The following is a 231,280-nucleotide window of genomic DNA, read 5'->3' as shown; positions in this document are numbered from 1 at the left end:
TTTTTCTTTTTCTTTTTTGTACAAGGTGTAGCCTGTAGAGCTGTCTGATTTGACTTAAAACATCTGGAGGCCAAGGACGTGCCTCACAGAGGACGGTGGAAGGTACACTGACTTTGATGTTTACAGTTAACAGCTAATTAGATCCAGGCAAGAAACTTGGCTGCCCGTCATTGCCTAAATATTATTTCTCTGTCTTCTTGTAATCTTTCATACTATCCCATAAAACAGAAATGCCATGTCAAGCATTCGTGGCCCGACAGCAAAGCAATGTTAATTTTTATTTTTTTCCATTAGTAATAAAAAAATGAATCTTGTAAACTAATTTTTCATTCATGTTAAAAATGATGTGAACAACCAAATTAAAAATGACCTAATAGCGGCCACTGTATTTTCACTCGAGTCTATGTTAACATATGGAGAATATAGACATGCACCACTTCAATATATTTCAATAATTTGTTTTTTGTTTCTTTAAAGAATGATGTAAATTTTGGCATGCTGGGAAAAAAAAACTCAGTTCGTGAAGTTCTTTGGAAAGTATTAAAAAAGAAGCACACTTAATTTAATTTCATGGCTTTACTGTGATTTTGTTCATCCCTTTTTCAGGCTCTTTCGGATGGCTTCTCATCTTGTTTCCTTCCCAGGCTGCAGAAAATGGGTGTTAACAATGGTAAACAATACACACCAGACAGACTTTTAGGTGAAGACCAGCTGTGTGCTAAACTCAGCATTGCTTCAAGCAACCATACATTTTGATTCACTCACCTTATCACGAATAATCTATCTTCCAGCGTTTTCAGCTGCCAACACATGCCAAGCATCTGCTTCTCACACTTACTTTAATTGCTTCATTCCCGAACTATCTCAATCCCTGTCATTGAGGCTGAACGTGAGGACTGCTCTGTGGTTACGTGAGACAGTTGAAAGTTCCTATTTTCCATTTTCTGGTCTAGTTATTTATCAAATCCTCACTTGGGTCAAACTTGGCAAAGAGCGTGCATTCGGGGCTATTTCTGCTCAAGATGTTTTCAGTAACATGATGTAGGAACAGCAGATGTTTGGAGCACTGCGAGCCTAAGCTGAGTCCTCCTTTCTGTTACCACATCACTTCAATTAACTAAGAAAGGAAGAAAACATTTGTTATTGTAGTGGCAGTTTCACAGTTATATGAGGACATTTATTTTAGCTTAATCCACAAATGCTTATTAAAGAGTTTATGATGCATTATTCAGCATGTATACAAATACTTATGCAATCAGCCTTTGAGCTTACATGTACAGTTCACGTGTATGACCTGAGAAAGCCCTTTAACAAAAATACTGTCCCTCAGTAGAAGCACAACATATTGCCAAAATGGAGCCATATGGGAATGAGCCATAATGTAGTCTGTTTTTGTTTGTAATTTAACCTTTTAAATTACTGGCAATTCACTGTGGGATACATGAGTCTGAGACCTTTGGAGAAAGAAAGAAAAAAAATTAACCACTAGAATAATCGCTGGCTCCTGTTTGACTGAAACATATCTGTGTCACATAAAAAACGAAGGAGGCCTGCTTTCAACTTATTTTCATTCCAGCGTCTACTGTCACCAGTAGGTCAATACAGCGGTGACAGGAATTTTAATTGCAGTACAATGAAAATAAAAGTTATGTTAAAAACGTATTATAGCCACTGTTGTGATGTTAGGACTGTTAAGACTGTTTGCTTTAATTAACAGAGAAAAAGGAAGTTAAATTAATAACGTTGGATATTGGCCCATAATCATTTTTCTATATTACTAAAATACAAAAAATGTTTAGATTCATTGTATTATTGAATTGCATGGATAATGTAACTTTTATAATGTGAAGACAGACATGTGTAGTTATTATATTAATACTGGTTGGAAAGTGTGTATTTACAAGATTACAAGAAACATTTGCTTTTTCTTTGAAGAACAATACTGAGCTATGCATATAATATTTTTTAAAAAGAAACTCGTAAAGTTGGCTGCCTAATATTAAAACAATCCAGTAAATATATAATAAATATAGCTGCACAGGGACATGGTCATGACATGATTTTATATTTCTCATTTATACCTTTTGATTTGTCAATCAGGGAATATGACAGCTTCCATAAAGGAATGTTGGGATGCGGTGACATTTTTATAACTTCCAGAGAAAACAGTGAGTAAGAGTGCTCAACCAGGCCATTAAAGCATGGCACATGCCAGAATACATGTGACTGCAGGTGCAGAGCAAATGAAATAGTTTTAGGGGTTTGATGTGTTTTTATATGCGTCTTTTTTTATAGGGAGCGTTTATATTTTTATAGTAAATTCCAACCATTGTGGCGGCTGTGACAAGAGTAAAGATGGTAAATGACTGCCACCAAGTGGAGAAATATTATCCTAACCACTCTGCATGACTTAAGCTTATTATAAAGACAGGTAAATAATCCACTGATATCCAATAAATGTTGATGTAGGTACTTGGTCACTGTAGAGACCACAGACTAACTTGGCAATAAAGCATCAAGACATATCCTATAGCATTAGTTTTTCCTCCAGAAATCTTACCCCCCCTTTATGCATATCCTGTAACCAACTGAAGCAGACCCATCGAAGCGTGAAAGGAATTGATTTTCCTGTATGCATATTTGCATTTCAACAGAACACACTTGTGCATGAAGCCAAAGAGGGCGTTCAGCACAGAAGGTTCCTATGACTCACCAATGCAATACATCACCCACAGAGCCTCCATCCATTCAGCACAGTGCTTGCTTTGCACAGAACAGTGTGGCAGTTTTTACTTAACCTTGTGAGATATGGGCTTTGAAAAAACCCTGAATATAAAATAATATGAGGGGTTAAACCTTGTCACATATGTTTGTAATTGTATCATGCAAAAATTAAGGGAGCTGTATTTGCAGGTAATGATGAAACAGGAAAGGCAGCTCTCTTCAGTGTAATGACGCCTGCCATACTTTGCCAACCTCAGGAGAAAATTGTGGGATCATCTTCTGAAGTTTGCTTCAAATCAGTATTACCTTTACACTTAACCTGATCTCAAACTAACCTTAACACAGTGGCTCAAACAGAGGCGCCAGCCCCCTCTGATGGGCCACAGAGTCACTGCAGATTGGGCGTGGACGACCAGGATAAAAACACGAGGTCCAATTAAGTCGAATGAATATGATTTTTGAAAGGAAACAGCAGCATTTACTATATTGCTGACTTTTAATAATATTCAACTTGGTTTCTTTTTCTTTATTATTATCTGCTATTGACTTATTTAAAAAACAAATCAAAACCGGAGGGCTTGGGCCATTAACTTTTTTCAGGTGCTGAAGGGAAGAATTTAATCCGTTTCCTACGATGCCTAAACTGACCCATAGTGTTGGTATCTCCAGCTTTTAAGTGATCATTAAGTGTGAGAACATATGTTTAGACAACGTGCATATATGCATGTTGTTGGATAATTCCTCCAACATATAATGCAGTAAGCATCTATATTAACTGCACTCAATTCTTTTATAATTTTCCAAATTTACTAATGGGTTTTGTAATTTAGTAGATTACAGTGAAATTAGGCTATAGAATTAATTCTTTTTCAGCCAGCAGCCCCCCACCCCCCCATTACTGAGCCTTACAGCGGGATAAGATGACCCGAAAACCAGTAAAGCAAGTGATAAGACACGCTGCGTGTCACGAGCAGAGCGGTCCTCACATTACGCACGACGTTAGGAGTTCCCTTGCTTACACCGTGAAAACGCCTCTCCTCTGTCCTCCTAGCCCTTCCGACTGCTAGCCATCCCTGCCGGCTTGTGCCTATCTTCCGTCCCAGCCTGCAGGGCTGCATCTCCCGAGGCAGAGAAAAAGGCTCTCCGGGGCGGTGGCGGCGTCCGTCTTCCAGTTCCCTTCATCTCAATGATCAGAATCTGGGCTGAAGCCTGACACCCGGCTCTGACAGGACAGGTATGCATGTTTATTTGTTTGTCTCATACGAAGCGGATGACAGCGGAACAGGTGCATGCTGCATTTACCGGGTATTACCAAGTGACATTGGAAGCAAAGAGGGAGAAGCATCACACACGCCGGTGATTATAGCTTTGCGCGAATACGCGTCCTGCATGCTCCGTAAAGACACTGCTTTTGTTCCTCAAGTGTCATGGGCGGATGGAGAGGGTGTTGCCACATTAGCTTTAATACGACCAATATGGTCGGCAGGCTGGTTTAATAAGCTGCATGGAATGAGGGCACCCTTTATTCCATGCATATCAAGGCCCAGCAAGAAGCAAGTGCACCTTTATCGGCTTACTGAATCATATAACGTCTGGTCAGCTCCCTCGCTAAAAACATACAACCCACGTACAATTGTTCAGACCTATTCTTGGACATGCCGGTGTGTGTGTGTGAGAGAGGATTATTATTTCTCTATGTGGAGCTATAGAGCTAACAGCTGATGCTCAAGATAATGAGCTAATTGAAGTGTATTGTCGCGGGTGTGGCAGAGGGGGCAGGCGTGGGCGCCGAGGCAAGGGAAAGGTCTCCTGAATATGTCAACTGCACTGTTTAAAAGTGAGCTATTTAATGAAAATGCTCGGAAAGTAGAAGGATGGCAGTTTTTCCTTTTTTTCGATTGAAACGACACATTTATAAAAAATAAATAAAGAAAAAAGGTGCAAAGTAGCACTGATTCAAATTGTGGTGTTGCTTTCTCTGGAAGTGTATGCGTTTTCAGAAAAAAGGCAACAGGTGTGGGGGGTAATTGTCCATTTATATGCCATTATTTTGAAAATTTGGGTTTTAAAATTTGCTCACTTTCAGAAGTTGCATTTGTAAATTGCACATCAGAGCTAAAGATTATTTAAAACAATGAGTTATTACATCACCCCTCCCCCTTCCCATCTCCTTTTCATAGAGAACTTAATAGCACAGCTGCTACAGTAAAAGTTTGCCAAGCAGAGGAACAACAAAGAGAATTCACCGAGGCAAACAGTAAAAAAGAAAGGAAGGCAAAATACACACAAAAACATAAAATAACCACAGCGCAAGCTTTATTTTAACACTTCCAAAAAGTTATCATCATAAGTAATTCCTCCTTCTGTTCACCCACATACTCAAACAGACTGCCAGTCCTTGTGTCTCTGGCTTGTTTGCAGCCACACCGCAGGCTACAGTATCTCCCAGACTCAGAATTTCGGAAACTGAGAAGGCAGAGCGAAGAAGAGGGGAAAATTAGATCTAAAATCCATCCATCTGTCCATCACACCTCTGTCCCTCCATGCATCCTCCAATCTCATTTTCCTTTCACCTGATCCACTTTTGGTCTCCCCGGTGCGTATAACAATCGTGTAACTATACGCAGTCATAGTGGTGCTCCTCGCGTCCCTCATTTAGAGCAATGCCTCTTTGTGTAGATGTATGTTTAGGTAAACACTTACAGGAAAAAAATATTGAATAACTGTTTTCTAGGTTTTTGTCATGGTGTTGCAAGAAGTTTGACTGCAGGCAGTACAGTAAGAGAATTACATGGTACATTTTCCACAGAGCAACTTCCTCTAATGTGTGACAGGTAGCAGATATTCAAGCAAACTCCTAAACTAAGAGTGTGGAATTTGCAAGGTTATATGCAAGTCTAACACTTTCTGGTTAATGTGCAGCCTCTGTGCAGTCTGTCACCAATCAATACACACACACACGCACAAACACGCACTCACACACACACAGACATCCTTTTAGGTCATCATGTTGTAGACTGACGGGAAACACCTTCGTATGTGTCTTTTTATGCACCTAAATTCAGCAAGAGTGCTTGTTTAGACTAGCACACATTGATGCAATTCTCCCTTGAGTCCTATTTTAAGTCATCCTATGATCGATTTGTAATAGCTCATTGAAGCATAGCCAGTGGTCTTTTCACAGCCAACGTGGAATTCTCCACAGGATAAACTCACATTGCTTCGAAGTAACAAGAGCTTTCAAAGACATATTACGGATAACAAGCAGCATGTAATAAGCTGTCACTGTTGCATTATCATCACAAATGATGTGCAGCAGGAGACAATGCCCGACCTAGGAAGACATCACATCATTTTTTTTCCTTTTGGAGATCCCTCCTTTAACAACTGGTTGCACAGTTTGACACAGGTGCCAAAAAATCAAATGTCATCATAATAATTTTAGAACCTGCAAAAATGCATTTTCTGGAGTAAAGCATTATAACTTCTGATACCTAACAGACACTGTAAAGGTAATTCAGTTCAGTTCAATTTTATCTATATAGCACCAAGCCGCAACAAGTCACCCCAAAGTGCTTTATAATGTAAGGTAAAGATCTACAGTGAGCAAGCACCTGGTGACAGTGGGAAGGAAAAACTCCCTTTTAACAGGAAGAAACCTCTGGCAGAACCAGGTTAGGGAGGGGCAGCCATCTGTTATGACCTGTTAGGAGTGAGGGGAGAGAGACAAGACAAAAGAAACACTTGCAGAGAGCCAGAGTTTAGTAATAATTAAGTACAGAATGGTGCATGAAGACAAAGAGAGTGAAAAGAGGTGAAGAAGAAACGCTCAGTGAAACATGGGAAGTTCACAGCAACCTAGGCCTGTAGGGTGGTTTTACGATCACCTGATCCAGCCCTAACCATACGCTTCACCAAAAACAAAAGTTTCTAGTTTAATCTTAAAAGTAGAGTGGCTTGCTCGATTTTGCTTGGGCTGAAAAAGTGCTGTACAGTTTTGTTATAATTATGAAAGTGAATTTTCAAACTACTCATAAAGACAGACATTTATTTTGAGGTATGATCAGATGAGAAGCTTGAAGACCTATGACATATGATGACATTTCCTGTACTGAGAATACCATGTTGCCATTTACAGTGTAGTGAAAGCCATAAAATAATCACTTTAACAGCTGCATTGTATATCACATTTGATATGGTTAGATCAGATTTGTAAAGCAAAAATATTCTCTTCCCAAAGGGTGTAACGTGATTAAATATTAGTCTAACTTATTTCTGTCTTGTATGATCAAACACAAACATAATCCCTCCAAAGCGATACACTGCCATATATCTGCATCTTGTTCGGCTGACCTCCTGTGTTCACGACAAGCATTTGAATGCAGACTAGAAGCCTGACATCCAACTTGAAACTGTTGGTCATCCTCTTCCACCCACCACTTCAGCATGCCTACCTCTACACGAGCTGTCACATTCTTGAGCTCAGCGCCATGTGATGGTTCACCTCTTCTTCCTTCTCACGCATTGTGTATGTGTCAACTAGCAAAATAATGCCTACAGGCTGTTCTCTCTTTTTTTTGTCATTTTCTTTATCTTATTTTGATACGCTTGACAGACGATGTTAGGCTAGGGTTCCCATGGTAACTGAATTTTAAACAGGCACGCCTGATGCCTCTGTGTTAACTATCGTTAGTGGAGACACGCTCCTTTGTGGTCAATTAGAAAAAAAAAATGGTGCTGCAAGCACAGCGTGGTGCCTGTCATTTTCCTGTGACAATGAAGAATGAAGCTATGTCTTGTTTTTATCCATTTAACTTTTTAGTAAAGGTTGCTAAAATACATGTGAATACATGACATGGGGGAAAGATTTAATTTGGGTGGTGAAGGGGCTACATGCGTATGGATTGAATTGCTCATAATTAATTAATTACTTTATCCAGCACTGCAGCTACCACGATGCCCACACTGCTTAATTATACGGAAGGTAAACATAATGAACATACTCACAGGAATACCTACAGCATATGAAGTCATGCACTCAGCGACCTGGGAAAACAATCAGCTTCTCTGCTGACTTATCCCTCTAGGAGCAACAGTCAATATTTCCGGTGAAAGCAGTCGATATCTGGAATAGTGGATAATGGATATTGAGGCGCAGACTTCCAATTTTGTCAACCAGCCATTGTTTACTAATAAAGATACTTTAAAAAATAATAATAATAGAAAGATGAAGGTCCAATTTGCATTTTGCCAATTAGACTATAAGTATAAAACAGAAACCAAGTACCGTTCCTGCAGATCTGCATACAACATATAGTCATGTGAAAATGGAAGTTTTCACAGGCCTCCATTCAGTTCTGTGAAAAACTAAGAACACCCCTACTGCTTTCATAGGAATTCAGAGGGTAAGTAGCAGCCCGGTGTGGCACTTTATAAAACTGATTATCAGCAAGTGTGAACGTCTCTATAAAAGCTGTTCTTTGGTCCTGACCTCTTGAGGTGGGCGCTAACACAATACTGTAGTCTTCCCAGGAGCAGACATCCCAGCAAATTTGCTCCAGACAGTCAGATCATGCAGTTTTATAGGAACTGCATACAACCGAAGAGCCGCACTTCAGGTTCTGCAGGCCTCTGTTAGCATGTTAAATGTAAAAAAGTTAATGACAGCGAAAACAGAAAAAGAGAAAAAGACTAACAACTATGTCTTGTTTGGAAGATTTGCCAAGAGCCTCTTTTCTCTAAAAAGAACATGGAAGTTCTGCTTAGGTTTGTAAACTTGCATCTGGACAAACCACAAGATTTTGGAAGACTGTCCTTTGAACAGACGAGACCAAAGTGGAGATGTTTGGGCAGAATGCACAGGCGCCGTTTTTGGTGAAAACCAAACAAGGCGCCTGTGTATCAACACAAACACCTCATACCAGCTGTCAAGCATGGTGTTAGAGGTTTGATGATTTGGACTTATTTTGCAGCCACATGAATTGGGCAACTTAAGTTGACCAAGAACTCCTCCGCAAACCAAAATGTTCCAGAGCCAGATGTGAGGCCATCTGTTCGACAGCTAAAGCTTGGCTTGTATTGCTTCACGGAACAGGACAATGATCCAGTATTTAATGGTCCAGTCAAGGTCCAGGAGAGCTGTGCATAAACAAATGCCCACAAACCTCAATGAACTAAAGCAATGTTGTAAGGGAGAAGGGGCCAAAATACTTCCAAAATGATGTGAGAGACTGATAAAGTCATACAGAAAAAAAATTAAGTATATTTTTGCATCTGTTAAGAGAGTGCATAGAAGATAACAAGGGAAGGTATGCAGCAAATGGGATCAGGTCCGATTTGAACCCAGTTCTTTGCATTAGCCTTACAGCAGATGGGTCACCTGCTCAACCTAGTGAGCTAAACTGGCACCCTCTCAAGTGACTACTTCAAGTTATTGCTGCCAAATGTGGTTCTAAAAGCTCCTACATCATGGGGTGTACTTAGTTTTTCATAGGACTGCATAGAGGGCTGTGAAAGCTTTATTTCCTACATAACTTTATATCTGCATGCTTATGTTCAGATATTTGTTTATAATGTGTGAGGCATTCAATAAAATTCAAAGCACAGCATTTCTTAAGGGTTCCAGTGGAGCTTGTGTTATAAGTCGAGAGATCCAGCATTACTGTCAGTTTTGAGGGAGTAAATGATATGCTGCTAAAAATGAGCTATTTCATACTCTACACATTCTGTAGAAAGCTATATAAAAATGATACGTAGAGTCTGCAATTTTCCTTTTCTGTCTTGTTTTGAATGTGAACCAGGGCAGCATGCTTGATTGTTTGGACAATTTGTATGAATCAATGGGATGTCAACATGCCTAACAGTCGGTGTCACCCACATAAGCGTCTGTTCAGTTGCTTATAATGTTTATGTAGTAGGTTAGCAGTAAGCATTTATTGGTTAGCAAGAGATATTTTATTCCTGTCCTAGGAATTCAAACAGCGTTTGACCTTAAAACTGTTCCCAAGTTATGTTAAGTACATTGACCTCCTTTACTGAGTATACATAAGAGCACGTATTAGTGTTGAATGGTAGGCGGTGCTTGTTTTACTCATGTAAACTGATTAATATCTAAGCTAGTCATCGCATAAATCAAATGATGCATTTTGACAGCTCATTTTGAGAGATTTCACTGCTTGATTTGTTTTAATCAGCGAGGATTAACTTTACAGTGACCCGCCCCAAACCCCCTGCTCTAATAATTTTGCTACGCACATTCGCCACCTTCTTTGACTCCAAGTGATAATGAAGCACACACAGATGAGTTTCCAATCACACAGTCTGTCTTTTCACATCAGCTCGAGAAAGTGGAACTCTGCACTTCAGATACTGAAGCATAGCATCTGTGCTAAACCCTGTAATTCCCTTTGTTAACTCTTCCCAAAAGAGAGTGCTTATGCTATGTAGATGCAGGTAGCATTGCTCCCTCTGGGCTTGCTTTCTCTTTGGGAGGATGAACTTGCTGCCTCATTGATTTGGATGTCGTATCATTTATCTCGGCTGTGGTGTGACATGATTTGCAGCAGACTTAACAGTCGTGCTACGCAATCTGCCTCCAAGACTGCTGAGTGCCAAAGGTTTGGAGAATGTGTGTATGTGGTTTCTCCTGAACAAGGACATCTTGCCACTCCCTCTTTCCCAACCCCCACTGTCCTATACCTGGTTTCCCAGAGCCAGCCTCTGCCCTTAAGGATTGATGGACTGGCTGTGTATGCCATTAGAAGGGAGCCACTGATTATAAAGCTGAGATGTGGAGGGAGCAGCTTGAAAGAAAAAAAAAAAAGGCGAAGCTCAGTGAGGAATGATCAGTGATTGGGTAATACAGTGGGTGGCTTCTCTGGATTCCTGTGTAGATACAGTAATTTAGCTTATGCTACTATAGTGCATATTTTTTACAAGGCAGTGGATGCGTGGATGCACATTGTTAACATAAAAGCCAGTTATATTGTGGGTACACTGTTCATTATACAGTACAGGAGGCAGCATAGAGAGTATTTTTTTTAAAGCATGCAAAACGTATTTTATTTTATAAATGGTCTAGCAGCTGGAGGCATTTTCTACATGGTAAAGATTACTGAGCTTCTTGTGGCTAAGTAATGATTTCCAGATCTAAATGTGTAAAAAGAAAAAAAAAGATGTATGAACTCATGTTTCCTTACAGCCAGACCACTAACATGGACATCATCTAAATTAAATACGAAGTCCATAAACCCAACAGAGAAGTAACACTGGGCTCTCGCTTTTATTTTCCAAGAATCCTCACGCTATTAGCTGCAGGTGTGTCACCATGGTGAATTACCAGTCCCTCTGCACGGGTGACATCTAATAATAAGCACTGAGTGGTTTTTATTTTTTTTGTTGAGGGGGGGGTGCACGTCAGAGGCACTGTGGAGAGGGATTACCTCCAAAAAAGTGCCAGAAAACCATTAAACTAGCTGCACAATCCAGTTTACTCCCTGAGGATTTCTTGCACACTTGAACAAAAGAAGACACATGAATTCATATTAATAGGCAAGAAAAATTATCTCCTAAAACACTGCACAAACAGACAGGTTGTGTTTGTTTTAGCAAAATAAAATTTTATCACATCTCTAAATTGATGCATTACCGAATTAGAAAATGAGTTAATAACTCAAATCTAACAATCAGTGAATTCAATTAATTGAAGTGTTGCCCAACCCTGCCTTTCATTTATATAATTTCTATTAATCCTTCTAGTGTCTATGCAAATGTTTTCATATGTATTCTAGAAGGACATCTTTAAATGCTTTTAAGTACCACCAATGAAATTCAAGGTCAGTTTCTGTGTAGGCTCCAGGCCACATGCTACAATGCTAGAGTTTTTTTCTGTTTAGAGAACCTTTTAAGCATCTGTGGTCAATTTTTTTTCATGCCGCTAAATCACTGGTCTGTATGGAAACACATTACATTTGCAAATAAGGCCGTCAGTGCAAAGAAGTAAAGTCTGAACCCCTCGGGGGATGTTGCAAGAAATGCTTGAGAGGATGGTGCATTTCTTCCAGAGACAGCGACACCGGATTTGATTAAATTGAACAGGGCGACTAGGCCCCTTTACTTATTCAAGTAGGCAGGTCTGAGCTACATATTTAAATGCTACATGTAAACCTCGGTCTAAAAATGGGAAAAACAGAGCCGTTGGCAGCATTCAGTCCACTGTCACAGGCAAACCTTATGTTTTTGGAAGTATTTCTCATCACAGTCTATTGTTTTGCTTAAAACCACAAATATGAATTTAAAACTGTGTTTTTTTTAGGAACAGGATTGTGAAACTTCCTTGAGCTTCTCTGTTGCAAAAAAAAAAATCCCAAATCCCAAAACACGTTTCTTGCAGAGCTTTGATATTGTAAGCAAAAGAAGTGCTGATGACACTGTTTGCTGCTTTTGTCACTGATTTGTTCACACACTAGACTTATTTTTTTCCCAGTGTACTCTGGAGGAAGGCAAACACTTGACGCTGTTAGCACATGCACAATTTCCTGACAGCATACTGTGCTTGAGAAGTGAGAGGAATCCACAAGCTGTCATTCCTGTGCTTCCCCTGCTCTGCTGTGACATATTTTTGAGACGCTATATTTGACAAATTTCTTCTGCCCATCTGCAAGTGAAGGATGGGCCTGTGGGCAACTAATGCCTGCCCGAAGACATCAGTTTTTCGGCGCTTCTAAATTGACAAGCTTTTTGAAAAACTGGCATGAAGACAAATGAACTCAGTCAGGTTGCAGCAAATGGCGCATTGTGGACATCATTTTGCCCTAGATGATCAGCCATCATGAGTTTTACTATCTGGCAATTTATCTGAGCTGCCCTGCTGCAGATGATGAGTGTTCAGAGTGTCACGTTGTCTGCTTTTTGCTTCTTTTTGTTGGCGTGAAGTTAATACTCTGCAGTTTGAGACTTTTTTCAGTTGAGTGAGTTTGAAACGCTTGCAGTTGATCCAAGCATTCGCTAACACAATTGAGGTGCTCAGTAATGATTCCTGTGTGGACTGGAATGTAGCACAGAGGAAGTAGTCTCCAGAGATACAAAGACATGGTGAGTGAATTCTGTCTGTATATGTGTACGTGGGGCTGTGAAGATCGTGAGTTTGACTGTGTGAATTTTGCTTGTCTGTCTTGTGAAAGAAAAGAATTTCAATAACTGACTGATAAGCTAAACGCAGCTAATCTTATTGATACCTGCTGGGTTTTGGAACACATTTAAGCTGGCAGTGTTTCTCGTGGGGACAAAGCATATTTCATTTGAAGATAAGATCTTTTCTTTTTGGCAGTCAGCGATACACTTAATCATAGATGTTAGATGTTTCTCATCTTTAATTTGTTAGCCAAAAAGAAAGAAAGTATTTCAAAGACATGTCAAATGTGATTTAAAAAAGAAACAACAAAAGAAAAAGACACAAAAAAAATAACACAGAAATGCAGATGCGAGAACAATTAAAGTCAACTGTCTTCGACCATATATAATATCTAATGCTGTAAGAGCTACCTTCGGAGGTATTACTGAAACTGACTTATGGTTCCCAAATTATTTGCAATTTTACTTAAAGTTAACAGTTACAAGTCAGCCATGCTTTCAGAGGATAAGGATGAAGCTACATTCTGCAAATCAAATATATAAGCTCAAATAGATATATATATTTATTGCTCAGACTCACTTTGTATTGACAACAGTAAAATGCAAATAGCATGCAACTAAACTGAATCGAAACATCCCATAGCTAATGTTTTAAGACAAATACCTAATAATATACCGTACCTTTATGAAGGTCAAAAATTCTTACTGTGATGTCAACTGACATTATTCACCTTTAATGGTCATTAAAATAAATATTGTTACATAAATATGTTACCTGTTCAAGTTCATAACAGTACAATTAGAAAAAGGCTGGAAGATTTGCCAGGAGAAAGCTTCTTCCCTCTAAAAAGATCCTGGCAGCTCATCTGAGGTTTGCAAAGTTGCATCTGAACAAACCACAAGACTTCTGGAACAATGCCATTTAGACAGAAGAGACCAAAATGCGCAGCTCTACGTTAGGAGAAACCCAAACATAGCGTATCAGTGCAAACACGTAATGATGAAACTGACAGCTAAACCAGCTGAAACCAGGTCATGCAACAGGGCAGTGATAACAAGCACAGCAGCAAATCTACAACAGAGTGGCTGAAAAAGAAAAGAATCAAAGTGTTGCATTGACCCAGTCAAAGTCCAGACCTCAGCCTAACTGAAATGCTGTGATGTGACCATAAGAGAGCTGTGCATAAACAAACGTCTGCAAACCCGCTGCTAAAGGTTTTTCTACAAGCTATTGAAGCCTGGGGTGTTCTTAAATCGCTGAACGGATGTTTTGAATTCTGCCAAAAGCGAGGCTTTGTGCTCATCCAGCGTGGTCTTTAGCATAGCCACGATAGCCTCATTAGCTGCGCCAAGCTCATCTCTTTTTTGCTCCTGGTTCCTGGTGTTTCTATTGGTCATCTTGGCAGATTATGACACCAGACAAACAATACCACCAATGTAAGTCCCCACTTTGTAGCGGGTAGTGAGAAAATTATTAAGTAGTTGTGATAAAAGTAGGAGCCCTGCAAAGAGCGACTATTCCGTCAACCGGATGTCCCTAAATTTGGATTTTCGAAGCCTGGGGTGTTCTTAAGATCATGCAAAACTTGTCTTCACCAGGTGACTAAAGACAGAAACATCGGAAGACTCCTTTTAGACATTTTTAAGATTGTTTTCTTTTTACATGACACTCTCAAGAGAAAGGGAATGCAAAGGAAGTGTGAGACGGATTTGATGTGTTTATTATAGCAAAAACTCAAGTTACTACAAGCAGTGTAAAAAAGGTTACTATTAGTGACAAACCCATGGAGATCATTTTATCATTTTATTCTTATGTTACCTGCAGCGCTGTGGAGCTGAAGGTAAAAGCACCTCATTCTTTTTAGTTTCTGGTTGACAGGTTTATTCTGACTTTCATCACAATCCAGTGTACACTGCCTGCCTTGCAACAAATAGCAAACGTGGTCATGAAACAGAGAGTTTTTACAGGACTTTGACAGCAAAAACTTGAAAGTAATCATTTTCTTTATCAGTTGCTCAAATTGAGGAATTCTGGCCCACAATGTTACTTCAGTTAACTGAAGTTTGCAGACATCCATTTATGCACAGCTTTCTTAAGGTCCCACCACAGCATTTGATTTAGGCTGAGGTCTGAATTTTGAATTTTGAGTGGTCCATTGCAACACTTTGGCAGATTTGCAGGTGTGCTTGGTCTCATTGTACTGTTGCATGATCACATTTGAGCAAAATTAAAGGTGTCAGATTCATCAGGAATCTAGAATAGTATACAGAGGAATTAATAGTTGACTCAACAACAACATGCTCATGTTCTGTGGCTCAGCAGAGGTTTTGGGTTGAAACAATTGTGAGAAGCAAGATGTGAGTTGTGTTTGAGGTGCCTGGGAAGGGATCTTAAAACTGTATTGTAGATGGCAGACAGTTGGTGTCGTAAGTAACCCCTTCTTACTAAAAGATTGCTGCTCACAGTAGACATAGATGGCCTCTTTAACTCTTCTTTCAAACCATCCGTCTCCTCTGTCCATTTGGGGCACAATTGGCATGAGGCAAGGTCTCACAGTGCTTTCACCCGAAACCTCTGCTGATAATGACCCGCACCTTTTTTCACACTTTGACTCATGATGAGGCACATAATCAATAGTGGGTCAATGACACTCCTAATGACAGCTCCCTCTAGGGTTTAAATACCTGGGACTCTCCACCATTTGGTTTTAGGACTAAAGAAGCTTCTGGGATGAGGGGTGAAACATCTTCAAGAAACTTGAAGATGTTCAGTCGCTTTCTTTCCAAGCTCCTTAGATTATGTTCAGACATTTCCACCTTTATTGTTGAGACATCTTGTGGTTGTTCAGATGCAACTTTCCAAACCTAAGCCATACTGCCATGTTCTTTTTAGAGAGAAGAGGTTTTTATCCTGGCAACCATTCCAAACAACCCATACTTGTGTTTTTGTACACCGTATTGAACATGTGACTTCATGGTGATAATGGAGGATCGAGTAAATAAGGCCCCACCCACACAGGCCTAGTGTGGGTGGGGCTTCTGTGGTGCATGACCATCTGACAGCCACTGTGGAAAATGACTAGTATTTCAAAGGTGCAACATACTTTACGGCAACATTTCTCTGTTTCTGTCTTGCGTTGCACCTTTTCAAGTTTTACTACAAGTACAAGCACAGTAGTTAGTGTGTATATGTAAACAAACATGAAACACTACAAATCAGACACCAGGAGGTTTTTGACACAGTGCCTTCTATTGATGTGATTTCACTCAATAAGAGCCAGAAACCTCTAGGAACCACAAGCACCCATTTGGCAAATACAAAATTTTTCCTTGCAGCTGGTGGTTGTATTGTCCAATACGTATTACATAAGCACTGCACAATCTGACCTCTGCCAAAACATCTACTTTTATAGATGTGTTCACATTCGTTAATGATCATTTAATAAAGTGCGTTTAATTAGCAGCACCTGGCTGCTTCCTATGAAAGCAGTAAGGCTGTAGGACTCCTCAGAGTCATGTGAAAACTTTCTTTTTCACATGAAAAGAAAAATTGTGAAGATAATGAGGCATGTCAGTGTCTGACAGCATCAGTAGTACAGCACTTTGGGCCTCTGCAACCTTAGTTAGTTGTAGGTGCAGTTGTTTGGTCAGCCTAGAAAAACATCTACATCACACCCACTTCCACAGACGTGTACCACAGTGCCCACATAATGCGAGTTTAATAGATAACTGTGGAAGCAGAGAGGAAGAGCTGTCTGGGATTATTTTAGTTGTCTGACTCAAACAAATGCTAAAATCTGCAGAACAGTGATATCTGTGAGTACTAGTGTACAGTACATTAGTTATATAACTAACATAAGCACTTTTCCATATTTACTGAGTTTCTGTTTTCTTTCAGATTAATTCAGTCACATGCTGTCCAGTAAATGTTAAAGTATAAATACCACAAATTATAAATAAGAAAAGGTATTTCTGTAAAGACATAAGTTATGTAAATGCAACTATTTTTGGAGTCCTGAACAATGTTTTCTGAGCTTCTGAGCTTCACCTGCCGCATACTGTCATGCTTCACAAAGACGTTCCCTGATGCTCGCTGTTTGAAGTTAAAGGACCAAAGAGCCCCAGATGATTTTGCGGAGAAAGACCTTTAAGAGGAGTCTGTGTGAAGATGCTGACTGTCATTGGATTTTTGTGTGTAAGAAACCTCAACGGCTCACACCTCACACACATCTCAGCCTCCATCATCTCACTCACACAGATGATTAGGTGTGCGGAGACCAGAACTGATGTGGACCTGCAGTGATTGAATCATAAAGTGACCCAAATGAAAAAATTGATTGGCCTCACAATCATGATGTGTGTGAAATGAGCAGCCTAAAGTCTCTGACACTGATCTATTAGGATTCCTCTCAAGCTCGATTGTGATTCACAGACACATTGTTCTGACAGCTGCCTCATGGGGATGACATTCACACTGAGTGCGTGTATTACAGTGGGCAGATCTGATTGGCTCACGTGAGTGGATGTACAAGTGGGATTATATTAGAAATAGATGTGAGAGTAAAACAATGGACTTGGGGATTTGAATCGTCTTCACTATGTTTCTGAGTACAAAACAGCAATTGAATCTTTTTTAAAGAAGATTGTATTTCTAATAAGAAATGTCTAAGAAGCTCATCAAATAACCCTGAAGCCTCCTATTTGATTTGGAGGTGTTTGTTACATGTCATCCACCTTTCTGTCCCATATTTCCTGCCTGCACTGTCTGCACAGTATTTTCTGTTTTGTTATTTATCTGCCTGCCATGTGTATTCATGTCTGACTCTGACATCAAGGCTTTGCATTGATATGAGTTGTACAAGGCAAATTTCACAAATATTGTAGAAAATACGTAAATCTGAACAATGATGTTGTTATCCATTAGCTATATTGAAGCCAAGAGGTAAGTCAGCTGCTCACAACAAGGTTAACACGAAGAGATGGAGCACACTTATACTTCGAACCAGTTTAGAAGAGCAGTGAGCTTACAGAAGTGTCTTTGGACTGTGGAAAGAAAGCTGGAACTCACTGAGAACAAGTTTGAAATCAAAACCTTCCTGCTATGAGTGAAAATGCTAACCGGTGCCCTAATGAGAGTACATTTTGTAACCAATTATATTATTATTCAATAAATAAGCTAATTAAAAACCTGCAGGCCCTTCAAAGTTGTGGAGATTCACTGCATAGAGCGCGTGACATCTGCAGCCTTCCAAGAGCCAGACTGCACTCCTCTTTGATCTGGCTTCATTATGCAGTGTGAGACTGACCTATCATGAAAGCTGAGACGTGCTGTGTTCGAGACTCCAGAATTGTAAACACAGAAGTGTCATCAGGCAGCTGGTTGAGGGAAAAAATGCTAATTAGTTCCCCCACCTTTTTTTAAAGAAAAAAAAAAGCTACTATACTGTACTACTAACCCTTAAATGGTTTACAAACACATTGCTGGCCATTGTAGGAGTAAATATACTTCTCTTCTGCACCTTTATACTATTTGTCAGTGCTTCGCATGCCCCTTCTTCACTAATCTATTAACCTATTTTTATTAACCCCTCTCTGTAGTTTATCTATTTTCTAGTCAAAGCTTAGGTTTTTTTATTACAAACATTTCATGTGATAGAGTGAATAATTCAAGGCACAGTCTAGAATACTAGTGATGAATATTAACTGCTGCATATTCTGGAGTTTCTTAAGTGGGAATTGTTACATTACAGAGTAATGTATGCATTCCTTTCTTGCAACCTCCATCTTGGGATTGAAAAACTGCAGCACAGTACTTCAAGATAAAGAATATAAAGAGTTATCCCGGCAATTATCATCATGTATGTTTGAAGACAGGGGAAAGGAGGGACATTGTTAAAACTCTGCACTGATACTGGCCCGTCGCAGTCCAAATTAGCTCAGCTTAAGAACTTAAACAGCTCGTATTTCTGTAGAAATTTTCCAATTTAATCTTCAAATTTTAGCCTGCATCTAAAGCGCACATAAACCCATGACCCCGTCCTCACCTTTCAGAGTAAAGCTACAGTCTCCCTCAGGGCTTTATCTTACCTAATTCATTCTTCTTATCTGTAACACCCAATCTGAATATGAGCCATTTTCCTGTACGTCACGTGGAGAAAAAGCACTGTGCAGGAGTCAAACTGGGTATAGCACTGGTCACCTTCAAATGACAAGCTCCATCTGTCTGTAGCTCTCCCGGATATTGTAGCAGCAGTCTTGTATGTTAACTCATCTCTTTTCCTCTCTCTGGTCTCTTTCGCCTCATAACCTTTTTTCTTTGCTACTCTGTCCTTTGTCCTGTCTCATCCTCAGACTGATCTCAATGTCCTCTTTCCCTCCTTTCACCTCATTTTCTTTCTCATTCTCCTATCACAGTGTGTCTGTTGTCCTGTGTGTTGCTGCAGGACTCTCTGGTTGATGTAATTTATGCTATCTCCTTTGCTAGCATGAGAAGGAGCGTCCTGAAGCCAAATGCTCTTCATGCAGAGTGCTCCTGTGGGAGGCTGTGAGCCAGCACTGACTGAGCTGCCCCTTTTTATTTTTTCTCCTAACCGTCAAGATCTCTCTACACACAATCCAGTAACCATACACATTAAAAACAATGGTCATTCTCTGAGCCGTAAAGGATAATTAAAGATACCAAACATAGTAGCTGTCAGCTGCACAGGAAATTGAAATGGATGTCTGCGGTCGTTCATTACACCAAAGTCCAGTTTAAGTGAAGATTCAGTATGCTCTGTGCAGTTTTGCTTACATCTCATGAGTGAAATCCATCAGGACTCTATAGGCAGTTTGGGCTTTTAATAGCAGTGAACACTTCACACTAGGTTTTGGAGCACGAAGAGATTTGATGTTGACAGAATATGTTTATGTGTGGTTGCAGGACTGTAATCCATTTCTATGACAACAGAGAAGGCTTTGGCTGGGGAAATGAAGACTGCGATGGAGGGTGACGCCAGGAGAACCAATCAGGTGGGAGCACAGCTGTAGATCATTTTATTCAAGCCTCTCAATCACTCAGGGGCCTTCCGGCTTTCTCGTTGATATGCAAGGCAGTGAGCCCATCCTGCCCGTGCCACTAACTTAACATCTTAGAGCAGCGGCTCACACGACATGCATTTGATGACTGCCTCATATGATCAAATAATTTAAGTCTTTTTTAAGGGCAAGACTAAAAATTCAAATAGTTAAATAAAAGACAAGATGCAAATTTTAAGCTCACTCACTGAGAGATAGGATTCTCCCTCTCCCAGGTTCCAGAGGACCAGGGGGATATGGATGATAACTCAGAGAAGACCCCCAGCAAAGCCTCCAAATCCCCCCAGAAAAGCTCCAAGAGGCCCAAGACTGTCCCCGTCAAAGTCATCCTACTGGACGGCTCTGACTATGAAACCGCAGTTGAGGTATGCTACTTAATTTTTATTACTGAGAAGAAAATGATAGATCAGGGGGGAAAAACCAAGCAAATCAAATTAAAAAGAAGCCTAAATGGTAAAAATCTTTCTTTACTCAGCTTCGGTTGGTGTATCAATAGAGGCAAAACAATAATTTAGTAATGAACAAAAACACGGTGGAAAAAAATCAAGACGCACATGAAGCATCTCACTTACAAATGACTCAGCCTTTCCTTTATGGAACAGATAAACTAAAAGCATCAGATTTGTAGGAAGAGATAACGAGATTGGTAATGACATTATCTGATGTTGCCCTTGCTTTAACATACAGCGTAGCAGTCTGACTCTCTGACTACACAGTCTGCCTTCAAATGAAATGATTCCCGTATTTTGGCTAAGCTGTTGTTGTTGACTCTTAATGCAGATTTGTCATAGTAGCAAAGAGGGTTCTCATACTTGTCCTTAATAGTAGTGACCTTGCTGTACTGGAATGTATCACACTCCTATTACTTCATTTCTGCCATTTTTGCTTATTGGTGATTATCACAAATGAAAATGCTCCCACCCTCCTCTCTACTCTACATTGTTTCTATTTTACTTAAGTCCAGAGTACTTTACTTTGATAGGCTATTTACTGCTACATATGACCTTGCTGTTGCGGTGCTCTCAGGTATTATTTGATAGGTACAAAGTTATTATCTTTTAAACTCATCTTTTCACCTTCACAGTGAAAGACACTGCTTCCTTCCTAAACTCTTAAGTATTTGTTTCACCAGCAGTAATTCTTCAAAATATGCAGAAAACGGATCAGAAAAACATCATTTCAAAAGGTTGCTTTGCAGCGCCGTTGACGTGCAGTGTGGCTGTTTTGCCGTGCTTGAAAACACACGTGCATGCGTGATTTTTGCTGTGCAAATTAAAATTTTTTAAGGCATTTTAAAAAGCTAGTGTTTGAAAGAGAGCTCTTGACTCAGCAGACCACACTATGTTACACCTCCATATGATTTAGTCTCCCTTGGTAATACGTGCTACTGAGTCAGGAAATGCAGCACTGTTGCTATTCTCGCTGAGAGAAGGAGGAGACGGATGGATGGAGGTGAGACAAGCTCCGCATTGTGGGGGACAAGGCTTCCGTAAATCGTGACTCAGTAGCCTTGTGTGTTGGTAAACAGATGATTCTAACTCAGTGGATCCCCATCTATTTGAATTTCACAGTAGCCAACATGCTCGTCGTGATCAAGTGTTGCAGAAAATTAATCTGCTCGCTGACTAAACTGACTTCTGAAGGGTGTCAGAGGAGGTGTTTTACACCAGCGGGAAACCCTGGGCAGGAATCACAAAGCTGTTTGGAGCCCCGCTGGCACCTGCTGCTGATCGAGTGTGTTGCGGCTGGGAACGAGGTTCCCGTCACCCTCAGTCATGTCAACTGCATTCCATTTAAGGCTTACTGCCTCCCACCTGACCTCACATATTTTACTTACGAGAGCCAACGAGCAGAGCAATGTGTCAGAAATCCTGACCGGTGTGGCACACACGCACATAGATTTTCCTCCAGCTTAACCCGTCCATCTTTCCTTCTGTCTTAGTTACGTGCATGCATACGCACACACACATTTCTTCAGGTCATCTGGGCTGTGACACTAGAGGTAGTGGGCTTTGACAGGAAATCCATGCAGGTGACAAATGAGCGCTCTTATGTTTGACTGGGGAGAAAATAGAATGGGAGAAGGAAAGAGGAGGAGGAGGAAAAGATGAAGAGTGGGGTGGGAAGTGTATAAAAAAGATGGAGAGGAGGTAGATACTGAGGGTGCTGGTTGTACTGTGATATGGATAGGAGTGTGTGTATCTGTGTGTTAGCAGTGCATAAAAGGCAAACAGGGACAGAATGATGAATGCAGGGAGACTTCTTCTGTAATTAGAGTCACGATGTCCACCAAGCAAACCGACCGTGATAATAAAAAATAAAAAACAGAGGGAAAAAAAGGGAAGCAATTTTAACTTCCTATTCATATTGATGTTGACTAAGCTCAGTTATATAGTTCTGCTTTAACCAAAGCTGTACTATTAAAGCAAGAACTCCACCACATGCTTATAACACTTCACTGCCTTCAAGATCACCCAAACTCCCTATGTTTTAAAGCCATCTCGAACAGCTAGGTTTTAGAATAAAAATCCAGTTTTACTCAGATTTTAACCACTTAAAATTCCGCTATACAGAATACTCTCTGCTGTTCCAACCCAACAAATACTGTTCATTTTCACGGTCAACCGCATGAGATTGTGAGTTAGAAAAGCTGCTCAGGGATTGCTTTCCTGTACTCGGTGCAGTCTGTGCTGACATTTCAAGAGCTCGACTGCTCATGCTGCTCAGACTCGCCTTGTTTTTGCATGATCTAAATGACTGCAATATTTTAAAAAAAAGTCTTCCACTCAATTATCCCATACTTCCACTGTAGAAATGTAGTTCTTGTTCACATTAGCAAAACTAAACTCTCATCCAAATCAGTTTGATAAGTCTATTCAAATAGTTTAATTCAATTCAATTCGATTTTATTTAACGCCAAATCACAACAACATTAGCCTCCAGGCTCTCTGTAGCGAAAAGTAAAGACCATACAATAATACAAAGAAAACACAGAAAACCCCAACATAATATGACCTCCTATGAGGAAGTGCTTTGGTCTCTGGGAGGGGCGGCCGGTTGGGAGTGAATTTAACTTCAGAAAGGTCGGGATTGCAACAATTATACAGAAAATATCTGGGACATGTGGTATAAACTGTACACCTATAGTTCAGAGTTTTCGGACAAAAAACCCATCAGCTCATGAATGTGAGGTTCATGTGGTTGACTCGGTCAAACCAAATGAAATATTCATGACAGTAGGATCAAGCTTTGCCCCCTTTAGGAAAGCTGAAAGCTTATCTGCAGTGTATTCTCCATCGTTTCTTCTAACATGCAGCATGACACAGCCCCTCACTTGCTCCTCTAGATAGGTTGGAGTGAACTGTGGGTGGATGTCACCCACATCCACCTTTTCTCTTACCACACTCTGCGTTATAAACTAATTCAATAACAGTAAATGATGAGTAACCTTTCAGAGCTTCAAAGATATCACAGCAGCAAGAACCAAAACAAAATTGGCCTTTGCTTTGGTTCTTGCTCAGGTACTATATGCAGCCACACTGCAGCCATGCTTAGAAGTATGAGCAGTAGTGCAGAAACAGTCATTTTGGAGATGGGTGGACTTTACAGCACACAGGAGGCTCTGGAAATGATCGTGCACTGTGAGTGTGAAGATGGCACCTCATCCTCCTCTGAGGACTCTGAGGCTGACATCGAGGAGGCTTCAGAGGTAGAAACTTTGAGTCCAACTCTGACTCATCTGAAGGTGAAAGTGGAGAGGAGATAGTTGAAGCAGTGACAGGATGGACTTCTGTGTCTCAATATTTTGATGTCCCACAAAGACGCTCTTCTCTCCTATATACATCTGCTACTCTGCTCAGGACCCACACACCATGCCAGCTATGCGCTGCTGCTGATGGATAAAATCCTGCAGTAAATTGTAGCCACAACAAACCTGCATGGGAAACACTCAGTGGCTTATTTGGACACAGAGGAACTGCAGACTTATGTAGGGATGCTCATTTTGGACGGTGTTTTCACGCCAAAAAATGAATCAATTCAAATCTCCAGGGTGCTGCAATGTTAGGGCAGTGTGACTTTTGCATGGACAGAAAGAGAAGAGCTGGCAGCACCATTTGGGAACCCTATATGCAAAGACCACAGTCTGTCCATTTGCACCCTCTCCTCTATCTCAGCTGGAGTCCCTCTTCTTTAAAGGGGTAATATCCAAAAACTATCATTAATAGTTGCTATTTATATTTCCGGCTGAAGTAGTTTTAAGCGACTGTGTGATTTAACCTCCTAGGATCTGGCATCCACATATGTGGACATCACATTGTGGGTTGTCTAGACCACAATACTAAATTTTGCTCTGCAAAGGCCTGATATCTTCTTCTCAGAAACTACATCAGGTGAAAAGATAACTCTATGTTCTTACATTCAGGTCCCAATCAGCCCAAATAGTAAAGAGAAATTAAAAATGCATGCCATGAAAGAGTTCGGGTCTTAGGACGTGAAAGTGGGAAAAATATTACTATATAATAATTTTAAAGCCGTTTGTGAGAAGGTGGCATTTTTGGGGGGAGGACCTCAAATATCAATTTTTGAAAAAAAAATCTGACACTGTACAAAAAATAAAAATGCATGAAAATTAATGTTGCTGACAATCAGCGACTCATCTGATGCCTAATGAAAATAACAATTAAAGTTTAAAAAAAATTACTATATAATATTTTGTATATTTTGGCGGTAAGGTTGAGGGTGAACTGTGGAAATTTGTTGTGCATGTTTGAGAGTTCTCGCATGTGATATTTGTTCAAATAAGCTGTTATATGCACAAGTAAGAATTGCGTACATGTGTTTGTTACAAGAAAGTGTTACACGCTGAATTAGGTTAGATAACTGCCGGCAGCATGATGGTGCAGTGGATACACTGTTTCCTCACAAAGAGAAGATCCTGGGTTCGAGGCTGGTTGGAGGCTTTTCTGTATGTAAGCAGAAAAAAAGTCTTGCTTGTGTTCTCTCTGTGCCTGCATTGGTTCAGTCCGAGTACTCTGGTTTCTTCGCCTTCCTGCCAAAGGCAAACATGTTATGTTAACTGGTGATGTTAAGATAGATAGATATGCACTAGTGGCCTGTTTAGGATGGACTCGACCTATGACATCTGGAATAATCTCCAGCCTTCCCCCAAACTGAAATTGGATAAGTGGAAGCAAATGGATGGATAATATGTAATTGTGCTCTTTGCTTCCCAGTTCAGCCGTATAGATTCCTTGGTGATAGTTAGAGCAATTTCAGTGCGATATAATGTGGGGGGACCACAGAATGCAGTAAGAGAAAGTTGGAGAGTGATGTTTTCACTGAAGTGCTCTATAAGGGTGCATAACCAGAGAACTGGAAATGATTATCTGTATTCGTGATGCAGCTGAGAAAATGTCTGAATCCTGTCTTTAGCAGTTTTTGTTCATACCTTGTGGGGGAGAAAAGAGAAGTCTGTGTCACACATGTGTGACTTTGTAGTAACCCGCAGTGTTGTACCACTTGCTTGAACTTGGAAGACTTTCAAATACTTTCAGTCTATATTATTTTGTTGCACTCGCTCCACCCTCCTTTCAGGATCTTGAGGTGCAAAAATTACTTTTTATAATATTTGGCATTTTTCAAACAGTTTTATAATCTTGGCTGTGCGGCACGAAAACACTTCCACTGGAATAGTTGGAAAAATGAGCATCCAAATGGGAAAATTCATGCAAATGCCCACTCAAGTAAGAAAAACAAAATTAGAAAACTCTGAAAAGTGAGTCATACAGAAAAGCATGGCAGATGGAAGGGAGTAGTTAGGTGATAGTACAAAAATATTGATTAATGGTGCACATACTGCACAAATAATTTTTTTGCTAACATGATATTAAGTTCTAACTTTTAGCTAATGCCTACACAGAGTGTTTATTTATTACTGTAGATTTGCTAGTGGCTATAAAGTGGAAACAGCCAACAACCCAAGCAGTAAAATACAACACTAATCAAAACCTGAGAATCTATGGCGCCTTGCATCGGTTGTTAGTACTATTAGCCACACAGCAACCATGCTATTCATCAGAAAATTTTAACTGATTGGATACACTGACTGGCGTTAGCTGAGGTGAAACCTAGTGATATAGTCACTTGTGTTAGCCTCTAACCATCAGTCACCCATCAAATGCATAATGCACAATATATAGTTAGGAGTTGGTGTCTGTTTGTAAAGCTCTACAAAGGAAATTTAGCACAGAGCATGTAGCCCCATGGCAATGGCACCATACTTAAGCAGAATGCTGACTGGGTAAAAAGTTGGGTGGAAAATAAAAGGGAATGACAGTGAAGTTCACCATCAAGAGAAGGAAGCATGAAAAATACATAAAAGTTCAAAAAAAAAGTTTGCCTGAGAAACAGTGACTGGAGTAGACACGTTCCTTATTTTCAACACTCAGTTTCACTTCAGCTCACAGAAGTTTCACCTGATTAGAAGACTATCCCACATATGGGGAACGCATGGTCCACATATTTTCGCCACTGCCCACTAATGATAGCACACAGCTACAACAAAAACTCTCTGCAGCGCTTATGGACTACCAATGCACTGCCATGCTGTTTGCTTAACATTAAGTATACACTTTAAATGATTGTGCTATAAGAAATTTGTAGTTTGGTCTTTTTCACTGGATGTGTATGACAAAAATGCTTCACATGATAAATAAAAAAGTTATAGTAACACGTTTTTCCTATGAGGCTGTTACATTAACTTCTCTTTCACTGTTCTGCCAGTTGATTTCATGACCTTTCTTGGCACAAATTTTGTACTACAATACTGAAAATCACATTAATAGAGCATCTATTTGCCATTTCTTTGAACCCTTCGTAATTTTAAATGTAATTTAGCTGAAGCTAGACCAACTCTGGCCACATCTTTACCATTTCCCTTCAGCTTTTTGATTCCACAGTTCAATGGATTTTCTTTCTCCTTGCCAGCCATTAACCCATTCACCCAAACATGTTGCTCCTCGTGCTGTTTGCATGGGTGAAGCAATCAGCAAAGGGGATTTCTAGGATTAAGCTAAATGGCTGCTAACACAAAAAGGCCACAGAACTAGGTACAGAGATGTGATTGGATCCAATTGGAACGACAACAAAATCTCATCAAGAGCATCTGAATTGGTTGCCATGCTTGGGGGACCGCCTGAAATGTGTGTTGCAATTTCATTTTGTTGGGAAATCGAATACATGCACTAGCCGCCGCCCCCCATTCCCCCCCAAAAATAAATAAATAAATCTCTCTGACAGCACCCTCTGCCTGTTAATCAGCATTATTCTTTCTGCTTCAGCCATGGCAGCCTCAGTGCAGCAAGATCTAAATTATTATTTATTTGACTGGCAGAGAAGCAGATTAGTTTGCAATGGTTAATTCATTCCCCTGCTTAATTTTTTAAAAGTTGGCCTGATGGCACTGCCAGTTTTTCTTACAAGAGCCGAGCAAAGGTTCGTGGTGGCCTTGTAGCAACCAGAGATAGAGAACGTGTGAGGGCACCCGCGCTATTACTTCTGTTTCCATGGTAACAGCTGCTTGGTTGCTTTAGGAGCCAGGTTTCCCTAGGAGATGAAGCCGGTGTGTTTGTGCGTTTGTTAGCGTGTGTATGTGTGCACACGTCCGTGCATGTGTGTGGAAAAAGCGTTTTTGCCAAGGCCATCTATGCAACCCGCAGAGGCCCTGATTTCAGCCCCGAAGGGCTGGATAGAAAATAGGTGTGGTCTGGTGTAACGCCACTGATGTGAAACGCTCTTCCTTCCCTTATAAAGGCATAAAGACTATACAGAAGCTCCTCCCACTCAGCAGAGGGGAGGACAGGCAGGGAGCGTCTCTCAGACCACAGTTGGGGTGGATTTTATGTCACTGATAATTCTGACTCCTTAGTGTAATGAAACAAGAACAAAGATGTCGCATTAAATGATATCTGCTTTTAACAGATTTTCAAGTGCTTATCTTTTTTAGAATCACAAATGTCTCATTACAGTTTTACAGATTGTACATTTTGCTCACACTTTCTGAATCATAGTTTAGATATTGATTGGAGAACGAGCCGGGCTGTGCAGCAAAGGATTCCTGATACAATCATATCAGTAACATGCGCAAATGATATGGGATCTAAAGTAACATTTATGTGTTTTACTCTGGCCTGTAGTGCTTTTTATCTGTCTATATTGTTTGCGCGTGGGTGGCCCAGTTTTGGAGCTTTTGGCTGCAGAGTAACCAGGTCATGATTTCTGGAAAGAAATGCTGATACTTAGTTTTTGTGACTTTTTTTGGCCCCTTAAGCACCACAAGTTCTGTTCTATTCAAGAGATGGCTGACATGTCTGCTCCCCAAATTGCTCACATTGGGCAACTCACAACACACTCACAAAACATATATCTAATTTTGTTCTCCAGTTCAGCTGTCTCTTCAAACTCTAACCAGCAGATTCCACCTTAGTCTTCCACATCTTTAAAAAAAACAAACAGTATTTTTACACTTCCTTTTGTCTTTTGCAGTATGTGCTGTTCATACAACCTGGGCCTGCACCTTTATGCTGTCCCACTTACTATGTGTTCTTATATGTCTGCTTGTGTGTGTGTGTGTGTGTGTGTGTGTGTGTGTGTGTGCAACAGAAATTTGCCAAAGGCCAGACTCTGTTGGACATGGTGTGTGGCCATCTGAACCTGCTGGAGAGGGACTACTTTGGCTTGACTTTCCAGGACACAGACAACACCAAGGTCAGACACACAAACGCACACACCCACCCACACAGATATGCATAGATGGGCACAGCAGGACATCTTACTTGTGCGTTTATTTATTCACTTTTACAGTTTTACATGTGTAACTGAAACTCTGTAATGATCGCCAGATGCAGCTACAGTTAAACGAAATGCAGACTACATACACACACACGTGCACGTGTACACTAGGTGTTTATTGCACACTTTATTTCCTAAAGTTTGAGCTGCTGATTTTTGATAGAAACACCAACTTTAAATAGGAAAAACCCCACTTCTAGTTTCTCCACAGTCTTCTGCTATTGTCAAGCTATTATACTGAGCTTTAATGTCATTTAATTACATTTTTATTACCACAGTGACCGTTAATGTGGGGGTTTAATTTGGGCTCTTTTGTGGATAGTTTTCAAGTGGTTTTTTGTGGTTGCTTTTTATAGAGTATTTACTGTTTTGTTTGGGTTTTTGTCACTGACTTCAGAAGAAATGTCAGCCAGTCCTTTAGTCCATTTAACTCCTGCTTTAATGGTTTCTCCAGGTGTTATAAAGCAGTGAGCCTCTGGCTGCCCTTTTAACTTTGCTTAACCACTTACAGCCTGAAAGTGGCACACATGGCCTTTAATATTTTAGAATGTGATTAGACAGTATGGCCTTTTAAAAATAGTGCAGAAGGTCTGCAGTCCGCCATGAAAGCTCTAGTGGCATTAAGCAGACAGAACTGAATTCAACTGGCATTTATCGGCCTTAATATTAATGCTTTCTGTGTTTATAGAAGCCTTCATCGAGTTTCATGAATACAGTTGCATCCAACAAGGGAACAGATTCATAAAAGGGAGAGCAATCAGCGAGGTCCAGTCCTTTAAAGGGCTCTTAAACATGAATATGGAGGTGGAATTTCTCAAAGGGGATTGTCTCTTTCTTTCTTTATCAGAATTGGCTGGATCCCTCTAAAGAGATTAAGAAGCAAATCCGGGGTAAGTGCAGCAGATGCACGCATACTGTACACACATGCACACGCACACACAGTCGAACAAGTCCGCACAAAAAAACAGCGGAGGCACAGACATCCTTCACTAAACAACCTTTGCTGGGGCTTCGTCCACAGTTGGTCCCTGGAATTTTGGGTTTGCTGTCAAGTTCTACCCTCCAGACCCGTCTGTGCTCATTGAAGACATCACCAGGTAGGTCTGACTGCTTCTGTTAAGCTTGTCAAATCAACCATCAACTATATCAACCACTGCACTCAAAAAATAGTGTTCTGGTCATTGTTAACTTGAACCTTTGACCTTCAGTGTGCAGGATGATGTACAGTTTGATTCAGGTTTCTAATCCGATTTGAAAGCATGAACCTGTCAGAAGGATTTTAATATCAAAACTTTTGAGGTCAGCTGTGGTCAAATTGGTCAAACCTACACAAATGGGATACCTGATGTATAATACTGCAGCTGTTTTCATGGTGGAATTGATGATACAGGAGTATGTTTTTCGTTTTCTGAGATAAATTAGTGTAGTAACACGTTTAATAGGACTATAGTAGCCTGCTATCAAAGAACTGAGACTCATTTCAGTACTTGATTCCTCCTCCCAGATATGTTCCAGTTAGGCTGACACTTAGATCTTGAAGAGAAGTGTTACCAGCATCTCTGCCTCCTCTGTTTTTTTAGGTACTATTTGTGCCTGCAGCTGAGGGATGACATCCTGTCTGGTCGTCTCCCGTGCTCATTTGTCACGCACGCCCTTCTGGGCTCCTACACAGTCCAGGCGGAACTGGGAGACTATGAGCCCGAGGAACATGGTCCGGACTACGTCAGCGATTTCCACTTTGCCCCCAACCAGACGCGCGAGCTGGAGGAGAGAGTGATGGAACTACACCGTAACTACAGGTCATAGAAAATATGACTTCATTAGTAAACTCAATGCTGTTGTTTGCGATCTGAGGAATTAATATGAATAATGAGAAGTGAAGGATCGGTTGTGGCATTTGCACTGTAGGGGAATGAGTCCAGCAGAAGCAGAGATGAACTTTCTAGAAAATGCCAAGAAGCTCTCGATGTATGGAGTTGACCTGCACCATGCTAAGGTACAGAGATGCTCTCTTTATCGTTTCTCAGCCTTTTTATCTGTCAGTATCTCTTCTTCGGGCTCTTTGATACTCTGTGAATTTGTTTAATAGGATTCAGAGGGAATCGACATAATGCTCGGTGTCAGTGCCAACGGTCTGCTCATCTACCGTGACCGCCTCAGGATCAATCGGTTCGCCTGGCCAAAAATCCTGAAAATCTCCTATAAGAGAAGCAACTTTTACATCAAGATCCGCCCTGGAGAGGTTAATAAAAAACTTTTTGTTATCTGTTCTTTAGTATTTTGCTTGGAAGAGCAGGAGTTCACAAGTACTGCATGCACAACCCCACCAGCGCAGCTCCTTGTCACTTTGCCAGAACTGAGGCGAGTGAAATAAAGAGTCATTTGGTAAAGAGCTAGCTTCACATTTCTATTTCATGGTTTCACAGTTGTTAAAATTATATCACCGCCTCTCTTGACTCGTCCAAAGCAGCGCAAATAGTCATTTCATGGTTTGATAAAAGTGTTACTTCTGAGATGTATCTTGCTGCACGCCATGTGACAACTGCAGAGAGTATTTTATCAGGGATTATTTATAGACTTTAGAGATACCGTTCTTAAAGATTTGGCTGATAGGTCATGTTTTTATTCTTGTCCTTCTCTCTTTCTCGACTTTCGAGTGTGATTAGCCAGTCGGAAGGATTTGCATTTTCATCAAGGATTTTACTTACAAGTGTAGCGGTCACGTTATGCTCGCTCTGGTTTTTCAACTCCCTAAAGTTATTATGATTTCCCTTCATTCTTTGGCCTTCAGGGTATCTGCAGTGCTTTATATCCACAGTTAAACTGACTTTGACATCTTCATAGTGAATACCAAGCCCATAGTGTGCATATACTTTGTTCTGCAGATGTATCCTCTTAAGTCAGCTGTCACTTTAAATTTGCCTGGAGGGTCATCATTGTGGTTTAAAACCGCTTTTATTCTAATCTGTCCCCATAGTGTTTTTGTGTGGAACTAAAGTGCTTCCTTTTGTGAATGGACTCCTCCCAATGTTTAAGGACCTGTTATATTGCTAATAACCTATTGATCTGAAAGCATTTTCCTCCCTGTTCACACAACTGAATGTCTGATGGACTGAGTGCATGAACAACTAATTTATAGGTTGGTTAGAGATGGAAAATCTACCCGTCAAGGTAGCAGGAGACACAAGGCGAGTAAACAGAAAACACTGATTTTTCCATTGCTGCAGAGTAAACACATTTCACCCTGCCGCCCTCCCTCCATCTTCCACTTCACTTGCTTCCCTCACTCCCTTTTTCTTCTTCACCTCCCCGCCGCCTCCTCCTTTCACCACCTCCACTCATGTCCCTCATCACTCAGTATGAACAGTTTGAGAGCACCATAGGCTTCAAGCTGCCCAACCATCGGGCCTCGAAGCGATTGTGGAAGGTCTGCATTGAGCACCACACCTTCTTCAGGTAGGCCTTAATGCTCACAGATACAAACAGCACGTTTTCTGCACTGTGCTCGCTCTGACCTGCATGAACCTTGGCACAGTAGAACTAGAGTATCTCTAAAGTGTTGATTTCCTAACTATTGGTTGTAACAGTTTTCTTAAAGAGTCTGTAGATGAGTAATTTAAAAAAAAGCTCACAAAAAAGTTTGGAAAATTTCTTTGATGATTTCTGAAGTAGGAAGAAGAAAACAAGTCTTGCAGCAAATACATCAAAATGAATCATAGGAAAGTAATTTGATATAGGTCATACAAAAAGTGTGAACACTGACCTTATTTGTAGGATTTGTACTGATAAATTGGATATTTTTAGGGGTTTACACTGATTTTTTTTTTTTTTTACTTTGTTAGTTCCTTCAGTCAGCAAATATGAGATAGAAGAGAGAGCTTTCTTGTCTGCATGGTACAGTTGGGGTCATAAGTTTAAATGCATCGATGATGGGCATTAATGTCATGGTAATTTTGGCCTTTTAATGAACTCTTCTTTTTTCAAGAACAGCATATATCTTAAATGAATAAAATAAAATAAAAAAACAAGTATTTGGCTCAAAGGTTTACATTTTTTTTTAGATTTTCTCTAATCCACATAGGGTTAAAAGTATATATACAGGCTCAAATAGATAGATAATTGGTTAAATATCTCTTAGCAAGTAGCACCTCAACCAGATGCTTTTGGTAGCCATCAAAAAGCTTCTGGCATAACTCTGGCTGGATACTGACCACTCTTCATGGCAGAATTAGTAGAGTTCATTTACGTTGGTTGGTGTCCAGGCACACACACACACATACACACACACACAGAGTAGTAAACAACTTTATAATATGGTTGAGGTCAGTGCTTGGAAAGGGGATTCAAGAGGTTTAATTTTAGCCTGCTTTTTTGTCCGTTCCAAAACTAGTTTGGGATCATTTTCTTGTTGTTTCCAAGTTGTGACCATCTAGCTGTTGAGATTAAGTTGAAAACTTTGGAAGTAATCCTCCTTCTTCATTTTATATTATTCCACCCACTTTGTACCACATACCAGTACCACCAACGGCCCCACAGCATGATGCTACCGCTACCATGCTTTACAGCTGGTACGGTGTTCTCAGATTTGAAAGCCTCACCTTTACTCCTCCAAACATACGTCTGTCATTGTCATTGTGGCCAGATAGTTCAATCGTTGTCTGACCATAAAGCCTTTCTCCAGACGGCATTTGTTTTTGTCCATGTGGGCAGCTGCAAATTTCTGTTGAGTTTTTGTTGTCAGTTTAGGAGCTGGAGCGTCTTTCTTTGACACCACCCTCTCAGTCCATAGAGATGAAAAACTGTGGACAGTGATGGTGGTGTTACAGTGGTTTCCAGTTCATGGCAAGCTTGAGCTTTGGTAGTATCTGAGTTTTTTCTGAACATCCTAACCAATTTCCTCTCATCTGAGGGTGGCAGTTTGGGTCTTCTTCCAGATCTTGCATGCAAAGTGGGGGACACATCTCAATAACTTGTACGCAGGTACAAGTGTCTAAATGGAAGATCCTGAAATCTGCAATTGTTTAGAAATGGCACATCATGCTTCTGGAATGGCCTTCCCAAAGACCTTGCCTCAATCTTATTGATGATTTGTGCACTATGCTTAAAGGCCATGTCTGTGTCAGGAAACCAACCAATTTAAATGAATTCGACCAACTGTGCCAAGGTCAGATATCCAGCCTGAATTATGCCAGAAGCTTGTTGATGGCTACCAAAATCATCTGTTTGAGGTGCAACTTGCTGAGAAGCATTTAATCAAATATTTGCGTGGATTTATGTATACTTTTGACCCTGTGTGGATTAGATAAAATCCAAAGTAATTTCAGACTTGTGCACCTAATTCTAGGTTTTTAAAACCTGAACTATAAAAAAAATGCCAGAAAATTCTATTTTTTTTAACGTTCTGATTTTAAAAAATATGTATTAACTTGCATTGAGTTTCTGCATTACTTTGCATTGTTTTTTCTACAACCAGCAGTTTTGTTTTTTGTTTTTTTACAATTTATTGCTTAAAAATTTAGTTTGCAATTTCATGTTTTTCAGGGGAAAAATGACTCTGATGACTAGAGGTCTCAGAAATTCCTTAAAATTAATGTAACATTGTAACTCACAATACACTAAAAGATGTATCCAGTGCAATCATTTCATCTTAGAAACAGAACACTTTAAAGAAATCATTAGAAATTCCTAAATTACTACAACATTAATCCCCATGATGAATATAGGTAAACTCACCAGACAGGATATGGTTAGTTTAGATTAAGAGAAACTGTTATGAGAGTCAAAAGTTATGATTTAAAGACTTTAGACATACTGTTAATGAAACACAGGTGGGCTTTGATGAAATCCAATGAAAACGTACGAATGTTAGGAAAACGGGAAACACAAGGAGGTCAGACTGGATGTCAGTCAGACAAACTGATAAAAGACTGAGAGAAGGGCAGGACTAAATAAAGCACAGAGTGCTAAATGGGTAACAAGACACAGGTGGAGGCAGGACATAAATTAGTTAATTCCAGTAAATTTCCAGAGAAATCAATAAATAATGCTTCCGCAAAGCCCTGTTGAATATGTGCCACATTTTTACATAAACTGAACCTTCCTGCAGGTTGGTTTCCCCAGAGCCACCTCCCAAGGGCTTCCTGGTGATTGGCTCCAAGTTCCGCTACAGCGGGCGGACCCAAGCCCAGACCAGACAGGCTAGCGCTCTGATTGACAGGCCCGCTCCACAGTTCGATCGTTCTGTTAGCAAGAGGTACCTGCTGCCTCGAAGCATTGACGGAGGTAAGAACCCAGACTCTTTCACTGTCGGTATGGACATTTGCCGTGAGGCAGTTTGTTCTCTCCACAGAGTACAAATATTTCAGCAAGAATGTTTGTTGATTTTGTGCTGCAGCCCTGTGAAGGGAGCCAGAAGTTCCTTGTCAAAAACAAGAATTAACATTAGATTTAGCTATTATTTTATGCGCAGCACATTCAAAAGCTTAACCTAAAAACTCCTGGTGTTTTATGGTTACCCTCCACTTGCTTTCAACCAGCCTCGGCTCTTGGTGACAGTATGGACCAGCTGTCCCAACGAAGCTCCAGTGAGCGCACACAGTTCATGTCTAGAGAAGATCTGGACCAAGAGGGCAGCCTAGACCTGGACCACGATCACTATCATTATCAAGACCAAGATCAGGACCAGTACACAGATCAGGAAGACGATCAGAAGCCAACACTGGGTGCCAATATCTCACCACCGACCAGGACTTTGGAGCTGAAGGTACCAGATGAGAGGACAGACTTGAAATGCACAGAAATCCGACTTCATTCATGCTCTGATTTTCATAGTTCCAAGCTGTACGAACAAATTACATGTCATTGTTAAGAAGAAGAGAGTTTCTATTTAGCCACAACCGATCAATCAGCAGTGCAAATGAAATCAACACATCTGTTAAATAGGATGCTGTAAATGTAAAAGCTACATCGCAGTTTTGAGGACACTGCAGAGAAATAAACAAAAAGCAATTAATCTGATTCATTTGGAAAGGTAAACAGCACACTGTGCATCACAACTGAAAAAAATCTCACATTAACTCATCTTCTCTTCCCTCGTTCCTTTTTTATTTAAGAATGTAATCACCTTTCCTATTCTTCTCTCCTTGGCTTAATTTACCCTTTTCCTGCTCTTCCCGTTATGAGACTTCTCAGTATGCACCTTTTTTTCCTCATCATTTTTCTTAAATCATCTCCTCAAATCTAACTCGACCTCTTCGCGGTTCATAAAATGTCTCTTACCGAGCACCCTGCCTTTAACCAGTAACATTCTCTTTGTATCACCGTAAACTTAACAATCTTTGCTAACCTCTTCTTTCCTCTTCTTACATTTCTGTCCTGTGCCTTGTGCTTTCCTTCAGGGTGAGGAAGCAGGCTCGCCTGTAGACTCAAAGCCAGAGGTATTTTGGTATCGGACTTTGGTGTCTGTCTACGTGTTTTTTTTGGTCGTTCAAGGTCATGTGCTCGTGCACTGTGTATGTTAAGCACGACCTGTCTTATGCCTGTGTTGTTTGTCTGTAAAAGAAATGTTATTTCTTTTGATTTCATGGTTTCCAGGATTTCACTAGGTATAATCCGTGGAAAATGCATGAGTTGAATTTCAAGAAAAGACGAGAAATGTTATATATAGATGTAATCAAGCTTTTTGTTTTATCTCGTATTTTCCTGCTGGAAATAGGTGTTTCAGTGGAAAGACTTATTAAATTGTAATAAGCATTTTGGTCCTAAAAAGAGTGAGAAGTCTATTGAAGAACTGACTTATTTTTCTCGACTTGCAGCACAGTTTCACCAGCATGCCTCTTCAACAGTGTCCCCGTATGACATTAGAGGGATTGTTTGTCACCAGCAGGATAAACAGATGGCCTTTAGGCACTGTAGACGATTCAGTGAATCAGTGTTTCCCCACCTGGCAAATCTACCGATCCACCAATTAAACTGCCCCAAAATCTACATCTTTATTTAATTTAGAAATATATTTATTTAAAAACCATCTTTCTATATGCTCTTATTTGTTTTGTAAAAGTCCTGTGCAGGTAGTTGTGGTGCTGTTTTCTTGACTACTGCAGGAAATATTGGCATCACATTAGTGGCTTAATGGACTCTTCGTTTGTGGTTTTGTAATGCCTTCCCATCAAATCTTTGGATCAAGAAGTATGGGAATAATCCTCCTCCAAACCCTTAAGTTCAGTCAATAAATGTCTTCATTAATTACCAGTTGGCTGACACTGAAATGGATTGTCCCTCTCTTCTTGGCAGAACATTAAATGGCTTAACAATCACAGTCCAAAGCCTCAATGGTGTCAACTGTTTCTGTTTGTCAGTCTGGCTGCCTGCCTTTTTTGACTCACCTGCAGCATTTTACCTCTTTGTCTCTGCACGCATCTGCTCTCTTTCCCCACCTCCACCCCCCCAAACTCCTAACCCTTCCGCTTTGCTCGAAAAAACCCTTCACTTCATGTCACTTGCCCCACCTCATCTGTCGGACAAGGAACTGGTCACCCTTCGGCCTAAACAGGAGGTACAGCTTGTCATCTCTTTTTGGCATGAGACGTGTGTGACTCTCATCAGGTGTTCAGTGTTTTTTTTGGAGGGGGGGGGTTGTATTTATAACTGTACCACTCGCAGTTGGAAAACAGGAGTCAGCAGTAGAGCTCGTGGAAAAAGTTATATTTTCCTACAGAGCACATAATCTTTTATGCGCTTTGTACATTTTCTGGTAATATCTAAAGCCTTTATTGGCCATCCACGTGCTACAGTTTTTACTTCATAAAGAAAACAATCCGTCATGCTACCTACCCTGATTAGACAGAGCTTGGTTACGATTGTTCATTTTCCAGTTAAATCCAAATCTACTTCATTGTGCTGTGAACCAGAAATAGACTTAGAAGCTTTCTATTTATGCTGTCTTTTTTTCTGTTTTTGCTTTCACTGTGTGAGTAGCAGTTCTTGGACAAACCAGAAGACGTTATACAAAAGCACCAGGCCAGCATCAACGAGCTGAAGAGGGCTTTGAGGCAGCCTAACAGCAAAATGGCCCAGAGAGAGAAACGCATCTCCTCAGCTACTCCTCCTGGAGGGACTCCGGAGCGGAAACCAGTAAGAATGACATTCTGTTTCCAAGTTATGGCACATACTATCATTGTTAAAATATCTACATTACCATTTTCTAAACAGGCTGTATTGGTCCTAGGCCAACATATATATATCTTCACAGAGTATGCCAAAATTTGTATTCCACTAAATCAATTCACAGAAAAAAATACCTAAAAATGCTTTCAAATTTACACAGTGATACCCCCCAGTTGTTTTTCATTGGCGGTTTTGTGTGTGTGTTTTTTTTTACACTACGTCTTTACAATAGCAATGTGGGGTAACGGTAATGAATGGAAGAGCCGTTTATCTAGTTAGGCTAATGAAACTGTCTACTCTATGTTAACATAGGCGACCACTGACGCCAAATTGATTGACAAGCAGGATGCTTATGAAGGAACACTGGACTCTTACTCTTACATGGAAAAGAGTAAGACCTCTTCAGAGGGTAGAGACACATTTGCAGTGACATCTTGGACTGAAGCGAATATGAACAATTGCCAGACACGCCCAGACTCTGGAAGAAGTCGACATGGAACATCTCCAAAGCGGGAAACTGAGTTTATGGCAGCAGGACTAAGAGATATGAACCCCATGGCTGGTACAGTAGCAACTAATGGGCATCATGAATCTGTTCAAATGCGGAGAGCCATTCAGGAAAATGGATACGAGTCTCCACCTGAGAAACAGGCAAGTGAACTGAAGAAGGATTTTAGACATGGCCACTTTGAGCATCGAGAGAGGCCCAAGAACTTTGAAACTCCAGTGGCTTGGGATTCTGTCCCAAAGGGCAGTGCTTCAAGACACAGTGAGGCTTGGAAAATAAAAGACCCAAGCCCCATGGGAGAAAAGGATTGCAACAAAACTGGGAACTCACACACAGAAGTTACAAAAATAGTTCCTCTCAAGCCGCAGAGATCAAAGAAGTCTATAAATAAAGAGAACAAAGATTTAAACCCTCAAACACACAGCCAGCCTGACAGAGGCGTCTTTGGTGCTGCCGGGGATGTACAGATGACAAAATCTTCCTGCGAGTCAGGAAGGAGACTGGATGATAATACTGTACCACAGTCTGCCACAGATGTTGCCAAGGAAAACACAATGGACACCAAATACCAGGGTGAATCTACAGCGTGGTATCAGCAGCAAAATCAAACACATCAGCAGATTAGGAACGAGTTTTTCGGACAACAGGAGCTCAGGGACTGCAGGGACTCTGCAGGCCAGTGGACGAGAGGAGGCGTTGCATTTGAAGAAAATTCTCAAATCACCTCAGAGTTTAGCGCCAAATTTCCAGCAGCTCCCCCACGCACTCTCCCCCTGAAAACACAGTGGTCCCGAGACAGACTGAGCAACATGGACAACAGCCACATCCACCACAGGACGCCCAACCAAGAAACAGCCAAGAGGAAGCAAGCGGTAAACCATCTGCCCCCCTTCCCCCCCAACCTGTTTGTCAGTCATCGGAAAGTAAAGCATTGCATGAGCTTCAGGCGATGTGGTGCAAATCTTGTTTTTGCCATCTAAAAACAAACCTTCCAAAAAAATAAAAAATCACACACACGCATAAACTTCAGAACTCATGTGGCTGTGTATGAGAAAGCAAAAGTTCACGTTCCTTCGCATCGCCTCATTGACCGACTCAGTTCACGTCCATGGCCTAGGGAGCATTTTGCTTTCCCTTCTTCCCCTCCGCAAATCTTGACATCTGCTTGGCCATTTCAGAACGCTGTGGGCCTTTAAGCAAACTTCCCATTGCTTAAGCTTCAGGCGTCCCTTCTATCCCACCTTAACTTGTCACGTTAACACCTGGTCTCTCCTTCCAACACTCAGAGTGAAGGTGACTGCTGTTGCAAGGAGCGCAAGACCTTTTTCCACCATTTTTTTCTTTGAAACCTCTTTTTCCACATAATTTGAATCCTTTGTGTAAATGGCTGAGGAGGCCATTTGAACCAAATGTTCTGCCTTGGCACCTCTGCAGCAATAGCAGAAAAATGAAAAAGACGATTAGATGTAATCACTGGCTGCAGAGCTGCCAAACCTCTTCAGGGTTCAGGCTTTCATATGCCGCATTTAAAAATATGAATACCTTTTCCCTGAAAGGGATTTTTTGAAAAATCGAACCTTTCAGTGCATGGCATTACCATTGCACTTGCAGTCATTTTTAATGATGTCAGCCTGTGAAATGTACCCAGTTTGCATGCTTTTGACTGCAGCTTTAAGGCTTTGGAGTTTTGGGGATCTCTCACATTGTGTGTTTATCGTGCAGGTGTAGCAAAAGCCCCAAAGTTTATGAATGACTCAGACATGTTTGCTTACAGATAAGAACTCAACAGTGCTAAAGCGACATGCTTAATAGCGGTGAAGCAAGAACACTGCAAACTCGGGCTCTCCAGATATCAATTATTTCATCAGCCGTGCTGTGCAAAAAGCAGAACTCGACATCAAAGCAGTTTCAAAGAAAACTTTTTCTAACTTTTATTTTTGGATATGCTTACACACATTAGCTATAGGGAGACGGTATAACTTGTGGCTGCATTTTGGTAAATTCACGCATGCTTTCATATCGTTGTTTGCTTTTTGTTTGTTTGCCTTTTCTATAGGAGACACCTCCCACCCCTGCTATCCATGAGGAGCCTCTCAGTGAAGCTTCAGTGAGTCATCCCTCGGCTCCTCTCATATTTATTATGTAGTCACACCTTGGGAAAAGAGTAAATAAACTACAATTAGATATTTGACAGATTTTATTCAAGCTGCTCTTTGAGGCGTGTTTGTTTTTGTATCCAAAGCGTGGAAATAAACGCACAAAAGCACAGCCTGTAAATTCATATCTAATCAAACGGGGAAACTGAATATTTTAAAGTGCCAGCTCGACATCATGGCTAAATCTGATATCTAATATTTTGTGCCGCTGTTAAATGTTCAATAAGCATGTTTTCATGTTTAATTCTAGAGAAGCTAATGTATCTGTACTTTACATGCTGTACATTGTCTAAAAGTGCAGGAGATAAACCACATCGAATTATCATCTGTGTCCTCTGTAGAGGGAACCATGGGAGAGGCGCCTGGGCTCCGTATCAGAGGATGATCAGGACCACGAGATCCTGTACTTGAAGGAAACCCACCTGGGCATTGAGCGCAAATGTTCCAGCATCACAGTCAGCTCTACATCCAGCCTGGAAGCTGAAGTAGATTTCACCGTCCTCACGGACCTGCACACAGGCATGGAAGAGTTCTCCAGGGGTATGTCAGAGCTGGGAGAGAGGGATCTGTCACCTGACGGGGGTCTGCGCTTTGGCATCGACTTGCTCCAGCAGCAGCCCTCTGAGCCACCTCCTCCCTTAGTATCGGCTCCTCTGTCCAGAGGAACCAGCAGCAGTCCTCCAGCCAAACAAATCCAGGCTGAAGAAGTCCGACCAGAAGTCAAACGGTCCGATGTGCAGGTAGATTAAAGTTTTCACATCAGCTGTGTAGAACCACTGAGAAGTGTCTACTTCTTTGGTGTGTTTTGTTTTCACACTGCTCTATTTTTAGGCACCTAAAAATATGCATCTTAGCTCATTTTTAAATTCAGACGCCAGTGCAGGAAAGAATGGCTGTTAATTTGATCTGAAAGCAAAGTAGCATGAAATCATTACTCTACAGTTTTATCTCTCTGCATGTTTGTAACCGGGCACTTGAGAAATAAATAAAGCCAAGTGTGAATGCAATGGAAACAACAGGAAGAAAAGAGCTGAATTCCTCTCCTCCCCGGCACTTTTCCCATAACACCAACCACATCCGCGCTCTGTGTCTTTCCCAAGTTTCCAACAAAGTGTGATGACAAGGTAGCTGTGGGTGAATTCATGCAAGTTTATTCACAGGCTCTGGTTTGCCTGTGCAGTGGGTGGTCAGAGGGAATGTAACAAAACAGAAAATTATGATGTGATGATTCCCAAAGTGGTTCTCACACTTTTTTGCAGCGCATGTTGTTAAACTTGACTTCGGGTTCTTGATTTGAGTTGTAAAAAAGCTGGGCGGCTGAAAGTATTGAAGCTTCTGATGCCTCTAATGCACTAAAATCCACAAATGAGCAGATGAAGTGACTGTCGTGAAATATACAGGAAAGGGATGTGCTTTTAGTTTGAAGTTTTAAAGAAGGTAAACGAAAGAAAACCCACTTTTTCATTTTCCTCTTGTTTTTTATGTTTAACTTATTACTAAAGTAAAATTTCTCTTAGGCTTCCAAACTTCAGACTCTCAGGTTGTCTTTTACTTTCTGTTCTGATTAAATTAGGTTCATTTTGGCAAACAAGGGGCTTTCAAGCCTTTTAAAAACCTCAGTTTCTGCAGAGTCTCAGAGCAACACTACGAACTATACACACTCTTAATAATATAAACATTCCTTTTCTTAAGCCTGTAGTTCCCAAAAAACCAAAGAGATCAGTCCCCGTGTCTTCATCAGTGGACCGAGATCAGTCACACAGAGAAGGTAGTCGTGTCTCTGCCGCCGCACCACTGAGCAGGGAGGGCAGCGATATCAGGCCCACGCCAGCAGTCAGAAAGACGGACATCAGGACGGAGACTCAACCCAATGGGTCAGAGGTCACCACGACCATCGTGGAGTTCACGGATCAGGTTAACTTCATATTTCACTGCTAAAGATGTACAGAAAGGTAGACCTGTAAAATATCTGGATATAATCCAGTCAATCTGTCTGTTTCAGGATCACGGCATCACTGGACTAAGTGAAGTTTCTTACTCTACGAGACAGAGCGTTTCCCCTGTGAGTACAGACAGGGGGACCTCTCCAATTTTAACTCAACCTGCAGCACACTCCTTCCTGCTCTCCAGGGTTCAAACCTACTTACAAAGCCCAAAGACATGAATTCAGGAACACACATCTGACTGAATGTCATAAAAAATGGTTCATGGGTCTTTGTAATATTTGCCTCATGCCTCCTCAGGTGCACAAAGGCAGTCTTGGCAGAGAGACATCAGGATCTCCCATCCTCGTCTCTGAAAATGTTACCTCAGCTACCACTCATGTTACAAAGGTAGAGAAGCTCAAATAAAACTCACAAAGTGCACATTTAATTTATAACTTAGTGCTGCTCATCTCCTTAAAATGTTAAGGCTGTTAAAAGAAAAGCTGTTGTCTGTATGCTGCAGACGGTGAAAGGAGGATACTCAGAGACCAGGATCGAGAAGAGGATCATAATCACAGGAGACGATGATGTAGACCAGGAACAGGTGAGCAGAAATTGACAAATGAGCTTTGTTACCTTGGCACCCCAGTACGGTTCAGTCTATATATTAAAGTGGTGTGATTAGCTCGCCTGAGAACGCAACAGTGCAAGAGACTAATCAATGTGTACATGACTGAAGCAGAGGAGTAGCTAACTTCCTGGCTACTTTTCCATAGTGCATGCATCCCTCATTGTTCATCAGCTATAAAAGCTCTTTGGTTAAAGACGGGCCCTTCTGTGTTGCTAGACAGTTTTTAAGTGTGTCTTGTGATTTTATTAAAGCATAAAATCAACTTATTAGCTGATTTTTATATAAGAACCCACAAAGCTAAAGGCTAAAATGTTAGATTCTTTAAGTGGGCCAATGTGTTTTCTGACTAGATAAAATATAAAATGAGCATTTGGGTATCTAAAGACTAATTTCTAAAATGAATTGTAATTTCAGCTCCCGTTGCGAGCACAAATCAGTGTCTGAACCTGTGTTCTGTTTTTGTAAGATACAGAAATGTTCCATAAGGTGCTTGGGTGGAAGGGTTTAAGCAATTCATTTCATTCAAGACACACACTTCACTCTTTCCTTTCAGGCTCTGGCTATTGCCATACAGGAGGCCAAGCAGCAGCATCCAGACATGCAGGTGACTAAGGCAGTTGTTGTCAGGGAAACAGAATCATCCACTGAGGACCGACACGGTGCATCAGAGGTACAGGTGGCATCTTGACGCCATGCAACAGTGGATGAGATTTTTACATCCTCTAAACTCTTTTGAGGTTAAGGGATTTAACATCCATGTCTCCTTTCTTTGCTGCAGTCCTGATTTCCTGAGACGAGAGTGCCCCCCTTTGGACAAGAAGCGTCAGTGCCCGACCTGAAATTGCCGCCCACCATCCCAGTCGATTAAAGACTACTGCCCGAGGCGCTCTGCCGGAGCCTCTTGTACAAGTTCACACACAAACCTGAAACAGGACTCTTCAAACTATTTAATTTGTATTTGAACGTTTCATTATCGAAATCGTCATCATGTTCAACGGAGTGACTTTTGTTTTTGCAGTCCGGCTGCACAAATAAGAGAAAAAGGAAAAAAAAAAAGCAACATTTATGAATTTTACATGGTTGATAACATGCCACAAGAATTCCAAACATCCGGAAAAATTTAAGACATAATTCAAGTAAATTCCCTGCAAAAAATCTCAGGGTCTATATGTTCAAATCACTCGCTTTGGTATTTCTAAACAAAAACAGAGAACACAGGGAATTCATTGGGAAAGGGGTTTATTTAGATATGAGTGGCTTATACTCTCATCACGTGATTCCTGCTGTGTGTGCTGAAAAAAAAAATGTGTTCACATTGTGTCACTGAGTAATAGAATCTAGTACATGTAGCTCCAGTACTGTTAACGCATCCAGTCACTCGCAGGGTTTAGTGAAAACTGTTTAGTTTTCATAGCTAGTCAAATAAACAAATATCATCCCATCGCACTGAATGATGAAGATGCACTGATTAGAGACGACTGCGATCCTCTGGAGGCGTTTATTCGAGTATTTAGCGAGGACCAGTGTTAGCTATCTAGTAATATTTGACTTCCGTTAAACATATCTCACCTCGACGTGTGGGTGGTAAGTATGCATATCTGCATATATGTCTTGACATTAGGAGCTGTTGATACACAGTGTACCTGTTGTATTTATTCAAACAGTGACAATGTAGTTTCTGAGCATGCTGATGTTTCAGAATGAGCCCAGTCTCTCTCCTCTCCCGGCCTTTAGATACGCGCTCAGAACTCACCTGGATTTAAATCCTCATTGGCCGTTGTGTGTGTAGTAAGTAAGTACATAGAGTAGGCTTACATTCCTTGTTCAAGTCACAGAACGGGCTCCTGCATCAGTAAAAGTAGTGTCTGAGATAACTTTTGCATGATGATGATTTCTTTTGGATGACTGGACTGTAAATGACTTCAGTGGATATTAACTCATCATAAGGAGCGATGATAATGTCCACGACGGGAACACCCTGAGAAATTACAAAGCTGCAGAGACTGAATTGTTAATAATCTAAAGTCTTAAAGAGAAATGATGCGTGTTGGTGAAGGGGGAAAAAGCAGGAAATGTCAAGTACACAGTACACTCAGTTATGACAGCACACTCGATTATTCTGTTGCAGCCCTCTTACACTCTCATCTCTTCTCAAACCGCCAGTGACGTTCAGCTGGTCCTAACCTAGCCGTTTTCTACTTATTTGCCAGTGAATGAACATAATGTGGGCCACATAATGTGAGCTTGCGTTCTGCAACCAAGCTGAAATGGCATTATGCATCAGAGCTCTGGCGACGCTCTTTCGTGTAAAGTACCATGTTAGAAATAAGATACACAGTAGGAGACACATCTTTGGACTTTTAGTTGTGTGTGATTTGGTACATGGGTGTTAGAAGGATGCTGTAGAGATGTAACGTGCCAACTGAGGTAGCAGTCAAACTGTACAAACCCTGGTTTTGTATGAAATAACTTTATATGAGCAACTTTTAATTACAAAGTGTCAGAAGGTCAAACGCACACATTTTTTGGTATGACATGGTTTCCCTTTAAGTATACTGTCTTTAGCGTTTAAAACAATATATAACTTCTGTATCTTTTTCAGAACTCATATTTTATATATAGACCAATACATGCAGCCGAAAAATCAAACAATTGATAAAAAAAATGTCAAAAGCTGCCACTCAAGGTTTATGAGGAAATTAACTTGCTTTCAGACACTAAACTATACGGTCTATGTTCACCTGTCTAGTGTAACTCCTTTTGTGTTCCTTATTTTGGTTCCAAAGTGATGCTTAGTCATGGATGTGGGTGTCAAACTGAAAGGTGGAAAAAAGAATAATGCAACCACGCATACCTTGTACTGTATATTTGGTGCTGTTTAGTGGATTGTGAAGATGTATAGTAGTTAATGGAAATGGGCTTGATGTACACTAGGGGGCACCGGTTACCTAAAAGAAGCCAGCTTAGCTGCAACATCAAGCATACCCAGCTGAAGTCCTTCTCACCATCCTTCACTGGATCGACCAGCATGGTCTGACTTACCTCTCTCTGTCCAGACAAGGCCCACTCACGGACATGTGACAATGACCAGACTGTAATAACCAGACTGTGAATAATCGCAGACCCTCGACTGTGGCTGAGACACCTGGTGCCGAAGTCTGATTGGATGACCTCTGGCAGACCCTTAAACCTAACCTTGTCCTTCTGTACAGAGCTCTCCTTCTTCTTCTCCTCCTCCTCCTCCTCTGCAGCTTCATCTCTTCTGCTCTGCTGCTTTCCACTGCTTAGTGCTGTATCCTTGCTGTACATTGTACTTGCATTCATTTGAAAATGAATAAAGAAGAGAGAGAAAAAACAAGCAGAACAAGATAAATGAGAATCCCTCTGTTTGATCTGTGTCTCTAATACTATACTAGTGCTGTAAATGATTAGAAAGACACGGCTCAGTCATGCGTTTCTTTTTCAGGCAGTGATTATTGCATATTTACCTTTTTTTGCATTTAGGTTGTTTCTAAGTTTTAGTTAAGGTACCATAAATCAAATAACAGCCAGGAGAAAACAATGAGTAGACGCAATTCAAATTTTAGTTTCTGCAAAAAACACCTGTATTTGGAAATCTGGAAAAGTTATCCATAAAACTGTTTCGGGAACACACACACACATTAACATAAATATATATTCTCTTTGTTTTTTTACTCACCCAGCACACATACATATACCTTGCTTATACCGGGTTGGATCCCCTTTTGCCTTCAGACCTGTCGTAATTCTTCACGATATATATTCAACAAGGTTCTGGAAACATTTCACAGAGATTTTATACCATGTTATCACATCCATGTTGACATGATAACATGGTATAGATCTCTTGGGTGCGCATTCATAATGTGAATCTCCTATTTCACATCCCGAAGTTGCTCTGTTTATTTGGGAATTGGTGACCGGAGGCCGTTTGAGTGCAGTGAACTCATTTTCATGTGTAAGAAACCAGGCTGAGATGACTTGATGTTTGTCACATGGCACATGTTGGAAGCCGCCATGATTAGATGGGTACACTGTGGTCATAACAGGATGGAAATTGTCAGTAAAATTGTTCATGTAAACATACAAATGTCAGCAGAATACAAATAGAATATAGAATACTAATGGAGCTTAAGAACTTTTTCAAGTGGTTTTTTTAAGTTCCTTTTTTTTGTTATTTTTTTTTTTTAGCTATTCTTTTATTCAGCTTTGACAGATGTGGTTGCCAGCATCTCATCCAAGTTTCAGATTCCTCTTGGTGGAACATAACAAGTGGAGGTTTCCGACCTCACTACAAGTGGAGGATTTTTATTAGTGGAACAACACTAGAAAATAAGCCTAACACTCTGATAAAGGCTTGCATTGCACAAGAACAATGGTGTTTTATTGAAGAGCGTGCCTGGGGTTTTTTTGTTTATACAATTTACTGCTGAATGGATTAAGCTGAATGTGCAGTACTATAGTCAGTCAAGTTTATGTTCATCCTAATACACTTTTGAACTTAAGCAGAACTCAGTTCCTTTTGGCAAGCTTCCTAAATATGAAGCAATACCAATGCAGCATATTGTAAGGAGCAATTTTAGGAAATCCAGCATCAGTGCTCTCCTCCCTGTGTTTAAACAGCACCAAAGCACTGACCTGATTTGAGCAAGAAACTCTGAAGAAAAAGAGTCCATGAAGCTCGTGCAGTGCAGATACACCATTAGAGGATGTGTTTGGTTAAGCTTAATGCTGCACAGTTTCAACCAGTTTATATAAATCTGTATTCACAAATGAAACAATTTCATTTAACTGCATGCATGAATAGATGTATGAAATTCAATCAGTCATGTGACTGTAGATGATCCCACAGGCTGATGAATAACAGGAACTGAAAGATTTTGGTGTGATGCAGAAAGTTGAACCTGTTCATCTGGACAAAATTTTTTTTTGACCTCATAACAAATTCAATATGAGATTTTCTGCTTGGAAAATAGATCAAATGAAAACCTGAACTTTCACATTTTTCCAAAGCGGTCATAGAGTTGAAAACTCCAAAGAGAAGCAGTAAGTGGGTTAGGCTGTTTTTTTTGTTTTGTTTTGTTTAATTTTATAAGGCTCTGTTAGAAATGTGAAAATTATTCCCATATGGGTGGCCTGATGGAAAAACACAGCACTTAGATTTTGAAGTATGCAAACTCTCCGCTTCAGACATCAATGAAGGAAACAAGGAAAATGGCATTATGTTTATTAAAAGCAGGTTGTTCCGTTTCAGACACCCTAAGCAAGGTACACACACTGACCGATTTCATGCCTAACAGCGGCTGACAGTAAAGTACTCCCGCTACTTTGTAATAAGCTGGAAAAGTCAGTAAATATCTGCCACTTATTGTATTACAATGCTCATTATGAAGGACAGAAGACAAAGGCCTGTTATGTCCTAAAAACGCCTAAAAAACATGATCTAAATTAGAGCATGACTGAGCCAAAATACAACACGGATAAACAAAAGGAGTATAAATAAACCTCTTTTGAATAATAACAACGTGGGATATAACCATAGGACTTAAGGCTCAATTTGGGACCTGAGGATTTCATACATACGCGACATGTGGGACAACCCAGCTGACATTGTTCGGCGTGCCTTTGTTGCACACTTTTCATAGATGAAGGAAGAAGATGAGACATCAATTAGTCAACAGAGATCTGCTGTTTACAGTGGAAGTAATACTGGGATGGACACGCAGCATTTTCTCACAATACAACAGGTATAACTGAACCTTGTAGGCCCCGTACCTTTGGTTCCACTCAGTTTCATGGCAGCTGAGGTTTTGATGTGACATAAAAGCATGAATAAAATCCAGGCAAAAGTTACAAAGGTCTCAGATTCTGGTTGTCATAAAGCAATGAGACTTAGCTCCCTGCTTTTTAGCAGGGGATGACTAATAGTTGTTTTTTCCTCATTAGAACGCAGGAGGTTTTCCAAAGACAGCCCAAAAGATAGCAGGGAAATGGCTTCAACCACTTCCTGTCTCTAAGCGTAATTATACTCATTTGTTTTAGGGCTCCTTCACTCTCTGTCATGTTTAAATCCCATCAACCGAGAAGAGTCCAGTGGAACATACACATCTGTTTAATAAAACCTGCACAGCCTCTTAAGCAAAAACATATACACACATTCTATTGTGGCCTCCAAGATGAAAACCATACGAGAACATCCACTGGTTAGAAAGGAGACGAGTGAAAAAAAAAAACGTCTTCAAAGAGACTGCAGTCGAGCCACGGTGTCCTTTCAGTTCCATAAAAGCAACTTCTGAAAGAGCCAGTTCCTTTCAGTAACCACTTTAGAAAGGTAGAGGAAAAGAATCTTCCCCACAAAGCGATCTTTGTAGAAAGAAGAGGAAAGACACAGTAGTGCAGGAAAGGGAGCAGGTGGGAATGTGGCTGTCAGCCTGTTGTTGTCTTTGACCTGCTTTTTCTCCTCTTAATAAGCAGCTGCAGAGCCTGGTTCCTGCAGACATTTGTCATAGCAGCGTTCTGGCTGTGATGATTAGGGCTGCAAGATTGACCGTGGGGAAGGCCGAGAACTCCGAGGCTGCTCCCGCGGCTATGGCGTCTGAAAAACACAATCAAATCAAAATCCAACAGGCGCTTGGTCTTGCATTTGAAAAGTCTGGCGTGGTCTAGAAATGCATGAAAAAACTGTAGAAGGTCATTGAGTGCAGACTTTTACACGATAAATTATCACAGAACAGAACGGCACTACAGTGCAGTACAAAGAACTGATGCGAGATGCGAGTGCGCGCACTTATCAATAGATGGCACTAGTATAACATGTTCCCTTATGGGGGCGACCCGAGTTTCAAAGAGCTGGACTACTGAGGCGGGCAACAGCAACACACATGGTTTGATCCAAATGGCACATCCACTCTCAAACAACCTCCTGGCCATACTTGGAGAATGCTGGAGACCATTTTGTTGTTGATAGTATGTCTCCCGGTCTGCGGATAAGAGACTATTTTAGAGGTAATGTGAAAGAGGAAATGACTTATTTGAAGACTAATATTACATCAATTAATTTGGAAAAAAAAAGCTTCCTAAGAGAGTCTCTCGGATAACAATTTATCTATTTAATGTAGCTGCAGGGTGTGTTTGTACAAGTGCCAGGCTTGCAGTATGTGCATTGTTAGACTTGCACGGCTTGATCAAAAGAAGTGCTGTCACAGTGGTTCTCTGTAGGGAAACTAGAGGACCTAAATTACTTCCACTCAGAAAAGGGTGCCGAAAAGCTAAAGTGGATATAATTCTTTCCTGACCGTGCACAGGTATATGCAAGGGCCATTTTCTGTATGGCTCAACCCCAGCTTGAAAATATTCTCACAAAAAAAGAGAAAGAAATGTTTCAGGACTGTCCTACCTGCTATCTTGGGGATGGTAATCTGGCGGCTGCTGATCCCTTCACCTCCCTCACTGAAGGGTTTAATTTGGATCACATAGCCTTGGTTGACCGGCAGCGACAACTCCAAGGAGGTGTTGTTGGTCTCCACCACGTTGGGACGGCTGTGTTTGTCCTGGCTGTACATCACCTGAAGGAAACAGAGTGCGAAAGACGATAACAGAGTGTGGCGTGGCATGAAGGCACTCACAATGCAACATATGAGTGTTTTTTTTTTCCTTCCTAGCGTGCTGACAGGAAGATCTAAGTGTGAGCTGCAGCTCGGCGAGTTGGAGTGAGCAGTATCTGAAAGTTAACAAGAACGAGACTCTTGCTTTAGATATCTGCACATGACTGGGCCGGATCACTAGAGGAGAGGGCTCAGTAGAGATAAGGGAGAACCGCCGGAAATCTTCAGTCCTGACTTTTCAACTGCGGTTTGGATGCATCTGCCCATTTTAACACACGCTAAGCTCTCCACTTTCACTTAACTTGAAACGGGAATAATGCGACTAAGACCAAGTCTTCACACTTTTCGCCTGTTTAGTGTAGGAGGCTGCAAATTCGTGCTCCTTTTTATTTACATTTACAAGCCAAGTGACACTTGGAAAGACAGATGAAGATAAAAACCCTGAAGCAGTCATTATAATATCTATTGTGCACTTGATGCTGCTGTGGCAAGTTAAATGTCACAATACGGGAAGATGAACGCCAATCAGATTTTACCTCGTACATGCTTTTCCTGAGATGACTCGCTCAGAAAAGTTGTACAGTTTAAACTATGTGGCTAAAAATAATGGGTGCTGTGGGTGTTCGGGTTATCACAGGACTGCTGGTTTAAGGCGAGGAGGCAATTTGTGTAGGACTTCCGAGGTTAAACTGAAATGCTGCAGAATATTACACCAATGCAGGGGATAAAATGAGGCTCCCATTTATTAATAACACTCCGAGAAGTTCATCAGCACAACCAGTGTGTTCATAAATAACAGCGTGCTCTTATGGAGCAAATGGACCAGGTAACAGTCTATCATTCTCTGTTATGTTACTATCTATAAAACCCTTTACTTGTCAGCGTTGAATTGATTCTTGTTGAGGCAGTCTGCCGTGGAAGTGTAAAACTTTACCTTATATCCTGTGACTTCTGACTCATTCTCCAGGGCGTGCACTTGGTCCCACTTCAGGATGACCTTGGAGTTGGAAGTGTTCCACATAATTTTAACTGGGGCTTGACTGGGCGCTGAGTGAGGACACGGGGAGCGGGGCAAGGGGAAGAAGAAGAAAAAAAAGAGGCTGTCAAGTCGATAAACAGTCACGAACCAACTCAGCATGAAGGAGATTTCTCATTATCAGTTTATCATCCCACTGTTAGGAGTGAGCAGTGAGAACAATCCTATTTTTTTTTAAGTTAATGGGGAAGTAACAAAAAGCCCTGAAAGATTTTGTATCATATTATAACGAGAATACGGCAATTTATATTATTAGCACATGTGAGCGTAAAATTAAAGACATATGTCTGACAATTAACGCTTTAAACCATTATCCACAACTTCAGATTTTCTTGCTTCTTTCTCAGATGTTTGCATGCAGATGACATGAGATGCACCGCTGCAAACGGCAAACAGGGATTAAATTATCGACATCACGTATACAAGACAAATAGGGCAATTTCAAACGTCTATTTCTTTGCTATAACACATGAATAACATAAATAACACGGTGTGGCAGAAACTTACGCCGACACCTGCTTTGACGTCTGTTACTTTCACGCTGTTTGCATCAGTGAGATGCCAGGATACGAAGCAGCATATCAGTGTACGCGAGCAGAAAACCATAAAACCCACCAAAAATATTTAGATGTTTGGAACAATGGCTTTCTAAATATTTTTTTTATGGGAGAGAAAAGCCTTTAACGCATTTCAAGTCTCGACAACATAAAACACAATTCGGTGAAAAAACACCGACTCCGACTTTAAAATGACGCTCGACACAAATGAAAGCGCCACATTGTTTTGCCGTGAATGGTTCCTTCTTCAGTTACTAGTGAAATCCAATACACTGAATGGACCATGCAGCTACAGCCAAAAGAAAAGGAAGAAAAAAACAAAAACAAGAAAAACAATACACAAAGGAACGCTGTCATTCGCCTTCAGTATCTTGTAACCGAAGTCCTTACGCGGTTTCTTGGTTGTGACATTGACTATGTTGCTCTGTGGGCCCACTCCAGCGCTGTTGTAAGCCCGCAGACACACGTAATAGGTGCTGCTGCCTTCCAGATCCCTGATGAGTACTGAAGTTTTATTCCCTGCTGTCCTGATCACCGTTGCTGCCTCTTGCTTTTGCTTCTCACTCCAGTACTGCAACTAAACACACACACATAGAATACACAGACTACACTTTATCTGCTTGCATCTAATTTGTTACTCAATATTCTCTGTGGGCATGAAAGCCAGAGGGCCCTCATATACTGCAGTTTACTTCATAAATGAATAATATAAACACTAATGCAAAAAGGTCACAACGCTATTCTGCGAAAATCAAAAACAGATACATTGCCACTAGCTATTCGTGTTGCTGGTGCTGTCCACCATGTTTGTACGAGACCTATTGTGTGGGCTTGTGTGGGTTTGACCTCATAGCCTAGGATGCGTCTGCGGTTGTTGCTCCAGGGCAGTGGCTTCCAGGTGACCTCTACTTCGGACGCTGATACGCTCCGAGCCCTGAGCCTCCCTGGAGCTCTGCTGGGCTCTGAAAGACAGACACCAGGGGCACCGGGGAAAGAGAGGAAGACATGGATTTATTAAGCCTATAGACGCTGTGTGGCTTAATGAATATACAGAAGCAATAAATTTACTCAGTGGTTTTAACAGACCATGATACCAACGTTAATGTAATAATATGGGAAATGCTCTCATGTAAACATCATTAGCATTTCCTCTTTTATTTATCGTCATACAATTCAGTTCATCTCCATTTTATTTATGCAGGTCCGGTTCCGGCCATCTCCAGTCGATTTATGCTGTAAGGTAAACATCCTATAATAATAGAAAGAGAAAACCAATGATCTGATTATCCCCTATGAGCAATCACTTGGCGACGCTTGGGAGGAAGAACTCTGTTTTAGCAGAATGAGACCTCCAGCGCAACCAGGCTCAGGGAGGGGCAGCCATCTGCCACGACCGGTTGTTGGGTTGATGGGAAGGAGAAGAGAGAAAAGAAGAGCACAGAGGAAAAGATTTTTCTTCTTTTACTGTGCGACTGACAAACTTTGGGTGTGAAAACATAATTACATTTCAGTTATTCCTGGCAGCCTTTTATCGATAAAAGAACCTTATTCTGGTGTTTGTGTATGTGTATGGGTGTAGGTGCCAAAGTTACACACCAACTAAGATTAGGGATGGCTGTCGGAGGTAATGGTCTATCAGCTGAAAATGATGTTAAAGACCAGTAATGATGCTCAAATCTCAATAGTTGGTGTAGTGTCCTGTTACATTAAATATTCATGACAAAATGTGCAATTAGGCTAAAGATGCATGAAGGTAAATTACCAGCCGTCTCAGGACTCAGGACCAGGGACTGTGAGAGTGTGATTTGATCAGCTTATTAGCTTAACTTTGGAGTTCGGCCATCTCTATCATGTTTTTTTTAAACCAGATATTACAGATAAAGAGCAGAGCTTCCAGATACATATCGCACAGTCAAAACTTATTAATCAAGTAGTCATGCCCTAAATCATTCCTTGCTTTATTGTATTTCTCCTCTAATGGAGCCATGATTTACTACATTAGCGTGAACCTGTATTCATAAAGGCTTGAATCTAATGAATGAGGCCATAAATTTATTAGGAAAGTGTTAACTGAGGTCATTTTACTTTAAACTTCTTTATGCAAACAGGAAACTTTCTTCAACGGTGTTTAAGACGAGGAAGATCATTCCATCTTTTATATACAGTCTATGTTTAGGACCAGAAACCAGTGTTATGAAGTACAGTGTTTATTTTAAGCAATAACATCCTTGGAATTATATTAAAATGTGACAAAAAGACTAAAGTCTGTCAAAAAATGCATTATTCCTGCTTATGATCACTGACACGGTGTTTGTGCTTTAGGAGTACACACCTTCCTCTGCTGAGTAGATAGTGGTCACGGGACTGAAAGGGCCTTCTCCCTTGTTGTTGTAAACCCCGACTTTGACTTGGTAAGGGGAGAAGGGAGGGATGCTCTCATTCTTGAAGACATATCTAGAAGCATCTGGGGACGTGACAGCAGCCTGCATCCAGCCCTGCGCCCCGAGTGGGCGGAAAGCCACCACATATCCAAAGCCCGGGCCGCTCTGCATCTCCTCGGGAACAGGCTAAGAAGGTACAAGATGACTCAGAGGAATGACTCAAGAGAGAAATGCATGAATGATCCCGAAGATATTAAAACCTAAAAGAAGCTGAGGGCATTACTGTACACGCAAGACTTTGCACGAAATGATCATCCTGTCTGGTTAAAGGCACATTAAGCAAAATTCAAGACCACAGGATGTCACACCACAGGCCACACCTCACTCTCTTTTCTATTCTGTTTACAAGCTAGAAAGTTTTTGAGCAAAAAGTCAAGCGAAGGGCGATGGAGGGGAGCAAAACGGCAGTAGAGACTTACAATGAGCTGAGATAAAACCAGCGCATGTAAATTAGGGAAATAACAAAAATGAAAACATTGTTGTTTTTCATTCTTTTGTTTTAGCTCACTCTTACTTTGACCTTTGCTTTACATTCAGATGTTAACAACAACAACAGCAAGAAACTCCAAATAACAGTTTCGTAAATGCATTTAAATACATGCTTACCTCCCAAGTGATGACCAGCTCTGAACGTCCTCCACCACCACCACTCACCCTTGCTGGAGTTACCCTGGGAACTAACAGATTTGAACAGGGTTAGATATTCATGTCAAACACATGCACCCAGTATTCTGTTTCTCACCATGAAGTAACATGGCATGGAAACAGGTTTTAGTATTGAACGTGTTCAAAAAAGTTGCAAATTTCTTAAATTCAGACTTCACAAGTTTAACATTGCACCTGTTTGAGATCATGCCAAAGCAACTCAATCTGATTTGAGTGCAGACTTTGACCACGTCACTCCAAAACCTTCTTTTTTGAGCTATTCAGAGGTGAACTTGTCAGTTTGTTTGTGATCATTGTCCTGCTACATAACCCAAGTGAGCTTGAGCTTCGAGGCATGAACTGATGGCCGGACATTCTCCTTCAGGATTTTCTATTAGAGAGCAGAATTCATGTTTCCATCAATTACGGCAAGTCGTCCAGGTAAAGCAGCAAGGCAGCCCCAGACCATCAAACTACCAACACCTTGTTTGACTGCTGCTATGATGTTCTTTTAATACAATTCTGTTATAGTTTTATGCAGACGTAACGGGACTCAAACCTTCCACGAAGTTCAACTTTTGTTGAACTAGCCAGTTTATTGTTTACAGCCCCCAGTGTGGTTCACTGGATTCACAAATCCTTAGAAATGGCTTTGCAAACCTTTCCAGACTCATAGATGTCAATAACTTTGTTTCTTATCTTTTTCTTAAGATTGTGACATGATCTGTTGCTTTTCAGCTCCACCTCTGCACTTTTGTTTGTCCACCTTTATCAGTCATTTCTTCAAGACTAAACTCTTTTCAACAAGGAGCATGAGCACACAAGGAGGGGAGGGGCTGGCAATTATATGGAAAAAGAAAAAATATATACATCAAAAAAGTGTGTTGATGTGCCAGTTCAGACCTGCTGTTTAGTGTCCTAAACAGTGGAGTTCTTTTACCTTTTCAATACTGTTCTACTAAAGCTACCTGGCATCAGTAATTTTATTAGTTCTGTCATGCTTATCTTGCAGAAGCAGAACGTTTACTGAAATAAAATAGGACAATAAAGTTTTTTTTTAAGTATTCAGTACACGATGAGGATGATCCTGAAACTACTTTTCCCGATGTTGGCATCAGAAACAAATGCAAGGAGCTTCTGATACATACGCGTGTCTTTGGTGCGGGCCTTTTTGGAGGGTTTGCTGGGCTCTCCTGTTCCGATGCTGTTGGTTGCCAAGACTCTGAACTCGTAATCCACCCAGGAGCTCAAGTCAGTGACAGTGGCTGACAGCTGCTTCCCTCCTAGCAGCTCAGGAACTGAGAAACATCACAGAAGTAACCTTTCATCAAAGCCCTGCAGTATATGCCACTGATAATTAGCCAAGCGGGTAAAGTTTTAGTTATTTGCATTTTATGTGTGGAGTTTGGAAAGGACAGCTACCAGTTACCCCATCGCTCATTTTTTAACCTTTCACTAAACTTTCTGGACATGCAACCTACAAACACATTTAAATAAGCAAACCTGTGGTAACAGCCTGCCACCCGAGAGAGAAGGGCGTTCTGGCCTGGATGGTATAGCTTAGGATAGGGCTGTGGTTGTCCGATCCAGGACCCCAGGACAGAGAGGCAGTGGTCTCTGTCATCTTAGTCACCTGACAGTCCACAGGGGGGCCTGGAGGACCTGCGAAGACAATAAGTCGCGGGTTACTCAAATATATTGATACATAGCAGCTCAAGATTATAGGTGATATGAGAGACTGAGTAGAAAGTGTTTGTGGAGCTCGAGTGCCACACTGAATTACACCGTCCAAAATCAACACTTACAGTAATGAATGCGTATCAAAAATATAAAAACAGAACATTGATTTTTTCCAGAAAATGTAGACTTTCTACATTTAATAAGATGTTTTTGTGGCTGCGCTGCCACCAGAATCTCTACCAGGGATTGCAGAGATAAATTAGAGCATGCACAATTTAATAAATAGGATAGAAAAAGGGAGAAAAAATGAAAAAAATGCTTTAATTATATACACAAGAAGAAATTATTTGCAATCTTTTATTTAATTTTTGGTATGTTAACATAGACTATAAAAAGCAAAGTTTGTTTCAATCTCTAATGAGTTGACTCACAAGTCAGCTGTAATACATGTGTTCACTTTAATGTGAGTGTAGCTGTTTGCTACTCCAGTGAACTATTGCTATCATCTTCTCCTTTTCTCTGGCGTCTCCAAAATGGAGGTCAGTGAACATTTTATATTTCCTTCTGCTCCACAGGAACATTTGGTGAGCTCTTCCAGTCCACTTAGAATTTACTGCCAGCTACAAGAAAACCATCTGCAAATACTAAGAAATAAGGAGATAATGTGACTCTTTACGCGACGCATGTAGTGCTCATTTCTCATTTTAAGAGGCCGATCTTCCACAGTATAGCCCCAGTTGAGAGCACAGCTGCAGCTGCTCCGCCTGGCTGTGACAGGTGAAGCCGTGGATGCATGTGTTTTTTCTTCAGACCTCGGCTGCTGCTGTGGTTCAGTCTATAGTGGCACTGTATGAATATGTCCAGCTGCTACAATTAGCTACTAAACTGTCACTGTTGGCCCCATTAAAAAAAACATAATGTGTCACAGCCAAAATAATAACCAAAGCACATCCACGGCTGCTGCCACAGTCACAGAGCCAGCTGTGTTATCCCAAAGCTGCGACCGTAATCAGAGCTGGTCTGTCTCAGCAGCGGTAAGAGGGAGAACTGATGAACGAGCTCCATTTATCTAAATGTGACGCTTTAGGTTTGGCCTGAGCAGCCCCAGACTCTCGCTGCAGACACGACCAAAAGAGGTTCACTTTTCTCAATAGTTCAGACAAAATCATTACTGGGAAGCACTGAAATGCAAAGGTATTAAAAGGCGATGCAAGAATATAAGAAAATACAACGACTTTGTACTTTGGATCTAACACAATACTACTACTTTTATCTGTTTAGGGTCTCCGCCCTGAACACATTTGTTGTATTTGTATCTATATTTGGAGTTAAATGGGTAATGTGTACGGTACATACAGGGACTAGTTGCATATTGTCCAAAAATCCATAAGCCCATACGCACATTGTTTAAATGTTAGACAATAACAATGATAAGGGCATTGCATGCTGTGTAATTTTCCTCGCAACTGTGTGTGTAATTGGAACAGCTTAGAAGAAAAACAACAAACTGGTTCAAGTTTGGAAATTCTGAAAGAAAAAAGTTATTAAATAAACATATCTGGGTTTGATCTTCTGTTTTTTCCCCTTACCTCTCACAACCACATCAGTAGCAATAGAAACACTGTCCACCTTGGTCTGAACAGCACAGGTATACTTCCCAGCATGCCTCAGTTGAATATTCCGGATCATAATGTCACCATCCGATCGCTGCTGGTCCAGATGTCACAGGAGAAACAAAACAAAAAAGGGAATAACACAGCATGAAAATGGGACTTTTAAAGTTGCAAAATCAAGGAAAAGAGCTTCAGCACAAGCACTGCGTTGCCGTGATTTATTTTGGCATCCAGTTCCTTGCATCACGAAGGAGAAAGGTACAACGTGAGTCCAGGGACACGCCAAATGACTGAGTGCTGCTTTTCATGATCATTTATGAGCACAGGTCTTTGTGAGGTATTAAAAAGCTTCTTTCAGCTTCGTCCCTTTTATTCTCTCTGATTCCATTTACTCTGCAGACAACCATTCAATGCCAAATGCATTATTAGCTTTGAACTTTAAAGTTGGAGCTAATGTTAAGTTGATGTCTTATCTGTGAAAGTAGGGAACTGTGAAACAGGATGAGACTTGGTAACTACTTTGATGTATAATCAGGGACATTTTAAAGAGATAAAAATTCAGTTGCTCCAAGTCATCCACTCTTTGATACTCGCCACCATTATTAAAATAACATAGGCAAGAATATAATAGGCCACAGATCTCTCACTATGCAAAATGTTATTGTGAGATAACCTTGCTTGCAATATCAAGTGAGACTGCTAGAAAAACTCATAAAAAGTGTAGTCATGGATACAAAAGATAAATACAAAGCAAGGTTTCTGGTTATGCTTGTAGTCCAAGGTTTGATTACTAATCATGTCTCAGCAGGCTTTCACTTTTATTTGATTTAATAATAATTTTTTTTAAAGTATTTGTTCCAGCAACAGAAATGGAAGCACAGGCTCAGATATTCAGAGCTACACCGGGAGGAAGTCTTATTTTGTGCCTGAAATGGCTGTGAAAGCTGCAGCTAGGAGCACCCATTTCCATTTAGGTCCATAAGTATTTGGACAATTACTCCGCTTTTGTTTTAACCTCTATATACCCCCACAGTGGTTCTTAAATCAAACATTCAAAGTGTCCTTAAGGCCTGTGTAGTTTAATCTAAGATGTTTAATAAAAGTATTGTACTGACTGTTTGTTTTTGAATTACTGCCATTTTCATAAATTGTCCTCCACCTTCAGAGATTGGACAATTGACTCGCACGCTGTTTCACAGTCAGGTGAGTTCTGCTCCCCTAATAACAGCCTTTTAAAATGTTTATTTATTATTTTTTTAAATAAGAATATATATGAACAAGACAAATACAATGTCATGTCAAGTAACATCCTTTTATACTGCTTGCCCAGTGTGACATACATAAAATACTGTTACCACAGCCAGTGCTCATGGTTCTCTCTGCCTTCAGTTTTGTTTTCTGCATGATCTATTGTGTTGAGGTGACCAGCTTAGTCATTGGGAAATATGGGTCATTATCTATTTGCAGAGGCTTTTAGATGTTTTCTTCCCAGTGCATTTATTATTTTCATGAATGTCCCACATTTAAAGTTTTTGCTCCTTTCAGATTTATTTAGGTTATTTATTTTTTATTTTTGTTTGTTTGTTTCAGCCCATTGTGACATTGAGTCCTCCTTCACTTGCACTGGCTTCTCATTGGACCTCATATTGGAAGTACCAAGTGCAGAAACAATATTTTGAGCCAGCAGACCTTTTATCTGCTTGTCATGAATCAAGGGAACAATCAATATTCCAGTTACTTTTGATCCTCAGAAACTCTAAACTGCGTATTAAATTTTTACCTTTTAATAAACCCCTTGAATTAAAACTGAATATCTGCACTTCAATTACTTTGTGTTTGATTCAAAATCAGAAAAATTCAGTCTGGCCGTAACTTTATGTCAATAGAGAGAATAATATGTACCTTAAAAGTCAGAGAGGTTTACAAGGGAATCTGGAAATCATGAACTGATTTTACAAAAGCTGTTTCAGAGGTTCTGCAGGTTGAAATCTACAGATATGAATAAAAAAAGTGTTAAACCAAACAACAGGGTGATGTCTGATGTTGGTTTTTGTTTTTTCATTTTAGCTAACGTTTGTTTCTCTGGCTAGACACCATAAGTGACACAATTTATCAGTAACATCCTTTCATTTAAAGCAATTACCTTTATAAGATGCAAGTAGCACGGCTTCTCTTTGAGCTGTAAAATGTTGGCAAGTTAACAAAACTCACAGTGTGACATGAAGCTTTACAGTTAACTCATTCAGCGACTTGCAGTTGACATTTTTCAGTTCACTCCGAGCTTTGCTGAAAAAAATGTCAGCGAGGGCATCAGAAAGTAGAAATCAAATACTGAAATTCAAACATTTAGTGGAACAGCACTTGGATCTTAAAGTATCTACAGTTGTAAAGCTTTTATTTTACGGATAAGGTCACGACTCGCTTTTATTCTATGTAGAGGCTTCACTCTCTTCGAGTTCACGGAGGACTCAATGAATATTAAAAAGCAGACAGCTTTGCAAAAAAAAAATATCCAAAGCATATCCACAAAGTCGCGTTTATGCAAAATACATGAGGTAAGTTATTAACGCAGTAATAATGCAGACTATTTGCATACATCTAACATGTCAGCATGTTAGGTGTATGCAAGAGTCTGATTTGTTTGCTATATGGAACCACAAAGTTTCTTGTTGCTTATGATCATGCCAAAAACAAACAAACAAACAAACAAAAGCAAAAAAAACAAAAGAAATAGAAAAACAAGAAGCCCAGGCCTTATAATTGCTTTTCCTTATTAAAAGATGATGATCACACGTACCACATGGCTGAGCAATGCATTATGAGTTTCTTGGTTGCTGCTTTTGTCAATGTAGGAGGTGTTATTAACAAGCAGAACAAGCAAAATAGCGTCCTCCTGTTCTGTTATTATAATAAAAAACACACAAAAAAAACAATCAAGGTTGCATGATTCATAAGAAATGTGAAGCACTTTGCTCCTTAAAAGCTGAAGCTGGAATACAGTTGCTAAAAAATATGTTATTTTTAATGGATCACAAACTGCTTCCCTGTGTGTCACTTTAATCTATACACAGTTAGGTGGATATAAGAAAACTTGGAGTTTGGAGGAAAAATTCTGTGGACAGAGTGTTAATGACTCCTTTATTATTCCATTCACCAGGTAAAAGATAGTACTAGGATTCAAAACTCTTGCTGTAAACCCATGAAATGACAAAGGTGCTCTCTCGAGTCTAAGGTAATCTTATGAACAGATGAACAAAGTAGGGAGAAAACTCCAAAACACACATGATCCTATGTGAAACACAGTGGAGGCAGTGTGACACATGCTTACAGTAAGATGCAACAGAAGACAAGCACAGCTGAATGAAATTTGAACCTAAACATTTCAATGATATTTCTGAATGAAAGCTAAAAGTCTGCGCTCACTTCAGTTAAATCTTTTTTGTTTCATCACAGACCCAAAATGATCCAAACTGTGTCAACGTCCAAATGTTTCCAGGTTCAATTATCTGTATCTTTTCATGTGTAATAAAAAAATTAGTATGTAGAGAATGTTGTTCTTATATAGAGAGTGAAATTCTTCCCAAGTGGGCTTTCTTTAAACTCCCCCTCTGATGGTATGCTTTTGATTTTAGCTTTACAAAGTCACTGCTGTCAAAAGAAAACATAAAAAGAGGGGGATGACATAGAAGTACTTGTTTTACATCTTAGAAGAGTTTAAAACATCTAGGCAGGAAATCTGTGCTTCATCTGTTTTGCAGTGCTTCTGTAATGAACGTCAAACGTCATTTAAACAACTCAAATCAGATAATTGTGTGTGTATGTGTACGTGGCTTCTGAAGCTCACATTATGATTGTGACCTAAAGGGGATGTTCAGCTTCTAGGCGATAGCTCGTGCTTCCATCATTTTCTACCCTCCAGCCACAGCCTGGACCTCCCTTCAGACCCGGAGATGTACTTACCCCACCAACTTTTTCAAAATAAGCTCCGTGGCTTCCAAAGTGAATGAGCTGCTCGTTGAAAAACCAGGTGAACTTGAGGTCCAGAGTTGGGTCGTGCGATACCTGGCAGGGCAGGACAATGCTCTCACCTACAGTCACATCCAGATGACCTGCTGGACTGGTAATCACAGTTGCCTCTGTAAACCAAAGAGAACCAGTTTACCATGCCATGTACACCTGCTGGTTTTCCTATACCTCCTTCCTATTTAATGTATTTATACATCAAATAATTTACATCCCTGAAATAGTTTCAAAAACAGGACCATGGTCTTAAATATCAATAACCAACAGAGAAGAAGTAAAATAAACAAGTGCAAAGGAAAACTCAAACACCATTATGGCAGGTCAGCTCTGAGTCTGCAATTTAGCTCTGTTTATGTGAGACAAAAAGCCATCCTATTTCATCCCCGGTGTGATGCGCATCAACATAATCTTTGGTCGTCTCAGCTTGCCGTCTCATTCAGCGGCAGGGATTGTGGTGCAGTTCAGAGTGTGGTTCAGTGCGGTGCAGAGAGGACCATAAACCAGGCTGAATGTGAATTATGCATTCATGTCATAAGCATCTAATGGACAGGCAAGCCAGTGCAGCATGTCAGGAGGAGTAAAGGTCTATATTCAGCTCTGTCAAAACAAGGCTGTTTGTTTATCTTCACCCCGTTAGGAGAACCGAATGGTCATAAAAGTATATTCCAGGTGATTCTTGGGAAAGCTTGGCTCTCAATGCAAAATAGGCGAAGCAAAACTTTCTGCTTCCGATTTCATAGCTGTCGCGTTTATTTCCCGTTACAGATGGAAGGAAAATCATAAACCGGCTGCCTCGTTTCCATTGGTGTGCTCTGCACATGGTAATCACCAGTGTGCAAACGTATCGAAAATCAGTATATGCTCAAAAACACATGAGGAAGGTTGATAAGTTTACAAATGAATTCAACGTCTCGGCTCGAATTAGCATAGGAAATACAGAGATCTGTCTGAATATCAACATTATGAGGTGCTGAAACCTAAACAGCACGGCTGAGGTTCAACAGAGTCAAAATAACCCAGAAGTGGAACATCAGCCATCAGCTCCTGGTAAAATCTTAGGAATGATTTACCACTGAGCAGCCAAGTGAAAGCCAATTATCTGCAATTAAGGAGACAGGAGGATAGAAAGCACACACAGATGGAACACCTTTCATATTGATATGGCAAATTAATTAGGCTGCTTGTTTACCCATCCAGCAATTACACACACAGATTTATTAATGCGCAGTTGTATTTGTGGGCAGATGATAAAGTCCAGGATTCATTTTCAATCATCAGGACTGTATCCTTAACTGGTAACTAACTGTGTCTTTCAGCTGCTTGGTGCTGGGAAGGTAATACAGAGTGATTAGTGGAACCTGACTGACTGACAGCCAAACAATGAACTGAAGCTCAGGATGAACCTCTGTAAAGCAGAGGAGGAGAGACTCTAATTTTATAAAAATAAAAATGATTCCAACTTTGTACTAATTGAATGTTTCGGAAATAACAAATGTAAGGAATTGGAGCATATTCTGCTTTCAACAACTGAATACATTTTACATACAGATTTTAGACAGTCGTATAAATATAGCAGAGGATCTATAAAATTGTCATTTCATGTATTTTCATTGGTTGTCAAAAAAAACCCCTAAAAAAGGGAAAAACAAAACAAAAAACAAATTATCTGGACAAATATTAATTAACTAATTAAGCATTACTATAGAATAATTACTGATTAATATCATAAATCTGCATTTTTTGTTTATAAAATTTCTTTCACAGACAGAAAACACATACAGACACATACAGGCACACACATGCATACATGCACACAAATATATACTGCATTCATTGCTATGTGTAAAGAGGCTGTGGGGGAAAATAAGACAGCAAAATAGGGCTTCTTTGCAAAGCAATTTGCAATTTAAAGTACTTGTGAAGAGGAATCACCAAAAGGCATTTTAATAGAGCAGTGTTGTTGACTCTGCTTTTTAGAAAGACCCAGAAAATTCCTTGCTCGGCAAAAGTGCCCGAATTAAAGGGAAAGGAATCTTCAACAAACTAAACATGGCTACATGCCACTCTGCAAAAAAAGTATGAATTAAACATAATGGTGCAAGAATTCAATGGGCCTCATGTTCCACTTCCTCCAGCCACCGTCAATCAACTAATTGGACTGTATACAGTTCAGGTAAGAATAATACCAGGAATTCTGCTTCGCTGTTTGGTCATCAACTTTGCAGTGATGGTGAGTGCTCATCTAAAGAGTAACACTGTGTCTCACAGCTTTAAAGCAGACGCCTATTAGCTTGGGGGTTTTCCATACAGTAAATGCTTTACTTTAGTGCAAAGGCTAGATGGAAAAAAACTGAAGAAAATACAAATACAAACAGATTCAACAAACAAAAACTAACAAAAGCATTAATGAAATACTTGTTAGGGGGGACATACACACTGTTAGTGTGCTTAGACATAGGGAAAATTGTTTTTACCTTTTACCAAAAGGCTGCCAGCACTACTCGCTACTCCAAACTGGTTTCTGGCTACACATGTGTACATTCCAGCATCCGTTTTACTAACATTGGAGATCCGCAGGCTTCCATTATCCAACACCATAACTCTGTAAAGGGTAAAACAACCGTTAATTACACATTTTTACATACTGTATATTTGAAATGCATAAAAACATCAAGTTCATTATCTGATTAATTTGTTAGCCTTTCAGTGCTTTTACATAAGCAGGAACCTAGCATTAACAGTGCCTGCATGACCTGTCGCTGTTATTGTGGGGTGGCTGTTGGTGCTATTTTGGTAGTAGTAGATGCTTTTAATTTTTGACTATAAACCAACCAACTGTAAACAGAAATCAAAGAAATCAAGAAATATTTTCTCTGCTCTTATTGGCATATAACAAGCGTGGAAAGCTGAGAAATGGAGGGAAAAAAGAAAGTACAAAAATGTTGGTGCTCACTCCAGCAGCACTAAAAACATTCACTCGAAAACAGGTCTTAAAAGCATGTCGGTGTCAGCAAGGCCTTGAATATGCACTGAAAATGTGGGCACAAATAACATGTTACAAAATAGGCTTAACGAAATTCATCTTGCCACATTACGGTGTGTTTGAATGTAGTCAAGGACGGATGATAAAAGAGGGAAAAAAAAAACATGTAAGTGGGAAACTTGTTTGTTGAGATCCACTAACGCCTTACGCAACCAAACACTTTAGAAAAGTACGGCCGCGCAGGTGATTGAGGTACAAAATAATGAAATAAAAGGGTTTGATTAATTCTATTTAATGTGATGCCAAAAAAGCACCCCTTTTGACTTGGTGGAAAAAAAGAAAAAATTGGCCACAAGCTGGAGAACAAATGCTCAGATTAAAAGCTAAAAGGATTTATTCATGTGTTCAGCATGCAGGGCAACACAACCATTCATTTCAAAACCCATATTTCATCATGGCATTATCATATATCACTCACACGAGATCGGTTTGATATGTCGCAAAGCTGTTTCATTTTAGCACCTACGGTTAGCATCTAACCTTTCTGCTGGGTTTTAAAAAACACATTTCCACTGCCATTTCTGATTTTCCTTTAATTACTGGATGTAATTCATCACAGCCTTGCTTACTCACCACACTTATCTTGCCATGATTAGAGAAATAGGATATTTGCTGTTTTTCACTTATCTTGATTTCCACTGAAATTAATGAAGGCGTAAACTCACATTATTTATTTATAATTGTCGCTCATTATCAGTTGTACTTTGTAGAAAGAAGGAAAATAAGCACAGAAGCATGACAAACTATTTGTTACAAAAAGCCATCTCTCAGTTGTCACTCTGAAGCCAAAAATGGGACTTGCTGAAATGTCCACACTGTCTCCACCAGCCCTGATCATCCCAGAGGGGAAGCTATATAGAAAAAGTCCCTGCAGTCTTCAATAAAATAGCAAACGGAAAAAAAAAAAAAACTCAACTTTCCCGGTCGTGCAAGACAGCCACTGCTGGTTGAACTAATTTGTTCGGGTGTTGTCAAAGTTATTACAAACTCATTAAGCCTCATGAGCACAAATTAAAATTTCCTAATGTGAAACAGATGTTACACTTAGATCGGGATGAGATGGTTTGACTGACAAAAAGGAAGACATGATTATTGCCATGTGTCAGGATTTCTGTGTTGAAAACTAATTTGTCAAAGGAAGAGACTACAACGCTGAACAAACACTCAGCGCTCGAAGGCAAAATGCGTTATTGACATTTTTGATGGATGCAAAGGAGAAAATCCTCCGGCGTCATCTCTTTTACAAAGCCGAACCGCAGCGGAAAATCAGTCTTCGGTTTATTTCTTCGGTCGGAAAGGTCATGACAATTTGATTAAATTATCTCCCAAGAATTTTTGATACTGCCTTTCAACAATCGTCTGACCATATTTGTATCCTTTCAAATCAATTATCCTGTCAATAAATGTCTTGCCCTGCAAACCCACACTAGAAGCTCCCACATCATCAACTAAACTGCACATTATGGAGTAACGGTTAGAGGCCAGGTTTTCAGGAATAACTGGTATGAAAGAGGAGCTTGAACGCTGATTTTTAAAAGGTCCCTTTAAGGCAACGTGGATCCGTTAAAATGTTTTAAAATGAGCCGTGTCGCTTCAAAGGCTGGAAGAGTTAAAATACATTAGCCCCTTCAACGGTGCCCATTCCCCACGGAGCCGGGGGTATACTCTCCAAACTGAACTGAGGGCTTTCCTTTGTAACGGGCTATAACAAAGAGTTATGGATATGAGATGTCACACGGATAAGGCTTGCCATTAAACAGTGCAGCAGACAATGTCAGGCCTCGTCTTCACCAAAGCTACAAAGTAAAGGTGCGGGATAAAGATGTAAGGAGAATTATCAGCCTGAAATGCTTTTGCTTGGTTCCCCTTCCTTTAAAAGGTTGCCCTGGAGCAATTAAGGCACTGGGGAAATTTGTGGGGCACATAAAAGCTTGAACAGTGTGATACAGTAAACAGACACTTTACTTCAACCTTTCTGGCCGGTGTTAAAGCGAGCTTCTGGCTGTGATCTAAAAGCCTGCACTGTCTCTCCATGGTGCAACAAAAATCAAGAGGCTGTAAATGAAAAACATTACTTTAGCCAACTTAAAAAGCGCTGCATAATTAACTCAGCGTATTACTACGAACTTGCAGTATACTCGGGTACTACTTGTGTCACTCACAAGTGAAGCACATTCTGGAAACACAGCTGGAAAGCTCTTTGAGTACTAGGTTTATAAATTGATTCCCATTACATGATAAAGTGATGCATACACTACCATTTAGCATAACGATCTTAAGCACCGTGGTTCAATCTAAAGGTAATATTCCTGAGAGCTATTTCCTATATCCGTTTTGCAATAGCTGGCAGTGGTCAGCGCTGAAATTAAATTAAGGTAAGCATTTTATCGTTGACCTCAAAGTTCTCCACATAAGTGCACAGAAACCCTGTTATAAAATTATTTCGTTATACTGTGAATACTAGGAATGTGAGCTGGAGTAGGTATCACCCCTGCATGATTTCATTAGATCCCGCCTTGTTCTTAGTTGATTTGTTTTCTCCTAGTCCAGATCCTTGAAAACATTATCCCTGGAAGATTAGAAGGAATTATGGGTACTTTAGTTGAGCCAGTGGGATGGATTAGTGTTGTGCCACTGCTGTAATAGCATTGGTAACAGCCCCCATTTCGATGTGGAGCAAAGTAAATGCTAATGAGCCAGGAACAAGGGAATAGGCTTGCAAGAGATGTTGCAATAATGTCAGAACCTAACGTCTTGCATGCATCTTTCCCACTTCAGGGCAAGGCTCTAACATTAAATCCCACAGGGCAAATCTGGCCTTTATAGGTACAATTGATAATGCAGTATGGATGCAATTTCCTTCAATGCTTAAGAGGCTGATAAATCTCCAAGCTGGTCCCAATATTTATCAGCCATTTGCAACCATTTGCTGCTGCAAATAAAATATTTCTCTGAAGTGAAGAAATCGAACCCTATGATTTCCAAACCTACGCTCTTGCAGGGGAAAGCCGAGACATGACAAAACCTCCGGCACCCCCCACTGCAGTGCCAGTGGGTATCCCAGAGGTTAGATGTGGAAAAGCTGCTGGGCCAGGTGAACAATTAATCCCATGTCAAGAGAGAAATGTGAACCCCTGCTACATCACTGGATTTGCCAGCAGGCGAGCTTTACCTACTGCTGGTGCACTGCTGTTCAAAATACAGATGTTGTCAAAGAGAGAGTGAGTGATTTACTATCATACAATGGCAGATTAAAGCAGTGCACCTGAAATATTCGCCCCAAAAAACACATTATTGAGGAAAAGTGAATGTCTGCATGCATCCATTTGCTGCATTGTGTGAGCAAACAGTAGAAATTTCCATCAGTCACTAACTTCCTACTTCTACCTTAGCCAGTATTATGTCTCAAGGGGAAGACTTGTTTTTTCTTCTTGTCTGATTAACATTTGTTTTTCCTTTTGCCTTATGCTCTCCAGCACACAGCGGCATCACATTGATCTGTACTTAACCTGACTTTTAATAAAACAAGGTGTGCAGCCGGTTTCCCTTGTGTCACCAACACTATCATAAAAGAATGTATGTCCAGCAGCTGTCAATTGATCCGTCCTTTTGGGGATTTCGCTCCTTCCGTGTCTCGCTGGTGGTCTGGCTCATCGTCTGACTTGTGCTCTAATGACCCTCCAGGCCTTACATGCAGCTAATGAGCTGATGGATCAGTGCATCGATCCAAGTGCCGCAGTCTAGGAATGCCCAATTACCTTAAGTAAACAGTGCAGAAACTCAGCTTTGAGCACAGCCTGAAGACTACAACAGAGTTCAGGAAGGAAACACAGAAAGCAGGGAGAGAGCACACTATGCAATTCAAATTGCATTGTGTCACACTGTGATTTTACTCTTTGCTATTTGTCACTTGAATATCAAGTAGGGAAAAATGGAATACATCGATAAAAAATCATTCTGCAAGTAAAGCAGAAAAGCTAAATAACAGTGATCCCCCACTTACTACACTTACAGCTCAACACAAAGAAACCTGTTACCTGTGGCTCTCTCTCAGGGCTTCCTTTCCCTTCCGCCATGAAATCATGCCTCGAGGAGACATCCTGGGCTTGCATTCGATTAGAACGTCGCCACCCTGTCGGGCCAAAGTTTGGGCCTTCAACAAGTTCTGGGAGAAGTCTGGAGCAATTGCTGGTGGACAAAAAAATAAAAAAGTGGAAAGGCATGTGAATACTGTGAGGGAGACAAGAGAGGCGTAACAAAAAAAAGGAAAGGGAGAAAAAGAGACCGATGAGCAAGGTGGAAGAGCTCGAGTGCCTGAGCTTCCTAAAACACGCAGGTCACTAAATCCATTAGGCAGGTCAGCTCTCACATCCTTTTCTTTCAACACACACATATCCACACATGGAAAGACTGTAATGCATCCATAAATGCAGGAGAACAGACGTGGCACATTTTTAGGAAAACATTTTATTTGAAAAGAAAGTGATTTTCCAGATTTCCTTAGGAAGACATTATGCATTAAAGATAAAACCGCAGGGCTCTGAAGCAAAATGAGTGAATGTAAAACAAGAGGGAGGCTTTGCTGCTGTTGCTTTAGGCCTTAATTACTAAGGCGCCGTCGTCCGGAGCTGTTTTGTATGCGAAACTACTCAGCAGAAAGCTCTTCAAAGTGAATACACAGCCTGGCGCCAGTGACATGGCTGAGCACCTGCCAACATATGCCGGTGCACGTGCGTATGCAGCACTATACAATAATGTACGCTTGCACCTATGCACATATTGGCCCCTCACAATTATTTCTTGACACTCTGTGTGAAAAGCAAGCCAAGAGTTTTTGTCTTCCTCGTTTTCTCTGTTGACATGGGTGGTTTATATGACCTCAGGAGTTTCAGTACAGTCTGTTTATAATGGGTAACTTAAAAGCAGGCCGCGCAGACCAATGTCTGTCATATTCTGTACTTTAGAATAGAGAAAAAGCAATAATAATAATTGAATTTAATTAGCCAGGCAAGCTTAACATAGTTAATTATAAACAAATCCACCTACTCAAGTTTCCAAAATATTTAGACGTCTTATAACTGAAACTATTTATTAATTATTCATTATATTTGTGATGCAATATGCAAATCCAGATAACTTTCTGTGACAATACAACAAGGTATTGGCATTAGGTATCAGTAATCGCTGACAATTAGTGGCCAAGCTGTCTTAAATTGATTCTTGTGTGGTGACTGTTTTACTGCTACAGTAATTTTAGACCTTCACACCAAACACTTAAGCCAAGCGGCTCTGTGACCTTTACATCATCAAGCCTGTCTGCATTCTTGCAGTTACTTTCTGTTCAGCTGACTGTCAGAGTTAGGTATGTTTCTGAACAGAAAGCATTTAAACCTCATCTGTCGAGCTGTGGCGTTGCTCCTGAGAGTTTTACAAATGCTATTGCATCAAACTCACACGCCAAAGTACTTAAAATGCATTTTGCAGGAAAAGGATTCACTCTGTTTCCAAAACAACAGCCCAAATGTGCAGAGCCAAATGAGTAAGTATACCAGACAAGATATGGAATCAATTTTTTCAGCTCTTCGTACCCAGACAGTTTCAGCATCTTGGTTTTTTTTGTTCTACCTTTACCTGTTGACCTGAATTCCTTTTGCCAATTATGTGCCTGCCTTTTGACAATTTCTCCAAACCAAAAGCCTTTTACTCTAACTCTACAGTATATGCTGCATATTGAGTTCACTTCCACTGTGTCAGCTACTGTAGCTCTACTTTGAGACATGCCTCATCTTCCATAATTACACTGCGTCTACCGAAAGTAACCATACATCAAAAACACAAACGCATGTGATGTGATCCATGAACTTCACAAGAAGTGGAGGTTTTCTGGTGATATTCTGGAAACTGTGCATAATGAGCATATTTGCATAATTGACAGTGAAAAGTTGTTCTTATTTATGTTATGCTTGGTATCAGTGCACCCTCTAAGGTCATCATCTGTCTGAAACAAGCCATTTTATCGTGTGCCTCTTGACCATCTAGTTGAAAACTCTGCCTGATGATATTTGAATAACATAATATATAACTATTCAACATATAGTTGTTTTATCCTGGTATACACAAACACTCAGTTTATAGTCTAGTAAACATGTCAGTCGCTTTGGCCTTGCTAGGCATGGACAAGCATCAAATAAGGTCATGTGCACAGAGCTAGAGTACTACTGGCAACAGAACTTCAGAAATAATTGTGTTTTTTCCTCAGTCTCCTTCATAGAGTGAAGAAAACTCATATTTATTGTATTGCGCAGACTTTTATGAAAGAGTAAAAAAGGAGAACGTTACTGGAAAAATGTATTTAGCATTTTTATTCTAGCAGGTGTAAGAAGCCTCGGGTTAAATTCCGTTTTGTTAATTTAGATAAATGAACAGCTTTCTATCTTTGGTCTTACCTACAACTCTCAGCTCAGCATTGGTAAAGATTCGACCGTGCTTGTTCTCTGCCACGCACTGGAACATGCCAATGTCAGCCAGGTTCAAGCTGCTGATTGTCAGAACTCCATTATTCACCTGAACTCTGTCCTGTTGGAGACAGAAAGACACACATGCATGCATCAAATACTTAAAATGATCTGAAATGGAAAACTGCTCAAAAGCCGGACAACAAACAAGCTTAGAGAAAATTCGAGGAAGCGACTGAAGGTTCTTGCCTCAGGTGCAAAAATATGCCCCAGTACACTCCAAGGTTTGTATCTAATCAGGACCACCATCTTTGTAGATGGTACTCTGGTGCTCCACGTACTCTGCACTTCAACTGTTATTTTACTGAAACTGAGGAGAACTTGACAGCACGTCTAAGTGCTAAACTGAAAAGATTTACAATGGGCAGAGCTATATTGAGAGATTTAATTAACATTCATTACAGAACAATAATTAAAATCAAGCACATCAAACTTGCTGCTGACTCTTTTTTACTCCACCAAATACTCAGTACATAGTTTATAAATATATAGATATAGATATACAATGCTAGTAATTGTTTTAAAATGAATACATTTACCTTCAAAAACACCTTCGTAATAAAACCCATACAAAGTTCTTCACTTTCCACTGCTCGTTTGACCTTTACAAGGTTTGGCACCTCTTGTTTCTCCCGTTTTATAGTTACCCCAATTTAATTGTGGCAGCACTCATTGTTCTTGCCCTTGATCTTTCCATAGAGTGTAGCTGGACCTTTTAATGCCTCTGACAAAGTAGTCCAGAGGGTCCTGCCGCCAGTCTGTCTGTCGTCTGGAATCATTACAGCACTGGCACTTGAAAAGACAAGGACTGTCCCTTAACATCAGTCTGTGACACTGCAGAGGACTTTCAAATAGAGTTCTTTCTGAGGACCAGTCACAAGATAGAGACATGGCTGACCTAGCAACTAAAACCACCGCCAGAGGGTGTCCTGGGTGTTGATGCATCCAGCAGTTTCCAGGTGGAAAATAAGTAGCATGTATGTGTATTCAAGGAAAATAGAAATGATAAAGAGAGAGAGGGAGAGGACCACAAAGAGAGGGAGGATATAGAGTGACTTTGAATAGATGATAGATGGTTCTTTTCAAGTTACACAGTGCACAAGCCCAGGGCGGTGCACTTATGACCCCATAAAGGCACTGGTTGGTGCTATTCTGCGCTATTCTGTACCCTGACACTTAGTGGTAGCTCTATCACAATCTCCTTAGCACTGAAGACAAATTGTGGCATTGTCTACTTTATCAGCATCTTTAATTATGCTTGACTCCTGTCTGATATGAACACTTTATCAAACTGAGCTCTGAAAAGTTAAGTCATGGGCACCTTGTTGCTGCTTTATCTGTATCTTGTAGTGATCCTATCGCTCACCTATAAGTAGCTGGACTGTCGCAAGTATGCAACTACACCATTAGTACTGCCGAAGACACGTAGCAGGCTTTGAGGGTCGTAGGCAGAGAAAGCATCTCTGTAACTAAACGGGGGAGCTGGTGGTGTAGTGAAAAAAGTACAAGCATGAGTGGGTCCTTGTTTTGCCGGGGTGACATTTTGAAGTGACAGCTCTCCTCTGCGCCATTTAATTCCCTTGGCACAGACGGAAAATGAGGTGGAGAGGGAGGAAAAAGCTTGAAAGATAGCTTAAGAAAGAGAAAGAAAGCGCCGAGGATGCTGAGACAGAGAGGAGGGAGAGAACTGATCCATTCTAATGAGGAATAACAAATGGCCCCCTTGGCCTTCCCCTCCTGCTCCCTCTCCTTCTACACTGCTGACCTTTGGGTTTGGAAATTGATTTACTGTTGCCGCGGTTGACGGTGGCATTTTGAAAATGGTAACACCCCACCTCATTAATATAGCCACATGTACAGAGAATATGTTACCTTGGCTACCTGCCAAAGGAAGTTTTACAGTGTTATTTACTAATCAATACTGCAAATGCACATGTGGAATGATAAGAGCTTCCTGTGGTTAAGCATGTGTGGGCCTTCAAATTAAATAAAACTTGAAATGGCTCAGAGATGAAATGTTTAAAACAATGTTGCCTATTTTTACAGATTCAGACTTAAGCTGCTCCTCATACGGGCTTTGCAGATTAATACTTTTGTGTCAAAAATGCAATCTTCCTTGTTGCTTGTGTGTTGACATTAAGCTCTCAAATTTAAGTGCCACATATTTGGGGTACCTATCTCAGTTCCAGACAACAAAACCCCACCAGCCCCCCCTTTAAAGACATGTCCAACAAAATAGGAACTGTCCAGTTTCGAGCCCATTACACCCAGCCCAAATTCTGACACAATCAGCGACTGTGATTCTCTAGAGCTGGTCTTTTTAGGCAGTAGGCACACTCACTCCAGCAGCACAATAACACAAAACAAGGCAAATTGCCTAAATGTGAAATGCACTTTGGATGATAAGGCATTTCTCACCCTCCCCAGAGAGGAGAGACTTAATGATAAAATTGAGAGTTGCAGATAAGAGTGAGATTGAGCGCTAAATTGTCGACAAAGTCCCCAGTTGATGACAGGCAGAAAATGGCATCACTTTGGCTCCTTTGCAAAACACATACAAACACCCACCCCCGGCACATACACACACACTTTTGATGCCAAATTTAGTCCCAAGCAAATAGAGGCATTTCAAATTGACATGTTCTTGCCAAGTACAAGCCTATGAGTTGGAAGCATTATTTGCTTCGAAGCAAAGTGAATCCCAGCAAAACAGCGCAGTGCATCCTTTAACCAAGATGCACTGCGTGTTACTGCAGGAATCTGCTGTGATCTTATCATCTTTCATCTTACACATTAAATTACGCTCGTCTCCACCCACTGAACTGGTTAAGGGCTGTTGACGGAAAAAGAAATATTGCTATGCTGCTAACAATAACAATACCATTTAACTACCAGCCTATATACTTCAGTCTTTCAGTAGTCTTAATGTGCTTGTTTTCAAAGCACACCTTCGTACTACTTGGTATTGATTAGAGGTGGAGAGGACAAATTAGTATTTTTATGCTGGTAATTAAATGCATCTTTTATGGATCTTAATCTAAGGAAAAAAGTAAGCACACAGTACATGTTTATTATGTGTGTGGCTAAAATGTGTAGATGAAAAAATAAAAAAGCAGGATACCTAAACTGTTCTGTTTTTTGCTGCTATGTTGCAAAGTCTTACAACCAACCACCTGAAACAGCAGAGGAGTTTGGCCAGCAAGTGATTTGCACAACCACAATTTTAAACTGATTTTCTGGCTTGAAAATAGAGTTATTATTTGATTATCTTGTTTCAAAGAATCTTCAGTGTTTGACAATTCAGCCAAAGTAAATTTGGCAATTCAGTCTGAAAAGGTGATGCTACTTTGTTTCAGACTGATTTTGTGATCAAAGGTAAGATCCTTTTCTTTGCTTTGTTTTTTTACCCGTTTTGTATTATTTTAATTTATTTTTCATTTGTTTCTTTCTGTTTTTGTTGTGCTTTTTTGTGGGGGCCAGTGCTGCACAGAGGAGGGAATTGGCTTTTTTTATGTGTCTTTGCAGCAATGTAAGAAATCTCAGTTTAGGAAGAAATCCATTTTACCTCCATGGGGTCCAGAGGCTCTCCATTCTTCAGCCAGCGGTACGAGGGTTTTGGTTTGCCACTGGCCTTGCATTCCCACACCAGAGTCTCATCAATGGTCTTCTGTACATCCTGAGGCTTTTCAGTAAAGTGAGGTGCAGCTGGAAAGTCAAAATACAGACACACACACATATATATATATATCTCTATATATTTTTTTTAAATTAACACTTTATACCTAAACAAATGCCTTAGCGTTACCTCAAGCAGCGGAATTTGAAAAAAAAAAAAATCAATGAATTAGCCAAGCACGGCAATTACTTCTTTAAAAAGCATTCAAGGGCACAAATCATAAATGTACTCCTAATTAACTTGAAGCTGACCTCAACATGGAAAATATATAAATAAGTAATGCTTTATAAGGTTAGCACAGAGAAAAATCAATAGTGAATAGGTGAGACCATCCACTGTAAAGTTTAGAAGTTTAAAAAGATGTGGGTCCACTGAGACTAACAGTGGATCCACTTCTTTGTTTTCCGCAGTGCAGTTGGTAACACAGGCAAGTGACTTTTTGACACTTGTCATGTCAAATTAAAGACATAATGGTGGTTTTCCTGCCGCACAAATGGCCAGCACCTTATATAAGATTTATGGACCTCAGGAAGCACCCACGCAAATGCATGAAAAACCTGCCAGGGTCTATGAGAGTCAGTCAGGCAGTAGGCTTGATTAGGTGTGCTACTTTAATAATACAATAATAATAATTTCGTAAAGCTTTAGCACCTATGGCACATTCAGTGCCAAGGAGGTTTTTTTTGCAAAGGACCTCCTCACCCAAGTACAGCAACTTCAGCCAATCATTTTCCACTTGTGATTATTTAATAAAACAATCAATATAAATTAGTTGTACCGCATTTTATGAAGATTAGAATAGGGCTGGGGTTACTGCCATATAAAAAAATTCTGCTGTTTAATAAAAGTAAAGACAAAGAAACAACAAATCTTTATATGGAAGAGAGGTTGGCTGTTTTTATAGACTACTGTGTCTGTGAATACAACTCTTTGTAAAGCAATACAAGTAGCTATGGATGCATTTCCTGTTCAGTAGAGATCAGATAAGGCTTTGTTATCAAATGGTTATTTTAATGTTCTTTTCATAGAGTGAAGTACGTTTAGTATAGTAAATACGCAAAGTACTGAAAATGTGTGACTATAGAAACAGGAGTGCATGACACCCTGTTAACAACATTACAAATGAGGTTGTCTGAGATAACATAATGGAATGGAAGAAGCCATGCAAGTGACTTCTACACAAAGTCAATCTGATTGTGACTGAGCCCATTCAAATGCAGTAAACCATGATCTGATTACTTAAAACCCCCTGGAACTGCAGAAGGACAATTAAGCGGGGAATGAAAGGAGAGAGGCCGACCCTTATTGTTACTGTGCTCGTTCTGTTTGGTTGTCACTAGCTCCACATCCCCGTATTGATTCTTCTATTCTTCTGCAGAGTTGATGGATGTCCCACAAGCTCCTGTCTATGGGACTTTAAAATGAGATTACTGATTTTTATCACCTGGCAGCCGGTCAATCTGTGGGGCTTTGAGATGAGACACGACTTAAATCTTACAAAGAGAAACACGACTTCCCCACAACTGTAGCTGAGATGAGGCATAGAGGCCGGCGCTCTAGCTATAAGTTGCTGAAAAATGACTACCTTGTTTAGAACATGACCATAACACTCGATCATTTTACTTATTTTAAGCATTGTCAACCATGCTACTGCTTAGAGTAGTGCATATTCAGTCCTCAGCCTACCTACAGGTACTGTGAGCATTTTATCTAACCCACAGCTGCTGCAAAAAAACCCTATTATCATATCAAAGACATCCTCCTTCACAGGAAAGAAAAATCTGGATTTGATGATTTCACTCAAGCACATCCCTATTGGGCCTCGTGGGCAGATATCAATGCATAAACTGCAAAATAATGGAGAGAAAAACCATAAAAATACTTCATCAAGACTGCTAAAAGCTTTTTCAGAATATGGTCCATAAGTCCAGTGTGGTGAAGGAAAAATCACGCCTCTCTGAAAGGTGGTATAAATCTGTGTGCCCCGTCTTACCTGCTGGCTCAATAAGGAGCTTGTCTGAACTGTGCTACTGGTAATAGGTTAATTTACTACTACATCCCACTATATGATGCAGTTGTATACAGGCTCTAATAAAAACCACAGATTGCATGACAACATATAAAATTTTCTGTTACACTCCACGCCAATGGCGCACTCCTATTCGGATGATTTTCAATCATACTTCAGAGCAGTGAACCTCTGAAGGGGTTTAAATAAGGTTATGAATCAGTGGGTAAAGGATTTGGTAAAAGTCTCTGAAACTACATGACATATGAGGAAGAAGACTGACAGGTTGAAGGCGTGAGATATTTTTTTAATCTCTGAGAGGTCTGAAGTAAGGTAAGTTTGAGATCAAACACAGGCAAACCGCGCTCCTGCTCACCGTAATAAGACAGCTTTCCTTTCACCGAGTTTTTTCCTCTGCTGTTCTCTGCCACACATTCGTACATCCCGGCATCCTCCTGCTGGAAGTAAGGGATTTCTAAAACTCCACTGGCTTTATTTATGTCCACCTTCCTGGTAAAGGAGGCTCCATCCACTTTTTTCCAGCTGATTGTTGGCACAGGGCTAAAACCACAAAAATACACACACACACACGCAAAACAACATATATCAACCCTGGTGTTTAACACAATAAACTGGTGATAGTTCATGCTAATATATTCATTGGTTGTTGATTGTTTATTTGACTTCTGTGGATATGGAGCCACCTTTTTGTGACAGAAAAATGAAGAAGGCTTGTACAAATATTACGTGTAGAATTTAAAAATCTTTCAGCCTTTCATCTTTCTACAATTATTGAATTTGCACAATTTCAATTATACAAATTTATGCATTTTCACAAATGTCTTTGAAAACAACTTTCAAATATTAGGGCTGCAAAACTGTTAAAAAACTGTTAAAAAGCAATAAACAGTGGCTACTGCCATTGTTGATTGTCATCTTTTTTGCTCTTATGCTGGTAGTCAAAAAGACGAACATCAGCAAATAACAATGGAGTATTTTGGTATATTATTGAGATCTACCTTCGCTTAATATGTGAGAAAGAATAATGAATATTAGCAATAAAGTGTTTTAAGTAGAAATAATATGAAACATGAAGTTGTGAGTGTTTCTTTTCTTTACAGTCTGTGAGACAAGAAGAGCATTTTTTGCTCTTACCATGCAGCTTACAATGGTAAAGCAAACAGCTCAGTGTGTAGTTATGAAAGTGGCGTAACAATTCACAGCGGGACGTACTTTCCAAGTGCAAAACATTCCAGTTTGACAGTGGAGCTCTTAGCAACAGGGACAACTTCAGGAAACTGCACTTCAATCTTTGGCTCATACTCGCCCATCACACCTGCAGTTACAGAGAGAAAAAAGGGAGAGATGCCTCACATATATGAGGGGGGATTCTTTCAGGTTAAGGACTGAAAAGGTCACAATGAAAGAAAATCAAAACATACTTTAGATCACTATGTGATGATGCTGTATATGGGCTCTAAGAACTTCTGCATCTCACTCTGGGAGATGTTTTAGACTGCATTTGTTGGCTTGTAGATTTAAATTTCAATTATTTTCTATAAATGCACAGTGAAAACGTTAAACTTAGTGAGTAAAGTCAAAGTCATAAATGATAGAAATTATTACATTCATTTGGTTTTCATCCAAAACAAGCACAGTTGCACATATAATTTGTATAATTATACACAAAAACACATGTTCTGTGAAAGAAAACTAAATAAATAAAATGATAATAAAGTGGTAATAACATTTGTGCAAATTAGTCAAGCTGAGAAACATATATGTACCTTAAACAGTGACAGAATTACTTTACCTATTCCGTAATGGTATCACGCACTTTTTAATACATCTCAGTATATCGTATTTGTATATTTTATTATATATTTATATTTATGCTACTTATGTTTTTATGCACCATGGGAAGAAAATATTGTGTAATGACAATAAAGAGTTCTTGAAAGGTCAGTTTCAGATGTGCAGGCATTCTAGATTAACTTTAAAACTACTTTAAAAAAAGATTCATTTACCACCTTCTAAAATAACATCATGAAATGCATAGTGCAAGAGGTCGCTGTGCCTGGAATGTACAAAAATAAATTAATCTGACTTTGACAATAGTGTTTCCATCTTTTCAACAATCAGATCAGAGAATATCAAAATACTCTGAAAACACTCTCAGACTCGGCTGTGAAAATTGCCAAGTTTTAATGAAAGTCATCGCTATAATTAAAAAACAAAAAAGCCTTTCTCAATTTTAGATGTATCAAAGCACTCTCCCTATTTTATACTCTGTGTATTTTTAGTAAATAGCTTCTTTCATACCATCAACGCGCAGGACCAGAGGTGTTGGTGGACCTTCAACGCTGCTTTTGGTGACCGTGTTGGTGACTACACAGGTGTAATTCCCCACATCAGAGGGTTCCACTTTCGCGATGTAGAGATTGCCCGTCTTCTGGGACACAAATCGTCGCGTGTCCTGGATGACATACGAGGGGTGCTCATTGAAGATCCATGTGAAGCTAAGTTCTGTGAAAACAATCAAAAAGCAGCAGATGAAAAACACATGCTGTGTTTGAGCATCGCCTACACCCATATACAGATAATGTGTGCTTCATCAGCAGCCTCGTCACTTCAGAGGGTAAGTGGATGCCTTCAGGGATAAAGCAATTAGTGGATTGGACTGAGCACCAGCCTTCCTTGATTAAAAACACAATTTATAATTGAAGCGCAATTACTCTTACTCACTGTTGGATAAATGTCCTCAATATGGTAAAAGTTTCATACGTCCACTAATCTGAAGTCATGATGCTGTGAGTATGATAATTTGCTATTCAGAGAGTTCGAAATCTGTCATAGGAATCCATAATAACACATAATAAGTGAGTTTTCCTGATTTAAACCCAGCTTAAAGTAAAATTCAGCTGCTACTGGACCACCTTTAATTTTACGTATGCTGTTTAATTTATATTTCCTGTTCTTTATTTGACTTACATTTTCTTTCTGGGATTTATAATCCAATAAGAATTCATTTAAGCAACAGTGGATGTACACAGAAAAAAAAAGCATCTCCCCTTGTGGTTGTTATGCAGCTGCGGAAGGCCCTAAATCAAACTTTAAGCTGCACCTCCTGCATAAAAAAACAGTTCAACGCCCAATAAAACCAATGTATTACAGATTTGGTTATTTGGTATTGTACCACCTCGTCTACTATTCATCATCCATGATAACAAGCTTCTAGGAAAGACTCCCAGTACTATCAACCAAATGGAGTGCAGTCAGAGAGGCTTTGCACTAACAATCAGCAACATTATAAAAAGGAATGATGGTGTTTTGACATATTGACACTAGGATAGATTGCTCTGGACCATATTGCATCCCTGTCCCAAAAGCAATCTTGGCTGTTGGTAAAAACTTGTCTAAGTGATGATTCTGCACTACAGTACAGGGAATAATTGAGATGTGAGTCGGACACTCATCTACTGACTCGGTATTCTTCACTTCTGCTCTTTAGGGGTCAAGAGGATGTGTGGGCTTTGGCATATTACTGCTAACCTTGCAGATCACAAAGTGATACGGAGATCGTGATCTTGACAACGTGCGTAACAGCTTTGATTATTTTATTCGTACTCCCCTGGTCACCTGCAGCCTCTTCTTTAACTCCTAGTCACAGGTAACTGGCCTGACGTCTCGCCAGCTACAACCTGTGGGGCCCTATTCTGAGAGCTGAGTGTTAAAATTCAAAGAAAAATCCTAAAATTATGACATTTTCGAAAAATCTCTGGCTAGGAGATCCAGGTAAAGATAATGGCATCTTAGCCCTTAAGAGAGTTATTAAGGTGAAAAACTGCCAGGAGAAGGGAAGAATTTCAAGAGTTTTGAGCTTAGGAGTTTTTTAAGGGGTTGGAAAACCAGCAAAGACAATCATCACAGAAACTGATGAAAGCTGAGCCAATTTCTATTAATATACAGGTATATAAATATAAGCAAAGATATAAAACAACTTTCAGCACTTTTTACAGACTCATGGAAAATGCGCCTCTGTTTTCATACTGTGTGTTGTCGGCACTTTTAAAGTAGTATCTGTCACTTCTTTGGTCAGAGTACCTCTGAGAACATTCCCAACTAACACCTTTCTAGAAATGTTTACACTAACTTAGTCTGTTTTATAGTCCCTGTAATTATGCCAGCCTCTTTCCTGTGACCCTGTAAGTGAGTTTTTGTATTTAAGAATATTTTCATATGCCAAGATTTTGTGTTTTTAGGTCCTGAAATCTGAGACAATTTCCTCTATAATGAGCATGTGAGGATGTTCCCTTTTTACCAAGCACAGAGCAGATTTTTATATGCATTGGAGGAGTAAAGGACAGCCTGACCTTGTGATCAACCCAACTGCAGATTGAAACTTGGACCACATATTTCAATCACACCTTTCTCTCCAAGAATGTGTCAGTGATGCCCAGAACTCCAATATGAGAAATAATTTTTTACAGTATGTAAAATCATGTGTAAGCGCCTTCCTTTTTTGGCCTTTGTGTGTGGCTTCTTCTTTGGATTTACCTTTTGAGCATACTGTTTTGCTTGTGTCAACAGTGCTACATAATGTACGTGGAATTTGTTACCACCATACATATTACCTCATGTTTTCAAAGATTAAATACATGAAACAGTAATTGGTGAATAACAGACATATGGACAGGTGTATATTTTTTAAAACCTGATTTGGACAAAAACAAGTACTGCCCCCAACTGGTTCTGCTGTAGGTGTCTTCCTGTTAAAAGGGAGTTTTTCCTTCCCACTGTCGCCACGTGCTTGTTCAGAGGGGGTTGTTTGATTGTTGCGGTTTCTCTCTAATATAACAGGGTCTTTACCTTACAATTGAGGCGACTGCTGTTGTGATTTGGTGCAATATAAATAAAATAAAATTGAACTGAATACAATTGAATTGAACTTGTATTTCTAATTATTTAGCAAAGCTAAGCTAACAACCTTCTGACCGTACGCTTATATTTAAGAGTGGGATTGTTCTTCTCTCATAACTCTTGGCCAGAAAGCAAAGAGGTGTATTTCCCATAACATTGAACTAATCATTTAATTATAGCCATAGCACTTCACTTTTAAGGCATCTCCTAGCCTCTATGACTTACCAAACATAAATTCTAGCTCTATCCATTCAAACCGCAAAGGGAATCATTGAAATATCCTCCTCTCTCATAAATAATACATGCCAGCTCTCATCCAGGCATTTCCATGTATATTTAATGTCTGTTTTTGAAACAATATCCTCTGTAGATGCAAAGCGTGACACAGTGAACAGCAAATAAGAGATTACTAATTGGTTAGTTAAAGATTTATGGTGAGAAAAGGAAGCAGGAAATAGGAATTGGAAAGCACCATTGGTTGTATCTTATGATTTGACTTAAGAGCCTACTATGGATGGGCAGTAATGGAATAATGCAATCATGACTGACAGTGAGTGGCAGATTTTCATTTTGTTTCCATTTAGCCCTTGTATAATGAACAGGCAGCATCAATTTCCCCTTAATGATCTGAGAAGAGGAAAGAGAAATGAAACATGACAGGCCAAGGACATACTGAATCAAGAGTGGGTTTTTGCACAAGTGTGTATTATATCAAAGAAAAGTACATGCTCAACTTTGTGTCAAAGTTTACTCTCACAAGTCTGTTACCTCAACAGAAACAACCATCAACCATGGCTTCCTCTCTTCATAATACAAAAGCTCACTGAAAAGGCTTAGGTCATGCACACGGGAAAAATCCCTGCAAGCAGTGTGGGCTGTTACTAGCCAGCGAGCACCCTCTGTTTTGGACGAGATGCACTGGGTTGAGAAAACAAGTGATTTCAGCCTTGAGTAAATCTGAAAGGCCCGTTTCCATTAGTGAAAGGAGGTCAGATGCATTAGGTCCTGGACTAACCAGAACAGCCATTCAAACTGTCTCAAAGCAAAAGATGATACAGAGTGACGTCTAATGCTAATACAGTACAGCACAGGGGAAAGAATTATGTCGGAGCCCCTCTTGGACACTTGACAATATTTCGATCATTTCTAAACGTGCATCAACACTGTCTTACAGCTTTAGAGCATCCTGGCTGCACCACACTACTTCCTGCTGTGGTCTGGAGGGTTTCGAGGCGTCGTTAAAGTGAAATAATGGCTTCCTGAATCATGCATGGGGCACTGAAATCCTTTACAGGAGAGATGAGGCAGATCTGTGTCCAAGACCGCATTCTTTGCTGATTGTGAATTATGTCCTGTCACCCTTTATGAGAGCATGCCTTACTTTCCAACACTATGGCAGTCCATTTAAATGCCAGTCAGGATTTTCTGTATCAGGTTAAAAACAATACAGCCACAGAGCCATAGAGCATCCTATTATATGTCTTTGCATATTCATTTTTCAGACCTTACCAAGTTTTTGTTTCTTTTATTCTAAATAATCTCTTTTTTATTTATATTTGACAAGATCAAACCGAATTTCTCCAGTGAACCTAATCAAATTTGAACAGCTAGATCAGGTACAATATAGCCATGCAGTGAAAATGAGCAGCCGAACCAACATGAGAATGTGTGGGCGTGTGTGGATATGTATGAATGTGTAAGCATTCATGCATACTGTAAGCTACCCTTTTAGCGGATATGTCATAAAACTGAAGGTGATTCATCCTATAGCACATCTTAACATCTCCGTCAATCGCTATAATCCATGATGACAGCTGAATTTGACAAAACGCTGCCAAAAAATTGAGTATAACAGGCACTGGGCAAGGCCTCCAGAACAGCTATCATCCATCACAAGAATTTGGAAGGAGTCTATCTGTACATTACTGGTTTGGACAAATGCAAAGAAAACAGCAGAGAAACAAACTGGCCCAGCTGAAATGAATTTGACCAAGGATAGCAATTACACCACTCGCCCAAGTAAAATTATGTTGTGACAGTCTGAGAGCACTTAAAATGAAAATTGGATTTTTTGGAGATCCCTCTGTTTCACATTATCACAAGACATGTCCCGCATTCTATTTGATTGTGTTTATTTCATTCAGCAGCAGTTTAGAAATTTATCAGAAAACCAAAGAATTTTTTTCTGTTTACTTGAAAGACTCCTGTTCTAGCAAGAGTTACGAGTTACTTCAACATTATTTTGGAGTATTATTATATTAAAAATAGAAATTTTTCAAGAAAAGTTTAATGGCTTTTATCCAGCAGGTACTGTGGCAGTTAGTTGTTGAGGAATTAATAAATAGGAAAAAAAAACACGTTAACATAAAAAATGTGTTCATCCATTTGACATGTTTATAAAACCACGATAATTACTTTAGCTGGTGCAGCCTTGGGTTTGTGCACTTCTTCACCAATTATTCTAATAAAGCCTGTTTTGTTCGGTAAGAAAAATACTGTCTGTGCTGAATTGGTGTCTCCACTTGGTTCCTATTCAGCCAGTTGTTCTGCCTACTCCTTCCTTCATCCAACCTTCCACCCAGACTGAATGGACTGCTGCCCCAGTACTCAGGCTTGCTCCATGCCGTCACTCACTTCATTAAATGATAGCCCACACCACACTATTCAGGGTAGCTGTGATTTAGAGTGGGCAGCTTGCCTGAAAGCCTCATGTTATGTGTTGTGTTAATGCATTAGTGGTTAGTGTATCCCAGTACTTGGCTTGTTAACTGTTGTACATAAAAGCCTTACTATCTCTCACTTAGTGACTGCTAATTATTTCGTGAGCTATGTTGCTTTGTTATTTATCCATGCCATTTATAGACTAAGGCTCTCGGATGCTGCACCAGAAAGTAGTTTCTCTTGTTTGCCACAATTATCATTCAACTACATGTTGCAGTATGCCGAGGCAAACGACTTTTTGTGTAGTGGTGCTCCATCTTGTACTTCTGTTTAGCCCCTTTTTGCAACCTATTTCACCTGGTGACTGCTATCAGCCTCCAGCAATTGGTCACCAACCCCTTAGGGAATACACATTTCCCCTGGTGACTGAGGGTTCCCAGATCATCAGCAGCTGATTCCTAGGCCTGTAAGGCTGGGGCCCATGCAAAGGGAAGTTGTAGGTAGGTAGGTAGGTAGACTGCATTTAGCTCTATTTAAAAAAAAATGGGTCATGCCATTGCTGTGCATCTACTTATCATTCCTTTTTAAAAGTAGGTAAAGACTCTGTATGAGACTGGATGTGACAGATATGGGCCTGGCACAATGTAACACACTGACAACAATCCCTTCAGGACTCAAGTCCCAAATGATGGGCGTCACGTAGGAAAGAGTAAGAAAGGCGTGTGGAGTTTATCTAAAAAAGATTACATGTGGGAAAAATTGAGATACAATAACAACATGAATTATTGAATAGAATCATAGAATAAATCTATTTACAGTTGCCTGAAGGCAAACCCAGATACCATATCTCCAATGATTTAGTAATTTTTTTTAGCCAAACATGCTGGCACTCGTCTTAGCAAACATCTATGAAAAATGATGTTGTCACAAGATCCGAGATCACAGTCACAACAAAGCAGCTGGAGTTCTTGAACAAAGTGAGACATCAGAAGATTAGAGAACCTTCTGAATGTCAGGAAGAGGAGTTTATAATCAGAGATGTTACATTTTGGATTCTAATTTAAATGAAATGGTACCCTGGTGATAAATGGGAGCGGAGTCACAAAAGATGAGTACAGAAGTAGTACAGAGTACAGTACAGAAACCCCTGCTGATTTAACCATCTGTTAGTTAAAAGTAAAAACAATGTATTTCTTCACTCGTAATAAAAATAAGGCATAACATACGTATATCTATTTTTTTTACAAAAGCTGTGAAACTAAAAGAGTAACACTCTACACATGCGAAGAAAAATTAACAAGTTCCAAAAGCTTTTAAAGGTGCACATATTGTAAGATTTCTCACGTATCTCACATATTGCGAGAGTGAAACTCTCAGCTGCCGTTAATGTAAATTAAGCTGGATTATATATTATGATTATTGTATGGTTCAAGTGCAGACTTTCAGTGCAGACATAATTTTATATACATATATATATATATATAGTTTTTTTGTAATGCTTGAATTGATTTAATACTAATCTGGACTTCCTATTCTGTGCTACCTAAGGCTTTTAGATGTTACTGAGCTAGTTTGTTTGTTCATTATTTTTAAGAATGTAACACATTCTGCTGATTTAGTCACTCCCAAAGTTTTATTTTCCTATCTTGTAGGTTTCTTTTTTTAAGCCAAATAATGGCCTCCCTCACTTGTTCTGCCACCTCTTTAGGTCTCATATTTAAAATTACAGTGAAAAGTTATAAAACACAAATTCAATGCTTTGAATGTGCTCATTTGTCATGAAATACCAGTGAAAGGGACCAGACCTCACCTGGCCATGAAATTGCTTGTCAGGCAATAGTCCAATTAAATTTGAACTTGTGAGAATGGGGTCTGTATCAAAAGTGACTGTAAGTCCTAAATAGCTAACGCAAGTTTTTTTTGTAAAACCCCATGAATTAAAGTTGAAGTCTATACTTCTGTATGTGACTCATATCGATGCCTTTTTTAAGTAAATGAATATATGTCTTTTTGATTGGGTGACTGTACATACAATCAGTACAAGGAGACGTCAGTCAGGATTAATTAAAACCTCATTTCTGTCCTCTTATCCAAAGAGAAGACTGCCCCCCAAAGGCAGTCGAAGCACTCACAGTGAGACATCAGGCAGGTGAATTTACTACAGATGGTGCTGTAGCTGAAACTCGAGACAAATATGCATATCTTCCTGATTAAACAAGCGCTGCTGTCTTCTACATAATGCATAAACTACTGGATTAAGATTTCTGTGCCCAGATTTTTCCAATATATTTTTGGACACTGCCATGACACTGCTATTACAGCTCAACACTCCAGACAATGCTGCTGTTCAGAATGTGTATTTTGGCTTGTGGACACCTTAGAGTACTTGTCTGTAAAAGAGCTATTACATTTCAAGTCTGCCAGTTGTGTGCATATGGCTCATTATTTTAACTTCTCTTGTTACGACAAGGTGAGACATCTCATTTCAAACACAAAACATAGCACAACAAATATAGGCCTTCTCTTCAGTTTGCAAATGAATGAGACAAAATAGCCCAGTTTGTTCTGCAGGTTTAACACTCCAGTAGCATAACTGAGGGTTATCATCTAAAAAACAACACCTTAACAATGTCTTTCATGCCAGTCCCAAAATTAAGGACTTGCAACTTCATCTGGATGTGAAATTTGCCGTACTTGTACTACAGAGTATTAGGGCCACAAATAGTGTTCATTTTGAGAATAGAGTTGAAATTTCGAGATTAAAATTGAAATACTACTTTGAGAAAAAAGTCAAACTGTGAAGATCACATTTCAAGCCAGACAACTGCCACATCTACTATACCCGCTACAAAATGCATCACGTAGATGAGTTAATGAAACAACTTGATCAGCTGACTTAATGTGTATTGTGAAGTAAGCCTGAAACCTCTCCTCTGTTTCACAATTACATTTTTAACTAACCTGTGACTTTCAAAGCATTGAAGCTTTGCAATAATATGCACACAGCTGCTTTGACTCACCCTTGCAGCGGGACAATACAGCCCCACTTCACAGAGAAATGCATTTGGTCATTCAGCTCAAACTTGCGCTTTTTAAGTTAGAAAACAACTCTCAGTGTTTTTTCAGGTGTCACGTGAACTCATAAAAACTGTTTGGTTGGATTTGGCCAGAGTTAAGTTAAGAAATGATGGAGGAGAAAATAATGAGTCAAGAATTACCCAGCTTTACCGTTATATTTACAGTAAAACCCTCTGTCATGTGCACTAACATTACATCCACGCACTTGACAATTACATTCAGCCTTACTGGCAAAAAGTCAATCTTAAGATCGGTGTGTAGGAGTTAATAGCACTGGATGCTAGCTCGCATTGATAATGTCATAGATGAAAGCAGATGATGTGAAGCCAGCAAGGTATCTTCAGAGAGAGGCTCAATTACTCAGCCTGGCGGGACCCCAGCCACAGTCAGCCTCTCCAGTCTGTATGCCAAAGATTTTCCTCGCCCCCATTGAAAATCAGGCTGACAGACCAGAGTGTCCCAAAGTAAAAATAACTCACTTCGCTGACTTTAACAACACAGACAAACAGACAAGGGATCTGAGTTGGAGAACGCAAACACTACTTCCACTTTGTTCAAGTAAAGGAGAAGATAAGGAATCAGAGAGGTGATACCACAGTATTTCTACATTTCTAGTAGAGATGGCACGATACCACTTTTTTATGTCCGATACCGATACCGATATCATAAATTTGGAAATCTGCCGATACCGATATGAATCCGATATTGTGTTTTTTAATCAATAAAACTGTTTTTTTTTAATATCTTGCTGCATTTTGTATAAGTTCATACTCAAGTTTAAATAAACAACAACACTAAAGCTATTCTGTTATACCTGTGTGTAAAAAATACACTGCACCCAAAATATTTCATAGTTCAGCAACACTGATCAATCTAATAAACCTTACCTAACTTAAAACCTAACTTAAACCTACTCCATCCTCCCTATTCTGGTATTTTAAAGAGTACTTAGCAGAAATATTAAGCAACCTAACTAATAGGGTTGCAAACTCCCAACAAAAAAAAAAAAAAAAAAATAGGGAACCACCCACCCTCCACCTCATGATGCTTAATCGACGTAATCAACTTTAATTTGATGCAGGGTGGAAAAAAATGCACAGAAACAAATTATTTTTCAAGAATAATTAAATAGATTCAACATCTTTCTTCAACAGAATTGCAGAATTCACAGACGGTACCTTCCCAAAGGAAAAAGTACTATAGCTTACTAGGGTATATAGACTTAAGAGTTACTATATATAGTAATGGACTTCTATACATTTTACATCAGATTAAAACTTTGGGTGTAAGATTCAGATAATTATTTATTAAAAGCTACATATTTTAAATGAGAATAAGAAAGAAAAGTATGTCTTTGTGCCCCTTTTCCCTGTTCATTCCCTATCGGCCCCCTGGCTGCACTTTGCTAGATCCGCCCCTGCACAGTTACCAGCCGTCAGCTACGTGAAAAGGATCCTGGTGTAGAAAGTAATATTAAATAAATTCTAACAACAGCTTATCAAGCTTAAAGGTGCTGCTGTTGTTCCGCCGCTGGTTTCCTCTTTCTGGTGCAAAGTGGGCCAAAAACAAAGAAGAGAGACGGACTCAAAGCCGATCAGCTGATCGTTAAGCAGTTTCACGATTGAAGTAGCGGCAGGAAGGTGAGGGAGAGAGAAAGCAGTCGCTCCATATATCGGTTGTTAAGCTTAACACGGGGCGCTTTACAAACATTCAGAGATGAACTTACACACTTGCTTTACTTCTCTCTGGGATAACTTCCTCGGAGATGAAATGCTGGTTTGGTAGCGAGGCTACAAATACACACAGCCGCTCTATCACGTGAGCACACTGCTCCGACGTGCTACGGTTATGAGCCGAGTTACGCCGTGTTGCAAGTTTTGTGAGATGCTTTTTGATACTTAATGGATCGGATTACATTTTTATTTTTCGCGATATCCGATCCAGTAATTTAGGTCAGTATCGGACCGATACCGATACGTAATATCGGATCGGTCCATCTCTAATTTCTAGTAAAAAAAGATTTACGTAAGGAAGATATTAAAGGATATTTAAAGAAAATGAAATGAAATGGAAAAAACATTGAGAGCAGTCCATCTTACCTCCAGAGTGGGGGGGCGGGCCACAGAGCAAGACCACTCCTTGACCTTCACGAACCCTCACTGGACTTCTTCTCTGAGTCTTGAAATTCTCCAAGTCTGTTTACCACAACACAAAAGCAATAAAGCAAAAATAATCATTTCATTTTTCATGAAAGCCATAAGCACACAAACACAACAAGTCTGGGTGTTTATAGAGATAAAAAAAGAAATGCACTGCAACTCATATATGTGGTTGCTCAATAATTTCATATCTAGTTAGCGCACGGCAAGTGACCAGAGTTTAACGGTGTTATATGATATGCATGCCTGCTGTGAAATACTGGTGGTAGTTTTGCATAAATGCAGACATGGTGCTATAAAGTCCTAAACACTTCTGACTGGAGCAGAAAGCAATTCTTCAAGTATAAGTCACACATGAGTGAATTTAATTGGAACGGCGTATTGTTATCACTTTCTGTGTTTCATCCACTGCACACAGACCAGCAACAATTAAATGACTAAGACTGAAACATCATTTGTATGGAGGCCGATTACTTGTTGACAACCTGCTGAGAGAAAGCAAATAGAGACAGCAATCCTTGAACACTTTGCCTTTTCTTGCCTGCTGCGGCTCTTGGAGATATCGCAGGCGTAGCAGCCAAATACGCAGCTGCCATATAATGACATAATCAAGACTGAATTCAAAAACAGGGCGAAAGAATGCAAAACTGACACCTCCTGTGTGCGAGCACAGTAGGATGAGCGTTCGCAAAATAAAAGCAGAGCGTGATCTTTTCAGACCTTGTGACTAATGGAAAAATTGCATCCAGCAGAACGTTATCACAACTGAAAGCTTTTGTTTTGGTTCACAAATGATTTTGTGAAAATCTCCTGTATGACTTTCACAAATTAATTAGCAGATCATAACATTTTTTTTTCATTTGGAGCAGACAGGTTTAATGGATGCCTCGTGGCCATCTTAAACTCAGGATGAGCTATGGTTAACAGTTACATCCAACAACATTTAGGTTCTTTCTGGTCCTCCAAGACATAAATGCTACCACATATATCCTGAAGCTGCTGAGGCAATCTAGGAAATATTATATTATATTATATTATATTATATTATATTATTAGGCAATACACGCATATTATATAAAAATTATTCATGCTAGTAATCACTGTAACAACCCATAACAAAATAATAACTATAAGATATAATTTCACTGAATCTCTTCTTCTTCTCATCTATTATCTATTTCACACTGAACAGAAACTAAAGGTTTAAGACCATCACAATTTAAAACACTGATATTGTATCTCTAAAACTGGTAAGCCTGGAAAAATGACCTTTTCTGGCTGATCCGAAAATACAAGTTTCATCTAATTTTACTAGATTTACTAGCAGAATCTGAACAAGACAACTTCACAGGCATGCTTTTTTCTCAGGCTATACAATGAGATAATGGCTAATGTCAGAATGAAAACATGCCTGTTGCATTAGCAAATGCATTTGTTTAGGAGACTCAAGGTTAGTTAATCTGCATGTGGGCATGCAAACAAGAGTTATTAGTTTTATTTTTAGTGCAGGGATTGGACAAATTAAAATTTTAGTGATGTAGTGATGTTTTTTTAAATGGACGTGATTACAATCCATCGTGAACAGGACATGAAAGTCATGTGAGGTTCAACACCTACATGAGTGCAGACATGAAGCCTTTTTTCACAGCAGACATTTTCAAAGTGTTCTGGTAAGCCAAAACATGGCACAGTGTAAGAATGACTGACCGTGAGCAAAAGAAGGATCCTGATAGATATAACAGATTTTATGATTTACCGCCATGGTTCTCCTAGGGAAGATTGTCATTCTTAAGACGACACCGCTAGCAAGCTGAAAGGCAATCCAAAAGCTGAAAAGCAAGGTGCAAAACTTTTACATCTACCACAACTTCCTACATTATTGTAGTGAGAAAGGTAACCAACTATCTGATGACATTTAAAGCTAGACCTGCTCTGATAGCCTCACAGCAGGAGCAGGAGCTTTAAACCTGCTCTATGTGTGCCGTTTGCACGTACTCACGTACCCTGTGTTTCTGGGTGTTGATTCTTCCAGACATGCTCAGAAGGTTAGGCTCTATTTAGGCCAGAGGTGTGAGTCTGTCTTTGTGCAATTGACTTCACCCTGCCTTTCATCCATTGTCAGCTGGGATATGCTCCAGCTAACCATTCAGAGGATAAAGGTACAATTAATGGATGTTGGATGCCCTGCCAGAGCCACTACCTGCTGGACTGGACAGTGTATCACAGCAGCTTAATTTGCAAATATTTTGAATGATTTGATTTAATAGTGTGAGGAATCACACATTATTAAAGATAAGAAATATTATAATTATAAAAATTATAACACCCTGTGGACTTGCAATGATATTAAACAAAATGAGCCGTTTTCCTTATAGTTCCTACAATACAACTTTTCAAAATCTTTATTCTCCCTTGTAGTAGGGCTTTATTAGAGCACAGCAAGTAATAATGTCCCTTTAGGACCTTTTTTTCCCCTAAATTCTCTAAAAGTAATGATGAAAATTAAAAATTACATTTTATGGTAATGCCCCGATCACTATAAAATGTAGGTACAAAAATCTTTCTCCTTTGTAAAGAGGTTTAAATTTCTATGTCTGAAAGAAGATGTGAAATGTTCGAAACGCATTAGCGTGTCGCCTTTCTTGTCAATCTAACTGTGATTTAATTTAGCGGCTGCACAAAGCTAAAAAAAGAACTACTTAATGCATTTTACATTGTTAAGAAAATAGTTGCAAGGCTGTAACTGTTGCAAGTATGCGTTTGTGCTGTAGGTGGATATATAAATATATTCTATTTATTTATAATACTATATTTCAAAAACTTCTGGGCTCATACATTAGGAAAAAAAACATAGGTGCTCAACTCACACTGGGAGTGAGTCTGTCCTGATCAGTATTCCTTTGGTGTATAGCGGGGCATAAATGAGCTAGACGCACTAAAAGCCAACAATGCCTGACAACCCAAGCTGTTCGGCACCACGTGCATCATCTTATCAAGCCCATCACACTGCACCTCCTTGTGCTTCTCCATGGCAGGGTTCAGGCTATTTGGAGTGTTTTCAGATCCATGAAATTGGATATGAATTTGCATTTTTGGGCTAACTCTTTCAATGTGACCCATTGTAATGAACAAGAGGAAATTGTAGAGAAACTAAAAAGTGAAACTACTCTGTCAGAACTGCAACTCCATTTTTTTCCCAGCCATTAGACAAAAGGCATAACAGAGTTTTTATTGTCAGAGAAATTGCACCTACCACCTCACACTATTTGGATTTAGGATTGCAGTAACAAATGTCACATGTGATGCTGACAACAAATGTGTCACCCATTTTGCATTTTGACAAGAAAGAGCATCTTTAAACTGCTGGAAGACTAAGATGAAATGTCGAGGTAGGATTAAATCCTATTAGCTAACAAAACAGTATGTGTGATGCAAAGGCATAACATAATGATGTGCCTTGCTAACATGACTCTGGTTTTTTTTTTATCTTGTTACTGTTGATGAAAAGATTGAAAAAGGGCGGATTAGGATTTCCTGGTTAAAGTTGCAGATTAGTACATTTAATGGAGTTTGGCATCACTACCATGTATGAGTCTAGCCAGGTAATAAGTTTGATGTCAAGCTATAAAAATATTATACTGTGTTGCCATTTCTCAGCCCATTTATTTACTTTTCAGCACTGCCATTGACATTTCGTTGTTTTTGATGCAATAAATAATAAGCTATGTAATTACAGCTTCACACTACAGTAAAAAGTTTTATACTGTATGATTTTATGTTGAAGAATAAAAAAACAGAGCGGCTAAAAAATGATTTCAACTGTAGAAAGACGGATTATTCATCAGTATAAATTCTTTCTATCTAGTTGCTAAATAATAAGTGTTCAACTATCTTGCAGATGATGAATTGCAAGTTACCAATGAGGAAACCAAATATATAAAAAACTGCGATGACCATTACTGTGAAACCGTCATCTTCTCTCATTTTGTCTGCGTCTTTTCTTGCCTCCCCTCCAATCTCTGTTCTCAGAGAAGAATCATTGAGTAAAACCCTAACAGCGTGTGATGCGTGACATTTAAGGAGTGATAAACATCAAAGGAGCCTATTTCTCACCGCTGGTGTCTCTTGACAAGTACAACTGTTAAGTGCACATGGCCTTTCTTCTGCAAAAAAAACAGAAAAAAAGAAAAAAAAAAGAAAGTCTTAATTTTCACCCTTGTCAAAAGCAGTGAACAAGCCACAGAGCTGATGGAAATAAGAGGAATGACACAGAAATCTTAGAAGCTCAGAGAAGCTGTGAGGCTGTGTAAAATGTCAAGTCCTCACTTTTTTTGGAAAAGCAGCAGCACAAAGAAAAGACTGCGAGAAAGTATGAAACTGTTCCATGTCTTTCCAGTTATACCGGCAGGAAAAACATGTAGTGTATGTGTAACTAGCTGCCTCATAAATATGAAATTACGGTCACAGTTTTGTTTTTGCAGAACAGTATGATGTCACAGTGACATTGAACTATTAAGGCTACTCACTCCATCGACATATTCAATTACATGTCTGTGTGAAAAAGTAATTAGAAAATTCATTCTTGGCGGCTATTTTTTAAGGTCAAACAAGAAAGCAAGCCAGGTGGAAGCGAAAGTCTGCTTCGTGCCCAGACCATAAAAAGGGGAGCTATACAGCATCTAGAGCAGGGCGATATGACCAAAAATATTTATCACGATATACATTTGAAAATTTGCGATAACGATATAACTGACGATATAATTGATACTAGACAAAATACTTTACAACTCCACAACTTTATTAGTGCAAAGAACCTCATCAATGTATTTTCACTTAAACAAGCAGCTATTTTTTATGTGCATTAAAGTTATATAAAAATTTAACAGTGCAAATGCAAATTCCTTGCTGACAGTTTAACCAAAAGGCATTTCCAGTGGAAATTGGCCGACACATCCTCAGCATAACCATGTATAATATCCACAAAACTTAAAAAGAGGTTATACACACACAATACGGTAATATTATGTTGAAGCACAGTACGTATCACTCCGCGAGGCTCCTGCCTACGATAGCCGTAATGCTCTGACAATCCATCAAGCGGTTCAGCTTCGTAGCTTAGCAAAGTCGTACTGAAACATGTGACAGATTTTCGAGCGCCGTGTACCACATAAAATCGTTTCGAGGTCAGTAAACACAACCAGAATTCATACATAAGGCACACGGGATTATAAGGGGCACTGTCGATTTTCAGAAAAATCAAAGGATTGATTTTAAGTGTGCCGTATTTTCCAAACAACACGGTAATAACGACGCCCCGCTAGCATGCGCTACCAAAAACAGTGCTTTGTTGTGTATCTGACGGACGAAAGCTAAACCACTTCCACACCACTGAAGTTGCAGCATTTTTACAAACCAGTTCTGGTTCATCCGTTTCATTTAACGATCCACTTTCGCTCTTCTCATTCTGCGTCGCCGCCATGTGCATATGTAAACAAAGGCACTGCGCATGCGCGTTTTACCCATATTCTATCGCGATATTTCATTTTCCTATCGTTGCCCAAAATTACACCGGTATTACCGTGAACGGTATGATATAGCCCAGCCCTAACAGCATCAATAAATTGCTAAGATTTACACTGCTAAGATAAGGTGTTACTGCTGCACAGAATGGTGCAGAAATGGTGCAAAGCCCAGGGAGATAGCTGGTAAGAAAAGTCATTGTTAACTAAGACTGTTTGAGAAGACTGCTCAAAATCACTGCGCCGCTAGCTTATGTAGCATTACCTTTATGCCACAGGTGGGCTGCCATTTACATGTTGCTCCATTATTTAGGCTTAGTGATTGTATGTGTGAGATTGCTGGTTCGTATAAGCACGGGGAAGGTGACCTTCGGGTAAACACATCAGTCTATTTCAAGCGAGGAAGCTGCACATACTTAAATAACTTGACAGACACCTTGATCTCTGAGAACCGCATTCTAATCAATTCATGCTTGAGTTTAAGGAAACATCTGTCACAGATGTGATGAAATTCGCTGCAAGTGCTCCTAGGAATAGGATAAAGTGGGGTCACAGAGACCTTGAGCTTTGGCCACAAAATCTAGGAACTTCATACTTGAGTACAAATTAAACTTTATGATAAAACTTGAAGAAATTCCCCGAAAGACTCAAAAGATATTGCCCTGACGGACAACCTAAAGACAACTCCGGTCAGGGTTATCTCCATCAAGGAGGCATTAAAATAATCATGTCCTATGCAATTACAGACGTGAATCTGCTCAGAAATCACGGGCACCGAGATACAAGGGAAATACATCCTAGATTGCGGTCATAAATACAGCTATTTCACCCTTCATTAAACACTGTGTTACCCTTGTGGCTCTATAAGCAGCAAAGAATCCAGGCAGTACCATGTTCCGTCTTCAGGACACACATTCAATATACTTTGCCTCGTTTGCAGGCCTTGCAATCTGTTATATAACGTTGCATCTTGCATCAGTGGAAATCCTTTCACTTACATAAAAAAAAACATCCCTTGGGGATTAAGAAACTTAATCTGGCTCGATCACCAACTAAATTATTCCTTCCAGCACTCCCAGCAGGCAAGCAGAACCTTTTAAACGTGTAACTGTGTATTGTCAACAGGATCAGGACCCTTTTCTACTTTTAGAGATTTAAGCCCCTACCAGATGGTAACAGAAACTGTTACATCATCCATCTTTCAAAGGATTAAAAATGTAGGCCAGCTCAATTATTATATATGCAATAAACTTCCATGAAATACAAATTTGATGATATTAGAACCATTAGATGGTGCAAATCTAAGACTTTAATCTTGTTCACCAACAACAAAGACTGATTGCATTGTTAAAGAGAGCAAAATATTCAATTATGAGAACTCTGCCGTCGCTGTTCTGGATTTGTTTTCAGCAGCAGTGCCTTAAAGCTCTGTGTGCAACGTTTATCTTTATATTCACCCTGTTCACGCCATTACCTGGTCTTTGTCTGCTAAAGTTATTAGAGGAAGGAGTGCAATCCCCTTGATTTCTGAGAAAGCATTTTCAGCTATTCTGAGTCACAGTCTGTTACAAATGACATGATGCTGACTTTCATAACAGACTGCTCCTCTGTGAATGATTCCCTTGACCTGAAACCCACTCAATCACACAGCACACTTAATTAAGTTAAACCAAGAGCAATAAATAAGATGTACGACACATCACCACTGATGCTTGTCCTCATCCGTTGACAAAAGCAGCAGGTCTCAGGTCAGGCCCGGGCGATGGATGAGACCAATAACAATGACATACAGTTCAAGCCTGTCCCCAAAAATTGATAGGAAATGTGAATATGATCAACAGCCCGCTGGCAACTCAGCACACAGATTTGCTCTATATGCTGAAGATTTAATGCTGCTTTGCGACAAAGAATTGCCAAATAGTTGCAAGATGAATATCTCTGGTGCTCTCCCGCCAAGGATCATCACTGTGTCTACTGTGGCAGAGAAACAGACATCAGAATTCAATCTAGCCGCACCATCTGTTCCCAGATATCAGGGTTGTCATTTGATATGGGCTGCCCATCAAGAGTGGAGGACTCAAGTTCACCTTGCCACGAGAGATGCCTTAGACTGTGGTCTTATAAAATGTGATGGATGAAAGCCATAAAGCATCAGCTATAAGGGATCTGTCAAGGCTCACAACGCCATTGCAGTCTTCATCACAGAAGTGTGAGAAGTTTAGAAACATTTAGCAGAGTAAACGCTAACACTGGAGCTTTAATCAGGGTCAAAGGATTCAATCATGAAAGGACATAAAAAAATAGCCCATTCATTTGGGTTTTCTATTAATAATTTCAACATTATCAGCCTGCTGTCTCTTGTTGCTGGTTGTTTTTGTTAAAGAAGCTTAGGTCTGCCAACAAACAATTTCCAGAGAACTCTACTGGGGCATTACACTTTTCAGTGAACCCCAGTGTCTGATGTTCAATGAAGCTTTTACTTTTCTAAGGCAGAATAGACGGAACTAAACTCAAATGAAGTGAAGTCAAATCTGAGTGACCTGAAGACAACAGAAGAGAAACAATAAAAGACAAAAGAATATAAACTGTTGACAAATGTTGAATTAAAGGCTTTGTCGGACGCATGACAAATAAAGATGTAACCATGGCAAAGTTGCACCTGGTATCCTGCAGCTTTCTTATAAAAGTACTCTACCGAGGAGTGCACTTCTACTCACAGTATATATGCCATACTCACAAGAGTGTTATAGGATCAACAAGCAGGACCGGCTAAATTACCTTTTTCAATTCTACATTCTCTTATTAACTGTGAAAATAGCACCTACATTACTCACAGCAAATCCTGATTGCCAGATTCAGCTTTTTGGGTAGAATCCAGAGCCAGAGATAGAACCTTGAGCAGCTAAGCCCAAGAAGAGATGAGGAATGGGCTCGAAAGCTTTATTTCCATTTTCATTTTCAAAATTGTAGTCTTCAGATTCAACCTCCACCGAGTGAAACGACTGGCAAATCTGGACCAAAAAAGACGAATAAACTTACATGCAACATGAAGGCTGGCCTCTCTGCTCACGATGGTGCCGAAAGAGTTCGATGCCATGCACTGGTAGATGCCGACGTCCTCCTCTTTATTAAGATGTGCGATGTGTAAGTTTCCTCCCATGAGAGAGTAACGAGACCCCGGTCTGGGTGTGATGAAAGAGTCGTTTAGCTTCCACCTGTGAATGCAAGCGACGCATCACAAAACCCTTTGTAAAATAATTTCATCCGCATAATAATGTCACGCACATAAGAAGAGTGTCTGATGATAAATTATGATAAAGTCACAGACTGTTAGGGATTCAGAAACAAAGCCATATGCATCCATTTAATTCATACTGGATTAAATAAATATTAAAAGAAATGACAGTGACTGATGTGTGCTGCAGGAAACGTGAATAAATATACTTAAATGAGAAGCAATCATCAACAGTTATTTCAAACAGCTGTTTATTTCTATTGATGTCTTTCAGTTCAAATGCTTCATGATCATTTTTTTCTATTCCATTTATTGCACAAGGAACATGATCAACTTTCAATATTTAAAATCTTTGGGCGACTTAAGGTTATTTGCATAATTAAGGTTTATGTACTAAGAAACCTGTCGAGTTAATGATGCATCACATGACCATAACCTCCTCAATGATTGGAAAGACTTCAAGGTTAAGTTTCCATTAAGAGTATCCCCTAAATGTTTTACAATCGATGTTTTGCAAAAAAACAGAGCCAAAGGATGAAATTGTTCCACTCTGTTTCATAGCTACTTTCACATTTAGATAAATGTGGTCAGTTTAAGAGTTGATGATGATGGTTTTTGCCTTATAGTCAGCCAATGCTAGTGTACACAGGGCACTTAGAGTAAGGAGAATAACTGAGAAAAATAGGTATTAAAAAATTCTAATAATGCAGAATTGCAGATTTGATTAGATGATCACAGCTCTTGGAAAGAAGGAAGTTTGAGGTTTCTATTTCAGACTTTCTTGCTATGGACAGTGTTAAAGATTAAGGCAAACAGAGACAGGGACACCACTGAAGGAGCGAGGGAACGGGGACATATGCAGCAGTGCGGCGTTCACCAGCAGATATGTTGGCTGGACTGATTAAATGATTTGTTTTGCAGCTGGAACAGAAGTTCAGATGACACAAATTTAGGGGCCACGTGGCATCGTGATAGCTTGGTAGTTATAGACAAATTAATTTGTCCTCGATACCTCGAAACAAACTTTCAACATGTGGCATCTTGTTGAACCTCACGCTAAATCAAAACCACCGCTAGCTGGCACACGACCTTTGTTAAAAAGACAATAACAGGCCGTAACAATGCCCCGATGTCTGTCTAAATATCAGCCCCATCATCAAAAGAGACATCACAGCAGCTTGTCATCAATCTGGAAATCAGTTACTGATGTGGTGTACCAACTGCCACAGTTGGTGGCACCTGCTATAATTAAAGAACTAATTAAAACAAAATTTGATTTTATGTGAATCCAGGCGTGCTCTCAGAACTTAAACTAAGAAGGGCAGAACAATTTGCAGATCTGAACTCGTAAACGAGTTTTCGTTTAAAAACTAAAGTGACCAATTGCTTATTAAGTATTCCAGCCGATCCAAGTGGTAACATCTTGTACATTCATTTCAATTTGTATCCATTAGGCATAACACCAAGGATCTTCAAGCTACATTAACGCCCGCATATGCTTATGTATGAGGGATCGTTTTGAGCTATTACACATTAAATGCTTGGTTTTTGCGATTTGTATTTAATTACCCTGCCAGAAAACAGCTATGTAGCCCCATTTGATAGATTATAAATTAATAGCTTATGCGCTTGATGCACTTTAAAGTAAATCATTGCTTCTCATTTATTTTAATTTGTCAACATTTTAGAACTGTGCATTAATCTGTTTTTTAGCACTGGGACTTCTCAGCTACACAGGGTATGTGTACTGAACAAGGACAACCTGCAGCAACTGTTTACTGCACCTCAGTCTATCAAATGATTTGCATCATGTTTATCATAGTGATAACCTCAGATCAGATGCCCCGTGGCAGTGTCTGTGCATCTTTACCAGTGGGACTGTAAAGAAAGCCTAGAGCAGAAAGACAGTTTCTGTCATATTATTCCTATTGTGTGAAAGAAACTCCATTAATGTGTCGCTCTATCACCCAGTCTCAACCATGACAACAGAGAGGTGGTGCAAGACTCTCTTGATCTTTTCACTGGTCAGGGGTAGCAACAACAGGAAGCTCTTTCACTGAACTGTATAGATCAACGTCAAGCTGTCAGTAAATGGTAGATGGACTGTTTCTAATATAGTGCTTTCCTACTTTCCTGAAGCTCTCAAAGTGCTTTACACAACATGCCTTATTCACTCATTCATACAAGCACTTTTTCTATGCTCAAGTGTTTTCTATCTAACATTCACACACATTCATACACCAGTGGATGCGACGGAGACCAAGCTAGAGTTAGTATCTTGCCCTGAGATATTTGGTATGCAGAATAGAACCACAAACCTTCCGTAGATTGTAGAATCTATCTTAAGTAGATGGCCTGGACTACTTCCTGAGCTACAACCACCTCAGTGCAAATATACAAAACATCTGCAACTAAGGGCAGTTAACTAATAATAATAATTTTCAAAGAATGAGCCATAAAATCAGTTTTAGTAAAGCAATAAATCCAGGATAAACTGGGGTTTTGTAAACATTTTGTATCATAGATTAAAATAAGCCTTATTGGTAATGTTATGCACATGCCATGTTGCTTTTGAAGTGAGCTATTTGAATGACAGAATAGAGCAGCCAACGCTCGTGTGCTTGGTTAACAAGCTGCATTCATGAACTGTATGACTGTGATGCAAGGACACATATACCTCTTAATTAGGGCTGAGTAACAGATTAATAGAATTTCACTTACCCAAAGTGGAACACAGAAATTGTTTTTCTATTAGATTCTATTAAAAAGGCTCCAACAGGCACAAACAGCACAAAAATACAAGCGGTCCAACTCAGTTACTGGAATTTACTGGAATTAGGGGAGATGAAGCTTAAGAAACTGTAATCAGCCTGTACTGGCTGTCAGTCACAGTGGTCACATCCCCAGTTTATAAAAATAAAAAATGTCCATACTGTACAGTTTTTAAGAAAATTTCTGGCTACCTTTTCCGTCTCTGGAATATTACTTGGGAAGCATGCATAAAGCCATGTCTGCAGCTGTTACCTGTAAAAAGGAGGTGGGTGTCCCTGGGCCTCACAGCTAAACACCACCTCTCTGCGACTTTCGCCAGAACGAATGGGAAACACCACACTGCCAGGTTGTTTGGTGAACATGGGCCTCAGCAGGACTCCGCTTCCTGGGTGAAGAACCAACAAAACTAGATCAGCTTTGATGTCCTGCTAAACTGAAAACCACTTTGCACAGTTCTTCTTTTTTCTGCAAGCAAGCAGATATTGAAGTCCTAGCAAGGGAGCGAGGGAGGAAAATTCTGCGCAGGAGAAGCATAAACAGTACGCATTTCTTGCATGGATCTTTCGATCATGTGAGTAGAACTTGCTTGATCCCTGCGGTACTGCATAATCAGCTGGTAACCTTCATAAAACTTTAATGCAAACATCTGAAGGTACAGACTTGTCAAAAGCAAACCACACTGCCACCACACTTCTGCAAAATTTAATTTAAATCCTTCAAACCTATCGCAGCATTCCCAGGGGATGTCAGCCAATAAAAGATCTGAAATAAAATGCCATAACAAACACTTAATTTGAATCTTCCCCTCTCATTTGACACGTCAAATTGTTACCCTCGTGACTTAAAGTAAAAAGACTCTCTGATTTCCAAAGTTGAGAGGGAGGAAATATTTGAGGGTGTGAGTGTGCTGTTAAAAATCACCTCGAATTACACTTTAAAGTATTTGTGCACTAATCCAGTGCATTGATGGTGGATAATTCTTACAATAATCATTCTTTATGTGTTGTTTTACATGGAAGAAACACTCAATACAAATATATTAATTACAATATTATATTCAAATTCCTGGAGTGATAATAGAGAACCTTGATTCAGTGTCTCTGATCAAAAAACAAATTAAATACAAGAACAAAAAACACAGACAACAAGGACAGGAGCATGTGTGACATTCGCTTCCTGGTTAATTACTAAGGTACGGCAGAGATTACATGTTATTCATCAAAAGCATAAGAGTGATTCCTGTGGTAGTCAGTGCTTCATTACAATAAACATTTCTTTTTAAGGTGGAAGGGGAATTCCTTTGTGTTTACCACAAAGCATTTGCATTTCAGTAATGGCACAGAAGTAGGAATATTTCATCATTAGGGTAACTAATCTGTATGAGAGACAGGTATCATCCTCGCGTCTCTGGAGTCCTGGGAGTACTCAAGACTCAAAATAACTCTGTGAAAGGGTGGAGATGTTTGACAAGGGACCTCATTGTTCCTTTCTGCAAGCATAACCCTTCAAGAAAGTTACACAGAATAAAAGGCTGTCTAATTATAATCTTTGTTACATGTAGCATGTCCCTCAAAGCAGAAAGGAGAGATGAATGATTACTAGAAGATCCTTATTGTGCAGCCTTTATTAAAACAAAATTGCACGGGAACTTGAAAGGAAGACAAACACGAGATGAATCATTCGCCTTATTAAAGTAACTATAAAGGATAATAAAGTTTAACGGTTTACAGTAAAATGTCAATCACACATATTTAATATCTGTAATATTCTGAATGTTTATAATTGTGCTATTTGTATATATTAGAGCTATTTCTTATATTGTGTAACTTTGTAATATGTTTTATTATTTAATTTACTTCAGTCTGTTACTGTTTGTATTGTCTTGTAGCAATCGTAACCACATAATTTCCTTAGGGATTAATAAAGTAGTATGATTCTGATTTCAGTTAGATAAACATTTATCTTCAACATATGTCTTAAGCCACCTCACATTTCTTTGAATTTGCAAGGAAAATGGGAAATGGGTGAAGTAATTTATTAAAGCATGTGCAAACATCCTTGGAAATACAATATATAAGGGAAAAACAGTGTTTGTACAATTTTTACAAGCTTGAAAGCCAACCGCATTTTTAAACACACCCTGAAATCTCTTAAGCAAACTTTCTTGTAACTTGCATAAACAGTCTTCAGGAATATTTCTTCTTCTTTGGATGCTTTTTGTTCTCTTCTCAGTCACGATGATCCTATACTGTTTCAATAATGATGAGGTCTAGGCTCTGGGGAGGCCAGCCCAGTGTTCTTTTGCATGTTTTTCTATCCAAGTCCGCTTTTACTCCACTGGCATTGTGTTGACACTTTTTTCCTAATCCCATCAATTATGACAAGATCCTCAACAACACTGGCTGAAATGCAGCCCCATATCATAACAGAGCCTCCACCATGTTTCACAGATGGCTGCAGGCACTTACTGTCCTACCTCTCTCTCTACTCACCTCCTCCATACATGTTGACAACGATTTGAACCAAAATTTTCAAATTTCATTCATAAATCAATCAAACTGTTGCGACTGATTTTCAGTTTAGTTCTCATGTAATATCTCACCTTTTTCTCCTGGTTTCCCTTCCTTAAGAATCGCCTCTCGACAGCCGCCTTTCCACTGAGACCCTTTCTGCTTCAGTGAACAGTAGATGGATCAACCGACGGCGCAGAATTTTTTGTCCTGTTTTTTTAAGTATGCCACTTCTTTTTCTGTCCTCCACTTATCCAGTTTCCTCATTTTTTACACTTTGCACACCATGCTGAGATATGACAAAATTTCAACCAATAGCTCTTTGAAAATCACCTTGTTGATGTAAAAAAAATATTTTATGTCTGTCAAACTGTGTTATCTTTGGCATTTTTTATATATTCAACTGTTTTTGTGGCAAGCTGCTAGTATTAAAGTTGCTAAAGATACTATTTAAAAAATATTCTTTGCTCAGTTGTCTGTTATGTGTGGACATAGCATTGATTCATAAATTGAGTTGTGTGCCAGAGGCCAGAGAACTTGTTTAACACCAGTTTAAAAGCTGAAAGAAGGTCTGGCTCCTTGGGACTAAAATACAAAGAATTGGAGGGTGCGTCCAGACTTTTGCACAGTACTGTATGCTTGGTTATGGTGCTAAACTTACCTGATCGTTGCCAGCACCATGGCAACTGTTATTAAAAGGGCGAATAAGAATAATGAGAAGGGATTGAGTTCCTGGGGCTGTGCCTAGGGGGCTCAGTTCAAACTGATGCAAACTCTCTGAAACTCTTTCGTTGCCCTAACGGGAATGAAAGTAAGATGCGGTAGGGAATGCAGAATGACTGTCAAGCTTGCTTTCTGGTAATCGAACATTAAGGTTCTACACGCTACACCAGTCTGAAATCCACAGGCCCAAGAAATCAGCGAGAAATTTCGTTTCTTCCCAGGAAGGCTTTATTTTGGAGTTATACTCACTCCTAAAAAGAGAACAGATGCATATTGCTAAGACATCTGGACAACAGAAAGTTTTCAATTTAAAATCAACACTGACACTCTGGTTGATGCCTTGTAAGACATAAAAAAAAGTCAAAGTCATGCTAAAACCAGACTGTCAAAATCTGATAGCAGGTCCAACACCAAGACCCATAAAATACAGAAAGTAAAATGATAAAAGTTCTCTATCAGAGAAGCGCAGTGATCCAGAATCCTAACAGGAAGTTGGCTGGCGAATGCCGCAGGATAAAGATGGAGGTCATTATGAAATAAGCCGGCTTTGCTCATATCTGTCACCTGCTGCCAGATGGTGATACGCGCATGTTTTCTAAGACTCCTCAGACAACACAAGACTCAGCATCGGAGCAAAAGTGGAAGGCAGAGAGAGCTGTTTTAGAGGCTGAAATAAAAACTAATCTCAAATTCAATACTAGCTGACAGCAAATGAATTCCTCCAGCTTACCTCAGCATGAATAAATAGGCATATGGGGAGTCAGCTGTGGGGGAGGTATCGGCCGTTTGTGAGGCCCCAAATCCATTAGTTTCAGCTCAGGGTTTTATGCATCAAATAAAAAAAAAAAAAAGCCAATCTTGCTTTTTAAGGCATCTTCCCCGCTGTCCAGGCCGATAAGGTACATCTTTAAGGTCTCTCATTTAGGAACAGCAAATGCTACTCAGTTTGGTTCGGGCTATTTCAAGCACAGTATGAGTTTGATCAAATCTTATTCAAAGGCTTGAAAAATGTGGTAGTCTTTTTTTTAATTCATGAAAAACAGAAACATTGAACTATAAAGAATAAAATAATTAGAAAATTTACTAGAAAGGAGAGGGAAAATTAACACAGTCTTGTGATTCAAGTGCTACACACTTACAGAGAAATACTGCAAATACATAAAAAGAAACACAGGAGTTAGGAGAGCTAATAAAAAAATGTGCAATACTGCTGACTATCAGCTGGGGTGTGCTGTGCTGTGCTGTACTGCAGCCTTGTTAATTAAGTTAATTGCATTTTCACTTACATTGTCTTTGTAAGAGAAATGTGACATGAATGTTCCAACCAATATCCAACCATGTCACCACATGTTCTTGCAAATCAAAGCTACTGCATCTCAAATGCAATAACACCAATTGCACCAAGGGTTTCCAGAGCTGTGTACACTGGGGAAACAGAATTGATTAGGTCCAATCCATATGTGGGAGTAACAAATTAAAGTTATTTCTTCGTTGTTCTGTGTTGTATATTGAATGTCTACATAAAGACAGGTATATATTGCTTTTGAGAAGGATATTTTCATCGAGTTTCATCAAGTTTCCTCCTGTGCATGAGTACGAAGGTCATTTGTCACCCATCAGATGTCAAGATATAGTAATAGGGATATTTATTATAATGTGTAGAATGATGTTTTTAACCACAGCCATGAATGCCTGACCATTTTTGGTTTTAATTTTCGACAATGTATTATAGATTTCTTTCTTTCTCAGCAGACTAAAAACCTCATAAACAGTGATAATACAGTGTGAAATCTGTGTAAAATATTGTATTTGTCTTGTTCATGATTGCACACACTCTAATTAAACTACGCTATATGAGTCAGTTATGACAAGAAAAACCCTGAAAATAAATGACTGGGGAAAACAATCATTTTTCATTCATTCTTTTGAATAAAAACTAATTTGATGGTAATTTAAGAAAATAATTGCAATTGCATCTTTGCTGCTACACAAGGTAACAAACATAAGGTGTCATGCACAGGAATGCTGACATGCTGTGACACAAAAAGTAAAGTCAATGGATGCTCACAGCAGTTCTCCAGGCTACTGTGTTTATTCCATCACAGATATATATTACTGGTAATGTATTTATAAGATGTATCTAAAAAGAAGGAGGGGTTTATGTGATCCAGTTATCAGGGAGTCATACAGCTTAGCCTCACTAAAGTTTTATTCCTGGGTGCTGCAACTGACTGTCAAGCTGTGGGCTCAGGAGAAGCAGCGGCCATGGAACAGTGGGCTCTTTTCCACTGTGGGAAGTTTTGTGAGGAGTACTACAACTATATCCACCCTGGGAAACTTGTGAGTGGCATGAGGTATTGCTGACACTGATATGACCCCACTCCTTGTGTAACCAAAGTGGTACAATGTCAAGCACATTTCCAATGGATGACAGACTGTCTGGTTTTTAACTTCTCTCTCTTCATGATGGTGACTAAGGATATGCTCTGACTTCAAGTATTAAACAGGCTCCTGGGCCAAGGAACGCTTTTATGTTCAAATACTGACCTAAGGTCATGACCTTTGGGTTCAAACTGATTTTATTCCATAGGGTTGCGGGTATCAGCCTTCCAGAGGGAGTTTGCAGTAAAGACTGCTTTTTTTCAGGTAGTACAGGAAGCTGATTAGGATAGGGTACTTTCCTTTGGAGGCTTGCTGAGCACTTCCAGCTGGGAGAAGACCCCAGGGTATCACCCACAGAACATTTAGGGTTCCTGAAACAAAGCTAGAAATGGGTGTTTGGGGGATTCTTTGAATATCCTGTTAAGTCTCTTGCTACTGTGACTTGAAAACGAATGGATGGATGGATTCTCAAAATCGTTATTTATTATTCTTTATTTGTGGACGAAGCAAAAAATATTAGTGATGGGAGGAATATTCACAGGGAGGAACAGTCCACATCTTCACATATCCCTATACAAAACTTCAAAGACACTCTAAGAGTTGCTTGAGGATTCCTAAAGGCTTTGCCATGTACTGATGAATCAGTGAGTGAGTCAATATTTGAAACTCCACTCACGTCTTAGATTCATACATGAGGGTACAAAGGAAAGTGAAAGATGTTCCATTACTTTATATTAGACTGCTAGCTAAAAGTTTCATTTTCACTTGCATCACTGAGACATTTGGTGTCAGTAAAATGTGTGTTTTAAAACATGTTTTCAATTTATCGTAATAGCTGGCTGTAACAGATAAAACAAAATTCAGGTTTATCTTGAAAAATCTTACAGAACCAAATCTACACTAAAACAGTTTTGTTGGGAATAGGAATCCATATTTCAGCCAAACATTTTCATTAGGTGAGCGTTTTGTTGACTGCCACTATCCTATTGGCAAATAAAATGGCAACTGCAAACACACTGGCTGTTGTTTAATTTTTGTATCAGATCAGTTTTGCGCTTGTCATTTGTCGCTAAATGCAGTAAAGAGCAGCATTTACAGCACTTGCAGCAATCAGTATTGTTATCTTAATTTCACCAGTCGTCCTCTACTTGTTTCTGTCAACTGTGTCGAGAGAAGGGGCTTTACACACTTGTCAAAGTGCACAGTGAAACAAAGAGCTTAGGAAAAATCCCAGCAAAGACTCCCAATAAAGTATCCTCAAATGAAACAAATGCATATAAACGAGGTAAGCAACATTAATGTGTGTGTGTGTGTGTGTGTGTTTGTGTGTGTGTTTTTCCTATTTTCTTAATAAAAGTGTTTTCCCTTCTACTTAGCTGAGCTATGCAGCAAGCAGAGCAAATGGATCCCCGTTACACAATTAGGGGAGCACAGTTTTGCTAAAAATCATAAATATGTTTATAATGATATGCTTTGAAAAGTAAACATATCATTATGCAGTCTGCAAAATCCTGATTATATTTAAGACACCTGTATCGGGCATTAGTTTACTATTCTCAACTATGAAAAACAAGTAATAAAACTGATTTTTGGTGTTTGTATACCACATCATGCTTTGGCTGTCAATCAGTTATTATAAACAGCTAAAACTCTGATTTTAGCATGGCTGAAATGTCAAAATGATCTGTAAGCCCAAATTAGCCAACTTTATCAACTAACTTCCTGATCAGAGAGTATTTGTCTGTGGTTACTTTTTTTCAGGTAGGACTTCAAGATGCCCCAAGGTAATTATGTGTTCATTCAAACCTGGTCCCTCAATTTGAAACACAATCCATAACTGTTATTTTCACTGGTTTCTTACAGGTTTCCACAACATATAAACTAAAGAAAATCTTGTGCAAGCCTCAGTGGCACAACTGCTTTGCCAAGCTACTCTGGCTGTGCATTTTGGCTGTGATAATAAAAGTCAAAATATATGACTTCTTAAAAGGTGAAGACACCCACTTTTATAAGTAAGGCAGATTCTTCCAATGTTATTTCTCAGTTATTATGAAGAGAAAAAAAACATTTGATTGCTGGTTAAACCAATTCAGCTCAATAGGATTATGTGTTTTTGTATCCAGCTTTGCTAAAATTGTTCTCCTTCAATGCAAACGATAGATGTTTCTAGGATTGTACTCCTGCCAATTATTTTTAGGCAGATGCTTGTAAATTTGTAGAGCTTTGAATAAAGTGTTCAAATTAATATTTTGCATCAATAGATGATCATTTTTGGCAAGCTGCTGTATAATCAGAGAGAATATCCACAGCAAATGACACAAGACACACGAGTCTTTTTTTCCCCTAATGACCAGATTGCTGTATACTACCCCTTTGATTCATTTGAATATTTCAGAATTTAGTTTTTAATTAAGCAGAAATTCAATCTTTTCCTTGAAGGCTTTACATGTAATGACTTACTTCATAATAAAAATGGAATTTCTCAATAAAATATGAGTAATAAATTTTTATGATGCTCCACCGACTGTTTTAAGACAGTATGACAAAACCACACAGTCACATGAAAACCTTTAATTCAGTGTTTGAAGTTGCTTGCTGTGTTAAGTAGTGATACAACAATCCAACTTCATCAGGTGTAATCTTTGGCTTTGGGTATCTGTCAATGCTGAGTATCAATATAATACAAGGGGGACAAAGTAAGGCATAAACCATATTTGAATGTTGAATAAAAGCAATTTTAAATTAAAGCTGAAGGCAGAGGGGGCCATCGCATCGCGGTGGAGTCGAGCCCTGCCCAACATCTCCTATGCCCACTAGGTGACAATGGAGAATGCCATTTACCAAAATGTCACACTGATGCATGCCATTCGTGGAATCACCAGTTAAACTTTCATCTAGATCGAATGATGATCATAACCTACTGTGCATTTCCACTTCCCACTAGCTGGTGTCCTAACTATTGCTGAGAAATGGCATATCAATGTGTTCGGGGCTCGACTCTCATTCTGCCTGTGAAGTTTGGGAGACACTGGACAATGTGCCTTTGAGTTACAGCAGTTTAGTAGTTCATGGCGGCCATGACCACACCATTTTACAAAACCCCAAAAGCTTCACAATTTAACATCACCAAGGTCTTCAGGTTCCACACAATATCATGTTGATCTGATGAAATCTCAAGGGGGACTTCGTGAAAGATCGAGGCCTTAAAATGGGGAAAAATGGCGCCAAATTTGCACATTAAATTTTAAATACAATTCCTCAATTCCTGTTGAGTTTAGTCAATGAGTGGTTCCAACAGACTAATTTGTACGTCTTCATTTCTTACATAAGGCTGCCAAATTTCAGACTCATAGGTCAAGCATAGTGTCTTGGCTGCTTTTTTGAAATGTTCTAGGGGGCACTGTGGAGCCATATTGCAATATTTCATGAAAGTGACCATAAAACACGAAAGCCTTCTTCACATTGGAGGTCTGTGCCAAGATTCATGAGTTTTAGAGCTTTCCAAGCTTTCTACGTCCTATTTCATGGTGATTTGCATGGCAACCACGGTGCGCCGTTCAATGAAACCTCACAGTTTTCACACTGAAACATCATAAAGGTTCACTGTTTTTTAGGTGAAGGGGCTCAACCTAAGAGAGGCAGTACAGCAAAGTATGAAACATGATATTTCCTGCTCCCACTAGCTGGCGCTCTAACCACTGCTGGCAATGGTCATATGAATCTGTTCAGGGCGGGACTCTCATCATGCCTGTGAAGTTTGGGGGAGATTGGCCAACATTTCTTTCAGTTCTAGCAATTTTGTGCTTCACGTTAAAAGCTTCATGGTAAAACATGAAAATTCACCAGGGCCACGCCCTTTGACGAACACTCACAGTTTTGAATGTAACCTAAGACCAACTCCTTAAGGCTTTCCTGGACAAATTTGAGGTTGTTGGTATCATCCGCCTTGAAACATTACCCCAAAGTGTAAAACATGACATTTCCTGTTCCCACTAGGTGATGCTGTGAACACTGTCAAATATTGGAGTTGAAATGTGTTCAGGAGCGGAGCCTCAAACCTGAGAAGTTTGGTCCAGATTGGACAATGTATGTGGGAATATGAACAAATTAAAATATCATGGCAAATGATCAAAATTCGCTATGGCGTCACGTGGCGAAAATTGAAACGCAGTTTAATGTGGCCCAGGTCTGTAGTTTAGTCTGACTGAATATGAAGTTGATCCTTAGGAGTTCACAAAAGTACAATGCCTGGAAATTGCAAAATTGCCATTTTCAATTCAAAATGTTGGACTTCCTGTTGGGTTTGGATCACGGGGTCCCCATGGAGTCCTTCGTCCATCTTGGCATGTTACATACATGCACTAAATTTCATACATGCAGCTCAAACTGTGTGTCTGTGGTACTTCAACATAACCTGCATAGGTGGAGCGCTAGAGCCATTCTGAAATGCCCACGTCCAAAGTCAAATAAAACACACGGGTCTAACACGTGTGCACATTTCACGCGTTTTTGAGCATGTTAAAACCCTCACAAAGCCCGTTCATTTGCCTGAATATTAATAATAATCTGAGCAGATGCAACAAATTACAAAAAAACTGTGGAAAAAACAGGCGGACATGGTGAAGGACATAGTGTAGGCTGTATGGGTATTTTTGACCTAAAAGCCCATTTCACAGGAGTAACTGACATTCTGTGTTGGTCCCTGCTAGCTTCCCCCACCTGAGATGGCAGACGATTGTCAGACCAGAAGCTGAGGCAACATCCTCGTGCTCCTTATGAAATCTGCACAGTAATCACACAGAGAGCGATGCAGAGCTGACAGCCTACCAATAGCTCAGCGGCACCACACCAAAAGCAGACTGTGTGAGTGAAAAAACGTCCACTCGGTGATCCAGAGACAGAGGCAGCTGCAAATATAACTCATCCTTTGACAGGGTCACCTGTGGAAACCGTTTACAGTGTTAACTTCTTTCTCTTAAGGCGCTAAGGTATGGGAAAGAAAGCCTCATGAATGTATGAGTGTGTGTGCGATTGGCTGAATAAGGCTTAAAGTAAAAATGGCGTTGAGTGCTTAGTTATAATAGAAAAGGGCTTCAAAATTATCAGTAAAAAACAAGAGCTTTTCAGCAAAAATCACAAAAAGTAATTCTTAATTTTTCTATAAGTTTCTATCATTTTTGTAACCCAACATCACAACTGAAGCACAGTTGAAATTGTGCAATGAACATGCAATGAAAACCATCTGATTGATTAATCAAACAAAAATAAATACAATTTAAAAATATATATTATTCACATGCTAGAGCTCAGTGTGAGAGTCATTAGGTTAATGCAGGCTGCTGCCATTTATGGTCATGCAAGTTCCTCATTTCCTTACTCCTAATCTCACTGCGCTCACTTGACCAAAGTTTGGCATCAAGTCAAAAATCTGCCAGTACTGCAGGTGTGAAATACCCTCAACTGCTGACCCTGCTCCTATGATATGATAGCTCTCCCTTTAGCAAACACATGCAGTGCTTCTGGTTTTTACTTAGCATAGCTTCGTAAACACTGAAATCCTAGAATTCAGTTGAGGCGTTTGGCCCCATAGACGATGCAAATGTGTTCTCTGAGGATCAGACCATTCCAAATATTGGACTGGTGTATCCCTAGTATGAAGGTTAGCTGCATCTATGTGGGCAAACTGCATCATGATTGCTCTCTTGCTCTCTGTCTTACTCACTCACTCCTGTATATAGTGCACACCCATGCAACAGGACATTGAAACCTTCAGAGAGCAATAGGGGGAGAGGCGGTTAACTTCAGATGAACTCACTATGGGAATAACTTCCCCTTGGCCCTACTGCTCTCCCACACAGCCAATGTTTACTCTTAAAAAGAAAACAGAGTCTGGATAAATAACCTGCCTAGTACTGTCTCTACCAAGTATTTCAAGTCTGCACGCTAAAAGAATTATCATGTCTTCTGTAGAACACAGAGGCTTTGGAGGTCTGTACTTACATTGCACCATGCATTTCTATCGTAAGCAGAGCAATGTAATGTAACTCCACACTGAATATTAATGCTCAGTTACTCTGTGTTACCAACTGTGAATGTCAGGCTCAGGACTGAAGCAAGGGGCGTGCAACACAATGCTTTTCAGAAACGATTTGCCCTCTGCTCCTTTGTTAAGCATTAAATTGCTTTGAATAGCAAAGTCTGAATGTGGGTTCTGCAGCTCGTGATTGCAAGAGCAAATTTTGTGACTGCACAGACTGCAGCCCTAAATTGTCTCCTGTAGGCAGTTTGCCTGACATCAAAACTCTTCCAGGGTTTCCATCGATGTCAAAGACACTGTCTTGTCTGTATATATAAGAGAATGCCTAAGTAGGCCATAATATGCAATCCAGAATTGTGGTATAGATTGTAATCCCATAGCAAGTCACAGCTCCCCGAGGAAAGCCTCATTAGACGTCCACTGATGTGTATTGGAATTAGTGATAAGTGGTGCTAATTGCCATGTAGGCAAATTTAGGTGCCGACATGCCGTCGCGCTTTTGAAAAAAAAAAGAAAAGACCCGCGTGTGCACATAAATTCACACAGTGACAGTCACAAACACATGCACGCACACTAATTATTTTAGGTCCCAGCTGTGAGGAGGGGCTGCTGATTTTGAGCAAGGCAACATGAAAGATTATTCATTCCTCAAGATACTGTGCTCATGCAACAAAGCCCTTATTCATCTTGCTCTCAGTTTCAAACTCTGACATTCTGCAGAGAGCTACCATTTGACCCCGAACAATTTGTAAGGGAGGAAAATTAGGTTTCTCATTAAAAGCAAGATCACAAAGCAAGATTCCTGTACTACGACCGGCGCAATCTCATTTAGGTAACAATTGAGGCGCTATTTAAAATGAATGACTGCACGCTCAGCTGATAGAAAGAGGCTGCCTTTCAGAGATGGAAACCTGGCTGATTGTTTTTTGCAACAGGATGCGATGCCTGGGAAAAAACAAAAGAGAGAGAGAGAGAGAGAGATAGTTGCTACGCACAACTGAGAGATTGTTGATTTTCTTGCCTTGAGCTGCCAATGAAAGGAATAGCATTTCCTAACATTTGTAAAATTGTTCAAAGCTTTGGGCACTCTTTTCCTTAAAAAAATCATTTATTTTTCTGTTTTAATTTTAAGAGCCATCTGTTCTGAATTCAACATAGACCATACGCATCAAGACAAGAATACACGTTTGGGAGGCTTACCTGCCAGGCGCTCCACCAATGACAGCAGGACTATAAGTTTCCATAGCAACTTCATTTTAATGGTCTCAGGTCAATAAAAGCTCACTTCCAATCACAGGTGTGTAGAATCACAGCTTTGTCCTTTCCAGCACTTTCACTTTTGTTCTGTCAAAAAAAGAAAGGAAGCAAAGGAGAGGAGACCATTAAACATTCAAAATCACTAATCACGATTCAAAACAGTTGGATGGATTTCACGAGAACCATTACTGCCCATGTTTGGGACATATAAAACAAAAAGTTAATGTTAACATGTAGAAAATGTATTTTAGGTAACAGGTAATATTTAGCAGGTACTTTTTGTTTTAGCTGCAGATCTTGTGGCGCACAAAAGGCTTCCACTGTTGCAGACTTTGCTTAAATGTGCTCAACGTTGCATAATAGGGATCACGGCTGCGAGAGAAACATAAAGGGATTGCTCACTTGTGCTCAAACTTACTGAGACAAAACAAAAAGCACGCTGGTTGTCAGACACATCCCTAGCACGTAATAAAGTAGCGTCCTGGCTCCTGGATTCCGCCTGAGCGAGGGGGATTATGTACGTCTGACACAAAGAGCTGACTGTACACAGTACAAAAACATTTTCTCCCCCTGGGAGACTCGCAATTGATTTTCTCAAAGGCTGAACTGTAACTTATCTCTCCTTCTTACTTAAATGAAGTCCCAAATAAGTTGTGATATGATAATGAGTCGCACTCCTCCCGTCACTGATAAACAATGATGCAGCCTGTTTATTTGTTTAAATACACATACATCCCTAACATGGTGATAGCCAAGATCCTTTCTGATGAAGCGGCAGATAAATGTTTGCGTACGGGAGGCTGCTTATGGAGTGAAAAAGGATGAAGGGAGGAAATTAGCCGTTGTCTTTGTTCAAACCGTCTCTCCCTGGAACATTTAACTGACTGATGGTACAGCTTCCTCTGACTCCAAACCATAAGCATGCTGAAATAAATGAGAAGGGGGGGAATTAATAAGAACATACAGTGTAGTCTATCAGGAGCCGCGTGCCAAAAAAGCAGAGACAACTGAACGATTACGCTTTCTCAGTTATCTGTGCGCCTTCTATCCTTGCATGGCTGAAAAGCATGATAGAGCACACTGATGCTTATGTGAATATATCAACTGTGTCCCTGACACGTTTGCCTACACTATTCCTCCTTCTGCATGTACTTAACCATTAAAGGCAACACTTTTCCCCTATAAATCTCATTATGGAGATTGGGTTTAGAGAGTCATCTTAGTTCCAACTTATCTCGCAGTTATTACGATGCAAATGTCAGGAGTAAATGTTGGCTTTCATTAATAAAACAGAGACACTTCAAATCCCTCCAAGGGCTCCTGGATATTTTTGGAATGTGCCTCCTTTGAGGGAATAATTGTGAGAAATGTGGTGAATAAATTACTCAACATTATGTCTTTAATTGAAAAAATAGGAGTCTTTAAAAATTCCAGCCGCACACTTGCGCCGTGCTACTTCAATGTCCGGGCGACATCTAATGTAACGTGTATAGTTTTAATTTGACTAAAGTAAATGTGTGTTTCACCACGGGCTGCAGATTGAACTGTCACTGCAATTTGACACTCACATTTTGACAAACGCTTCATGTTTTTTAAAAAACTGTTCAAGTAATTGTTTTGTCAGCCATTAAACGTTTTACAGTCTGGTCATCTAAAATTAATTTATCCTGCCCTGACAGCAACACAACTGAACACGACCGGAATGTGTGAGCTACTGAGAGGCCCCATTCAAACAAGCTACTATCTGCTGGCCTCTAACACCAATCTTTTGATCTCTATTAGGCTGCAAGCCTCAAGACACGAGACATCAGACAACAGGGTTAGTGGAGGGACAAAAGAAAGCCTTTTGATCCAAAGAAGCTCAGCACTAAGATGATGTCTAGGGGAGTTGAGTCGTGGCCACGGCAACATTTGACTTCCTATTCAGTGCAAATTGATTAGCCTCGTGACCTTAAGTGGTAGCGACAAGGCCAATGACTTACTTTCATCACAAATTGATTCTCTCATTTGTTTGCTTTATGAGATGAAAGTTAATGATAAGGAAAGCTTTCAAACTTTGCCTTTCAAGTTGCAACCTCTTTCATGTCGATGGAAAAAAAGCCCGTGTTTGAAAAATGGATTATGATCAAGGCCTGGAATGACAGTCCTGGCCTAAACATTTCCTGACCCAATTTGCACAAACTCAACAACACTTAAATGGAACGCAGCCGCAAAGTCAGCCTCTCACTGCACAAATGCAGATGAAATAAAAGGAGAATAAAACAGGAGCACTGCATGTAATGAAGAACGCACATTTGTATGGTTTCTTTCTTTTTGAGTAATGCCTTAACCAGTTTTTCAGTACAAATCAAATCAGAATATTTGGAATGGTTTGCATACTCATTTGCCACAATAACCTTATACCAGTACCAGCTGGGGGACCCTGTTATTTCTTCTCTCAAGCAGTGAGATGACACACAAACACTCACTAACAGTGCTGTCTTCTTCTTGTCACTCGTCAAGTTATTAGCCTGAAGCTTTCAGGTCGACTGGTTGACAAGAGCTCATCCGACCAAATCGTCTATGTTACTTTGATAAAGAGAAAACCCTACAAAGTTTTGAAGCTTTGAGACTGAAAATATCTGAATTGACATATTTTGCTGTTTGGTCTAAATTTGTTCTACACAGCTTTGAAGGCTCCAGAGACTAGAGTAGCAGCCGCGTTCAAACCGAGCTGGACGGTTTGCCATCAAATGGAAAATGATACACAACAGGAACTGTTACTGCTCAGGACATGAGGCTGATTAACAGTATTACTCAAAATTATTGTGCTGCGATCAAGAATTGAGTCCACATTCTTATATTTTTGGTAATATATACAAATATGAGCTGGAACAACATCTGATGTTGAGTTTGTTGTTATGACTGAAATCAAATAACTATGTGGAAATCTTTTAATATACAACACATACTGGATTTTGTAAAATAATTAATTTAAGCTAAAAGAGTAAGGCTCTACATTTAATTAATCTGCAATGTGGCAGATTTAGTTAAATACAGACAAAAAGCTTTTCTGTAACCAATCAACCAACTTATAATAATCTTTCATTAACATGTAAATTGTATTTACCAGATTGACATAGTTTGACATGAGCTCAAAAGTTCAATCACACTGGAGTAAAAATTGGATTGCATTTTTTCACATTTGGCAACCAGTTGCAAGTAGTAGAAGCAACCAGTTTGTCACAGCATGCAGCATACATGGCCTATGGGCAACCACTTTCAATTGCAAGGCAATTGCACAGGTTGCTGGGTGGGAGACAACCTTTGTCTAATCATGGAGTGACTGAGACAACACATTGCAATCTATCTGCACTAATGAGCACAATTCATCAACGACTTGGCTCAGCTATCTGCCAGCTGGTTGTATTTCCCTACATTAAAGCAATGTTGTTGAGCACCTATGTTATCATACAGTTAAACTGCTATCCTACAGCAACTATGTCACTATTTGTGGAGGAATTTCTGTATCTCTGTTATATTTAACTATGAGCTTCTGGTTGGACTCTTAATGTAAGTAGTTGATGTGATTCTTGCCATATGTAGACAGCCACAGATGTGTATCTTTTACCTATTTATCACAGTTAATTGTCATATTATGACAAGGAGATTGCACTCAATTGCCAACTTGACCCCTGAAACTGATAGCAAACTGAGTACCTTATTGCTGTGGTATCACCATCTTAAAGAACCAAAGTCACTTTGAAGATGGCAACTGACTGCAAGTGGGCACAGTCCAGATCCCTGTCTTCAAGGTAAGCATTTCAAAGACAGTTAGCAAGTTCATTACACATGGTCACAATAATTTTAATGAGCTCCAACCATCGTTTTCCTTAGTCTGTCTGTGGCATATGGTATGTCAAACCAGCAGTCTTATCGGCAGCCAAATGCTCAAGCATCCACCCATCCATCCGAGTGAACTTGTCTGTTTTAAAACCCAAGGAAACTGAATTTATTTTTGCATATAAGACAGGAAAAATCGGCTAATACCCACATTTAAGAAGCTACGCCCATCAAATATTTGGCATCTTTGCTTAAAAATTTACTTCAGTGAATAAATTGTGCTTGTTTGGTTTCTGTCAATCAGCTAATGAGTTAAACTTGAAATCTTCTCTGACTTAAAGGAGCTTATGAGAGAACAGCAGAAAGAACTTTGAATGCAAAACCGAGTGTTTCGTTTTACTTTTGAGGATACGCAGCTGCTTCCAGGGAAGCTTCAGATTTGTAGAGACAAAGCACTCCTCCAAATTTCAGCGTTGTCAAAGTGACACCACTCATCCTCTTGTTCTCTGACAGCACCAGCTGGAGCTTAGAAACCATAGACTACAGTTCAGTAAACCGCACACTTTGACAGTGATGGCAACTGATTCGACCCTCTCCCCTACACCCGATCTTTCAGCTGTCATCAATTTTTTAGGGCTTAAAAATATATTAATAGAAGGATACTCTGGGTCCCTTTGGTGGTTGGAGAGTCCAGATGAAGATAAAATTCACACTCAGAAGCAAGAGCATCCCACACACGCGCGCATGCACTCCCTCCACCCCCTCCCAGCCCCCAAGCTCTGAATCATGAATGAGGCCAGACTCCCACACTCTGCAGGAATGAGACAAGACCAGGAGGAATGGCATACAATGCTGCATCTTTAATCACCTGAGCTGTGGCTTCACTTAATCTGCAGACACCAGCTCGATCAGTGTTTTCCTTGCACGTGTGGCTCATCTCACAGCTCCGAGTGCCTCCGGTCATTCAAAATTTATTTTCTGGTGATGCTCAACTTGAGACTGGTAGTAGTAGCAAATGTGAAATTATTTCTATGCCCTGCATTCTTGGATTCACCACACACAAATCAAGGTTTAACAAGCACCTCCCAGACAAGTGCCACTGATAATGGAGTAGATAGTGCTGTGAATAAGTCTTTGTCCCCTTCTTGATTTCTTTTTGCATTTTTGTTACACTTAAGTGCCTCACATTATTCAGCAAGTTTTAATATTAGACAAAGATAACCCAAGTAAATGCAAAATGCAGTTTTAAAATGATAATTTAATTGATTAAAGAAAAAAAAAGCTGTCCAAACCTACCTGGCTCTATGTGAAATAGTAAATGCCTCCAAAACCTTCTACCTGGTTGTGCCACCCTTGGCAGCAAGAACTGCAATAAAGCTTTTGTGATAACTGGCAGTGAGTCTTTCACATCACTGTGGAGGAATTTTGGCCCACTCTTCTTTGCAGAATTGTTTTAATTCAGCCACATCAGAGGGGTTTCAAGCATGAATGGCCTGTTCAAGGCCATGCCAAAGCATTTCAACTAGGTTGAAGTCCAGACTTTGACTCTGCCACTCTAAAACCTTCATTTTGGGTTTGTTTTTGTTTTTTAGTCATCCAGAGGTGGACTTCCTGGTGTATTTCGGATCATTGTCCTGCTGCATAATCCAAATAAGCTTGACCTTCAGGGCAAAAACTGATGGCCGGACATTCTCCGTCAGGATTTTCTGGCAGAGAGCAGAATTCATGGTCCCACCAAGTCATCCAGATCCTGAAGCAGCAAAGCAGCCAGGCCATCACACTACCACCACTATAAATGGCTGTTACTAGGATGTTCTTATTATATAATCATGTGTTAGTTTTACACCAGGTGTAAGGGGACTCAAACCTTCTTGTCTCATTAGTCCAGAGAATATTTACCCAACAGTCTCGAGGTTATCAGGATTTTAAATGTTCTTTTTGGTCAGCAGTGTTTTTTCCTTGGAACTCTCCCATGAATTCCATGTTTCCCATTTTTTCTTATTATTGAGTCATGACTTTAACTGAGGCAAGTATGGCTGCAGTTCTTTAGATGTTGTTCTGGCTTCTTTTGTGACCTGGATGAGTCATCTAATACTAAATTTTTGGTAGGCTGGCTACTGCTGGGAAAGCTCACTACTTTTTCTCTAGTTTTCTCCATGTGTGAGTAATGGCTAGAAATGGCTCTGTAACCTTTTCCTATCTGACAGACGTTGGTGACTTCGTGTGTTGATGTGTTGCTTTTTTGAGATCTTTTAACCTACTTATTAAATGAAAAGTTGCATTAGCTTTTTCACAGGTTCCTTTTCTCTGGTATTAAATATACTTTTTTACTGCACTACATGTATTTTAGATGTTTTTTTACTTTATTTTTATAAAGGTATGTAGATATTGACTATGCTTTGTTGTCATTGTCACTATGGGTTTTGCTAAATTTTAACATGGTGCCATGTCTGTATTTGTAGCCCTTTGCACAATTTAATGAGACTGTACTTCTTACTGTATTTCTTATTCTACTACGTATAAACATTCAACACAAGTGCAATGTTGACGATGCAAGGAGAGAATCTATTTGCATATGATGAGTAACAACAAAACTTTCTTTAGCTAAAGATTTTATGCATGCCCAAATATTTTTTTCCGTCTTCCCCACAAATGGCACACCGCGGGAGGCAAAGGAAGTGCCAGTGTATTCCCCAGCCAAGATTCTACCTCAAATAGTGGCACAAGACAAAGAGACTAATAGTGTTTTGATCTAAGCACACAAGCTGCAGGCGTGACATAACACATGCCAGCTTTTTCATTTCTCCAGACCGCACCAGGGGCGCTCCACTAACGCGCTCATTCCAATCTCCCCTGTGACAAGAGCAACTGAGCATGTTGAAAGGTTCTCCCTGCTTGCATACATGCTCCAAGACCAAATTTTAGCATAATGAGCCAGTGTGTGGTAATAATTTAGAACAGAGTATAGAGCCATGCATCTAAATCCATTTCTACATTTTCTAAAAACCCTTTACAAAACCATTGCTGCTTACATGGTTAAACCCATAGTAACAAATTCATTGAAAAAGTCTGAAATCAGTAAGATATGTACATGGTTTTGACTTATTATTAAGCACTGATTAGGCACTGTCTTTAATTTTACCTCATGTTTCTTTAGATCTTAATGCCTCCTTGTGTTTTGTAACCAAAGAGTAAAAATTCCACTGCCTCGAGCAAATGAACTCTACAAATCAACCTGCTTTGCCTTGTCTTACAAGTAATTTTAACACTCTATAAATGTTTTTAGGCACAAGCTGACAATCCCAGTGCACACGCTTTTACTAAATTACCAATTAAGGATCCCAATTAGGATAATAAAAGCCTCCCAATTAATAGTTCTTTAAATACACTGATTTAGGACTTGCTTGATCTCAGCTGTTATCATGGGAGGTAATTTTCAGCCCTTGATGGAGAAAAGGCAAATTGCTATTACTGTAAGGAAGACAGATCCTCTAAGACAGATTTAGAGGACCATTGTTTAAAGCATATAGACAGACAGACAGACAGATAGATAGATAGATAGATAGATAGATAGATAGATAGATAGATAGATAGATAGATAGATAGATAGATAGATAGATAGATAGATAGATAGATAGATAGATAGATAGATAGATAGATAGATAGATAGATAGATAGATAGATAGATAGATAGATAGATAGATAGATAGATAGATAGCCAATGGTCTCACAACACTGTAATTGGTGCTGACTTGCCGTGACTGACTTAAGTTGACCTGACTACTGGCATGATGGCAGGTTTGCACGTCCACGATAGCGGTACCAACATGAAGTGCTCCGATCTGTACTTGTGACCCCGCCCTGCGGCTGTTTAGAAAGGACAATACCTGCCTGCCCACAGTGGGAATAGTGAAGGACTTTCAGACACTTCATTAGCCAGCAGTTAGTCCGGATATGTCTATTATTGAAGGTGCCTGGGACATTCTGGGTTGATGTGCTCAACAGTGGTAGCTTCGATGAATGACCACTGCACAGCTGCAGGATGCACTCCTCCAGGAATGGAGACACTTGCGCAGTCCATGTGCAGATTGGTGACTTGCATCACATCCAGAGGAGGCCAATTCTCCTTCTAAACATTTTACACATACATATATTATAGTGTTGGTCTAGAAAATCTCTTTAAAGCACAAACTTGCATTTTTTTTTTATCAGTGTGCACATATATTTCCTTTTTTAATGATAAGGAATTATGTATTTATATCAATACAACTACAATTGAAAAAAGTCATTTTCAATTACAAAAGAACATGCTTATTTACTTTTTTTAATTTTCTGAGCTTTCTCAAAGTTCGTGTCTAGCTCATTTTTGTCACAACCACAGATTGAGAGATTTTGTCTTTTTACAGACTTGTCATGTTTAAAACTAGTATATGAAATGTAATTTTAATGGGCTTGTTTGCTGCTTCATTAGGGTTCATAATGCAGAAAACTTTGCTTCCAGTTCTCAGAGCAACTGCACCTTGTCAATGTAACTTCTCGTATACATGCACAAATTCTGTGTTATTTCACTAAACTGAATACTGAGGTATTACAGTTGTCATCATTAATATTCCTAGAAGAAGAAATTCAAGCAGTCAGTTCTTTTGGTTTTGTTTTTTACTTTTTAATGCAATAGGTAAGCATATTGTCCACATGGATTAGCTTATGCACCGCTGGTGTTCCACTTACTTATTGCATAGACAACTGAATAAAAGATGAAGACTAAAGAGTTTAGCTCTGCAGGTAAAATGTCCATAGTCTGCACTTCTTTGCATGTGAACACAGAGACAAGTATGAACAGCAGAAACACAAAACTGAAACAGAATTTTAAAGAAAACAAGTGACTCATCCAAATAGATTTGCTTACTTGTTAAATTAAAAAAAAAAAAAAAAAAAAAAAAAAAAAAAGGCAACCCCTACTTGAACCAATCAGAATGCACATACGGTACTTTTGTCTTTGCCAACTCAGACTCCTCTTTCCTCATGCAGACCAGGCTCAGCGGGGTACTGTGAACTTCATGTTCACCCTCCTCCTTTTTCTGTCCCGGTGACATCATCAGAAACGTGCCCAGCCACAAGCGCACTTCCCCAAGGAGATGTGTAGTAACTCTACAATTCCAGTCTCTTTAATACAAATTTTTAAAAAGGAGATACTGCACTTGCAGTTTGGTGGAAACAACTAAATCTGTAGCTTTGGGCAGTTACAACTATACACTGCAAACATGCAGCCGACTGTATGCCAACATGAAACAAAGACAGTATTTACACCTGTGAAGCATCCCCTGAGGCATCCCTATAAAGAGAGGGGCAACACTAAACACTGACAAAGGGAAGAGTTAATAATCAAAGTAAAACCACCTTTAATACATTTAATAGCAAAAGCACTGTAATTTACTTAATAGCAGAATCACAAGCAAAGAAGATCCATCTGAAACATATGGACACTTGATTTCATGAGATTAACTATTTCCAGCAGAGTCGGATGCTAAAGGACTTTAGACAATCCGAACCAATCAAGCGAGGAGCGCGGTGCAATCAAAGAAAAGGAGAGATGATGAGACTGGACTGATTCCAATCCCCTGGTGATCACTGACGACAATGTGTTCTGCCAAAAGGTTTTAAATGAACGAGGAATGATGGTCTGGATTTGTGCCTCACAGAAAAAGCTGCACGGTATAAATGATGGCCATGGCCAATTAGGAGGACGCAGAATGTGATTATCTGATGAGAAATGGCACCACTCAGCTGGGATTTCAAAGCTGTTAGTTTTCTAACTCATGCATGGCAATAATGGCATGGACACAATGCCGTCACTTGTGCAATTGAGCGCTGAATGTCTAATATGTGTGTGTGAGTGTGTGCGCTCCGTACTATTGATGGGATACTTGTTCTAAAATAAATGCATATTATTTCATTAGAAAATCAGCAAGGCAGTTTCTTTGACATCACGTTTCGGTAAATACCTAAAATATTCGGCTTTACTCCACTTTACTGTAGCTTATTTCAGAAGTGGAAGTTGTAGACCGGTGATAACAACAACCTCGTATTGCACAGGCATAAAAAATATTCAGTACTGTATCGGGAATAGTAAATACTGCAGCTTCCACAGAATACGAATAAAGTAAATAACTGTATTTCCTTACCCGAGTACATATCCTCTGGTGTTTGCTGTCGTTCATCCCTTCTCGTATATCCATGATACACCGCGCATCTCCTGACTCCTTCACCCCAGCAGGTCCCCAGATCGAGTAGACGGCTACAGTTTAGTTGGTCTCTTCAAAGTGCGGGTGTTGCTCTCTCTAAATGCCCCCAAACTGCTTTCTTTCTCCTTTCTTGAGGCAGACTACCCTAAATGTAAGCGCTTACTCTTTTCATCCTCGGTCCCAGTGTTTTCAGAGTCTGAGTAGTTACCAGCACCCCGGTCCTCCGCTCTCCTCACTGGTACATTCATGTAGGTTATCCCGACGGTCCCGCATGCACCGCGGGCAGGCGGATTCAAACCAAGCCCTTAGCGGTGGTAGTTTGCGTTGCGAACGTTTTGAGGTTGAAATAATTGTAAGTTGCTGGGTAAATTCGTTTAAGAAACACAAAGTGTTCGCGAGCAGCTTAAAACTGGTTTTTGAATGCGCGAGTCCAGCTCGTCCACACGATGAGGACTCCAACTGGCTGCGCGCGCGGCGCCGCTGGCACACGGGACATCAGAGGTGGATGCAGGAGGGTTTGGTCTGCTTTTTTTCACGCTGCAGGTCCTCGACATTTCCTCAAAATGTCATGATCACCTATCCGGTTACAGCAGAACGGATCTGTATAAAGTAACTCTAGTTTTATTGTTTCTGTCTGTTTCTGGCTGATAAGGCAATAAGGCACCGGAGTTATGTATGCACCCATTCATTTTATTTGGGGGGATAATGAGGATTGTCTTAAAAATATATTTATTAAGCACCAAAATTGCTAATTACGCAGAATGGACCTGTAAGCTATTGCCGCAAATTCGTGGGATAATGGTTTCATTCTGATGTTTAGTTGGTACTTATTATACATAATATGGATCATATTTTCTAAAGTGATCCCATTTATTGTACGCAAAATCTTAAAATGGCTCTGAAGCCAAATTAAAAAATAACATGTTCAATTATGCAAATTAAGTAAAAACTGATTTCATTGATGAAAAGTTAATAGAATGAGCTAACATGCACAGTGCCACACTATATAAGCTCACCTTAATGGAGTAAATTTCAGTATCGGTTCTGAGTATGTTTTTCCTGGTGGTACCACAAGCCAGTATGTCTGCTCTAAAGCGAGCTACAGCAATGCTCCATATGCGTATCCCAGTAAGCCATAACATTTCTACTCTAAAACCTCCAAAATGTGATGACGCCATTGTTGATGAGCCACAATACCAGAAAACACCTGCGTGCATGTGAAGAGGCACGCTTTTATGAGTGTGGAAATATCGCTAATTATTTAATGTAAGTGCAAGCACGACTTGTAACCCTTTTTTTTACTGACTTACAGTCTAGGGCCACAAAGAACACACAATTAATAGTTAATGAAAGAGAACTCAAACACAGAAGTAACTTATAGCTGTTCTGTATAAGAGTAAGTTCATTATAGTCAGGCACTGTGTCAAAAGATGCTCTGTGTGTGTGTGCGTGTGTGTGGGTGTGTGTGTGTGTAGATTGATTCCTTACAAGCTTTTTATTTTCACTATGTAACTCTGAAAAGAAACTTCATTGGAAAAGTTCAACTCTCACTTTTGCCCTTGTTGTTTCCCAGTAGCTTTCCCCAGGTAGCTGAAATAGCTTAAGGTGGAACAACCAGAGTAACTGTGTCAAACAATAAAGACCCACTTGTTGGAAGAAGCGAAGAAGATAAAAAGGGTAAGTGATAGAAAGTGACAGGAAAACAAACTAGAGTGAACATGAAATAGAATTTCACCTGATTTAAAGGCAACATTCAGCTGACATTTTTTTAAAGAAATCAAACCTTCCTATTTATTAGAATAGTAACGCTGGATGTTTTTAAACCAAAAACTCACAGGTGAAAAGTTGCTTACTGCCACTTTAAAGAATTTTGAGGTCCACTTACTATTGTTGGTGCATTTTTGTGTACAGCCTACCGCATGAAAGGGACCATCTTTCACAGTGACTTTTTTATATATACTTTAAATGTATTCTGATGTACTTCAGGAGACATTAAGCTGTCTCCAAGATTTTTTCAGTTAATCATACATCATTACTTGTAGTATACAACACTAGAAAGACTGCCAGCTCATAAAGTTCAGTCAGGACTTATTACAAACGCTACGCCTCTGGCTCATAAGCTGCTCATAATGTTGAGTGGGATTTAAGAGATTCTACTTCTTTTTGAGCCAATGGTAAAGTGATAATTACAGACGAAATTAATGAATGCCCCACTAAGCCTTGGAAAGGCAATGGGGGAAAAAAGAATATTTGGATTAACCTACTGAATGAACATTTAGTATTCCTTAGTCATTCATGCACACAGCTAATAATGGCACATCAAAGCTCCAAGGAACACTTAATAGTATAGCCACTCTAAACACAAATATCTGCAACTAGGCTTGAATATTTCATGAATTCTTTAATGCTCATGGCTGGAGGGAAATTTTCAAATCGTTTTACTGTGATGATTTCTCTCCAAAGAAAAACTAACTGAATTTTACCTCATGTAGTTTTACTCATTTCCCTGTGCTCTCCGCTGAGACAAATGCGTTGAGAGAAATGCGTCACGCCACCATCTTTATGCAACGATGAACTTTTCATTGTTGTTTGGAAGGTGTCAATTAAATACATGAATTCTGTTTGTCCCGAGGCCGTAAACGAGATGCTGAAATGAGCAACTTGCCGACACCGCCAGGAGACTGAAGAGCCGGAAAAAGGTAGATTATTCTCTATTTTTTCTTCTAGACAAATAAAAAGAGAAACAACTCTTAAATAAAAAATAAAATGCTGTCTTGAATCATAAGCAATGATACGTATGTACCGTATTGTTAATGTTGTTAGTATATTTTGCAATAACAGGAACATAGTGGTGCAGCTGTTTTGCTAATTTATGCATTGTGATGACTCGGAAGGTGTGAGGTATAGATTTGTTTCATAATTTTCACTTCCCAAATATCTAAATTCTTCTGTTGTATCTCGTATCTGCTTGATCTCTGAGATTTAACTTGTTAAAAAAAAGAGGCAGAACTTTCATTATTAGCAAGTACTACCTGTTTCACAACATACCATTTGTTACTTGAACATAAAAGCAACAAAGAGAAAAGAAATCATGTGAGTAGGCTGTAATCTAATTTATGTCTCTTGTTGCTTCAGAATTCTACTTATTTCACAATCTTGTTAAATTGCATTTTGTTCAGACTTTTTGTGCTTGTGTGAAATGTTACTGAGGTGAAAGCAGATTTGAAGTCTCTGTTAGAACAATATTACTGCAACAGATGGTAGCTTGGGTGTGCGGTACTGACTTAGGGCAATCCTCCTTGCCCTTGTCTCGGCATGATGTCACTCAGTTTGAACCAAATGCAGGACAGCCAGCATCTCAAGCAGCTGCTCAGCAATGCAGACAACACACTGGAGTTTTTTTCTTAAGGCCAAAGGATGTACAGCTAAACCCAAGACATATACCTTGTGTCAAGGTACTCTCTCATACTTACCCCCCAGTTGTTGTAATGCATTACAGTGCTTGTAAGGCATTTTACTACAATGGGTAGAATATCCTACTTGATCTGTTTAGATTTTCATCTTTATTTTATGCTGGTGACAGTAGAAACCTGAAAAGGCACAAAGTTTCTATAGTTATGTATGGAGCTACAAAGTGATAACTGGATATGATAGAAGAGGCTGTAGGCACTGGACAAGCATTTTGGTACTAGAAGCTTTCTAGTTTCATTTGTCAGCTGACTTCTATTAATCAATCACATTTAATCAAACTGTCTGCGCAGGCCTTAAAACCTTTGGCTATCATCTCATGATGACTGAACTTCATGTTTGGATGTTTAACTCTATCTCCATCTGACTGCACTCAAACTCACCAGATATCCCCTATCTGCCTTCCAAATAACCTGGCTACACATAAAACCATTAAAAAAATGGACTGTTGTCCCTACAGGCTTAATAGTTAATAGTTAGTGTAGTATGTGTCTGCATGTGTGTATTCATATTAATTGCATTTTAAGTTTATATTATATTTTATTGTAGTTATCCCTAGCTTTTAAAGCTTTAACCTGCAGAGATCAGACTTTTTAATTCTCATACAAATAGCAGATGAACCATGTCAGACATATGAATTTTCATCTGGGATCAATAAAGTTATTTTATTATTATTATTTTGATTATTCGGTGCTTTGTGACTGCATGTCTGTGAAAAGTGCTTTGTAGGTCACCTGTACTTACTCACTTGCAGCAGTTAGCATGCAAGAATGCATTTGAAGCAGCAGGTTGGCTGACAGCAAACACTATAATGCTGTAAAGTGCTGAAACAACCAGTTAACTACACAATTTTTATCATACAAAAAAGTGTTTTTTAAACAAAAAATTGCCCATTTCAGCTTCTTAGATACGAAAATTGGTTGCTCTGCTGCTTCTGCTGTAGACCAGCTTACAGACAATGAATCATGAAAACTGCGAAAATGAAAACAAATGGTGAACACTCACTAGTCATTAGTTACAGGCATAAAATTCTCTCATTTATAGTTCAAGTCAAAGACACAGTGTACTCATCTTGACTTTTCAGACTTTTTTGTTTTTTTGGAGCTGACACCCATTGTTCATAAAACTGTTTATTAACACACTAGGACATATATGTGCTGATGTACAGTGAGTGTTTGAGAGCAAAAAAACACACATGGCTGTTCATCTGTTCTTGTAGCCTGGAGTTTGACAGGTAGCTGCCTTCAAACTGTCAGATAGTCCTATAACCGCCCACTCATTGAGGAAGCAATGCACAGCTGCAACACATTGCCGTGGAGCATATTCAGGGTAATACTGTTGAAAGCACAGGTCCACAGATGGGATTCTGGCAGAGAAACAAGGAGCAAAAAAATATAGGCTGGTGTTGACTGTATTATTCAGCTGGGAGATGTAGGAAAAGATGGGCTTGGAAACACAGATCTATATCAGGCTTTGTTCTGAAAAAGGTGAACGCCAGGGGTCCGTAGTCACAGAGGTACAGAATGAGAGTGTCCTTCGTGTGTACGCAGCAATAGCAAATAAGACATTTAATTTTAAAGTAAAAATGATTATGGGCAAATGCAGATACTACAATCATCACATGTGTTCAGGAGACAGCACAGTTGCCGTTTGGCCTCCGTCGCGTGCTGATGCTTTAAACCTAATCCAGAAGTCATAATTAGGATGTCTAGGGTTGCATAATTTTCGCTTTGATGTCGCAACAACACATTTTGAGTCTTGAGTGTTGCTTTGACTTGTTTCAAGGGGGGCCTCATTGATTTGCAACATCAAAGTGTTTACACATTTTGAGGGAAAAAGAACAACATGTGGACTACAAAAGACATTGACTGTGCACTCTAGCACTGACTTTTGAAAAAATGTCAATTGTGAGGGAAATAATATAGGTGTGTACTGCTATAATGAACATGAAATGTAAAAGTAGTGCTTATACAGTCACTATTAAGAGTGTTTCTTTCTTATATTATAAATGAGCAAAAGATGGTTGATTTTTATATTTTAGAAAGCGCGCACCTGTCAAAGAGGACACGCCCCTAATAATGAAATCTTCTTTTTCAGTCTCTGGGGATTCATTTGCTTTTGGAGCCAGCATCAAGTTGCCAATCTCGTACCTGCAGTTTTTGAAACTTTTGTTTTGGCTTCATTCTTTAACCATGGAGATTTCAGGGTTGAAATCTCCCATTCATTGCCTAGCACCATGAGGAGATCCCAAAAATGACTTTGGTTTATTCAATCAACCTGAAACTTGACACTTAGCTTGCTCTGCCACATAAATAAACTCCCTTTATCCAGGTGGATTGGATAAAGGGTTATTAAGAAACATGAAGAACATACAGACACATGTACAGAGATTCCTTGACTTATAGCTGAGATGCACCTGACGTAGATCACGTGATAAGCAAACCTAAAGGAGTCACATTATTTATTAGTTTGTCATTTGCTCATAACTATTGAGTTAACACGCTGAACGAGTACACCTGAGCTCAGTGGGAGTCTTTATGAATGCAGCTTGACTAAAATGAGCTTAGTTTGGCAACATTAGTCTTTTGACAGGCATACTTGTTATCTAATATAGTACCAAGCAAGTACTTAGAAATAAGTCAATGAATGTACTTGACTCTTATTCTGTAATTAGTCCTGTTAGTTTGAAATGGTTTAAGGGCTTTCATATTGACTTGTGACTTGGCTCCATGGGCCAAATTGTCTGTGTGGGAGTTATCTTGTAGAAAATCAAGAGGTAGAGGCTTTCTCTCTGGCCACCAGCCTTCGGTTGCTGCACACTAATGACCATCTTGCCAAAGCATTTAACCTTGAGCCAATCTGTCTTCTCACTTAGAAAAGCTGAGTTCTTGAACCATGAAATAGAGGTAGTTGTCCCTGTGAAAGGAGGTTACAACCCAGACTACTTCAAGATTAATCAATTATTGCCATTGCAAATGTCACAAAGTGGTTGGATAGAATCATTATCAGAGTTTAGTTTTGGGGGGGGGGTTATAGTCTGTTTCTTTTTAAGGTTTACTTTCAAAACTGTATCCTTACATGAAGAAAACACAAGGCGGAGCTAACTGTGATTTAAAGAACTTTAAATGAAATGTCCCGAAGCTGTTGAAACACAGTTGATGCAGTGACAAATTCACAGTTTAGTTCATTTTGGGCCAAAGAGATTAATTTTTGGTAACTTTAGTTGCAAAAGTGTGGGAGCATGAGATAGCTGGAAATATGAAATGTGGCAAATCACTGATGGTAACTCAAAGTGAACCTGCATGAAGACGTTCTCTTAAAATTTTGAAGTGTGCAAATTAAAGACATTGCCCTCAGTTTGCCAATGGATTTACATGATACCCATCCCCTTGAGGTTTTTGTCACTCTGGTAGGTAAGTAATACAGATTTAAAGTGACAGATACCATTTCAAAGAACAAACTGACACTGACAGAATGACAACTTCAACCTTTACTGAGCATAAAAATAATAAAAAATGAAACGTGTGTGTGTAGCACAGTGAATGTGTGAGTGATTCCCTTGAGGTGTTTTTACTGATCTGTAAGTATTTGCTATATATCTTTTTGGGATATATGCCAATCTCTTGGAGCATACAAAGGGCACCCACTTGCAGGAACATTTTGTATAGGAGCAGCATGAATAATATGTTCACACACTGTATTTAGCCTGAACTTAATGGGCTTAGGTGACTTCAAATTGAATACAAAATAGATATATCTGCTGTTGTACTGAATTAGCTACATGCTCTGCTTTTGATTAGATTTCTTCTTCTCATCTCTGAGCTTAAAATGGAACTATTGGCAAGGCAAATTAAAAACTGCTGTGATAACACCTAGATTCAAGCAGAAATTATGTCAGCCAACATAATTACATTAAATAATGCTATTTGATGAGATTCAAAGTTATATTTTGTTTTATTTTTTGTTTTGTTTTGGGGGCTTTTTTGCATTACGTTAACCACATTAAGTCACTATACTCTTCAGGACTGCTGCTGAAGAGGATTTTTTATTTCCAACATCCTCAGAAACTCTCTGCCCTCAAACTAAGCAAGCAGGACAAACCCGAAACACGAGGAATTGCAATATTCTGGTGATTTAGGGAGTCACATGGCTAAGCTAATTCGTATTGTCTAGTATAGCTCTGCAATGGCAGCAATCGCAAGTGTCTCTCTTCTGTCTAATGAATAATGCACAATAAGACACCCGGAGTTATCCAAAACCAAGTCCCTGTTATCCCTGTTTGAGTGGATTGATTTCCTGGCTCTCACGAGCATCTGCGGAGGCTCAAAGACTGCCCCTGTGTGTGGAATAGGGGAATAGGGGAATAAAAGAACAACAGCAACAAGGCAAGCATCAAGCGTGTAGTGCTCTCATGGATACTCTGGAGTTCATTACCTGCTGTTCAGATGAAAGCAGAGGCCACGTCATCAACGCGCTTATGGTATCTCTAATTAGAAATTCAGCTGTACAGATCTTGATCGTGGCTAAGCCCCAGTTTTGCTGTGATCATTTTCAAAACAGCTAGCTGACCCATGGCCCTGCTGTGGCTTAAGATATTTAAGTTGAAGGCTTGCAGTAAATCCTGTGTAATATTCTACTGGCACCCGGAGAGAGCTTTTAATGAGCTTTGGACAAGAGCGCTGAAACAGCAGATGAAACCAATTCTCATTTTTCCACAATCAGTTACGTTGCTCACCCAGGAGAAATCATTACATGTAACATCTATTGCAATCATAGCACCATATTAGTGAGAATAAGAGCAGCTTGTTTGTTTATTTGTGAGATATTAGAGCTACAAAAACTCTATTTGGTCAGAAATGTGTTTAAAGATAATGAAATCTTATATCTTCTACTCTAGGTCAGCAATTTCTAGCAATATCATTTATTGTTGATTTAGTTCGGTACTCTGGGAACCCTGAATATTGTCCACAGTTTCAATATGTGACAGAAATGTACGTAAAAAGGACAAAGTAGTACACAATTACACCTTGTCTACGACTGCTCCTGGTCTCTGTGTCACATCGCTGTCTGAGGAATGCACTTTAATAGTCTACAGAAGCCTTGCCTCTGTGCAAAAAGGCAGACACCAATGTATTGTAGCAGACAATGCTTTCAGAATTCAAGGTCTTTCTACTGTCACCGTGTGCCCCATATTTAACAATTTTAGATTAAATCAATAATAATCTTCTGCTGACCAAAAGGGACTTCGCTGCTATTCAAATAAACCAATCCAATTTGATGAGAAGCCAGACTATTTGGATAAGCATTGCAAGCAAATCAGTATGAGATACCCTCTTGGAGATTGTCTATTTTCTCCTTATCCTTGATTGCTTTAAAGGACTTTTTGCTCTGGGAAGTAATTTTAGTGAAGTTTCATCTCTACTAAAGGGACAAGTCATAAAAGAAAGGCTTGCTGAATACTGAAATAACCGAAATATTGAAAGACCACAAGAACAGAGTATAGGGTATATTCTAACCTCTCGAGTCAAATTACAGGAATCAGAAAAATGATGAGTGGCCTCCAGTAACGCCCCATATAATCCAACTCGAGAGAACATTTTTCACTGTGTTCCAAAATGTATAGAAATCAATATTTAATCAGCACCAAATATTGGACAATGCACAAAAGAGCCTGAGATGCTAAATGCAAGACAGTTACAGCGGTTTGCTGTCAATGGAATGACTAATCTTTTAGAAAGGATTAGAAATAAACATTGCGCCTGGAAATGCATCACTGTAATATTAAGTGGATTTCTGGAATACCACCATTTGCGTTTACAGTAACTCAAGATCTCCAGAGCCCCACACCCTTTGTAGTAAGCAGAACAATAGGCCTGCCAGTGAAAATCCCCCAGATTCCCCGCAGTTAACAAGAAATACATTTTGCAAGTAGAACAAAGAATCACAAATGCAGACAGCCTAATACCACATCCAGACTTGGCTTGATGAAGGTGACCCCAGCATTAGACAGAACAATAAGTTTGCGTGACATAACGACTGCCGTGGGTATGATCAGGATGGTAATTCATGCCTGCTTTGTACAACGTCTTGTCTCCCTAAAATAGGTTTGGGTGTGTTTGTGTATGTGCATGTGTGTGTTCGCAGTTCACAGACTGAGGGATATGTCTTATGCTTGTTCTAATAGGCTTTGCACCAGTGAGTGCAGGGCTTACAGGTGTACTTCCTCCTACATACACACACGCACGCACGCGCGCACACACACACACACACGGTCACATTAGCTTTCATGAGTCACCTCGCTTTTCTAATTTGCATGCCACTTAGTTTTTCCCTGCCTCTAAGAGGAAATGTGTTTTTACATTCCATAATATGCTTTATTTTGAAATACACATTCTTTTCAGGAAACAAATGGCGTGTTGTTTACGGTTTCACTGAAGTGTTACCAGTGATATGATTCCACATGAATGATTACATATGTATTAAATGAATTTGAGGAAAAAAATAGCGCACAGCGCGAGGATGATGCTGCACTGGTGACCGCTTCTCTGTTCGGCCCATTCAGATCTTCAAAGACACAAGAAAATAGGTAGGCGATAACTCACCTTGAACACATAAAAGCGTGCCCACCAACCAGGCCACATGGCAATCCACCTGTCACAAATATCTCCTGGACGCAGTAACAGAGTGAGCAGGTGAACCCAGACCACAGAGCTACCAAGGCCCTGCATGGGCTTCCATTTCTGACAACACGTACATCTGTTCCTGAGCATTTTTTTCCATTAAAGAACAGGCAAAACAACATTTAATGGCACAAATAAGATGTGCTGTTCTTACAGCGAGCAACGTCAGCATAAGCAAGATTATGCTTCTGTGAAACCACAGTGTGATCTTCATTCTTCAGATTAATAAAACAGCTGCTTTATCTTGGCAAGAAAGATGTTGTCATGGAAATTCGATGTCTGCATTGGTGAACCCTTTCAGACATTCTTCCTCTGAATAAAGGAATGTGCTGGCAACATTTCCAGGCCTGTCACCTACAGACACAGACCCAGTGAGAGACAGACAGCCGGCCGCACAGTTGGCCATAGCATCATCTAGCCAAGGTTAGCAAAGGTCAAAGTCACCACATGCTTCTTAACCAGAGCCATATCAATGACGTACCTCCAAAATTCCACATTATGCATAAGTAGGCCATTGCGTATTGTTCTATTGTTTCTATCCTTGATTTTAGCAAAATGAATGTGACTATTTATGTTGCTATGTCACAATGTTCAAGATGCATATGTAATTATAGGCTGTATGTCATTTGGTGGAATAATACTTTTAGTATATATCGACATCTGCCCAGAGCCATGCCTGACTTTTCTTGGAAGATCATCATTATGACAAAATCACAGAAGACCCAAAGCGTTAATTTTTGAAATCTGCAGGAGACTTTCTCCAAGCGCAGTACTGCTAATGAACACTTAAGCCCCCAACAGACTCTGTGACAGTGTGTCTCTGATTGCCCATGGTTTAATATTTCATGCATATTAGTCCCTTACATTTTAAAGGTACTAATTTACATTAAGCAGCAGGCCAATACATGTGAAACACTCAGGTTTTTTTCAACGATTAGTTAAACATACAGTCACGCACTTTAGACTATACATAGAAATATGTATCGCAATATCATTTGATTTAAATAGTGGAAAAGCACTTGGCTCTTACCTGGTAGTTTATTTTGTCACAAAAATGACAAGAAAAGATCTGCACTGGACAAATCTGCAGCAGATTTTTAAGGTGTACCTGAGATTTATTTATCTATTTGTTTATCTTTACAAGGTAAGTTATTAAAAATGTCAGTGCACCACACTCTAACCTTTTTGTTCTGTTCATACGCGACTGTACAAATAAGCTGTGTAATTCTCAAAATATTTGTTCCCAATCATACTTTAAGCATCGTTCTTGCGTTGTTGTCAGTTCCATCTTAGGGTTTAATGTTTGGCTGACTTAGATAAAGGAAGCAGTAATAGCAGTAATACTCTTAATTCTTAATTTTCATCTTTCTGGTAGTCATTTTGACCTCGGCATATTATTAAAAACTATTTTGCACTTTTAAGTATTTTATGTTGCTTAAAAGCTCCTGTGTTCCCCAAAAAGTCTAAAAGAAACAGAAGGGGGGTGGGGGGGATTCACTGGAGTGGACAATCAAACCGCAAGCGCGGGTCAGCCACAAAGATCCTCCCGTAGGCTACAACATTCAGCTAAAGGTGGAGCACTCATTGAGGAACATTATAATGATGTTTGTCAGTGCCAATGATTCTGCTTGAGTTGAGAACAAGAGGGGCGAGAGTGGCTTTAGACTCAACAGAGCAGAAGAATGGCTGACAGAAATGGTGGTGGTGGTGGGTGAAAGAGGCACACTTGTGTCGTGTTGCTGTACTCTAAGTGAGGCTGTATTGAAAGGGAAGCCAGTGTGTGGTCGAGGGGAAAGGTGTGTGTTGGGCAGAACATCCCTGTTGATGACCTCATTACGTGAACATCAGCTAATGATTTAATGGTATGTAATTAAACAGATGTTGTTTGGGGATTGTGTAACACTTAAGCTTGCATCGATGAAGCTGTGGCGGTTGCTGTGGTGGCAACTGTTACTGGGATGGATTCATATTATCATTGTCTGGGCGTAAATGTCAGATGCATCCTGTTTTGTTTCCTGTTCAGCTGCAGCCACAAAGAAGTCATAAGATGTGCTTGAGTGCATGGCAAAGGCACAGATTTGGTGTTTATCCCAATAACCTTCCTATTTGACCCCATTCAGTCCAATCAGCTGTTAGTTAAACCAGGCATGGGGTGGAATAGCCTCAAGGCCCTGCTGTGGGATCACTAAATTGACCTTGCAAAAAACATTACAGTAAACAATATTTTTTGAATTTCTGAAAATATTCGAACCAGGCATTTAAACTGAAGACTGCAACATATGTAGACAGCAGTGTTTTTTTAACATGGCATTCTTGTAACAAACAATTGGCTTTTCACATGTCCAGCAGTTGTTTTTGCTACTTGGATAGGTTAGTATTCATATGTTTGCTCTCTCTTTGGTGATTGCTAACTCCGAAAGGACCTATCTGGATCTTTAACAAACACCCCTCCCCATCTTCACTGACACAGCAAGAAATAACTTATTGTAAACTGTCCTGAGCGAGAAGGAAAAGTAAAAGTCTCTTGGATGTCAGTGTGACTGCAACATTTCAAAGAAGAAAAATTGGACAGCTGATTTGATGTTTTCAGTCCTGCAATGTGAAAAGGCAGAATAATTTGTTGCATATGATTGTGGTGTTGGTGCAAACATGGTAACTGGAGGGCTGTTGTGTTAGCTACTCTGAAGAGGTTGCACCTGGCCACTTGAATTGGCCAGGCTTGAAGTTAGACACACAGTCAAGGAAAGTGGGATCAAACAGTGAATGATAAAAACATCCGAGAAGGATGCGGAGGTGTTTCCTTTGAGTGGATTGCGTCTATGCGTGTGCACACGGCACGAGTGTTCATGAGTCTAAGAGTGTGAAATTGTATGTTAGTCTTGGTGTTCTTGTTTCATGTAACCCGCGGTGCAGATGTAAATCGTTACCACACCTCAGCAGCTGTTTTGGTGTCATTTGGTTTACTTGTCTCAAACATCTTGCCCCAACAGCTCCATTAGTTTTCAAATGGAAAGCTGTAGGACACATGTTGTTTTGCTGTTCAGCAGAGATTGACCAGCATGTCTCTTGAAAATTACTTTGCAGCAGTAGCAGCAGTGGCCACCGGTTTCCGTCTGTTCTTTTGTGCAGTTAAAACCAGCGAGGCATGGCTAATGTAGAATTTGTAATTTACATTTGTTCTCCTGCTTGCAAAAAATTGCCAGTCTTCACATCATCTAAATGAGGTGAAGCTCTGTTGTTAAGGTGAAGTGAGTTATTCCAGGATTTTAACCTTGTCTTTCGCAGTAATGAGCTTAATCAAGAATAATTTAGCAGAACAATCTTATTGAGAACTGCTAATAACGGTGAACATATTTTGGATTGCTCTAGTATGAGTAAGGTGTTGATGTTTTGGCAGTTTTCTGATTTGCAGCATTCAGAGATGTTTTAACATAATGCCACAATCTTTCCAGGAGTTAACGTTCCGGCAAATTGACCCTAAGGTCAGACAACGCTCAGACAAATTGGAAAAACCCCAAGAGCCACATCTCAGACTCTACAGACCTTACAATTAGCATGTCAAATATTAAAATTCAACTCTTCCAAAAAATGTGGCTTTTTTGGAAGGGTTTGCAGCACATGACAGACCAAAACCATGGCAGCTCAGCTTAAGTTTGCAAAGTTGCATAAAAACAAAACCTTCTGGAACTATTTCCTGTCAGCAAACAAGACCAAAGTGGATAATGCACCGTTCCATATTTGGGCAAAATACAACACAGTATACTGGCACCAACAACCATCAACTGATAAACCCCAGTGGTGGAGGAGGTGTTAATTATGGCTTATTTTGCAGCCACAGCACCTGGGCTCCTCACAGCTATTGAGTCAAAGATGAACTTTTCTGTATACCAAAGTATTCTCGAGTCAAATGTGAGGCCATCTGTCTCATAGATGAAACTCAGCCCACATTAGGTCATGCAACAGGACCATGATCCCAAGCACAGAAGTAAATGCCAACAAAATAGCTTATAAAGGAAAGTCAAGATGCTGCAATATGACCGAGTCAAAGTCCAGACCTCAGCCTGATTGAAATGCCGTACAGGGACCTTATAGGTATGTGCATTAAGAAAAAACAAAACAACAGCAAAAAAACCTCCAAACCTCAGTGAAATGAAGCAACAAGAAGAGTGGGCTAATATTCCTCGACAGTGATGTGAGAGCCTGATAAAGTCATACAGAAAAGAATTACTTCAAGTAATTGCTGCTATAGGTGGTTCTACTGAATCATGGGGTGTATTTAGTTTTTTATGGGACTGCAGATTCAATGGGACTACAGTACTAAAGCTACATCAAAAAACCCCAATTGCAGTATAATTAAATTGGTGAAATTATATTTTCTAGTAGTCTTTTAACCTTTTCTTCAGCCTCTCATAGAAAATTTAAGGTCTTTTCATGGTAAACAGTGTAAGATGCCAAGACTGAAAACTTTAAAAATCTGCATAGGTATCGAATCTAGTTCACTCCTGTAGTTCACAGGAATAAATTGTGCCTGGGCCTGAAGTGCAATCATCTGTTGCATAGGAATGACAGGAACTGTATTAAACAGAAATTTGTTACCCAATAAGGAGGTTAAAGTTTCTGAAAGTGTTACAATCTTAAACGTTTTGTGGAAGAACACAAGATGGAAGAAATTTTACATTCCTTTTTTCAGTCTACCCAGAGTCAGTTAGTTAGGTTTATGGAGAGAGACACTAGTCATGTAAGCACTAACTGTTATTATGAGATGAGAGACTAAAGTGAGCTGGCTGTCTTGAAGGCAAATGGTTATAGGCCTTCCATCACCCTGTCCTTCACACCCTTATTTTCGCTGTGCTACAAATGTCACATTACTTCCCACACTGGATTTGACAGTTGGCACTGAACATAAATAACTAATGTACAATATCTGCATATTTGGAGCCTTTGGTAGAGTCTTTATACAATGCAGCACATGCTGCATTTTCTTTACTTTGAATATTCTTTATGGAGAACTCTTATAAGCAAATAAAAATAGATCCATTTCTGAAATATAATTACTGCATGAAATGATTAGATGATTGTTGATGTCAACTGAACAATCTATTTGGAAGGACCAGGGCATTTTTTTATTTGGGTGAGGGCCTGATTTATAAAGCTAAACTACAAATATATTCATTAAAAAGGCTGGACTGGAGCTTTTTTTGAAGTAGCTTTTTTTTTCTTTCTTTTTTTGCTTCGTAGATTACTCGGACAGATGGTAGGAAAAAATTGTAGTGGAAAAAAAATGTTTCAGGTCACAAAAAAGGAAGCACTGACAGAAAGCAAAAAGGAGCAAAGTAAAAGTCAGAAATGCACCCACAGGCGATATTACACAGACTCAGCAGTGGCAGTTCCAACAGAGCTTGGAATGGCTAAAATGTTCAAAACACAGTGGTGACACCACTTCAGCAAAAGTCATCTCCGCCTGTCAGAGTTAAGAATCTTCAAAGCCAAAGCAACTGAAGAGCCACCTGTTCTGTAATGCCTCCTATAACTGGGTGCTGATAGCAGCAAAGACTGCTTCTAACCCTATTAGTGACAGTATTGGCTCTAAAAAAAAAGTACCATCCAAGCTATACAGAAATGTCCTTCAGAAAGCCAAGTGCATGAACACAGCACAAAAACTACAGTGACACCATGATAGTCATCATGTCACCGAGTCGCTAAACAACTTTGAGAACGACGTTTGAGAAATAAAAATGTGTATTTTCGATGATGAGAGGGAGAAATATCTGGCAGTGCTAATTCTCTACAACGAGCTGAACACTAGCATGAATGAATAAAAATGATGGAAGTATGCGTAGCATTTATGCTTGTTTTATGTAGTATTTTAATACAATTTGCGCTCTCCTCTTTCCTCCACAGCTATAATGTGTCTTTTTTTCGAGTCTTATGCGCTGAGCTACAGCGTATGATATGACAAACTGACAAAAAGGGCAAGCCAGTTACTGTTTGTTTATGCAGTGTTGAAAATATCTAAGGTTAACTTAGTATTGGTCTCGTATAACTTAGTATTTACATTTTTTTACCGCACTTTTTTAGTTTTACAAATACAATATTGATTATATGTCAGCAATTAAATGCAGTGAGAACATGATAATAAGTCTTAGTTTTTCTTTCAAGGAAGTTTTTTTTTTCCTGCAAATGCATAGCTGAGTAATTTTCAGCAATAATAATTATAAACAATATCTCATGCCTTTCTCTCCATCCAATGATCCAGAGTGGAATGAGCTGTTAGATACATTGTTTTGTAGTAAAGCTGAAGCTGTAGCATTATTCTCATGTTACTCAAAAATTGGGAAAATGGTGATTCAGCTGCAGCCAAATCATATCCCGGATAAATACTAACCTTAAAAAAAGACCACAAATACACACACTGAATATTTTTTCACTAAAAATCTCATTTAAAATAATGCCACACATTTGTTTGTTCACTCGTGTCTATAAGGGCACATTTACAGAAGTCTCTTAGATCTGTCTGGTTATGAGTCATACGAGTCTGACAGTACATTCCCAGTGCAGGTTTAAGGCTGGTGAAATGTCTCAGAGTTCTGACATGCTTATAGACCCTCATGTGCAGAACCAGAGGAGTCCTCCTACAAGCCAGAACAAACAAACCTGCAACAGCCCCGCCAATGGCAGGAGTGACATAATGAGGACAATGAGCGCACTTCTCTTACAAGTTCTCTTCTCTTATCTGCACCCGTGAAACATGGTTGGAGTATTGAAATCCCATCAGCTGACCTTCACTGTTTTCAAAACCAATTGAAGTGCAAATCAGACACCATTTGTGCGGACAGCGTCAGTAGTAAAGTACTGGCTTGAGCCTCTGTCTGCTTTTGAAATATGACTGCTACAAATGCTCAAAACATCTGAGGTTCAAGAGTTGAGAAATTACGGGCATTGCGGTCATAGCTGCCAGTGGGTTTGACCTGTCCCAACAGTTTAAAAGACTGGAAAAAGAACTTTTGTGGGGCTGCTGGGACTTAAAATATGTGACAACTGAGGGACTAGAACGATCAGTTTTGGGGTCATTTATTAAAAAACAAAACAAAAATAAAACAACAAAGGTACTATATTACACATTACACACTCATTACTTCAAAATATAAATACGTTATACTATTTAACTACTCAATGGGTAAAATAATGTACTTGTTAAATTACTTTGCTTTGTAACACCGACTGAAATTCACAGGTACATAATCACCAGCAAACCTTGGGCTAGAGTGCCACTAGCTCACACAAATCCCTACATTAATGAAGAAATACTTTCTTTTAGTGTTAAAGGTTGAAATCAAAGCCGACAACACAAAGTAGAGTTGAAAACCAACCAAAGAGACTCCAACAAATCATCCCTGCAATTCTACTGTAGAAACAAGTACAAATAGAAAAATGGAGGTTAAAATGCTATAAAACTGTATCCATTAAGGCTGTTGTCATTTTAACTTGTGGAAATGCTTTTTTTTTTTTAATTTAATATAAACACACCCCCTAACAATAATCAGTGGTCTCTGTAGCCCGCTCTGGCTTTTTATTAGCACTATTCATGTGCAACACATCTTTCAGCTCAGTTTTTAAAACACAACTTACAATATAACTACGATTACGGTTTACCCAAGAATCACTCTGAGGCTAGCTATGACTTCAATACATGAAGCTTAGGATCTGTCATTTTTTACAGCGAGTCACCCAAACCACGCAGCAGCATATTCATACTTAACCTTGCGTTGTGGATGGATCATCCCAGACGTTTTCTTGACTGCATTTGGTCTGTTTTCAGCGTCTTTTTCCTGATGTATGATTTCATACTGACTGATGAGGTCAGACTTAAGAAGAAGATTCAAGATTTGTTTGTTCTCACCAAGCTCTCACTTGGTATCACTTCCTGTTCCTGTTACAACACACAGTGGGGTTTTTATGTAACTTATCGGCTTAGCCAGTTACATAATTTTCAATTAAAAATTTATTGATAATGTCCTATTTCATAGTGTAATCTTCACGTGCTTTATCCAAAGCACACTCTCTGTTGATTCACCCGCTAATTGTTTTCACAGTATTCACTCACTGTGTCTTTAGAGATTTGCTAGCTTATCTTAGCTGGTAGCTGCCTCTCTAGCAACATGGCCTCCTCACCTGTCCCTCTTGCACTTTCTTGCCCATTGTGTCAGATGTTTAGTTACTCCTCTGCCTCCTTTAGCAAAAATGATACTTGTAACAAATGTAGTCCATTGCAGGATCACTGAATTGGAGACTGACAAAAAGTTAGAGCTCTGTTGAGCCAACCATTCCTTTAACATTAACCAGTAATGACTTCATGAATTTCTTCACAAATAAGATTTTAACCACTAGAGAAAAAATTACTCATAATCATCTCACAGATGTAACATTATGTCGGCTACTTTCAGTACCACTGACATATCGTAAAACAGCTAGCTAATCATCTGCAGAGGAATGGCTTATTTGAAGAGTGCAGCATTCAATACTGTTGACCATAATATTTTATTAGAGCGATTAGAGCACGCTGTAGGTATTACAGGTACTGCGCTGCAGTGGTTTGAATCATATCTACCTAATGGACTCCAATGCATTCATGTAAAGTCCTCTTCACACACTAAGGTTAATTATGGAGTTCCACAGGGTTCTGTGCTCCTTTAGGCAGTATCATCAGAAGGCATAGCATACATTTTCACTGCTATCCAGATGACACAAAACTACTACTACTAACTAGTTCATGCATCTATTACTTCTAGGCTGGACTACTGCAATTCATTATTATCAGGATGTCCCAAAAACTCCCTGAAAAGCCTTCATGTGATCCAAAATGCTGCAGCAAGAGTACTGACAGGGACTAGAAAGAGATATCTCTCCGATATTGGCTTCTCTTCACTGGCACCCTATTAAATCCAGAATCTAATTCAAAATCCCACCAGTGCTAATGCGCTGTGCTGATAGTAAGTTTTGACAACCTACAGAGCAAGAGGTGACATGATAGTAGGAGCATACTGAGTGCATATGTGTTGGTTGAAAGGATGTTGTTATATTTCAAATGTTCAGATGCCTGCGCTGTTCCCAAACCTGATAGCAAAATTCAGGCTGACAGCATCAGTTCAGAGTTGGGACTCTGATGCCCCTGGCAATATTTTTAACCTTTCTCTTGAACTCGTGGGCATTGAATTTCTCCATTGCTAACAATCTAGACTGATTCATGTTGGCCAGGTTGTCCTGTTCTTATGTCTGCATTTTAATTTTGCTGCTGAGGTGCAATGCCATTGCATTACAAGGTGGTCAAATATTCTGTAAGTATCTTCCTAATAGTGCATCAGTAAAAGTTGCACAGTGTGATTTGTTCATGTGAAGAGGAGCCACTGACTCATTATCGTGCAGATGATGTGATGAGTGAGGAAAGGACCCCGCTAACATGAAGTCAAGATTCCGAAGCTGCTGACTTGTTCCTCTAAAATCCAAAATAAGGGTGTGCCATCCTCTATGTACGAATGTGTGTGTGTGTGTGTGTGTGTGTGTGCGTGCGTGCGTGCGTGCGTGTGTGTGTGTAATTTAACTGCAGCCCTCAATAAGCACCTTGGAGTTTGTTGTCATGGCACATTGAAGTCTAGGGTTTAAGTTGTAGAATATCTGTTTTTCAAGGTCAGTCGAATGACAGTGGTATCATCAGTGCATTTAATCATGGCATGTGAGTTGCGCATGTCTGTGCAGTCATGTGTGAACAGTGAGTACAAGATGGGGCTGAGGACTCATTCCCAAAGGGGATCCAGCATTGAGAGGCAGCGCTGAGCCAGTGGAGCTGCCCATCTTCACATCCTGGGGTCTAACAGCGTGAAAGTCCAGGATCCAACTGATCAGGGAGGACCCGAGTCCCACATGTTTAAAAATTTTTGGTGTTGCCTATCATAATTTTCTGTGTGTGGGGGGTAGTAGATTAGGGTTCATACGTTACAAGTTGTGTAAACGAAAATCCACTTGTTACTGACCTCTGGTGCTTATACAAGAACCATTTTAAACATGCGTCAATACATTTGACATCACAATGACTATGTGGCTGCTGTGTGGTAATGTTTCACGAATAGATGCTACTGAATAGTGGAGCTCTTAAGCCTTTTGTAAAGTTTTTCTTTAAGGTGAACTTTTAGAGACTGAAATGATGGTTCAGTTTGTCATTCAAGGCAAAGTGGTCTAAGAGTATAAAGAAAGACTGAAAGAAATGATGTGATTATAATCTAATAGAGGAATATATCTCTGAAATCTTTACATATTACAGAACAGACAACTCCTCTCATGTTCCCACACTTATTGGAAATGCTATTAACAACAATTGATTTCTTATTGCCGGAGGGTTTTTATTCTTATCTTTTGTTCCAGTTCGTTAAATTTAATGTAATTTTGCAAAAAACAAGAAAAAAAATCATTAACTTCCTAGACTGTTTTCCAATAATTTATAAAACATCCCTGTGTAAAGTTTTGTATTTTTGATGAGATTACAGGCAGTCTGTTCACACAGCTGATATATTCACAAGACATTAAACTAAAGTACAACATCTCATACTGATAAATCGTGCTCAATTGACAAACTGCAAGAAAAATATACTCCTGATACATAATGTATTTGTACTGCCTTGCATCAATTAAATGCCATGGAACTGCCTTTAAAATCCACATATTTTTTGTGTCAATCCTGTAATGTTCTGCAAAAAAAAGCCTGCAACATAGCCAAAAAAAAAAAGATACTGTTGGATCAGGCAGTGGTGTGCACACAGAGGAAAATCAAACACTCATCTAAAGCATGGCTACTTTCTTCCGCACTTTGCTCTCAGTATGTTTATGAGCTTCTGAAGTGAGTGAAATGCACAAGGCTGTGCAGGTTAAAGCTCGACAAGGCAGGATTTCATGTGGGGTTACAGGAGGGAGGTGAGGAAGCAGCAGGGTGAAAGTTATGTTGTCAGGGAGGAGAACAATGGGAGAGGACAAGAGAGGCACAGAAGGTAAGAAGCACAACAAAAAGCATCATCTGTTTGTGAGGATGCCTTGCTGTATTGGTTTTTTCATTTCTTCAGGCAGAGCTAAGGCAGCAGAGAGTGAGCACACAACAGAGCAAGTGAACAGCCTTTCTGTGATGTTTCTGTGCACCTATAAATAACTTTTTTTTCAATCTTGACATCTATGTTTTTATCTCTAAATCCTCCCCACAGTGCTAAAAATCTATGAGCTGTAACCTAAACATAATTTACACTGCTAATTATCATATCCTCAACATACTGAAAATGTGCCTGCCTGTGTGCGAATTCTGATTTTGTATCCAGCACATCTAACCTTTAATGCACAATTGCCATCATTAAAATCTCCAACCAAGCCCACATGAGACCATTTGAATGGGATTAAAGTGGCGATGTCAGTTTTGGTTTCAAGGGAGGATGCCTTGACTTTGTGTGGGGCAAATTGATGTCAGGAATGGCGGGGAGAAGAGGCAGTGGTGGGGGGAGTGTCTCCTGATGCATTCTAAAGTGGCAGTGAGTGGACCAGCATCTATTATTTATCCCCCCTACCCACCATTAAGCCTGTAATGAGCTGGTTTAATTCACTGGGCAAACAGGCTTACAGCAGTCATGTATCAATAAATGTTAATTATCCTGGCTCCTGGTCGCATCTTCGAGTGCCCCAACACTGCAGTCTTGGCCTGATTGCTCCAGCATGGAATCCAATATGTTAGATGTCAATGCGGCATCAACTGAGGAATGTGGGGTGTGTTGTTTAGACAATTACTGCTGCCCTTCCAAGTCTTGGGTTTAGCATAATGGAGCAGGCCCTGTACTGTTAGGGCAATGCTGGCTCATCTGGATTCTCTGTCAACATAGCTATTGATCCGGCATTGGAACAGTGTCAGATCATTGTCTGTCTTACAGCACTAAATCATCATCATCATTTGCAACCCATAACAATGATCTAGGTAAAGTAAGTGGGAAGCAATGGAGATTTGATTCAAATGGATAGGAATGTATTTTTTTCTTTAATCACATGAGAAATTACAGTTAAAATTACCAACTTGCAAGTACTGTTTTTTCATGCCTGTGGATCTTAAATGGGAATACAGTCTTATACTTTAAGAAGTGTTCAGTGGTTGAACAAATGAATTCTTAAAACAGGCCTGTCTAAATCATTGTAACTGTAGCTTTAAGGAGTAAAGCGTCTCTGGTGAACCAGGCCAAGCCACCTGTCACCTCATGGTTTAACCAGTGTAAGCCGACCCTCCTTTGTGACCTCTCTCTAAACCGGAGTAGGAGATGGAGTGAAACCCGCTTGAACTGGAATCCCAAACAAAAATGCAGATGAAACATGATGAAATTTAACCCAACTCCAGAAAAAGATTTAAAAAATAATACGAGCATTAATTTACTTTCATCCATGAAACAACAGCACAATAACCTCATGCAAGGAAACCAATAAATTGACATTTAGTCAGGATTCTGACTTTTTTCTCAGAATTCTGCGGATAAAAAGATGTCCCCACTTTTCTTTTTCCATTGGCCCTTATCCTCTTCCATACATTCTTGATGCCGTTCAGTTGAAAAAATTTCTGTGACTTTGATCACTTTTTTTGATGACCAGCAAAAAGAATGTGATATATCTGTGCCCACTTTGCCTCTGTGAAATAGAAAGCAAGGGTGGCCACAGTGGGGAAAAAAAACTCTTTGGGATTAAGAAAGCACTTCAGAAGGAATGACATTACTAAAAGCCAAGCATATCCATTTGGACAGTACTGCTAGTTAAGCCAGCATCACAGCACTTTAATGTCTCTCTTGTCCCCCTCCACACACACACACACACACACACACACACACACACACACACACACACACACACAAGCATGCACACGCACATGCACATACATAATTTTCTTAAGACACGATTTGGTTCAGCTGCTTGAACTGCTTTATTACGTTTTTTTCCAGTTCAAGTACAGTTCAGTCCTCTGATCCCCTCAGCAATCCCTGGGGTACAGCCGGAGAAGGACGCATGACATGATTAATGGGCAGCAGAGGTGGCTGATGGGACATTGGGAGAGGGTATTTGTGTGGTAGGGGGATGTCAGTGGGCACACCAATATTGAAATGTTGCAAGCAATTGTAACGTTTCATTTTAAATGAAATGGATCTCTGAGTGCATTTGATGCGATCACCTGTAGAAAACAGTGACGTCATGCAGACGGATTTGCTTCTATAATCATGAAATGCCTAAGTCTCCAAAATAAGATGTATTGTAGGAACCAGGTATGACAAGGTGTCTCTGGTTCTTCTGCCTCGATTTGACCATTTCCAAAAAGCTGTCCTTTATAATAATGGTACAGAAATATAAAAGTGGCTGAAAAATGTATTGAGCACTTGGTTGAGGTAGGTAAAAGTTGGCAGGTATGTGAAAATGAGATCCTGAGGTTAAACACTGATATTCAGACACTCTCACACTAAACCCTCGACCACTTTGGCCTTATTTTCTGCTGTTCCACGTTTAGGGCTCATTTTTTTCTAATGGAACTAAATGTAATCTGACTGTCTAAGAGATGCACGACTGGTTTGAAGTATTCCCTGTTTCAGACAAAAGTTAACATCATTGTTGGCTTGGACCTGCCAGTTTTATAAACTTGCTGTCATTTAGCTCCATTATGACAGTAAATATAATAGCAGAAGCAGATACTTCCAGCGTAAAACTTCGATGACCTAACTTTTCAAAGCCTGACATGAAATGAACAGGCAAAAGGTCACCATGTAAATGAGGCCATTTCCTCTAAAATGTCATGATATGGCATATTTTACCAGTGCCTGCTGAAACAAGCAAAAGCAAACAACAACAAGCAGGTATTATGGTGGAACTGGAGTTAAAGGTAATTTCAGTGTCTACCTGTGAACGCTGCACAGTGTTCCTCCTGACATGTCGCTGTTGCTTTTGTGTGCGTGTGTGCACGCATGCCTGCTCGTGCGCATGTGTTATATGACAGAGAGAAAGAGACAAGGGTAGACAAAATGTGCCCCTCTAGCCTTTGTAATTATGTGCCAATTTTCTCCCCGTCAGTTGCCTTTATCATCCCTCTTAGATCTCACCTAGGGGTCGGAGACTGTCACACTCTGGCACCTCCATCTCTCAATGTGTGCCGGATGAAATGTAGAAGTCCTCCCATTGACCTCTGCCTGCCAGCTCCAGCTTCCCTCTCCCCCTTATTTGTTTCCTCGTAACAGGAGACATTTGGAGATAAGAATAATTATCAATCAGCAATCTCAGCAGCTATTTATGCAGCCACTGAAGAGGAGACAGTGGATGGGTGTTACTTTCTGACACTGACTTGAGATGCCATGATAGATAGTCGCCGTCATGACTGCACATCTCCTGCTCTCAGAAAATGATCTGTAAGAGATTTCAACATGAGGACAAACAACATTAAACTTATTTTTTTTATTAAAAGTGACTAAAATGCATGCTATAGGAAATAATTTTATATTTATATTTTAATGACTGTGAAATATGTAATATATCTTTCTTTTTTTTTACATTTAGGCTTCAAATCACCAAGAAACCTGACATTTTGCAAGCAGACCCTTGGGTTAAATTGATGTCAGTGGCCTTAGTGTACACTCATGTGACATGATGCTTCAACCCAGCATGGAAAGAAAACTAGTAATAACAATCCCCCATCTCATGTGACATTTGGGCAAGCTAAACTATAGGATAGGAGACAAGAATAAAGAGCATATCACTGGGCTGCACACAGCCTTCCACCCTAACATGCAAGTTACGGTTGCACAAGAGAAGGTAATCCCACTTAAGCCTTAATTGTCTGGCATTCCTCATTTTTAAAATGTCACAACTCTATTGCTCGGAGAACATTTCTGTCAGCCCAAGGGGACAAGGCATAATTAGAAAATATGTTCAACTCAAGGAAAACATGATTGAACTTAGATGCCTCTCAAGGTTTTCAGCATCACTTGTTTTCTAAGCCACACGCGAGGAACATTGTGTTTTATACAGCAGTGAATTTCCATGTTGGAGGCAGCTCATCTGGTTAGTTCACTTTCTCATTTGATTCTGATATGAAATAATAAAATAACTTGCCAACGTTTTGGAACCGTGAGGCTTTCTCTCGGTTTAAAGTGAGACAAATTGTGGTTTCCTGATAATAGACATTGACATGCCAATTAGGTCGGCCCCACTGCGTGGTCAACCAAATGGACCCCAGCTGTCCCTATTAAAGCAGATTGATTCCTGCTTTAGCTGAGTAGAAACACCAATTGAGTTTAACAGTTTGTTGTTGTTGTTTTTGGATTCCAAAAGCAGCAATCCATGTGAGATAATAACCACTGGTCTCATCTTTTTTTTTTCTTTTCAGCAGACAGTAAAATATCACATTTAATCAAACTGTATGCAATCTGCCAACTGCAGATGTCAAATTAGGCCAGTGTGTCTGTATGGTCCACCTTCTCGTTTACTGAGTCTTACAACAGGGTGAAAAACAGATATTTTCCAGTTTTACGCAATCTTCTAACTTTCTCGTGCAAGTTGAATGATTGATTAGCCAGGTTTAAGTATAGACGTGGTTATTAAAAACCTACCTCACTGCCTTTCAGGTAGAATTGCCTGTCTTGACACTGAGACTCAGCTGGACATTTGACAGGTCGGTGTAGTCCACGCATGGAGGTGTTATTTCACCCAGAAGTTAGAGCCGCATCCACCTACGCCATTTCAAGTCAGGGTGACAATAGACTCGGTCCCGGTGGCAGAATTCTGATTTTTAATTTCGTCTACAGAGTTTGTTGAAAGAAGGAAGTTCACAACTTTAAGCTTTAGGGACCTGGTGTTAAGATGTTTCAAAGGACTGAAAAACAAGTTTTTAAAAAGCCTCTAAATGTCTGTAATCACACACAGTAAATGAGTAAGTCTCTACAGTAAGCAGTAATTGTTTGCTTCTCTTTTTTTTATTCTTAATCTAGCACCTCATTGCTTTGTTTTCAAAACTGCTCAACTAATGATTATGAACCTTTTTTTTAAACAGACTAGCAAAACACATTGGTTAATTGTGTTTTTGCCTTAATTGCCAAACAAGGAAATGCTTAGCGTGTGAGTAAAGATGTTTTTAAACTACGCTACAATGACCCTGAATTTTGAGGGTCTATTAAAACACGATGCCGTACCCCCGGTGTACAGCTACAGCCTGAAGAGCTCTGTTGTCTCCACATTGTGTCATCACCATCTGTTTTTACATCTGGGATCCCATTTCCCCACAGAAAAGCTGTCGAACATCATCTCATCTATATTTAGCGAGGCTAATATCAACTGGTGTTGACATTCCCTTCTCTCATTACACTGTTATCACAACCTTGCAACCTTTGAATTAATTAGCTGCTGCAAGTCAATTAGCCTCCCCAGCAAATGCACCCCGCCTGTCAAAACACCCTTCAAAACCTTGAGACTCCAAGAGTTTTAAAATAACTGCTTGGGGTTGAATCTCGCTTGTTGGCAATTGTCAGTTCGGCTTGCATCAAATAAAGAGTAAAGCTAATAGCTTTTTATCTTTGATGAACCTTCACGCAAGCTCAAAAACTGTTTAATGACTTTAAATTGAATTTAGGTCAGATACCATTTTGCTCACAGTTGATTTGCAGGCTAGATTTTGGGGCATAATGCCCTCTAAATGTTTCTCTCTCTACAGTATGACAGCATGCCAACCAGAGCATGAGAATGAATGCTTTATTACTCACGGCTACTTTTACTTTGCCTAAATCCAAAAGCATATCATTGCAGCATACGTCTACAAGCACTGCACAAATGTAATTTATTCACAAATCACGTTATACATTATATCATAAATGAATACATATATTCTCGTGTGTAAATGTTCAATTCATGTTAAATGTATTTTTTATAAGATGATAGCTTCCAGCTGGCATCTTTGTCCGTTTAGTTTGTTATTTATATTGTGTCCGTTGTTGCACTTTTATTTATAGTACACCAATATTACAATCAAGCCCAAACCTCCGGGGCTGAAAACTGCAGCAAGAATGTAAGTGCCAAAACATGTCTTTGATTGGCCACCTGAGGTTGGCTCCAAACATGAGTCAGTTGATTTTAAGATACCCATTTTAAAAATAAATACATTTAAAGGTTGGTAGAAAAAGTAAACATCCTGAGGTTAGCTGGTAACTTAGCATCCTCCTGTCCAAATATGATCACCTTTTCTTCCACATGACCAAGATGTCACTACCTCAAAACAGCCTTACAGACCAATGGCTTATGCTGGGTTGCTGCATCTCTTATTAACATATGTAAATGTATTTTTTCTATATTTTACTGTGTAAACTCAAGTTTGCAGACATTTGTTCCTGCCACAGCATTTCAGTCTGGTTGAGAACTAGACTTTGACTGGGCCACTGCATCAGTCAAAGATTTGCTGCTCTGCTTAGGAATATTGTCTGGTTTCAAGACCAAACAGGATAATTATGCTAGACGGATGGATACAATACTTTGGTATACAGAGAGAGTCTTTTTCAGTTGTGCGGTCATGAACTTTAACATTAAAGTTGCAAACTGTGGGCTGTAGAGTTGTTTTTTGGAGTTTCTTTGAGCACTGCATGCTCTGGCCTTGGGATGAATTTGCTAGAACGTCCACTCCTGGGAGGATTGCGGCATTGTATTTTCACCAACCTGAATGCTCCAGGCCAGCAAACTGCCAAAACTTCTGCTTTTAGAGAGGTGGTGATACTAGTACCTACCCTCTCATTACTGTGTAGGCAGTAAGAGTTTTCCACAAGACTTTATCCAGTCCGGGGAAAACTTTTTTTTCATAGGACTGTAAATTATACTCTAAGAATATTTGCTGTGCTCTGGATCTTAATGAATAATGAAACAAAACAAAAAATAGTTGTGGTCGACATAGTGATGAATATATAATGTAGCCTCACATTTTGATGTTTCCACATGGGCTCTTGTTCCTGCTGTGAGCTGAATTTTATCAGGTACCTGCTCCTGTAGTGAACTTTGACTCAGAGGACTCTGTTGATTAACTGTGCCCTTAAAGGCATTTATATTAAAAATGGTGCTCAGCAATCACCTAGTTTCTCTGCTGCTAAAAAAAATAAAATAAAATAAAAAACAAGAGAAAGCTTCCATTTTGTTTTATTTATTTATTTTTGGTTTGCTTTGTTTTGTTTTTCAACTGACTAGACTGTGATTTATGCTGCTCTGTATAGAATGACCTCAAAAACTCTCTTTGAAAAGGTTTCCAGTGAGACATGCTATCATTTATAAATATAATGATGTCAAGGGCGTGTGTCTGCTGTGGGCACGTTTTTTGTTTGAACTCCTATTTGTTTGTGTTTATATATTCATATATATTCACATTAACCCCTTCTGCTGGGATTACATGCACAGTAGCATTTCAACATTATATAAGGAGACACTGTCCAGCCACTTTATTAGGTACACCTTGCTAGTACTGTTTGCTAGTTTGCAGTTTGCATCATAACTGCCTTAATTCTTCAAAGCATAGATTTAACAAGGTGCTGGAAAGATTCTTCAGAGATTTTGGTCCATATCGACACGATAGCATCACAGTTGCTCCAAATTTGCCGCTTGCACATCCATGATGGGACTCTCCCATTCCACCACATCCCAAAGGAGCCTTATTAGATTGAGCTCTTGTGACTCTGGAGGCCATTTGAGTACAGTGAACTCATTTTCATGGTCAAGAAACTAGTTTGAGATGATTTGAGTTTTGTGACATGGTGCATTATCCTGCTGGAATCAGAAAAGGGTTCATTGTGGTCATACACGGATTTACACGCTCAGCAATAACAACCCAGGTAGGCTGTGGTGCTTTATTTGAGTTACCGTTGCCTTCCTATCAGCTCGTCTGGTCAGCCATTCTCCTCTGACCTCAGACATCAACAAGGCATTTTTACCCAGAGGACTGCCATTCACTGGTTATTTTCTTCTCTTTTTTTGGACCTTTCTCTGTAAACCCTGCAGATGGTTTTTTGAGAAACTGTGCCACATTCAGAGTCATCAAATCACCTTTCTCCCCCATTCGGAAGCTTAGATTGAATTTCAGCATGTCTAATCATGACTACATGCCATGTGACTGGTTGATTAGATGACAATCAGTTGAACAGGTGTACCTAGTAAAGTGCCTAGTTAAATAAGTCTGTGGTAAATAAATGCCAGAGGTGTTGGGGTGGGAATAAAACCAACCAGGGAGCTGAAACTCAAACCATAAACTCCAAATGCAGGCAACGTTCCTCCCAGATCTTTTAGGGGCACTGAGTGGCTGCTCTGGGTTTCAGGTCATGCTTGAAATGGATTTTTCTGGGTGTTACAGTCACTGAGAATATGCCTCAACTGCCAAGAGGTAGATGAGAAATAGAGTTGTTAGACCTACAACAGAAACAATTATTTATGTCCCCGTGAGTTTCGTGGCTGGATTTATAATTCTTTTACCCGTCTCTTGAAAAGGCAATGCTATCTAAAACTAAGATATTATAAAAACACTCTGCACTCCGTCTGAAGTCGCAGATCAAAGTTATACACACACACTTTTTAATGATGTAAAATTGCAAATCAAGTTTTTTAATTGTAACTTTTTCTTTTTCATTTCATGCACCTTTATATTACATTTTGTTTTCATTACATTTCATTCTGTATTACTTCGATTTATTTTTTCACAGAGAATAGAGTAGAACGTGTTTGTTGTTCTGGGTCTCTTCTACTCGGTAACGCAGTTTAACTTGCCTTTGTGCTTTTGTGTTTGAAAGATGCGGTACAAATAAACTTGCAGTGTTTTGCCTTGGCATACAGATAGTTTATCACTTAGAGTAAAGGGAAATATAGTGTGAAAAACAACAGAGGGAGTGACAGACAGTTAGAGGTATTGATGCATTTCGGCAAAAGCTACAATAAATCTTGACCTGCTGTCTACCTGTCAAAACAGCAGTGCTTTTTCTGAGAATCGCTTCTGTAAAGATGTGAAACTCAATTTAAAGCAAACCGTAGGCTTTTGTTTCAGCAAATTCAGTGTTTGTGTGGTGTATGATTTGTGGGATTTCAGAAGTGATATACCGACTGGCGTAGCCTTGCATATCCAGGTATATGCATTTTATTTTTGCATGCAGCTTTTTCCCGAGCACGTGCCTCGTGTTGCTTTTAATCAAAATCATTGTCATGTAGGATTCATATTCATTCCTTTTCCACACTAGCGGATGCAATCGAAACGGCGCCTGTGTATACACAGCAAATCTCTATCCTGGAATATAGATCAACACGGGGAAAATGCAAAAGCACATGGATGAAAAAATGGCGGGGGAAAAGAGATAGATTGAGTCATGAATTTGAATAAGTGTGGAGGGAAATGGCACAGGTTAATAACAGGGATAAATCATATCTTTCTCACAGCTTGAGGCTGTGGCTTGTCAATCCTTCTGTGTCGTTAGTCATCCTCTCTCAAAGACCTGACAGAAATACAAACGCATAAATAGAGGAGACAGAAATCTCTAGCAGCAATTCTGACCTTGCTTCTCAGAAAAATCAAATGAACAAAGTGACTTAGATTCAAAAGCAGACAGTGCAAAGGCGCTTTGCTCATATCCTCACACCAGTTTCGTCTGTTTTCAAAACTCAAGAACATACTTTTTGTTTAGTTATTACGGGGATGCTCAGAATGATGTATTCAACCAAAAAAAACGTATCCATGAGACAATTCTTTTTTTGTGAAAAGGGTGTATGAAATACATCTTTACATATAGTATGATGTTCCAAACTTAGCCACTATCTAGGTCAATATTCAAGTCGCCTATTAATTTTTCATGACCAAGGATTCACAGGTAGCAAATTTCACAGCTCGTCATTGGAACGATTGTGTTTCGAGCAGGAGTTAGCCTGAAACACAATAGCGCCGAGGGTACCCGATCTCCTCTGGGGTAAACTGAGGTTAATAACAATAATATGCAGTGGCTTTCTTGGGTCTTGAGGTCAGACATTGTGTTCTCACAATGTTAGGTTCTGCTAAACATTCATAAGCCTAGTGAAAATTGATTGATACGGGCACATAGCCAATAGTTCTCCTGTGGCTGATGCACAGAAAAGCTTGGCTCATCCATTAATGAAAAAGGAAAAGCATGAACAAAATGTTAAAATCCAAAGTAATGATTTCAGAGAGTCGGTGTTTCTTTGGTGAGGTTTAGCGCTGTTTTCGCTAAGATTTCTCACTCCATAATTAAGTGAGATGTTGATATTTTTGAAATGTCAACATTACTGCTGTAGTTAAAGGAAAAGAAGAATGAAGCCAGGTAATGGCGCATCAGTCAGCACAGGAAATGTAAGAAATTTCTATAAAAGATAACAAAGCAAGAGCGTGAATTACACGACCTGGGGAACGTGTTAAACAACATACGCCATTGCAAAACGTGTGCGTGTCTGTAGAATTTGCACTGGGGCTAAAAGGAAATCAGGAACGCTGATTGGTAGCGAGAAGAAGAATGGAGACGAGGCACAAAAGTAGCTGAAACTTTTAACAAGCGAGGAGTGTGATAAGATGGGACTCCAGAATGATGTTTGAGCCATTATGCCTGTGAGACAGACTTTCAGTCACACACACTGATATGCACAGTTTCCATAGCAACACACGTTTGATTTTTTTTGTGCCGAAAATATTACTTTTTTTGTCCGATAAAATAAAACATAAAGGTTCAGTCAATGGGAAGGATTGCTGAATTTTAAATGTGTGAGTGTCAAAAAGGAAGTATCAGTCTAACTTTTTAACTCGGATGGATTTGCCAGATGTCTCACTTTGTGGTTGTGAGTGTTGGCTTTGTTTTCCCAACTTGCAACACATCACAGTTAATGTGACATAAAAATATTCAATTATGCAGCAGGTATATATTTTCTGAAATGTTTCTGTATATGGACTATATTTTCCTCTGCACTCACAGGTTGGGACACATCCTCCACTTCTCTTGCCTCTGATTTTTGGCAGTTAAGAGGAGCTTAACAACATTAATTATGAGTGTTTATGAGGGAACCATGATAATTGGGGTTGAGAGTAACTGGCTTAACTATTAAAAAAACACGTGTAACACAAGACAGGCATGTAAATAGTACAAAAATACAAAAATAAAACAAATCTACATAAAATTGACCCTTTAATGAATCAGATATCAGTTGTGTGACTTCTGTTATGTTACCTGGTTTGTGAGTGCACACTATTTTACACACTTTAGCCCAAAAGTGTCATCTCCATCGTGGCTCAAGAGTTGGGAGTTCGCCTTGCAATCGGAAGATTGCCGGTTCGAGCCCCCGCTCGGACAGTCTCGGTCGTTGTGTCCTTGGGCAAGACACTTCACCCGTTGCCTACTGGTGGTGGTCAGAGGGCCCGGTGGCGCCAGTGTCCGGCAGCCTCGCCTCTGTCGGTGCGCCCCAGGGTGGCTGTGGCTACAATGTAGCTTGCCATCACCAGTGTGTGAATGTGTGCGTGAATGGGTGGATGACTGGATGTGTAAAGCGCTTTGGGGTCCTTAGGGACTAGTAAAGCGCTATACAAAAATACAGGCCAGGCCATTTAACAAACACACAGAGACCCGACTCTGCAGATGTTCCTCCAGAGAAGCTGCTTGTCTGTTTGTGCTGCTCAAATATAAACTGTGTGAAGGCTGACAGCGACTGGGAACATCCACGGCGCCACAGTGAAAGTATTTTATTGCCACTTTAACTTGCTGGACAGTTGGGCCTTCTGCTTTGGCTTCTCTTAGTGATCACTAGAGCAAATATTTCCACAGATAATTTTTGATCATGGAGTTGCACAAAGACAGCTATCATGTTATTAGAAGAGGTGTCAAAAGTACACAAGTAGAAATACTTGTGTTAAAAAATACTCCAGTTAAAGTTGAAGTACTGATTCAACATTTTTAGTAGCTCTTTGAAGGGCATTTCTACCAGCTATTTTTATAAAGTTAACTCAACCCTAATGCTCAATTAAGATAATAATAAATATTATTAATAAACTTAGTAATAAATTTTTTTCCCTTTCTTTTTTACTGTGCCTCCAGACTTCAACAGTGCAGCCTGTGATCAGCTGACCTGCTCCTACTGCTGCTCTGAGGTTTTGAGCTTTTTATTGATTTACACAGCTGAATTTAGCAAGATGTAACCCACTATTTCAATTAGTATCAAGCTGGGCTCCAAAAGATAAATGCCAAAAAATATATCCAGCAAAATGACACGGTCGGTGTAAATGGCTGCATTAATAATAAATGAGTCTGGAAAATACTACACAAAATTCACAAAATATTCATATGGATTTTATGTGGGGCAGCACGGTGGCACGGTGGTTAGCACTGTTGCCGCACAGCAAGAAGGTCCTGAGTTCAATTCCACCATCAGGCCGGGGTCTTTCTGTGTGGAGTTTGCATGTTCTCCCCGTGTCTGCGTGGGTTCTCTCCGGGTACTCCGGCTTCCTCCCACCGTCCAAAGACATGCAGCTTGTGGGGATAGGTTAATTGGATAGTCCAAATTGCCACTAGGTGTGAGTGAATGTGAGTGCGAATGCTTGTCTGTCTCTGTGTGTTGGCCCTGCGACAGATTGGCGACCTGTCTAGGGTGTACCCTGCCTCTCGCCCTATGATAGCTGGGATAGGCTCCAGCGCCCCCCGCGACCCTGAAAAGGATAAGCGGAAGTGAATGGATGGATGGATGGATGGATTTTATGTGTCCAGTGTGTAAAGGCCTTAAGAATTAGCCACCTATTGTGACTAGCTAGGCTAACCTGCTGCACTCAGTTCATGATGGTGCTTTTAAGCCACACTGCTGCAGAGACATACAGTAGAAAGGAAACAAACAACCACAAATATTATCATCACCTCCAAAAGGAGGAAGAATAAAATACACGTGAGCAAAGACAACATGTTAGGCACTAACAACAGATACTCAGCACCACTGTAGTCAGCATTCGAGGGCAGTTGTTACAATAGTAATATAGCCTACATAATCAACAGTGTTGGGGTCTTTACTTTAATAAGGCAACATTGCTTGTTGCCTTATTATTATAATACAAAACTTAACATACATTACTTATTGAAAATAATTTATTACACTACTTTCATGTTACTCTGTAACACTTCATACCAATTACCAATTTAACTGTACAAACAAGTACAGATACTGCTCATCGTTGCCTTTGTTGAACATCATGCTGAGCTGGGGTTGGCATGCACTCACCTTTAACATCACTCTGGTTCATGGTCAGCTTTGTTTTAGCATCCAGTCTGTGCAGATGCAAATAGCTGATCCTGTATTTGCAGTTTAATGCAGTTGTTTCTGTCTTGGATTTCACTGTCACAGCAACAAGTTAATGTTCATATATCCATGATTCAGATGTTACAGACTGCTCCTTTTTCCTCCTACCTGGCAACACACTGAACTCTGCTGAATAGAAAAAGCATGATTGATGTTATTTTTGTTTGTTTTTTTATTTCTATATGCCCAGTCCTGCAGATAAATGGATAACCTATGTAACACAAGTAATGACATAATTACTGTATACTATATAATTACTGACATAATAACTGTAATCTGATTGCTAAATTTAGTACAATTATCTGTTACCTTTCTGCATTACTGAAAAGTAATCTATTGTTGTAACATATTGTAGCATATTACACTCCACCCTGCTAATCAGAACTTGCTTCCAACCACTGACCCATCCCTGTCAGTCTGAGTTGCTCTGCAATTAAAGGGATCATTGCAATCTGGCCCACACACCAGTGCTAGGTTAGGTTTTGAAGTAGTGTATTTGCATGCAGCGACATACTCTAATTTTGACAGCAGCTGTGAACAAACAGAGTGGCTAGTCGTTCATGCAACGTACTGAATTCATATTGCATTTGGGCGAGACAGACCTGACAAAGCTAACTGGCAGACAGAGTAAGAAAACCTTGTATTGCCCACTAAGTTGGTGCTCCTAAGAGGACGTAACCTCATGTCAAAAACCACAAATAGCCTGATACTTAGCATGCAGACATGAGCGTGATATCCATCTAACAACTCTTAGCAAGAACACAAATCATCATATCAAAGTGGTCCCTTTTTAAAAAGCATTCAAACACATCAACAGGTACAGTTCGAATTTTCCAGAGTGAACAAGCTATGAAGCGTGACAACGTGAGTGACAAGGATGTGATAAATTCTGTGCAGTGACGTTTGATTAAACAAATGAGAGGAATAAGACTGCAAACAGAGTGGCGGTTCTTTTCCAAGCTGCTATTTCACCTCATGAATGTCAATGAGGAGGTGGTGCGAGGTTATATATAGTCGAAGATTGAATGCTGGGTCTATCCCTCTGCCTGATAATGCCCCTCTGTTTGTCTTCATGTGTAGATGGAGAGATGTTTACGCTTACAGCTACAGAGCCCTAGCATCACACTCGGCTCTCCCATACAGAGAGAGGCAGAAAGAATAAAGAGAACGAGAGGAAGGCTTAGAAATAGAAGGACAACGAGCCTGAGTTATATTTGTAGAAAATGCCTGTAGCAGGGGCACGCAGACACAAATACACTCACATGCAGATAACTCAGTAGACAGTGTGTGGGCCATGCCCTTCTTGTGACGCCAGCTCAGTGGACACACACAGCATGCAGGAGTCATCGCTGGCTGCCATGGATAATTACCATAATGAATGTAAAGGCCCAGACCTCCACACCACTGTAAAAATAGCCCACAAGCATATACAATACCAAAATACTAACTGCTGTCTTATTGAAATAAAAATTAGACAAGTGAGGCATTGATGTATGGCATCTCACTAATCCCGCCATCTTTTTGACATTTTGAATATTATTCATGCTCAGCAGTCAGGATTAATGATGATGAAAAAGCCTTCCATAAACTGTATATAGTGCAGGTTCATATACACAAAAACTTGTATTTCTTCACAAATGCTGAGATATTACCTCAGTGCTCTCTAGGACATACCTGCAATTGCCCTGCCAACGTTTTTCAAAGGGTAAATAATCTTGAAGCTTCACAGATCTTACAGAGCTGCTGAATAATGCATGCTCAAAATTACAGTTGCCGTGATAGCCGCCACTGTTGTATCACCGCACCCTCTCTCTCTCCTATTGATCACGGCCCATAATTCCCTCTGTCTAAAAAGCGGGATGTCACAGGGAAGACTCCGATAGGATATTCTGCTTTGTCATCCTTGGAGAAAAAAATGAGTCCCTCTGTCTGCAGTCGCACTGCAAGTGAAAATTGCACACTCCACCAACCCAAGGATACGAGCTTTGGAAATAATGCCTGTGGAAAAGCCTGAAATAACACTCGGGATACATACGTACCTCTGCTTTGGTGATTCTCTCTGTTGAACCATCCTCTTTGCTTTGTTTACTACACATTACCAAAGACTTGTGTCCACGTTATTCTATAACCCTCAGCAGGATGAAGTACATAAACAAAGCCATTATTTATGACTGTGGGCAGCTCACGACCAGTTCAAATGAACATGGAAGCTCCGCAGATTATTTTACAAAGACCAACTAATGATGATGCTATAGCTTGAAAACTAGCTCAAATCCAACTAATGCACATAAAATATAAATGATTCTCATGATGTTTGACCTTGTTTTTATTTGTTTGTGTCAGAAACTTTTCAATAACATGTATTTTGCACTCTTTTTAAATGCAAGTGGCATTTTTAAATGCCTGAAATTAAAAGGACTGTGTGGTAAAACATGGGGTGGCTTTTATTGTGAAGCATTCACTGCAGAAGCAGTGGGGTTTTTGTTGTTTGTTTGGGGGAGATTAGCACTGAAAGGTATTTGACCAAACTAAAAAGAAAAAAACTGCAGCCATTTTCAGAATCTTTTTATTTATGTTTAATAAATGTTTTGATAATAATTGCAGGAAACTGCATGAAGGGTTGGAACTCCTTAGCAAAATAACCAACCCTCTTCACTGTGCTCTGCTGTTGTGTCGAAATCGGCTTGCACTGTGCAGCAATTATTGATCGACTTCTTTACTAATACTGTGAGATTATTCGGGAGAGATTGAGATTGTCTTGTAAACTGATACAGTACTAGTTCTTCTGTTGTATTCTGATAAAGCAACTGCTTGCAGGGATTGTTTTCTGCCTCCAGAATTTCCTTCTGTTGTAGCTACCACGAACCACCGGTACTGCTAAGGGATCATTTTAACTATGACTTTGATTGTGCTTAGACATTTCAAGTTGCTAAAATAAGAAGCTTCTTTATGTACTGTCATTTCTGATACAATTACCAAAAACAATAAAGAAGTCTTTTGGTTTAAGCCTTTCAACTATTACATCAGATTTTTAAAATTGCATTTTTTTTTTTACAGTAACAATGCTGGAGATATACAAACCTACCTGTTGACAACACATGTAATACTTCATCTTCTTTGCCTTTTGGCCTTTAGGAGTCGCCACAGTGGATCAGCTGCCCCCATCTCAGCCTATCTCTAGCATCTTCTTCTGCCACAGCAATCCTCTACATGTCCTCCTTCACAACATCCACAAGTCTGCTCTGCGATGGTCCTATTTTCCTCCTGTCTAGTTCCTCCATCTTCACTATTCTTTGTCCAGCATGTCCAGTATCCCTCCTCTGCACATGTCCAAACCATCACATCAGGTCTCACTTCCATCTTGTAAACCTTCCCTTTCACTCTTGCTGCTATCCTTCTGACACAAATCACCCTTTGCACTTGTCTTCATCCCCTCCACCCTGCCTCCACCCTCTTCTTCATCTCTTCCGTGCATCTCTTCTTTCGAAGGCGTCCATTTTTTTCACTCTCCCTGTGTTTATACACCACTTTACATTTAATCATTTGTTACTATTAATTTCTGTTTCCCTTTTAAAAAGGAGTTTGTCCGTCCCACTTTTCCTTCACCAAGTTATTGCAATGTGGCGCCATATAAATAAAACTGAAGCAAATTGAATTGAGTCCACCTCCCTCCTTCTCATTCACATGTATTATGTCTTTCTACGTCTGACTTTCATTCCTCCTTCCTACAGAACATACCTCCACCTCCACAAAGACTCCTGCCGGCCCTCGTCTGTTAACCTGTACCCACGTTTGATTTAGGAAACATTTTATGCCGTATGTTCTTCCAGACACAGCCATTCCCATTTATTGAGACTTGGGATCAGCACCAGGACTTCACTGGCTTGTAGCCCCCCCATGGCTGGGTTACAATACAGATATAGTACTACAGGTGCTGAATCCACTGAAAAGTTTTCCCTTTACTCTGCAGAACACAAGAGAGCACAACATCAAATTTCTCCCTGATAGAATTGTGATTTTACGATCTGCTGTGTTGTTTTCTGATTACACTCCCCACTGTGTCATGGATGCCTTCCAAAAACTTTATATACCACTGAGCTACCTACTGTCTGGGGAGACTGAAACACATGGTCCTTCAATAAAAGATAATAGAAGTGACAATAAGATTTACCATCTTCATTCATCTTGTTCATTACCATCTTCAGGATACTGGAAAAAAGCCAAACCACAAACCCTCAAAGCCCACCAGGTATTCTGGAATAACGCTTATGTGAGGCAGCTGGTAATTCATTACATGTAATAGGATGCTACAGTGTAGTTGTGCTTCAGGGCTACTACTTATTCAGTCTTTGATAAGAGTTATAAAACCTATTCCTTATAAGTTTCTCTGTGAAAGAAGCTTAAAGTTAAAACTCAGAAGAAGGGCTTCTATAACAAATACACCAGATGGACAATAAATCCAGTATAGAGGATGCTTACACAATAAAATAAAAATACTTCCATAAATATAAATATATTCTTTCATTCTCTCTGTGTGGTGCCTGCGATCAGTGTCACCATAGCAGCTCTTTTTCTCTCAGACTGCAGTGGAAGACTGGCGAAAATTGGTCTCTAAGGACAAAAGTAGCATTAATATACTGTAACTTTAAAAAGGTGTCGAGGTACGGTGAAGTAACTTTTTTGAATGCGTGGCCCCGTTGAGGTGTTATTAGCCACATAAATGTCAAGCAAGTGCCTTCTCGTGAAGCTTTGAACCACGTCTGAACATGCTGCCTCCTTGCAGGAATCATAACAAATTAATGATTACACCACATAGATGTGAGAGTGGGGCTCTTTACTGGGGCGAGAAGAGCTCACAGGGCAATGAGATCAATAATAGTCTATGAACAGCTCATGACCCTTCGTTCCCTTTTAAGCTTCACTCCCTTGGTAAGGTCTGTTGGCTTCCTATCATTACTTTGTGTGCCGTAATCAATGTGGGGTCACCAAAACAGCATGATCATTAGATGTTTATACACATTTTACTTTTTTTCCTTTGCGGGAACAAATATAGAGGAGGAAAAAAAATGATTGACTGGCTGAAAATTGCTGTCCCAACGAGCAAAGATCCATCCAAATACAGCAAACGACATATAGAAAAGAGTGAATTTCACACTCCGCCTTCTATAGAGGCGAATTAGGCTCCATCACAGCTGAATAAGTATGATGGGAAAGGACAGTGAGAGGCTTTCTAGTAATCGTGCATGTCAGGAGAGATTTCTCTCAGGCAGAAAATGTGGAGTTAAGAAGAAGAGTGAAGTGCGGATAAATGAGGTAGGCAAGGCCTGATGGATTCCAGAGGAGGATGACTGACCACTAATTGAGGAAGAGGCGCCCCTGTTGTGTCTTACTGCATGTCGCTGAGACAATGTAGGGCAAATTAGGTTTCTCTGAAGACATACAGGAGATATAAGACGTGATGGAGTATAATGGAGGCAAATGAAATGAGGTGATTTAGACTGAAAGATGCAGAGGACGCAGCTCCTTAGGGGAGCTTGCAACCACTGGAGTGTAAAAAGTTATAAGAACTTAGGTATTATGAGTGCCGACAAGTCAAACTCTGTGTCCCTAACTTCTTATCATAGACTGTAGAGATGTCAAATCCAACAGCGCAGGTAAAGTTTGACATAGAGGCCGGTTTCACCAAGTTCACGCTATGTGAACATCGGAGGATGAGCCATGAATATGTCATCGAGTGTGTACGCTTGCATGTGTATGGACTGAATGTCAAAAAGTCAGGTTTATTTCTGTTGTCTCCAAAACAAATGTGGGATTCTGTCACAGTTTGAGGGGTTTTGTAATCCTCTTGTTAGACATTTTTGGTTCCAAACACTGCTTCGGTTTCTAAAATCAACCAAACGCTGAGGGACCACTGACTGTTAAAAATGTTTTAAATTCTACCAGCTCCATTGAGATAATCAGTATGCTTTTTCTTCTTCCAGGTGTTACAATAAAGTTTAACATCCAGGCATCCATGAAAAAGAGGATTTATGAGGTTTAGTGGAATAAGATGTTAGCAGGAAATTAGCAACCTAGCTTCCACTTAAAGATAATACATAGTGTTTTTACTGAATAATTTCTAAAAAACAAAACAAAACAAAACAAAAAATACAAATATGCTGTAACTTTGGAAGTAAACAAGGTAGAAAAAAATGAAATAGCAGCAAAATATGGAGAGCTAGGGAAGTTGTGTTCATATAATGATGGCTAGCTACGTAGCTTTGATTATGCTAATGTGAATGCATTTGCACAGAGATGTTATGAGTTGGCAATGACCATTGACTGTCCCTGATGGGCACAAACAGATGCCATCACATAGCAGGAAGAAGATGCTGAAAATAAACCAAACCTCAGCCAAGAGAACATCTGAGATGATCTATCTACAACCAGAGTTGGGTGTGATGAATACCAAAGTAATCCCTTAGTGTAATCACAGCATATTTTTCAGTAACACAGCAATGTAATGTGTTACTGTACTAAATTGAGTAATTACATTACATTTACAATTATGTCATTACTTCCATTGCAAAGGCTCTTCAGTTATCTGCTCTCCGGATGGATAGAAAACTAACAAGCTCTTTTTACATCCTGCTAGCTTGTGCAACAATCAGCTGATTTCAGTTTGTGTGCCTGTAGGAGAAAAACAGTGGAGTGGCTACAGGTTCTGAGAAGTAATTACTTTTACTACATTACTTTTATTTTTATTGCATACAAGGATAAGAATGTGATGGTAAAGTTCAAACTAGATCCAGGACAGAAACTACTGAATTATACTGTTAGCACAACTTTAGGTCTCAGTAAGCATCTGCACAGATAGCATGCTAACAAAAAGCCCACCAAGAACCCAGAGTGATGCTAGAGCTGAGTGCATGCCAACTCCAGCCTAGCAGCCAGTGCCTGATCTTCAACAGGTAACACAGACAATTATAAGCAGTCAGGCTTGTAAGATTTTTGCCTCAATTTCTACCTGTTTCTGCAGTAGAATCACTGTGTCTCTTTGGGCTTGTTTCTATCTTTGCTCTGTTTTGCTGGTTTTGTGTTTATATGCAAAAACGAAAAGAAAGATCCTATTGGATGGATTTGCGTTGGTGTGTTTAACTATAGCCTTATGTTTACTTTGTTAATTGGTAGCTATGTGGATGCCCTTGAGATCATTTTAATAAGTAATGCGCAAGTATTGCAACAGCTATTGTAACAAATTACCTTCTCCAGTGTGTAATTAAATAACGTAGTGCATTCCTTTAAGTAAAGTAAATTGCTTTTTTTTAGTAACCACCCTGACACGGTCCACAACACGAGGCTAGTCATCAGTGTGTTGCTGCTGCCATATTTTTGTGGGGCTCGTTTGTATTAAATAAAACGAAAGCGAAAGACACATTAAAACGATGACAGCCTCAATGAACACAGTAATCACTTGGACCCAGGATCATCACATATCCAGCAGATAATTTTGATTATTTTTTTTATATGTCACAATCATCATTTCCTTTATGTTTCACTCTGTGCTATCTGTTTTCTGTCCCTCTCTGCCTGTGCCTTCCTCTGTTGTCTGGGTATGGCTCTGCGCTCCATATCTATCCATTACTTCCTGAAGAGTCTTTTCTTGTGTGGCTTGTGTTTTCCTTTCCTCCTTTTGTTCTTTTTCCAGCCCTCATTAATGTCTGATTGAGTTCACCTGTTCCTGATTACCCTTCTCTCCCTGATGAGTATTCAGGCTGCGTACCTTCCTCTAGTCTTTTTCAGTTCACCAAAATGCCCTTCTTCTGCCTAGTGTTTCCCCTCCTGTTCCCACAATCTATCAGTGATTACCATAAAATATTATCAGTATCAAATACATGATCTGTAAGTATACCAGAGCATACTGACACCTGGCTTATGTCCTCCACATCCCAAAGTGTTTTGCTAAACAATAAATCTTTTTCTGGATGGTTTGCTCTAATTCCCATTCTGAAGATGCATGCTGCTGTCATTTCGAGCTCTGTTACATCCAAAACATTACAAATTATCCGCAAGAAGCAAGGTAAACAGAAGGCGCAAGTTTGTCAAAGCAATAACATCTAGTACCACTGAGCTTGTTTCCTAGAAGTGTTTGAAAGGTGCCTTCAAGGGAGATCACACCATTATAATAAATGTTGTAATAATGAAAAACACGTTAAAAAGAATAGAAAACCCAGCAAACACATAGTACCCATCTGTGCTCATTGCTCCAGTATGTGACTGTGTGTGTACAGGGCATGCGGTTGAATACTCAGTGGTAAACATAGCATGCAAAAGGATCAAGTAGTTTCATGGTGTAGTGCTGTACAGAACCATTACAGTAATCAGCCTGTGTTGAAGGGAATTGAAGGAACCGAATATGCAGCCTTTTCTGTTCCAGCAGGATGTAGGAGTCGATTGTGTGATTATGTCTGGCCAAATGATGCCTTTTGCACCAGTTTTATTTGCCATTTTCATTCATTGTGATCTCTCTCAGTTTCACAGTGAATTGAGATATTAAAGAGCAACACAACTGGGAGGGTGAAATGGAAATCGCACGTGTATATTGGGCATTATCCCTGGGATGTAACATTAATAGACATGTGACATGCCTGCATGGGTAGCATAGTGGTTAGCACTGTTTCCTCATCCTCCTGGGGTCGAATCCACAATAGTTCTCTGTCTCTCTGTGTTAGCTTTGCAGCGGACTGGTAACCTGTCCAGGGTGTCCCCCACCTCTCACCCTACATCTGCTACCCATACTCAAAAAGCCCAAACTCAGCAGATTAGAAATAACTAATATAAATACAGAATCAGCTATTAATAAAAAAAAACAAGATAATGGTTTTTATTAATTTGGGCATTGGGCCTTTTAGATATTGTTTTCCTATTAGATCAGCTCTTAGATGGACAAGGAAGTATATGGTTCTAAATATTTTACTTAATGAAAACCTTATTTATTATTATTATGTGTGAATTTGTTCGTATGTCTGTCCTGATTTTTGGGGCAGCACAGTGATGTGTTAATTATTTTTGTTACTTCAGGCAGAGCACAAAAGCTCATTATCAGTGTGTGTTTGAAAGGAGCAATAACAATGAATGGGGCCATTGTGCAGAAGTCAGCTTCCACTGGGTGCATGCATGCATATTTTATTTAACTTCTATGACTCTTCAGATTTGCCTATATGGAAGTATCTTACTATTTTGAAAACATGGAAAATAAATTTAGGTCTGAGCAGAAGGAACGGCCATTGTTAGGACGCTATGCGCTAATGGCAAATTAAAGGAGAGTGTAACATAAAGCAGTGCAGTAAGGTTTTAGGTCACCATGATATACCAGAAGAGCTACAGTGTTCTTTGACATTTACTATACAAGTCTCTCTGTAAGGGATAAAATCCACTATTTCTAAAGATAATCTCTCATTTGGTATTTTATTCATAATAGTGATTATAAAAGTGTATGATTGAAAGTGTAATTGTGAAGACCATAGCATATGATTCACAGCATTTTCATATGCCTAGAACACACCACCTTCTCAAGGATAAAAATGTTTCCTCACAGAGCACCATAACAACTTGATTAGTGCTGATTAGTGACCTTTCGCTTCCTGGAAGCAAGTGGACCTAAACATGCTAGCAAATTACAGAGCTTGCAGCTCCCATCACTAAAGAAATCAAGTATTCATTTGCTATGCTGTTGGTGTACGTTACAAATGCACGCACCCACTTGTCAAGAACAGGGTGAAGCTTGACTCATATATTATATACTCCATATCGCCAAAAGGATTAATTCATGCATCCAGATGTTCCAATCACTTGCTCTCAGTCGCGTTGAAATATTCCACAATCAACTGTTAGTGTTATTATAACAAAGTTGAAGCAACTGAAATGAAAGCAGCTCAGCAGAGGCGCATAATGCGCAGAGGTCGCCAACTTTCTGCAGAGTCAATCACTACAGGACCTCCAAACTTCATGTGGCTTTCAGATTAGCTCAGGAACAGTGAGTAGAGATCTTCATGGAGTGGGTTCCCATGGTCAAGCAGATGCATCCAAGCCTTACAACACCAAGCGCAATGCTAAGTGTCGGATGCAGTGGTCACTCGACTCTAGAGCAGTGCAGGCGTGTTCTCTGTAGTGACAAATCACGCACAAAGCCAAGTCCAAAAAGACATAAATGAGCGAGTTTGGTGTGGAAGAACTTGACTGGCCTGCACAGAGTCCTCACCTCAACTCAATAACACACCTGCGGGATGTGGGAAGACTAAGTCAGGCATCCTTGTCCAGCATCAGTCTCTGATCTCATAAATGCCCTTCTGGAAGAATAGTAAAAAAATTCCCATGAACATATCTCTAACCCTTGTAGAAAGCCTCCCCAAAAGAAACTGAAATTAAAACTGTTATAGCTGCAAAGGGTTCGCTGACATGCTATTAGATCCCGTGGATTAAGAATGGGAAGTCACTCAAATTCATATCTGTGTACTTTTGGAAAAATACTCTATATAAGCTATTGTCATTATGTTGAAGTAAACGTTAACAAATGTTCTCGCTGACAGTATGCTCAGCATGTCACTTTAATCACTATTCATGCTGAAACACAAGCCAGCTGAGCGGTGTTTGTGGCTGAAGCTCCTGCCATCTGTGCCACAACAATGTATCCTCTTCCAAAGTCACTAAAGAGCTTTTCCCCCTTGCCACAATTTTATTCCTGCCACAGAGCGTGATTTGATGTTAACTGCTTAATTGTACCATGGCGTGCACCTGTGTGGCAGAGCCTGCAATTATTGTGTTTCTTCACTCATTTCTTCAGGATTTTCTTTTAATTTTCCTCCACCATCAGCAAGTTGTTTTAGCACTGTGACTAGCCAGCTTGTTTTCAAGTACATATGTGACATTACTTTAAATTAGCAAGGCGAACCTAATGCACCCGCAGAAACATTTCCCTGTTAAACACACAGAGACACATTTGACATTTTCCCCAGTTGAATCTACCAGTATTAATGAAGTTCATCTGTAACTGTGTTTTGGACTCAAAGAAAAGTACTTACACCTGTCTTTCGTGCATCTTTTCACAATTCAGTCTGTGCTCATTAGACATATTGTCGCAACCAGAGACCAAATGCAAGCAGCAGACTTAAAATGTGATGGGTAGGTGGCAGTCAGGTCAGGTCGACGTGGGATTGAGGAAAATTTGCACAGTCATTAGCAACACATCTGGAAAAACACATTTGCCAGACAACAGTCACTGCCTCCGTCAAAATAGTTAGGAAAAATAAATGCTACAGCTCCTCCAGTGAGACGGTAATGTCCCCACGACTCATCACTCCTTTATCATGGTTATTACACCACAGGGATCTTCACTGACCCACTTACATCTCATCGTCCAAACTTTAAGCCCAGTAACGTTTATTATGAGATTGCTTTTTTCTTTTTCCTTTTCTTTTTTGAGACATTTAAAGACTTCCGTGTTAGTGGTCCAGTTAAATTACTTGACATGTACAACAGGATCAAAAGCCCTAATGCATCTTACGCGGCCCCGGTGTGTTATGCAAATAGAAGTGTTTTAATGAAGGCATCATGAATAATTCAGGAGTGGTGTTCCACAACAAATACACCACAGGAGCAAATCCTCAGAAAAAAAAAAAAGATTGCTTTGGAAAAATAAAAAGTGAAGTATCTCTGGCTTTCGCTTCATATCCACAACTGCTCATCACTTTCTTATTAACAAATGTCAGCAAATGGAAATAAGTCATTTAACTGCTTTGGAAAATGCAACAGATGCACTCGCTGCGTCCACTCAAGTTTTCTCTCGCTGCCACCAGCCTTTTTTAGCATTAATTTTAAAAAAATGAATGTAAGGGCAAGGCTTCAGACTCAATTTGTCTTTTCGGAGTCTTGCTTGTATAATACCAGAGTGTGATTACTGCTTGCAAAGCAAAGAAAAGAGGGACGCTCTCCAAGCGAACTCAATGATTATTAACAAGCTGCTGGCGTCCTAAATATAACACCAAAAACATCAACATTCAAACAAGACACGTTTGTTTTACTTGTGCAAGTTAACGGCTTGGCTTAGCTGGACAACACATGCTCAAACCATGTGACGTGGCTGTGTCACATGGTTCCAGCAGGCTATTGTGTACGGATTGTCTTTGATGCCAAGTTGTTGCCTTGACAGCCCTGAGCTAAGCAAGAAAGGTGAGAATTATTCTCCACCCACACAGCACTTGGAAGTCTCTTATCTAATACTCCAGCAGTAATCAAGATGAAATCCTTCTCTGGATCAAACTCAGGACATGTTGACCTAAAACGGCCCAGGCCGCGTTCTTTAATTTCAAATTCTGCTTCGTCATGCTCCGTTGTTTTTTAATGTGTGTGTCATTATCTAAACAACAGCCAGCGTGAGCATCATTTTCTGCATCTCCACCCACTGCCACTTCGCTGTCGCTCACAGTGATGCGGACGCACCGCAAATGAATATCTCAATGTCCACTACGGCCCGTGCAGATGTCTCCGCCAAAGCGCCCCCCTGGTCAGTGACATAGCCAGGCTGACTTTGTAATCATATTACTAATGCATGTCTCATTAGTTTGTGCCAAGGCTGAGTGTCTCTGCTTCCTCCTGCTCTTCTCATCCTCTCTCTCTCAGACACGCACACACACACACACACACACACACACACACACACACGCACACATGCATACACACAAAACCACACACAACCATCTAGTCAATTGCTGGCTGGCATTTGAGGGTGTCTGGGCTTGCATCTAAAGCAGTTTACTGGGGAAATAATAGCCCTCTAAAAGGATTCTCTGTATGCAGAATCATCCCATTCTATTTGAATTCTGGTGAGACAAATTAAATTTTGCCAGGTGAGTCTTGCACCATGTTGAGACGACAAAAGAATGAGAGGCAGGGGAGGAAAAACTAAATTAGACGAGAGTTCTGGGTGCGACTGCGACAGATCCTGTTTGAGATATCGATGCATTTAGATTTGATTTATTTTCGTTCTTTCAAAAGTGAAATCAATAGAAAGTATGCGTTAGGAAACTTAATGAAAGACTGAGAGAGAGACAGACAAAATGCATCTTCAACTATTCCCATTACAGTTTCTTGAAAGCGTGTCAAAACAATGACTTGCTCCACAGCTGTTTTTTCTTTTCTTTTTGTCTCCTGTTAGTTTGCATTGGATTTTGGTAAAACAGTAAGCATCCCACATCCTCCTAAAAAAAAATCCAACCTGGGGAAGGCCATTACAGAAAATATTACACTGTCATTTGTCATGAGCTGTCTATCTTAGCTACTTTTCTCCCCCTGCACTGTTGCTGAAAGATGCTTCAGTGAAAGTAATGTTGCCATGGAACCTTCAATACTCGCCCACCTTTCTTTACTTTTAACCATTTTCTCATGCAAAGTTCTCACAGACTGAACATGCAAACTTTTATGTGTTGCTTTAAATAGGCCCGACTGGATCTAATGCTGAGTTAACTCCTGATATTGATCCCATGGAAAAAGCTTTAAGTGCATTCCTTCAAAACAAAAAAGGTCTTCCTTAAGAGCATCTTTAGAAACAACTGTCACTACTGCCCTTTCCGTGAACCACACAGCGTTCAATATTGATGAGATCATTCTTTTTCACTGGGTTTTTGTAGCATAACTGCAATATGTGGCACCCCGAGAAAACGACTTGTTTTCGCACAGCATCCTGTCCTTGCAGCGTCAGTCGGTTTAAAGTTGGTACCATGCCGAGGCAAACACGCAGCATGCATGAGCATACTATCAATTTCCTCCCACCAGGCAGTTTCCAAGGCACTTGGCCTAAATATCAACTCCAGTCAAATCGACTGAAAGGGAGTGATCTGCTTCGGGCTGAGATCTATAAGTTTGTGTGTGAGTGTGCTGCACTCTCCAGTGATAACAACAGCAAAATGCTTTACAACAAGCACTGGCAGTCCTTTGAACGAGGATTTGGATGATACTAACGGCCTGACCTGTAATCGTTCCAAAACAGAGCTATTATAACTTTATTTGCAAGGGTCACTTCTACGTCCTCAAAATAGATTTAGTAAAGCTCAAAAAAAGGAAAAAAAGCTGGCTGTGTGACACTCGGAAGAGCTTTGACTAGAATAATCTTCTGTTGTTGTTTAGAGGCTTTAACGTTTCACTGAGAAAGCAATTTTAAAACGGATGAGGGCGTAATCCCTGACAATACTGGGATTATCTCTTTAAATGACCTTTATCTTGCCATGAGCATAGAGTGCTTTTCAACTCCACTATCCCAAGTCTGGTTTGATTACAACATGAATGCCTCTTTAAAATCACAAGGCTGTGCACAGGCTATATAGCTGCATGGAACCTGCGCATTCAAAAGGAAAGATAAGGGCATCAGGTGTATTTCAGAGATATGTAACAAGCCAAGTGGAACACTGCTCCAAAATAATAATAATAATAGAAAAGTTTACTAAATGCTCAGATTGTGACTTACAAAAATGTGTAACCTACTACCCATCCCGATCTCTTATGAATTTTAAACTCACATTTGAAGCTGGTGATTTTTTTTTAGTTACTTATTTTTTGATTTTGAAACAAACAAATATGGTAAATAAGGAAGAAAGCTTTTGGCTGTTTTTTTTGAACAGCTCAAAAATAATAGAGTGAAGCAGAGGGGTAGCTGGGCTGTTTTAGAGTGATTTAAAGAGGCTCCCACCAAATGACAGATTAGTCGATCATCTCCCGTCTTCGTTAGTTGGAATTTCTGCCTCATCAAAGGTGCAACATTTTCCCCTCAGAACTTGAAGGGAAGTGCAAGTATCGCTTTGGTTCAGATAATTGGAGCCTTGGGACCTGGTACAGTAATGGGAAAGAGATTGACTAAAAAGTTGACTATATTTCACAACTAAACTTTCTACCACATCACCTCTTGTGTTGTTTTTCAAGTCTAAGACTCTCTTTATTATCCACTGTTCGTTTCTCATGTAGTACGTGTGCAAATGTTTGTCTTTAATATATTTTAAATAGTTCCAGTTCTATAAGTATAGGTATGTATTTCTCTGAAATACAGAGTGATATGTTTTCCACAAGGATCTCCTTTAGTTTTCAAATGGTCTTTGTACCTTTAGAGGGTTCAAGGGTGAATCTTGCACCTAAAAATGAGCATCTAACCAAAGAAACCTTTAGCACTGCTGTATCCAGTTTTGTTGGATCCGCTTATTGAATAGGTCAAATTTCATCTTTATTTGAGTTATATTCCTAATGAATAATTTAGCAACATGCATAATGCATGTGACGATTTGCAGCATGTGCTGCAGAGATAACGGGAAAAATATTTTGGGGATTTACAGTGTGTTTGACCTTTCATAAAGTCGAGCTTAATTCAGCTGTGAGTGTATCATTTTTCAGTGTTGCTTTGTGAACGAAATTTCACAAAGAATGGGTTTTTGTGATGTATTTCCATCCCTCGTCCAATAAGAGGACATCTCTCTTCAACTTCAACGGGATTTTTTTAAGTTGCCAAAAATGAACTGATGCTGATGAGTCACTGCACCAAGTGGAAAAAGAAGAGAATAACCTGACATTAAGAATTTGACAGGAAAAAAAAAGTCTTGCTTCCCGATAATTGTGTCGAGTGATTCATCCTGTTATATCCTGGATATTTAAGGCACATAGCTGAAAAAGTCCAAAAAAGTTACAAATAGGTTTATGACAAATTGTTGTACTTGTGAGTGCTGAGGGCTTGCGGTGAAACCTTTTTTTTGACTTCATGCTTGCGCTCCACTGCAAATGCAAGAAGATAACTCATCCCTCTTTCTAAAAACTAATAAATGCTGCTGAAACATTTGTTTCTGTTTGATATATAAAAGCAAGAAAACACACGTTTGATATATTGACACAAAAAGAACATCAACATTTTGATTATAAAAAAATTACAAATGATCGACTTTGACATTTGCATATTAACAAACCAAAATGTACAGTAAAAGAACAGTATTGTAATCATAAGAGTGATTCTGTCTTCAATAAATACGACACTGTGTTGTACTATATGGCATGAATATGTAAACGTGCTGCAAACACATATCTACTGTATGTGTTAGTTTCATCTGCTGTGTAAAAACAAATGTTTTGATGTTTAAATGCACACTTACTTGGTGGAAAATGACTTATCTTTGTTACAGTAAAAAACAAAAAAAATAAACAATGTAGATGTAAAACTGTGGCTGAAAGGCTAAAAACACTTCATCATTAATAAAATTATCAAACTTTAAAATCTTACATTAATCACTTTTCATACAGGATGTACAAAAACACACTTTCCCCCCTTTTTTCTTTCCATTAAAGGCTGTGGGCAAAACTTCTACCCGCTTCTAAACTTTTTGCTTGAGTCACTTTCCCTTATTTGGCTGTTTGAGCTTTACTGAATGTTGGAAATCTGGATGAAAAAGTATCCTGAAAGGATCTCAAGTAGAAGTCAGTTCAGTTGAAGCTCAGCTTTTATACGTTCACAAGACTGGGTCCGTTGGGCTCGCTAACAGAGCCTCTATGCCTGTGTCCAGAGTACTCCCCAATAAATGAGCCGTCCTCATTGAACTCTCTTCCACCGTCTGCATAGTCGCCCAGGGTGTATCTGCTGACACTGTCCCCAGCTGCATCATCTCCTTTCAGGGAACACAGGCTACCGCTCTTCAGTGGCTTTTCATCGCTGTCGCTGTCATTAAGAAGAACAGAAAAGGATGGCTGAGGTCAGCGGTGCAGTGGGTAAAATAAACCCGTGGTATAGCACATCAAACAGATGTTTTGAGCGCAAAACATGTCGCCTTAAGAGGCCGTCTTTGACGCGAGCACACTGCACACTACGTATTTCACACGAAATTAAAAGCTACACACACAAACACCAGCAAACAGAGAATAATCAGCACATATAGACTGCCAAATACTTGCTAAGAGAAACACGGGCTCATAAAGCAAGTTCTTATGGTTTCAATACATCACTAGAGGCAGTAGGCAGGGGTGGATCCAGCGGCTGCACAGCAGGAAAGGGAGCACAAGGGAGGCAGGAACGGGTTGCTACAATCACTTCACTAATTGCTAATTGCCAGGGCTTCAGGACCGAAGGCAATTTCAAATCTCTTTAGAGCCAGCAATGGAAATTGCCAGAGAGCAGTGAGAAAGAAGCCGAGTGGGAGGTGTGTGTGTGTGTGTGTAGTGGGGTGGAGGGCGGAGTGGAGGGTAAAGGCTGAGATTGAGAAAGGGAGAAGGAAGAGAGGAGTGGAGGTGGGGCATATGCAATCCCAGACAAACAGCCTGTCATTCGTAGTATTCCCATGGGCCCACACTCCGGCTGAGGAGATTAGATGCCAATTTAAGGCCGGGCGACTGGCCAACTTGCAGGTGTCTTGCTACAAGACGTGGGGGTCACCTCAAAGCACTGAGGATATTTTTCCTCCCTGTCTTTCTTTTCAAATTCCCTAAACGATCAGTGTTTGGCAACACCTCTATCCCTCTCTCGAGCGCGCCCGCTCTCTCTCTCTTTGTATTCATAACACAGAGCGTCTGCGTTCACAAACGCTCAGGTGGCACATGCATGATAGCGCCATTTGAGGCATATTGCAGTTGACACCTGTGTCAAACAAAAGCTCAACATTTTGAGCAGGATTTCAGCACAGAGACCCGGTTAAAGCTGAGATTATAAAATGGCTCTCCTTCACAGGGATTTTTTTAATAACCAATCTTATCTCTTTCATGAGGCCGTTTACAATGCAAGCCACATAAGGTCCACATTTCAGCTCTTATCAAACCTTCTTTCTCTGACGACTCTAGAGCGCTGCAGATAAGTGGCTGTTATCTAAGAGCAGTGGAATGCCACCGCCGCTGCAGCCCGCCCACAGTGACTTTGAATGCCATGATAAAATGGGGCTGAGTGCTTTTGAGCCCCAGCTCACTCAAAAGCTACAGGTGGAAAAGGGAGGGGGGGCAGAAGGTAATTAAATTTGTCTTCCCATTGACCTATGTTGACTTGGTTTGGTGGGGTTGGATGGAGTGGGGGCGGCGAAACTTCAGGTGCAAGGTGTATTTTCCCCGATCGTGAAGCTGAAGTTGTTTGTATTCTAGTTTAAAGGTGTCTGGAGAAATAACTTCCCTGCATCTGCTGCCTTCTCCCAAATTGCACATAAAAATATGAGCAGTATGAGAACATGAGAGCTTTCACCAGGCTAGGAAGGAAAAAAAAGAAAAAGAAAAACATAAACTGGCTGAGGAAAAAATTGCATCACACGCTTGGCTAACGGCCTGCTCCAGCCATGACACCTGCTGTTCTTGCAGTGGACAGAGGGGCAAAGCAATAGAGGGCTGTCTACAAAGAGAAATCATCTGAAGCATAATTACCACTTGTCAGCTCCCCAGACACGTGGCATACCGGTGGGTGGTCTATTGCCTTTAGAGATTCAAAGGGCACTACAGAGCCCTGAATCCAGCTCTAAAGCCAGGAAAACAACATCATAGTAAGGCTAAGGGTACTCTGGGGGGACAGTAGTCAGAACAGACTCATGAAACCAACCATGAGAAGCATTCTAAACAGATAGTTGCAGCAAAGCATCTGCACTGGCTCACAAACAAACACCAGGGTTTCTCCTGCCCTGCGAGCTCCGAAATAAAGTTTGTCAGAAAGTAATTCAATATCACAGCATTTTCCTTTTTTTGCCAGTTCTTTCTTCACATGTGGAAAAAAAAGGAGAAAAAACTTGGGCACATTCTTAAGACTTTCTGTACCATTTCGTCAACCTTGCAGAAAATAGTACTTTACCAAAAGGATGCCTGGAAGTCATTGCAGCACCTATGCACAATCGTAGCCACTGCTGACAGTTTTTTCTTTTTTTTTTAAGCGTGCAGCCCTAAATTAATACATGTAACCTATATTGAGCCAATTAATGCATAATACAGTCGCCGGTGCAAAACTACTAGAAATGAGTCACTCGGCGGGTGTGGACACAGTTATTTCTTTCCTGGCCTCATTGTGTACGTATTTGGAGGCGTTTCTCTTTCAGAGTGCAAAATCTGGGGAGGAGAGCGTTTAAATGAATCACACAAATGTGATTTATTAAAGTTTGTGGCTAGCAGTTTACTGCACGTTGCACCATGTCTTAGCTGGCAGCTGATTTGACTGTGATAGTTGCTGCTAAGAGTGTTAATTTATTTGGAAAGTCAGTGGAAGAAGTTATGAGAATGAGCATATAAATAGGACTGGTGGATGGTCCAAAGCTGTGAGTGCCGTGCCAAAGCTTTGGCTCTGTCCTCTACCACTTCACCGTGATTATTTGGAGCTGTGCCCCAATATATTTGTGGTCGTCAGTAATACTGTTACTTTGATTCAACAGAGCAGAACTTCATGTGAAGCATCAGGAGGAGAACAGCTGTCCGGGAAAAAAAAACTAAATCAAATTAAATTTTAAAAACGCATATGTGCCCGGTACCTTTACAACTGTTTATACTGATCCTGTAATAGAGGTGACGTGTCCACTGCGTACCTTGCCTCTTGCCCTATGATGGCCAAGAAAGGCCCCAGTCTCCCATGAACTGGATAAGCAGTTGAACCAGGGATGTTAAACATAAGCCCTGGGAGCCAGAATTGGCCCACCAAAGTCTCCAATCCAGCACGTTAAAGAGCTTTAGAAAATGTGAAGGAGTGCATAGATTTTGCACTTTTAAGTATATTTTCATAAGTTTTACCGTTTTTCCTGACAAAGACTGCTCCCTTACACCAATCACTAACAGATAAACAATGAAATAACAGGGACGTTCCTGTTTTCCTACTATTACAGTTAATCCAGAGAAAAATGAAGTAAATTTAAAGTAAATTTTCTGTGAATTAATGAAAACTTTATATTTATAATTTTTATAATTACAGGACAGCTGTGGAAATGGAGTAACATAGTTTTCTGTAAATTTACACATTTGTTGGTCCCATATGTGGCTCACGTTGTACAATGAGTTTCACAGCACTGGGTTAAAGATAAATAAATGGATGGATAGCATCAAAAATGTGTCTAGATGCTCAGACCTGGAGCATGTTAGATCATGTCCTTGTAATTTTAACTGTAATCTTACAGAAAATGATTGTTCCCACAGTTGGCTGAGAGTAAGATTCCTTGATTTGACTTTAATAAATAGCTGCATCCTCACACGGCATGCACAAAAAAAAAAACAGGGATGCCTACTCTGGATAAATCTCTGGATAAATCTTACACTCCGACTGAGCGATTGGATTTATCAAGCGAACAGCTGCCACAGCCTCGGAGACCCCACAGGCGTTTCCCCTTGCTCCAGAACGCTTTCTCAGGAAACGCATGGATGCCGTTTTTTCTTAGTCGATTTCTCGCTCTTTCATCAGGTCCGCTCATTTTTGACCTGCTAATTTACGCGTCTCTTGCTAATTTGTTTTCATTACTGAAATGAACCGACTGCATCTGTTCATTTAGTAGATTGCCTGCAACACTTTTCACTCCCGTTGGCACTTTTTATCACAATTGCGACATCAAGCAAATCTGCGCCACTAAGTAACTGTGGTCCGTAATATAAAAACAGGGTCATGGACACTGGACAATGCATTCTTTCCTGTTTAACAGAATTACAGTCTTGGCAAGAAGCACAGGAACGCAATTGGCAGCAACCACACAATTGTGAGTAATCATGTTCTGAATAATACGATGACGAGAAGAATCAAAGCAGGCAGAAGAGGCTATTTTAGGTGCTTTCTGCACAAACAAACACACCATTGTCACACAGTTGCCGCAATGCTGTCAAGCAAAATAGGATTCGCTCAATTCCCCAAAATTATCACCGTAGCAGCTAAACAATGCAAACAATGGAAATTCAACAGCTATTATAAAGTACAACAGCTGCCTGCTTCGGGCTCAAAGGGCTGGTTTTTCAACCATTTGTCATTCTTAGTTTATTCCTGCCTCACAGAATGTAAGATATTTTCCATCAGCAATTATCGTGTATCCAGAATCTGTGCGTGTGCAGTAGGAACTTCCTCTTTTTTAAAACTACTTAAAACTATTTAAGTAAATCTGCATCTATTAAGTTCCCAAGTAAGCTGAGGCACTACAGACAGGAACTAGTAATGTTTCAATAACCTTTATTATCCCTAAAGTTTGCTAAACTATTTTATATATACATATGAGCAAGCACTTGGCAACAGTGGGAAGGAAGAACTCCCTTTTAACAGGAAGAACTATTAGTGGGTCTAAGACTTAAAGCTAAACTGAAATTAAAACTTCCTTTTGTAAAAACAAGAAACATGAAAGAGAACAAGACTTGCAAACTAAACGAGCTTTCTGTTTCTAAGGGAAACAGTATGGCGAGTCCTTCACTAACTTTTTACACAACACAACTGTGTTTGAAAGGAGAACTTCGTCAGTAACACAGGCTCATGTCAGCAGTGTGAGACTGCAGTGAAATCACAGTTTAATTGTAGTCTAGATTTACAAAAAAACAGTTTAAATAGCTGGTATCAGAGCTGTTGTCTGAAAAAGATCTTTTAAAGACTGATCATGTCTATAAATCTTTTCTCCGCTGGATTTTTGAAGCCGTGCAAATGCCAAGCAAACAAATGAGTTTCGAGGTTTGTTGATACCTCCAGCCTGCTCCAGCTGCAGTCAAGGGTGTTTGTTCAGTTTTCACCTGAGAATTTTCAGAAATTCTCAGGTAAGGGAGGGCAAAAACTATGGAAATTAGAAGTCTATGGAATAATTTTAATATTTAGACCCTTTGACTAAAAATTGCAGCATTTATCTCAAAGAAATATACGCAGTAAGTTGTGTTACATAGAATGACAGCAAGTTTTTAAAAAAAAAAACACCAATAAAACACTCAAACACACACAAAAGGAGGCAAGCAGTGCACAAATATTCAAAAAAATATTAATATATATATAAAAGCATACACAGACTAGCACACAAATGGCCTACTGATGCCTAAAGCAACTACGTGACTTAAGCACTTTGTAGAACAGACACATGCACGTCATCAGGAGTGAAAGAACATAATTCCAACTAAAAGGGAACAAAGCTTGTGCTGTGTGTTAACCACTACTTTTAACTACACCGTGTGATTACCTAGCCCATTAAATGACGAGAACACTGGCTTCTAGGTTCATCCTGGTAAAGCTCATGAATGTGCGGTTTGCTTTTAGGGTGGGAGGGAAAGACACCACAGTGATACATGACAAAAATGTATTTTTCAGCCAGAAAACATTTAACATATGCCCAGCATATTAATTTGACTACAGCATAGTGATTTTTGAGATAATAAAAAATAGATATTTCTCATCAATCTTTGGCACTGCAGCGTACAGAAAAGGGGTATAGCTCACCTGTAGTCACAGAAGGTGTCATCATTCATTTTCTGTGACGCCGTGTCAGAGTGGGGATCTTCCTTTTCTTTCACTGCCGAGAGGGCAAGACAGGCACTTTAGCACCATTGTTAGTGCAGCACTTTCACACAAAGATGCAATCATATTTTACTCGTGTGTGCATCCATAAGTCTCCAGATTCAGATTTATTTTAGAAGATCTTGTCTTTACCATCCTACAAAGGGAAAATAACTCAAACAGCAGTATTTCTGGAAACTGCAGAAATGTCAAAACTGAACATATCTAAGCTTAAAAGATCCACTTAGCGATACGCAATCTCAACACTGTAAGATTAGAAATTGAGAAGTCATGACCAAAACCATCTGAGAAGAGCTAAATCTGTGTAAACATTACATTAAGTCTTTACATGGAAACCCTCTCTTCTGCGTGTCTAGCACAAAGTGCTGGATGTCAGCTCTTTGTGCAAACAACACTTTGAAAAGACCAGTTGCATTTCAGAAAGCCAAAAGAGGGGTTCCTTGAAAAGAACTGGATGGGCAAAAGGGGGGAATCCAAAGGAGCTGATGAAAAATTCAGGGCTTTATGTCAAAGCTACAGCAGGCAAAGAAGTGGAGTGGGCAGAAGATGGGGAAGCATGAAGGCTGAGAGGAAAGAAACAGAGTGAACAGACACTTTGCAGGCAGGCCCATTGTGAGACTGAATTTGACTCTGATACATGGCAGCACAATAGTGAGATGGAAGAGCTCGGAAGGTCTCCTCAGGTGAGCAGTGGAGAGGAGTGCAACAAAGGCGGCTGATTCCCGCTTGTCTGTCTTGACAAGTATGAAATCAGCGGCACTAAGAAAACTAACACGGCCGTACCAATTATTTGCAGCTTGCAGCTGCCGTGCAAAGGTGACCCACATGCATAAACAGGTTTGAGCTCAGGGTTGAGGCCCAAAAGCATAATCCTGATAAATTGGTAGTAGTCAATTTTAGCTCAAAATGACTTAAGGGACTCAACCCTGGCTAAAGACTAACTGACCTTTTTCCATGGCGAGCTTTTCTTGTCGCTGTGGCGATGGCGTACCTGCATACTTGCCACCTTTGTTTTTCCGCAGAAAGCAGGCAATGACCACAACAAGGGTGAGCAATGCCACAGCGCACATGGTCCCAATCATCCAGCCGTGGGTTGAAAAGCTGCCCTTCAGACTTTCAGGATCTGAAAACAAGTGCAAGAGAGCTCAAGAACCAGCTGTACACACCGGGTCTATTAGGTGGTCCCAACCACTCGAGCACTCCTAAACAACTTGATCTTTGATTGAAAAAAAAAAATGGGATGAGCTCAGGGTTGATGTCACACTGACTCTTTACTCAGATGTTAGACGGGAAGAAGACAAAAGCAAATGTGCAAGGATTCAAGAAGAAAAAAATGAATAAATTCACACGTTCAGCACAGTCAGTCACTCAGTCGGTTTGATAATGATATGCTGGTGTTGTTATCACTAAAATCTACTGACGCTGACAGTCTTTGCTTCTCTCACCTTTGGTGCGTGTCTCGATAACGTCTTCGAAAATACTAGCGTTATCGAGCAGCCTCTTAGCCATGAGGCGCACAGTGTACACCGTCTTCGGTTCAAGCCCGTCAATTATGTGGAAACTTTGAGAAGTGTTTACAGCCTCTGAAATCCGCCAGTTCCCATCACCTACACAGCCAAGCACAGGAAGTGCACAAGCAGCAAGTCTGTATTAGCAGAAGAGGATGTGCTGTTGGCGACTAATAAATGGTTCTCCAGTATTATGGTTACACTAAATATAACTTAAACACATCTGAATCCATTTTTAAAGGGAAGGGATTGAAGCAACCACGGAGGCTTACGCTATATTTTTAGGTGTTAATGTAAAACATCCCTAGGTGTACCTAAACATGATACAACCTTAAATTCCTATCAATGTTTAGCAAGGCGGGGACAGGAAAAGTAGCTTACGGTTATTCATATAAGCCACATAAAGCTGCAAGCTCCGCTGCTCTTCTCTGGCAGTCCAGCTGATTTTGGCAAAGGTGTCACTCACGTAAGAGCTTATGTTCAACAGGGCTGGAACTGATAAAGAAAGAAGAAATAGGGGGAAGAAAATAAGGAGGAAAGGAAAACGCAGACAGGCAGAGAGAAAAGGAGAGAGAAGGCAGGAAAAGAGGATTAGCAGAGGCAAATAGGATCCCCTGCAGCTTGAGAACAGTGCGTCTAGCAGAAACCCTTCAAAAAGACAGTTCAAAAGGCAATTCCCGGTCCCAGACTTAATTGAGTGGAGTTGGATTTGGGCTCATAAAGGGTAGATATATAGATCGTGGGCGGGAGTGACATCTAGTCTTCCCTCTACGTTAAATAAAGCTGGCATTTCGTGGCACACCCCCCACCACCACGAGTAGATATCAGAGCAGATTGAAACAACTCCATGCCTCGAATACTATTGTTACTTGAAAGTTCAAGTACATCAAGACGAGCTCACAGGCTTAATATTGGCTGCGCATGTGTGAGTGTGAGCTATATACCTAAAGAAGGATGAGTAGAATTGCCTGAGATAGAGCTGGGAACAGACAGAGAGCAGTTGTAGCCTGGAATGAAAGAGAAACCTCAGATGTTAGATTCCTTCTACAAAAGCTGTCAAGTCTAATATATTGTGCAACAAGCGAGACTACATAAAGGCGGAATTTGTTAGAGCGACTGGGAAAACTGCATTAATGGCAGTAACTGCACAAGCACAGCGCAACTTATACCGCGGTAGACACCCTGTAACTGCAGCAGGGATTGAACAATAAATCTGACTTGCAAATTTAAACCACAACTGTCACTTTCCGACAAGTGATTTGCACAAAGAAATGTCTTTCTGTCTCTCCCGAAGTGGTATACAGGACTCACCAAAATTATATTTGGATAACTATAAAGGACATGTTTTTGCTGAGGCTATGGAAAGCTACTTGCTACACCAACACGCCTACAACCTCGTCTGTCTCTACCACCACTTCTATGTTGGCTAGCTACACCAGCTGCAGGCGGTGATACATACTGCTCTGAGCAGGGGCCACAGCTGGAGTCTGGGACAAATCTTCAGAGGGATAAAAAGAAATCGAAGAAGCAGAAGATTACATGTTTATGAAAATCCTGCTTTAAGGTTTATAGACCAGGCACACAAACACATGCTGACACATTTGCAGGGCCACCGGAGAACAAAAGTGCATTCTCACAAACACATACAAGCTCTGTGTGTGTAGCTGCATCAAGTGCTGCTTTGGATTTGAAGTCTGGTTGACATCTGCACCACTAGAGGGCACTGTGCAACCAAACGTAAACATCTAGTTTTGTTCTGACAGTTACCTACGGAAAACTACTAATAACCTTATTCTAGTGACGATACATGCATATATAGCAAATAAAAACAAGAAAACGCAAATATTTTTTAAATCTGTCTAAAAAGTTTTAGTTTTTAAAAATTGACTGAATTCCTGTTTCTTGCCTAAATTTGAACTGGCTTCTCGGATTCATCATTTTGAACAAATACCTTGAACATACAAACATACAAAAAATGATTTTGGTAATCACCAGTATTGTAATTTATGCCCTTATATTGAAGGCTGGTCTACATACAGTGAAGCTAAACATGTGCTACAGAGGTGTTTCCATGGAGAACAGAGAAGAGGATAACATCTGGAGAGGTGAAAAGCACCAGCAACAATACCAGCAAAGTATAGAATTATAGCTAGCAATATAGTTATTGGGTAATTGAGGTTATTTAACAATTTTGACACTTTTCACCCTTTTAAGTCTGAAATGCTGCGTTGTTTATTTCAGAGCTGTTTCTTTAAATATGTGGAATACACAGATGCAGATGCTCAGCCTCAATTAAAATGACCTGTCTTCAGTTATAGCCAGCTAAACCCCTTCATGTGTTTAGTGAAGCAATTATATGATTAAGTATTAAATGTAGGATATAACCTCAAACTAAGCTACAAAGAAAACGAAGCTGCGTCTTGTGTTTGTGGGGTAATTCAAACTCCTCATCATCAGGCTGTCAGGTAATGAGTGACGTGCCGGCGTGTATGATGGGATAGCCGACAGCCGCACATCACCTCAGTAGGAGAATAACAGTGACAGCTGAGTGGCATCGAAAAGGGTTTATCCCGATTCAGCTTCAGCCCAAAAAAATTAAAAAGGGAGGAAATGAAGATGAGTAACGTGTACAGGGTAAAGGTAAGGCATTTGTTAACAATGTAGGTTCGCTTGTGGTGGAAGGGGGAGCCAGTGTTTGAGCCGCCTTGCTAAAAAAATGTCAGGAAGTAAACATGTTGTGGATGATAAAGGCTGTGTTCACAGTTACACGCGGTTCCTTTTAAACTGCAACATAAATACTGCTCTGCCTGTGGTTTTACTACTTGCACTTCCAAACAGATGCTCGTTTATTGCATTTTAATATGCTATTTTGTTTTCCTTTCATCTTGTGTTGCCGTCCGCACATTCGCAAGAACGCTGGTTAAATTTTCATTCCAAGTAATGGTTTCATTTAGTTTGTGTTCATCTGGACCACAGTCCAGTTTATTTACTTATTGTTTTATTGTTTTCTCACGTTGAAGAATTTCGTTTCCTAAATTTAAAAAAATAACAATAATTTTTTCTGATTAAAATGCAGCACCTGGAGCCTCACAGTTTACATTTTATTATTATTTTCTCGGTCAACCGGAGATTGTTGAATTTAGATTTACCAATCTAGCCGCACCCCACCACCACATCTTGCATTGGGCCCACCAAACAGCTAGAAACAGCCCTGCATGTTTACATTATTCATAAGTTATATGAATTTAAACAAGGTTTGAATTTCTAACTGGGGAGGAAAAAAGGTATCTTTACCTGTGGCAGACATATTACCTCATTTGTGAATGCGGTGAATTCCTGAATGTATTATTTCTCACATCATTTGGTGCGAATTAAGTGTGCCGCTACCTGAGCTTACATTAAAATATATGAGGATCCAAAAACAGAGCGCAGCAGGCAAGCAAAAGTTTAAATAACAAGAAAATCTGCAGACTGAACACTGGATAGCCGGGGGGGTTTGTGTACATAGATATCCGAGGTATAAGTTCAGACTGTGATTGTTTTTCTAAAGAAACTCAAAGTAAATAAATAGATGCGTTCGAGCCATTAGCAAATTTGTTGCCGATAACAACTTAGGTGTTCAAGTGCTGTGTCGGGGAGCAATAATTTAATCTCCAGAGAAGCTGGTTATTTTTGTGTGACTTTTGAGGCATGTGCTCCTCTGTGCTTTTTGTCAAGTTTGCAGCCTGCTTTATCTTTGCTCCTTTGTTATCTCCTGAGACCTGATGGAGAAAAATAGATATTTTTCCCACTGTGTGCCACACTGTTCTCTGTGGCTGTTAGCTTTGTTTTTTTTCTCCCATTTTTTCCTGCTTGTGTTTCTCGTGTTTCAACCCATTCTTTTACCCTTTTTTTTCCCTTTTTTTGGCTTGCACTTCAGAAACTCACTGGCATCGCAAGCTTTTCAAGCACAGACATGTGGACGCGTACACGGGTCTGCGTAATTGTTGTAGTTCAGACATGTCACTCTGTGATTTATCCAGAATATTTTCAAGGCAGGCAGCTGTTTATCCTAGCTAAATGGTGAGAGGCATTAAAAGCTTATTCAGTCAAAAAGGTGAACTATAAAAGGACTACTTCAGTGCCTGACCTCACTCAGCTCCCGTGCATTCATTTTTCTTTTTTTGCCCTGCTGTCACTCCATCACTCCCCGTTAACGTCTCTAAATTCACTCTGCCCCTGCTCTGTGCTGTTGGTCTCCATAAATCTCCTCCACTGCATTGTGACTAACGTGCCCCGAGGACAGCTCTCTCAAACAGAGCTATTTTATCTCCGCATCGAGCCTCTACTCAACCATATTTACAAACAATGCATCTAATGGCTCTCGGGCCGACATCCACCTACAAGATGCAGAGCTTCTCAAAGGAAGCATAAAAGCTCGGGAAGACTGAATAACTTTCATCAAAACATGCAGGGCCAGCAAATGGATGCTAAGCACTAGAAGGAGAAGCTCGTGGAGAGGATTTTATTCAAGATATAAATTAAAGCCATCACCATCTTCGTAGTTATTTGTGAATTAGTGAGTATTTTTTGTCAAATATCAGCTTTATTATGTTCTCATGTGACTGATTTGCTTCTACCTCACATCAAGGCTAAGCAAGTGATCTGCTCCAAGTCTACAACTTCTGGCTCCTCTGATAAATTCATTTGGTATAACATGAGTCAAGTTAGCCCTTAACTCTAAGACTTTTGTGAGGGTGCAGCCATTTCTTAGTTAGCAAAGTGGCACCAATTTAATTCCTGCTTTCACTTACAGTCTCTTTAATCACATTATTGTAATTTCTCACATCGCTTTATTTAAAAGAGCCTTTAAAGGATAAAATATTTGCACACGTCCGCCGCCAGACAAAGTCAAAAAGAGGAACCACAGCGCGCCGGTTTTAAATGAGCTGCACTCAGTATGCTCAGTGTATCCTTTCGAAATGTCCAAATCGTCGTTTTGCTTTTAAACTCCAACTGGCTCAAGACTAAACCGCAGACTCGGAGGTTCACTCGGCTCCTCTACTTGCAGGTTTGTTGAATATTCACAGCCGCTGTCATACGAAAACTGGAGATGTACCTTTTTATATGCAAACTGTGGAAAGCATTTACAAGGACATTAGGGAGGCAATTTCACCGAGCTTTTTAAGGCAGCAGCTTGACACTTAATTTGCCCGTTTCAGTTACAGTAGCTCCCTCATCTTATATATATAATTTACAGTCTGAGGGGGCTTGTGAAGATACTTCTATTTTGCATTTGCTTCGCATTCAATACAGCTTTTCTCATTATAAAATGATATGAGCTTATAAATTTGGGTAAAAAGTTTAATCTTCAAAACATGTACATAAATTCTGTAATATACTCAATGCTCTGCCCAGCTTTTGCTTTAATGGCATTGTGCACTTGAGCTGGAATGGACAAGCTGGTGCAAAGTCTGATAACCTGGTATGATTTGATGCTCCGTGGCTTTTGAGCTTCTTTTGGTATTCAAGTAGTTCTACAAAGCTTTGAGTTGTGTTGGGCTCATTATCCTTCAGCAGTATGAAGCCTTCTCCACAAAGATGCAAACCAGAGAGCGCAGCGTGTCACGCTGGAGTGCTACGTCGTCTGGAGTTGATGCAATGCAGGTGCGGGTTTGATAAACTACATTTTCATCCTCTCTTCTCTTCATACATACACATTTCTGATTTTATTAAAGTGGGATTCATTAGCAAATAAGATTTGTTTGCGGTCATCCTCTGTGCAGTGCTGGCACATCTTAGCCCACCCCAAGTATTTGGCCTCGTTTCCCCTCCTGAGAATTGGTTTAGAGACACATTAATGACCACAACAAGACAGATGTTTTTTGATAGGACTTTTCTGATAGGGGTCTCGCTTTCTTTAGTTAGCAAATTTATTAATTCTGATTTTCTCAGTGAACAAAGCGTCGTGTATTGATCCTCTGATGGTGTGGTCTCTTTTGGTCTGCCTGATTGTGTTTTGGATACGTCTGATTGAGTTCAAGCAGTGTTTTAGTCCCTATAGAAACATTTGCTCTGAATAACAATCTGACTTCTAACACTTTTAGTTAGTTACAATGTCATGTTTCCCCCTATCAAAATGCCAATTAATCCTTGAGCCACAGACATATTTGTACATTTCTGCCCTAGACAAGTACATCAAACCCACCTTAGTATCTTGAAGGACATTCTCAACTGAAGGATTTGTACAAAAGAGCTAAAAATGTTGAAAAATTGTCCTTTAGTTTTATTGCTGACCTTGAAATTGTTACGCCTTGTGTTTTTTAATGATTTAAATGTAGTTGTTTTCAGCTTTGCATGAAAATATCACAAATTTCTGATGTGATTTAAAAGTGGATTCCACTACAAATATTACTGTATCCTGCAGAACTAAACAAAAACTGGTGCTAGATTGTTAAATAGTGTCTGACAAACACTCCTCATTGGAGAGGTTAAGCTGTGATGAGTGAAGCTCTAGAGAGGAAGTAATATTTCAACACACAGGTTCTTTCTAATCTCATCTTTTTCAGATGGTTTCTAAGTTCAGTTAAGTCCAATATCACCATCAGGATGATCCCTTCTTTTAAAACACATCTTTTATGCACAAAAATCGACAGTATGACCTCTTCAAAGTCTGATCTGTACTCACTGGAACTATACAAAGTAGTTTAATAATAATGATGTTTCTCCCTTGTATGAATGAATACATCACAGCAGTGCTGTGTTTTATCTGTGGGACTTTCATATATTAATCCAATAAACAGGCACACTAGCACCCAAGTTAAATGCATTTCATTAGCTCACCTAGCTCTGGAAAATCAGTCCGGCTCTCTTCGGCCTTTGGAGGCCCACAACCTGCTCGAGTGCACGCTCTGAGGTCGAAGCGGTAAAGGCTGTCCCCATTTAATCCCTGAAGTGTCCAGTGGTTGGTGTCAGCCCCGGTAATGTTGATCTCTTTGGAATCAATCACCTCGAGTGCAGTCTCATTAACTGTAGACGAAGAAGAAAGATGGTCAGGTCGGTTCACGTGCTGAGAGCGAGCCTATGATGTTTCGATGCAGAAAAAGTCATCGCAGCTGGGTCGTGCGGGAGGTTAGCGTAACACGGCTATAATGAGGGTCAGTGGTCGAGGGAAGGAAGAGATGAAGAGATTTTATGCTGTCTCATGCAGGAAGTGAATATAGGAGATACATGTTGTGACAGGTAAGCTGAGGAGGAATACATTATGAGGAAAGGCGAGAGAAGATGAAAGGGGGAAATAAAGAGCTCAAGAGGAGGGGGGGGGTGTAAACAAGTGGCAGTGCACGGATGAAAAGAGGAGGTGGAGGAGATGAGAAAAGTGAAAAGCAATAGGAAGTGGTAACCGAGCAGAGACTATGAAGGGATTTTTTTTAACTCTGCGTAAAAGGAAGAAAAAATTACAAAAACAAGTGATGGGAAGGAAGACAATGAGGGGAAAGAATGCATAAGGAAACAGTAGAAGGAAACCAGAAGAGCTACAATCACAAGTAGCACAACATATCACCAAATATGCATTATAGATCAAAGTACAGTATGTGTGCACTGCTGAAAGCAACACTTCTCTTGAAACCCCCCTCAGTGATGCCATTACTGTGCCAATACCGAACCGCAGGTGAGAGCTGATGTGCCAAGCCCATTGTACCACTTTGCAAAAACAATGTTTGGGTTTTGGGGGGGTTTGCAGGGGCAGTAGAGAGCACAGGATATTTTACGTTGCCGACAACAGATCACACAGCGCTGTCAGGAAACCAAAGGATACTCAGGCTGCACATACAGCGCAACATATATTATTTATTCATAGGAACCAAATTTTCATTTAAGTGATATGGTGAATCAGTTCAACTAAAAAAAAGAAGAAGAAAAAAACACCCACAGATTGCAGTGTGTGGGAATAACTGTGTAAAGTCTTACATCTGATATGGGAAAAAAGGCAGAAATAGAGGGACAGAGTGTATTGAAGAGCTGGCCAGACTCTGTGGGTGCTGGTGGAGGCGGCACAGGGCTGTCTCTGCCTTCACATTTTACACAAAAGACTTCAGAAATGTCAGCCAACGAGAGTGTAGGCTTTGAAAACAGAGAGTGTAATGAAAGCCCCTCACTCACTTGTTCATTCTTACTGTACTCCAGCATAAAGGTGCTTTTTCTTTTTCTTTTGCAAAAAGGAAAGCTTCTGAGTGATAAATGCAAAAAAATAAAAAATAGCACAAGAGGCACATAGAGCACTGGTTTAAATGATTCTCTTGGGAGGAAACATGCAGGAGGATGTGAGATAAGAAACACAGAGAAGTGTCAAGCCACAAGCTAAAGTATCTTGAAACAATTAGGCCGTTGCAGACTTTGGAGGAGGGTTCAGTGTCACACAGTGCCACCTACTGTCTGGGACAACGCCACACGAGATTAGAAGGGAAGAGGTGATGTGCAGATGATAGTGTATGCAACAATGTTTTTTAAATCGAAATTAAACCTCCATATGTGTAAATTGAAGCTGTAGTATCACATATCCACCCCCTCTACACTTCCTTCTCTCTTTAATAATCTTTTCCTCTCTTGTGTCCCCTTTACTGAGGCTGCTGTTGCACGAATGCTTACACTTCGCCCACTGTCACACTGCAGACAAAGCCCTGAGTTACAGCAGAGACAACTCTGTTATGATGAAAAACCACATGTAGGTTCAAAGGTCTACAAAGTGTGGTGTGTTTACATACTGAGGTGGTACTGCAGGAGGTACCCGGAGAGGATGCCATTTGACTTTGACGGCTGTGCCCATTCCAGCCTAACTGAATCTTTCTGGATGATGGAGGAAGTCAGGACGGTAACTTGCTCTGGAACTACACAAACAACAACAATGGTGACATAAGCATACATTTTTTTAAAAACTGGGATGAAAAACACACTGATCTAAAACCGATCTTGTCACAAGGACGCAATTCATTCTGGATTCATTGTTTGTACAGTTTTCAGCACATGTGCATAAACGCCTGAAGCATGGGTTGTTTAGCATGTTTGATCACAGTATCACCTCACCTCCCTCTGGTGTATTGAAGGTCACCGGGTCACTCTTGGGTCCATTGCCCTTCTTGTTGAAAACATAAACGGTGAGTTTGTATTCAGAAAAAGGTTCGAGTCCTGGCACAATGACATGACTTCTGTTTCCAGAAAAGGACATGGAGTGACTCAAATCTAAAATCTTGTCGGGATTCAGGAGACTTCTTCTCCTCACCCAGTGAACCTGTGAGAGGGTGTAATATAAAACAACAGGAAGGACAGTAAGATAATGAAAGAGCTCCTTCACACACATCTTTTTGTCACTCTTTTACTTTGACACTGTGCATCCTTCAAACTTTCAACACATGTACAGCATTAAAACTCCTTAAATGATAAAGTTGGGTATAATTTTTAAACATTTTTTAAAAATTATATCCAACCAAAACTAAAACTCTCAAAATGAGCTGTCACGATGAGAGTACATCTCATTTTAGAGTTTGTCCTCCAAATGACAAAAATCATTCCACCAGAGAAAGTGCGCTATTCAGAAAGCAGACACTGGAGGAGTTTCAAATACCGAGAAAAACACGCTGCTGTTTGAAGTTCCTTTGCTGGAATTGAAAATGCAGGGATGTTTGAGAGGCTGACAACTTACATTGTAACCCCCCAGACGACCTCGCACCGTGGCAGGTGGAACTGGGGTCCAGCTAACTCTCAGAACAGTGGTGTTGATCACCTCCACAGCAATGTCCCGTGGTGCCGCAGTAGGAACTAAAGACGGTGGGAGGAAGTTGAGAAACACAGAAAGTCTGTGAACAGCAGACCTTTATCCAGACTTTTTTCCCAACATATTGAAAATAAAATGTTTGTAGTTGCAGAAAGTTACAAAATACATCAACCTTGTTAGATTAATACAGTGTTTTAAGCTGAGGAATGGTGTTCTGTTGCTTGATGAATTGATAAGTCAAAATAAGTCAGTATAAAAAGCCAAGAAAGTGCACAGAAAATATGCTGAGCTACATGTCAAATGAAGCAAATTAGCTACTGAAAGCAGGGGAAAAATCGACACCAGACACAAAATGACACTGTAAATATTTTCTGCTCTACGCGTTACTGTAACAACAGGAGCACGAGGTAGGAGCACAGCAGACACTGGAAAGCGAAGCAGCCATCGTGCCTCAGTAGGCCTACAGCGCAAAGCGTGTTGTGATCTGTCAAATCCCCAACAGCTTCTGAGACAGAAGTGGAAATTTGACATCCCTCTCCTCTACAAAGGTTATCTGCCACCTGCTAGCAGTGGTGTTTTTTTGTTTTTCCTTTTGCAGAAGGAAGGAAAAGTCACTACTGCACCACCTGCACGGGGTTAAAACCTTGGGTAAGTGGAGGGGGGGAGAAAAAGAAAAGAACTTAACCTGACACATTTTCCCGCAGACAATGCCAAAAGACAACTGAGAACACGGTAAAGAATCATAACACGAGAAGTTCAGAGTTAAAAGAAAACCAGCAGACAAATATGCCAGTTCAGCTTTGGGGTATGTTGTAATGAAGTCAGTTGCAGGTAATTATATCGTATGCTGAAATATATTAATACATACTACTCACCATCTTCCCCAGAGTAACCTGTAACAGGCTTAGGCTCTGGCCCCCAGCCGTAGCTGTTTCTGCTCAGGATTTTAATCTCGTAGGGGACAAAGGTTGGCGTGTTGTTCACGAGAAACACAGATCTGTTGACCATGTGCTCCGTGAAGTTATCTTCCACCCCGAGTTGGCGGTACTTCACCTTATACTCAAAGCCCGGGCCGTTGCGCTCAAGAGGTGACAGCGGCTACAATATGACAGTGCAGAGAAATTGTTACAATCCTATAACAACTTCTTACAGATAACAAGTCTTTTAAATTTAAATGAATAAACAATTCTCATACCTCCCAACTGATTTCCATTTGATGAGGATGATGGCCTTGAATTTTGATGTTTTCTGGGTTCCTATCAGGTGCTTTGGAGACATGTGTGCATTTGTATAAATTATTTTTTGCAGAATAAAAAAGATGCCATTTTTTATACTGCAACTTTCCCCGCTAACTAAAACAAGCACTATGGTAATTGTGGATCAGTAATAGGTAAAGAGCAATCTGTGCCCGCTACACTCTGTGTGGACTGCGAGTGCTTCAGTGACTCAAACATATCCACATTCCCGGCTACTACAGAGTCCTATGGCCAAGGGCTGGTTCTCCCAAGAAGTATTTGTTTGCACATTTCAAAAGACGTACTAAAACTTGCATGCTTTCACATGTTACACACAACCAGAGAGACATTTTTAATAAATAGGAGCTGGTCTCACCAGCAGGGGGTGTTTTGTGTCGTTCAGTCGGCTCACTCGGGGGTCCGGGTCCAATGGCATTAACAGCATACACTCTGAACTGGTAGTTAAGGTTCCCATATAGTTTTAGCTCAGCTGTTGCTTGGTTACCGGTGACTCTCTGTAGCTCCTTCCACCTTCCAGGCTCCCAGCGGTTCTCCTCATACTCCACTACAAATTCTGTGCTCACAAAGAGAGAGGACACACGCGGTTGTGACAATACCACTGATTATTAAAAGCGTATATTAGGCTTTTATACTTTCACTTAGATTATATCATATAGAGAGGTTATCTACAGCGCCGATCAGTATCTATCAGTGCTGATTTACCCGTTTCTTGATAAATGAATAATTCAACATTATCTTATATGAGTGTTAAATGAGATTACCAATACCACTCATGCATTTCTAATTATGAACCTGGAGGCAGGGACCATTAGTGTAGTACAATGTGAGTAAGAAAAAAAATACCAGGGAGAAAAGGATTTCAGGTGGTATTATTAATCCTTAGATAGACGATTCATATTAACCCCTTTTTATCACCCTTTCTGTGCCACAAAACTTCTAGGATTAAGGGTTGTGCTACCTTCTCTAATTTGAATTTATTAAATTAAGAACTGACAGTGGTATTAACAGTAGGGCCAGAGCTGAAGGGGATAGTGAGAAGGCGCCTTACCACGCTGTCATTAACAGCGATCAGAAAGACAATTTGGCACATCACAGGAAGAGCTAAAAGCCTCCTGTCTATTGTATATTTTTGTGCTTCTGATTTTGTTATCTTCCTAAAGACTAATGATGTTCATTACTTTACTGTTATGTTTCAATCCTATATTTTTGGTTATGATGTTCATTAGCATGCACTTAAATAAACTCTGTATAGATATATAGTATATAGTTTATTTACTACTAATGTTTGTGTGTCTTTTGAAAGCGCCCCCATGAGCCTGTGGGTGACTTTGTAAATAATCTTTTGTTTTTTTCTTTTGTTTTTTAAAGGCATTATGCTATTGCTGATCAACAGGTGGTGATTATGTGCCAAAAAACCCAGAAATGATACAAAAAAAGAAAGAAAGGAAGAAAGAAACTAGTAAAAATGGCTATAATGAAGGATTCTTCTAAGAAAAAATGCTGTCATCCTTGTTAAATATTAACACTTATTGATGAATATTGAAAATACTTTTTGTTCCTGTTATGTCCTAAAAGATTTATCCGGTTTCAGTCACAAAAAACAGCCACTTTTTCCCCCACTGTAACAACCATCGCAGCTAAGAATATTAATAACACAACACTGATGAACCGATACAAATTCTTACCACTAAAAATAATTTAGCCCTCCCTCTTTTGAAGCCTAAATGAGAGACAAGCTCCCCTGCTGGGATTCTCAGCGCTTTGCAGCTTTCTTCACTTGTTTAAGTGATCACAGCATCAACTAAATCTCTTTTTCACACAGGAAGCATGAAAACACTCAGTGATTTGCAGTAAATCACTTGAAAGTTGCATCAAAAAACAATTTCAGTTTTTAATAATAACCTGCAGACTTTTTTCCAACTGTGAAGCAGCTTTAGTCCGCACACTTGGGTTCTGGTCAGTGCATGCACGTACAGCACAGGTGTGCGTGAATGCTAATTTCAGTTGCTCCCTTGTCACAAGGGGTCGCAACATCGAATCGCACTCGATGTTCTGATTTGGCAGAGCTCTACACCGGAGGTCCTTCCTGACACAATACCAAAGGGATTTGTGTCTTCAGCTAGAATCAAACAAGTGACCTTTCTCTTGCCAAGCAAAAGTGCAAACTACTACACTATGGAGGCACTACAGCTGTGTGCATGCATTTTATATCCCTTGTGTATGAATTATTACTGATTATGCATTATACGATTCTTTTTCCCAGTGGCAAGGCTAAAGCATCTCATCTGATGGTTGGGGTTGCTTTCTAACATTGCAGGGTCTTTACTTTAGAGCATGAAGTGCCTTGAGGTGACTTGTTGTGAATTGGTGCTATGTAAATGAATAATATTGAACTGAATTGAATACTCTGTTGAGTTAGGGTGTGTCTTACATGTAAAAGTAACTAATAAATACAAAGTATTCAGTCACGTTCCATTTTTTTGTTATCCTACCTTTATTAACAAGTATTTACAACAATACACAGAAACCTTCTTTCAGGCTTTCTGCTTTTTGCCCATTAACTTTTACCTGTTACGGTGCTGTTGTGATCGCTTCCAGGTATCCAAGACAAAACAACATTCCTTGGACTGTCTAGTTCAGACAGCTCTAACTTTATCGGAGCATCAGGAACATCTGCCGTGCAGAACACAAGAACCGTCAACTGTCAACGTGATAACTAAAACATCTAGAGAATGTCAAATGCGTTAATGAACAAATACCAGAATTCTGATCATTATTTATTTAACTGTGTGAAGCCAAATCATTTCCAAAAATGTGCGATAAATATTTAACTATACATAATTCATCTTACCCCGTACTGTGAGTACTGCAGTGGCAGAGTCCTCATCTAGGCTTGTTCTAGCAGTGCATGTATATGTTCCCTGATCACTCAGGTTTACATTCATGATCTCCAGCATGGCACCTTTCACAGAGTATCTGAACATAAGTGAAGATTTGTCAGAGTAAGTAATTTCAATCCACCTCTCAAGCAGAGGCCCCTCCACCAAAGCTGCATAATAAAAGAGAATTTAAAGCCATGCATAATTTAGTCATGCTAGCCTTTTATTATCCAGTAAGTGCACTGGTTGATGCTACAGTCTAACTTTCTAATGTCTGTAACTAAAACCGTAGCATGTTAAACGATAGATAGAGACGAGCAGACAATGCATCAGCAAAATGCATCCTCTGATCAAGATGCACATAAAAGTTTATATTAATGAATTTATTATTCTACTCAGTAAGAGCATCAGCATAAAAGCACCATCAAAGCAAAACCAGTTACCTGGAAGTTTTGTCAGAGGAAAGTGGGATCTCCTTGTTATCTTTTCTCCACACCAGCTCAAACGTGTCCTGCAGACTTGCATCATATTCAGTCTCGCACATCAATTTAGCCAACTTCCCACTGTCAACCTGCGTGTTCAGAGGTGGACTTACTATTTTCGTAGCGTCTGAAGATAACACAAAAACCAGGGGGGAAAAAAGAAAAAGAAAAAAGCACAAGTGAAATAATCTTCACAAGCCCAGCTTGATTTAAATAGCAATGTGAGTCTCTGAAATTAAGCCAAATCATTGATTTCATAGATGACTGTTTATGGCTGGAACTTCCTTCAACATACGTTCAACATATATATATGAGCGAGATAGACTGCCTAGCTTTAACTACTTATTAAACTACTTAAAGCACAGAATATTAAAAAGAAATACATTCCTTCTTTTCTTCTTTTTACCATTGTGCGCAGTGACTACGAATATCCCTGCCTACAAAAAGCAGTAATTATGTTGCTGAGATACCTTTCACATCCAGCACAGCAGTGACAGTCGACGAGCCCTCCATGTTACTCGCAACGCAGATGTATTTCCCACTGTCACCTTTTTCTGCGTTAATGATTCTCAATGATTGTCCGCTCTCAAAAGCAAGGAAACGTTCCCCCTCGATGGCGTTTTCATCTTTGGTCCTAGGAGAGAAACTTTACTTAGCGCTTCCACGTAACTTATCCAACACCTCAAGTGCAAATCAAAGGTGCCGATTTGCTGCAAGTTCAGAGTTTGAAAGCGTCTGGTGTTTTCATTTTTGCCACTTTAAAGAATGTCGTATATTATGCCGTGTTTTATTTTTAAGGGCTTGAAAAAAAGGAGACAACTAGATCCTATCATGTGACCTATTGAGGTCACCTGAGGCAAGGTATGAGTGGGGGTTGAAGTGTTCTGAAGACTGCATTGATGTTCATTCATAGATGGCCTCCTTTACTCCTTTTTCAAATCATCTTGATCCAAAAATGGGATTATTGCCATTCACAATTTTTTTTGTCCTTTAGGTGTAAATGTACAGGTGAGTCTTATCCTGTGGAGGTGGCTCTTCTATGTTGTTTATGGAGTGGCTGTTTGATTTCTCCACTGTAGAGCTCCAAGCACACCTTTATCCTTGGGATGAAGAAGTTTTTCAAGCTCCCAAGACCACCACTAAACTTTAATAGATGGGCTACACAGTTTACTTAATTAAAGCAACACACAGGGTTGCTGATTAGAAGTGAAGCGCAGGTTTTCTACAATGACAAGTTCTATCTTAATATTTGGCATTTGTGTCATCGTCTGTGTTTTGCCACGGACTGTCTGTTTCTCTTTTGAGCAGCGGTGATAGTAAATGGGATTCACGTCGCCCAATTTCAAGGAACAGAAGATGATTATCTCATTAACCAGACATAAGTGTCAACATCACAGCGTGTCATACAGACACCTGAAGCAGTGTGGGAGTGATAGCATGACTCACTGCTGTGATACTGCTCTCGGGTTCATTCTTTAGACTGCTTCTCTTTACACTCTTCCACATTAATATGTAAAAGTGGCTATTTCTTATATTTTAAGAGGCAGGCGAGTGTAAATTACTAATGACGCTTTTAACTTGCTTGCATAAATTGTTTCTTTGTTAAGACAAACCCAGCTCTACTTACCAAGAGATGCTGGATGGTGGAGAGCTGAAAACACTGCAGTTCATGGTGATTTCCTTTCCGACTACTACAGCATACTCCTGGTTGTTCTCTGTCAGTATAAGCGGAGCCATATCTAAAAGCAAGAGGAAGGAGCTGACTCAAATGTCAAAGAAAATACAGATAAATCACAGGCTCTGGTAACACTGCACAATTCTATTGATCCAAGAACATGAACTTTCTCAGTCCTGTGCCCTAATCCATAGATACACACCAGTTAGTTATGTCCAGTCCCCACAGCTGGATCAAACACGGCTGTAGAGATAAAACTACTTGCCTGTTAAACAAAACTTTAATGGACACGAACTAAATGGACGTGATCTTCATCATCAGTAAATTTAGTTCCATCTTTCAAATTACTTTTCTAATTTTCACATATTCGTGATTGATAATTGATCATGAAAGTAATTTGCACATATAAGATCACTGCATTTTGGTCATTTGAGGCAGCTAGATAATAGCTAAAAGGAACAAAATGGTGTTGGTGTCCTGGGGTTTTGAAACCAGATGTGATGATAGAGGGATGGAGCGGACTGAGAGACACATGGCAGGTCCACTCTAACACATATACTGTTTTATGGTTGTTTTTGATGCTGAATCAGACCAAAACTTACAAAGATTATTCAGTGAGTCCGGGAACTAGCAAGTGAGACTAAACAAAGGAACAAGGAAGGTAAGTCTTTAATAAGGCTATAGGTTAAACTGAAAGGTCATTTTTCATAGACTTTTGTACAACTGACTTTATTTTTCAGACTTTCCAGACAGGTTTTTTTAGTAAGCATAAAAGGCTTTGTTTTTTAGATGAAAAAAACAATGTTGACTTATAGAAGCTAGCAGGGCATAGGCTAACCAAGAGGTTGCTCTTTGTTAGCAAATACTACATTTAAGCTAAAGGACCAGTGTGTAGGACATAACTCAGTTATTATACTTAAAACTATCAATAATTATCATAATATTAAAGAGCTAAGTATTATTCTCAGTTGCAGTGAATTCATAGAAGAAAATAAATTGTAGAAAATTGTAGAAAACTAGATCAGATCTCTAATCCCTAAACCCTAACCAAGGAAGGTAAAAAAAAAATGGCAGATTAGCTTGAGTAAAAGACCGAAACACGTGTTTCCATTTGAAACAAAGCATTATCAGGGATTCTAACATCTAGTACTTTTACTGAATAAGTATAATCAGTATTAGAATAATCTTAATTTATTTTATGTATTTATTTGGCTGAAATCTACAAATTCCTCCTAAAGTGTTGCTAAATTTTTCACACTGGTCCTTTAATGGCTCCTGGTGACTCATGCCTTAGAAGTAATATTAACAACTAAGATTAACCAAGTGTTAGAATGTAGTAAATTAGTTACTCAGCCTTAAAAACTGGATAATCTAAGAAAGGAGTTTTTATTCAAGGCTGTCCACCAATCACAAGGTGAATAGTTCCAACCTAAGCAATTCTTGCTGCTAAGACTGGCACAGACCAGTATTAGGATTAAAGGGCCGTTGCTTTTTCCTCCAGGTATCTTTGAACAACTTTTTAAAATTATCATTCAAAAACTACATTTGTCTTTACTCGGGTTATCTTTGTGTAATATTAAAATTTGCTTAATGATCTAAATCATTTAAGCATAACAAGTAGTCAAATAACTAAGAAATCAGTTACACTGCAGCAAGTCAAGACGCTGAACCCTGAAATTGCTCCTGATGATCAGGCTACGCTTGCATTAGAGCTCCTTGCCACCACTGTGTGAATGAGAGGCCGTAAAGAAAAGAGATGCTTTGGATAAAGGCTCCATTATCATTTCTAAAGAATACTACAACAAATGGAAGTCCACTCAGACTTCAGCTGAAAGAAAACTCTACATTCACGCTAATAGGCAAATAATGATTAGATGTGGATCTTAGATGTACAATGATAAGATACAGGAGAAAATCTCAGGGCTATGAAGCAGTGGGTGTAAGTGTTTCTTCTTATGAATCATACCAGGAAAACAATCTCTATCAGCAAAAATAATGAGACTGGCTAAAGAAAACTGGCTTCCAAAACAGTTCCTTATAGCATATTATTATATTATGAGCTACTTTTTAGATAAAGCACTACAACGCAGAACTTACTCATGATCATGATGTTAACGTTGGCTAGAATATTTCCGTGTCTGTTGGAGGCTTCACACTGGTAGACGCCACTGTCCTCCGCTTTGGCATTGAGAAGTGTCACAGTGTCATCAAACACTTGCATCCTGTTATCTGGGTCATCTGACAGCAACACGTACATGAATAAATTACCAAGTCATCATGAAAGCAACTCAATATATCAACATGTTCTTTTCAGGATAACACCAGCATCAGTGTTGGATAATTCTGTAAAAAATATAGATGTTTTGAATACAACTTAAATATAGCTTCTCTTTAATTAATCAAGTGGCAGATGACTTGACAGTTAATATAACCTTTTAAAAACCCATATAATTATGTGTATATTGCCTTTGTTACACAAACACATTTCCTTTTGAGATATTTAATAATATTCCAAACAAATTATTCCTACTCAGACACTGTACAAGAGAAGGCACCAACTACTTTCAATTAGCACATGCTTCTGTTTGGCATACCTTGCCTTTCAACTTCTGAAGGAGAAAAATAAAACCAGTCATCTCATCATTTCAAACACTAAGCAGACAGTTGCCTGTCACATTACTCCAGTTTGACGTCGGGGATAGCTACTCATTGCACTGCCCTCCTGCCCGGAGGCGCAATATGAATTAAACCACATCAACAATTATTCTCACTCACCTCTGAACATTACTCCATTCCTCCTCCACGTTATTGCTGGTTGTGGTTTTCCACTGACGGAGCACTTGATGTGCACATCAGACCCAATCACAGTGAGCTGGCTCTGAGGAGGCTCTGTCAGCCACTTTGGTGGCTCTGGGAGATGTTAAGAGGAGTCATGATGATCTCAGATAAAACAAACAGCCATCCACGTGTCAAGAGCTTTCTCTTTGAAGCAAATAAACAAATGTGCCCACAAATAGAAGCGTAATTAGCTCCTGATGTTGACTAACCTTCCACTATTACATCAAAGTAGTGGACAGCCTTTCCAACTGAGTTCTCAGCTGTGCACATGTACTTCCCCTCATCACTCTCTTCCACTGCTGATAAGCTCAACAGCTTGTTGTAGTTGTTAAATTTTACCCGAGGACTCATGACTTCTCCCATTTTTATCCACTTCACAGATGGTGTAGGACTACAACGTGAGACAATAGTGTGTTAACACCGTAATGAACAAAACGGTTATTTATATATGGTGACAACATGAGTGCAGAAGCGATGATGCAGAATGTGCACTTACAATCCCTCGGGTATACATTCGAGCTGCAGATCCTCTCCTTTCAACAACACCTTCTCAGTCTGAACACCAGAGGGCAGCAAAAGGCTGGGTATTCTCGCTGGGGGGGCCACAGCTGCATCGAAAGCAGACAATGTCATTTCTTGCTCTGATGTATAATTTTACCCACTTATTTTCTAAACTGCACACACGCTTTATTGTCAATTTCTAGTGGCTGTTCAGATAATATGAAAGAAAGCTTTGATGTGTGGTTATCACTCACGAGTATGGCTGCTCTCTGAAGAGTCATCGGCACGTCTTACTGGAACATAAAAAAACATAATAAAATACAGTCGCAATTTTACTTGAAGTAAGAGTGTTGGCATTGTTTTCACCAACAAACGTTACACAATCACTAATATCAGTCATCAGTCTGAGTCATATCAAAAACTTCCTTCAGCATCAACATGACAAGGCAAGCCCGGCTTCATCACAGGATCAAAAGTTGCTTTGAAGAAGCCATAGTGATTCTTTGATAGTGTGATAGGATGAGATGTACCACACATAACATTTTTGCAGGTCTGATATTGACAAAATGCTAAACAAGTGAGCTACAGTGCAGTTTCCAAGCCAGAGAGACTTTGTCATAAACCTACAGCGTTTGACCACAACAGCCATGGCGGTTTTCTGGACAATTGTGCGTATCCTGTTGAAGGCAGCAAAGCAACCGTAATCCTGGCGACTGTCATTCTGTATGGCATTAGAGAAGTACAGGTTGCCATCAGTTCCCATGGAAACCCTCTCATCCTGCTCAATGTGCTGGAGATCTGGAAAACAACATATTTGTAAAAATAATGTGAAATCATTGTTACAACATTTGTAACTCTTCATAGCATGTGCCTAGGAAATTCATGTTGGCTGATAAGAAGGTGCGATTTGGACAGAAACTTTTAAAGGGTGCATCAGAGGGACTTTTCAGATGATAACATGTCAAATCAGCAATGCCTGAAAATTAACTGCAGTGTGGCCTAATATCTTATATGGAAGTTATTCTCTAGAGAGTGTTCTTGCAAAGACCCGGTGAACTCATAAGTGCACTACAACAGAATATAAGGTATATATAGCCAGTATTTCAATAATGGATCGGTGACACGCACAACTGTGCACGCAAAGCAGACACAGAGATGTCACCAGATGGACAACATCTGTTTAGTTTTTTTTTTAAGCTTAATGGCAGCCTTTCGATTCCACATTGCATCTTGTATCAAGAAACTAATAAAAAAAACAGATTGAAACATAATATAAAACAACAGCTCTGCACAAGTGTTTTCATTCATTCTGCCATCTTTGGATCTATCCTTCTGAGCAGCTGAAAGCCTCTTATGTTTTTCTTCCTGACATCAGTCAGGTTTGTTGGAGGAGGTTGAGGATCTTCAGTGAAGTACTTCAGACACAACTGAGGTGACCTTATACAACAGTGAATCACTTTCTCTGGCGGTGGTGGAGGGAAAAGGACCCCGATGTGCAATAAACACTTGGACCTCAAGTGTGTACCTTTACCTGAACTGGCTTTATTGTCACTGCTAACTTTACTGATAGCCGGAGGATACAATGTGTCACCAGCCACATTCATCTGTGGGGATTTTCTGGTGCAGTCAGACAGAGATTCACACTATGTAAAACTACCCCAGCTTTGAGCACTCGACAGTGCAAGTCCAATAACAGACTCAGGAACAGCGACGGCACCGTTATGGCTTAAACTAAGTACTTGTTGTAATGTCAAACACCTTCTGAACTACTAGATGCAACATGTCAATCATAGACAGTAATAGAGTGCACTCAACAAAATGAAATTGGGTGGTTGTTACATATACAAGATTCAAACTTGTAATTTGAACTAAATAATTTCATGTTTCTATGGTGAACATAATTAAATCATGTAGCATCTGCATGAAATTCAGCATCTTCATTTGTTCTTGTTGAGATGACATGATACAATCTAGTAAGAGTGGTTAGTTGCTGGACTCACGAAATTCACAAGATCACATTAGATGTCAAACTGCAGGAAAATCTCTGGAGTTTTAAGAGGCAGACAGCTACACCCACACCACGTGTATGCTATCGCTATTTATTGTGGTTTAATCTGTCAAGGACAAAAACGTGCAGAAGATTCTGCATCAAGCATTCTAATCATAGCTTTCCTATTTTTGTTACACCTGGACTGACAGCTTGGTGGCGTGATGGTTAGTGCTGTTGCCTCATTGCAAGAAGGGCCTGGGTTCAAATCCACAATCTGGCTGGTTTGCAGTGTGTAATTAGAGTTAGGTTAATTGATGATTCTAAATTACCCATGAATGTAAGTGCAAATGGTTGTTTGTCTCTATGAAATCATCAACCTGCATATTGGTTCATTAAGCAAGACTAGCAGTAATTGCCTTGATTAACAAAGTAGTTGTTCAAACAACAAGGTTTCATTGCATTTTCCTGAAGTTTTTAACTTGTGTAGAATGAATTAAAACAAATTTCACTGTACATACTTGAATAAATCACTTCAAGTCAATGTAAGTATACTATGTTGATCTAACGTAATCTGATTACATCAAACCACCAAATGTCCAATGTGTTGGGTTGACATGGTCAAAAATGGGTTATTGTACTTGGTTAAATTACGTGGAAAAAGGTGCCATGATTAAATTGTGTTCATCCAACAACAGATTTTTTTGAGTGTGCAGTAGTCATTTGACCACACTGACCATTATGCTGCAATTGACCAGATATGTGGAAAATTAAGAAGCCAGGAATCTTTATATTATGTGGTTGGCACACTTGTGCACCCAAGTGTGCAAAGCAGATCAAAACATGTGGTTAAGGTTGGTTCTGAGACACTACCTCCTTTTCCTGAATTTCTGGGTGCCTATTTGAACAATTTCAGTAGCACTCATTAGAACATATGACCAACTTTACTAAAAAGTGGGGCTTCATCATGTAAGAATACATTAGTTAGTATGCCTTTTTCCTTTTTCATCTACAAACCATTGAGGAAAAATTAAAACACTAGCTTAAGTGTTGCTGTGATCTTTTAAGCTCTGCTTTTAAAGCATTTCCTGGAAAAATGTTCATCGTTAGACCATCATTAGGCAGGTCAGTGTCAGCCTACTGATGAAGCACTGCTGCACTAATAATCCCATTCAGTATGAGAGGAATGGTAGATTTAGACATCTGGTTTATGCACTCAGCTGGCACCCCAATGTTGAGAAGCTACCATTTGCGGGATTATGACTGAATGCCTCAATATCAGATCTAGATGCAGTGATACTGTAGATTTGTGGACCTTTGGTAGGTCTTGCATAGCCAGCTCCACCCGGTGAAGGAGAGCTATGACTGGGCTGAGGGACAGCTGAACAACAGTGACCCCTCTCCAATCTTGCACTCCTGTTTGTGGAGACCCTGGTGATCAATACAGCTCCAAGTTCCCGTGGAGAAGCTGGGGCTGTATTTATTACTGCATTAAATACAGCATCTGGTTCTCCACAAACATGAGTGCGAGCCTGGAGCGGGGTAATAATCGTTCAGCCGTCCCCCAGTCACTTTTAGAAAAACTGCTTTGAAGCAGTAATAAGAGTTGTTTTTCCTTTTTTAACAAATTAATAAACTAGAATACGCAATATATAAATCACAAAAACAATAAACTGCCCCATGACTTACCAACAGTCATCCAGTAGATAAGACGTGGGGCCACACCTTCTGGTGGGTTGCATTTCAGGGTGATTGGTTCTCCCTCACTAACAACAATGGGATTGAGGGTTTCCTTTGGAAACTTAGGGATACCTAGTTGAAAAGCAAATGTTCAACAACATGAAAAACAAAACAGTGATGACATTGAAATGCAAAATTCTGGGTTTTGATCTTTTTTGTCTAAAGATTACTTACTGAAAGCTTTAATCTCGATCTCATTTGTCATAGCAGTTCCCAACTTGTTCGATGCGTAGCATCTATATTTGCCCTGGAACTCGGACATGTCCTCACTCTGAAGCACAAGTAAGCCCTTTGTGTGGTTTGCTTTGATTCTGTTGAAGTTTGGGGGGACAAAGGCTTGGCCATCCTTTTCCCATCTGTACCTGTTAGAGCAAAATATGATTCACATCCATGCAACTGATCAAGGCTTCAATGTTTGGCTTGTTTGTTTTTTCAACTCATGTCACTTGACAACACTTACTCTGGTGGTGGATTGCCCCGGGCTTTACACTTGACAGTAATGGTCGTGTCAAAATGAAGTACAATTATGGGACCTGATGTATACGTTATTATGGTTGGAGGCTGTTCCACTATGAAATGAAGCCACATACAAAAGTCATTACTGAACGGTGACTGTTAACACTAAAGTTGTTGAAGTAAATAAGATATAATACACACAAGTGTATGCCAGCAATACTACACAAATAAAGCCTTAAACGCTCAAACACAATAATCGAAAGAATTTGTAAACAAAGGAAGCTTTGCTGTAACACTTAAACTTACTCTAAGCAGTTTATGTCATTTAGAGACAGCTTTAAAAAGCCGTAAACATGAGTGTTGATTCTGTAGACCTTACGGTATTCACATGAAGCATAGCACAGGCATTCCATGTGAATTTAACTTTGCTAAATGACTCTTCATATTTAAGCACCGCACAAGTAAGAACTAGCAAGCAATTGTGTCATGACACTCATACCTTCTAGAGGGATATTAAGGCCTGAGGCCATGGTGGTCAAGGCCAAAAGCAGACGAAGCGACAGGCTCTCTGCCAAACTCATCACCCTCCACTGGAGACAACAGAGATCAGGAGAATGTGTTGGTCAACTGCTGTCACTTGTAATTTGGAAGGCAAAGAGGACCTGAAAAAGTCAGAAAACAGAAGTCCTACGCTCAGTAATTCAACCTTAAAGCACAGACAGGCTCATTTCTGAGCCATCAAAGCTGTTGTTGAAAACACATAATGCAATAATAATCCCAGTTAAAAATATATTAAATGTTCTTCCTTAGTTTGTTATTTTAAATATGCTGAATGATTTCTGAACAGTCTCCATGATACATATCAACGGATTACAAAACGAAGCAAACTTAATATTCTGAAAACGGTCAGTTTAAAGAAGCTGTGACTGCTTGATGCAAGATATCCTATTGAAGACAACAGCCATTTCATGTCCTTCATTGTTGTGAAGTTGTAGCAGAACACGGCAGAGCACTTGTTTTGTGATTACCCTTTGAACTGTAAAGCCTGGCTGGTGGCATCGCATGACATGCTTACAGTAAACCCGACTGGCACAAAACCTAAGCTGCTGTCTGCAACGATCGCTAGATCCAAGATGGCAGTTTATAAATTGGTCTAAGCCCGTCACTGTTTCACGGCTTAGCTCTCACAGTGTTGAGACTGTGGCGGCAGCACTGGCAATGCCAAATGGGTTCACCCTCCAGTTAATCCTGCTATCAGTAGAATGAAGGCGGTGAGCTCCAGCAGTCATACAGTACGCTGCTTAACAATGGCTGAGCGCTACTCTGGGTTCTTCTAAGGACACATGGCTGCATGTGCTGCTCCCACTTAGTGAGCAAGGTTAATGTGGTGATTGTTATAGACTCGATTTAGGATTAAGCCACTCAAATTTAGAACCAATTAAACAAATTAAGAGAGATTGTGGCAAAGCATTGTTTGCAATAAGGTCTTATTGTGATTATCTTTCCTGAGTTGGAACGGTTACAAAGCTTGTTAGATGTTTGTTCCAGTGGAGTGAACAAACATTTTCATGCTGCAGTGAAGCTGGAAGCCACGCTTATTCTAGTCTGGTACTACAGTAGTGTGTATTTCAAGCCCAGAGGAAAACACACACTCGCACAATGGCACACACAGATAAAGTTTTTCCACTGGAGACCACCCAGAGTACCACTGCACTGGCATTAAAAACAACTTTAGTGACAGTGTTGAGATTTATGTGACAGGAAGAAAACTCCATCAGCCAAACAGAGTCTGCAAAGTCGTCTTCAGGCAAGAGGCCCACAAGTCCTCAAGTGACACGGGGGGGAAAAAAAGGAAGCTCGAGCTTTTGCAAAGAGTTTCAGTTATCCTAACAACACGACAACAGATTTTAGGCCAATTTCATTCATGTGGTGCAAATGCACTGTGCGATGCACACCCAGGCTGCTTTGTTGGTCAGGCAAATTACTCAGCTCTGTACACACGTCGAGATCTGCAAACCTGCCACTTCACCGAGAACTCAAACAAAGCTGACATAGTCCATTTCAAAAATCCTTGGAGCATAAATGGGGTGGAGTCACTATGTAAACACATAACAAAGGATTTGTTTTCGGAGCTGAGAGATGCATTACCTGACACATGACAGCTCATAGCCACAAATCCACAGGGATTGTGTAACCCAGGCTAATACTTGGCCAGAAGAGAGTGTGACTTCTACATGACTAATCCTTGTCAGCCCACACTGTATACAATGATCTCCTCTACTTCCTTAAAAGCAAACTTAGTACAGCCTTTCCTCGGACAGACCAGAAGCTCTGCAGACTGTGCATGTGTAGCTGCAGAGTACAGGCTGCAAACTAAGAGACAACTGATTTTATGCCATTCCACTCAAATAGAGGGAGTAAGCACAGAAACCAACCATTTCCCAAGGACTAGAAATTAGACTGTTCATGAAGTAACCAATACTTACAGTTTTTTGAGTCATTTGACATCTTATGTCCACCTCTAGCCGAGGCTCAAGGCAACAGCCCTACAAAGTCCGCATAAAAAGTACAGGACCTCCAGGGGATCATTCCAACAACTCTCTCTGAATCAACATCTCTGACATGTCCTTTCCTCCTCCACCTCACGTTGCTCCCCTCCTGGTACACAGACACGCCTCCCTGCCCGCCCCTCTACTCAAGCAGCTCAAGGAGCGACAGGAGACTCACTGAAGTGACATATGTCGCCAAAGCCTCTCACTTGGCAAAGAAGCTCTCTAAGCCTGTGACAATAACTGGGACAAAGGGTGCACTGCGGGGCTACTCAGTAAGCATTAAAGAATGGGTGGAGAGGAAGCGCAGGCATGTCTGTCCCCCTCTCCAGCTCACTCTCTCTCACCCTTTTTCCTTGATCTTTCCATCCTGCCCTCTACAAACTATGCACGCCCATTTACACCGGGCTCGCTCTCAATGATTTTAATGCAGTGTGTCTTAGCTCCATTGAAAAGAGAACGGAGTCATCTTCTCTCAGAAGGCCAGATCTTTTGTGGAAGTGTACTTTCATTCCCATGCAGTGCTCCAGGGTATTGATAGACGGAGGCATGGAAAAACATGTCTGAAACAGACTCGATGGCACTGATAAAAGGCATGACTTGGCTTTACCTTCCTGTATTTTCTCAAGGTAGTTTCTTATCTGGAGCTATGTTACGAAGGTTGCAGGTTCCCATTCAGCTATTCAAACAAATATCCCTCGTATGTAGAGCCTCTGATGTTATCTAACTGTAGTTCCCTCAGCAGGTCTTGTTTATATTCCAAGTAAAGAAAAAGCAGGGATTTGCAATATGGGCAAGACATATAAAATTGGTCTTGAGTTTGTTCCAGATTTGTTTTGCAATACTGTACCTTAGACATCATTTTTTTTTAATTCTAATGGAGACATAATGACTGAACTAAGAGGGTGAAGGATCCTCATGGTGCCTTGGAGGGTCATCCAAGCAGCAAAAAAAGCTGACATTTAGTCTCTAGTATATTAAAGTCTGAAGACTGCTAGTGTAAGCTCCTTGCTTGGCTTACACAACATTCTCTCACTTTTAGGACATCTATAACCCCAATTAAAAAGTAAAAATAAGCAATTAAAGAAAAAAAGAAAAGCTAAACTGCATTTGCACTAAAATTAGAAGTCGAAATATCTTAACAATCTATCTACAATTACATTTACATTTTTCTTTTTTGAATAAAGAAAGAAACCTCAGGAAGCTGCACTATTTATTTTTACTGTTCAGCTTTTTTACTTTTAAATCAAAGCGTTTTATTCACTTGACTACGGTTTAACCTAAAGTCGCTTTTAGCACTGAAGGGCTGGACATAATTATGCACTTCATTTAAGAGAGCTGTCATCGCTTTAAATGAACCTATTCCATGTTTAGAAGAGCACAGTTCCTGTAAACACATAAAAACTTTAAAGGCCAAGCCTCTTATAGACTTCCGAATTCAGTCATCGTTTGACATGCTATTAGGCTGAATAGGCATTCAGATTAACGTGAATAAAAAGACAATCACTATAGCACGACCACTTATCTGATCTGAGTAAATACATCCAGTATAGAGTTACCTCGTTAAAAGTGACTGCAGCAGGCACGAATTACAGCCCGATGAAAAGGAGAAAGGGGAGACTGTGTGTGTGTGTGTGTGTGTGTGTGTGTGTGTGTGTGTGTGAATACGGGTATTAACAATTTTGTGGGGACCAAAATTGGAAGTTTACTATACTTGTGGGGACCAACAGCCCTTATGAGGACCAAAATCCTGGTCCCTACAAGTTTGAAGGCATTTTTGAGACTCAAAATGTGTTTTTAGTGACAGGGTTACAATTGGGTTATGGTTAGGGTTAGGGTAAGGGTCAGGGTTAGCCATTCATTTTTCATGGTTAGGGTTAGGGTAAGGGACTAGGCAAAGCATTATGTCAATTAGATGTCCCCACAAGACATGAATATCCAACATGTGTGCATGCGCGCGTGTGTGTCTCTCAGCATGTGTGTGTCCGTGAAATAAGGCAGGTTGCCCGCCGATTGCTTAAAAATTCTCCTGAGAATTTTATGTTATGTGGCATTGACCTAATATATTGTCCACTGTATTTTAGTCTTTCAGCTATATGCTAACTAAACCCCATCAAATTCTTGTGAATGGGACAGACAGCCGCACCTTCCCAGCTTTAAGTCTCACATACTGCCTTGCTCCTACTAAACTAGACAGGACCAAATATTTGCTGTTAAACTGTGCTAACTGACAAAAAGAAAAAAATGATATACTCCAGATTCACAGTATCATTATTCTAATTATAGCCCACTCCATAAATGACTCAGCTTAGCAAAGCTCCTACACAAATAAATAAAGAGCGTTCCAGGAGAATGGACAAAAAAGTGTTTTCAGAGTCTCTGCTCATGACCAGCTTCACTGTGTTTGTTAACCCTTGTATGGTGTTCGTATTTTTGTTACTCAGCCAGTGTTCATGGGTCTGGTGGACCCGCTAGAGTTTTGGCTTTCCAATTAACACTATCAAACAATTTTATGTTAAATTACTCAACAGATGTTTACTTTATCCCAATTACGAGCCATGTGAACAGCAAACATGGTTAATTTTTTCCTTTTACCTTTGTTCGATCACATTTATGAATTAATGTGCTTCTCGTTTTTTGTCAATACAATGTTATAAAAAAAATAAAATCAGTTCTAATCAAGTGTACATATCCTTATACCATATTTTGCAGGTTTTGATGGTATATACTGCCTAAAGGGGCAACGGCCTCTAAATGGCATGGGTCTCACAGACCCGAACACCATACAAGGGTTAAATCAGCGTACAGCTTTTAAAACAAACGAGAGAAACACGTCATTTGCAAATTCCACCCTTTCATGTTTTAAGGAGACTCTCGGTTCCCTGCAGCGTAGCCCTTCCCAGTACCTTTGTCATAATGCATGTCCTCCCTAACCTTCTTGGTACTTTCTGATAATTACAAGGCTTTTTGCTACAGACTTCGTGGTAATTGCAAAATATCTTCCAAACAAACTTGCCTTCAAAAAAGCTTGACATACAATAATGGAGCAGGGCGCGTAGTACGAGATGACTAGGTTAAATCAACAGTACATGTCTGTGACGTGCATACAATGAGTATCATCGAAGAGAGGCACACCTATGCTTTAAGTCGCAACGGCAGCTAAGATTGTAACTCATTCTTTCACATTCTTACATGTTGAGTTACAATTGCAAAGATTTCAGCGTGTCAGCTGACAAAAGCACACAGGAAAGAATGACTAGTTTTGCTGTCAGCATTGAAATGGCAGCTATCGGGTTTCTGACAAACATCTGCTGGCAAACAACTTCTTCAGATAACAATATAATCATGAAGAATATTTGTTTGTAAATCAGAACTACTATGTTACCTATGATAGTACCTATGATTTCATAGTAAATAATAGTTATTTGGTTAGATGAACTATTATAACTAATCCAAGCTGCTGTTCGATTCAGATTGTTTAGAGTTTGATCTACAAAATTGGAGAAAAAAAAAACTAACACCCAGACAAAATAGGTGTAAGCAATGTTTTTTCTTTTTCTTTTTTCTACGTGGATGTGATATTTTAACTGTCCACAATTATGATAGATCCTGAGATCTCTTTAGATAATGACTGGTTTCTTTCTGTGATTTCTTTATCTACACTTTCTTACCAATCTTGCTGATGGGTAAGTATCGGTAGGCCACTCATTCCGACTGTAATATTATTAAAAAACAAAAAAATGTATTCAAAAATACAGAGCCATCTTAAAAACTACCTGTACTCACCAGTAAACCAGTAAACTCAAAGTGGCTGTAATACAGTATTAGCATTAGTGATATGTAACGTGGCCATAACTGACCCATTTCCCCTGTCAACAACAACAACGTGCCTGCTCTTACCTCCACATTCAAAGCGTTGATCTGTCGTAACTTGTTGGTTCCATCGTTTCACTTTGAGTCCCTCAAGCAATTAAACAAGCCGGTAATCATCTATGCCCGGAATTCACACAAACAGCTCCCTGACATACATCAAACATTTCCACATCAAACCTGTGCTGCCGGTGTTATGTAAAGAGGCCGGAGCTCTCCACTTTACACTCTATACAGGCATAACAGGTTTAAAACCACAGATGTGCAGCAGCTCACATTTCGAAACTAGAAAAAGCTACAAAAAAAACATTGTAATGCATACAAAGGCACGTGGCAAGTTACACATAAAAATGCTCGTTGTGCTATAATTCACTGTCTATACAGGACCTGTAAACACACTTGTCTTTGTGCTCGTATCCTGAAATTCATCTCCTCCGCAGATTTCTTATGAAATTTCAAATACCACACAGATTTTCAGTCATTAACACATGCTCATTCAGTTTAGCACCACAACAGAGGTTTCCTTGCGTCACTGCCTAGTGTGAATGTAACTTGCAAAGCACATGTGCTTTGCGCAGGCCTGATGAGTGTGTGTTGCTCATGAAAGTGCTGCCAAGCTCACTCAGTTGTGCTTTAAGTGCTTCCCGCTGTGGAACACAGTGATTTGTGGAGTGACATGTGAAGAGCTGCCTCAATAAACAGGAGCTAGCCTGGCACGCAAATGGCGCGCATTCCACGCACGCTATGAGGATTATAAATTCCTAATACTCAACCCACAGTCTTTAAGTTTCACTATGCGCAGGATAGTTTATTTGCAGATCTTTCATCTGAAAAGAAATGATGTATTTTCTTTAAAAAACTGCTAGAAAAACTGAATTTCCATTCATAGAAAAAGTCAAAGTCCTCTGAGTGAGACAGCCTATAAAAGAACATGAATCACTATTGAAATATGTCCCTTGCAGTTGTAGGGTGACAAAGGGTGGCATTCAGAAGCTTAATCAGTTTTCCATAGCTAGCAGCAAAGAGAAAGACAGTTTGGAGACAAGCTGTCACACTCAACTTCCTCCCTTCAGACAGTGAGGCCACAAGAAGACCTCATCAAACCTGCCTTCATCTCAAAACATTGTTCATCACCGTTGCAGAGAGGCAGATAAAGGAGCAGTGCTGTGCTCTGTTGTCTGAACTAAGCCGGTAATTAGTTTATGGGATAATCTCGAAGGCCTAAAGTGGTATTTAGCTGGGTTAGTAAAGTCTTGTAAGAGTTTTTGCTTCAAAACAGTCATCTGTGCAGCAGCTGTCCTTCGTTAGTTTGCTTAACAAACTTGCAAAAGTTGTCAATTAAAGCACGCTGTTTACATTCTGGGGCGATCGTGGCTCAAGAGTTCGGAGTTCGCCTTGTAATCGGAAAGTTGCCGGTTCGAGCCCCAGCTTGGACAGTCTTGGTCGTTGTGTCCTTGGGCAAGACGCTTCACCCGTTGCCTACTGGTGGTGGTCAGAGGGCCCGGTGGCGCCAGTGTCCGGCAGCCTCGCCTCTGTCAGTGCGCCCCAGGGTGGCTGTGGCTACAATGTAGCTTGCCATCACCAGTGTGTGAATGGGTGGATGACTGGATATGTAAAGCGCTTTGGGGTCCTTAGGGACTAGTAAAGCGCTATATAAATACAGGCCATTTACCATTCTGACCAACTTTTGACATTATATGTTTCTATATTACAACAGAATTACTGTTATTGAAGACATTAGAAGGAAATTATTTAATATGCACCTATTGTCTTCTGTTTGTAATGCACTAAAAATTATCAACTCAGTTTTAAGATAAGATAAGATAAGATAAGATAACCTTTATTAGTCCCACACGTGGGAAATTTGTTTTGTCACAGCAGGAAGTGGACAGTGCAAAAGTTATGAAGCAAAAATTAAAATAAAATAAGAATAAATACAGTACACAACTGTACAGAATAGAATAAAATAAAATACTATATACAGTAAAATAGAATGAAATATACAATAGGATAAAAATAGAATACAAATGCTGTATACAACTGAGTAAAAATACAATGATGCCAGAAAAGATTATTGCACTTAGTGTTATTGCACATGTGTGGATGTGTGTGTTTGATCAGTTTAAGTCTTTGTTGTGGAGTCTGACAGCAGTGGGGAGGAAAGACCTGCGAAATCTCTCCGTCCCACACCGTGGGTGCCGCAGCCTGCCACTGAAGGAGCTGCTCAGTGCTGTCACAGTCTCCTGCATGGGGTGGGAGATGTTGTCCAACAGGGATGACAGCTTAGCCACCATTCTCCTGTCACTCACCACCTCCACTGGGTCCAGAGGGCATCCTAGAACAGAGCTGGCCCTTCTGATCAGCCTGTTTAGTCTCTTCCTGTCCTTTTAGGTGTAAGTGTGGCATTTTTTAGCTATTGGGAGAACACATAATTCACATTTTCAGCAAATTTCATTTCATTTAAAGCAATGTTTCCAGTGACCCATAATCACATTGCTATCACTGTTTGTGAAAGAAAGTAACAAATGAGAATGTGGTTTTCAGTCATAATCAATTGTTTTTGAAATGCCAGAGAATGTGTGTATTCAATCCGTAGTTTTGTCATAGTGCATCGAGTATTTTGTGATGGATCCAGATGGATCCACTGTTTGTAAGTGTAAAAGGAAATCAGTTCCAAAAAGCTCAAACAGACAAAGTAATAAATCCTCACAGAAGAATGGAACTTGCCTCATCTTGTAGGATGAACACATAATTGTGGACACTCTCACTCTACTCAACATCACCTCTCACCCCGCCTTTTAAAAACTCAAAACACAGTTTCTGGCTGTTAAAACAGCACTCTTTGTATCATTTTAAAAAACATAAATGATTCAATCTCGCTTCCAACAAATTCAGCCCGCAGCCTCCTCAGTTAAGAAACGCATTCACAGACACAGTTCAGGTCAGTTTCATATGTGTGTGAGAATAAGAAGTGACATGAGTAACCAGCACAGATCGTGGATTATATCTATAACAGCCAAAAAATAAACAAATACCACAAGCAAAGGTAATTTATTATGTATCAACTAATTTAAAAAAGAATTCACTTGTGAGAAACTCATCAGAAATAAATTAGTTGTCTGCCTATTGTTGATGAGCTGGAAATAAATGAGTTTCAAAGCATCTGCTGCAACATGTCAAGAGAATAAGGCTCATGAGTCACTTCAAAATTTTCCCTCAAAGCTATACCGCAGAAATCTGCTGATCCCAGTAACTCAGTTAGATAACTACAAAGCTATTTAGAAACTGACTGAAAAAGATGCTATCATCGTCTACTTCATGTGGTGATCGCTTTCAGTCAAATGCAATCTGATTTTGAAAATCAAGGTTTGTACGTGTCCAAGTAAAATGCTGGGTAAAATGTAAATAATGTAAATTTGGTGACTGTTGAGGGCAGCTGAGTCTCAATGCACTGTCACGTTTAGGAAACCAGTTTGAGGTAATCTGAGCTTTGTAACATGGTCAGCTATCCTGCTGGAAGCGGCCATCATTGGACTGATACACTGTGATCATAAAGGGATGGTTATGGACTACAACAACTCAGGTACACTGTGGCGTTTAAATGATGCTCATTTAGTACTAAGGGGTCTAAAGTGAGCCAAGACACTTTCCCCCAAACCACTGCACAACCAGCATCAGCTTGAAGCATTAATACAAGGCAGGATGGATCCATGCTTTCATGTTGTTTATGTCAAACTCTGACCCCATCAAAATGCAAAGGTCTGTTAATTTTTGGGTGAGCCTGCGTGATTTGCAGCTTCAGTTCTTAGCTGAGGGTACGCAGTGTGATCGTCTGCTGTCATAGTCCATTTGTGTTTGGAGATGCTCTTCTGCATAGCTTGGTTGTTATTTGAGTTACTGTTCCCTTGAAGGGAACGTTTCTCTTTTGGGCCCTCCTCTGTAAACTCTAGGATAAATAATTATATGGGAAAATCACCTTAGATCAGCCCATTGGGTACAAACATCCATGTGACATACATGGTTGTAATGTAGCTCAGGAGGTAGAGCAGGTCACCTACTGATCAGACGGTTAGTGGTTCGATCTCTGGCTCAAGTTGCTCTCCGTTGCAGCCATCGGAGCATGAGTGTTTGTGAATGGTAGTTAGTAAGCACTTAAAAAGCCGAGAAGACAGTGCTTGTGTGAATGGGTGAATGTGGCATGTTGTATAGAGTGCTTTGAGTACTCTGGAAAAGTAGAAAAGCACTATATGTGAATCAGTCCATTTACCATTTACATATAAAGTTACTTAAATTACCTTTGTTCCCCTTTCTGATGCTCAGTTTGAAGAACAGCAGATTATCTTGACGATGTCTACATGGCTTAATGCATAGAGTTGCTGTCATATGATTGAGTGATTCGATATTTGTGTTAATAAGCAGCTGAACAGGTGTACCTAATAATGTGACTGGTTAGTGTATATCATCAATTAAATGACGAGAAGTCTCTCATCCTGCAGATGAACTTCTACTCTATGGACTTGGACCGCACTTGGCAATCCATGGGTTTCTCTGCAGCTTGGTGAGTACAGCACAGCAGCACATGCAGTTATCTGCTGAGGTATGAAGATCATCACTAAATGTTGGCTGTCATTTGCATACAGCAATTTCCTGGAAAATGTTACATATCTCAACTATGACATATAGAAATTCTTGGCACTGTCCACATCGCTGGCAGCATAAAAGGCAAGTGGGGAATTTCAAGAATTGTTTTAGAAAAGGCGACAATGAATTCTTCATCATTTCAATCTGGTTTTCCTCTGATTTGTTCCATATATGCCATGGCTCAGAGCCAGGTGCACTTGAGAAGATCGTTTGCCTTGGTAGGTTTAAATTACTGTTGGGCCAACTACCATAGGAGCTGTACCTTGCATCTCCCTGTCTGAGCAAAAGCATCACTGTTGTCTAACACAGGCTCATGACAGGGGTACCCCTGTGAAAGTGTCAGGGCCTTGCTTCATTAGCATTTTTGGAACACCATGAATGAAAGTGTTTGTTCTGGTTTGTGCGTCCAATTGAAAGGGTCCATTAAAGAGTGTTTTAGGGGCTCTTCTGTGTTAGGTCGGAAGTTTGGGAGCTGGTGTGTAGAGGAAAGCGCCAGAAGATTGACGAAAAAGGACAGACAGACACGACGGTACCCTTACCCTCCACCCACATCAGTCTATATGAAGATGACGCACCGCTTTACGTCTTTCAGGCCGTGAACAGGTGCGCCGCGTAACATGCGACAACAGCAATCAGAATAGTAGATGTTTCAACAAAGACAAGTTGGCAAGCTGTGATTAAAACCAGGGCGGCTGGTCCCACATTCAGAGCCAAGTATCAAGTGAAGTCTCATAACTGCACCTCAGAGATTGCAACATCCCCCCAAGCAACTCGCAATTAGCAAATACCTCCAATTCTCACACAAGGTTACTACTAGAACTAAGGAAGCACTTTGGTAGCTTAGCAGTGAAAAATGAGACTTCAAGGTAGCACACAAATATTGCCATGAATAAAGAAGTATGACAGTTTTAATAGTTTTTTAAGTGGTTACAAGTGCACATTTTAAAACACATGGTGCTGCTACAATTACAGTTAGATGGAGCCCATGGATGCTAGTCATATGGATACTAGTGCTGTTTATTCAGTTTTGGCAATAGCTCATGATGAAAAAGTCAAAAAGCGAAAACAGTCAATAACTGTGGAGGATACATAACCACCATTTTCATACAATTAAACAGGTCTAAAAGAAATGTATTGCTATAAATGTCATTTTTTAATGTAGCAAATGTGAGCCACAGTCGTTTTGCACTGAAGTTTTCAGGGATTTCTCCACCATAAATAAATAAATTATGTCCCCCAAAGACAATTTTTATCTGAATAGAAATATTAAGCCATCTTATCTTCATGGGAAAGTTGCATCTCTGGAAAGAAGGAAAATAGCAGTTGATTTGCCGGAGCCTCTACATGGCCTGATGGTGATGCATATGCATATTAATACCTGCCGGAAAGGTAGCGCTGGGTACTACCAGTGTAGTGCCAGATTGCTGTGAGCAAGGTTTTGACCCTGACAAAGAATGAAAGTTAGAGAGTACGAGAGAGACAAAAACAGAAAGAAAGCAAGGGGGGAGGCTGTGTTGTTGAGTTTTTGGGGGTGATATCTATGGCACAGGAGAGAGAAATCCATGGGAATTCTGCTCATTAGCATTTGAATCGAATTCCAGCAGGCGGAAAAGACAGACACTGAGTTCAGGACTGTTGTTAGTGAAATTATTGCACTGGATGTTATGGTCAAAGCTAATCTTTGCAACAAATGGAGAGCTAAATATTTCAGAGACCTGGGAAAGATCATGATTATTGCAAAAAATATTATCATTGCATACTGTAGGAATCAGTGTTTCATGGTATTACTGTTGTAATGTGCACAGAGCAGTTAAACTCTGAAAGCATCACTGCTTTTGAATGTTATGGTTACAGAAGCCCCTGAGTTTAATTTTAATGTATGGTAATAAAATTAATTAGCAGTAATGACATTAGGAGTTGATCACGACCTCTATTTTTGCTCTTCAGTTTGATCATTTACTAAGGTTGCAGTGTTTACTGTAATCATTAGTTTTTAGGCGCCAGACTTGAGGCTACCTCATGCCTCTATTTCATTTTTTTTTTCCTGATAGCTGTAAAGATGCTTTAATTACCTTTAATTACCTTACCTTAGATTTGAAAATGTTTAAATGGTTGTAGATTTGTAGATTTCCCACTGTAAATAAAACGGGCCTCATGCTGACCAGCTACAACTATATGATTATAATCAAATGATAATTATTTTAACACATAAATAAGGAATAGTAATCAAATGATATAGAGTTACTACTAATTGGGGGGAAACCTGATAAAACAGTGGCTTTTATTTACACACAATCTTTAATATAGAGCATTGCAAATATTCCTTTCACAAAAGTCCATCCTTTTTGTGAAAATCAAGGAATACTGCCAACTAAATGAGCCATGTGAGCAGAGAAGAATGAAGTCTAAAAGAATTGCTTTCAGCCTTCTTGTTGTGTAGTGTGAACTTGTCCTGGCTCATGTAAATCAATCTCAAAGCAGGAGAACATGTAAGAACACGGAAGGTATGTGTCATAGGCAAATTTTCTTGACTCCTGTCCAACAAAAGCTCTCTACATTTTCACATTTTTGACCCAAGTGCAATCTCAGACTTTGTTTTGGTTTTGTGATATGCCATAACTTTGCTGAAGTCTATCTAAAGGTGCACATCTCTCTCCAGGTTCCAGGAAAACAACAAAACTCCACGATATATTGGCTGGAGGCGGCCACACATAGAGAGGATGTTTACTTCATAGCCGGGGGACGGGAACACGCTGTCCCAGTCAACAGGGCGATGTGCTGTAGATGGTGCATCTTATTTCTGTATGCGTGTCTAAAAGTATGTTTTTGTCCTGGAAAAGGGGTTTAACAGTGAGGGCACTGTTCAAAAGCAAGAGTCCAACAGAATGCTGTGAAGAGCATTTCAAGTGCCAACACACCATGCTCCCCACTCACTAGAAGGAATTCATCCTATTGTCAATTGAACTTGTCGAAAAACTCTTGAAGGTGCGGCATGGGGGGTTAAAGTAGGCTGAGCACAGCCTTCGTGACCGCCCTCAAAGCCAGATCATCCCACCCTTCTCGTGTAGAAGTATCAGTTGTTCCAATTTAGACGGGGTCCAAAGTTATTTGTGCCCCCTGTGTGAGGCGTTGATTTCACCCAACATTTGTCGGCTGGAGCAGTCATGACCTTTGCTCCCGGTAGTTAGGAACTGCCAGAGCTGAGAGGCAGAAAGCCAAACAACCATGGTAACAGAAATACTGGTATCTATGTCGGGAAGATTTACTGGGAATTTGTCAGGGATTTCCAGAGAATAAAAGCTTTATCCCATGATGAGTGAAAGTTTGATGCTTGCAAAAGCTTTCACCAATTGTTTAAATAGATGGCAAGATAGACAATCTGAAGACACAATCAGTTTCTCACGCTGCAGTGCCCCCGCTATTTTAAACCACTGTGTTGATGAGCAGTGACTCCCTGTGTCAGTGCCTGCTGTAAATATTTTACAAGCATTCCAAAGGTGGACTGGCTGTCCTTGGAGCAAAGCAATAAATTCCCCCACCAAATACACACAGAGCTGTAGTGCGTCTTCAGTGGTCATCTTCTAATTAACGCGGACCAACGAAGCAGAACTAAATTATCGACCAAGTTTAAAGGCAACGTCTGCCTTTGGAAATTGTGACACAAAAACTAATACTTGGAGCAAAAAGAGCCACCTTAAAGCCACCTGCTGTTTTTTTGTCAAACTTTAAAAACTCTTTCAGAGGTTTTCTTTCATTTTCTTTCGTCGATTTGTTTTGTATCAAAGGCTGTACACAGATCGCGTATGGCGCCGTGGTACTCGATAGTGAATCAAATGCAAGAAAAATATACAAATACAGTTTGCACAAAGTATTAGTTAAACCTGCCAAGATCAATCAAGACACTATTCTCACAGCTGTTATCTTCATTCTCTATTCTAAAGAACAGGTTCAGAAGCACACAGACACACGCACGCTCCTCTTAATTTATTCATATATGAAGTATTCTCAGATTACCAGTTAATCCACACAAACGTGTTCTCTGAGTCTACTAATATGCAAAAGATGTGATCGCTGTGCTTCTCTAGGATAGTAAACATCCCTGTTTCTTTCACATTCCTTTTTGCTGCAGGCAGACGTATCCTGCAGCCTTTGCCGTCTACTTTAAAGCAGTAACTTTAATTTGTTCCCCTCAAACAGATGAATCGTTTGAAGCCTTCTGTGAATTATCTGTAACTTAACTTATGCGGCAAAGAATTTATTAGTTTACAATTTACTGTCGCTGCATAGCTGTGCACACGAAATCATTTAACATCTTCTGCCCATTAAGTCACAAAGACCATTATGATAAACAGCTAATCGCAGATCTGAAAATTTTATTTGACTTTGTTCTTTCACTTTCTCACAATGGCAATCTCCAACCGCCTCATCAGCAGCTTCAAAATAGAAATCAATTTCTGTTGAAAACAAGAAACGCGCACATTAAACTGCCTGAAATGTCTCTGGAAGCGACAGAAAAGCAAAGCCATTTGCAATCAGGTCTGTTCTACCATTAAATTTGATTATTGGGTTATGTTATAGTCATTCAAGCAGTGGCCTCATGTTGATACCATAATTTTGTTGACTATAAGTGACTGGCATGGAGTTTTACTCTTCCCCATGCATCACTGATTAAGTGGCTGAGAAATTCACCCCCTGCCTGGTAAGGCTCTTACATTAAACTATCTTCTTCTAATGGATAACCATGAGCTGCTCAAATGCTGACGGCAGCTAAATATACTCTGTTCTGTCACAACACATTTGGCAAGATATTAAATCCACGCGATGTATAAAGCAACAGCTGACTGTTGAAAACATATGCCATGTACAACAGGATATTAGAGTGTAACATTAAGTCAATAAAATGTGTATGTTACAGAGTTATGGAGGTGTCTCTGTCAAGTTTCAGCCTCTGAAAAGAAGGACGTGATTTACTAATGCAGCAGGCTCCAATTATACAATTACGTAGTTGCCAAAAGCAATTATCTCGTCTTAGCTGAGATAGGTGGAGACAACATGCCTAGCATGTTACAACACGTGCTGAACATACCGGTACCGGGGTAACAATGTGTACAACCTCTGAAAAGCAGGAGCAGGAGGTGATTTCCTGGCACCCCGTTTCATTTATGGTGTCTCATTGGTGCCACTGTGGAGCTCCCGTGTTTGCTTTTGAAAGTTTTGATTTTTATTTCACAGTGTCAAAGTGTTATGACATTTCCTGCATGAATCCACCATCAGTTTGCATTCAGTCACTTGCTTCACAATAAGTGCACTCAGAAAAACCACTCACCATCTGACATTTCAAATTTACCATCCTTTCTGTGCCTGTAATAAACCAGAAAATGCTGGTGAGTCATGAATGTGGAAGGTTCAATTCATGTTGTTCTGGAAGCATTTATTTAAAACAACCTGGATGAGAAAAAAACTTTTCACTAAACTGGGAAGAGCCCAAATAACTGAGTGTTTGTGTGCACTGTTTGAGCCAACAATAGAAAATTGAACAACTGACTAGTTTGATAAGCGTACTGTTTCCCATCATTTCTTCACCAAAATTCTTCTTGCAGCCTAAGAAGAAAGTATGTTTGTATATGTCATAAATTATCCTAAACTGAGCTTTTTGAGTTTTTACTGCATAAAAAATGTCAAATCCAAGCTTCAGTTTGGATTCAGGGAAACTGCTATGGGTGTTTTGAAAAGTTTTATGTTTTCAAATGTGAGGAAATCAAATGTCTGGTTTTGTTTGACCAGTAAAAAATTTTTCCATATAAATTAAACAAAGAAATTTCAATTACAAATGTTGATAACTTGGTATGGAAATGATCACTACTGCTTACCCTACTGTTGAAGGTTAAAAATCTGTAGCTGGACTTGAGGATGTAGACCAGCATGTAAAATGAACACCGGAGGCTGAATTCTGTCATTAGTCATAAGGTCATAAGTCATGGGTGATTTCTACATCTTGGAAAATGTTGTCCTATCTGTGCCGATCATCAAAATTAAAGATGGTCTTCATTAAAAAAGAGAGATATTATGTAGTAGTTGCTACTGTACGCATAAATGTGTCTCCTTATGATTGATTGCAGGCCAAACCCCTCAGACAGACCAAACAACATTGTTGTCCCATAAAAGCATCCGTGTGTGCGTGTGCGTGTGTGTGCGTGTGTGCGTGTGCATGTGTGTGCATGTGTGTGCGTGTGTCTCACATATCCAAACAGAAACAGTAAAGACATCTGCAAAGAGCATCTGTATGCACATATTCACAGTGTGTGTTTCCATCGGCTGAGACTACAGGACCCTTGACACGCGAGAAAAAGCTGAAAAAGCTGACAACAATCGCAACACAGGATGTTTTTTTAAAATTAAAAGCTGACCCTGTTCTCGTGCCGCAGCCTGTTCTACTGTAAATTACTTTATTGAAAGCTTTGTACAAACATCACCACGGGGAGTGAGGACCGCAGGATTCCCCAATTACCACATTTCAGTCATGTTGGGTCACGCAAAGAAAGAGATGCGACCCATTTCACCATGACAAAGCTGCAGAGTCCTGAATAGGCCAGCTTCACAGGACTAAGCCTGGCTAATGCTCTGGGCGACTCACCCACTAACCCACCACTGCTCCTCACCCTCTGAGAGGCGTAGTAACCGAGTAACAGAGAGTGAAACACACTATTAGGGCTGCGCCATACTACAAATTTTAGCACGGATCTGATAGCATATAAATACAAAGGCCAACACTGATACAGATATCAATATTTTTAACCTATAAAGGCAGCTTATTTAAGGGAGAGCAATGTGCCGTGATTTATAGGATGAATCATCATCAATTTGCACATTTTAAACATTTTAATGACAACTAAATGGCTTAATTTCCACAATAAATAGATAAATAATCCAACAGAGCACACCTTTCAGTATTTCATGTATTTCGAACCTTTTTTTTAATTTTTTTTTTTCCTTTTTTGGGGAGCTGGAATGTAAATGTATCTGTCTCTAAAGCGCTTTAAGTGTGACAGGTGACACAAAAAGGTTTGTGCATGTATATAGTAAAGGATAGAAACAAACATTCGGCCCTCTCATGATAGTATCGATCCGATACCAATACCAATGTTGGATCATTTGCCCTCCTTTACTGACTATGAACAGTTTGCATGTAAACCTTCCTCCATTTGGAAGAGATGTAAGGAAAGTGAGCAGGTGACTTTAACATTAAAGTAAGAAGGTAAGAGTCTAATGAGAACCTTTGCAGGCATTTGTGGCTCTCTTCTATCTTCACTACATGATTTGGCACTTGAGCTCCATTATCATGCTGAGGTACAGGTGCAGGTTTTTAAAAGTCTTCTTCTGTATATAAACACTGATAAATAACCCATCCACTCTTCTCACATTATACCCCTCTATTACAAAGCTGAATGCCTCTTTCTTCCGTAAGTCAGACTAAAATAACATAAAGCAGTCACATTTTTTGTTCTACAACTCACCCATACGAAGAAGAGCAGCTGGAGTGATGAATCAGTCTATCAGGGATTCGCCCTCAGCTTTCACGGTAGGCGCTTCTGTTATTTAACATTTTAAGTGGATGACAACTTTTTAGTCCACGCTATGATTAAGCGCTGACGGTATGACAAACATCTCCCTCTGGAAGATTTTACGTCAAGTTAGCTGCATGCGCACTTTTTTTTCCCTCCACCTCATCCTCCGCTTGTGAGAAACTTTTTTTTTTTTTTGAATGACAGCCAAAAAGTGCGGAGTCAACAACTGCAACAAGTCTCCACAAGATCTTTTTTCTATTTTGGAAGCTTCAGAGGTCAGAGGACAAGCAGCGAGTCTGTGTGTGTGTGTGTGTGCGTGTGTGTGTGTGTGCACTGAGTCTGTCATATATTGGCACCTGGGCTTGGAGTTAAATATGCACGTATAGAAAACCTTGGGAAATATTTCTGTCCGCATGTGCGTGCGCGTGAGTCTGTGGCATGTCAATCAATCCAGGCAAAAAGCCCGAGCCCGCGGGTTCGTCACTCCCACGCATACTGTACATGCACACACACGGGGCGCCCATTTCTAATATTCAAAACAGTTGAGCCTCTTTATTGGTGAATTCAAAGCACAATTACTGCTCATTCATGCACGTAATTGCCCTTTCCCGATATATAAAGAGGGTGAATGGCTGCTGAGTGGACCTTACTTTCCCCATCAACACATATCAACCATTTTACCTGTTTGAATTTGAAGTCGATACCGCTAGAGAATACAGTTGCCTATAGTCCTGCTTTTTTTTATGTCCACAGAGTGGATGTAGGTTAAAAAGTTTGTACAGTATTAGTCCACACCCACGTGCAACTGATATCAGCTTAATAAGTGAATAATAAGGGTTACAAATGCAAATAAAGATGGGCTGTGTGTTTCAACTGTCAGTTGACACACACTGTCCTGAAGTTATTTTTCATGAGCATGAACAAGAACGTGAAGTGCAGATATGCAATGAAATAGCAAAACCATACTGTTCACCCTCAATAAACACGAAGCAGTAATTTTGAGTTAAATCCAAATTAAATGTATAAAATCAATGTTTGTTTGTTTTTAAGTCATATAATAAAATCATTAAGGAAAATGTGCTTGGTATAAACTGAATGTCAAGTAAATTTCATCTGACCAGGATCCATTAGATGCAATATTTAGACTGTACCCATGTGACAAAATGACATATAAAATTTACATGCAATTAAATTTGTCAAATTCAGCATTGGACAGATTTTTTTATTTTATTTTTGGAATATTCTTTGACATAAACATTAGTGGACAAAGGCTATTATAAGTACTAAACTGCAGGCTGTGTTCAGATGTTTTTGTTTGTTTAATTTAAAGTTTCCTCAAATTATTTAACTTTCAGAATCTGAACATTTTGATCTATCAGTTACTTTGATTTAGACAAATTATAGCGTAGGACATGATTGTTGTGACGACGCTGGGCTAACTCATTTGAGTCCTGTTGCATAACAATAAATGAAATCATTTCAAAGTGTGCTAACAGGACGTTTTATTTTAGTTCTTTACACTTTAACACAAAAAGCTGATTCATTCCATGGTAGCAAAGCAGTGTATTTACACATTTAGTTCAAGCTGTGCATTGGAATAGCTTAGAAAGGAGATTTAAGTAGCATTGCTTGTACCAGAGTTGGTCTGAGTATCTCTATGGTTTACAGAGAATGGTCCAAAAAGCAGAAAACATCCAGTAGGCTGCATTTCCCTGAGAGGAAATGTGTTGTTGATCCCAGAGGTCAGAGGAGAATGGCCAGACTGCTTCAGTCTGATAGGCAATATTAACTCAAATAACCACTTGTTACAACCGAGGTATGAAGAAGAGCATCTCTGAACTAAAAGGGCATCAAACCTTGAAGCAGATGAGCTGCACCATCTACACAAACTGTTATAAACAATATGAAAGCATGGATCCATCCTGTCTTGTATAAGTGTTTCAGTGGTGTGGGGGATATTTTCTTGGTACACTTTGGACTTATCAGTACCGACTGAGCATCATTTTAATGCCACAGCCTACCTGAGTATTGCTGCTGATCACGTCCATCCTTTTATAACCACAGTGTACCCATCTTCTGATGGCTGCTTCCAGCAGGATGTCACAAAGTGCGGATCATATCAAACCGGTTTCTTGAACATGACTGAGTTCACTGTACTCAAATAGTCTCCAGAGATCTGAGTCCAACAGAACACCTTTGGGATGTGGTGAAACAGGAGATTCACATCACTGATGTGAAAGCCCACAAATCTCCTTCAACTGTGTGATGCCATGGACCCAAATCTCTGAGGAATGTTTCCAGCAGCTTGCTGAATCTATGACACAAAGAATTATGGCAGTTCTTAAGGCAAAACCAGGTCCCTGTTGGTACTAGCAAGGTGCACATGGTGAGTGTATGTTGCATTATATAACACATGGTATAGTATATGCTTATGTCAAGGCTGGGCTGTTCGTGAAGGTATCAAAATTTGACTGTCACATCACACAGTTCATGTCATCTTTTTTCTTTTTAAGTTTTGAGGAAGCAAGGACTTTCTTGGATATTGGTATAAAACATGAGCATCCAGTGCCTGTTTTAATGATCTGATTGATTTGTTGCGCGACCCTGCACACAGAAGGTTTTGAAGACACCTGGAACATTTAACCAAACCTAAACAGACAATAAATCTGTTTGTTCATTGTGCTCATTTTGCCATGCACATGCTAAAAACCCCACTATACTATAAAAGTGTTACTATATGCAATCTGCATAGTGTCGATGCATCCTTGCTGTTGCTAGCTAAGTCACGTAAATTATTGCCTCTCTCACATCTGTTAACTCTTACTCAGAAGCAGATTTAAGAAGTTTTATATTTGCAGGTATGCCTGGTTAAACCAGGTTAGACCTTACTGTGTCCTTGTGACAAAACCAAAGTTTACACTTCTAATGGAAACACGAATAAGCATGTTATAATTTTAAAACATTGATCTCAATCTAGTGCCCTTCATGAATTAAAAATAAAGAATAAAAAAGACAAAACAGCACCCCGATCAATAAGAAGAGAAGAAAATGGAGCTCTTCACTTTCAAGTTCGTGCCACTCTCTGTTCCCACAAGGACTAAGCTCAATCGTAGAGCTATAGAGAAGTAGCTTACATTCCAATTACCACTCGAACCAGCAGTGAACACTGAGTCCTGAACCTTGACATCAGCCCCAACTGAGAGAGGCACCAGAACACTGCCAGGACATCACACATTTTCACCCATTATGGGGCCATTGTGCTGCACTGACCTGTAATCTTGACCTCAAGTTGTGTTTCTCTCCATCTCAAAACACTTCACTGCAAATAAGCAAGGGCTGTTGATACCTCTCCACATCTGAGTCGGTATAGACCCAAGTACTAATAATAACATTATTTCCAATGTATATTTTAAAAAACAAAAAACAATGCTTCACCCAAGTTGAATGCTCATTATTCAAAGTGATAAATCTGATAATTTTGCATTCTTTTAAAAGGTGATCACAATGGTAGTTCACACTGTACTCTGTCTTAAGGTTTCGACTTACAGTGGAAACACACGGAATATATTCCACAGATAAAGGGGTGTAGAAAATGTAGTTGCCATGGAAATCTACTTATATTTGATTGGCGGCCTTTCCTCCTGCGGTGTAACAATGCCCCCTAGTGATATCTTAGATGGCTCTGCACACCGGGGAAGCAGAGGCACAATCCGAAGTCGTCTTATATCAGTAAGTTCGGAAAGCTTTGAAATCGTTTAACCAGACCTCTTTGTGCATGCGTGTGTCTGTGTGTCTGTGTGCGGGATACAAGCATTACTCCTTGATGCCATCTGCGGTGACGGGCAGGGAGACGCAAACTGGTTAATTAAGCTGAAATCTGAATGATATCTAAATGAGATTTAACGCTCTTTCACAGGCTCGCTGCACTTCACTTTATCTTAGTAGAAAACCATGGTTTCCAGGAGCTGCAAAAGCCCTTCCGTTCCCGCTGTTTTAGCCTTTGATGGGTGGGAAATTCTGGGTTTCGTTCTGTTTCCACTGGTCTGTTATGGAAATGTTTTATGTATTAACACCAGAGGGAGCTCCTGAGTTCTTTTTTCTTTGCCACACTGCTCTGTGTGTATTCACAGCACAGACATCCAGGTGTTAAAGCAGCTCTCCAAACTACTTTTCTTATCATTAAATACTATTAAGGAAGATATTTTGCAGCTCATCCATCTTACATCCATCTATTTAAAGATGTGAACAGAAAGATAAGGAATTTAGAGATATATAAAATATATACAATGTTATCAAAAAGCCACAAGTAAAAAATAAACAAATAATAAAAAAAAGAGATGTTGGTGCAGTAAAATCACAGACACTACAGCTACAAACACACTGGACAGTCATTTAGGCAGGCTGTCGTACAGACTGGGAATAATAACAGTGTTTCAGTGATTATTCAAACCAAAGCGGAATTGTTGCATACATTATAAACTCTTCAGGTTATTAATTTCTTTGTGTTGCAGATCACGCTGACCTGCAGATGTCAGGGATTTTTCTGATATACTATAATGCAGAAGCCGAGGGGTTCCAACGTGTCAGGTGACTGAGAAAAGAGAGCCACAATGGAAGACAAAGGTGTCGGAAAAAAGAGATGTGTCTCATACTTACAAAGAATGCCTCCGCTGTGTGCCTATTTTAATGACTGCTCCTTTTGTGTAGACTACACTATGAGCATCATGCACAAAAAAAAGAAAAAAAAAGAAATTGAGATAACAACCATGCAGTGGGAGCTACATGGAGACGGACCGGGAATAAATGTTGACTGATAAGTGCAGTCAGAGGCAGCTGCCTTCATTTATTGACTCAATACCCAGGAGTGTGAATGTGTGCGAGAGTGCTGTAATATCAGTGTTGCTGTGCAATACGAGAACTTACATCATCACCACTTAACAATATTACAGGCAGTTCATAAGATTATTGGTCCCCAGGGGAAAAATTAAATTTGATACGTTTATCAATATGAACTAATACAACTGAACGGCATTTATACGTTGTTTTCATATATATTTATAACTAGCGTGTTGTCAGTGCACCAGAGTTTAATCCTAATACTCGTTCAGCACAGACCTTACACTTATTATCCAGCATGTTAGCGTCATCGTACCCTTTATGTTAATCAAGACGCTTGAATAATTCATGAGTTTGACACCAAGATGTCAAGCTAGACAAAAGCATCAGGAAACAGATGTGTTCACCCTTAACCGGCTAA

The 231,280-nt window shown here is 39.9% G+C and overlaps 3 protein-coding genes and 2 long non-coding RNA genes across 10 annotated transcripts; 3 read left to right on the top strand and 2 right to left on the bottom strand.

Moving 5' to 3' along the window:
* Window positions 1-3,107: 3,107 nt before the first annotated feature.
* On the top strand, window positions 3,108-46,517 carry si:dkey-178k16.1 (band 4.1-like protein 1). Its single transcript, XM_039604683.1, has 24 exons — window positions 3,108-3,154; window positions 3,776-3,958; window positions 19,778-19,866; window positions 20,148-20,297; window positions 28,594-28,698; window positions 29,630-29,672; window positions 29,804-29,879; window positions 30,363-30,581; window positions 30,691-30,778; window positions 30,872-31,024; window positions 32,141-32,238; window positions 34,889-35,064; window positions 35,319-35,545; window positions 36,180-36,218; window positions 37,307-37,336; window positions 37,759-37,914; window positions 40,512-40,562; window positions 40,953-41,351; window positions 42,304-42,525; window positions 42,614-42,673; window positions 42,855-42,944; window positions 43,060-43,140; window positions 43,721-43,837; window positions 43,946-46,517. The coding sequence occupies exons 3-24, from the start codon at window positions 19,795-19,797 to the stop codon at window positions 43,949-43,951; spliced, it is 2,658 nt and encodes an 885-aa protein (XP_039460617.1). The 5' UTR covers window positions 3,108-3,154; window positions 3,776-3,958; window positions 19,778-19,794; the 3' UTR covers window positions 43,952-46,517.
* A 1,868-nt stretch (window positions 46,518-48,385) lies between these two features.
* Window positions 48,386-125,827, bottom strand: cntn3a.1 (contactin 3a, tandem duplicate 1). 2 transcript variants are annotated; one of them, XM_031726420.2, is made up of 23 exons: window positions 125,287-125,827; window positions 115,226-115,369; window positions 102,626-102,758; window positions 99,406-99,581; window positions 90,788-90,883; window positions 80,352-80,555; window positions 79,263-79,365; window positions 78,406-78,590; window positions 75,911-76,050; window positions 72,277-72,406; window positions 69,868-70,018; window positions 65,262-65,389; window positions 62,725-62,900; window positions 58,741-58,858; window positions 56,975-57,133; window positions 56,620-56,769; window positions 55,433-55,503; window positions 54,718-54,952; window positions 53,232-53,347; window positions 52,776-52,962; window positions 51,727-51,839; window positions 50,585-50,753; window positions 48,386-49,783 (listed from the first exon to the last, which is right to left on the bottom strand). In XM_031726420.2, the coding sequence occupies exons 2-23, from the start codon at window positions 115,278-115,280 to the stop codon at window positions 49,692-49,694; spliced, it is 3,087 nt and encodes a 1,028-aa protein (XP_031582280.1). In that variant the 5' UTR covers window positions 115,281-115,369; window positions 125,287-125,827; the 3' UTR covers window positions 48,386-49,691. The 2 variants fall into 2 exon arrangements, with proteins under 2 accessions (XP_031582280.1, XP_039460616.1); XM_039604682.1 differs by having other exon boundaries at window positions 99,406-99,548.
* A 1,146-nt stretch (window positions 125,828-126,973) lies between these two features.
* Window positions 126,974-218,366, top strand: LOC120435348. Its single transcript, XR_005609668.1, has 3 exons — window positions 126,974-127,023; window positions 127,979-128,045; window positions 218,314-218,366. It is a non-coding gene; the product is annotated as an uncharacterized LOC120435348 (long non-coding RNA).
* LOC116309745 (neural cell adhesion molecule L1-like protein) lies at window positions 174,316-226,269 on the bottom strand. Of its 5 annotated transcripts, none has more exons than XM_031726430.2 (28): window positions 225,973-226,269; window positions 207,898-208,060; window positions 207,403-207,511; window positions 207,117-207,304; window positions 206,892-207,014; window positions 203,843-204,013; window positions 203,470-203,508; window positions 203,211-203,322; window positions 202,924-203,105; window positions 202,652-202,786; window positions 201,974-202,114; window positions 199,829-199,940; window positions 198,672-198,835; window positions 198,163-198,328; window positions 197,692-197,816; window positions 197,409-197,513; window positions 195,196-195,393; window positions 194,780-194,850; window positions 194,460-194,682; window positions 193,513-193,628; window positions 192,897-193,101; window positions 192,578-192,700; window positions 190,656-190,841; window positions 184,215-184,328; window positions 183,771-183,932; window positions 183,317-183,448; window positions 182,248-182,320; window positions 174,316-176,583 (listed from the first exon to the last, which is right to left on the bottom strand). In XM_031726430.2, the coding sequence occupies exons 2-28, from the start codon at window positions 207,977-207,979 to the stop codon at window positions 176,370-176,372; spliced, it is 3,771 nt and encodes a 1,256-aa protein (XP_031582290.1). In that variant the 5' UTR covers window positions 207,980-208,060; window positions 225,973-226,269; the 3' UTR covers window positions 174,316-176,369. The 5 variants fall into 5 exon arrangements, with proteins under 5 accessions (XP_031582290.1, XP_039460700.1, XP_039460701.1 ...); XM_039604766.1 differs by having other exon boundaries at window positions 183,272-183,448; window positions 225,973-226,268; XM_039604767.1 differs by lacking the exon at window positions 225,973-226,269 and adding an exon at window positions 209,885-210,109 and having other exon boundaries at window positions 183,272-183,448.
* Window positions 226,270-229,643: 3,374 nt separating this feature from the next.
* LOC120435132 lies at window positions 229,644-230,845 on the top strand. The gene is made up of 2 exons (XR_005609542.1): window positions 229,644-229,752; window positions 230,535-230,845. It is a non-coding gene; the product is annotated as an uncharacterized LOC120435132 (long non-coding RNA).
* Window positions 230,846-231,280: the final 435 nt, after the last annotated feature.

Source organism: Oreochromis aureus, linkage group 20, assembly GCF_013358895.1.
Source record: "Oreochromis aureus strain Israel breed Guangdong linkage group 20, ZZ_aureus, whole genome shotgun sequence".
In the NCBI taxonomy this organism is placed as follows: domain Eukaryota; kingdom Metazoa; phylum Chordata; class Actinopteri; order Cichliformes; family Cichlidae; genus Oreochromis; species Oreochromis aureus.
The sequence above is the reverse complement of the archived record's forward strand: the minus strand, read 5'-3'. Positions and strand labels throughout refer to the sequence as shown.

Excerpts from the sequence above, each read along its gene's own strand:
- si:dkey-178k16.1 (XM_039604683.1), top strand. The coding sequence starts at position 19,795 with ATGACAACAGAGAAGGCTTTGGCTGGGGAAATGAAGACTGCGATGGAG. Across the intron at positions 19,867-20,147 it reads ACGCCAGGAGAACCAATCAG|GTTCCAGAGGACCAGGGGGA; the intron begins GTGGGAGCACAG and ends TCCCTCTCCCAG. Across the intron at positions 20,298-28,593 it reads ACTATGAAACCGCAGTTGAG|AAATTTGCCAAAGGCCAGAC; the intron begins GTATGCTACTTA and ends TGTGTGCAACAG.
- cntn3a.1 (XM_031726420.2), bottom strand. The coding sequence starts at position 115,280 with ATGAAGTTGCTATGGAAACTTATAGTCCTGCTGTCATTGGTGGAGCGC. Across the intron at positions 70,019-72,276 it reads TGCTGAGCTGAGAGTTGTAG|CAATTGCTCCAGACTTCTCC; the intron begins GTAAGACCAAAG and ends TTTGTCCACCAG. Across the intron at positions 54,953-55,432 it reads AGCTGGTCATCACTTGGGAG|CCTGTTCCCGAGGAGATGCA; the intron begins GTAAGCATGTAT and ends GTACCTTCTTAG.
- LOC116309745 (XM_039604766.1), bottom strand. The coding sequence starts at position 207,979 with ATGAGTTTGGCAGAGAGCCTGTCGCTTCGTCTGCTTTTGGCCTTGACC. Across the intron at positions 197,514-197,691 it reads TGCAGTACTCACAGTACGGG|ATGTTCCTGATGCTCCGATA; the intron begins GTAAGATGAATT and ends TCTGCACGGCAG. Across the intron at positions 184,329-190,655 it reads GACTGATTTTCCAGAGCTAG|TTCCAGCCCTGTTGAACATA; the intron begins GTGAGCTAATGA and ends TTTCTTTATCAG.